A 288358-nucleotide genomic window follows, 5' to 3' on the forward strand; every position below is an offset into this window, starting at 1 on the left:
TCTCCCTGCACCAACGGCAGACTGCTGGAATGTTTACGTCCTGGATGTGTTCCAAATGTGTGTGGGGTTGTGTGTTAGCTTGAAGTCATAGGTAGTGTGTAAAGATGACAAGAAGCAAATATGATCTTTCAAAAGTTTCCAAACATCACTTTTTATTGTTCTATACTGTATTTTCCGCACTATAAGGCGCACCGGATTATAAGGCGCACCTTCAATGAATGGCCCATTTTGATACTTTGTTCATAAATAAGGCGCACCGGATTTTAAGGCGCATAAAATAAATAACTCAACGTTGCTCGAACATTAATGCAATCACAATATAGTAACACTCAAAATTCAATAACAATATGTCAATAACTCAACGTTGCTCAAATGTTAATATCACACAACACACAGAATAAACACGTAAAGCTTACTTTAATAAATTAGTCCTCATCCACGAATCCATATTGGTCCATATATAAGGCGCACCGGATTATAAGGCGCACAGTTGGCTTTTGAGAAAATTGGAGGATTTTAGGTGCGCCTTATAGTGCGGAAAATACGGTAGGCTATAGGTGCACTTTTTAAGATAATTTCATTCACTTTGTTTTGTAGACTATAGTCATGCCCGGTGCGGAGTGTTGTCTAACGCCGCAGTTAGATGGAGTACGTGCTGAGTGAATCTAATCCAAATAGTCGATGCAGTTCCCGTGGTCAGGTGCAGTTGTGCACCAGGCGGTACGTTTTAAATGATTGAAAGAAATATTTTGCCTCTTTGTCTATTTCGCCAATAGCCAATCATCACGTCACACGCCTACGTGGAACAAGCAGACAAATGTGTGTTATCACTTGTGATGTGGTGTGCATTCCACAAAATGTCTTATATGCACTTTTATTTAATACGTACACAACCTCCATCTCCACCTTAGATAAGTAATATTTGAAAAGAGTAGGTACACTAAATGATTAATTATGCTTTTGACTGCTTAATTTGGGCCTTGTGTTTTACCAAGTGAACAACATCAGTCTGTCATGTTAATTATCTGAAAATGTGATTTTTTATTGGCGCTAATCTCTTCGGAACGTCTTTAAATGCCTTTAGGTTTGGAGTGTTTTGTGTCAGTATTTTTTTTTTTTTTATCAGAACCATCTGCTTCAGTTTTCCTCAACTCCCCCCATTCTCTCTCTTCTGTCATCACTTTGCCAGTCTTTCCACTGGGAAAAGATAGCCAACATTGTGTTAGGACGCATTAGTGGCCATTTGTAGTCAGGCAGGCTGCGCTCCCAAGATCCAGATGGAAGGTTATTTGAATAAAAATGAATACTACTAAAATAAGATGACAATAGGATATATTTTCTAGTCTCTGTCAGTCTCTTGTTTTTTTTAAACCACATTACATGTCTAAATTGTAGCTATTTATTTTCTTTACCCTGGAGGACCTATGAGTTAATCCCTTTCTGCGGTGAGATTGTTGATTGCATAGCAAAACAACAGCACAAATTAAATCTTGTAATCACTTTACATGTGTTTGTCAAGTAATGCCATAATGGTATATACTCCAGATGATGCATTCAAAATGACCCTGTTTCAAAACAGTCTAGGGAGTTTTTGAAGTACCCTATAGCCTGGCAGCTTTTACAAACAAAAGGTCTAAACATTCCTTGATGAATTTCTCAATAAACTCCTACGAGTATGAACACAATCTCTTTTTTTTTTGGACGTGTCATCTCGTCTGCGCATATGACATGACATTTGGGTATTTGTATTGGCCGTGGCGTTATGACGTGTCATTTGATAAATTGCTGTTGCTTGAGCCTGTATCTCACAGAGCAGCAAGTTTAGTGCCTTGAATGTTGAAGTGTCTTTTTTCTGTGTTATAACTTTCCGTGTTAAAGTTTAGTAACAGCACTTTGTGAAATGACACGTCATGACGGCACGTTCAACATTCAATAGACATCATGTCATGTCGCATGCATAGTCAACATAGGCAGTATGTACAACAACATACTTTTGGTATAAATCGAACTCCATACGCACATTCGCCCCCAAAATCAGTTCTAGGTCAACTGATAAAAATATAATGCCCATAGGGGTAACTGTGCATGTCCATTGCTGTTTTTTTTTTTTTTTTTTAATATGCTCTGCGATTGGCTGGTGATTAGAATAAGCTGGGATAGACTCCAGCTCACCCATGGCATAGAAAATGGATGGATATTAACGATCTTGATGATATCAAATCAATCAATTCTGCAGTTTGAAAGGTTTTTGATGAGTTTTTTTTCATAGTTCTGTGACTCATTTTCACTTTGACAAACTTGCCAAAGTGTGTTATCAATACACTTCAAACTAAATCTAAGAACTAGAGAAAAAGATGAAAGCAGGCATGAGCAGGAGCTCCAGGAATAAGTGCCTTCAATCCAAATAATAAGACTAGTGATGACGACATTTATCCGACACAAGCGAACAAAAAATATCGAACTGAAAACAAGCAAACTTACAAGACCATGAGGAACATCTGGACAAGAAACAAGTAGCTGGAGGAAGGTGATTAGTTTGATATAGGGTCTGAAGGAAATGAGTGGGAATGACAACCTAAAGAGTTCCCAAGACTAGCATGGAATAAAACTAAATCCAATCCAAAATTGATATAAAATGATCAACAATAAATGCCAATAATGGCAGATATTGAACAAGATGCTGGGTTCTTTTTGTCCTCAGGTCATGGGATGAGTTTCATGCCTGCGCCAACTTGGCAATGGCCGGCTGTCCGGAGGAAGCAGCGACAGTCTGGGAGTCCCTGCGCCAAGAATCCAAGAAGATGCAGTTTTCAGGAAACCTCTACGACATGTGCTCGGACCGCGACAGTCACACATTAACAACAGCGTCCCCGCGTGGCTCCCGCATCCAAGGAGAGCTCAACCAAGATGCTCTAAGAGCACGAGTCAGTCGTTTGGCTGACTCCAACTACCTTGTCATACTTCTGTCTTCTCTGCTGTTGCTGTTTTGAACAGAATCGTCTCAACACAATGGGACTCATGTAAATACAGTATGAACTTTGTACAATTTCGCCTCCAACTTTTCTCACCGCCCGCCTTTTCCAAAACACCAAAAGAGAGGAATGCATGCTTTCTTGCTGAATTTCATTGATCCTATTTTTTACACATTCAACTGTGAGCTTCAATTGTGGAGTTGAAAAAAAAAAAAAAGCAGCCACTACAACAGTCTTTAAACTCAAAATCATTTGTCTCATAAGGTTTGTCAAAAGGACAGAGCAATTACCTGTATCCAATGCCCTATTCAAGTAAATCAAAAACAGTGGCTTTTGCTTTTATATTGCAGGCTTTTACATGAACATTTTTCAAGACTAACTGCAAGCATTTTCACTGCGTGTAGAGTGTACATCTTATCTTGACTTCAAGGTGCATGTTTCAGTATTAAGTACAAAAAGCATGATATACCTTCATTACACTGCAAGGTTTTTTCCTTCATACACAGCCCTTATCATATACAGACGAGGTGGAGATGAGTGTTCCTCTACAGCCACAAATTGTCACTGTTCTCCAGAGGCTCCATGCTTGATAAGTCAGACCCATTTATGAGCCATCGCATGAAAGTACTGGATTGATCGCATCAGATCCCCCTGGAATTTAAAGCGGTCACACACATTTGATCTCACTCCAAAATACATGCAGTCAACTGGTGTTATGATGCTCTATCAACTTGTTGTGACTAAAAGTGTTGATTTGAAGCTAGAGCTAATTTGCTCTCTATGTACTATGTTGCTTACTCTCTTCTGTAAATACAAATTCTCTTTAAAAATGATTTTAAAAGTCTTTATGAGGTTTATAGATGGTGTACTGGTACATTTGTCTGACTCCGTTGAAGGCAGGGTAGGTTCAGTTCTCACTGAGTGAATGTGGGTGCAAAAGGTTGTTTATATGTGGCTTGTGACTAACTAGCAGCATCCCAGTTGTGTTGAGAAATGCGCTACACTATGGACTGCACACTTGTCAATCATAGGGCACAAATATTTGGGTGATTTAAATGGATTGATCCTAAAAGGTAATGTGGGAGAAAGTCAGACTACCTCGAGAAAATCCAAACAAGTGCGAAGAGAACATATCAACTCAACACAGCAAGGCCAGAGTTGAGATTTGACCCCTGAACCTTAGAATTACTAGGCAGCATTGCTAATCACTATTTCACTGTACCACCCACACAGTGTGAGCATATTTAATGACTAAGAAAGTGAACACAACATTTAGTTAAATGCAATGCTGGAGTGAATCATTTCCTTTTCTTGGACTAATTTGCAAAGAACATTTACGCATACCTCGTTTAAACAAGGAGATTTAGGTGAACAACTATTGATTATTTGCTTGGATGACACAACAGTTTCCTATAAAAGAGTTACAACATACTACAACTTTTAGAGCTCAAGTTACTGTGAAGTGAGAGTGTGCTTGAGCTGTTTTTATTTAATTGGTTCTTACCCAGGTCTGGGGTACTCCAGGGATCCTCTTTGGCATCCTGCACAGAAGCCTTACATTATGGGACCAATATGTGCTTCTGACAGCACTGCAGCCGATCATAAGCCAAGTGTATTTCATGCTCCAGGAAGTGTAGTTTGAGCCTGCAGGCCTGCTGAAATGTTTGTTATTCTAAATGGCTGCCGGGAACGGTTGCTCCTGTCTGGCTGAGAATCAGAAATATTGTCACATTATAGTCAGATTGGGTGGCAGGGAAGGGGCGGGGGGGTCCTCATGGAAAACAAACACTTTTGTTCTCAGTTCAGATGCACTACACAGAATTTTCTAGCATTACATGTTTAACAAACCTGGGGTTTTTTGTTTTTACCTAAAATAAGTCAAAGCTTTCCCACTTCAAAGTAATCTAATCACAGAGTGAACCCTGTAAGGTAAGAATATAAGCGCTTCACAAGAAAGTGAACAGTTAATAAATTGCATTGACAAAGAAGATCTAAAAAAGAGATTTGGACTTCATCATGTCATGTATTGGACTTGCTGATCTATCTTGCCATAGGCAAGATTATAAAATGTACCTCAGGACAAGAAGATCAAAAGAGGCACTTTTCAAATGGTATGCCATGCCATCATAGTACGTATTTTTGTGAAATAATTTGGAATATTAATGTCAAAAAGACTTGAATTTTAAAGTTCACGATATTCCTGTTCTACTCATGCCTCGTAAACTCTGGATTTGCATCATTAGAACTGTTAGACTGTTAGACCACATACAGTAGCACCAAAATTTATGGACGGTCCCTAACACATACGATGAGAGAACTGTAGTCCGCTGTTATTGCATACATTTGTTGCGACAAGTCCGTCTTGATCATGGTAGTTAGGATCACAGACATTTTTTGTACCTAAATCAAACTATTGTCCATCCGTCCATCAATCCAACCATCCATCAATCTTGGCAAAAATTTGGCTGCTATAAGGTTAAATGTTCTCCGACTGCTTGCGTGGGTTTCCTTTGGGTGTACCATTTTCCTCCCACATTCCAAAAACATGCATGGTAGGCCAAGTGAGTACTCCAAATAGCCCGTAGGTATGGGTGCGAGTGTGAATGGTTGTTTATTTCTGTGTGCTCAGTGATTGGCTGGCAACCAGTACAGGGTGTCCCCTACCTGCTGCCGGAAGTCACCTGTGATAGGCTCCAGCATGCCCGTGACCCTTTTAAGGATAAGCCGTTCTGAAAATGTATTGATGGATAGATAAATAAATAGCCAAAGAATTTGAAATATTAATAGTTTGTTTCTTCCCTGGCTGAGACAGAAAACAGTTTTTTAAGCGTTAACCTTTTGACGTGGGGTAATTTTTTTTCAGTGTTCAAAGATAATATTATTTTCACAGTAATCAAATCTTTTTTTTAATATATATTTTAGACATTTACCAAAATTTGATAGCAAGAAGAGTGTAATCTGTCTGGTGAAATTTTGATTCAGAAAATATTACATGATCAGTGGGGTTTAAAAAGATTCCTTTCGCACATAATATTTTTTTGCATGTTGTCTCCTTTGTTACTATGGCAAAGTTTTTATTAAAATATGTTCTATATATCAATTATTTCTTCATCATGAGTATCATTCCCTCATGACACTATTAGCAGACACCACTTTAAACCAGCATTAAATAAACCCCAAACAGACCCGACAGAAAATCAATGTGCATACACATATGTGTGAAATGTTATACACAAATTTAGATTTGGACTTTCGTTGTGCATTTAAACTACTGTGAATTGAAATGTAAACAATATGTGTGATTGTAAAGAAAACAAATCTGTTTGTGCTTTCATGTCTGCTAGTGCCTGTCTTTGTGCCATCTTCTCTTCTGTAACGTACTTCAAATATCCTCCATACACACAACTATGTTTTGCTAACTTTATAGAAAAATCATTAAACAGGTTCTGACAAAATGTTTGAATGTCATCCCACGTGTGCATTTTAAAGTTTCAAAGTCCAATGTTTCACAAGAGCATTTCTATTATTAACATGGCTCCATTCTTTAAACCTGTGCCATATGATTGGCTGGTGACCAGCCCAGGGTGTTCCCCATCTTTTGTCCCAAACCATCTGTGACTCAAATGAGGACAAATGGTATAAAAAATGAAGAAGTAGCTGGAGAATGAAGACATTTTGCACTCACAACCAGTATTGTTGTGCAATAGACAAACAAAACAGAGCAGGACGGCAAACATGACAAACACGAGTCTGAAATGTTATGTCCTGCAAAGGAGGTGTGCAAAAACGGTTCGTCAGCATGACCAAACCAAAACAACGAATATGTATGTAATATGCATGTATGTGTGTGTTTGTGTTTTATAAATGCGTTGAGTTAGCTGAGGTGAAAGCCATGTATGACGACTTACTGGGAGTTATTTGGATGGTTTGGCAAATGAATATTTCATCAGAGCCGGATGCCTCAGTAAACAGAACAGCAGCAACAGTTGATGATGTGAAGAAGAATTCCCAGAACTCCTTGAGCTTACACAGTAAGTGCGTAAGCATATCTAATGACACATTTGAATGGTGTAGGCGAATAGCGTGGAGATTGAGATAGCTGAAGGCAGACATTTCAACACTGAAATCATGATGTATGACGACTACTCATTTATATTTGGCTTATTTTGTATTATATTTTAGTTAGTCCAGGGCAGAGGGTGGCCCAGACAGATGGATGCACGTATAAACACAGCAAGTATGTGTTTTCCGGAAAATAAATAACATTTTCCCTACACTTGCATAAGACTTATATTGCAAGTACACCATACATTTACCCCAAAATGTTTTAAAAAGTCCGGTATTCAATTATTTGAAAACTGTTTTGTTTTAAGTGTGGAATTGTTTTTAGTGGTTCCAAATGGCTTACCTTAAGTAGAATCTCACATTGCATTGCCACGGGAGAATCTGGGTCAGTTATTGCATGTGTTGATCTTGCAAAATAGTGATAAATAGTCTTTAATAATGATTCTGTAGAATTTCGTCATGGTTTTGGGTCTGTCCGTGCGTTTAACAAATGCAACTTCTTTCTTTTGTTTTACAGTCACAAATATGATAAATCAGGTCATTCATTGTCTATAAAGTACTAATAAAATGTGAGTTGTGGAGTTCTGGGTGCATAAAGATCAGTTAGTGCCAGTTATTGTGGTGAACATTAATTCACCCTCTAAATTTATGTATAAACCTGAAAAAAAATAAATTGTGCTACAAATCAGCTCGTATCTTATCTAAATTAAAGCCTGCAATGAATATTGAATTGTCGGGTCATCTCAACATCAAAAATGAAACACACCTTTTTCAGGAACGATTGTGTTATTGCCGTTTGTTAATTGGTACAAGCCAAACAATAAACAGCTCTTTACATTTTACATGTGTGGTAATATTTTAATTCAGTATCTTATATTGTTTTAAATGAATTATGAGTGACTTGATTTGGGTTGCATGGTGGACGAGCGGTTAGCAGGTTATCTGCCTCACAGTTCGATGGGAGTAGCCAACTTTACATCATTTGCAAGTGGAGATATGAACATATTCCAATTTTGTATAGTGCACAAGTCAGAACACATGTCGCACTGTCCTAGTCATAATTGCAGTAATGGTACAAAAAACATTTTGGGGTTATTAATCTAAAATGAAAAGCAGGAACAACTAAAGAACTGCACCTATTCCCAGCCACTGCTCTACCCAAACCAGGAAGAAAAGGGATGAGTTGGACAGGAAACCAGTGTAAAAAGAAATCCACAAAACCCCTCAGTTCAGCCCTCTGAGTGGATGGAATGAAGCTGGACAAAATAGCAGGCTTACCCAGGAGCTTCAAGATCAGCTGTCCACTCGGGACCACTTGACCTACCTACTCCTTCTTTTGTTGAGTGTGGCTGTCTAAAAGTGGGGGAACGTTAGTAATAAGTAGTACTATTACTATAATTAATTAATAATTTTTTAGATATTCAAAGACACAGTTAAATTGACTATTAAAATCATGAGAGAATATCTCCGAGGAAGAGTTATTAAAATTAATTTGTGAACTTATGTTAATGATTTAAGTTTAATCGGTGAACATATATCACATTAATGACCCTCAAATAGAGTCAGCTAAATACGGATTGCTTTTGGTTTGGTTCTGGATGCGGAGATGGAAATCAGCTGCTGCTCAGTGGAGATGCAGACCTATTCTCGGAATGCAGAACCGCGGCAATCCTCAAAGCTTAAAAGAAATCCTTTTACACTTTTTAACATCAAGCCATGACACAGCACTTTGTAAAACAGCAACATTATGTAAACAATGTGTAATTGCTTGCTTGGTTGACTGTTTTTTGGCTTGTTTAATGACTTAAAATAAGTAAAAAAAAATCAAGCTGCCGCTTGCGTCCTTGTATTTTTCTTTTTATGCACGAGGTAAAATTTGGACACCTCTGTTTTAATTTGTAGGAAACCTGCATATCTTTTGCATAGAGTAATTGTAATCTATGTGTGTAAAAATTGTTAGCTCAATTTGTCAACATAAACGGCTGCACATGTGCGCATGAACAAGATTTGTATACTGCATACCTCATTGTGCCTATTATTTATTGAATACCATACACAGCAATAGTTGAATATTTTTATGGTTTTGCTTCAATACATCACTACAATAGATTTAAAAACGATCCACATGAGATTGAAATGTTGACTCAGCAATTTAAGAGGTTTATGGGTTTAATATGACATTTACCAAGAAGGAGCTACAGACATTTTTGTGCAGAATGTGATATAAAAGTATGAGATAAAATATCTTGTTGCTCATGAGCATCGAAGACTGTGCAGGCACTTTCTACTCTATGTATTTCACATAACAGTTGTATCCCCCCTATCAAACCTGTAGGGTATACACATCGCAAATCCTGCAAGCACAGCAGATATATGCCTTGGCGAGGAAAAATGTTTACAGATATGAGACGATCGTCCCTCGTTGAAGTCATTGCTCAGAGACTGACAGTAAAGATGTGACGTCATTGACTCGTGGATATATATATACACATTCTGATTAACATTGGCAAAGTTCAGAAAACAATATATATATATTTATTTTTAAGGTACACATTATTTCCAGTGTTTCAGTTCCTTCGTTTTCAGGGCTTGGTTTCAGCCAAGAATTTTCATTTTCATAAATCCTGAGATAAAACTACAAGCTTCCATTTTGAATGTTAACATGAAAGTAGGGTATGAAATCTCACCATTTGTCTCTTAAAACATTTCTTCTTTCCAAAGTAAATGCAGCAAGAGAAAATGGATGGATGGAGATTATGCGGCAGGAGAGGGGACAATAAAAGAGTGCAGAAAAAAATCTGAAGGGAAATGAAAACTTGAAGGACAGATTATGAAGATACAATATGCAAAGGAGGAATGAACATGGGGGAAGGAAAAGAACAAAGAATGAAGGTTAAACTAATGAGTACAGTGTGGATAGAGGAAAGAAAAGAGGATAAAATGTGTGTATGCGTGTGATGTGTGTGTGTTTGAGGGTTTGAGACCTTGAGCATGTAGTCCTCATGCCTTTGTACTGTGCCGCAGTCACATACTTTGAGCAAAGACGATCCAAGAGCTGATCTTAACTGTACTAAATTGTCTACTAGACTCATTTGTGGAGTTGCTCAGAGCACCAATCAGTTGTTTGCATTTAACACTGCTTTTTGTGACCTTTTAAAGTGCATTTGATTTAATTGTGCTCACATCTGTGTACATGTTTTTGCGAACATATTGGATATGTGTAGCTTGTTTATAGTCCAGAAAGGAGGGGCAGTGACATCCAATGAGCATCCCAGCTTCTCTTTGATTCACTCAGGGAACCACTCAATTGCTGTTCGATACTCCTCCTGTCTCCACACACACTCAAACACATACGCACACACACATACACACCATACAAATAGTGGGCCCATTAGTAGTATCCTGTTGCATTGTGAAACCATCCCACTCTCTTCATTATTCATTCCTGTTTGATTCTGAGGCATTCAGAACAATTCAAAACAAAGTGAAATTCATGATATGGTCACTACATTTAGTATCAGTTGCGTACTTTTATAAAACAATAAAAAGTGCGTGTAACAAATTATAGAGGTTGAGGGGGTAGTACTCTATGTGCGCGTCTGTGCTTTTATGGGTTGGAATAAGGTGACTGTGATTAATTTCCCTCTGTAGCCCTGGCTCTAATTCCCGGTTGGATGGGAATGGTCCCTGAAAGAGTCCCTGTGGAAATCACAGTCGGCAGGAAGGCAGCAGCTATGAGAAACACTGATGAATTATCTATAGCTGGAGATCGAGAGGGGGGGAGGGTGTGAGGAGATAGTGAAGCACAGAGAGACAAGAGGTTGTAAAAAGTGGAGTTGATCGAAAAGGAGGAATACAGTGCTCCCTCGCTATATCGTAGTTCACCTTTCGTGGCCTCAGATATTTGTGGGGGCATCAGCATATCATTTATTTATTTATTTATTTATTTATTTATTTATTTATTTATTTATTTATTTATTTATTTATTCATTCATTCATTCATTCATGCATTCATTCATGGAAATGGCAAACAGCTTTTATCGACACCATTTTCCTATTCACACAGCCATTCTGTCCTGGATCATGTGTTCTGATGCAATTTGTCTGTGTATGGAGCACCTACAACATGCACCAGCGCTCTGTTTTTGGTGCATTCTGAATAGCCAAACATCTATTTTGAACCACGTTCTGTTGGGAAAGTCATAACATTATTCAAATGTGCTGTTAAGTCAGTCTGTGTAGCCGTAATAAGCCAGATAATAAGGGGGAGATAACGCTTAGTCACCCACTGCGGTACAAGGACGATGAAACATCAGCAAATGACTTCAAGGTTTTAATAAAATTTGTCTATAAACAGCTTACGTTACATTAATCTCCTGAAAGTTTCCAATTAATTGGACACTACTACTACTAAGATCTCGTGCACAATTTTTTTGTGCTGGACCAAGTCTGGTTAACCGTGTTTGGAAATTTGACAGACTACTCAGTACCATGCTGGGCATTCCGGTGGACCGAGGGGATTTTCTTCACGCCAGGCGCGCCTGACAATTTAGTAAGTGTAAGTAGACTTGACTTTAGACCAACTTAGAGCTGGTCTAAATTGTGGTACAAGTGGTGCAATGTGGTTTTGGTGGCTTTGATAGAGATGCGTGGAAGACAGCACTTTTAAGCAACCCTATTTTCACAACTGAAAAACAATTACATATGACTACAATATTGATTAATATTCAAATATGGCTCAAGGTGATTTGTATAAATATTCATATGCCAAACATATACACCACCTATTCCTTATGATGGTGGTGTTCTGTAGAATGTGTATTATGTATTATGTCTATTGTATATGTATGAAGTAGAGAGTACTTCAATTGAGTGTACAGCATGTTTGTTTGGTGGGTGTGATATAAGAATCATTTGTGTAATGATGTCATTTAACAGTCATTAAGATTGCTCAAACAAATGGGGTAAAACACATCACTGGCTTTCAGTGTCTCATTACTGCAGTTGTGTAGTTACTGTATGCTCTTACTGGTCTCTGGGTACTTGTGTATGACCTTAACACCTTGAGGATTTTACTGACTGTCATTTGTGATTAATGTCATTGTCATCATTTGTTTACACATTATAGCTTTTGCTGTCATTACTCACACTTCGACAGTGTGTTCTTCAATCACCAGAGGACTTAGACATTAGGAAAAATGCTAAGATGATTGGAATATCTTGATATCATTATGTGTAATGAACACAACTTTGATTTAAAAGAAAATGGGTAAAGGCTTCTTGAAATATATAGAACTAAGATATGCAAGTTTCCTGTTCACTTTTTTGCTTAATAAAAAAAGTACGCTGAAAGTCTGGGAGATATAGGTATGTCCATTTTTTCATTTCTGTCTTTCTTCTGCGCAAGACTACACCCCTGATACCTACTTAATTTGGACAGTATCCGTTTCAGAGGATGCCTTGGCTGTCATACTTGACCACAAATCCTACACTCCCTTGGTAATGTCAATGGGAATATATTCCTAAAGCAACATCATCCAAATTAGATTCATCTTGGTTTTCTACCCTTCTTTTCATCCTCAGATGCTCGCGTGCAGGGCATAAGCATTCATGCCTCACGTCTCCCCTCTCAATGAGCCATACCATGCAAACATTTTGAGAATTACACATGGAATCGCATTCAAATTCTGAATTATATAGTTATTTTCAGATATCCATGTTGTTCAAATTTCATTCTACTGAGATAAAACGTGGATCGATTTCATTTAATGGGAACTATGTAACAAGGTGGATGCTACTGTGAAGTTATTATTTTTGTTGTTGAAAATATTGGCTACGTTTGCTTGAAGGCTTTTTTTTTGTTGGGCTCACACGTATCAATTTTCCACTAACGTCACTCAAATTAACACTCCATCCATTCATTTTCTATTATGGCATGATCTAAAAATCTATCAGGATAAGTTGAATATTCGAAAAAATATTTGGTAACTTGCGCATGTTTCGAGGTAAACCAATAATATAAGGCACGCCAGCTTATGTAAAACATGTATCTGAATACTCTTATTACCTCCATGCAAGTATGAGCGGTATTGTTTTTAAGATTTCCTTTTTGCCTTAAGGAAGATTAGTATTATGCAAAAAAAAGTCATTAGCTGACATCAAAACCCTTTGCCTGACCCGCCTACCCAATAAAACTGATTGCGCCTACGGAACTGAAGCGGAGCAATATTTTCTGGCACATCAATATTTACAGTATTTACTGTATACTTTTTCATTATACAGATGTAACAGACACTGAATAACTTTATTCTAGTAATAAATATACGTAAATAATCTTGTCTGGTTTATCATCATGCCTAAAAAAAAATACTTCTCATTCATACTGGTAATACTAACATGGTCAGCAGAGAGTTGGTAGTAAGTACCAATTTTGTAGCTGACAAGCTAATGCAGCAGTAATCTTGACTACACTTGTCCAAAACCCCAAAAAGTGACAGCAGGAATCGTTTCAAAAAATAAAAAAAAAGGATGAATCTCAAGAATCTTCCTTGGTCACTTAATATTGAAACACAACTGTTAGTTTCAAGTTGCAATGCTGTATATATTAGTCAACCCACAAGCACCAAGGCAGTTTTATTTCCAGAGATTCAAGATACTACATATAATACTGTACAATGTTGTGCTGCTGAAGTTTCTATTATGCATACACACCTCCACACAGTACACTGCTATCACTCACACTATGCAATTTTTTTTTCCCACTGTGTTCTCACAATACATACTACCTCATTGGAATTTCTGTAGTTTTTGCTATTTTTAAAGAATTCATAGCTCTGCTACACAGATGAGGCCTTTGTCTACTCCTGCCATATTTAATTATATATACCAGACATCTGATTGTCACTTGATATATAATATCTTGAAATGTTGGTCACCTAATTGAGCTACTTCTGATAATTGCATTCCCTGCCTACATAACCCTTATCCTGTAGATGCGACAAAACCAAAGTTGAATTCTCCAACACGATCTTTAAACTTGCCGATATTTTGGATTGTAATTCTGTCTTGTCTTTTAGATTTGTTTTAATCTCATTTATCTGCTTTTGTGTTTGCTTGCAAAGCACTTTGCCTTCTTCTCCAACCTGTCTAAGGCTCACTATTCTGTATTAGATTTCACTTTGTTCCTTAATCCTTTTCCTGCTCTTAGATTTGTTTTAATCACGCTTGTTTATCCGTCTGTGTAGCACTCTGCATGTTTAAAAAGTGCTTTACAAATGAAGGTTTTGTGCTTACTTGCTGATACCAGATAAGTAGCATTATTAGACCACAGTGATGGGTCTGGAAACAGAAATATTAAAGGCTCTGCTGATGCCACATTGTGCTCTAATGACAGAAGTTCGAGACAGGACAAAAAAAAAACATTTTGAAGTCTGTCCAGCAGTGCAAATTTTACGCCACCATTAGAGTTGTTGTACGGGAAAGTCCATTTATTTTTCTTGAATGGCGATTAAAACAGGTAATGGTAGTTTTGGCTTTGTGGGCAGGTGCCAAATCAAGCTGGAAATCAAAATCATTGTCTCCAAAAAGCTTGCCGGCTGTTAAAATGTCCCAGTTGTGGACTTAACATAAGACGTGGAATATAATACTTTTTCTCCTTAGCCCAGCACAGGTGCTTCTGGTGTCGGGAGTGTCTTAAGTCATGGAATTTTACACCTGTAGCCCATTTCATGCAGATTCTGTACGTTGTGGCCTCACAATAAAATCGTGTTGCACCGTAAACGAATCCAACTGAGCAGTGTAGGTGCTCGTATGGTGGGATTGTGGCATTTTTATCAAACCTTGAAACAGTCCCAAGTTCATGCAGTTCGTCCGGTCAAGCATGGTTGCAAGTCGGTGGTGCAGATCAAGCGTTTGAAGCAAAAGTGTTGTTCCTATTCCCATTTCACAAAAATGAAGTGCGCTTTCGGCGGTGGTACATTGTCAGCATCCAATCGGTGTCGAGAATGTAATTATTACTTCAGAAGCAGATGAACATGCACAGCCCTACAGTCAAAGTTAGAAAAAAAAAACCAGTATTCTTTGTCAAAGTGGTCATTAAAATGAATTAATGCAAACGTTTTTCCAAACAAGTGTCGGCCTTTTTTTTTCTTCACAGCACTGTAATAAGGTATCATTTTACCCTTATAAGATGGAATGTGAGACATTGCTGCGCTGGGGTCGATTGAAAGTCAGACAGCAAGCGAGAGTCCCAGACCAATTTTAATATAGACTATATAGGATAGGGAGATACTGCACCTGCTGACATAAATAGAAAAAACTCTCTAATGAGTATAATACTCCCATGTATAATATATAAATAGCTGGCCCGAGCTTGTCTATTGTTACCATCAGCATACTGTATTTTATGACATTTTTATCTCCTGCGTTGTCTGAGTAGTGGTCACACAATATTCCCTTAAGGAAAGATGCGCCTGTAAGTAACCAATGGAGTGTTTTATGTTTCGTGAAGTTGTGGAGTAGTCTTTGAGTTACTTTGTGATGGTCTTTCAAGATGACTTTATCGCATTTTATTTTGCATTTCTTCAGCGAGTGTGTGTGTGGGTGACAGAGAAAGAGTGAGAGACAGAGAGAGCAAAAAAGAGGAGTTGTGTGAGAAGACTTTGAAATACTAAAGTGTCCATGGGGATTTCAATTTTATAACAAGATGTAACAAGATTAGAATCTAAAAGGTTGTGATAAAAGAATATGTTTTCCCAGCTTGCCTCTGCCCCCCTGCTTTTCTTACTATATCACTGTCTGATGCTCACCATCTGTCATCATCACCTCCATCTCATCCCCACCCTACATTTTCACTGCCTCAATCCAATTCAACGAGGTTTATTGGCATTAAAATGTGATTTTACCCTCTCGCTAGCTCTCCTTCTGGTAAAATGTTCCTGTTAATAATTCTCTGCCATCAGTGCTTCACCATGGAAGTCTGCAGTGTCCTACTGTATGTAGGGAGCTTCACAAGCCACGGTCAGCCTTAAGTGAGGCCAGTGCACTCTCTGACATAAATATTCAGTTCATGGCCATGTATTCTTTATTACGTTGTCCATGTTCATTAATAAGCAGGGTAAGCTGGACGGTAAGTGTTAGTAGGTTGTTACAATCATAGTGCAATGCCAATGACTAGTCCCATTAAAAAAAAAAAAAAAAAAAAAAAAGTACTGCGGAAGGTTGAGGCAGCCTTTTAACTGTACAGTGACACCACGTGGAGAAAGACTGTAACTGATTCGTGCCTAATACAACTAGAATTAACGGGGGCATTTTTTACACTCCGTTCGACTGTTTTTCATACTTTTTTATTTGCGTCATGTTAATTAATGCATCACGATGTATTCAGGTTCTGACATCGTGTCATAGAATAAAACAGAATAGAATAGAATAGAATAGAATAGAATAGAATAGAATAGAATAGAATAGAATAGAATAGAATAGAATAGAATAGAATAGAATAGAATAGAATAGAAAATATAGTTTATGTCTTTGTCTGTGGAACCAACGGAAAATCTTTCTCACCTTTGTTATTCTTTTAATCATTTCAGTGGCTTTTAATTAAAAGATCAAATCCCCTCCAAAATTACTGGAACAGTTTGGCCAATTCCTTTATTTAGCTGGAAACCTTACATCCTTAAATTCTCAACCCAAACTGGGTTGTTTTTAATACAGCATTTTTAAGATCAGTGTTTGCGAGCAAAAGATTCATATGTATTTACAAATACATCTGAACGTTTTTTTCAACTGTTTTATCAGAAACTGCTGCTGTTTTTTCTCATTTGATCTGTTGTGTTTTTGTTGTTTGAGCAATGGTTCTCATTGATTTTTCACTTTCTTTCAGCCTCACAATTGTTTTTCATTAATAGACAGCTCTTTGGTTTTCATGTTTGTTACACCGCCAACCAAATTACATTTATTTTGTCATGTACCAAAACTTTAGCTCCAATGGAAGAATTATGTATTGTGTATTACAGTGAATGCACATTTAAGCACTTTGGAATAAGTGTATCCCTTGTCTCATATTCATCTACAACAGAAATAAAATATTTGGCCCACTCTTTCACAATTTTTGGAGAGGAGTATAATGTAAATACATAAGGATGAAGGTACACCAATACACTGCCAAGTGCTCACAGCGTTTCTCTTTTTCCACGTTGTTACAGTCCCATCCCAAAATGGAATAAATTAGTTTTGTCACCATAAAATTCTACACACAACACCCTATATGAGAACAAAGATGTGGACAATTGCAGATACTTTACACTTAATTTGAGCACTATTCATTTTGTGACAGGGTTTTTGCTCAGATTTGGAAAGTGACTACTGAGAAAAAGTGATACTTCCTTACGTATGCAATGAATAAAAGTACTTTATTGAGCCCAAAAAAGTCCATATGGACCACCAGGGGGTGACACGATGGAGGCCTATTGGGACCACAACCACATAAGGGAATAATAAAAATACTTTTCTTATTAGTTCCATATAGTTTAGATTTGACTCAGATGCTTGCTGCGCGGCTCTGGAGCAGAAGTGCAACCGCACCAATTCATCCTGTCAAGCGGTGTTAATTGAGGCTGGATCTTATCGAGCAGGAGTCACATGAAACCTGCATCAACCTGATCTTTGACTTGCGAGGATGACTTGCCTCTCGCTCAGATTTCTAGTACTTTTCCAAGACAGAAGTCAGCACTTTTGGTAGAGACTTTTCCCTGTATCCAGGAAGTGACGGAGATGACTTAGCGGGGTCGAGACAACCCGAGGGAGGTCGTCTCGTCACGTCTCTACAAAAGTTGGGACCGGAGGAAGAGGCGCCTCCGTAAAGCTAGCTATTGGCAAATAAACTCAGCACGGAAATCGAGTGACTCCTCTTCAAAATAAAATTAATGAATGATGAATGAATGAATGAATCTTTATTTCGAACATGATTTAAAGAATAAAAACAACAAATAATATATATCACTGTTCAACATGGGTAGTTTAGACATAATGTAAGCAGGAAGTCAGTGTCACCAGGTTGTGATATTAAAAGGGTTCATGAATATAAAATCAACAAATTGAAGGAGACCTGTCTTGTATAGGTTTGAATCTTGTCTTGATCTATACTACACCCAGTGGATCACCAGCTGATCTCATATGCGCCTGTTCTGAACATATACATGTAGTCATGGGCTAAGGATTTGGGTCCTGTGATAAAAATTTCACACTGGGCCCTTCCACTTCAAGCTTGTAGTCATTATGATGAGCTGGAGCTTGGAATAGTTGTTAGCCAAACTACTGTAACGTGGATTATCAATTTCCAACACTCCCACCAGCAATGTTGGTGTTTCATTATTAATTTACGTTTGACTATTTAATCACTTTAACTCTCTTTTCTGTCCACATTTTATATTTGAAGATAGAAGATGGATAAAGTAGAAGTGGCACATCCAAGGACAAATGAGACATCACTATTGGACTTGTTATACACGAAGGATTTATAGATTTACAGCAAGATGGAGTCAGGAAGAGGTGATGGTCGGCTCGACAGGCTGAAGTATACAAGTGAGATTTACAACTGGATGAGAGGGCTGGAAAAAAAACAGAGTGTCATAAAAATTGTAATGCGAATGGGATTGTGTGCGTTTATTGATTCTAAACGTGCAGTACAAATACAGTGGCTACTAGTGTAGTTAAATCGGGTTCCGGTAATCTGTATTTGAGTATTTTATTGGAATGACGTCTCATTTGAAAACAGAAATCTCTTACAGGGTTGTATTTTATTATTATTATTATTATTATTATTATTATTATTATTATTATTATTATTATTATTATTATTATTATTATTATTATTATTATTATTATTATTATTATTATTAAACCGAGCAGATGACACAGTATAAAAAAAGACCAACAGCATCTGTCTGCAGAAAGTCAGTAAGTGGTAGTTGGGATTTTGAGATTCAGATTGATGGATTAGTTTTTTATTTTGTGATTTTTTTTTTACCATATACGTTTGTGTGTAACTGTGTAAGTATTCTATAGTTTTTTGTTTTATTCAACAATAACAAGTGGATCCGAGTCCTTATTCACAGTGAGTTCCTCGTAAATGGCCACATCTGCCTTACCAACATCAACACCCTCCAAAGTGCTTTATTTTGAAAATATAGAGCGGAAAATTGAGTGCGTTTATGTGTATCCTCGCCAAGAGGAGGTGGTCCTGCTCGACAAACACCGACCAGAAAAACATCCGACGAGGAAAGTTCGTGAGGTCTAATGATAAACTTAAAACTTGACAACGTTCGCGAAGGACACTACCAAACGCCAATTTTAGCCGAACCTCTGTTCTCACAGGGTTGAGGAGTTTTGAAGCTTTTACATTGAAGATATTTTTTTAGGGGAAAAAAAAGTTTGCGAGTTGAAAATGGAGAGGCCAGCTGAGTGATAGTGGGGTGAGGAGGCTGGATTTGGCAAATTTGGGAGTCCTGCCCTTTTGCTAGCATGCTAGTTAGCATGCTCAGCTTCGCTATCCCTATTCAGCACGAATAAGGTGAGAAATCAACTTTCATTTTTTCATGTGGCGTCAACCTTCTGTACAGATTCATGAACGGAAAACGTTAAACTGACCAATTCTATCAAAAATACAGAATCGGGGTTTTTGCTTGCGGTAAATTGAGCATCAGAAGGGCCCGCCCAACACAAACTTTTGGACGTACTTCTCAACAAAGTACACAAGACAACGATTGCAGATAATGTGGCCTCCACCTGTGGAATTAAATTCACACCAAACTATTTTACGTACAGCACTTGCATGTTGCTCTTTGAGAGGGGTGACATACATTTTAAAAAAAATCAACTAATTTTTTTAGTATGAAAGTGGTTTCTTTACATTACAAGCAATCTGAACTTTAGTACATCATATACCGTTTGTTGCTAAATATCACAGAACTGATGTTAACAGTATTATGTTCTACTTTACAGAGTTCCCATCTTCACTCTGACAGCTTTTGCCTTGGAAGATAATGATACATTGCTACCTTAACCAATGGAGTAAATTATTGCATACTTTCAGTGGAGACGCTTAGCAAAGTATCTACTTGTCCTAAAGGCAAATCAGCTCGAGTTTGATGTTTGATGTCCCAGGGCTTTCCACCCTTCTATTGTCAGTGGATTTTGTGCCCCAAGTAACCCATGCAATTTGATCTGAAGTTTTCAAATTATTAGCTTGTCTGACATGAAGGTCAGGTCTAATCTTCAGTCACAATGGCTGATTTAAATTGTGACATGGAGTAATAACATCTGCTGGAGGGAGGAGACAGCCAACATGTTTGTGTTACTGCAGTAATGACATTTTGCATTAGTGGATGGATCGGATGCATACAAGATCAGTGACTGCTGATGCCAGCTGATCGGGACTCCAGCTCGATTCATGAACCCTCCATCTGAGTCGAGGCACAGCTTGGGCGACTTTGAGTCGGCTGATGCTGTAATGAAGCAGGGCTCCTGGTGGCCTGCGTGGCTGGCTGGGCTGAGTCCCCGAGTTATGTGATGGGGTGCAGGAATACTAAGGTCCTCCCTGAGCCTCCAGGGGATGTTCAGTTGGACCTGGTCAAAAAGGTCAGTAAAATGCATTGTTTAAACTGCACCCACTAGACAATTGGTTAGGTACAGATGCACAACTAACAATAAACGGGTCCAACCTTTTGTTAATACTGTCAGAGAATGAGTTGTTAGTTTTATTCTGAGCTGGACAAAGTGACTAGGGAAAGGAAGTCTGGGCTTCTCTGCTTAAGAGGCAGCCTCCACAACCAGATAGAGAGTGGATGGATTTTATTCTACCCTACTGTATTTCACTGAACTGAGAAGTTGCCCCAATCAATCTAAGATACAATTAAAATTACAGTTATCAGTATTTAATGCCACAAAATGGGCTACGAAATAGCTTAGTTAGATTAACTTTTTTATCCATAATTATGATTGTTTCAAGAATACAATGTTATTTGATTTAATTACATGGTGCCCTTCTATTAGTGTTAATTTGTAATTGTAACCATATTTATATCAATGTTACCATCAACAGCAACAATAGTGCTATGAAAATGAAATTCATTATCACCATTGTCAACCTCGCTGCAATTCATTTGTGAGCAACAAGGACAGATGAATAAATCATTGTTATGGACTCCCATTTTAATTGTCAGAGCCCGAAGTGGCTGTGACACTGTAATGATATTCAAACTGACATAAATGTCACCATTCAGGCTTTGACGATGAATTAATAAATGGTTGTCCATTATAGCTTCCAGCTAACACAGTTTCATAAAACAAACAAAAGAAGTGCAACAGTGGCAACATGTAAATATAATTTACTTATAGGGGTCCTTACCTAAGTAATTCATGACTGAGATTTTTGGACGTTTGTTTAGCTCATATGTTTAACATGGGACTGACTCTGTATTTTCATCCCAGGTGGATCCACCCCGTCAAACAGACATCTACAAGCACTTCATTCGAGGAGATGGTACGGCTAGCAAGGTTGATGAGGCTGGTGGTGGGGGAGGTGACAAGACAGGTTCCATCTCCCCACCGCTTCCTCAGGGACAAGCTTCCACTCCTGTTGCCTCCGCCCAAATCCCTAAAAACCCATCTGAGGTGTCAGACCCTCAGCGAAAAAAGGTGGCCAAATACCGAGCCAAGTTTGACCCACGAGTCACAGCCAAGTACGACATCAAAGCTTTGATAGGTCGAGGGAGTTTTAGCCGGGTTGTACGTGTGGAGCACAAGAGCACTCGGCAGCCGTACGCCATAAAGATGATTGAGACCCGGTACAGGGAGGGAAGGGAAGTTTGCGAGTCCGAGCTGTGCGTTCTTCGAAGGGTTCGCCACACCAATATAATCCAGCTAATGGAGGTCTTTGAGACGGCCGAGCGAGTTTACATGGTGATGGAGCTGGCCACCGGAGGGGAGCTGTTTGACCGCATCATTGCTCGCGGCTCTTTTACGGAGCGAGATGCCACCCGGGTGCTGCAGATGGTGCTGGACGGCGTCAAGTATCTCCACACTTTGGGGATCACGCACCGAGACCTGAAGCCCGAAAATCTGCTGTACTACCACCCTGGCGCCGACTCCAAAATCATCATCACTGACTTTGGTTTGGCCAACAGCAGGAAGAAGGGCGACGAGTGTCTGATGAAGACCACTTGCGGCACACCTGAGTACATTGCCCCCGAGATCCTGGTGAGGAAACCCTACACAAATGCCGTCGACATGTGGGCATTGGGGGTGATCTCATACATCCTGCTGAGCGGAACCATGCCCTTTGAAGATGACAACCGTATGAGGCTATATCGGCAGATCCTCAAGGGGAAGTACAGCTTTTCTGGAGAGGTGAGGAGTCGCCAAAAAACACATTTACACAATTTTCAGTGTTGTTTCACTGTGCTGTATGTTTGCCAGGAAGCTTTGTTTTACGGGTCAAAATAGGCACAAGTTGATACGTATTGTCACTTTTCAGTGAAAAGCTTTTTTGTTTTTAACTAAAAGAAAAAAATTAAGAGACAAGCTTTTCACTGGACAGTAAAGGTTTTGGCAAAGCAACACTTCAATTAACCATAGAAACATGTTTTTGGAATTCGGGAGTAAACCGGGCCAAATGAACAATATCCATGCAAGCACAGGAAGGTTCGAGCCTGGAATTGAACCTCCCAACCTGAGAACTCTGGGCGGATCTGCTCAGCTTCTGTGGCTCCACTTTTGTTTAATGCCACAAACACGACATGTCTTCAGAGCATATTTGTTAAGATTAGTTGCGTTTTACTTGGGATTCATTTAAGTTAATAGCGCGTTTCTTCTTTCCACAGCCATGGCCCAGTGTGTCCAACCTTGCCAAAGACTTTGTGGAGCGGATTCTAACCGTGGATCCTAGCGCGCGGCTAAATGCTGGCCAGGCTCTCAAGCACCCTTGGATCGTCAGCATGGCTGCTGCCTCTTCCATGAAGAACCTACAACGCTGTATATCTCAGAACCTGCTGAAGCGGGCGTCATCTCGCTGCCACAGCACTAAATCGGCCCAGTCCACACGCTCCAGTCGCTCAACCAAATCCAACAAAGCTCGTCGCGTTCGGGAAAAAGAGCTGCGTGAGTTGAACAGACGCTATCAGCAGCAGTACAATGGCTGACACCTAACTTATTGGGGCGGCTGTTAAAAAGACATACTGAAGGTATTCCTGCCCCCTGAAAGAAACTCAGAAAATGGGTCAAAAGCCTTTGAGAAAGTACCTGCTGCCAGCATGACTGTATCAATATTATAATCCCTGAATTTGGAAGGACAAACATTGCGTAGCATTTTTTTTTTCACGATGTTTTACCAAATCATTGTCATCTCTCAGTCCATCTGTTCATACTTAAGCCCCTATCCTACTTAACAGGATGGAGCACTCCTTTCCTTTTGTTCTGTCATTTCGTGTGTCTTGACATGTATTTATTTATTACTGTGGACAGTCTCCATTCAGTTGGTCACTGGAACAAATGACCTTCCATGAGGATCTGTTGAACAGAGATCTAGGTAATGAAGTTACTTAAGAGGAGGGTAAACATTCCCTCACACCCTCTGATGACAATTGCTGTGAATTTATGTAGTATCCGTCTTGGAGAGTGGCCACTGGAGACTTGCAGAAACATCAATGCAACATCAAAAGGCCAACATATTTTGTCTTTAAGATTGTCTCATCTTGCCATATTTGCTCAGTTTAGCACTAATATTTTTTGACTCTCCAAAAGATTGTGAATCTGTGATTTCACCTCCTCCCCACAGTCCTGTTTCAAGTGCCTTATTTGTAATTGTGCTCCTTCCTGCTGCAGTAACTTTGAATTCTCAAGGTTATGAGGCCATTAACTTGTGTTTTGTCCCTTTATTAGTCACAGACAGTATGGATGAGACAAACCATGCAAGTTGCATCTGCCAGTTATACATTTAGACCACTTTGTTGCAAAAACAAGAAACAAAAGAAATGAAAGCAAAGACAAAGACTGCATGGGGTTGGACTGAAGCTTATATTAAAAACTAAAAATACAGGGGGTCCTCAGTTTACGACGCTGAGCCGTTCCTACGCAGCGATGTAAACTGAATTTTGGTGTAAGTCAGAACAGTAATAAAATGAAACAGTACAGTAATTAAAAAAGAGAAAACAATTCCTTACCTTCATTCCTGTGGTTGATATCACACACGCTTAGGTCGAAAAAAGGCTTCAAATATATGAGACGTGTGTCGTAAACACGAAACAACGTAACTTGAGACCGTCGTAAACCGAGGACCCCTGTTTAGGTTTTCTAATTGTAAAACTGTAATAATTGGATTTATTGCCAATTCACGAGTGAAGGCATTCCATTGTTTTTTTTTTGTTTTGTCTTTGATGCCTCTATGGCCTTCCTATTCTTAAATCTGGACATCTGTTGTGACATCTGCCCCTAAATTATGTCAAGTGTTAAAAGGTTTACCTAATCTACTGCCTAGTGCACAATAATATGCTCTACTGGTAGCTAGTGCAAGTCATTACAGAAGTGCAGTGAGGTCTATACGCCACCGAAAATGAACATTGCCCGAGTGCATCTTTATATAATTCAAATCCAATCCAATATTTGTAGGTAGTGAAAACTCAAGTAAAACCAAATAATAAAGAGCCATTATTCATTGAAGAAAAAAAATCCAAAACTATTTTTATGCATCTGTAACACCTCCAAGGGCGCCGGGATACAACAATACTCCAACTCCTCTTTCTTTAAAAAGAAATTATTATTACATGTGATTTTATGCTGAATAGAAAACAAATGAAAAGTAATATTCTGTAATTCATCTGTTTACTATATGTTTAAGTTTAATTGAATGTCTGTAAATTTAATATTAAACCTAGAAAGCTGTTACATTTGACAGAAATTATTTGAACACATTTTTTACTGTTAAACTTTAATATGATTTAATGTGTATTCTGACATGTTTCCCAAATGAGAAATGTCATGCTGTTATTTTGTTTATTTTCGCAAAGCACTTCGTGGAGAAAGTTAACTGATTTTTGTACAAGCAGTTTCATTCCTTGATGTCTATCCGTTTTTTTTTTTTTTTAATGATTTGCTACAATTTCATTAATGAAAATGTTGCTGTGATCTACAAAGAATTAGAAAGGCTGTTGTGAATTTTTTTTAACATACTGGAACTTAGCTGAGCCATTTTAGCTGACCTCAGTATTTCTGTAAATCTTTGGTTCCTTGCGTTTCCAAGCATTCTCATTCTATTGCTGTTATTTGCATTTTTTCCTATACACACCAAGTTGTGCTATCCTGTGAAATCTGTTCTGAATCTTTTTGCCTTCTTGTCTCTATAATACAGTAATTGAGGCTATCATAGGTACTGATATCAATACACTCGATCGACATAGAGGCAGCTTGTTGATGCCTCATTTTGCAGGTACTGCACCTCATGATAGAAGAACTTCACAAAACATATCCATCAGGTCTTCCAAGATTGATTTCTCACAGAATATAACAATTCACAACTAGAAATCATCTGAAGTGCTTGAGTTGGTTATCTACATTGAATACATGAGAACATGTATGCTGTTTGAATAAATAAATTTGTTAGTCTTGCAAAAATGTCAACACAACAGTACTTTTTTCGATGTTGTCATTCTGAGGTGGTGTAAATGGCAATGCCCTAAATGAAGTAGACAGGACTTACCGAAAAGCATTCATTTTTTATATGATGTATAAATAAGCGATAAAGTGTTGATTCTTCTACCATTGTGTTTTCATTGTCTTCCAGTGGTGTTTTAATTAAAAAACAACTTGACGTGAGTTGTTGCTTTATTCTTAAAAAAATATAAAGAAACTATTGTTATTCCTAGGTTCACCTTTATTTTGATTGCAATAAAATCACGCGTTAACGGGATATTAATTGCTTGTGTTTCCAAATACTAAACGTGTCTTTAAATTAACACGAACTTTTATACTGTGAAACAGCGCCCACTAACGATCAACATGCCGAAATGACCGTCATTGGAGATGCTTGGGTTGCCAGATCCGTTGCATAACAGGATATAGTGACGGTCCCACTGTACCAATCGACACACGAATGACGCTTAAAATAAGAGAATTATTCTTTTATATTATGTTAATAAGAAGACAATCTAGTGTATTATTATATCCCGTCTTTACCAAAACATTGGAATACGGGGAAACGAATCAAATTTAAGCGTTAAAATCTCCCACGATCTGGCAGCCAATCCTGACGAGACGTCAGTCGTCTGTGGCTGAAGACAACAACTGCTGTTAGCTTTTGTCCAAGGAAAGCCAAACACGGAACCGAGACGGTAACTGTGCGTCTCGAAAGGGAAGGTAAATAATACAACCCCAAATGGGACAAATGGGAGCTCCGATAGTTATCTCGGTGAGTAAGATTGTCATCGCTTCATGAAGTGTTTTCAGAAAAAGACTACTACGCTAGCTAGCATATGGTATACATGTGATAGTCTGCTGGGTCAAAATTCTCTGCACACTTTTGTTTTCATTTAACAATGTTGATAATCTCTTGACATATTTTACAGTGCACGTGGTATTTTTAAACATTTGCTTCATTTGGAAAGTGTTGCAATGTTTTTACAGATGATGCAGGTATTATAATTGATGTTTGTTTTGATTTCTTGTTTTCCCGAGCATACCGATATTTTCTTTTTCAACCATACTAGAAACGATTTAACAGTTCTTACACAGTAATGTTCATTAAATACAACACCTGCATTGTCCAAAGCGTGTGCGTGTATTTGGATTGCTTCGAAGTAAACAAACTTAAGTTAGTATAACTAAATCGTTGGAAGTCATGCACTTAGGTCCACTTGGAACTATTTGTATCCCTTTTTGTTTTTGTACTGTAGCAATAAATGTCATCATAATTCTGTTGATCATCTATATCTTATAATTATGCTATTAAATCGTAGTTGGCTTGACTTTGATGCCATCTTTTTAAATTTGTTGTTAAGACAAGTGATTCCCAGCCCCTGGCGTTGTCATTCATCTCTGAAACCGCTGGCCTATTTTTACAACCCTGCAGTATTGTTATCTAGTCATAGATCCTACCCTGAGCAGGAACCAGTGAAAGCGCTATCCACTTATTAAAAAACCCAACATTCCCGTTTCCCCGATGCAGATGTTGAGCTGCAAGTTTTCATTCCTGCATAACCAAGACTGTTGGGGAAGTAATGTAAAGAAAAAACTGATAAAAACCCCACAAACACATTCCTGTTTGTTACCACGGTGGAATAAAACAACAAGTACAAATACTATACTCAAGGCCTGATCTGTCACCATCATAAAACTCACTACATAAATGAATACCTATTTCCTACGGTCAGATCCTCTTTGTGAAAAGTGATCAAATTGTTACCCAGGTCAATGGCTACGATTTAGTGTGAGATCACGCTTTCCTCTCAAGTTTAATTGTGTTCGAACAAACTCTGACAAGGCGTTGTAGCCTGTTCAACATGAGCTGCTCTAATTTGTAAGATACACCCATTTCAATTAAAAGCCATTCATACAAGCATTACTAGACAAACAAAAACAAAATAATAGTATGAAGTCTACACACGCAACAGGGTGTGTTCTCAGTAGCGATAGTAGGGTATATACCATTAGCTCATAAATAAAAAAAAAAAAAAAAACAACAATTTTTTTAAGGCATGCGTTTTTGTTTGGACCAATGCTTGCGGTCTACAGAACCGACTTGATACACTCCAAGCCCAATTGCATGGTATAGACAATATATTGAATTTTAGTTATGCATTTGCCCGAAAGTAGAGATTTGGACCCTACCATTCAATCTAAGTAATGCATGTTGATTCCATCATGGTATTGCCTTCCATGCGCACTACTCAGCGTGACAAAAATGCCCAAATTGTACGCCCGCATCACCTTGCTGTTTTCCCACTGTTCCGATTGGGGAATGCTTGTTACACACTATTTTGCAAAACTTCTGCTACGCACTTTATGCGTGTGGATAGCTAATGCATCCAATGTCACTAATAATGGCCTTAACAGCAGTGAAAAATCGACACTTTTTTAAGTAGAATGATCAGACGGGAATTAAACACAGTTGCAAAACACAGAAATAAGTGCTTGTGTGATCGAGTGCACTTGTCACACAGGTCTGGCTGGAACCACGTTACAGCAGAGAGCAACTCATAGCTGAAAGGAGTAGGCTGCTTAAAAGAATAGTGCCGTAATATAATGAATATTTTAAATATAACATTTATTATCACCAGGTTGGATGAATTTGCATTGTTTTAGCAGCAAAAGTAGATATGGGAAATTGAAAAATTGCATGCCAAAGAAGACATTTTTACAAGCGGTACATTGCACAAATTAAAAACATAAAATATTGTCTTTGCATCAACTGTCCAATCAAATTTCTCAGCAACGTTATATATTTGATTGTTAACTTGGACGCTTGAGAGCTGATTAATATTGAATAGATTGCTTTCTTTACTACACTTGAATTGGTAAAGGCGAACAAACCTATGGGCACAGACTTTTGAATTACTAAAAGCCAGTTGTACTGTTTTCTAAATATCAGCAGTATTATTTTTTGTTTGTTCTAGGGAGGGCTTTATATATATATATATATATACACACTAATTTATATATACACACACGTCTTGACTCTTAATACACTGTTTTACATGCTTATAATATGCTTCTAGTCAGGCAACTAAAAATGAGTATTTGCTGCATTACTCTGGATCATATTCCCAATCAGACACCTAATCAAGCTAAAAAGCACATTTTTATAGCAATACGAGACGAGAAACTGCAAAGAATGTTGGCCTTCATGACTGTGGGCCTGACTTGCAGTTAGTGTAGCTCTTGGCGGCCAGTGTGGAAGCATGTATGGGTGCTTTGTGTCTAGGTGGGTGTGTCTAAATGTGCAACATTGTCTTCTTTGGCGTGTTCTTGTGAACTAACAGGACTGTCGCTGGTCCTGTTCAGAGGGGAATACAGCTAAAGATTTTTTTTTTTTTTTAACGCGGACTTTGGGGTTCAGAATTTGGGAATTGCGTTAACTAACTACATTACCTTTTTCAACTCAATAACTAGTATATAGTGTTTGACCTTATCGACAAACGGGTGATCCAAAAAGTCAGTGCCTCCAATACTGAGGTTGAGAACATCAACCTTTTTCAGGATGGCAAGTCACTTTGATGTGAATTGGATGGAAGAGAGAATAAAGCAGTCACCGTTATGTGAGGAGCAAAATTTAGACCCAGAAGCAGACATGACATGGAACTAGAAAAGTTAGCAGTTTTTATGTACAAAAATGCAAAGTAGCATCAGAGAGCAGGGCTGGATGCAGAAGACATGCAAGAAAACTAGACCGACTTAAAAGAAAACTCGACGCACTGACAACTTGCATTTATTCGGAATAAAAATCTGACTGTAATAAAAATGCTTAATGTACACATTGAGAATATTCCAATTAGATCAAGACCATTCTGATCCAAATTTTATTTTGAATGAGAGGGTTGGTTAATGTTGATAATCCATTCAGCATGCATTAAAACACTTATTAAGCACACATTTCGGAACAAACTGCCTTTACCTTGCATGTCTGTGACGTCAGTATACGGGTTTGTTATTACCGGAAGTCCTCTCGGTTCATCATAGCATGCCGAAGAGCATACAGCTGGCTCCGTGTCTTAAAGATAAACACCAGCAAATACAAAAATGGAGAAGCTCATCCAGCTGACTTTGTGTCTTAAAGATGAACACCAGCAAATACAAAGGTGGCGGATAAATTGCAGCTTCATGAGCTCCCTTTGTTGTATGTTTAAATTATCCAGATATAATCATCAATATTTATTTGATGAATATATTAACATACACTGAAATAATCATTCATAAGTAATAATAATATGTTAAAAGCATTTTCTATTTTCCAATGCATTGGATTTTGGCCGTACTTCACTGTAGCTTAACTTTTGCTTTCTCATTTTTCTCCAGGTTTAAATAAAGGACAGCGTTGATAAATGTCAACTCTATCTTCATCGCTTCTCCCGCCATCTTCCTATTCTTCCAGCTTTTTGAACACATCCCCTCCTTTCTCAGCATGGCAGCTGTGTTCCCACTCTGGCGGTGTCACTGAACTCCACCTTAGCCCAGCACCATGGAGAGAAAACGCAGAAAGAAATTATTTTAGCTGCTCAGAACGCTTTCATTATGGACTCACTTTTGGAGCTGTGGACCAGATATGCAGTTTCATTCCCCTGACCTTGAAACAGGTTTTAACTGCTCAAAACTAAAAACCGCAACAGAGTTTCATAGGGATAACACATAATCTGTGCAGATTCACCACGCAAAATGCTCCTACTGCCAGTGTGGATTACCATGCTTGCAGGCTTCCTGCCTGTAGTGGGGATGGAGCCAATGACAGAGGGAAAATCTGACCCTGGTCAAAGCCCTTACTTGGAGTCTCTCAACTCTAACTGCTCGCATCTCACTCTCAAACTAGAATTCTCTTCCAAGGTGGTGGAGCATGGTAAGAAACGATTGTTCTTCTCAAACATTCTGAGGCATTGCTGCATTGCGAAGGAGATGATGTGCTTAATATTCTTCCTTGAAATGTGAATTTAAGACCACCACATATGTTTCCTAAAACAACCTTTCCACACTTTGCTTCCAGAGTACATTGTGGCATTCACGGGGTATTTCTCGGCCAAAGCACGCAGCCTGTACATAAGCAGTGCCCTACGGAACGCAAGGGATGGAGCATTGGAGTGGCACATTGTCCCCAGGGAAAACCCAGCTTCTGACTTCCCCAGTGACTTTGATCTGGTCCACATCCGACAAGCTTCACCCAGCAGTCTGCTGACCTTAGAAGACCACCCCTACATCAAGAGAGTCACTCCACAACGCAAAGTCTTCCGTTCGCTTAAATACATTCCTTGTAAGTATGACTATACTGTGCAAATGGTTGAAAAATATTCATTTAAAATGATTGGATAAATGGAGCATGCATAGTGCATTTCTGAAAACATGCAAGATGTTGACCCTGTTTATTCAAGGAAAGAATGCAATTTCCCAAAAGTGTTAAAATAGGACCAAACACACGTCAAGTCTGAGTGTGTTGATTTTGGATAGTGAATGTGTGTCTTAATATGTTTGTGTTTGGGGGTGGCAGAGAATGTCTGTGTTTGCTCACTCACAGAGGCAGAAAGTGAGTTAGTGTGGTGAGACTTGCCTGAACAGTGGGGTATCCCTTGTGCCTGATGTTGGAGAAAATACAGCAGTGTGGGCTGCAATATATTCAATATTTTTATTTTTCATGATTTATTATTCGTAAACTGTAGCTAAGTATTTTGACATCTGCAACTAAAAGTACAGAATTCAATTGGATAATACTCAGAAAAAAGAATCAACTAATTGACAATTAGACTGTGACTGTGTGGAATTTATTTGTCGTTTAATGTAAAAAAACAAATACTACTAAGACCATACTAGTTGGAAAAATTGAATCAATATGCTTCTTTGCCTGTTTTTGCTTATTCTCATAAATTGAGACGAGATTACTTCCAAAGACACAAAGATACTGTACGAGTGGTTAAGACAAATTATTAAAGAAACCCCCACAGGCATCGGTCATCGCAGTTGAGTTGTGCTGTTGTTTGCTAAATGACTTTGGTATGATATGTTTTAGTAATGGAATTATTAACTTAAATATTGCTGGTGCGTTCCGCCATGCTACTGTGAGATAGAGGAAACGAGATGACTTGCTCAAATGCTCATCTGGAATGAGAAATCTGAACATGTAAAAACAGAATTAAAACAATTGTAATGATTCACAAATATATGAGGACTGAATTATTGCACAATTTTTTTTCATTTTGTTTCACCAGCACCAGAAACGGCTGCATCTTGTAACACCACTGACAAAATGCAAAAATGGCAGTCATGGCAATCATCCCGGCCTTTTCGAAGGAGCAGTCTGTCACTGGCCTCGGGTTTTTGGCATTCAACTGGGCGCCACTCCAGTCGGCGCCTTCTGCGAGCCATCCCCCGCCATGTAGCCCAGATCCTGCAGGCAGATGTACTCTGGCAGATGGGACACACTGGTAAGACTGAACAGTTTGGAATTAGGAGAAAAGTGCCTGACACGTGGAGCATCCAAATTGAACGTGTTGATATTGTCATTGTCTGTGTGTGGCCCTGCAGGTTCTGGTGTGAAGGTGGCGGTGTTTGATACTGGTCTAAGTGAAAAACACCCACATTTTAAGAATGTGAAGGAAAGGACCAACTGGACCAATGAGAAGACGCTGGATGATGGTGAACATTGAAAACATCCTAATGTGTTTTAACGACTTGGAAGAAAAATGGTTAAATCAGGCCTTTTTTTTTTCTTTCCCCATTTTCTCCAGGATTGGGTCATGGCACTTTTGTAGCTGGGGTGATAGCAAGTATGAGAGAGTGCCAGGGCTTTGCTCCTGACTCAGAGCTGCACATCTTCAGAGTGTTCACAAACAACCAGGTAAAAACCTTAAATTATTGTATTATACCGCGGCCAAATGGCAGAGAAAGAATGGATGGTTGGTCAATCTCTACTATTGTGCTTAAGGAATGTTAAATTTAAATGCTTCAAATTATTCTATACAGTGATCCCTTGTTTTTCACGGGAGATGCGTTCCAAAACCACCCAGGAAAAAACGAAAATCCGCGAAGTAGAAATGATGTATGCATTATTTAAACATAATTGTATTGAAATTCCCAAAACGTGGTGTTTCTTATTGGCCGCTAGAGGGCGTGGATGTATCGCAAGTCAATTAGAAGAGTGCAATGCAGTTACCTTCAGAATTACCACACTGTACTAACCCGGCGGACATCATGCATGGCGAAACCAAAATTAAATGGGTTAAATGTACATGGTTAAAAGGTAAAATGTCAACAGACTTCGATGTGTGTGGAGCAAACAGACCCCTTTGGCTGCCGAACAACATGCCTGACCTGAATTAACGTAACAAAGAACTTGTTCGCGCCTAAAAACATGCCTTTCAAAAAAAAAAAAAAACAAGACTTTCTATACAACGCGCATTCGGGTTAACGCAATTCCCAAATTCTGAACTCCAGTCCTTGGAAAATCGAGATTTAAGTGTACTTATTTATTCCACCTTGTATCTTTTTACCATGCAGGTGTCATACACATCATGGTTTCTGGATGCCTTCAACTATGCCATCCTGAAAAAGATTGATGTTCTCAACCTCAGTATTGGAGGCCCTGACTTCATGGATCACCCATTTGTTGATAAGGTCAGACACGATATAGTAGAAAACAGGTCATCTATCGTAATATTCAAGTTGGAAGACACCCACCTCTGAGGATGCCTTTATTCCTCGATGACAGAAGATTAACATGTTTCAGAATCATTTCAACAAATTTATTGATAGGAACAAATTATGGTTATGCAATTACAATATAGTAGGCAAATAGAACCCTGTCTTGTCTGTGTGGATTCTCACTCTAGAGTGAATAAAATAAAACTATTCTGATCACCCCCCAGGAGACACAGCCTCTATGGTGGCACACCACAGAGTTGACCCAAGAAACTATTCCTTTGTCTTTAAAACGTCACTAATTCAGATGACATTTCCACCTTGAAAAGCAAAAGTCCTTTTGTATCCACTTTTGTACATCAAATAGTTTAGTCAAAGTAAGCATCATTCCTGTTCACCTATTTTTCTTCTTCTTTTCTTTGTTCATTTTCAAATTGATTTTTCATTAATATTTTTTCATTTTGATTTTTTTCCCAGCACATTTTTTCTTCACTTTTATTTAGTGTTTGATTTGACGCGCAAATAATTTTGGGAGCAAACACTTCTTGAGAGTGATTTACCCGCTTAAATATACTAGCTGAGCTTTAACAACATTTTGGATTAAATGAGAGCTCTGTAGAATAGAAAAATAAAATAAATTGTTTAAAAAAAAAAAAAAAAAAGGGCTCGTGCCTAATAATTGTTTGCGGTGTATTTACAAAGGAGGTGATGGAAACAAGAATTTTTGCGACTGCACAGGAGAAAACTGCCGTAAGATTTTCATGACTCGGTCACAGAGTTTTGGGCTGAATGCTGCAATTACTGTATTATGATGTGTCTGTAATTTTCATTTTTCTTCTCCATTTGTTTTACAGGTGTGGGAGCTCACTGCCAATAGAGTGATTATGGTCTCTGCAATTGGCAATGACGGACCTCTGTATGGGTATGCTAGTCCCTATATTGAAGAAATCATGCTTTATACATGCATAAATGCATACAAACATACAAACATACGTACATACAAACATAGGACATGACTCCCAATACTTAAACTAGATAGGGGTACTAATTAAAAATGCTTGCTGGTCATTCCTGCCACATGACATGAAAATAACATGGACATCTTTTGTTAGAACTCTCAACAACCCAGCAGACCAGATGGATGTAATTGGAGTAGGGGGCATAGACTTTGAAGACAACATTGCAAGGTTTTCATCCAGAGGCATGACTACCTGGGTGAGTGTCTGCAGGAGCACTGGTATTTCCACTTACTATATATTATAAGTCATATTTATAGTCTATCTATTTTAAGTCATATGTCGGTAATTTAAGTGTCATGCAATAAGGTTAGGTAGTTAAAATTTTCACTTCAGCAGTTCACTTGATCAGGAGTTTAGCCTTTTTTTTTTTTTTAATCAAATTGAGAAAGTCACTCTCTAAATAGACTGCATCAGCAATAATTTGGACGAAGATGCTTTTAGTTGTCCTTCCATTTTCTTATCTGTCTTGGTCTTTTTATTATTTAATATCTATCCACTGTGTTGCATAAACAGAAAATATATTGATTCTGTAATTTACAATACTTTGGAGGAGCGGCATGTGTAACAAGAGGAGCAAGTCTCGCAACCTTGTATGTTATATCTTCCTCACGCTCACTCTGTGCAGGAGCTGCCAGGGGGCTACGGCAGGGTGAAGCCCGATATTGTCACCTACGGTTCTGGTGTTCGGGGGTCGGGGATGAAGGAAGGATGCCGATCACTGTCTGGCACCAGTGTCGCCTCTCCTGTGGTGGCTGGAGCTGTTACACTTCTGGCGAGGTGAATATCAAAAACTACGTTTCATTTTAAGTTTTTCCTTTTGTGCCCATTTAGTTTATGATGTGCATTATCATTGATGTAGCTCATAGAATTCTTACTTTATTATATTTGTAGCCCATCTTTTACAGGTTCAGTTAAAATTTAAAAAAGCTTTTTCATGCTAGTTTTTTTTTTTACCACTGTTTTGAAATACCTAGAATCTGACACCAATGTAGTCATACAATATGTACCTGTCCTCTGTTCTTCAGCACTGTGCTGAATCGAGAGTTGGTTAACCCAGCCTCTATGAAACAAGCTCTGATCGCCTCAGCCCGCAGGCTGCCGGGAGTCAACATGTTCGAGCAGGGTCATGGGAAACTGGACCTGATCAGAGCTTACCAGATCCTCAACAGCTACCAACCTCAGGCCAGGTAACACCCGTCGCATTAAGTGACCAACAGACAAGGCCTGAATTGAGTTTCTGAATGAAAAGTGTTGTGGTGTTTACTGTTTTACTAAAATCTAATGTATAGTAGAATGCATCAGAAGATTGTTTTCCCACTCACGCTTGTGAGGAGTCAGAATCATACTAGTCATCCTTTTAAATGACTTGTATCATGCAAAATAATTGTTTAAGCTTGTTAAATGCATTATTCCTCACCAAAAACACCCTACAAAGTGGTGGTTTCATCCATTCACCACTCTTGGAACATTCCTGCTCGTTCATCCTCTCGAAGCGTCCCACCTGATCCTCAAAACGACAAGAGTTTTAACTTTGTGACATTACAAAGTGAAGAGCCACCCCCTGCATACGAAACATATGCCCAGTTTCCCAGAGCAGCTGTCTCTAAAACTTGAGTTGACATTAGGCTGTTCTGATTTTGCTGCATCAATAAATTATAAAATGTTTCCATATATAGCCCGCAATGTACTCAAGTACTAGTCTTGGCTGTTTACTAACTTTTGTGTTTTTTTTTTTCAATATTAGAAAAATACATTCAAAATCAGTCCATCAAAAATAATGCGTCTTTTCTGCTCTCAGTCTTTCTCCCAGCTACATTGACCTAACTGAGTGTCCATACATGTGGCCTTACTGCTCTCAGCCCATCTACTATGGAGGAATGCCCACCATTGTTAATGTCACTATTCTTAATGGAATGGGTGTCACAGGCAGAATTCTGGACAAGGTGAACGCAAATCTCTAATTAAATATTTCATATAAACTGTTTCTTTAATCTTGATGCTGAAAAATTACGCAAAGAATGTACTGCACCTGACCTGATTTTTCTTCATGATGTCTCTCATTCAGCCTATTTGGCAGCCTTACCTTCCTCAGAATGGGGATTATATTGATGTGGCCGTCTCATACTCATCTGTGTTGTGGCCGTGGGCTGGCTACCTGGCTGTCTCCATATCTGTTGCCAAGAAAGCTGCATCCTGGGAAGGGATTGCCCAAGGCCATATTATGGTGACGGTGGCATCCCCTGCAGAGAATGACGTGAGTCTGTGAACCCACACTTGTTTTTGTCATTGCCTTGACACCCCTTGTCATTTGTACGAATGTGCATGCATTGTGAAGTTGTACTAATATCTATCCATCACTTGTCAGTCGGAGGTGGAAGGGGAACTGACCTCCACAGTGAAACTGCCCATTAAGGTGAAGATTGTCCAGACTCCACCACGTAGTAAAAGAGTGTTGTGGGACCAGTATCACAACCTGCGTTACCCACCTGGCTACTTTCCACGTGATAACCTCCGAATGAAAAATGACCCACTTGACTGGTATGTGCATGTTAACTATCGAAATGTCCTCTACCTTTCACACCAGCAACTCTGATTTGAGTTGATATTAATTCTGAGACAACTCAATACCGTGCTTTGTTTGGAATCATTTATTTTCCTAGGAATGGTGACCACATTCACACAAATTTTCGTGACATGTACCAGCACCTGAGAAGCATGGGGTACTTTGTTGAAGTGTTGGGCGCTCCTATCACTTGCTTTGATGCCAGCCAATATGGTAAGGATACAGCTTAACATCACACTTATAATGATTGTAAAATGTACACGCACCCCTCTATAAACACCAGGTTTTTGTGATTTTAAAAAACAAAAATAAGACAAAGATCTCAATACTTTTTCCATCTTTGTTAACTATGACCCGACAACTTATTTGAAAAAAAAAAAAAAAAAAAAAAAAAAAAACACCACGAATTTTCCAAGAAGAAGCATTTGAAAATGTACAAAAACCCTGGTTGCATAAATATGCACACCCATAGACTCTACTATAGCAACTTTGGCTTTTATTAGAGCAACCAGTCTTTTGGGGCAAGTTTCCCATAAATCTTGTGTTTGTGGTGTGGATGAATGAATTGATGGACAGATGGAGGGGAAAAAAAAACTGTCTGAAAACTTGTTTGGTAGCAGGAGAAAAAAAAAAAAATTCCAGGGGTAGAGAACTAAATTTGTTCTGAATAATGTCAGTTATTTGCTTGCAAGTAGACAAATATATAAAACTGAAGGGGGAAATGTTGATTTAGAAAGTAAAAGGGTATATTTTATTTATATTTTCTTTTCTTTAGTTTAGCAACGAAGTGATGATATTCATGTCACTTTCTAATCGGTTCCACTACATAATCACAATCATGGAGTCTGTTGATCCTCAGACTTTGGTGTTGACCACACTTGAAAGAATTTGCGATTAGTAGATATTTTGAAAATATTTTGACACCAAGTATGTTGCCGAAAACATTTGCTACAGCTTTAGAGAATTATGAGAGACAAACATGTGGGCCAATTGTCTCTTTTTGACTAGGCACATTGCTGATGGTGGACAGCGAGGAGGAATATTTCCCTGAAGAGATCACCAAACTGAGGAGGGACATTGACAATGGGCTTTCACTCATTGTTTTCAGCGACTGGTACAACACGTCTGTCATGAGGAAGGTCAAATTCTATGACGAAAACACCAGGTAATCTCTACTTACTTTAACTGCTGCCCACAACCTGGTTGATATTGGAGTAAATCTATAGAAATTGGATTGTGACATTTTACTGACCTAGACAGTATTAATCTTGCACGATTAGCTGCGTTTCATAATCGATACAAAATAGTTATCACATTGTTAGATTCAAAGACTTAGGTCTCCTTGTTGCACCATTCCACCAAAGCTTTTCTGGCATTGAAGGGATTACATACAGTTACAAATAGACTTTACAGCTTTGAAAGGATGTGCTGGCAAAGCTAGTTTAACACTCAATGAGCCGTTTTCAAATTTTGTCCCCCCCCAAAAAAATACACAGCAGTACAGGGGTCACCAAAAGTTTTGAAACTGAGAGATATTTTTTGGGTACTGATTAATGTAAAGGATTACCATTTTGATTCACACTCGGAAGTAACACATACTCAAATTACAGTTAATTATGTCATTGGGCAACAATGTTTTAAAATTTTTCAAATCAGATGGCAGTAAGCTTTTCTAGATGTTTTTTTTTTTTATGGAACCGATTTTGAATCTCTTTTTTTTTTCCGTAGCACTGGTCCCCAGGTCACTAAATATCAGGCTGCATTGTGAAAGCGCTATACAAGTGAAGATATATTATTGTATTGTATGGTATATCAAGTTCTTCTCGCTTTTTTTAAATTTATTTTTTGTCCTGACTTGCAGACAATGGTGGATGCCAGACACAGGTGGTGCGAATGTGCCGGCACTGAATGATCTGATTTCAGTGTGGGGGATGGCTTTCAGTGATGGGCTGTACGAGGGCGACTTCACTCTGGCAGATCATGACAGTAATAAATATACACACATCTTTGTCTAGCTCTACCCAGCTCTACATCTATACTGTTTTTTCATTAATAAAACCAAATGAATCTTATTGTCTCTTTCCCGGCAGTGTATTATGCCTCAGGCTGCAGCATAGCTCGTTTCCCTGAAGATGGAATAGTAATTGCCAAGAACCTAAAAGACCAAGGTATGTTGTTGTGCAGCTGTCATGTTTTAACTAGGCTGCCTATCAGTGAAAATCCAATGTGTATGTTTTTTGTTTCCAAAGGTTTAGAGGTGTTAAAGCAGGAGACTACAGTGGTAGAAAATGTTCCCATCCTTGGGCTGTACCAAACCCCATCTGATGGGGGAGGACGTATTGCTCTGTACGGTGACTCAAACTGTTTAGATGACAGCCACAGACAAAAAGGTAACTTTTATCGGTTTTGTATTGTACCTTTTATTTCCATGTTCTGTATTTAACAAGCTTTTCCGGCCCATATTCAACTATTTTGTATGTTGTTCTCTCAGAGTGTTTCTGGCTATTAGACGCTTTACTTCAGTACACATCCTACAGTATGACACCTCCCAGCCTCAGTCACTCCCACAGTAGGATGCAACCACCCACAGGGACTGAGCACCCAATGCCACAGAGATTAGAGGGTAAGTAGTGGAAATACATCGATTTTATCAATTTAATTTGGTTTTGTCTTTTTATAGACAAAAGACAAATAATTTTGAAAAGATGAGGAAAAATCCGACTGATCATCAACGTGTTTTCTTTCACTTTTTGACAGGTAATCATCTTTATCGCTATTCAAAAGTTCTGGAGGCTCATCTTGGAAACCCAAAGCCCCGCCCCCTACCAGCCTGTCCACATCTCTCTTGGGCTAAACCGCAGCCACTCAATGAGACGGCGCCAAGGTGGGATTGATTAGATTCCAGTGACGTTCTTCGACACAGTAAAGTTGATTTAGTGCTCCGCAAGTTCTTTTGTTAGGGATGGCACAGCGGGAACATACGTATGTAATGGTCTTTGTGCCGTTAGATGCATGCCACCTTTTAATTAGGAAAATGTCAAGAATCCATTGATGGACTGTCTCCATTCTGTACACTGCTAACTTTTAAGTATAGAGGTGGTTAGAGCTCAGAATGTGATGTTTTATTCTGTGTGTATTCTTCTCTTTGCTTCTAGTAACCTATGGAAGCACCAGAAGCTTCTTTCTGTGGATCTGGACAAGGTGGCATTGCCAAATGTGAGGCCTTACCGTCCCCAGGTCCGACCTCTATCCCCTGGGGAGAGTGGGGCCTGGGACATCCCTGGCGGTGAGTAATGTTTCTTTTTTTTTTTTTTACTTTTCAGGACGAAGTGTTTCCTAAATACAAATTGTTACAAATCCTTCTTAGAAACCCTTTAATTGTAGTTTAAAAAGTAACGTGATCTCATCACCAACTGGAACAAGGCTCATCACCCCAGTAAACTTCTGAGATGGTACTGCGGTTAAACTTGTATCATGATCACATTTGAAATTCAACACATTCACATCCGAAATCATCTTTCCCAATTGAAATGCCATTAATCCACTTCCAGCCTTTATTCTTGTTGTAGCCACATTGGCCACTGGTGGGTAGTATGATACAGTCAAACATATAGATAAAAAACTGTAGCTAAGGAGTCTCTCAACTGAGCCAGTTAGCTACAGTAATAGTCATTTAACTCAAAACATAAAGCATACATGCCTGTAAGGATTGTCTGTCTAAATGTGTTGTTGCCCCCTTTGTGTTCTGCTACATATTGCTTTAAGTTTTATAACACCGCCACATAGATACCATTTGTTTCTTTTTTCATTTTTTCCCCTTTTTTTGTGGGACCCAATTTATTTATAGCATAAGACTAATGTGCACCTTCCAGGATTAAAAAAATAATAATAAAATAGGATGTTACTCTAATCTAAAAATGCATCCTGTGACATTTGACCGCTGATGTACACAGGAATAATGCCTGGTCGTTACAACCAAGAAGTCGGCCAGACCATCCCAGTGTTTGCCTTCTTGGGAGCAATGGTTGTCCTGTCCTTTTTTGTGGTCCAGCTCACAAAGGCCAGGAGCAAACCCAAGCGCAGGAAACCCCGCATCAAACGGCCCACATACTTACAGCAGACAACAAGTGGTAAAACTCCCACAGTTTGACCAATTTGGACATGTGGTTGAGCAACGGGGTGTGCCTCCATATTGTGTACATTGCTTAAGGAACAATAACCTTGAACGTGTGGAGTTCAACCAAACTTCAATGGTGTCTTGAGGAAGATGTGTTCAACAATTGGAGTCTCTACTATAATTTGTGTGTAACAAATGTCTTGAATGTGACAAAGTTTTTTGTGCCGAATTTCCTTTCAAGCTGTGTGTGTTGTGGTGTCATGAACTGTCTTGCAACGCACAGCTGAGTTCTGTTCTGGAAAGCCGTTTTAACCTTTTCAGCTCTACTCAATATTATTTGACCAAAGTGTAATGTCCTTCTTTTTATATTTATTAAATTTGTTTAAATCGTCACGTACGTAGTCATACCAGCAGACACAAACTGTTCCCAAAATAAGCATACACAAAAGAAGCACCTCATGCATAGCCTACATTAAAATGTTTCTGTACCTGTTTTTTTTTTTGTTTTGTTTATTACTTTCTTTTCCTATTATTGAACTTGGGAAAATATTCTGTTTACATGTTCTGTTGATCTCAGCAGTGAGAGATGTTAAAATACTTCAAGTGAAAATAAAAAAGCATAATGAAACATACTCTATATTTTACGCCGAAGCAAGCACCGATTAATTGTGGTAGTGTTTGCTGTTGTCTATTAGGACAATGAAACTCAACCTCCATGTCATATTATATGCATGCAACCTTTGTTTTCTTTGTGGGTACCTCATGCATACGTTTGTATTTGTATGAACAACTTGCTATTTAGCGTGAGAAATATCCCTCACTTTCTGACATTCTTTTCATGTTTAATTTGGTGTGGCCACATTCTCCATTGGGTGAGAAAACTGGAGCATGCACAAACTTCAATCACCCTACAATCCCCCAGCAGCACTTTGTGTACAAGTAAAATGAGCTGTTCCACTTTCTCTTTCTTTGGCCATTATCTGTCTGAAGTTTGCAGGGGCAGCAATTATTGCAAATGGAGTATTTTTTTTTTTAATCTCCCCCTTAGACTTTCCATGCAATCTTCACACTAAAATAGCTCTCAGATGACTTAAAAAGATCTCCGCCATTATTCCATTAAAACACCCAAAATGTAAAACAAATACAATTCTCATAGTTTTTATATAATAAATGCTGAGTAACCGTTTTGTTACCAGCAGGACTGAGGCTGCAATAAAACAAGGGCCTTCTTGATATTCAATTTTGTGATTTTTTTTTCCACAAAATATTGTGAAATAAATCCCTCTGCTGATTTATTTAATTTTTTGTTTAACCAACAAATCCAGTAACTTTTTGTGCTGTGATTGGCAAAAGTCCTTTGAAATGAGATGTTCACTGTGCATCCAGACTGCAAACGAATGGTGCTTGCGCAGTCACCTCTGGTTAACTTATGAACTCAATTGACCAAAGTTGTGATACCACTGTCCAGCAAAACTTCAACACAACTGCTTGCTCACCATTCCCTCTATTGTTTGCTACCGGTTTAACCCCAAGCTCCAGTAAATATTGAATGAGTTGCAATGGCTTCCTGTATGATCACAGAGAATGTGAGTTGCTTTTTTTTTTTTTTTTAGCATAATATAAATAAGCAAGCATTTAGCATACAACTCATTAAAATCTAAGAGAAGGGAAGGATTGTCACATGAAATAATATCACTAAGGTTACCCAAATAATTGTTAGCATGATGTGTAATTTAGAAGAATTTTTATCTGTTTCTTGCAGCTGGCTGATAAGAGATTGATTGTCATTTGTCACACAGGGGTTTAGTATTGGTTATCAGCTCAAATCAGTGATGCAGGTTGACTTCATCAGAGGTGATGTGCATCTGTGTGCAACAGGTCTGAGCCCTGACAGACTGCTTTTGCAAGCCTAATAGGCCAGGTCAGCTTGCGAATTTGTCACCCGTCCGTGGCGGAGAACTAATCTCCCCAGGAACCTTGGGAAAGTGGGAATTGACTCTGAGGCCAGCTCGCTGTTCTAACAAGATTTGGGAAAGCTGGTGGTGAGTGGAGGTCACATGCCCTCTTCGCTCCAAGGTTCCCAGGTGCCAGAATGTTCCTGTCTGGCCAATCAGGTCAACTGCTCACATACTGAACAGGCAGTTGAAAGAGACACCGTGGCGGCATGTTGAACCTTTCTCCCCACCAGCCTCTCCAGTTCAGCTCCTGCAGCCTTTACGACCACACTAAACACAAGAGGGCTGACCAAACCCCAGAAAGATTATAAGATGCGTCATGTGATCCAGAAAAGATATTTAAATTGTGACCTTACTTAGATCTCGACTTTAATACCTGCGACCCGTGACCACTTAAGCCATTCAGAGACATCCTGTCCAAACCTTAAGATTACAATTGCAGCATCTTGAGCCATTTTCCCTGACCCGTTTACACAATCTGGAATCGAGCAGCGAGTGTTGCTGTCTGACTCTGATTGTACAGTGCCGTGAAAAAGTTTGTGAACCCTTAGGATTTTACAATATATTTGCACTTTTTTTAAAGAAATGACGGTGACAAGTTTACAAAAGTGTTACAGGATATTGACACAAGGCTAGTTAGCATTGACACAAATCTGCAAAACCCTGTTTTAACAGGAAGCATAAGAAAATAGCAAAAAAATCAAAACACAGGTGTGAATAAGTTTGTGAACCTTTCCACCTATAGAAGTTAAAACTGACTGTGTGACATGTCTTTCAATACTAGATGACTTCGGGTAATTTCATGTGACTTGACAGACCTTAAAGCCACACTTGTTGTATACGCACCTGAATGTACTTGTCATTTAGTAGAGCTATACCTGCGTGGACACAAACATTACAAATCTAGCAATGGGAAGATCTAAAGAGCTGTCTCCAGACCACAGAGGAGCAATAATTGCAGCTCACAAATCTGGAAAAGGTTACAAAACCATAGCCAAAGATCTGCAGCTACATGTTTCAACTGTAAGACAAGTGATTTACAAGTACCAAGAACATGGAGTAACTACTTCACTTCGAAGATCTGGTCGTCCAAGGAAGATAACAGGCAGAGCAGAAAGAGAGATGGTGAGAGAAGTCACTGATAACCCCAGACTTACCTCTAGAGACCTTCAGAAATCTCTCTCAAGCAAAGGAATTGAAGTTCATGACAGCACCATCAGAAAAAGACTGGCTCAGAATAACCTTCATGGAAGGGTAGCAAGGAAGAAGCCATTACTATCAAAAAAGAATATTGCAGCTCGGTTAAAATTTGCTCAAGAGCACATAGGAAAGCCTCAAGAATTTTGGAACAACATTTTATGGACTGATGAATCTAAAATAGAACTTTTTGGCCAAAATCAAAACAGATTTGTTTGGAGACGACCAAACACAGCTTATCAACAAAAGCACCTCATCCCTACTGTAAAACATGGAGGAGGACGAGTACTCGTATGGGGCTGCTTTGCAGCAGCAGGACCAGGGCAACTTACCATCATAGAAGGAATCATGAATTCCGAGGTTTACCAAAATATTCTGGAAGAAAACGTTAAACCGTCTGTAAAGAAGCTCAAGTTAGGAAGAAACTGGATGCTGCAACAGGACAATGATCCAAAGCATGCAAGTAAATCAACATCGGAATGGCTCAAAAAGAAAAAATTCAATGTTCTGGAGTGGCCCAGTCAAAGTCCAGACTTAAATCCGATAGAAATGTTGTGGTCGGACCTGAAAAAAGCAGTGCACCAAAGAAAACCATCAAACCTTGGACAACTGAAGCAGTTCTGCAGGGAGGAGTGGCCCAAAATCTCCCCAGCTCGATGTGAGAGACTCGTCAGTACTTACAAGAAAAGATTGCAAGAAGTCATTGCTGCTAAAGGAGGTGCAACAAGCTATTAACTCTGACTGTTGGCAAGGGTTCACAAACTTATTCACAACTGCGTTTTCATTATTTTGTTATTCTTGTGTGTTTATAGTTAAAATATAGTCCTATTAATTTGTATTCAGCCATAATGGCAATGTGTCACCATTCTGTAACACTATTGTGAACTTGTCTCCGTTATTTCTTTAAAAAAATGCAAATATATTGTAAAATCCTAAGGGTTCACAAACTTTTTCACGGCACTGTAATAGAACAGATTATAAAAAGTAAACCATGGTCATCATCAGTAGCTCTGGCCTGCTCTTGTTGGTTTATTTTTATATCAAGTTGTATGATGCATTGAATTCCTTTGGGAGTTGCTAGATCAAATGTTTCTCAAGAAAGTCTAAATTTATGAGTTATTCCTCCACCATTCTATTTATAGTACTGTTTAGCCATAAATAGTTGGGTCATAATCAAAGTTCTCTTGTCAGCCACTATCGAGCTCTCTAGAGCAGCTTGACATCCGCCCTGTGGGCATTTATACATTTATTAACATCAGGATGAATAAACATTGACCTAACTGATTGTATTTGGCCGTTATAATCCGATTTCTTTCTAATAGAAATGACTGAATTTGTCGCTAATGATGTGATTAACAATTCTTATTCCTGCTGTGAAGCCTATTGTCAAATAAGTTTTTCTATTCAACCAAATTGTATGGTGGTCAAGCAGTGAGCACATCGAGCTCACAGTACTCCGGTAAAGGGTTCAGATGAGCTCCGGTATTCCTTTGTGGAGTTTGCAGATTGCTTAATGTCTAACTGTGAGGGTAATCCAGCTTCTTCCTATGATTTAGTAATTAGAAGACTAATTTACCTTCACACCGTATATCACTGAGCCGTGTGTGTTTGTGCGTGTGTGTGCGTGTATGTGTGTGCGAGCATGTATGTGTGTGTGTGTGTTCCAGACCACCCTAACAGTAAGTGAAATCCACAATACAGAAACATTCTCAGTACACCAATCCCTCCGTTTACAGTATACAAATCCCATTTTTCCCATCTAGCAAGCTTAATCTATCATCTCACATTATGTATATTTAAACGATCATCCCCAAAGATAGAAATGATAAAACAAACTTTTAGCCATCGCTTTCTGTAAGTGTCAAAAGCAGGATTGGAGAGTATTTGATGGTCAATAAATTTCATCAAAAACTAGGCTGAACTAAAATACTGAATTGTTTTGAATTCTTTCTAATTTACATTGTCAAACACAAGCACATGAGTCCTTCTATCGGTGACAGTGTAATTACACGTAAAACAAACGGGAGGACAAAATACTACAAATTGCATCAAGTCATGATACAATCAGTAAGTCAGATGATCAGCCAAATGATCAGGACAAAACACTACAAATTGCATCAAGTCATGATGCAATCAGTAAGTCAGATGATGCAATCAGTAAATTAGATGATCAGCCCAAATACTCATACTACTACCAATACTACTACTAATAGTAGTAAGGGTGAGGGTTTCAATTTGGGCTTCAGTTCTGGGTGTATCCAGACTCTTGCTCAAAGCCAGCTGGGGTACTTCCAGCTCTTGTGAAGGATAAGCTGTACAACAACAGATGGCTAATCATGATCATCACTACCATCATAAGATGTAGTGGTTGTAATTCAGAGCACAGAGTAGCACCTGAAGGCATCATCAGTTTTCCAATTAGGGTCCACCCCTCCCGCCTTCCATCCTTTCACTTGAGCTCTTCACACACTCTCCTCAGCTTCAGTGCTCACGCGCTCCTCTCGATGATAAGGGCCGTACCCTGGCCGCAAGTTCATGTGGCTTGAATGCATGTAGCCTTTGTCCGTCCCACTGAGCTTCCCGGTGGATGAATTATGGAGGAGTTAGCCAGAGAGAGCATCAGCCTGTTGGCTTCAGCATCAGCCAAACCCCGGGTGGATCTGGCCGGGTCCCGGCTTGGCTCTCTGGGGGCCATCTTCATCATGCTCAAGTCTGCCCTGGGCGCTGGGCTACTAAATTTCCCATGGGCTTTTGAGAGAGCCGGGGGGATCCACAACGCAATCACAGTGGAGCTGGTGGGTATTGTTCACATTTATCTATGTTTAATTAGAACACAGACAATAGCTGTCGACTATTTATATTGTCATGTTGTTTTTGGCATTGTTGGTGTCTAACTGCATTTTAACTCATACAGGACTAAGATTGTTTTTTTTTTATTATGATTATGTCGCTGTATATATTTATTTCAAATGGTGGTATAAAAGTCCTTGCATAAAGGTTCAGCACCCAGCTGCATACTTCCCATCCACCATGTAACCAGGAAAAAACATATCCGCACTTTCAGCGTTTCTCTGAACTGGACATAATACTTTTCACATGCAAAATTAAAGCGGATCTGATGAAGCTGTTGCCAGGAATTCAAATTATTTTATGGTTACTCTCTCGGTGAGTGTACTTGTAAATGACACTATCAAACACCGATGTTATTTTTTTTCCAAAATTTCATTATGACATTATGAACTTAGAGGTATCAGTGCAATCTTTTTTTTTTTTTATTATTATTCATTTTTAATTTTTTTATAATTTTTTCCACTCAGGGCTCTGTGGTGTTCCTGGTCAGTGGTTTGATCATCCTGGGCTACTCATCGTCCATCAGTGGCCAATGCACCTACCAGGCAGTGGTAAAGGAGGTGTGTGGCCCAGCCATCGGTCAGCTGTGTGAAATCTGCTTCGTTTTCAATCTTTTTATGATCTCCGTGGCCTTCCTTGTTATTGTGGATGATCAGCTGGAAAAATGTGAGTAGGATGTTGACTCTATATTTAAATTTTCAATCAGCAGCATCTATTTATGAACATGATAAGTTTTGTTCCAGTATTTGTCCAATGTGTTTTATTTTCTATTTATGCACTATCTAGCAATTTTGGGAAAATAACAAGGCTCCCCGTTTTCAGTGGCTCAAATGTTAAAAAAAAAAAAAAAAAAAGCCACCGCTTGCATGCAATTTTGCTTCCGTCACAGTTGCCTTAAATTCAGTGAATGAAAACCTTAAATTTGGGTCAAGATCAGGTGACTGACTGGCCATTGAATAACTAATGTTGAATAATCAATTTAGATCCGTTTACATAGTATTTGGCTGGATTAGTAAAAGTTAAGTAAAGTCATTAAGTAAAAGAGTGTTGAGAATAAAAGTGGCGCTAAAAAAGAGACTAAAAAAAATATGGTTACATGGCTAACAAGGTACCAGTAAATCCAAAAAGAGCAAACATTCATGATATGCACACTGAGGCTGTGAAATTGGGTCATTTGAAGGAAAAAAGTATAAAAGGGGGTGTTCACAATAATGGTAGTGCAGCATTCAGTCAGTGACTTTGTCAATTTTGTGGAAAAAGCAGGTGTGAATATGTTGTCCCCTATTTAAAGATAAAGCCAGCACGCTTTTCTCTTTGAAAGCTTGAGGAAAATGGGACGTTCAAGACATTGTTCAGAAAGATCGCATAGTTTCATTAAAAAGTTGATTGGAGAGGGGAAAACTTATACACGTGCAAAAAATTATAGGCTGTTCATCTACAATGATTTCCAATGCTTTAAAATGAACAAAATGAAATGCAGAGACACCTGGAAGAAAATGGAAAACAACCGTCAAGATAGATAGAAGAATTACCAGCTCAGTGGCCTTGTGTTAGAGTGTCCGCCCTGAGAGTGGGAGGTGGTGGGTTCAAACCCCCTGCCGGGTCATACCAGTGACCATTATAACAATGGTACCCATTTCTTCCCTGCTTGGCACTCAGTGTAAGGGGTTGAATGGGGCCCCCCCTGCTGCTCACGATCATTTGGACTTTAATTGTGTGTCTGACTTCATAAAGTGTGTCTGACTTCATAAGACCAAGTCGGGCTGTTGTGATGCGTCTAGTGTGTTGGTGGAGTGCCCAGTGCATGTCACTTCTCACTGTCAACCCTCACCCAGCCCCCAACGATGGGTTAAATAGTACCACTGCCCAGTGGGTTCCTCGGGAGAGGAATGGGCTAAGGGAGTCAACCCCTACAGAAAATCAATTTCCCTTTGGGTTGGTGTCAGGAAGGGCATCCGGCTGTAAAATGTTTAGCTCCAAAAATCTCTCTCAGTATAGGACTCTCAACCACTAGACCGTCCCCGGTGGAAGAAAGGCATATTGAGAATCCAGTCCAACCCAGCGGCAGCCTGGAAAGCGGACTTTAAATCGATGATGATGATGATGAATAACCAGAAAAGCAAAGGCTTGCCAATTGATTAGCTCCAGGATGATCAAAGACAGTCTGAGAGTCAAATTGTTCTTTTTGGGTCTTTTGGGTCCAAAGTTTGTGAGACAACCCCCAAAACCCCTTGTGGATTGCAAATGAGACTGACTCACACATTAAACAAGTCTATTGGGGTTGTTCTCTGCGACCAAATTGGATGCAAGGTTAAGAGAAACTAACAAAGAAACTCAAAGTAAAATTAACAAACGTTGTTTTTCACAAAACCTACTAAAAGCAAAAATACTTTTAAGAAAACAAAAGCAAGACCAAGATCTTGTTTTGATAAAACTAACTGTAGTTAAAGACAAAATATCCTTTTGAATTCTGAATTTGAATCCCTTCTTGCCATTTGTTTGTGATTTGGTATTACAATGCTTTTTCTCTTAAATGAAATCTGAGTCTCATTCTGACTTGTCTGATTTTCTTCACGTTTGTTGCACTTGGTCTGATTTGGTGGTGAAATGTCCTTGTTTTTGATTTATGTCTTTTAGTGTGCGGCTCTTTGTATGAACTAGTAACTGGTTTGCCTTACTCAGCGATGCCCTATCACTTCTACACGGACCAACGATTTGCCCTGGTGCTTCTGTGTGCCTTCCTCATTCTACCTATTTCCACCCCCAAAGAGATCAGCATTCAAAAATATATCAGGTCTGGATTCCAATTCTGTTCTCTATACAACACACACGCATGCGCATAGGCATGCACACGCGTATGATTTTATTTCATCGTATTTATATATTTATTATAAGTGTATTATTTATTTATATAAATGCATTATTTATTCATATAAAGGCCAGTCCGCAAAAATATTTCTGACACGGAACCGGTCCGTGGTGCAAAAAAGGTTGGGGACCACTGATCCATTCGCTCGTGTGCTACCCCATATAACCATTATAACTATTTGCTTGTGAGCTGCTCCATAAAACCATATATATACTAAGTAACATGACCGAGGGTTTCGTAGTGTAGTGGTTAGTCCTCTGAACCCTCACCCCAGTGACCCTGGTTCAAATCCCAATGAGACCTAAATTATTTTATCATAGAAAAATTTGCAACACAGTCGCTCGTGTGCTACCCCATATAACCATAACTATTTGCCTGTGAGCTGCTGAATAAAACCATATATATTCCATGTAACACAACCGAGGGTTCCATAGTGTAGTGGTTAGTGCTCTGGACTCTCACCCCAGTGACCCAGGTTCAAATCCCATTGAGACCTAAAACATTTTATCATAGAAATATTTGCAACACAGTCGCTCTTGTGCGGCCCCATATAACCATAACTATGTGCTTGTGAGCTGCTCCATAAAACCATATATATTCCCTGCAATGTGAGCTAGTCCTCCGTAGTGTAGTGGTTAGTGCTCTGGACTCCCACCCCAGGGACCTGAGTTCGAATTCCATTCGGACCTAAAAATTTTTATCATGGAAAACTTGCAACACAGTTGCTCCTGTGCTGCCCAATATAACCATACACCTCCCTTAGGTTTAGGGTTTAGGGTTAGAACTGGTTAGAGGTAGGGTTGGAGCTAGGGTTAGGGATAGAACTGGTTAGGGGTAGGGCTAGGGTTAAGGTTAGGGTTAGGGTTTGAGCTAGGGCTAGAGTTAGGGTTAGAGGTTAGGGTTAATGTTAGGGTTAGAGCTAGGGTTAGGGTTAGGGCTAGGGTGAGTTTGGTGCTCAGGTTAGGGCTAGGGTTAGGGTTAGGGTTGGAGCTAGGGTTAGGGTTAGAGCTCGGGTCAGGGTTAATGTTACGGTTAGAGCTAGAGTTAGGGTTAGAGGTAGGGTTTGGGTTTGAGCTAGGGTTAGGGCTAGGGTTAGGGTTAGGGTTGGAGCTAGGGTTAGGGTTAGAGCTCGGGTTAGAGCTAAGGTTAGAGCTAGGGTTAGGGTTAGGGTTAGGGTTGGAGCTAGGGTTAGGGTTAGAGCCAAGGTTAGGGTTAGAGCTAGGGTTAGGGTTAGAACTAGGGTTAGGGTTAGAGCTCGGGTTAGGGTTAGAGCTAGGGTTAGAGTTAGGGCTAGGGTTAGGGTTTGAGCTAGGGTTAGGGCTAGGGTTATGGTTAGGGTTGGAGCTAGGGTTAGAGCTAGGGTTAGAGCTAGGGTTAAAGTTAGAGCTACGGTTTGGGTTTGAGCTAGTGTTAGGGTTAGGGCTAGGGTTAGAGCTAGGGTTAGGGTTGGAGCTACGGTTAGGGTTGGAGCTAGGGTTAGGGTTAGGGCTAGGGTTAGGGTTAGAACTAGGGTTAGAGCTAGGGTTAGAGCTAAGGTTAGAGCTAGGGTTAGGGTTAGGGTTGGAGCTAGGGTTAGGGTTAGAGCCAAGGTTAGGGTTAGAGCTAGGGTTAGGGTTAGAACTAGGGTTAGGGTTAGAGCTCGGGTTAGAGCTAGGGTTAGAGTTAGTGCTAGGGTTAGGGTTTGAGCTAGGGTTAGGGTTGGAGCTAGGGTTAGGGTTAGAGCTCGGGTCAGGGTTAATGTTAGGGTTAGGGTTAGAGCTCGGGTTAGAGCTAAGGTTAGAGCTAAGGTTAGGGTAAGGGTTAGGGTTGGAGCTAGGGTTAGGGTTAGAGCCAAGGTTAGGGTTAGAGCTAGGGTTAGGGTTAGGGTTAGAGCTAGGGTTAGCGTTAGAGCTAGGGTTAGAGTTAGGGCTAGGGTTAGGGTTTGAGCTAGGGTTAGGGCTAGGGTTATGGTTAGGGTTGGAGCTAGGGTTAGAGCTAGGGTTAGAGCTAGGGTTAAAGTTAGAGCTACGGTTTGGGTTTGAGCTAGTGTTAGGGTTAGGGCTAGGGTTAGAGCTAGGGTTAGGGTTGGAGCTACGGTTAGGGTTGGAGCTAGGGTTAGGGCTAGGGTTAGGGTTAGAACTAGGGTTAGAGCTAGGGTTAGAGCTAAGGTTAGAGCTAGGGTTAGGGTTAGGGTTGGAGCTAGGGTTAGGGTTAGAGCCAAGGTTAGGGTTAGAGCTAGGGTTAGGGTTAGAACTAGGGTTAGGGTTAGAGCTCGGGTTAGAGCTAGGGTTAGAGTTAGCGCTAGGGTTAGGGTTTGAGCTAGGGTTAGGGTTGGAGCTAGGGTTAGGGTTAGAGCTCGGGTCAGGGTTAATGTTAGGGTTAGAGCTAGAGTTAGGGTTAGAGGTAGGTTTAGAGTTAGAGCTACGGTTTGGGTTTGAGCTAGGGTTAGGGCTAGGGTTAGGGTTGGAGCTAAGGTTAGGGTTAGAGCTAGGGTTAGGGTTAGAGCTCGGGTTAGAGCTAAGGTTAGAGCTAGGGTTAGGGTTAGGGTTGGCGCTAAGGTTAGGGTTAGAGCCAAGGATAGGGTTAGACCTCGGTTTAGGTTTAGAACTAGGGTTAGGGTTAGAGCTCGGGTTAGGGTTAGGGTTTGAGCTAGGGTTAGGGTTAGGGTTATGGTTAGGGTTGGAGCTAGGGTTAGAGCCAGGGTTAGAGCTAGGGTTAAAGTTAGAGCTACAGTTTGGGTTTGAGCTAGTGTTAGGGTTGGAGCTAGGGTTAGGGTTGGAGCTAGGGTTAGGGTTAGGGTTAGAACTAGGGTTAGAGCTCGGGTTAGGGTTAGGGTTTGAGCTAGGGTTAGGGCTAGGGTTATGGTTAGGGTTGGAGCTAGGGTTAGAGCTAGGGTTAGAGCTAGGGTTAAAGTTAGAGCTACGGTTTGGGTTTGAGGTAGTGTTAGGGTTAGGGCTAGGGTTAGAGCTAGGGTTAGGGTTCGGGTTGGAGCTAGGGTTAGGGTTAGAGCTAGGGTTAGGGTTAGAGCTAGGGTTAGAGCTCGGGTTAGAACTAGGGTTAGGGCTCGGGTTAGGGTTAGAGCTCGGGTTAGAGTTAGTGCTAGGGTTAGGGTTTGAGCTAGGGTTAGGGCTAGGGTTACGGTTAGGGTTGGAGCTATGGTTAGAGCTAGGGTTAGAGCTAGGGTTAGAGCTAGGATTAGGGTTAGGGCTAGGGTTAGCGCTAGGGTTAGGGCTAGGGTTAGAACTAGGGTTAGGGTTAGGGTTAGAGCTAGGGTTAGGGTTAGAGCTAGGGTTAGAGCTAGGGTTAGAGCTAGGGTTGGAGCTAGGGTTAGGGTTAGGGTTGGAGCTAGGGTTAGGGTTAGCGCTAGGGTTAGAGCTAGGGTTAGAGCTAGGGTTAGGGTTAGAACTAGGATTAGGGTTAGAGCTCGGGTTAGGGTTAGAGCTAGGTTTAGAGTTAGTGCTAGGGTTAGAGTTTGAGCTAGGGTTAGGGTTACGGTTAGGGTTGGAGCTAGGGATAGAGCTAGGGTTAGAGCTAGGATTAGGGTTAGAGCTAGAGTTAGAGCTAGGGTTAGGGCTAGGGTTAGGGTTCTTAATGAGTGGTGTTGGTGATTCCCTCGTTAAGTGCACCTGCGTGAAAAGTTTTAGCTCCTGCAGAATGTGAAAATGACCAAAAACTTTTCACGCAGGTGGACTTAACGAGGGAATCTTGGAAAACATGTTGGAATGCGCCCCGAGGACTAGACCTTGACACCTGTTACCTTTGACCATAATTTTTCCCTAATAAAGTGGCCTGTTATTAGGTACACTTGAAAATAGCAGTGTACCTAATGGAGTGTCCGTGTGATTCGCTCGTTAAGTGCACCTGCGTGAAAAGTTTTAGCTCTTGTAGAACGTAAAAATGACCAAAAACTTTTCACGCAGGTGCACTTAACGAGGGACTCTTGGAAAACATGTTGGAATGCAGCCCCGAGGACTAAAGCTTGACACCTGTGACCTTTGACCATGATATTTCCCTAATAAAGTGGCCTGTTATTAGGTACACTTGAAAATGGCGGTGTATCTAATGGAGTGTCTGTGTGATTCCCTCGTTAAGTGCACCTGCGTGAAAAGTTTTAGCTCCTGCAGAACGTGAAAGGAGCTAAAACTTTTCACGCAGGTGTGCTTAACGAGGGTCATTTGGAACACATGTTGGAACGCGGCCCCAAGGACTAGAGCTTGACACCTGTGAACTTTGACCATGATATTTCCCTAATAAAGTGGCCTGTTATCAGCTACACTTGAAAATAGCAATGTGTACCTAATGGAGTGTCCAAGTGACATCACAGATCAAACAGCCAATCAGGAGGTGGGGGTGAGGGCGGGTGTTGCACTTTTCACTTTCACTTAGGCTTTTTCCCTATTGAAGTTGCCTGTTATTAGGTACACCTCATGGACACTACAATAGGTACACTACACGTGGCCAAAAAAAGAAAAAAGAATAAATAAACAAGAAAGTGTAGTGAACGATTCGGTGAACGATTCTTTTGAACAAATATTTTGAGCGAACTGATTCTAGAGTTCACTTAACTAGAATGCACATCACTAGTACAAGACAGTACAGACCATTGGCTTCCAGGTTGAAATAGCCGACTGGATAATGACATGGGCTCTTGCCTGGGAAGAACTTGGTTCGATCCCAGGTGTGAGAATGTGCATAAATGTATTTTTATTGTGCAACAATCATTGGGACTTTAACTTGACTTTAACCCTTTATTTATTTATTCTTTTTTTTTACCTCGTGTAGTGTACCTATTGAAGTGGCCATGAGGTGTACCTACACATAGTCATATAAAGCAGTTAACCAAATGTCTGATTTTTATGTTTTAATTGGCGAATATAAAATATATATAAAAACAAGGAATAAAACACCAGACAAGTTTTAACACAAATGTTTGCTAAAAATAATAATATTAAATGTACATTTCAAACCAGCAATCTAATGTGAAATTGCAGTAGATATATTGGATAACAATATTTAGGCGTACATATGCATACACGTTATTTAAAAACTACTATAAATGTTATAAAATCAAGATTACCCAAAGAGAAGCATAATCTCCCCGTTGTTGCATAACAGTGCATCCTTACATGCAATAAAGTTAGCCGTTAGCTTGGCGAAAACGCGCATAAAAGAAGTTGTGTTTCAGTGAGTGCTTCGTTCTTTCCTTGGCAAATCGTAAATCTACATTCTGGCTTACATAGTTCACGCCAAGAGACGCAACACATTCACTGACTGATCCGTTGATGCACGGGAAGGCAGTTCACCCATTAACCCGTTCGCGAACGTGAAAGTCAGGATTCGTTCCCTCACTGATCCGTTCTCTCGATGAACTGGAAATGCGAATCACTCACTCACTGATTCGTTCACTCAGATTCATTTGTTGGTGAACGGGAAATGCAATTCACGACTCGTTCGTAAACAGGAAAATACGTCATTTTCTTCTTCGTTTTTTACGGCGAGGTGGCACCAGCTTCAATGGGCATTCCTGACACCTACTGGTTGAAGTCATATGAACTGAAAAAAGAAAGAATCACTTTAGGAAGTATATTGTATTGATGTGTATGGGTTGTTTCCACGGGATGTTGTAAAAAAAAAAAAAACACTGGGAAACACTGCCTTAATGGACTGGTTTCTGCCCACGGGCCCATATTGTTAACGCCCCTAATCTACAGTAGAAGTACCTGATCGACATGTATCACTACAAACCATTAAGATAAGAGTAGGACTTTTATAAAAGATTATAAATGATGACCAGTAAAATCAAAATTAACCATGATGGTAGAGAAAAATAACATTTATTCCAATAAAACTCCTCCAGTTACACCATCAATGGCATTTGATAAATTCCCTCGTGAACAGTAAAAGGGGTAAAGAAAGACATTCTGATTCAGAACAAACGATTCCTTAATTTATGTATGATTTGTAACTGTAAGTCTCTGCAGTTTCGTCGATTTGACTGAGGGGTGTAATGTAAATATATTCCACCAGGGTTCACTGTTGTACTTTCTCTTACAGTGTCCCCAGAACACATGAACATTTTCTGTAGCACTTTGGGATTTTTTTAAAATGTAAAGTGCATTATAAATATAATTTATTATTAATTATTATTATTATTATTTTTATTATTATTATTATCTTAGACCTGCTCTTTTTGCACTGATACAACTTCTGTTGTGATTTAGCATTTTGTAAATAAACTTGAATTGAATACAAAACTACCTCACATTTTTTTTGCTATGACTGTTGGAATTTTTTTTCTCATTTAGCCTGCATGTTCTGGTTGACTCACGCAGTGAGAGCGTTGGCACAATTTTGCATCATTATAAACAAGCAATTAAACGGAATAGTTGAACTCGACACAAAAACGAGGCGTGTTCTATTTTGCATGGTTAAGAAAGGTTTGAAATTATAGTATGTTCAGGTATCTGATTTACATTGACATGACCCTTTTAAATGCAGTTAGCCTTGTTCTCACGCGCCAATAATCCACATTTCTCTTACTCACTTTTTTGAATGATATCTGAACTTTGTGTCCCACCTCTTTCTACTCACAGTGTGCTTGGCACTCTAGCTGCAACCTACTTGACGATAGCCATCATCATCAAGTACCATCTGATGCATTCTGTTCAGGTTCACATAAGTCCACTCTACAGCAGTGGGTATGTACAGTATGTCTAACAACTGTAAGTCTGGCTATCATGAATTGCTATGTGTGTGTGTCAGTGCAGAGATTTTTCCACATTTCCTAAATTTTGTATGATATTATGGAGCGTAGATGATAAAATGCCTAAATTCATTTCAATTGTTCAATGGGAAACGTTAAACAAAGTGGTCAACTTCACCCCATCCTCATGTCCCAAGTTCAATGGAATTGGAGTTTGTACAAACCACAGTGATTGTGGTAGCATTTGCTTATTTCCTTGAATAACACAGGTTGTGCTGAAATTTTCATACATTTATATCAATTTACAAAACAACCCTTTTGGTATTTTGACAGGTTTCAACAGATTTGTTTTCTCGCAGTGGCCTTTAATCATATTCCTCATTATTCATACTGTTGCCCCAATACTTACAAATAAATCAGTACGCAGTACTTTGAATTCATTATTTTCAAATTCAATGTTAAGCAATAGTCTGTGTTTTCCGTGTTCTCCACCGTTTGTTGTAATTGTTTTCATTTTATTTGTTAGTTTTTCATGTACCACCATCTCCTCTAGAAGCAAATTTTGGTCTTTTGGAATATCCGGGCCGTAAGTTGACTTAATGGGAATTTGATGTTTCCAGGAAATATGACTGCCGTGAGTTGTATCCACAAAACCTGCTTTCAATTGAGACCACTCGGATGGACATAATACATCACCATTCCGCTTTCCTCATAGAACCATTTTCACCGTTAAGACTATTTTCACTGAGCTGCACTTGAAAGATGCACTCAATGGTGTCTATTGATGGCAAAGCATTTTAAATGGTGTCTAATTTATCTTCTTCTATGTAGAATCAGCTCCTGGGCATCCACATTCAGAGTCATCCCAACCATTTGTTTTGGTTTCCAAGTAAGTCGAACCATGAAAATGTATTTGGTATCGGTAATATGTTTGCACCATATAATGTCGTGACCAGAAAGTCACATAGTGTTAACTTGGGTTGATTGTGGCTTCCAATATAAACAGGAAAATGTGCTCACTTATGTCCGGAAAATCTCCTGCTACCTTATGTTTTTATTGTAAACTAAAGCAGGAAATCAAGGTGACACAAATGAAACAGAATTCTTGTTTAATTTCATGTAATTATAGACATGTTAGCAGAACAATAACTTGTTGATATTCGTTTTTGTAAATAGTATGACTTAGACGTGACCCTAAGAACACCTCAAAATCTTCTTGTAGTCTTGTTTTCTCACCTCAGTCCGCTTAATGTCGCACTTTTCTCAGCTAACCTCTTTCTTTTGAACGCTGGGCACACCACAAAGTCTCCTTCTCTCTTTTACTACTAGAAGACATTACCGTAGTCTCTTTTCAGTTTCTCGCATCCCCTTGGCTGTTGCGATCCAGACTTCTTGAAGCTCCTTCTGCCCATCAAGAGCCTTTCATCTTCTCTTCAAGAGCCGCATGACAATGTTCCTCTCTTAACTTCCACTTCCCCCAACTCGGGCTGGGTATCTTTCTCAAGCTGGCGATGCAATATGTACGTCGATACTCAGGTCACAATATGATTTGTACCTCAATATGATTCAGGACAATTTTACTCAATACGATACGGTGTGATAATATACAGTTTTGCTTTACTGTTCCTTAGTTTATTTCGAATACTATTATATACTCAACAAAGTAGAAATGTGTATATAGCATCAATTTATTTTAAAAAAACCCAAATCATTAACTCTCCTCATTCATGTGGTTCTTTCTCATGTGAGTCTCTGGCAATGCTGCACCCCCTAGCGTTATTCAGTTCAGTGAATAGTTTGATCTGGGCAAAAGTAAGTAGTTAAAAAATAATTTTTCAAAATTCTAGGATATCCGCCTTTCCGTGTGCTTATGAATGCGTTAAATGTGTAAAAGATGGTGACAGCCAGTAACCTTTAGCGCATCCTAGCTGCTTTGCGCTGATTGAATTCAGAGTTCTGGAAAAACAAACATATCGGCACTTATTGAAAAAGGTCAATTGCAAAATAGTGAAATAATTCAATTTATATGTTGGTGAGAGGGTAAGTGGTAAGAAATTGATAAAAGGAATGGCAGGTCTGCAGACTCAAACCCTCAACTTTCTCATATGTGAAGTTTAGGATGTAAAGGGCACCACACTGGCTTCCAAATTTAATTGGCAGGTCAAATTGCAGAAAAAGATCATGAAAGCAGTGCAGACTTGAATGTAACTTCCCAAGTTGCCATGGTAACCCGTGACACATAAAGGCAGGATCTAGGAAGGAGGCGTGCAAAAGGATTAGTGCATGTCCTCATACAAACACACCCAGCGACTCACTCAACCAGTCTGAGGTTGAGTGATTGCTGTGCAAAGGTCTGAATGGAGACCTGATGAGATCCTGGCAAATGGTGCGGGCTGCTGCAGGAAAAGGGAATGAGATTTACACCAGGTAGATGACACCTGGGATCAAGTGGGGAAAAGAGTCTGTATCTTGGCCAATGTGATGGTTTAACACGTTCTCTGGTTGGTGCCCAAATCCTTCATTTAATATCCTATCAAACTGCATCTTGACACAGTGGCAGGGAGATAAAATCGAATAAGACCAAGACTTCGCTCTGAGATCACCTGAGAGAAGAGAAAAGTCATTTTGGACCAGGACCTACAGGACCTCTCTATATCTCTTCATGGATCTGAGCTGGGTGATAGCAAAATGTGACTTTGTTGTCCCAAGATAAAAAAGGGAATTAAGTACACATCAGAAGAATAATGTTTTTTTTTTTTTTTTTTTTAATAGAAATGCCCCACAAGCAACTGTTAGTATTGATTAGAGTTTTTATTGGTCATTTTAACTCCATTGTGTGTCAAATTGAGTGTCAAATTGATGATCAAGTCATTATTGATAGTGTTAATTTCACATAGGACAAAAAAACAAAGAATCAACAAACAGATGTCAATTTTCAGTTTATATGCAATACTAACATTACACAGGAGACTAATGACATCGCATCAACTAGTTAGTACTAAGTAAACTGCAAACAGGCAGACTACTTGGATGATATTCAAATTAGCTTCAGTGTGGAAAACCCTTTCTTGTATTATTTATTCGTTCACTTACTGCAAGAGCTGAACCATTTAGTTAGTTTACATTGTAGACTACATAAGAAGGTCAACAGCCACTTCCCCTCCGCCTTGTAAGTAGAAACGGTAGAGTCAGCATTTACTGCCTGAGCCTTTCAGACAACTTGCCCAAGAAGGACACTCCTTGCTCACCCAGCTGTTGCACCTTTGTGCATCCAGATATTGTGTGGCAGCATCTGACCATGCAAATCGTAAGATTTTTTTTCTTTGTTACAGTGTCACGAGGCATCCATTGCCATTTACAGCAGCATGGAGAACCAACGTCTCTCTCACTGGGCTTTCATCTCTGTGATTACCATGATTATCTGCTTCGTCATTTACTCTCTCACAGGTCGAGTAAGCCTATGAATGGTTGTTAGATTTACATTGTGCCGGTGAATGCTTCAAAATGTTTGTCATAATGCAATGACTGAATGACTCACAAAGAGTTGTTCAGGTGAAGCGACTGAAGAGTGACTACAGATAGAAAAACTTTGAGAAAAATCGACTATTTTTCCACAGTCCTCAATCATGATAAAGACAATGCTCCAAAAAATAAATATAGAGGATATTAATGATGGGAAAATATAAAAAAAAAAAATCACAGGATATGGTTATGAGTAGGGTTTATCTGAAATCTAAATGTTGTCATTAAACCATGTAGCTCTATTACACAAGTGTCAAACTCAAGGCCCGGGGGCCAGATACGGCCCGTCAGATCATTTTATGTGGCCCGCGAAGACAAATTGTACATCAAATTCGTGTGTCATTACTAGAATTGCAAATTGTCTTCACTTTTAATAATATATATTTTTTAAATATTTGACCAGTTTTTACTCGTCTGATTTGAAAACGAATTATTTGTCAGTTTGTGTTGTAGCTTTTACTGTATATAATATGAGGTGCTCATACATTTATTTGGGTTGACAGTCATAATGGTCCTCCGAAAGAAGCTATGACTACAATGCCTGTGAAAAATATGAGTTTGACACCGCTGCTCTATTACATGACATCACCTCCAGTGCTTCCTGGAACATCATGCTTTATTGAAAATGACTAAAAACTAGCACCTATTATTGGAAGGTTACATAAAGAAAATGGTATATTGCCAAAGTATAACAACACATTTCTCATTGAGCTACATCATGGAACATGTTTTGGAGATGACAAGTTCAATTACCCAAAATACAGCGCATTTTCATTACCTTCTCAGCACAATATTTGATCCACTGATCACGTCATTTCTGACTGGAGCAGCTTCCAGTCTCACTGTGGTAAATAGTCTGCAAAAGAGATAATGGTTCCTAAATATAGCCAGTCCATTCTGACAAAGAACTAGAAACCAGAGTGCTCGTTCATATTCAGTTACAGTATGTGGCTTCAGATGCATTGTGTTTATTAGCAAGGGGATAGAAATGCTGTCTTTTTCTGTTGCAGGGGTTTATGGGTACCTGACATTTGGGAAGGATGTGAAGGCCGACATTTTGATGTCATACATGGGCAATGACATTCTGATGCTCATTGCCAGGCTCCTCTTTGGAGTCTCTATTATCACCATCTACCCAATCATCCTGCTGTTGGGCAGGTTGGGAGCATTTCTCATTAATGTGATCTTTATTTTGTTCATTAGTGTTTTCTATTTATTTCAATTCAAAAAATCTGAAAAAGCAATGTTTTATATATCAACAAGTTTGATTTTCATTCTTCAAAATCCTTGTTTCTGTTGTAATTTTTTACATACTGTAAGATCAGTGATCCAGGACCCTTTGCTGAGTTGGTGGCGGAGGCGTGGCCGCACAGTCACGGTCAAGTTTGAAAGTCGCAGTCGATACACGCTGACGTTCCTGTGGATAACTGCAACAATTCTCATCGCTGTGTTGGTACCAGACATCAGTAAAGTCATCAGTGTCATTGGTGGGATCAGTGCATTTTTCATCTTTATATTCCCAGGTAATGCCTTGTTTGGTGTCCACATTTATACTATTATATCATTATAGCATTAAACTAAACCCAACTAAATCCTCTGTGTGTTTGATTAGGACTTTGTCTGATTTTTGCCATGCAGTCTGAGCCGGTGTCTTGTAAAACCAGGTGAGCAAATCATTTGTTCAAGTTTGGGTGGTTGTGTATTACGTCACGTCTGCTGGAATTATGTCACATGTCTGCTGGAACTAATCATTAGGGCAACATTTTTGTGATGGCGTGAATTATGTTATATTATTATTACCATATTTTCCGCACTATAAGGCGCACCGGATTATAAGGCGCACCTTCAATGAATGGCCCATTTTAAAACTTTGTCCATATATAAGGCGCACCAGATTATAAAGCGCATAGAATAAATAACTCAACGTTGCTCAAACGTTAATGCAATCACAAAATAGTAACACTCGAAATAGTGAAAACAATAACAATATATCAATAACTCAACGTTGCTCAAACGTTAATATCACACAACACACAAAATAAACGCGTAAAGCTTACTTTAATGAGTTAGCCCTCATCCACGAATCCATATTGGTCCATATATAAGGCGCACCGGATTATAAGGCGCACAGTCGGCTTTTGAGAAAATTGGAGGTTTTTAGGTGCGCCTTATAGCGCGGAAACTACGGTATAATGTTTTTATATATATATATATATATATATATATTTTTTTAATCTTATTTAATTACGCTGCAGAGGGGTAGGTTAGACCCCATGTTGGTCATTTTGCTAGTTTGAGGTCTACTATTCACATACTTATGATCGCAAAATGCCTCTTTGGACCATCTGTCTTTCCTGTGCCAGCACAAAGATGTGGTCTGAGTGGTTCAGACTGAGTTTCTGCCAGCAAATTGTCACTCGGCCAGGTGCACTCCTTTTGGGGCCAACCTGGCCATCTTGGCAGAGACTGGGCTGCTAGATTAGCAAACATTTGCAGCAAGCCTTGCGCTGATTTGAAAATCAGAACCCGCCGGCTTTTACGCCACTGTGCAGATGTGTGCATGAAAATAGAGCCCTATATCTCCAATAGACATAAGCTTCCATTTGTATGTGTATCGGAGTCAGACCTTCCAAATCACGTGAATTTGGTATCAAACTCAAAAAAGTCTCCGAATAAAGAGTTTGTTTTGTGTGTGCCTTTCATAAATGAATGGAGTTTAAATTGTGATTACTTACTAAGCAAACAAGCATAACATTTTTACATCCATTTCTATATTTTGTGTACCTTCCTCATTTTCAGAATTGTTCTCACACTTTGGGGAATGGTCACACTGCTATGTGGTGCCTTCATCTTTGGCCAGAGTACCACCATTGCTGTCATGCAGCTTCTTGGGAAGATATGACACTTCGATTTTGCCTTGACGTCCCACAACACTCAAGTTCTTCCCTCGACAGGACTTAAGAGTGTCCTTGAAAGACAGTTGCTAATCAGTCTTGATGACAACAAATTGACTCTGTAAAGTTCTGAAACCTCTCTTGGTCTTCTCCATTGTTATATTTGACTTGGGTTATGGTAATTTCTGCACTATAAGACGATTTGGGTTGAAAGGCTCACATGTGGGGCCTATTTTTGTACTTAACATTACATATAAGTCGAATGCATGCTGTAACATATGGTATACAAAAAAGGTAATGGGACCAACCATGTACTGCACTATACTCACATTATTGTTAATCGATATTGATACACAAATCCATCAAAGTCCTCATCTTCTGTATCACAAATAAAACAGTTGGGCAAGTTTGTCATTAAGGATGCCAAGTTTTCTCTCATCATTGTTGGAGTCAGACTCGTCACGTTGCTCTTCGCCAATGATCTCGGCTTTCCAGAAAGCTCGAACAACAGTTATAGCTGATACCTTTCTACCTTAAATATGTTTGTGTGTAAATGCTGTCATACTACTGACATAACATACTGAGGTTACGTTAAAAAAAAAGCATTGAAAGTGGTGAATAAATAATGTACTATTTTACATCATTGTGTGGATTTGGTTAAATAAGTAGAAAAATAAGCACATGGATTTTGTGACTTCATGAGTCACGTCTCTTAACAACAGATGTATTAAAACCATCAAAATAACCCAAGGTTATGTCCACAACAGTGCTGAATATGTAAATACAAATCCTATTAGTTAAGTTACTGGCAATGATCCTCCAAAACAGCTAACTGACATTCAATATATTCTTAAGTTGGATAGATATGTCGAAATGGTCAAACAACAACAAAAACAATATTAACCCAATTGAGATGAGTAAATTACAATCTCCTTAATGCAGAGAGATGAATCTGATGAGTGACTAGAATGCTTGTTAATACATTACATGAGCAACGTAAAATTCTGATGCTTGTTTCTCAGCATGCGATATTATATATATTTTTGTTTAGCCTCTGAAAGTCACAATTATAAAACCGTTTTGATTTTTTTTCACGTGTGTAAGCCTCGATAACTATATACTTTCTTTTTCTATTGGCATCTAAAAAAAAAGCAAGCATTTCATATCGGTGTTTTCAATTTTATACCTTTATTGAATTTGCATCACTCTACATTTTCTAGAATTTTGACAAATATAATACTTGCATCCCTTCATTGTCTACTAGATCTGTTTTACATAAACATACATGAAGAATTAATAGTTAAACAGTCGCATAAAATTGAATATTCATCCTTGTATGCCACTTTTTAAAGTCATAGCTAGGTATATATCTTTGTCTCCGTCTCCTTCCTACTTAAAGACGACTCGAAAAAAGAGGAAAAGAACATAAGAAATGCACCAAACCTATAGGAGTAGCATGGCCTAATACTACGGCAAAGAAGTTACTAGACATTCATTTGACATGCACTCAATTGAAGATTAGAAAAGAACACCATCACAGAAGTAAATAAATGTAGCCTTGATAATGGGAAATTTGGCAAATTCCTGACTTGGAACCTGGAATTGTCTATTAAGACTCGTTGAGGTAAAACCAGTGACATCTGCAGCTCTATGTCTGGATGTCAAGGTCAGTCCTTCAAGTCAGGAACCATTCACTCAAGGCCTGTTTCACAATATTTCAAAGGCATAATCATTTTGTTTCCTGGCAAAGCACAAGTCATACTCAGGGTATACAAAGTACAGAAACAAAACAGGTTGCACAGTGAACACTATTCCGGAATGTATCAATGGGGAACAGTATTGGCATTCTGACAGTTCATTTAGCATCAACCTAATTGGAGCGGGCACATTGTACAGGAACATTGTTGGGCTGAATGCTCCTAAACATTTCTGCATTGTCAAACAGCACATCGTCTTTAATGATGTGTAAACATTGATCCGTTCAACATTCCTCTCCTCCGCTTGGTCCACGTGGATTTGATACGGATTGTATTGGCACAGAAGCGTCAATATTATTGTTAAACGAATCCATCTCTGACAGTGGAAATGATTCTACTTTGAATAACATTTTCAAAGTGGTCAAAATTCTAAAATATACCAATAAAACAGTGGGTTTCTTGATGATGTCATCCTCATTAAATTGTTGCAAAATAAATAAATAAAAAAAAACTTGTGTCTCTTTTAACAAACAAGTTAGCACACTTGCTATCGTTCACACAGTTTATTCAACAGTCAACTGGTTGGCAAGGTTGTAGTTTGGGAAGAAAAGATTTGCAACACATGATAAATCAACAGCCATCAAATAGCAACTATTTTAAATTGTGCTTTTTGAGACATTTTAAATTTAGATTTTTGCATTGTGGCCATTGTCTATTGATGTGACGACGGGGTCACACAAATTCTTAAAATATCATTTTGAATATGTCTGACCTTAACCCAGAACAAACCCAAGATTATTAGAGAGCCAACCTCTGGAATGTTTTCAATTGTTTTATTTCAACTCAATCTGTAACATACCATCTTTGATCAAATAGTGACTAGTATTTACGCAACTAAGTACCAGGAACTCATTTCTTTACTTTCTGTCAAAATGGGAATGAAATGTCTAACTGAAGTTTGTGTCCGCATGTCCTTTTGTTGTAGTTCTTTTATATAATGCTGTGGTGGCGGTGGAAGTAACTATGATAAAATATTGGTCAGCTTTAGCACGTTCTGTAGTAAGCACCGCACAAAGCGAGATCGTTTTACAAGACCTGACTGAGATGTGAAGTGTACTAGTATTACACTATTCAAGTTTGCGCTTGCTGCACTCTCAAGGTTATTTCCTTTGTCGTATTCAACTATTTTCAACCCAGTTTTCACATCTTAGCTTGTCTAAAGAAAAGAGTCATTTCTTAATAGCTAAAATCTGTAATTTAGAGCACTGAATGATTTTTATGTTGACTGTAATGTCAGGTAAAATTTGTGAAATCATGACCTGCCTGCCAAGTTAATGCAATTTGGAAAATATTACACAGTGGGTGTTTGAAATTTATCTGGCATGAATGAAACATTTCCTTGCTTATTATGAAAAATACCTAAGCTTTCCTCATGTAGTGATTATTAAGGCTTTTATAGTCAATATCAGTAGTTTCTGATGGTGCGAAACAAGTGCGTGAGAAGCCACTGCCAGTTTCACTGAGAAGATTTGAGCACTAAAATATTGACATAATACAAATATATTTATAATAGAATAACAATATTCATATATACAAGCTCTATCAAACTTACACAGCTAATATGAGCTACTGATCATCATTGTAGACAAGTATGGCACAAACAATGCAAAAAACAACTAGTTTTTATAAACTACCTCTCAATTCCTGTTTAGGTAGCGTCAAAATCCTAATCGAACAGCAACTACACAGCTCACTTTTTTTTTTTTTACCCTGATGTGAAAGCTAGCCGATTTAACTGTTTATCCTAAACCGCTCCTAAAAAAGGGTGAACTAAAAAATGAAGCTTCACAAAAAACTTGAAAAGATCACGTGACAATATTGACCATCCGCTGTTTGTAGTGAATGCCACAGCTGCAATTTAAATGATTATATATGTCTATATCTTTAGTGTTCATCAAACTGGTACTGTCCTGTCTAAATAAAAAAAAAAAAACATTTATTTTGTAATTAACTTAATAAACAGCTGTTACCGTTACCAACCGCGTAATTTACCTGAAAACAACCATATAATGGGAGTACTGGCACTTTTTTTTTCCACTTAAAAGCACTCTGTAATGGATACAGAACTTAAAACAGAAAACAAGGACAATCCAGTTGAGCTGAACTCTACCAACATTGAACTCCTGTGTCCTGCAGGTGGAGATCATGTCTGCATGTCCATGCCATACGCCTTTCAAAGATTTGGTGAAAATGAGTTGAATACGCTATTTAAAAAAAAAAAAACATCAATAGGAAATAAAATGAATTTTACATGACTGCCTCAGGAAATAAAATGCATCAAGCAAATGTTTTGATCAGTCATGTCAGCATTCAACTGCGTTAAGTTTTTGGTGGATAAGGTCAGCATTGTTGGGTTAGCTTTTGAACATAGGACATGTGGTAAACGTGCGGACTGAAATTTCAGATCAATTTCTACACTTTATTTTTACAAAAAAAACAAGAAACGAAGAAACATTTAAAACTGAAGCCATTTTCATGGCTAACAATCAGTAAATTTGAATCTTTCATTGTAATTAAAAACTAATCCAGAAATATGCTCAGTTAGAGGATTTTTGTACCATTTTTGTATGATGTATTTGGTCTGTGCAAGATGATGTGAAGATTTTGGTAAAATTTGTGGTCAGCTACAAATAATACTGATAGAAGCACTTCCATAATTTTGTGAATGTTCCTGTCTACTACTTGACCAAAAGTGAAATGAATACAATGATCCCTCGCCACTTCGCGCTTCACCTTTCGTGAATGCGCTACTTCGCGGGTTTATAAGTGACAGGAGAACGGCGTTTAAATACACGCTAATCGCATGAGCCTGCCTCTGAGCAATGTGCGTCACTGCGAATGTGACTGGGTTCAAGTGCGGGAGTCGGCAGCCAGCTGCGTGCGAGGGAAGAAGCACCAACCGGTGCAGAAGGAGTCGGGACACGTGACAATATCACGTGTTTGTTCTTTTATTTACTGTAAAGGTACAATACATGCACAGAACAGTGTGGGAATGGTTATTAAAGGAATGGGAAAGGTTTCTGTCGAATAAAAGTATTGGGGAGGGTTTAAAAAACTTTAATATTGTGTATTGGACCACAATGCAACAGGAGATTCATGCGCAACCATGACTCACTTTGGTTTTATTATGCATGATGTCCCCTGGCTAAGTGGAGTGTGGGAATTATAAAAATGGAAAATTTGTATTGTTTAGCAAGGTCTACCATACTTCTAATTAACAATAAACCCATGCTCTCTAGCGGACAACAAGAAACACTGTGTTGGAAATTACAACACAGTGGTGTTTAAATTTCCAAATGATGTAGTATATACCATTTGTACTTTGTGGATTTTTGTTTTTCACGGGTGGTCCTGGAACGCATGTCCTGTGAAAAATGAGGGATCACTGTACTTTAGATGGATTTACAGCTACCAGGATAAACTTCCTGTAATAAATTTAGAGCATGTTCAAAAATGTCTCCCTTGGCAAAAGGGCTTTCCAGAGTCATTCGAGTTCCTGCTACATGAAAAGTTTAACCAAAAACTTCATGCTACATGACAAATTCCATCCAGCTAGAACATAAATAATGAACTGACCATATAATAAATACTACGAAGTAAACCACAATGTTTGGATGCAAATGTACTTTTGGAAAATGCACTTTGTTCAATAGTCACAGCAGTTGACGCCATTCATTTGCACTGTGTAAACATGTTTTTCAAGACGTTTGGAGGGACGTGAGGAATGTGACAAGGGGAAAAATGCAAGGAAACGGTCGAGAAGTTGTTGTCCAAGAGTCTTGAAGTATAGTTGAATACGTTCATGCTTAGGCCTTGTTCACACTGCACCAGGCGGCTGGGGAGAAACGGGATGAAGAGGTTGGACGTACAGAAAGCAAAAAGAACCTCATAGTGCAGGAAACGGTGATGGATTGAAAAAACAAGTGCTTCAAACATTGCCACACAACGGCAATCAATCCATTTCAACAATCTGGCTTCCGTGTACAGATGCATCTGAGAAAGTGAAAATCTCAGCTCTTCACTCAACACACATATGCAAATACGCAAACAAATTGTAGTTATAACATGATAAGAACTTTAGCATTAAATATGTTTTTATTTTGGCATTTTTTATAATATTAATAATAATAATAATAACGATGATAATAATAATACTCAAACAATGATGAATCAAGGTATCAGTTCTCCATTGATGATGGCACTTTGACCTGGCTGTGCAAGTGCTTAACTCAAGGTTAAATTCAAATCATCTGTTCTGAAACCGGATAGTTAGAGTTTCCCATCTCAGAGTAAGTCAATCCCGAGTTCTCGATTAGACCCAGAGTTTGCTCAATCATCTGCTTGGAATACCCCCTGCTCTGCTGATCTGTTACGAGCTTCCCAGCCACAGTGGAAACATGTCAGGATTTATGTTTTTGTTGAATTGGGCTTTGATTGTTTTGGAGTTTGTTTTACTGTTTTATTTTTTTCATATCTGTCTTGTTAAGGTTTCATTTTCATCAGTTTTTGTCAGCAACCCCTTGTGTCTTCCAATCAGCTCCCTAAACCACTTGTGTCTTGTCCAGCCATTCCTTGATATTTCATTAGTTTGCCTGTGTTAATGTGCTGTTCGATTTTTCAGTGTGTCAAAAAACGCAGTGCTAGTGCATGCTCTGGGTGCTCCAACTAGAGACACTATGCAGGCAGAACAGATGGAAACAGTTCAAGCATGAGCTGCTGATTGGTTTAGAACACAGGTTGGGTTTGGTAATTAATTGGAGGGGAGTCTGCTCTGCCTCTCAGAAAACAGACACTCTCAGGGCCCATTTATATGAGGATGCTTGTTGGCAAAACCCTGAAAATATTTTCTCTGAAGTGCCTATGGTTTCGACAGTGATGGCATTTTGGGGGCTTGAACACACAAACATTTGAAACCACCCTCCAGAGTGGAAATGCTGATCAACTATATCCATCTGTTAGTCCTTCAAGCTGCTCTAGCAGCTTTAATAACCCACCAGGACTCCTTCCAACAATTTTGCAGAAAAAGCTATGTTTGCTCGTAGGCTTTATTTTAGTTATAGTGATGCAGATCATTGCCGTACAATGCAGATCAAAGAGGAATGGAGATTTTACGCATGCGCAGGGACATGGTGGAATTCAATCACAGCACCACCTTGCTGAGGCGTACAGCAAACTTCCACTGGTTGCCAGGGCACACAGAGACCAACAACCATCCGCACTCGCACTCACACCTAGGGACAATTTGGAGTGCTCAATCGGGCTACCAAGCATGTTTTTGGGATGTTGGAGGACACCGGAGTCCTCGGAGAAAACCCACGCGGGCACGGGGAGAACATGCAAACTCCACACAGAGAGGGCCGGAAGTGGAATCGAACCCGTACCCTCCTAATTGTGAGGCGGACTTGCTAATACATACATAAATGCAAACTAAAAAGTTGGTACAGGACACGACTTTTGCATCTTCTGTAACTCATCATATAAACAGCTTCAGAGTAGTACATGGATGCCGGAGTGAATTTCCGAATACACCTCTAGTTTTCTTTTTTCTTATAATTTTTGTCAGATCATTGCTTCTGACACTGTTGGTTTAAATGAAGAAATCAATTAATCAATCAGTGTGCTTTCAGTCCGATGTTGAGTGCCATCTAGAGTTGCAGTTCATGAAGCAAATTTGAAGCTACTTTTTCCCATCACTAGTGGAAAGTAAATCCTCTCATCCTGTCTGAATTTTTTTTTTTTAATCTTTGGAAGTTTAAATTTTTTTAATCATTTAAGAGCCATTCACATGATGACTGTGAAAAACTTTGATGTTGATAAGGTTTTGTTTAATCCTAGGTAAATTTTAATTTAGAAATCTTCACGACCTAATTTCAGTCTTCTTTTGTCATTTTCAAGCACTAACCTGGCACGGCGACAGAGGAAATAGCCTCTGGCTGGCACAGCGTGTCCACTTTCACATGCTGAAAGGCTTTGTTGGGGCTTGACTGAAGGTGCCTGGAAACACAGTGGCGAGCACATGTGCTTGAGTTTGCACATACAACACATCCAGACACTCACACACTACCAGACCTTCAAATATGTCCCGTAGCAATCCCTGTAGGAGTTCAAATATTAATGGCATTGAGTATCTGGTGCTGTATGTGACCAACAAAGCAGAAACGTAAAGCCGCAGGAAGCTTCAACCACAGCTGCTTTGATGCATCTCAAGTGCTGCAGCCATTCATTACAAAGCAGGATCGCTAATTTATTATGAATGATTTTTCATAATGAAAACTACATGGCAAGCAATTATGTAAAAAAGGAGCAACAATAAAGTTCAAGCTGATTGAAATGTCTAATATACAAAATGTAAAAAATCGGGATGCTATTTCAATTTGGCTCAGTATTATTTTCAGTGCAGTCTAACGAAGGCATGTAAAAGCTATTTAAAATGTTTTATTTTAACGTTAGCGAAAATCACCAAATTTCTCTCACTACTATTGTACCTTTTCCATTCGTCCTCGCCGTCCCAGAACTCATAAATGACAAAGGATAAACCATCTGGCAGACGCACTGCAGTGACACTGGAAAAGAGACAGACATGAGAAGGACAGTCAAGTTCTTCTATTAGGGAAAAGGCAAATTAGCTCTTTGTTATAAATTTTGTCTTGTATTATTTCCATATTACTCTTGTAAAAAAAAATTATTCTCACTTCTAAAAGTAGTGCTTTGATTGTCTGTATATCGGTACTACAGTACACAGAGCTTGTAAAATTACATTGTATCTGTATAAAAAATGTTTTTGTACACAGAAAATAGAAGAACATTCAGGCTTTTATTTTATGTTTAAAGAGCTGGGACCGAAAGAGACTGTGACATTTCATGTTTAAGAGACCCATAATAAAAAAGTGCCCTTTCAAACATTCACGAAGTACTTTGGTGGCATAAAGCAATGAGTCATGACTTGCGCTTTAAGTGGAAAAATAAAAAAGCTTCTGTACTTCCTTATTTGACTGTTGCCAGATAAATTAGGCAGTGGGTAACAGCAAATCATTAAGTTCATAAATAAAGAAGTAATAGATGATAAATCAATATAACCATCAATGTCAAATGTGTCCATTTAGATTTTACGAAGACAATTCTAAGTGCAATACAAGGTAGGATGTCTGATTTTATAGATGGACCATCCTATGTAATGAAGGCTCAAAGTGCAATTCAAGGCACATCTTTCTTTAAATAAGGAGAGTGAATGACAAAAAAAATTAGCCTGCCTGCATCATCAGAAAAGAAGAAAGAAAGTATTCAAAGCAATGTCAAAGAGACTTACTGAAAGCAGTCTCTCTGAGTGGAGACATTCTTCAGGTATTGCTTCAGAGCCTCACAATAGTCACCAAGTTTCTTTTGGGAAACCACCATCTCCTGACGAATCAGCAATAGTGACTGCAATGAGAAAATCATTATTAGAAATCACTGAATGGATTTGTTGAATGATTTTTATTTTTTTTTGGATCTCAGCATTTCTATTTCTCAGAAACTGGCAATAGCGGTATTTGGCATGTACAAGGTGTATGACTGCACAAAGCTGCATTGCTGGGGTGAGGTCAGCAAAATAAAGCAATCTGTTACAAACATTTGTTAGTACTCACACACACGGACACACTTCACTCTATTCACAGACAAAAATAATACAACTATCTAAGACTTCATTCACAAACGTACGTACAATTGCCTATATCTGTTGGTTGATATACAAATTGTAAACATCTGTCCTTACATCATACAGAAACAAGCAATGTATAACAAATCTGAATTGTTTTTGAATGTATATTCTATTCCGTACATCTGTTGAAACATGACAAACCTCCATACACACTATTCTATTCCTCGGAAGAAATGTCAAGTAAAATTACTCACGTCGACTTATGTGGCTGAATTAATGATACTGTTAGCAAAAGTAAGACCGTGCCAGAATACTGCTGAGTAACTGTTAATTTTCCCTGTGGGAGTTTTTAAGAGTAAGATCGGAACCTGTAATGATATCCCATTATAACCTTTCAGTCCATTCATTTGTTCCTGGGGAGAGCCCGCATAGATGGAACATTAAAACTCCACAAAGAAAGCCACACACTTGGATTCAAATGGGAATCAAATGGGAATCTTCTTGCTGTGAGGTAAAAGGCATATTGTGTAGCCTTCCAGTATGTATATAACATATTCACCATGATGGGTTGTATGACACTGGCTTTTTGCAAATATAGTATGAATAATATAGAATACTATGTATACACAATCAAATTATGGGGAGTTTATTCCAGAGGGTACTACCAACAACAGAAAAGGCTCGATCCGCATTTATTAGTGCGCATCTTAAACATATCCGCCCATACTGAACACAGTGCTAAAATAAATAACATCATTGCACATTAATGCTGGCACGTTTCAGTTTAGAGTTCAGTATGGAAATGGCCTTGGAATTGAAGCTGTTTATAAAAGCGGCGGGACCTCAAGTGTTTTTCGGAGCGCAACCTTTGAAAATTAGTCTTTTGCAGGCAGATGTAGATGTTTTCCAAGGCAAGTCGCCGCTGATTGACATTATGCGGTCTTAATAATTCTTTGCAGGAACTTTTTGACAGCTTTACTTTCCTGAGTGTTCTAAGAAAGTACAGCTATTTTAGTTTTTTTCTAGCGGCGTGTTGTTTGTATTAGCTTACTATCTGCACCACTCTGTCCACCTTTGTTTGTCCTTGCTATGGGCCTAAAGTAAACATCCCCACAACACTCATGATCTATGTTGTTGGTATAAGATGGAGCAAAGCCATGAGTGCAGAGGGAGAAGAGGAAATGGCTTAGCATGCAACCTTGTGGGAAGTTTAAAATAGTTTCAGTACCTAAAGCTATCACACAAACGCTGGATGGCCTTCTGTTCTTTGCTATTGGCAGTTAGGCTGCTGTGGTGTTGGCAACTGTGAACTATTGTGACGAATAGAAGTGGCAAAATCTCACTGAAAAATGCTCCCACTCTGAGGAGCAGCCATAAGTATTAATTATCATCTCGTTTGTGCGCCAGTTGGAGTTCGCACAAATACAAAGCCCCTGTTCTTACCTACTGTCGTCCTGGCTTGGTGTGCTGAGCGGCCGAATAGTTCAATACTTTCTATAGATTGACTGAGCAGTAACATTACTTTGCATTAACACTTTGTACTCTCATGATCCCTGCTGCAATTGCAAATTTTATGTGGGCTTTACTTTATATTGTTTAGTTTGTACATTCAGCATCCCTGATTTTTCTTCAACTGTACATTTAAAACATTTACTTGATACCATACTGTACCTTTTGTATGGTATAATTTAGTATTGTTTCATGACTTTTATTTTTCTATTGCACTTTTAATTGTTTATTCTTAAAACACAAGCCTTGCATTTCCACCCCCGTTTTGTATCTTATTTATGTCAAGAAAGGTGCTGTATTCTATTCTATTCTATTCTATTCTATTCTATTCTATTCTATTCTATTCTATTCTATTCTATTCTATTCTATTCTATTCTATTCTATTCTATTCTATTCTATTCTTGGCATGCAATTGTACTAAGCTTAATTTTCTGTTGTTCTAATAATCAAAATTACATGGTAAAGACCAAAAAGTGAGCAGTCTACAGAGGCTCTCACGCAGTATTCAGTGTATATGTGTAAACGTACAATATCAGTTGCTGTACAGAATAAAGGTAGAAGAATGCTATTACATGGGGACGTGTAGTCAGAAGGGGTAAGTCTATGGTTACCATGGTAACTGAGGCATACTCACACAGAGGTCTTTATCTCACATTTCATTTTGCTTTCGACCCATCCCACATGCTCCCCATTTTGGTCTTGTCCTCAAGCCTTTCCACATTTGATTTTGTTGGCCCACTTTTCAACACCCTGTTCTCCTTCCCATAAAGAGCTATTCCTTTCCTTTCCTTTCCTTTCCTTTCCTTTCCTTTCCTTTCCTTTCCTTTCCTTTCCTTTCCTTTCCTTTCCTTTCCTTTCCTTTCCTTTCCTTTCCTTTCCTTTCCTTTCCTTTCCTTTCCACTCAACCCTAAGCTTCGCTTACGCATTTTTCATTAACTCATCGTTTTCATTTCTTTATGCTGAGCGTCAACTCCGACCTCTGCCTCTCCAGTTCTCGTTTCTTGCTTTGAGTTTAAGCAATCCCTCACTTATTCCAATGAAAGGCCAGAAGCTCTTTATCAGCTCAGAAACATTTTGCATATTGTTCTTTGGACTCCAGTATTATATGGAAGGCTGGAATATGGTTGATGGTATTTAACAATCAGTCGAATAGAGGAAATGATGCCCAGGTTGAGGCAGCAATACAAAGGTTCAATCCAACCACACATTGTAATTACAAAGAAAAGATTTAAATTGTTGTTGATGAGGCATTGTTTTTTTTTCAACTCAAAGAGTCCATATCAAATTTAAGATTTTTTAAAATGTTAATCACTATCCAAGAAAAGAACTTTGCCATGTCACAAAGTGGGGACTGAGAGGACTCGAGTGGATCATCGCCTTTCTCGGTCTTCTCCTGGTTATATAATCTAGGAATATAATGTTAGTGTGAATGGACTATTCCTAGTAAAACACATTATAGAAAAAGTGGAATGAGTTCTATACTACTTTGGGGGTGTGGTATAAACAGAAAAAGGACAAAAGATATAGTTATTCTTTTCTCATCTCAATGCTTTCAGACGCACACTTCTTCCATACTGAGATCTTTGTCCAGGCTTCATGACCAGGAAGTATTGTAAAGGTTACATTTCTATAGAATACTACTTGCAATGTTCTTCGTTTTTTCCTATGAACCACCAGAGAGTGTTGTCGTGACTTTCAGTTGCTCATTGATTGACTATAAATCGCGACTTGTGACTTGCCTAATCCAAATTCTCTCTCTCTCTCTTTTTGTCTGTGGTGGCTTAGTAATATTGACTCTCTTGATTCATATTCATTGAACAAATGTTGTAGTAAAATAATGCATGCTGACTCAGAGAGTCAAACAGAAAAGTTGTGTACGTGTGTGTGTGTGTTAATTTTCTTCTCAGGAAATGGATCGTCCTGTTTGCATTTGTTACCCATGACTGTACATCCTAAGAATTGCTTACAGGGTTATGTTGCCTTTGCAAATGGAATCTTAATGCCAAATACAGACACACAATTCAGACATACAATTCATGTTGCTTGGACGTAATGTCACTTCCGCTTTGTAAGTTTACATTTGATTGCACAACACGCTTCTCAGTTGCTCTTGGCACACTCTTGCTTCGTCACTGGGTGTTATAACAATCCCAATAGGTAAAAAGATTGATATTTTCTCCGGAAACCGAAGATAATTATGACTAGGACCCGGAGACAGAAAAAATGTCAGAAACACGGCAGGCGTACCATCTACCGTGGTGACATCTATGGTCAAGTCATAGTTTGAGCAATAAGTTTAAATACCTTTGAAAGCGTAGTGATCTAAGAGATTATTTATACAGACTGCAATAATAATAATAATAATAATAATAATAATAATAATAATAATAATAAATAAATACAGCGTATTAAAGAAAGGTAACTACATTTAGTGTCAGTTATTTTTTCCTGGAAAAAAAGACATCTATTTGATGGGAGGTGGTTATTTATTGAAGACGACAAAGTACCCAGCTATTAATTGAGACATGGTTCCAACATTTGGGAAAATAGGCTAGTTCTATTTGCATTGTTTTTGACCCAGAAGGCCTCAATGCCAGAAAGGAAATGGATGTATGCCACTGCATTAATTTTTTTATTGGAAGATTAAAGAAAAAAAGGAGCAATTAAAGTCTGCACTTCTGCAAGATGGGAAATTAGTGTTGGGGAGGTGGGTGTTCTGTGCAGAGAAGTCTAGAGTGCAGTTAATTATGTGTTTCATTGTGACAAATACATGGTTGCAAAAAGCTTTGTGGAAAAAACAGATGGAATAAGGTCAAGTGTATGATGAAAACACCCAAAAGACTGGGAAAAATAATTCATTTTTAAGAAAGAGAAACCAGTTCCGTCCTTGTGACCTCATCACTTTCTCATTTCTTCTTTTCTATTACCTCCTTCTTATTACACCATAATCTCTTCGCTGCCCGCCTTAGCCAAGTTGCATTAGCCGTTTACAATATTCTACCGGCTTATCTTGCTTCTTCTCTTCACTTTGAGGCGCTTCTCGAGGATAAAAAGACTGAGTCGATACGGCAAATGGGTTTGGCCGACCACACTTCAACTGACACACATAATTAATACTCTCGTGTTCGGTGCTCTCGATTGCCCACGACAAGCAAAATGCATCTCTAATAATCTATTTTACTGGTTTCAAAGTGTATCACACACGTTTCAGTATTATCCTCTCCTGCATGGTGGCATTGCCGCCTCATCAACTTCAACCCAGAAATCACAGAGCTGCTTAGACGTGTGGAGCCTTGTGGCTGCTTCTTCATGCACAATCTCTGAAGTTAATGGGATTTCTTTTCCATCTTTCAGTACTTTCTAAGAAGCTGAATTTGTGAAAGCCACAGCTGAACATCAAAATCAATTCTCTTGGAGCATTTCTTCTCTAACCTTGTATATATGTTTTGTTCCTAAAATAATACAAACAACAACAAAACATAACCAACGTTTTGGAAAAAGTACAATTGAAGTATTTGTAAATGAATTCATAAGAAATATAGACATCGACACATGTATTCACAACCTTTGCTCAATACTTGGTTGATGCACCTTTGGTAGCAGTTAGAACTGCACGACCTTTTGATTATGATGCGACAAGCTTGGCACACTGATCTTTGGGCAGTTTCACAAATCCTACTTAAGCACAAGCAATTGCGGCTCAGTGACTCTCTTGCCCAGTATGGGGAGTCAACAAAATTTTCCCCTCATTCTTGACTAGACTGCCACTTGCTGCCCCCCCCACAAAACAACCACGCTTACACACTTACACATCACAAAAATGCGGCCAACATAAAAATTCAAACCTTAGTTACGCTCACTCATTTTAAGACTCGTCCAACACGGATAAGTTTGAAGAAGAGCAAGATGGATTTTTGAGATGGTGATGTGTACTTCTAAGTGCATTCCTGAGTACCTTCTTTGTTTAAAGAGAATATTTTTCAGTGTTGATTTGGGATGCATTTTGAAGAGTAATTAGAGTAGGATTAATTGAAACGTCTCCCACTCTGAGAAACCTAAGTGTTCTTTTTTGAATAACGGCAACATGTCTCTGTCCATAATAACTGGCCAATTTATTCAGAGTGCTTACTGTTTGCAGCAGCTTATGGAGTGGCGTGACTTCAGGCGTGAGTGCTACAGGTGACTGACAGTGTCTTCAGAAGACAGTCAAACTTTCGAAGAGAAAAACAATACATGGCCTTTTCCAATCCAATAGAAGCTAGTGCCTGTGTGGAGTTTGCATGTTCTCCCTGTGCCCACGTAGGTTTTTTCCACCACTCCGGTTTCCTCCCACATCCCAAAAACATGCATGGTAGGCTGATTGAGCACTCCAAATTGCCCCTAGGTGTGAGTGCGGATGGTTGTTCGTTTCTGTGTGCCCTGCGATTGGCTGGCAATCGGTTCAGGGTGTCCCCCGCCTATTGCCCGATGACTGCTGGGATAGGCTCCAGTACGCCCGTGTCCCTCGATATGAGTTTATGTGTACGGTAACATGAAGGCAACTACTAATAGTACCTTTCGACAATAGTAGGAAACTCAAATCTCATAAGCACACGTGCATGTGACTTCTTACCTTTTTTTTCTTGTAGCAGTTAACTCAATATGATAAAAGATTTTAGCTGGCGTGAATGTGCTGGTGTGAAGAGGAATGAAAGTAGAGCCCAATCGGTGGCAATTTCAATGTGCTCAAACCTTCCTATTCATGATTACATCTTAAAAAAACAACAACAACAACAACAGGTTCACACACTGCCCATGGCTTTTCACACGAATACTGTAAATATATCTGTTATTTCCTTAGTGGGTGTTCGATATTAAAAGATGTGCGCGACTTGATTCATTCTTCTCCAAAATACCCAAAAATGATTCAACTGCAGACAACAGCAAGAAAGAGAAGAGAAGACCTTTATCCCTGGAAATCATTCGAAAGCTTACTTAGTTCCTACTTTATTGAAAAGGTACCATGCAGGCTATATAACAGCGCTGCCACCTCTTCACTAATTACATTGCCGAGTCAAGATCACTGCTAATTCTGCGGTACTAAAGAGGACATTGCCTCCATAAGGTACTACTAACTGATGCTACACCTGAGGCTGTGCATTAAGTTTCGTTCTTTTATTGGTTTTGTCTCAACTTACTGCACTGCTGGTGCCGTCTGTGTCTGTTAGCCTCTGGTGCAGATCAAACCAGACTGTCTGTAAGGGGAAACAAAACAACACCATGTCAGTCAACTAAGAAAGCGCTTGCAACATACAAGGCCACTTATGAGAAGAAACCACAGAACAGAGAGGGAGGCGGGATGTGTTTGTTTTTTATATTAAATTTGTGCATCAGGATATCAATGGAATCCACAAGGATATGTACGGTGTAGGCAAATGAGAAGCACAATATGAATGAGAAGCTTTGAAGATGGGCTCGTAAACAGCAAGTTGCTGTCTCTCAATGTTATGAAGGGAAAAACCTCTCAGTATGATGCAGTGTAGTGGGAACGACAATTACAATAATAAACATACTGTAAAATTAGGAGGTCTCTGCCAGTGTCAAACTGTACTATTATGATACAACTCATACATGTGTGCAAGGCTACCTAAGGAAGTGTCCAGTGGCTTTACATTGGTGTGCATGGCTCTGAGTATTATGATTATCCTCCACTCTGACAACTTGGGATTCATTTAAACTTAGTATTGTCAGTCACAAGAAGCAATGAAGGCCGCTTGCAATTAAGTGACTGGTAAGCGCAATTTCTCTGGTGAATAAAATATGGCTGCACTGCACACTTAAATGATAACAGCAAGGTTTGCTCCTGAGGTTTGGATAAGTGGGTAGGCGTCTGTCTCCCCCAACACACCAAAGATAAGAAGCTGATATCACACTCAAATCAGAGTTGGACTCAAATTTAGCACACTTTTGTATAGACACGGTTTACATTTGAGTCATCTAATAATTATAAACATGATATCAATTCCATGTTTCCTGATGAAGCTGAAGCAGAGGTGAGGTAAGAACATATTTTTTTTATACATGCAGAATGTTCATCCCATCTATTGTAATTATCCACTGTGTGTCTGTTTGCAACAAAGGGACTCACGAGGCCTAATTACCTGTAAATTTGCTGTATGTGCCTGAGGACAAGATATTCAAATAAGATGTACAGCATGTAAGGGGCACGATGAACATTTGTTAAATTAACCGAGCAAGAACATTTTTGTAGTAACACAGTGGAATGGCTACATTTACTGCCATTGGATATCAATGGATATCAACATCATTAAAATTCAGATTACATTAGTTATTCAGTTGGAGTTACAAACACACAGTACATATCTTGTACACTTGCCTCAGGAAAGCTACATTTTTCAGACATCGTCAGGTCTTTATAAACGGTAATCCAACACAAAATCTCAATTTAATTTCTTCTAGAGTACACACACATTCAATGAAGCATTACACCTCCCCCTTTTTCCCCATCATCTTTCGAATGACCAATTTAGAAGCACTTACAATTCTGTTTGAGATGCTACAAAGACAATCCATCAACCTTGCAAAACCGCTAAAGTGAAAAAACTATCACTGCACAAAGGTCAATATGAAGGAAAGCATTTTTTTTTTCCAGATTAAAACATGATTTGTAAATGGACCGTTGCGGTTTGTCCTGCAATATAATTATCTATCCATCCATTTTCTACACTGGACTACTGATATATTTTGCAAGTACAGTGGCAAAGTCTGAGACAAGTCCAAGTGAAATGCCAAGGACTCCCAGTCAAGGCCAAGTCAACAAAAAAACATGTTCATGTCCTCAGTCCTAACACCAACACTCAATCACAAAATTTCATCTTAGTCAGAGCTGTGTGCACTGCTTGTACAAATGTTTTTGCACGCTAAAACGACAAGACTGTCAGATATTATTAGAACATGTCTCATTAGTGTTTTGCATAGGCTTGGCTTAAGCTTCGATTTTCTGCAGCTCTAAATCAGTGTAGTGGGACATTAAATATTCAACAGAGATTCACCACCATGCATAATCTAACCTATTTAACACTAATATGTCAAATAAAGGTTAAAGGCTCTTCTGTGGTGACTGTCTCAACACATGGCAGAAAAAAAGATATGAGCCATCACGTCACATCACCTCATGTCACATATCGTAGTGTATCTTTACCCAAACCAGCAAATGCATGATTAAATTATCGACTGTTTAATCAAGACTTTTGTGTGTGTTGGAGCGTGCCTTACTGCATAGCTTTGGTTGACTTCCTCAGACACGTTTCAATAGAACTAAGTTTGGACTCAGAATATAGTGCTTTCATTTGTGCTCATATGACTACAAAATGAGAAGGCAAGGATCTTTTGGTGAGGCATTGTTGCCAGAGCTGCACATACATCAGCAAATGTTAGATAATGCATTCTAAACACGATATTTTCAAGGATAAAGTAAAATTCTTTGAATAATAATGATGCACTGGATTTATACTGTACTTCTACATAGTACACTCAAAGCACGCACAGTCGATGTATTATTTATATGCACATTTACACTCTAGAAGTGATAAACTACATAAATCGCCACAGCTGTCCTGGAGCAGGCTGCCAGTGAGCGCCTATGGCACTTCCGACCACCACTAAACATTCTCACCAAGTCATACGCCACGCATTGGAGGCAAGGTGGGTAAAGTGTCCTGCCCAAGGACACAACCAGCGGCTATTACTGGACGACAATAGCTTCCGCCTGCGTTCGCCAGTGCCTGGGCCAGAGCCTCCTCAGAGTGGTCGCCGCCTACTCCTACAATGCCGATCGTCGGCACATTCCTGGCCCACAGGATGATTGACGGGGGTCCTGTCTACACAGGCCGTCACCGACTCTGGTCCCGCCGGCGGGGCAGGGGCCGCCAGTACTTTGTGGACTGGGAGGGATATGACGAATCGGCGCATAAATAATAAGTTATTATTATAAGTTGCGTCTTATACTATGGTACAACGTGAGTTGACCCAATTTTTTTTGGGCGGATTTGAAATGATATGTCTTAATTACCCTAATAATATACTAAGAGCATAATAATAATAATAATAATAATAATAATAATGATATCAAAATGTGTCAATTAATTTTTGTGGAAAAATATACAGAATTACTTGCACTTAATGATGGTTTGCGGTTTTGTGCTATCGTTGAATCTTACTTTTTGGTGCAAGATAGCCTGATGCAGTGGAAAAAAATTGGGTCATTTTGTTTGCTTCAAATCATATGGCGTTGGGTTGGGATAGTAGATCTTTTTATACAAGAAATAAATTATGATTATTATAGATGAGAAATAAATGATTAAAAAACTGAAATATAGTAAAAGCACACGTGTGCACATTTGCACATATTTGTCCATATCTAATATGGCATTTTTGTCATACATGTACTCCTTTTGCCTCCTTTGTCTGTCTCAAGAACTGGACATTGCGTTTAGTTATTCATAGCTGATTCTGCTGTTGTGGTTCACTCGTTCAGAAACAGCTGAGTCTGCTGGATATCCATTAGGCTTAACATGTTCTCTACTGGACCAAACAGCCCTCTCCTCCCCCTCCTCCTTTAGCAAGCAAACCTGTTTCCATGCTCCTCAATTATGGATATGTTTTAGTCTTCTTGCAACTACAGCTTCAACGAGTGGCAGCAATATAAAAAAGAATGGCTAAAAATAGATAACATCAGACTTCATGTAACTGGAAGGGCACATCAGTCTGTAGCCACTAATAGTGAGTGAATAACAGAAGGAGGGCAGACTAATAGATGAGCAGTTTGTGCATGTTTGGGTGGGTTCTTACTTTATTCTCCAGTCGTCCGATGAGTTCAGACAGGCGATTGATTTGAGCCTCGAGACCCTCTTTCCTTACCTCCACGGCACCTGCAGAACATATACATGCATATACACACACATACATAGATAAAAAAATATATTGTTTAAAGATGATGCTGACAGCTTTGGAGACAAACTGCAGTCTTGCATTTCATTGCCCTCTCAGTTTATTGAAGAATAAACAAGTCATTTATGAAATGCTGCAAATCCATTTGTGAGAAGTTCATTGCAACCACTGCAGTCCATCTGATGTTTCATTTGCATCTGCATTACTTATACAATCTTAGCAGCTAGTTGCTGCGGGGAAAAAAACAGACTTTGTTTATGTTTGATGGAGGTACAGTTAAACAAAACATCGCAATACAGACAATAATGAGAATGTCCCTGTTCTATCACCAGTCATATGTATATAATAGTATATAATACAATGTAGTTTTAAATCACTATAAAACAAAAACAATCACATGCATGTTGTAAGAGTAACATATTCACATTTGATCAGATAATGAATTTTGAGTCATAGGATCAGATGGAAAATGGCTGTATCGTACACAGAAAACACTTTAGAACACAACCATGGTAACAAACTCTTTTTTCCATCAGTCAGATTTCTGATCTTACATGTTCAGGGAGCTGTAACCTCGAATAATTCAAAAGCATTTTGTGTCTTTCTATCATAGTCATTTCTAGTTGGGCAGTGAGCTGAGTGCAAGCCTGGAAATAATCACAGTTGCCCTGAAAATATCATTTCAAGCCCATTCTCAGGGAATACATAATAAACCATAGATGCTGCATAGTTATCATACTGTATAGTCATTATATTACATCACTCATAGCTGTCATACTATATCGCTCATGATCATAGTCATAGCATGTTAGTAACTTGTACATATCAGCAGAAATACACACCCTTGTTGACATAAAAAATGAGACCAAGATAAATTATTTAAATATGTTTCACACCAATAATGTGGGCAGGGAAGTATAAACCAAACTGAGACAATGCACAAGTGTGCATATCATCTTCAAGTTAGGCTAACCTCCCAACAAATGTGGGGAACTGGTTCTGGCCCCACACAAGGAAAGTTGAACTTTTGTGTCATAATTCAGAAATATATTTTTGTCAGAAACATAGTATTTACCATTACCAACAGAGTGGCATGGTGACCTCCAGGCCTCTGCTGGGAAGTTAAAAATAATATTTGGGAAAGCCTTTTAAGAAGAACTGAGCTTCAGTAGGGTTATTTAGAGGCACTTTAGATGGTGAAAGGTTTTTAATCATTAGTTTCAATGTGATTGGTTAATTCTGAACACAACCACACCCACAGTTAGAAGAGCGTGCGAACACTTGTGCAATCCTAAAATGTTATCTAAATGGTTACTCTTTACCGGTACTTCACCCTCTCATAAATATTTCTCTCTTTTTGCAATTAAGTTGTAAAGTTTATAGGGCGCCGTTATGGTGGAAAAAAAAAACAATTTATCTTGGTCTAATTTATTTTTAGCACAAAAAGCTGGCATTTGTGGGTGTGTAGACGTCTTATTAAATCAACTGTATATATCATCTCATGCTTGACACACACGTCACATTACTGCTCATACACGCCTAGTTAAAGGCCATGTGTATTCCATTACTTTGTACTTGTGACAATCGTAATGACATCAAAGTTGAATCTAACCTAATGCAATTGTCAGTTTTTCATGAATGGCAGGAACCCAAATAAATTGAGAAAAGATCATTAATCATTGCACCTCTTTGGAGTAGCTTCCCCCATTCCTGAGTGCAGTGTGCTTGTGTTTCTTTGCACTCATCACCCGTTCCAACCCCCACCTCATGCTCTCTCGTGATCACCCTTCCACTTTCTTTCCCCTGATGTCTCCCTGCAGCTAATCAGAGAGCTGACTGCCCACTATTCATTAAAAGCTTTAACAGCCAGTCAATTAGCAGCTACCTTCCTCCACACCAACACACACAGAAACTCATCAAATAATCCAGAGCATGTAGCCATGGAGGCTCTTGTACCTTAAAGCCCAGTGGTCATTGATGAAAATGAGTGCCCTGGTCAATTATAAAAGTGAATCAGGAATTACAGCTTTCAAAATGAGCAGATGGTTGAGAGGAGCAGGCCACCTATTGACTTTCTACTCGATTAAAATACACTTTCAGTAATTTCATATTCACCCCATTTAAGATTTTTATGGTGTGCCAACCCAGCAGCCTAATGTTTATGTCATTTATGTGCAGTCATACTCAAATTAGCCAAAGTGGAACTGTGCACCTTCTATTTTATCTACTGTATTAGGCAGGTCTAGGAATTAGTTTACAAACGCAGCCATATGGTAAAACTGGTTGAATTTGTGTTAGAATAGATGACGTGTCGGGCAACTTTAGGTACATTGTAGGCATAAGAAGGCTCATCTCACAATTCTCACAGTCTGGTGGGTGGATATGTCATGTTAGATTTCAGTATTCTCTAACTTTTTTTATAGTGTATCTAGTCTTTCTAGTTCCTAATTATCACTCAACTCACAATTATAGTGTATTTTGCTATGCAAGCTTAGGCACGGAATTAAAATATGAAACGATGATTCAAAGTCTGCTGCTTCTTAGTTTCCATAGCAACCACTTTATAAAACTGAAAGGGCAACTCATTTATGGAATGTTGTATTTCAGTTATGAGTGCATATGAAGAGTCAAGGCGTTGTCGTATAGCTTGACGACCAAAATCGAACCAAGCATGGTAGAAAATAATATTTGCATTTCAGCCGACTGTCACCAAGACAAGCACACAAAACAAACAACTACTTTAGCACACCAATAATTTAATTCCTTGTTGTAACTACTGGGTTTTTAGTGCAAGAGTTCTGAGATTACTTTTTTTCATTTTAAGAATGATTTCAGACTACCACACAACAAATAGCACAAATGCACAGCAGTCGACATTTTGGGGAGTACAAGTGGTACCAAACCTGTACTGTGAATATCCCTGGAAGGCTGAGGGTTACCCATTGACCTACATTCAAGCAAGCAATGTGCCCAAACAGGATTTTTGTAAACCCCAAACAATTAAATGCAACAGATTTAAAAAAATACAAAAGACATGCACTATGCCATTGCACAGAAATACAATACAGCAAAGTGGATGCTCAACCTGGAGTTAGCTGTGGATATTTTTAGCTCTTCAATTCTCTTTCCCCCACTTTTGCTCTCAGCTTTGATCTTTAGCCAATCCATCCCCTCTCCCCTGCAATTCCACTGCCTTGCATATTTATCTTGCTCCTGATCAAGTTACACACTTTGCACTGTACAGTGGCTACACTATATCACTAGCTCAAAAGGATGGGTGTCTGTGCTTCCTATGTGAGCAATAACAAGACTAGTTGAGAACATGAATACAGTGAGGAAATATATATTCGAATCCATAAAGAAGGTTTAGCTTCTACTCAGCAAAATAGGAATGAGATAAAATAGGACTTTGGAATAATTGATCAATCAAAGAATGCCATCTTCCTGACTCAGTATTGTCTCTACCATCTGTGTCCCTTTTGACGTATTCAGTGTCAATGGTCTGGCTCATCTCTCGCTCATACTGCAGCTACGTCTCATCCTTGCAGTTATCAATAACTTCAGATACTGTCATGCTTGAGAGGTTAGCGTAATAATCAAAAAACTTTTCCCATGTTAAAAATAAAATACTGTCACTGACATTGTGTTAGCTAATGTTGAATACGAGACACCTAAATGCAAGACTCTGAAATATAGTACCCCTTGCTATTTATTGTGGCGGTCAAGTACAGAGTAGACAACAGCATAAATTGACTAAAAAGAATTTCCACAGGCTTTATAGTACAGCATCAATCAATCATACATTTATACTGTGCCCAACACAAAAACTCCGAGTGAGGTCAAGCATCAAATTACTGTTTTAAGTTCTCTACTATTACAATTTCACACAAATCTTTAAGCGCTCAGTGATTGGTGTTTCCCTAAAGGAAATTGGGGTCGGAGTTAACATCAGTATATTTTAGCAGCTAGAGGATGCAATTTTCTTCACTGCTAATTAATATTTCTTTGTTTGCTCTCTCTCTCTCTCTCTCTCTCTCTCTCTCTCTCTCTCTCTCTCTCTCTCTCTCTCCTTGGTAAATTTTGCTAAATCAGTACAACAATGACAAAATTATTTGAAGATTTTTTGGTTCAAATGTATTTAAAAACACTGAATTTTTTTTACGGCCAACCTGTTTCTTCTGCTTTTCCTTGAGATATTTCTACATCTTAATTCGGTTAACCTTTGGTAAATTCAATTGACTGGACATACTTTTGAAAGACACAGACCTGTCTATATGCAGTAAGGTCCCACAGTTGCCAGTGAATATCAGAGCCCTTACCAAGTATGAAGTCAAAGCAATTGACTACACACCCCAGGGACAGAATTGTCTGAAGCCATAGATCTGAGGAAGGTCAGTGAAAAAAAAAAAAAATCCACTGCTTCGAAGGTACCGGTGAGCACAGTGGCTTTGATAAGCCAAAACAAGTCAACCAATCAAGCATGTATTGTAGAGTGGCCACATGCCAGTCAGTTTTATAGAAAAATGTACAAGGCAGCTGAAGGACTGAAATTATTGAGAGCTAAAATTGGCTTATCTGATGAGACAAATACTGATCTCTTGGCGTTGAATGCCCGATATCATGATTGGAGGAAACCAGACACTGCTTATCACCTTGGCAACGGTCTCCCTTCAGTGAGTCATGTTGATGGCAGTATCAAGTTTGGATATTTTTTAAGCGGCAAAAACTGTAAAACTATAGTGTTTTTCCTTCAAGGAAATTATGTAGAATGTTTTATTATCTTTGTTTCTGTCTGTTCATAATATATGCAAAGTATTTTGTATAGAATGTACAATAAAATACAGTATGTGGTTTTAAAACCAAGGAATACAATGGAGTGCAAATCATTTAATTGAATATAACAGTGCTTCAAGTAACCTTTAAGAGTACCCACTATTTAGCCGGTGTTTTGCCAACACAAATTTATCATCTTGTTAACAACATATATACTCAACACGCAGACTATGGTACCACAATTATGATAATCTTTTGATGACTTCGGTGCGATTGAGACAACTGGCAACCTTTTGAAATTGTGCATATTGAGAAAAACTGGCAACTTTTTGAAATTGTGCGTATGATGGATAATTTTTCCCTTTTAAAGAAATATCTTTATTACATCTAACTACAGAATTTGGTACAACCACAAATAATGATGTGTCCATGCTCTCTAATATTGTATGCTTAAAGTTAAAAAGTAACTTTCTTACCAGGGTGGCAGCAGTCTATATTTGAAAAACAACTTCTACACTATTCGACTATACCTGTTCAGGTTTGGTGTGAATAGTCATGGAAATTTCTAGATACCTGCTCACATCCTTATTATTATTCACCTTATAAACAGATTCAATGATTTGAGTCAACCAACTGGATTTGTCCAATTGATTGGCTCTACCACAATAAATCATATTCAGTCAAGCAGACATGCAGGCTATGTGGGTTGGCTATGGCCACTGTGAGGGCCACCGGGCTCACCCTGGCCAGATGGCTCCGTGCGTCAGAGACTTTCTTAAAAGGGAACAAATCAGGAGGTAGATGTTTGTCTTATTTGCTCTATTTAGAGGATATTATGAGTTATCGCAGAGTAAAAATTCACTGACATTAAGCTTATGCAATATTGTCATACACTGTATATATTGATATAACAAAATGTTGGTATTGAGGTCATTATTATCTTGATGATGATAATGTAATGTTATCTGGGCATCTGAGTTAAGTGAATGCTAAACTGTTGAGTGTCAGTCGAGCATCTTTCGCCTAATGATCGTGGGCGTAAAGGTGATCATACAAGCACATGATGGATGGGTCCAGCCATAAAATATAAGGAGGCATTGCAATCTGATTGTGTGTCTGCGCGTGTATGTGTGTGTGTGTTTGTTCACCTGAGGCAGTGTTGATGGTCCTGACAGCCTCCTTTGCACTGATTCTGTTATTAGGGGGATAATCAGGAACAACGCTGTCATGACGCCTCTCTGACATTCGGGGGCTCGTCTTGGCTGAAATGTGGCTGAAATGGAATGGAATAAATTACTGAAATGTATTCATCTTGGCCAAATCAGAAAGCCAATTTTTCAGTGCCCTGAAACCCCTTTCACATAGACGAAAGCCAGAACCCCATAGGACATGTTTGTTTTTCAAATTTGAGTACATATGAAAAAGAAGATTATTTTGATTCACTTTCTACCGCTCATCCCATGCAGGGTTGAGAGTGTGCTCAAGCCTATTTCAGCTCACTTTGGGTAAGAGGATAAAGTGTACCCTTGACTGCTTGCCTGTTAATCACAAAGCACATACAACGTACAGTTACATTTGCATCTATGAGCAAGCGTCAATGATTAACATGTTTTTGGAATGCTCAAGGAAGCCAAAGAAAAACAACCACACAAGGGAAGAGCATATGAACTCGTATAAAAATGCTCGAGTTGAGACTTTCAATCATGAGGCAGGCACAATAACCAAATGCTCAACTGTTCAGCCAGAAAGACGATATGCAGCACAGACTGAAAATAGTTTTCAGTGTGTTTGCGTGAATAAGTAGTGAAGAAAACATGCTGTTTATGAGGTGTGGTAGGAAAGTTTCAGGACTGGTGTAAACAAACACATTTCAAAGATTTTCTCTTTGACGTTCATAATTCATATCCTTCTCATCCTCGAGGGATTGTTCCAGAAACTTCTACAGCTTTGTCGTCATGGCCATACGGATGTCGTAGGATCTCTTTGTCGACGTGTTGGTTGATCGTATGGACCACAATAAAAAATACCGTAGGTTGGATTTGGAATACAACTTTTGATATCTGTCCAGGGATTTTTCTGACACGCCTCATATAAAATGCAAGCCATAATTATTGGTTAAAATCTAACTTTTGAGCAACATAGCCTGCTGTACATATTCTTGACAATACATTACACTACAGACTCACCCTGACTGGCTGTGTTGCTCATCAATGGCATCCACAGCACTTTCCACAGAATTCAAGAGAGACTGGATCTGATTGGCTGACTCCTTCAGGAGAAAACGGGTCACAAACTGCTCCATGTTTGTTCCTCTCTCATAAACCTGTTGAAAGAATGGTACGGTTATGTAAGATTTAGTCTTTCATTTGGTTGGAAGTTAGGTTTTTTAGAATCCCATTTATTTTCTATCATTACTCTCTTTCAACTCTCCTTTTGAGAAGATATTGAAGCGCACATCTTTTTGAATTTTTCCCATCTGTCCATCCACTTCACAGTTGAATGTCATTTCATAGTCAACAGAATGCAACTCTCCAGAGCCTTTCTACCGTACGGACCAAACTCCTTGTGGACTCTCCTCATGTCAGATTCATTGCTTCAATTTTGGCCACAGAGAGTGCGACAATTAGAAAAAAAATCATAAACTTTATACCATAGTCAGAATCTTAGCATTTGGCCTAGGGGCACATGAAATGGCGTAGTTTGTTTCAGATTATATTAAAAAATATATATATACTAAGATACAATAGTTGTAACAGCTTCCCATTCATCTTTAGGGTTCACAGATTTGTAATAAAGAGAATTCAGTGTCGAACAAGGCAATGGCGTTCTTCCCAGATCACTTTAGTGGTCTATCGAGGTTGTCTTGCGTTGTCTTAGCCAGGGGCAGAGCTACGTGGTGGCCAACGCTGGCCATAGTGTGCCACCCCCGTGTCGGGGGAACATTTTGATGGAAGTGATTCTGTGGTGCAAATAATTAGTTCCGCCTTACTGCCATTTCCCCATGGTCACATGACAATGAGGTTCTGAGAAGCTCTGTCACCATATCTTTAGCTTGGCAATCTACCTCAATACTGTACTATGAAGTTGCACGCAGAATATAAAAGAAAAGATACATATACATCCAAGTATTAGGATGTGGAATTTAACAAACATACTTTTTTTTAACTGAATTGTATTATAGTTGTATTTGATCTGATTTAGTTTTACAGTTCAAAACATCTCCGAGGACAACTCTGACATGGCATGGGATGAAAATGGGTTATTTAATTATACTTGGAAGTGAAGGGACTAAATAAACAGGATTAAAAAAAAAAAGAAAAAAAAAATCACACTCGTGTTAAGAAGCCTGTTGGAACCACTCATGTAAACGTCATAACTGACTTCATTTGCACTCCAGAGAGCAAAGTCAACCAGTCATGTCAGCTTAACTGTCAAAAGTCACAGCGCAGTGATTCAGGGAGACAATTAAGTTCCAGTGTAGTCAGCCGTTCTCTGCTGCTCTCTAATCAAAAGACAAACACTCCCAGGAGACGCACATTCACACAGGCCACTCTGACGTCTATTATCAGAGTAGATGGCTTTCATAAAAAAGTACACACAAAGGTCCGCCCATCATTAAACATGCACTCAAACAAAGAAACCCACAAACATAGAATTACGCCCTGTAACTTTGTTCTCGAGAGCTGATTCCCAACCGTAGCCATCCATCCACCCCTTTGTCATGTCTGTGCTTTTTTTCCCCCGCCTCAGTCAACAGAGTGACTGTTGGTGGGTGGATCCTCTTGCGACACACCTCTAGCCGATTGTAATCGGCTGCCTTCTTAAGGCCACTGGAGCTGCTCACCTGTGTTGCCTGACAGTTTTCCCTGCTGAATGTAGATATTGCTCCTTGTTTTTTTTTGTTTTTTCCTTTGCTCAGTTTCGGTTCTTTGCCGTTTAGTTACCTGTAAATATTTTTGCCTTGTGTTTGTTGCAAGTGCTTTTTGTCATCCTTGCCTTTTTTGGAAGCCTTTTTTTGTTCATTCCCATTTTTGTGTTGTTTTTGTCAATGTATTTAATTACTAACCCATTCCTTATCAGTTTCGTGAGACTTCATTCTCCCCGGCAAATTTGTCCAGTTCTTTCCAAGGTGTCGATAGGCCAACTGAAATCTCCAGTGTGTCCTAGGGCATCCCGAAAACATGGGATGTGCACGGAACACCTCACCAGGGTCCAGGAGGCCCACCTCATCTGGTCTTTTGTGGAGAGAGGAGAACCTTCCAGAAGAAATCTCCACCAATCAGACCTTTATGGCAGAGTGACCAGACAGAGGCCAATCCCTCAGTCAAAGGCACATGGCAGCCTGCCTGGAGCTTGCCAAAAAGAACCCAAAGGACTCTCAAACTGTGAGAAAATGGATGTAAATTTAATCAAATACTCTTCTTAAGTAAGGCTTTCTTAATATTTTGAGTTGACAATATGTGTATGTACATCCAATGCATGAACGGGATTGCAACTATTTTTGAATGTTTTGCAACTTTGGCAGTTTTTATGTTCTTTTCTAATATTAGGGGTTGCTGCTCTAAGGGGCAGCCGGGATCTTGTGCTGCTTACTTTTAATATGAATCTAGCTAGATAGAACAAAAAAAAAAAAACTTTTCAACAAAACAATAGTTTTTATGAGATCAGATAGACTCTCTGCAACATTAACTTTTGTATTGATTGTCTTGGCCAAGAAAGAACACATCAATATGGCGCATTTAAAAAAAATCAACAGCTTCAGAATCCTTTGGAGAGAACACCTCAGCAGTTTGAGATGTGGTGTTGCATTGCCTGAAGCTATTTGAAAAGCACAATAAAGAAAGTGCATTAACAGCAATATGCGAGTGTGCTACAGGATGGCGGAGAATGGCAGAGCGTACCCTAAACCACAGCTTTCCTCTGGAGAATTTAAATTCACTTATCTCTCAGCATCCTCTCTAGTATCATGTCCTTCAACGGAGTATGTACTGTATGGGAGAAGCAAAGTACATACTTTCCTTTTGGACTTAATGTATGTATTTTAGAGAATGGCAAATTTAGGTTACATAAAGCACATTTCTTTTTCATCATTATGCAGTTGCAAAGCGACTACCACTGGTAACCACATGCATATGTGAAGATTTATAAAAATGTAGAATGAATACAAAATACAAAGGTAGGACTCGTGTGGTGCTGAAGTTTTAAATACTACTTCATCGCTACACTGGATTACTACTTTGCTTTGTGGTACAATAAAAGTGGTACAAAGCATGACAATCATTATTATGTTATTATTGGAGTGTTATTATATTTCTATTTTAACTTCTCTGTCTAAAGAATATCTACCTTTAAAAGCTTGTTATCGATTCCATAAACTATCAGAGTGTGACTATGCTTATGCTCAGCGTGGGGTGTCCTTGTACGCCATTCAGTAATGTGTAGGTCAATGATAGTAAGGGAAGCAATATGTGCATGCACGCACACACACACACGTACACACAAAACTGTGATCCTGCAGGCTCAGTCAATTCTCTGACCAGATTAAATTCACCCGATCTCATTATGTTACGTTCATTTTGTAATAAGCAATACCAAAGGTTGTGTTAGTGAAGGCCATATTGAGGCTGGATGTGGGAGAATTGAAGTGAATATTTTCAAAGAAGCTAGCCTCTTAGATGTGATGAGATGCGCAGAGGTCCTTCACCGATCACAACACATAACTGCTGTAGACTGACATTCAGACTTTCTTCCTTTGAACTCCATACAAAAATGTGTGCAGGAAAACACACAAACACACACACGCAAATGCTAATAAAATTGTGAAGAGGAGCTAATTGCCGGGCTAAGTTAAAGGGCCAAGTGTACATTCTCTTGGGTCAGTGATCTGTGTGAATTATAGATCACAGTGCTTCTATCTCAGGTTCTGTAGCTGGGCCCATGGGACCCACTTGGCCGAGGGGAAAAGTATGATAGGCGTGTGCAGAATTGCAATATGGGAAGAAGCAGTATGAGGGTGTAGCAAAAGAGCAATTACAGTATAGCAAAGCTTATTTAGAGTGTACACTGAAAACGCCTTTTTTTTTTTTTTTTTTTAATCTGACAAATAGGAGTTTAGTGCTCTATTTTTGTAGGAAATGCATGTGCCCCTGGCACAATTGCCGATTGATCTTGAAATTCATATCAGCTCAAGACTATTTGTCAGATGAGTTTCAGCCAAGTTGGGTGGGCTGGCGCAGCAGAAGTGTGACGAGTGACAATTTGACAGCAGAATGATGTATTGCATTCTTATCTGTCAACAGCGGGCATCAAACCCTCGCCTTTGAATTATTATATTTAATATATATTTATTATATTTTTAAAATCAACATACTGGGCAGAATAGCTAATTGGATAGTCACACTACTATTTGTGGGAGGGAGGGCATTGTCCTACCTCCTCCCAGAGTTGCACTACACACTGTGCTGGATTTACAACGATCACAAAAATAAGAGTCCAGAGTCAGCAGCTTGTAGCTTTACATCTGACTCACTTTCTCTTTTACAAACTTCAATTACAATGAAGTCGGGAACATGTCAATTAAAAACAAATTGCAACAAGTTCCATTCCAACCTATATTAAATTGAATACGCTACAAGGACAAACTGAAGAAATTGTTTTTGGAAGTATTCACCTATTTTGAGTAAAATGCCCACAAAACATTCCAAAAATCTGAGGAAGGGGCATGTTTACTACTGTGTTGCACATTTCCTCTTAACAACACCCCATAAATAACTGGACACTAAATATTGAAGCTTTGCTTTCCCATTCTTGCTTGATGTACAACTTCAGTTGCTCAACAGTTCAGGATCTATATCATCATATTTTGCGCTTAATAATGTACCACATATGTTCAGTGGAAAATATGGTACCTTTCAGTGTTAATGGTGCTTTCACAGATGTGCAAGTTATCAACACCATGGCTACAACCCTCCCCTCACCTCGGACACATGCACACATGTACCCCTCACCCTGATAATTTCATGAATTAATAAAAAAAACAATCTCAATACGAGTGTCTAAATAAGGAACCAAAAATTAATCGCCTGCTGGGCAGTGCGCCCTCTCAGGAGATTATATCTTCATCAATTAATTTGTGCTAATTTGGATTAGTCCATCTAAAGCCACAATTTAGGAATATGACCTACAACAGATGACTTCGAAGAGATTTATACAGAACACTGTTTTGTGTCTTTCATTGCCATTGCAACCTTTTGCTTAGGTTTTATTACACTACCATAATATGAATGAACCAGGCATCTTTTATGTTATGAGAGTATCGCATGTTACGCTTCAAGGCCACAGGTGTGTCTGAAATGTTCCAGGACAACTAGTCATGCTCACAATCACACCTCTGGACAATTTGGAGTGGTTAATCATGCTACCATGCATGTCCTTTAGAATGTGGGCGAAAACTCGAGTACCTGGAGAAAATCCTTGCAGGCATGGGGAGAACATGCAAAGATCAAACCTTGCACCGCTGAACTGTGAGGCGGACATGTATATATGTATAATGTATGTGCATGTGACTTTATGTAAGGAAGGATAGTGGAAAGTTATTTCTGTTTTTTTGGTCAGTTATATGTTTATATCTAGATTAAAGCCAATATGAGTGCATTAGTTGATAAAAACCACAAGGAGAGCAGTTTGTATATTTCATCTTTCGTGTTACCTGCAGTGTGACGCGTGAAGCTCTTTTGCCATTTTTAGTATGTTTACTATAGAACATGACTTGCATGAATTTGTGGATGCGAGTAAAAAAATATTTTTGAAAGACTACATTGCATTGTAACCCAGCAAATGTCTGAAATAGACAGCATGGCTATGACATATGGTTAACAGAGAATGATGAACTTTGTAACAAGCACTCCTACACAGCTATGCAAAAACAAATCAGCAAGTGGCTAAAAGAGTGTGAAAGTTGTTAAATAGCTACCAGCGGGTCAGAAATTCCCAGTCAGATGACAAGCCCACAAAACTGACAACCTGACAGTATCTGTACAGTGGCAGCCTTATGGGCTTTCGGGAAGACATGAGGACATGATGGAAGTGTCAGCATGGTGGAAAAAGACTGAAGATGCTCAAAGAAAATAATGGGAGGACAGAAAAGGAAAAGCGGGGAAAAGAGAGTAAGGATAAAGAGAAGTGCCATTGCATTAAATCTTTAAGTGTCGAAACCTCCATCTGTTCTCTTTTCACCCAATTACCGAGCTCCATCTCTCTCTTCTTCACCCCAAAGTATGCTGCATTATTCATGCTTGGGTGTAACCTCATCAGTCAACTCATCCAGCTGACAACAACTCTGCCAGCGTTCTCCCTTGACACACTAAGCTAAAGAATTTGTCATTCACATTCGCAACGACAGTATGTGCTGGCTTTCTCGCTCAAGTCGGATTTGTTTAGAATAGTCTTTTAGACGATTAAACAAGCAGTAGGCATGCATCTTTCGAAAGCTAGTGGTGCAGCTCTGGCTGCTCCTTTGCTGCTCCAACTCAGAGAGCACCTTAGTGGTGGCAATGTGGAAATGATTTGGTTCCTCCTTTCATACATTTCTTGGAACACTACACTGGTTAGAGTCAAGGGAAGCTGAGGTCTATAACGTCTGGCTTACGGTGAAAGGTGGTTACATCCTGGATATTAACCAATCAATCACATGCAACTATTCCCATGTACACACATGGTTTAGAGAGGTGAATCCCAACCAAGGCGCTAGACCAGGGGTGTCAAACTCATTTTTTTCGCGGGCCGCATTGTAGTCATAGCTTCTTTCGGAGGGCCATTATAACTGTCAACCCAAATAAATGTATGAGCACCTCATATTATATACAGTAAAAGCTACAAAACAAACTGACACATAACTCGTTTTCAAATCAGACGAGTAAAAACTGGTCAAATATTTAAAACAAAAGAAGATATTATTAAAAGTGAAGACAATTTGCAATTCTAGTAATGACACACGAATTTGATGCACAATTTGTCTTCCCGGGCCGCATAAAATGATGTGGCGGGCCGTATCTGGTCCCCGGGCCTTGAGTTTGACACCTGTGCACTAGACGGCTTCAAACCATTTTAAATCACAGCTTCCTGTGAGCATTTCAGTTTTGTGGCTGTTAAACAGGCCCAGATATCACACAAACTGAGTAAATAAAGACAAGATCATTATCAGTATCCGGAATTTTTGTTTGGTGGTGTGTCCTGAGATTTGCCTAAGTGTATAACTTGACTCGGTAAAGTATGAGAAACACCGTTCTGAGCGAATCTCTGTTTTTGGATTGTGGGAGGAACACACACAAGCATAGCGCCAGGTCGATTTGACACAGCAGGGCTAATCATTGCACCAATGTGCTGCAGACAAAGTCAAATCAATGTCATTATACAGTGCAGTTGATATAAACTACAAAGTACAATTGCACCAATTTCCCATACTATGATTTTTTCTTTATCACTATTATTTAATTCATTATGTTCAATAATGTAACAGCAAATATGTTCCCTTTGGAATAACTAAAGTTTCACTCGACATATGCTGCTTCCAAACACTAGCAAAGGCGCTGCATCCCAACACTAGCAAAACGTCTAAGAATGCTGAATGCTTGATAAAATGTTATGTTTTGCCTCATGCTTGATATGATGTCATATGTTGCCTAATGCTAGACGGATTGGATTATTGGAGAATGTTCTGGACAGAGGGATATGTTTTGCGTAACAATGAAAAGATGTGATTGGAAGCATGGTTAACTGAGAATGTGAAAAGAATAAGTGCATGGTATGTGGGGAGTAAAAGCTTTGCATGGAAAATAGATAAAACATAACCAGGAAACATTAATGGATTGAGTATTAATGAAATTGCTAAATGCAGCATGATCATAAGATCATGTCCAGGATAGCAGTTTATGTCACAGTCAAAAGTTCACGTAACTCCGTACAAAATGACAAATTGGCAGGATGATGAATGGATGATGTGCGCCAGAGGGTGGAGTGGATGTATGCAGAAGGTCGGTAGGGCAAGAATAGGGGAAAACGTTTACAGGAAGTAGACTGGGAGATAAAACCAGCAGAGGTGCCAGGGGGAGAATAACAGCCAAGAACCCGGCAAGAATCGCCCCTCACCGCATCAACCACCCGTGGAATCAGCTCTCACTGGCATGTGCAACTTGATCTAAGCTGACTAAGGAAATTTGTCGTTGCTTTTCTGAAAGGGGATTTTCTGCTCTTGAGCATTGTTGGATGAAAAGCTCAGTGCCGTGTTGTACTTTTTTGTGCTTTCTTAACAGGAATTGTAATTGAACTCAACCAACCTGTGTAAGTTTGTTTCGGTGTCTTAATCTTTGATAAAAGAAAGAAAACGAGCACGCAGTGTGATTGGCTATTGGTTCTTGTAGTCAAGCTCACTTCTCAAATTGTGGACCAATTCCAACAAACCACATATCATCTTTGTATTGGGTGAGATGCTTAACACATGATCCGACTGAATCCACTGTGTTACTCTGTTCTCCTTCCCATCTTTACTTCTTTACCACAACTAAAGCCCTCTTCACCTTTCTTATTCTTCTATTGATTGACCTTTGCTCTTCTTGCTCCCGTTATTGTATACTGAAATCCTCCTTCATCATGATCTATTTCACCGTAATGCTCGGGATGAAAGGCGAGGGTGACGTGCATGAGGTCGAGGCTCTGGCAGGCAATGGAGTCGAGATGAAGGATGAGAAAATGATAAGGAGGAAGTGAGGAGTCCAAAAATGTGAAGGAGGATGCTTTACAATTTCCCGAACAGATTTAGAAAAAAAAAGGTAAATAAGATGATAGGATAACAGGTGGAACAGATTTAGAACAGATTTAGAAAAAAATGATTAATAAGATGATAGGATAACGTGTGTGCGTACATGTTGAAGTGCAGAAGAAAAAGAATATACAGCTCATTAAAGGAAGCATTTATACAAGACAGGAGATTTAATGAATTCTTGCACACACACACACGCACACACACACACACATGCACACACATTGAGGGACTTTTACTTAAATCTTCCTTCTACACAGCCAATTAAAATTGTTTTCCAGCACAACCTCTGACATAAATAGTATCATAAAAGGAAGAGATAAGTGGCTGAAAGAGCTTGATGCATCTTTGGAGACAATTTATGAGTTTGATGTCTTTGAAAGGTGAAAAAAGTCTTGTCATTAAGTGTTTTCAAAATGTTTCGCTAACATATTCCCTGTCTACTATTGTCTTCAATCTTAATCATGTATCATGTTGTTATTTTGGGAATGTGCACTCAGTGATTCGTGTAATGTGCATTAACATGACAATATGTTTCATATGGTAAGTGGCATTCCGTCCGTCACTCTTTAGAAGGAATGTCTTAAACCTGACATCTAACTGAAAGTAATGTCTCAGGTTTCAGCTATCACAGCACAGTAGATTATGAAATAACGGAACAATTATGTCCTCCTTGTAAAAGCAATTTGTCACATATATTTTACAAAAACAAAAACATAATCGTTACCACCTTCTTTTGCTTCTTAGGTGTGGGACTACCACTATTGGTTCTTCACTACTTTTGTTTTATAGGAAAATAAAAATCATTGGCGGGGTTACACAAGATAACCCACGTTACTGAGGTTATAGGTTTATTTTTATAGGTTTCTGTAAGAATGATATGTTTCCATTTATCCATTTTCTGTACCACTTGACCTGTTCTACGCCTAGTTTAAACAGCATAACCAATGCTCGAATTCTAAGGAGCAATTTTTCAAAGCAGTGATTTTATTTGAGGAGTATCTTATTCATGTTGAGGACCTATTTTTGGCAGGTTAATCCCAAAATGTTTTTTTAATATAGTAATAGAACTATATAATGGGGACTAATGGCAGCTCATGACAGTTTTACATAGGGGTTGGGGGGGTGCGAAGGGGTGGCAGGAGGTTCAGTTGGGATATCAGGCTTGCTTAAAAACCTAATAAAGTTTTATTACTCAGAATTTTTTTTTTTTTACTTTGAAATTTACTGTGCACATACACCACCATTCACAGATTTTATTCAGTGTTTCATGGATTCTGTCACAATAATGAGACAGTACGGAGTTGAAACCTTTGTCGCTTATGTTCATAGTTGTGGATTTGATCACAATTGACAAGATTCCTATATTTAAGAGATGATTCCCACGAGAATAACATTTAGGCCATTGTCAGACTCACAACAATCTTAAAGGATGCAGATTAAGACAAATGTTGTTCCCTCTAAACTTTAGTCATAGTTCTGTGTGGACCATTGGGCTTTTCAAATACAGCGGACCAGACCATTTTTATAATTCACTAATTTGTATGATTAAAAAAATTATACTGACTAATAGCAACCCTGACTCTGAGCTCAAAGTAGCTACTGATAAACTACAATATCATATTTGATAATTTCATGATAAGCACAAACAACCACTCTCATAAGTCATAAATTCATCACAATTGACTGAGAAAACTGAGCAATAGTATGGCAATTGACCTGATTGGTGAAGCAGTGCTGGAAGACAACCAAAGAATGAAACAAATATTTTCAAATTTCACTTTGCAAATCTAATACTGTCTGCCATATTTGTAGGTATGTGTGTGTGTGCTGCTTGATGCTGTGTGTGTTTGGATGCATGCTGTGCTGTAGGCTCAAGTTAAAAGATCAAGACAGAGCTGGTGGATAGAGATATAGGGACATACAGAGCAGATCCAAGACAATGGACTGAATTCTCTCTCTCACACACACACCAAAGGACAAGAACATCAACTGGATATGGGAGGTTGCTGTGGCCCAGCTGCTATTTATAGCTTGAGGGAAAAACTAGGATAACTGATTTCCATGCACGTAGACACACAACACAATGCACAGACATGAATGCATAAACACTCGAGAGACAAAATGGACATCTTGATATTTTCCAGTAGCCCACAATGTGAATGCATGTCATTAGTCCTGACTCCCTGTGCAGAGCGAGACGAGTGTGGTAAATACAGTTTGGGTTATGAAAAGGGATTTTGCATTTTTGCATCCTGCTGTGGCAGAAAGAAGAGTGACGACACTTTCCCCAAGCGATGCACTCTGTTTGTGTCTTGCCATTAGAGGTGAGAACCACAAGTTCTCTGAGGATGAGCAGGGCATACTGTTGCGTCAAGGGAGTCCGATAAAGGCAGGTTTAGAGTGGTCTGTGATTCCTTGCTGTATTAGAAGACTTGAACAGTTTGTAAGGCGGACAGTTTTTTTCCTTTGTGCACTTTTAGCACTTATCTGAACTCTGGTGGTCATGAGCATTCATTATAAGGTAGACTGGTAGAATTTAACTTCAACTCAGCTATTTTTATTTGCACTGTTATGCATGTGCATTACCTTTTTAGTGAAGTCCATGGCTTTGAGGATGGAAAGGTTGAGTGTCTCCAGTGAGGCCAGAACTCCTTCATAGTCTCCCATGTGCTTCGCGAAGTAGTCTGAGAACAAAAATATATGTGGACAAAATTATTATTAGCCTTTTAATAAAGCATTAACTCATATGCAATACTAGTACTATGATTAATACTATGAATAAATTTGACAACAAAAGATCATTTGTTTTTCACTAAAATGACGTTTTTTATGAGTGCCCTGATGAACAACAGTGCAAAATCGATATAGTTTGCTCCGCCTCTAAATTCAGAGGTGCAAGGTTCGATTCCAGCTCTGGCCTTCCTGTGTGGAGTGTGAATGTTCTCCCCCTGCCTGTGTGGATTTCCTCCGGGTGCTCCCACATTTCAAAAACATGCATGAAAGGTCAATTGAGCACTCCAAATTGTCCGTAGGTGTGATTGTGACTATAATTTTTTTTTTTTTTTTTTTTATCTCTGTGTGCCCTGCGTTTGGCTGGCCACCAGTTTGTCTACTGCCCGAAGTCAGTTGGGATAGTCTCCGTTTCAGAAAATAGATGGATGAATGAATTTCCTATAACAATATAGAATTGCCTGGCTTACCTTTACTGTCATTGATGAATTACTTTTAGTGTGTCAAATGTGACAAAGTGGCCGCCAAAGGTTTGTTTGAGCAATTGAAGGAAGCATTATTGTGAGTGTGTATTTGCGCGCTTGTATTATACTTACCACAGAGTTCTTTTGTGTCAACATTACTATCGCAGCACAGGACATCGCAGGAGCGACAAGGTAAAAGGTGAGAAGGAAAGTGGAAACGGAGAAGAGTAGGGTTAGAATAGGGCCGGCTTTTGCATGCAAATACAAACACACACACAAACATACACACAAACACACACACGCACACACACTTGGAAATAGTCAGGTCTGGTTCATTGTGTGTCTGCTGGAGCAGGAAACGTGATTAACAGGGATGAGGCATAGACGGATGGATTGAAAAAAAGAGAATTAAGACATAGCCAGACTGAGAAATTTGTAACCGATGATGGAGTAGAGGAGGAGATGGAAAGAAGGACACCATCTGCTCAGTGCTTGAATGATTGTTCAGTAAATAATACAAATGCCATGAGACGCTCCAAAAATAAAATTACTTTTTCATTGCTATTTCACAGGGGATGGAGCCACTTAGAGAAGCAAATATTGTAATTATCTGCCCCACCAAATTTGATCCAGGTCTTTCCATGAAAATGTACATATAGAGTGGAAGAGAAAGAACATTTGAGATATTTACACAGGACATCTGGATGCAAAGTGAAAATAGATGATTGCTTATTACTCTTTTTCCATTTGAGTCAAACATTAGAATACAAATGGGAAAATTTGGTCAATCAATTTCGAGAGACTTTTGTCATTCTTAATGAGCAATAGTGCATTAATAAACAAAAATATGTTTCATGATAATTTTGCCAGTTGAGCGATAAAACAATTTGCTCACCACAGCACAAAGATGGCACAGTGCTGTTGTTTTATGTTTTGTCATTATGTCATTATTCTCAATGACCATAAGAAATCATCGAATGAATTTGTTACGTTATCCCTCAATTAAAATTGGTAAAAAGAAGAAACAATGACAGATGGATGAAGGCTGTTTGATATGCTCATCCCTCTTCATTAAACCATTTATCAACTTCCTGCTCTCTCAAGAAATGCTTACACTATCGTTTTAGGTTTTACTTGAGCGAATCAATTCCTTTCTAGCTTTTATATGGTAATGGCGAGTCCTAATGTGTGAGTGTCACGCACACGTCAATAAAATGAATAGAATCTTTCTCGTCTGCATCCACCGCAAAGGAGTAGATTAATAATACACCTGCTTCAAACAGCCAGATACGTTAATAGAAACATCATCAGTCTGCTTCGGCATTTATCACACTGACATTAAAACGTGCCGTGCAGTAGTGATTGCTAATGTTGCACGCTATATCAAATTCTAAACTTAAACGACAACATTCTGGTCTGCCTGGCATTCTTTATAAATGTAGATTTTCAAGATAGCGCTGTTGTGTAAATGCTCAAGGCCAATGCTGATCAGTCACTCATAATCACTTCTACTGATTACAGAATAGAGGTGCTTGATTAGCTCAACATATTTTGTCTATACATTGATTTAATGAGAGCCAATCAAGGAGGTCTACAAGGAGCAACTGCAACCGGCTCACACAAACACGCATGCAGTATTTATGCTTACCTGGTATTATCAGAGTCAATGGTATGAAACAACTTCTCCAGCTCTTCCTCGTTCAGCGTACCATCAGAGAAGAAAGCCTGGAACTCATCCAGAGAGAGTTTACCATCATCTAAAGGAGACACACACACATAATGATGTGAGGAGGGCAAATGATCACTGACAGTTTCTTTTGCAAGCAACACTATTTAGGGCTCCAAATAACTTTTTATTGAGGAGCAGTTCTTTGTTGTTTCATCACATAGACATAAATCAAAGGTTTTATTCAACAATAAATGAATGAAAATATAACAGTTGAATGGAGGGCTTTAAATAGCTAACTGAAACTTCTACTGAATAATTGTGTGTTCCTGAGAATGGTATTTTGACTGAATACATATGATTTTCTAATGAACAACCAATTGGTTTCCATTTTGAACCAATCAACAGATGATTGTTTTTTAATTCACACTGTGCAAAGCAGCAAACTTGTATTTTATTGTGTCGAACCATTTTCAGTGGGGGAATTTCAAACAAATATACTTTAAACTTAAGATTTCTTCTATCAAGTATTAAATACAAAAAGGTTTTGACAGCTTTTTGTTCAACTTCACTTGAGCAGCTAGCATTTCAGCAAGTAGGTTCATGGCCGTGCATTTATGAGCTTACACCAGCTAACAAGGAATAAAGACAAATATTCTGCAGTACAAGTCTTGGTAGAGTCAAAGGCCTTAAAATGAAAACCCCTTGAGAGGAAACAGTCGAAAAAGTAAACTATATTAAATTTGATTCATGATCTCATCAATTTCAGTTTAAGTGATTCACTTGATATAATCATACATAACCTCTAGAAGGAGTTTAATGACTTTCTTTAGCTGAGGATTTTTTTTTTTTGGGAATAGTTCTCAAATTCACACTTTGTGGTTGGTGATAAACATTAATATAAAAAAAATCCCAACACAGCATCGTACACACAAAAAGCAAATTCAGAAGTATCTGACCTAAGATTACGTTTTGGCAGAGCTTTCATCAGATCGTTCTTTCTTACCCAAACAACGGCATGAAGTGAATCAGCCCAGGTAGCTCTGATAACCTCCAAATGGACCATCTGGAGGCCGCAGCTAGTGAACTATGCAAATGGTATACAGTAGCCTAATTGTAGACACTGACTGATATATAGTCCAATGAACACAAGTTAAAGGAAGTATTTCAAATTCCAAATTTAGTCCATGAGTTCAAGTCTTCTTTTGCATCTTTTCTATTTGTTTGTTTTTGTTTTTACAATTTGGAGAAAACTGAGAATTGTGACTGACTTCCAGCAGACAATCACAGAACTGTTCTTCTCAGGGATGTGGACAGAGCCTAAAGGAATTTCCTTTTAAATACATAAACATCCCTCGAAGCAGGAAGCATTCTCGTGATGGGTACATCAAATATTTAACTACTACTTGGCATCCAGCTCACTCGAGCATTTCTGAAGTTTGTATGTTCTCTATGTGCTTCTGTGGGATCTCATCACCTATTCTTCCCATAGGACATAGACAATAGGTCAAAACTTCCTGGATTCCTCACTAGTGAAAAAAAATAATTAAAATAAATATTTCAGGATTGCTGGTTAGCAAATCTACCTTGCAGTTCTGAGGTACAGTTGTCTTCAATTTTTTCTGCCCGTATACATAACTGCGATTGTGCTAATGATCAGTACAAGTGCAGCGGCTTGATTCTAGTAGGATGCAGTGCCACTTGACCACACCAAAGTTCTACAAAAAAAACTTCTGTGAATATAATGTCGCGTAAATAAATATAAATATTTCTAAAAACAGAAGCACTGTGAGACATCGGTAACTATGTCCGCCTCACAGTTCAAAGGTGCAGGGTTCGATTCTGGCTTTGGACAATTACTACCTTCCTGTGATACTACTAATACTTTTCTCTGAGGTACAGAGCTGAATTTTGACCTTTCGACTTAGCTCATCAGCGTTGATGCACCTGCTCAATAGTTGCTTGGTTTTCCTCAATACACATACAACAAATTGCTTTTCTGGTAGTTGAAAATCGGTCTGTGTTTCTCAGACAGCCCTGATACATACGGAATTACAGTATTGTTGGTCTGTCGCTCTTTTCTTCCTCATCCAGTGCACCCTTTCCACACCAACTCTCGTGATGTGGTAACTAGTAATGTAACATGAACTGATCAAGAGGCGAAACATCACCCAAAACAGTCCAGTTGCAATCGATTGCATCCTACCTACTATTACTTATTGGATAGTCATACAAATACACAGTATGGCTCCAGTTGTCAATTCCTTTTCAAGCTGCTGTAAAATCAATCCAGCGTGGCTTTCAGTCAAGGATAAACTAGCCAAACTCCTGCTGCCTGTCTGAGTGAGTACAATGTCGATTATGTTTCAAAAGCTCAAGGCTGTTTGGAAGGCACTTGAAAAGGTCACAAAACAGTATTGGATTGGTGCTCGTTTTATGAAACCCAATGTTATTGAAATTCAGGGTTGTTTTTTTTTGCATGTGCTGCTGTGTGGTTTGGATAATATTTACGGGCTTTTATAATCTTGCTAAAGCTTTGATTCACTGTAGCAAACGTTAATGGTTTAGTGAGACATACCAATATAATTACTTTGCCTAACAATGTGTAACATGATAAAATGATTGCTGGTGTGCAAAACAGAAAAGTATAAACTGGAGTAATGTCTAATGGAGTATGACGGTCTTTGCAAAATAATTTTCTGAGATGTGAAAATATTTGCCTATAGTAAGCCTGCTAAAATCAATTTATATGTAGTCCAGAACCGAATAAGTAAAGAAGTAAATGTATTTATTCATTGAGTTCTTATTTACGTATTTATTTATTTGTTCATATGGTTGACTCAATAAATAAATTATGATCATTTCAATTAATATTCCTTAGGGTAACTAAACAAATAAATAAATAATTAAATACATATACAAACAGCTATATGTTTTTGTTTTGTTCTATTGATTTTCTGTAGATAGTCTCGCAATTTGACTTTGATACCTGCAACACATTCCAAAAGAGCTGGTAGGGGGAACAAAAATTTAGAATTGCTAAAAAAAAAGTTGTGAACATGTGGAAATTTTAAGAGTTTGAATAATACGTATCCTGACTTTGCAGTGTATTTAATTGAATATAGGTTGAAAACATATTGCAAATCATCAAATGCTGTTTTTATTTTGGATTTACACCACGTCACAGCTTCATATTAATTGCAATTTGTATAGTCCCATATGAAAGTCCTGACTGCTGAATTTTGCGGTGATGTCTCAAGTGTCTAAGGCACCTCGTTGCTCAATGCTTAGTCAGCAAAGGGCTCCCCCCACCTCACTATATTATCAAGGATCTCAACTGTCATAAATGTGCAAACAGAGGAGCAAGGATCACGACTCAAACCCATAACAGCCATCCCTGATAAAGTAATATTGCTTTATTGATCAGAAAGCTGCTGTGGACACATTACAGCAGCTGTAATAACTCAGCAACAGAGACAATCCATCTGTGACACACGTCACATTTATTTGACATGTCAGGAAAGAACATATCATTCCATCAACCATTTCTGTCTTGATTGCCGCTCAGCTCTTGATAAAATCCATGGAAGGAGACGCTAAAAGTGTAAAGCGAGAACTGAGGGGCTTGCAAATGAAATGACACTTTCCCAATATCAGACTAAAAATAATTTTCCAGTGGTCATCTCTGCTCTACGTTTGCATCACATCTGATCAATGCTGTGTGCAAGAAGAGTGCAGTCTTTGATGGTAATTTTCTAACCTTAGTTGGAAAAAGGACAATACGCTAAACAGAAAATGTATATACCGTATTTTCCGCACTGTAAGGCGCACCTAAAAACCTCAAATTTTCTCAAAAGCCGACAGTGCGCCTTATAATCAGGTGCGCCTTATAGTGCGGAAAATATGGTACTGATACTCAGATTTTTGCCGATCTGTCCACGAGTGTGTATCCATGTGTGTGTGTGTGTGTGTGTGTGTGTGCGTGTGTGCATGCCTGCATGTTGGAGAGTCATTTATTTAACTATTGTTGAAATGCACATCTGCTTTTCCTTATTTCATCACCATCCATTAAGAGCCTTTCTATGCCTGATGGACTGCAGCAAGGGAGGGGATTTTCCTGGATTCACGGCTCATATGACTGATTGTCTCACCACATGATGCAGAGCTAGATATCAAATATTCATTTCCCGGCCCTGAAAGTGTGCTTGTCCTTGAGTGTGCTTGAATGGATGCAGCAGGTTGAGCTGTGGGGCTACTGCAGCACAGTAGAAAACCACAGGGAGTGCAGCTTCACAAAAGGTGGAACTTAAAGGTGCTGCGGGTAAAAATGGGCTTCCTTTCCCCCTTCTACAGTTTCCTGGGGGCACGATAAGTATTTTTAAACACCTCTAAAAAATAAAAGTAATTGTGTAATTTGGTATTTACAGTCCAGGGACTATTTCACCCATTTAAGATTTTCCTGCCAAGTAGTACATTGATTGATCGAGTAAATGTTTTTTGTTTTGTTTTAATAATAATATGGCATATGCCTGATGGTACCAGGCATTCTTTTTTCATCTTGTCTTTACCCGTTAACCAATCAGATCCACCATGCCACTTGCGTCTCCAGGAGTATCTTGTTTTCCTGTCAATTTGCATATATTTAATTCCTTGTTTTCTGTTAGTATGTGTCGGCTCATTGCCACATGTTATGTCACCCTAAATCATGTTGCAGTTGTTTTTGGGGTGAGTTCTGTTCACTTCCTCAGTTTGTTTGCTATTTTGAAACTTACGTTTTTGAAAGACTGTATTAGATAATTTTACATCCTTTCTTTGCCTTTTCTGTTTAGTTTTTGATCAAGTATTTTTGTAGATGACTCATGGTGCCCAGTCTCCTCCCTCCTTCCCTGCACCTGAGTCCACTTTTTGCCTATACAACGCAAACCGTGTCTCGTATTTTCATCCCGCCTTTCTGAAAATCGCAGCATTGTTCACAGAGCGAGTGAGTGCGCCTCGAGAGAGCAGGTTGTATTTTGGAAGAAGATGTTGATCAACATGGGATGAACTTTAATATCGCAGAGGTGAGGAATATACAGCTGAGGCAAATTAAATATTGATCTTACAGCATGTGCACAGGTGAACACTACCATCAGTCCCGTCTCATGTCAACAATGAAAGCATCCCGAGACCACCACCGCCAGCTAAGGGAGTGGGCTCATGCACTTAGAAAACAGCTATGAAGAAAGAATTGTACACAAACCATCTCACTCACGGCTGTGTGTCGGCAAGTGGGGTGATGAAAAAAGAATGATTAAAAAGCATTCAATGAATATGTTCCTGCCATAATTCAGAAGGTTGAGACATCCACACGTGTGTGATGCCCATAATTCAAATTCGACCAGCTGTGCCAGTATTTAAACTCCAGACAGACTTTCTGCCACCAAATTGTCATTCCCCGTGCAAGGACACACCCTAACTACGTCAGAACACCTCGCATGATGATATGCCAACATTTTCGCATCTTTAAGGTTCAAAGCTCAAATAAAATGCCACCGACGTAGTAGCTGTGGCGAACACTGGCTTTCAATTCCACCTCACACTTCCTTCTTCTCCTGATCCTTAGGAACTATATGGAGGCTGTCAAATTCAATTGGACGGTCTGCTAAAGTGCACAGAATGATCATTTACATGGCTTTCACACAAGGCAATATTTGGGTGAAGCATGGCATCAGCTCTCCTGAACAGAATGGATAGTTTTCCGTTCCGCCTGGGCTCAGCTATTTATCCAGACTTGATGGCCGTAACTATTTCCAACCTCGCAGCAGTGAAGCAGCACTGAGAACCAAGGCACTGGTGTTTAATTCAGCAGTGACCCAATTTACTGTGAGCAGCCAGCAAGCCCAGGAGAACCTACTTAAGAATTCACTAGTAAAACAGCGGAACCGGAGCAGCAGTAAAGGCAGACTACCCATTTGCTGTATTAGTACCGTACTCCCAAATTCCACAGGACAAACCGATCGACTGCATCTCAAATCCCTGCTCGTCTGGGTCACTCAATGAATCTGCTGTTCTTCAATCGATATTTCAGTTATGTAATGAGAAAGGTAATGAAAAGCTTGTGTATCACTGATGTGGTTGTTGCGCCGCATATCATTTAAAACCAAATTCATCTCCCACAGCTGGTAAAAAAAATATCAGCCAACTGATACAAAACTACAATTAAATAAAAGTCACATTGAGGGAAATGAAATGATGTTTTTGGTGGTTGGGAGTGTGATATGCTGTAAAATGGCATGTTCCCATGACAGTTTACTATCAATTTGAGTAGAATCAGACAGCTGCTGTGAAAGGGGGCCTTTTTTTTTTTAAATTGCCTGTCGGTGTATAGTTTAACTAAAGCAATTTTTTCACAAATGCTGCAAAATGTGTGGCAATTTATTGTCAGCCTATAGTGTGGGTTGGCTGTGAAACAAAGAGGAATCTTTGCGATTATGAATACAATCCATTCTGGGCGTCTGGTCTAGGAGTATTTCGAGCTGACCTTAGAAAACTTTACAATCAATCACAAAGCACAAAACCAAGCAACAGTTGCTGAAAGGGTATTTGTATATTGACTTACTAATATGTTGTATATTGCTAGGGCTGGGCGATAATTCAATATCAGTATGTATCTCAATAAAGACGTGGTCAATATCAGTATAAAATATGTTTGATGAAATATTCAATATAAAAAGGTAATCAGGAAAAAAAATCCCAACCATGTATACTCCTTGAAAATACGTTTTCCTACCAGATATTTTGAATGCTATTTTTTCCCCTGGTAGTGGTGTATTAGTTTTTTATTTTCAATCAATTTATGTTCCTTCCATAATACATGTATAATAAAATAAATAGATCGATTTGAGGGGTGAGGGTTCTAACTAGGGGTGCAGCGAATAAAAAATGGATCACAGATAGGATTGTTTCTTTTCTTACCAGCAAAAAAACATCAAATAAAATATAACATAACTTTTGCCCATCAAATAAAAAAAACAACAACAACTCAAAATGATGAAACAAAATGATGTCCAATATGGCCCTTTAGATGTTATGAACACAACTTTAAGGGCACTATAATGCAGAATACCTTCTTATTTTATTAATGGGCCATGAATGAAAAGGCCCTCAAAGTGCAATTGAAGGCACAGCCTCTTCCTTCAAATACGGAAAGTGAATTACAAACTACCTACATCACTGACAAAAAAAGCAAGCAAGCAAAGTAACGCAATAGCCTTCACACTTTGCTGTAATTAACTAGAGGTTTCTTTGCGTCTTTATTTAGCGAGCGTTATTTCGAAATGTCGATAAGACAAGTCAATCGCGACATCACGCTTAATGTATTATTTGGTAAGCTTTCACTTTGAAGTTAGCCTTCACTTTTGCTGCTTTTGGTGCTTCTTTTTGATGGAATATTTAATATATAGTTAATATAGTTAACATGCTGATTTGAGCTCTGAATGTTGCTACAAGAGCTGCGCGTCCAGATGGGAAATATTAATTCTCATCTGATAATTTTCACTAGGAGATGGACTAATCCGTGATCTGGAAGGAAGCCTGCATTTTAGTTCTTTGAGATGTATCGGGGCTTTTAAGTAATTCTTGATGAGCAAGGGAGGCCGTGTCTACTGGAGAGACAGGGCGGTGTGAAAGAGTTACGGGTGAACGGTCAAGAGTGAGAGGGCAAGAGTGAGAGACAGACAGACTGACAGAGAGAGAGAGACAGACAGACAGAAAGCGAGAGAGACATCAAGAAAGACAGCAAGAAAGACAGAGAGAGATGGCCTGTATGGTTTCTGGGGTAAGTCTTTTTTTTCCCTGTGGAAAAGGGAAGGAAAGCATAAGGAAGCACATATGTATCGTCCCTGCCGTCACATGTCATCTTCATCCTTCATCTTCTTCATTCTTATCATTTTCTTATTACAATTCTTGTCGCAGAGGGTTAAAACACCTTTTTTTTTTTTTTTAGTTTATTGTTGGGCTTGCACCCCCCCAAAAAACGTCTTCTCTTTCCCTCATGCTGTTTAAGCTTTAGATTTGGGGCTCTGCATGATGGGTTGTCATAGCAACAGGATGAATGGGGGAACTGACCCTGCTTTCAAAATGAGGACACCACCATATTTCTCCTGCTGTACTAGTAAAACACATGCATGTACGCGCACACACGCAGACACTAATTCATTTTCTTGTCTGTCTTCATTCCACCAAGTCCAAATCCAACTTAAACCTACCGTATCTCTGCCTCTGTGTGTTCGAATGATAAATGGTGACCAAAATTTAATGTCACTGATCTGTCAGTTTCTTTCTTTTCCTCCAATCAATCACCACATCCTGCCAGGAACACGCATGCCAAAAAATCATTTTTGCATCTCACTCAGCACCTGCTCAAGCATAATTTTCAATGAGCTTGTTTTGCTTCTCCATATTCATAGAGGCAGACTGCTGTTAGGTACCGAGACACCGAAACATGCTATAGGTTACAATCTTATTTGGGCTTCAAAGCTTCTACAAATTCATGATAATTGTACAACTGTTATAGTTGAATCACCATGGTTAAGCGCGAGGTTATGAAGTTGCACAATTTAGGATTGGACCAAATATTTGTGTGTGTAATTTAGTAATACCAGAAATTGAAAAGATGTGGAAGAAAATTGATGAGGCAAAAGAATGAAAGCGCTACATGCATTTATGGGAGGAGCGGGCTGTTTATTACATGTGAAAATAATCTCCCATCCGCCCTTCTGTCTTCATCATATTTCTGGGCTGTGGTGTATGTTGGTAAGATGAAAAAGCCTTATCTTTCAATATCTTCCAAACACATGTGGGAAAATGTTATGCTTCAAATATACCAGGGCAGTAGAAGTGCTGTCATAATAGTGACCAACTTAAATCTTGTTTGAAGTTATTTGTGTTCTCAGGCTGTAACAGAAATTTTGCAAAAAGTGGAGTGTGATGACTTACTTATGTACTGCACATGTATCCGTAATTGTAATAAACATGAATTGAAACATGCTTGAAGACTAAAAATAGACTCAACAAAAAGGAAGAACATCTGATTGAATTACAGCACACATTATATAGCGGGCTACATTTTTTAATTACTCTTGTAAGTATAATTTTCCAAACCGCATGATTTCCCTATTGTACCTCTGTAATTTTTAATCAAGTCGAGATTTTTAAATTTTAAAACTCTGTGAAAGCACAGTATCTTGATACAGTGCCCTAAATGTCATCTGTGATGTCTGCTTGTCTTGATTTCAACATTCACTGGATGAAGATTAAAACATTCATGTCAGAACATAGTCAGGGAAATGTCAAGCATGTCAACTCTTTGAATTGACATTTTAACCTCTGCACCTGTCCAGAAGCAAGACCGATGAGTCAGAAAGGTACAAGGAAGGAGTGTGCTCTATTTTAAATTTTCAGGATTTTGTGCATTTAGTATTTAACACAGAGCAGGGAATTACTTTTAATGTTAAAGCGAAACTGCAACTGTGAAGACGTTTTTGTCTGAAGGTCTGTGTCTTCTATAACTCTCTTGAAGGCCACAATGGTAGGGCTAATCGTTTTTGCCTAAAAATACCAACACGCTTGATTTCAACCATGATCAAATTAAAACCTAATAAATTAAAGTTGAACTGGAACCGGAATACAATTATTCTTTGTGATTATGTCTCATCAGCTCAGTGAAAGCCAATTTCCTGTGTGTAAACAACTTGCGTCGGTCTGTCTTTTGAAAAGAAGAGATGATCGAGAAGATCTATTTTGTTGCACAACGGAAAGTAGAATACCATGAGATGTGAACATCATCAATCCAGCTAAACATAATAATGTTATTAGAGGAGTGTGGCAGCAATGTTGAGCAGATTTATTGAGAGGAGATGGTGTGTCTTATTCTACAGGCTCATGAGGAACTTTGTGTATGTGTGTTTTGGGGGGGGGAGTGATGATTCTCTGATGGGAGATAATTGTGTTTTTTTTTTTTTTAGACTGGACTAAAAGCAGATATATTTCAACGCCTTCCTTCACTGCACATCCAACTATCTGAAACCCACTGGCAGCCTCTATTGCTCCCTTAAGGGGGGACTCATTTGCACAAATGGCTTTATGGTTCCTGTTAACAGCCAGATATACTACTTCACCCGCCAATAATTGACTGCCATTGCCCACAACGGTGCTTTTTAATGCAGCGTGTTGGTGTTTAATGGCAGATAATAGAATGTCTGTTTGTGAAACCAGGTCAGTTTAGCATGTCAGCTCCACCTTGTTGTTGTTAACATGGTGTCATGGGCGACACTGCAGCTTTATGAACTTGCAGTGGAGGATGTCCAATCTGTACAACTAGACAGGTTGATGTTATGTGACTACTTTTATGGACTCTGTTAGATGTTATATGGCTTGACATTTTTGTGCAATATGTGTCATATCTGAGTAGGTAAAAAAAAAAAAAAAGACAAATACAGCCTAGACCAGCATGGTTTTGTTGAGTTTTGGTGCCAAGAGCAAAACAGCAGCGGCAAAATAAAACTACCAAGACTCAAACAGCGGAACCCACGGGCACCTTGTAGGACCAGCATGTTGTCAGACTCTTATTTAATGGGTGTTATGTAGTTTATCCGATTGCTGCCGTAGCTTGACGAGATCAGCCAGCACAGCTAGCAAACGAACAATCAGTGATTCACAATTTGCATACTGCCATTGATGGCCCATTCATTTCAAATCATATCTGCAAAGCACAATGACCATTAACTCTTCACAATTCTATTGTAAATGTTGCTTTTTATTGCTTTTTGTTCCTGCTTGTATTTTGAAGGTGCATTTTATTTCATATAACCATGACACTGAATGCTCTGACCAACAATGACTTACTTCTCAGCCATCTTATAAGCCTTCTGTGGAGAGAAAATTGTGTTTCTTAAAAAAAGTGGTTTCAACTGATTATTAAACGGCGCTGCCTGACTTCTGTTGAAAAGAAATTCTGTTCACGGTGATTGAGTAGAACATACTTTGCTCATTGTAAATGGTTTAATTGGCATCTTTAGTTTTGTCTTATACTGTATTAATGTTACATGTTCGTAATGTGTTACGCCCACCGCTGGCCAGTTTAGCTGTCACAGCTTTGAGCGAGAGGTGGAGTAATTTGTCATTTGTCTCAAATATAGGAAACAGAAAACAACAACATAAATGCAAAAACATCTCAAAAGCAAAATGAAAAACAACAGACATAAGTTCTTTAATAGCTTAATGAAGAGGCGAGGTTTCCTATTCTCTGTGACTTATTTCTTCCTTTAATGTTAAGTGCAATCCACCTTGCCATATTAAAAGTTTCCCTTTATGAGTTTCCCTTTATGAGGTTCTTATAAACTATTTCCATGTGTCCTCTCATTAGGACTGGCTGTACTGTTCTTTTTTTTTTTCATAAAATAAGAAGCTCCTTAACTTTCATTACGTTGATCTCTAAGGAGCTCACATCAGTTTTGGAGGGAAGATACAGTAAGCACGCTCTATAAACTTCTCCCGCCGAGTCCCTCTTTTTTAATAAAGCAACCACGGCAATATCGTCTGCATACTTAAATGGACTAACATTTTCCTGGGTTAAGTGGAATTTATTAACGTATCAGTAAAAAGGTGATAAATTGAAATAAATAGATTAAATATTGTCCCTTGTGCAGCACCTGTGATAAGCACAGTGATAACGGAATGAGAGGAAACCAAACTACCAAGTGAAGACCAATTGTAAGCATGGATGATACATAAAAAAAAAAAACACACAGAAAGGTCAGAGCCAAGATTAGAATCCAGAACATTTGACAGGGAGCCACCAAGGTGGGAATAAGTCACATATGTGCAAGTCACACAAATGGTAAGGCTCAAGTGAAAACCATTATCAAAGAGCTCCAGGTACGTGTCACCTGTCGTTTGCGTGTTTGAGCAGAGATTTCAGATATCGCATGTGGGCGTTTAGGCTTGTGAGGATATTTGATGTTTGATTTTAACCGTCGTTTATAGCCAGACACACCAGCTCATTATTTTGTAGATGAGAGCACAGCGGAAGGTCTTTGAGATTGCGGTCTCATCCAATCGCATCCCTCCACTGTTGTTGTTTTTTTTTTTAACCAAGCTTTGGAGGCTTACCTCACTTTATTTCCCTTGATTGAAAATTACATTTAAAAGGCACCCATTGTGACATTTTGACTCTTTTTTTACTGATACTAGTAGTAGTTTACATTTGTTTTGATTTGCCCAAAAAAACAACAAAAAACAACAACAAAAAAACCAAGACTTTCCATACAACGTGTATTATAATAGGCTAAAAATGTACTCTATATCTTTTTCATAGGCATCATAAAGGCAACCATAATGTCTATTTTTCCTATTCTACCATTTTCCAGTTTTAAAAAAAAAATCTGTGTTTTGTTCATCCAAAACACAGTGACCTCGATTATATTTTTTAATACTCTCAGGTATTCTCTTGGCACACTTAATAATGTGATGTTAGCCTTCAGCGACAATCATGGGAATGAATGGGGCCATACCAAACCTTTGCCATCGGAAAAGTGGTAATAGTGATACTTGGCATGTTTATTTAACCTCCTATGGCAGCAATTGGTGAAAAAGTACTATTCTGACAAGTTGCTCACCAGCGCCTGTTAATCTTTGACGCTCAACACATTTAATGTTTTTCTGATAGTTTTAAGTTGACCAATTAACAGCAGGGCGTTGATTGTATGTGTGTGTTCAAACTAAATTGATGAGAGCAGCTAGTTATTAAGCGCCAATCAAAATTCTCAGTGTCACCCGAGTCATTTGTCATCTTGTCAGTGTGATCAGACTAGATGCATAAAACATTTTGTTCATGCGTTTTCTTTCTCAGGGTCATAAAGAACTTGGAGTAATTCTGGCATAATAAGATGGGTCATAGATAACACATTATAACCACAAACAGACGAGGAAGAGGGCAGAGTGAAGCCAACACAATTGCAAACCACTGCATGATTTGACAATTCAAAGCAACAATTGATTTTGAGCCTGCTGGAAATGCTACAACAAATTATGCTGTGCCTGTGACAGATGTTCAACTGTGTGCCAGCTGAGAGAATATGACAACAGCATCTGATTCTGGCAGAAATATGCCATCACCTGTGATCCTGGAATTGAGAAGTAGGTAGCTCCAGGAGGAAAATGCAACATGAATCGAGAATGAGGATAAGATGATTTACTAAAACAGACTCTGGTTGTTTAGTGACATTCACATGGGTTTCACGCACACACGCACACACACAGGCATGGCTAAAATACGCTCTGCAGACTCCAACAGAAGCATTACCTCCAACAAGGTTTCCATTTGATTGTTCATTTGCCCAATTTTACAAAAACAATAATTATACGTGGCACAGGCCAAAAATAACATTTAAATGACAATCATCCATCTATTTTCTCCATAGCAAGAAGCATATTTGATTTACTTTCTCTATGTACAATGCTTGATTTTAGTGTTTAGTCATATGCTAGAAACGGGAATTTGAAGTACAATTTAGTGCTAATACACAGAAAAAGTTTTTATTTAATTATAGTCTCGATGTACGTATCCCTCCACAGTACTAAGCTACAATTTCTGTTTGAAGTACTGCTGTCCTTTAAACTCATTGCACTATAGCTGGTCAAATTTCCAGTCATTAAACAAATTAAAAATTAATTGTTACAGCAGACCCCTGATTGGCTGTGATCTCACTCAGTCATCAACTTTTATTTAAGTTTAGAAACGATCAAGTGTAAATAATGTAGGGCAGAATGTCCTCACAAGAAATCCTGCCACCGTACTGGGACAAGATTAATATGTTAAATATGAATTCAGGAAATGATCCCCATTTATCATCAAACAATCCATCAACATTTTCGAAACGCAACCTAACTTTGTCTTCATTTTGTTTCACCACATTCAGCCGCGTTTTGACCTGATAAAACTGGGAGGCTCTGACCCAAAACTAATTACCTGGGTTAAGCAGGGGTTATTTTTGTTGCTATGGAAACAGTATGTCAGAATGACACTTGGGGCGGGGGGATGTTGTAACCAGGGGCAACAGAGTAGTGTCTAGTGTGGGTTATTTTACGCTCATCTGAATAGAAGTAAATGGTGTTACGCATGAAAAGCAAATCCGGGAGAACTCCTCTACTCCTAATTCTTCAAGTTTAACATCTAGTAAATGACACTTTGTGGAGTAGAAAATATATAAATAAAAGAAATGTCACTCTTGGGTGTGAGACAGCTAAATATTTATCACACACACAAATTCAGACACACCCAGCAAAGCTAATGATGGCATGTAAATGTCATGTGTAAAGTCCCCCCGGTGCTTTCATCTCATAACAGAAGATCCCCACGCTTCTAAAAATACACACTGCAGGTGTGCAGAGCTAACCAGAGTACACACATTCTCCAATGAGTGGAGGAACCCGACCGTTAACTCATTAGGAAAAAAGAGGTGCGGAATTGACAGCTGCAGCTAGATTCTGTTCTGAGACGGGGAACAAAAAGTGAGCTGCCTCTGATCATCAAGGACTGCCAATCAAGCAACGGCGCTTTGCTCACCATGGCAACTCTGCTGCTTGTGACACTGCCACGCCTCACTTTTCAAGCACTGACAAAGATACTTCCAGAGATACTTCATCTCCTTTAGTGAATGATTTTGGAAGAACATGGACACTTCTAGAGCTGCCCGCCTGGTTCAACTAAACGATCAAGGCAGGGAGAATAGGCTTAGTCAGGGACCAAGAATCCAATAGTCACTCTGAAATATCGAAAAACACCTCTGCAGCCATCCAGCAACCAGGCCTGTTCTGTACGGTGTCGGACAAAAGCGACTCCTGAGTGAAATGCATGTGATTGGAGTTTGCTTAGAGGCATCGGAAAAGCTTCCAGACCATAAGAGACAAAGATCTCTATTAAGATGAGACATAGATTGAACTCTTTGGTGACAACGCCAGGCACTGCTCATCATCTGGCCAATACTGTTGGCACTCTGAAGTCGCATATTGGGGATTTTTTTTTTTTTTCTTCAGTGGCAGGATTAACGAATCTCCCGCGATTGTCAGGTTTGAAGGATGGAAGAATGCAGCAATGTACATGCTGGATGAGAACCTGCTCCAGTGCTCTTGACACCAGACTGCAGTGAAAAAGGTCATTCAAATTTAATTAATTTGAACATCTACATTGGTTTCACACGAATAAAATGTGGTGTCATTTTTGTGAAGAAGGGATCGTTGAAATAAAGAACTACATTTTAATCATGTGCAACTGATGTATAAGTCCAAATGAAGTTAATTTTAAAGGATTGACAATAGTGCAATAGTGATTACATCACACTCGTCCACACAATTCATTGGACTACAGTTTTTTCCCCCAATGGCTTACAGTGTTTTTTATGAATGGTTTAACTCGAAGAGTGATTCTTGTGGCACAACTTCAAGAACTATCAATATCAATCGCAAAACCTAACTGTTTGGTTGTTACTGTCATTCGCGAGTGGATATGAATAGTTTTAGAAATGGTTTAGTTTAGAATTAATTTATCCATTCAGAAAAAAAACTATAATTAGGTACAACACTAATTGTGTTGCTCCCGCACCAGGAAACAGCTCCACTCTACTGTTTGCTGTCAGCTGCAAAGCTGTGTTTCTGTCCAGTCTTGACAGCAAAGATAAACAAGCCTCCCGAAAACCTGTCTGCTCACTGTCATTATGCCAAACATAATCATGATGATTAGCAGACGGTGGATGAATCACAGGACACAGAAGGGCAAAGAATTAAAAACCCATCCGCTGATTGAAAGTCTGAAAATAATCAACTTTATTGTAGACGACATCAAAATATATCAGAAGGTCAAGGTCTGCCAATCACATCCTACTCCATGCAACATACAGCTAGAAAACACTCTCCATTTTGTTTTGCATAAGTCCCATAAATACGTGGAATTTACAAAACATGGCATCAACATTGACTTTCATTGTAAAAGAAATTAGAATAGAAATTAAATACCGTATTTTCCGGACTATAAGGCGCACCTAAAAACCTACAATTTTCTCAAAAGCCGACAGTGCACCTTATAGTCCGGTGCGCGTTATATATGGACCAAATTCCTAAATTTAAACTGGCCCGAAGCATTGTGTCATAAAATCAATCATAATAGCGGCCCTGAAGACTATGAATCATAAATCAAAAAGACTATGGATCATTATTTTGTGCTTATAAAGTAATTTGTTGCGTCTGAAGTGGAAATAAAAAAGATAAAATGGAGAATGATTTGATTTGGATTAAAAATCTGACGTGATGCATTAATGGTGCGCCTTATAGTCCGGTGCGCCTTATATAAGGACAAAGTTTCAAAATGGGCCATTCATTGAAGGTGCGGCTTATGGTCTGGTGCGCCTTAAGTCCGGAAAATACGGTAATAGAATGAATTCATCCTGTATACATGCAACCTATTTTGTACGGTGTGGTAAGGAGCTAATTACTAAACTAGAAAAATGGACAGATGCTTTGTGATTACTCTCAGTCAGCAGCCGTAGAAAACAGTGACATGTTCAAGTATTTTATTAACCAATCAAACCCCTTTAATACACCCAAGTGCACCTGCTCAATGCATGGAAGTACTGCAAGAAGAAACACTAAGATGGTGCTGCCAATTGAATATTTCATCGCTCAGTACTACCGCAACCCCGCACTTGTGGCTGGCACAACAATGCCTTTAAAGTCGGATTAGTACACACACATACACTGGATGTGTTAAGCTTCTCTTACAGACTAGCACAAATAAAAATGCCTACTGAAGCATGGCAGGTGCATTTACTGAAGACATGGTAGCACACTATAGAAAACACACAGTTGCGTGCACCTTTACACATCTGAACTGGAGTACGATTAGCCCATGGTTCTCTGACTGTGACTGTAAAGTCAATCCGTCCAATAAAATTATCATCGTTCCCTTGATTGCCTTGCTCTTCTCATTTTCTTTTGCTGCTGCTGTTGTTGTCAAACCCATGCTTCCACACACATTCCTTTGTGATGGCCCCTACAAACACATGCACTTTTCTCTCTTTCCATGTCCCGCTCATTAAAACAGTTCCCCGGTCTTCTCCCAGGAGAGGTAGGATAAAATTAGCTCCTCTTCAACTTGCACTTGCTGCTTCCTTCCCATTCCTTTCCAGTCTGCTTTCCATACATCAAAGTTTCCTTATAATAACCATCTTCCTTCACAGTACCAACCAAACCCCGAATCTTTTGACACTGTTTTTCTGCACCAGTAGCAGAATGACTTAAGATGTTCTAGTAAGGACCAATCAAACCACAGCACTCTTGTAAGGGTGCTCCATCTGTAGAACAGATGCTCCAGAGAAGACAAAAGCAGTGGCAAATCCAAGTACCAACTGTGCTATTTTCTTTCTTTCCTTCCAATATGCATTTATTATTTATTGCAATTTGTCTATATGTACTTCGTGATTGACAGGCAACCTATTCAGCGTCTACTATGTGTCGTCCCCGAGATCAGCTGGGATGGGCTCCATAAGCAGGATAGAAAATAGATTGATGGGTTTGGATTTCCTGAGTGAGAATCTGTCTGACTTCCTGGTCCTGCTGGCTCTCTCTCCAGGGCCCCGGGTTTGTCATTCAATTGCTCGGCCATGACTGTCATACAGCATAGCAGTCTTCATCGGCCCATGAGGCAGTTAGGATTAAGACCTATGAACTTACAGGGTTGTGACCAGGAAAATGAATCATGGCATTTTTGTGATTCTGTATCCGAAAACTAAACTTACTGCTGTCAAGTTTTATAAGGAATCACCGTTTTTCTTCTCTTTAGAATTTACCATTGCCATTTGAAGAGATATTGAAATTGGAACGATAAAACCTTATAAGGTCATTGAGTTTCAGTGTCATCGATAATGGTGTGGTTCACTTGCCTAACTTCTGAAGAGGCAGTGGGGGTGTTCACTCCCTACTATTTAGAATATGTGAGTGTTGTGGGACCTGTGATTAACCGTCAGCTTAGATAGCTGTCATCCTTCCACGAGCCTCAACAGGATAAGTGTTGTAAATAATCAATGGATATCCTTCATGAGTGCATTTTATATTTATATGAGCACAACTAGATACGAGTCAAGTGCAAAATGTGAGTCAGTTTGATCAGGCATAGTGTGGGTATAGTTAAGTGTTTTAAGTGTTCATTATTTTAAATCTACTTTCTGTTGTACAAATATGTATATATGTGTATATATATATATATAATATATATAATATATTGTTATATAAATCGTCTAACTATATATATATATATATATATATATATATATATATATATATACATATATATATAGTTAGACAATTTAGTGATTTCCATGAAAACTAACATAATTGCTCAAAGGTTTCAAGGGTATTATAATCATCAATTAGCCATCCAACACAATTAGCAAACACAATGGGCCATTAGAACACTAGATGGATGGTTTCTGGAAATGGGCCTTTACACACCTATGTAGGTGTTGCATTAAACACCAGACAGCGAGAATAATCATTTACCACATTAACAATGTATAGAGAGTATCACAAGACGTTTGCAGCAAGAATAGTCATTTACCACATTAACAATGTATAGAGTGTATTCCTGATTAGTTTAATGTTATTGTCTTTGGAAAATAGCAAATTTGTTTTAAAAATAAGGATTTCTAAGTGTCGATATATCTATGAGAGAGAGAGAGACAGAGACAGAGACAGAGACAGAGGCAGAGAGAGGCAGAGAGAGAGAAAGCACATAAAATTGTATAGAGATGAAGATTAGAAATCAAAAATCACATCTCCCTATTTACACACACTGTCACCTGGTGCAGGAATTACTATAACATCAATATATTACTGCACGTATATGTGCAATAATCCCCAACCTCCTTCAACCATCCATTTTAATTGCCACCCCAAAAGATATTGATAGTTAGTATAAATGGTTAGTATAGTCATGTATAACTTGGTTTTGTTGTTTCCTGTGACACAGTTTTCATCCACATGCTTCATTTGTATGTAACTTTACTCTGCTAAAACGACAGAGATGGACAATAAAAAGTGTGTAGTGAATTCAACATCTACTCACCATCTTTATCAGCTCTTCTGAAGATCTGCGGACACAAAATGAATGTGAGTCAGTATCAGTGAACTCTGTTGTCACTAATTATAATAAATAAAATCTCACTAATTAAGCCAAACTAAACTAATTTTTTGTTGTTGTTTCTGTGGCGGGCGGCATGGTGGGGCACTGCTTAGTTCAGAGGTGCAAGGTTCGATATCAGCTCCAGCCTTCCTCTGTGAAGTTTGCAAGTTCTCCCAGTGCCCACCTATTGCCCAGGGACCGCTGGAATAGGCTCCAGTTCGCCCGCAACCCTTATGAGGATAAAGCTCGGGTGTTACCCTGCTTCTTGCCTAAAATCAGTTGGGATAGCTTCCAACACACCCACAACCCTAATGAGAATATCCTGCAGATAATGGATGTATGGATGTTCCCATGCTTATGACATTTTCTTTAGAACCAAGAATACTACAAAGGATCACTTGTTTGATTACTTCTGTATATTGCTGTGTTGGTTTTACAGCATTTCTATTAAGACAGGGGTGTCAAACTCATTTTTTTCGCGGGCCGCATTGTAGTCATAGCTTCTTTCGGAGGGCCATTATGACTGTCAACCCAAATAAATGTATGAGCACCTCATATAATATACAGTAAAAGCTACAAAACAAACTGACAAATAATTCATATTCAAATCAGAAGTGTAAAAACTGGTCAAATGTTAAAAAAAAGATATTAAAAGTGAAGATAATTTAGAATTCTAGTAATGACACACGAATTTGATGCACAATTTGTCTTCGCGGGCCACATATAATGATGTGGTGGGCTGTATCTGGCCCCCAGGCCTGGAGTTTGACACCTATGTATTAGAACATCTCACAGTAACACAGTGGCTGGTTTAATCGCAAGCAAAATTCCTACGCTGACTTTAAAGTATAATTCCATGCAAGTCTCAAAAACAAAATGGACTTTCTTGTAAGTATTCAAATTCCATCAAATAGACGGTGAATTTGTCATTCGTTTGAAGCTACAAGACTGGTGTCTGCTGGTGTGTCTGTGATTAGAGCGGTGCAAGCCAAACAGACTGACAATTACACCCACAAAAGATAAGCTTCAGTAGTTATTCACTAATATTCATACTGTATCCATTTGAATAATTGAAATATATGGTACACATGTTGTATCCATGTGAATAATTGAGATATATGGTACACAGGCTAAATAATGTATTTTTATAAGTTGGTATGGGGGACTCAAAATCATCTGCTGTACCTTTTACTGGGCTGCTTTTCACATACAAAACCCCTCAGTCATATTCAAATATGTAATCACATGAAAGAATATTCCCAAAAAGTGTAAGTTCATGTGTCTCAGTGTTCTTCATACAGCACTTAGAAAATGTTACTTTACTACAATATTTGTGTTTAATATAAAAAAACATAATTCTATATCATACATAGAGTAGATTTAAAATAAAAATAATCCATGTGTATTTTTCTAAAGTAAAACATGGATTGTCACAGGCTTGTATACAGTGTAAACAATGATGCTATATTCAGAGGTGCCTTCATCATTGACATTCAAGAAAGCCTCAGAGCTTTCCCAGGGCATGGACATGGCCACTAACAATGCTCAAGAAATTAGAAGAGGAAATGGAGGATCGCATGCCGTGGCTGCACACCATGTCAGAAGAGAGAGAGACTGGAAAAGACTCCAGTTGGTGGTGAGAGGCACACTATGCAAATGACTATAAATGTATGCTGCAGTATATAGTAAAAAGGACACTTTGCGGCAAAGTGCAGGTGTTTGAAAAGTAAAGCTAAACCTTGGCAAGAAAAAGCAAACTAGCTAAAGGTAAGCACACATCACTTAATTGGGGGGGTTAAACTCAGAATATATACAGAGCCGTCCATACTACATTGCTAAATTACATACAGAATTTTACATTACATAAACATGCCTTTGTTATATTTCGGCTGGATTACTATAATCCACTTTATTTTGGAGTCAGCCAGTCCTCCTGCAAGTATCTCCAGTTGGGCCAAATTTTGCTGCTCACTTCCTACCTGCAGTAAGGAGCACATAACTCCAATTCCGGCCTGCAATCAGTGGTTTCTGTACAATTTGTTTTAAGATGATTTGCTTGTCTTTAAATCTTAAAATGCTCTTGCCCTTAGATGGAAAAGGATGACACCCAGTGGCAACCACCAACAGGACAAGTTAAAAGGAAAATAATCAAAACAGATTTCTAATGTACTTTTGAAGCCTTTCACTGATATCCAGCTTGAGGTCCGTGTACTAGTAGGCTAACTCAGTCCACTAGTAGAGTGGCTAGAGCAGAAATTGGGGGGGGGGACATTCCTATGACTGTGCTTAATTTGAATACTAGTGAGGAGAAAGAGCACACTTGTACATGAACCTTTAAAGCTGCATTTAAAAAAATATTAAATAAATGTATGATAGCTTTCCATCCCTTCCATCACTTAATTTTTGCACATTTCCATGGCAATTTTATACAACTAGTGCAATTTTTTCATATTATAGTTTTACGAGTATGCAGAAAACTGCACACTAGCAGAATGAATGTATGATATCTAAATGTCAGAGTAGTGGAAGACAGTACTTGGAGTTGGGGAGAGAGAGAGAGAGAGAGAGAGAGAGAGAGAGAGAGAGAGAGAGAGAGAGAGAGAGAGAGAGAGAGAGAGAGAGAGAGAGAGAGAGAGAGAGAGAGAGAGAGAGGCGTCACTAGTAAAACGCGTTCGCCGTGCAACCACGCCGTTCTATTAAGGTGCTGAATTGGAAATTAATTGCATAGTATGGACCTGCAATTGCATAAACGGAATAAATGCTCAAACGGGGTTCTTTAGTCTACCGTTTGCTTCTGGAGATCAGTGAAACGATATTTTAAAATCCATTCCTATTTTTGCGCCAGTTAAGCGCGCGTAAGTGCGCACAACACACTGGATGTCTTGATCCAGCCGTGCGCAATGGCTTGGTACTATGTAGCGTACTCACATCCAGAATGACGGAGATGCCTCTCCGCGGTTCCGGGGCGAAGAACTGCTCTTGAGCCACTGCCACCTCCTCCTTGCTGGAGGCGTACTCCCGGCTGGAGATGTTCTTGTTGTCGCTCATTTTGGTGACGATCCAGCGGACGAGCCCGTCAATTCCACCGGGCTGGGCGCCGCTGTTTCCGGACTGAGCTGCCGTTTCGGACTCGCTGTCCTGACCGGCTACGGGTTTGGTCTGCTCGCGGCTTTCTTGGGCTCGAAGTTTAGCTTGTTCTTTGTTCAGCAGTTTGTGGACTCCGTCCCTACAGTAGCGCGCTGCCTGCTCACACATCCTTTTTGCTCGGGAGCGTGCATGCTGCGCTCTATGGGGGAGAAAAGCCCCCCCTCCCTGCCTCCTTTCTTGGTTACATCACAACCCCACCCTAAAACACACCCACGCTATACGGTATTCACTTTTACGCGTCGGCTGACTGCAATTACCAGCTGGGCGCATGCGTTGAAGTTTAGGATGAGCACTTTACACATTTAGTCAGCCCTTGACCCATGATGCGTTTATGCGCCTCTTCTTGTAACTTTTAGAGATATATATGCACTTAACCACATACTGAACACATTAAAATTACTGTAAAGGATATATTTATGTTCTAAAAATTTAATCGATGCTTATTTTTAATGCTATTAGATTGCAGCACTTTAATCCGATAAATGAAACGATAAATATGATCATTTGTGTTTATAAGGTGCCAGTGGTAAATGATTAGGGATAGCAAGTTATTATCTGCCTAAACACTATCAAAAGGACTTTATTCAAAAACTAAATTGTAAATTTGGTTTCATGAAATTGCATGGATTTCATCACTTCTTAATTGGTGACGTTTGTTATTTGGCTCCATGGCTTCCAGTATGTGAATGTTAGATTGTATTGTCCAATCTGATTTCTGCATTTTTCTGTTGTCATGAAAACTAGTCTGCCCGGGGCATTGAAAATTAATACTGCTGGCCTATATAACTTCAACTATATTCACGATGAGACAGTTCCTTTAACCAACCATTTGGTGATACAATGATGACGTCAAGTGTAAAGTGGCAATGCTGACCTGTTTTTGTGAATTTCCAACCAATGGTACTGTGAGGAACTATAAATGTACTTACATGTTATTCAAAGCGAGTTTAAAGATTTAAAAGGCAAAATTACAACACAACTTTAAATGCCATAATAACTTTCTTTATATTATAAAGTAATGGGACTGTGGTCACAGACTGGAGTCATTACACATGAAACCAGTGCCCCCGTGTGGTAATTAGTCATAACAGCGAGCTCTCTATTTCAAAAATAGAAAATAAAAAATACATGTAATTTACATTGGAGGTTGAATCATTAAATTTATTTGCCTGGTCTCAGACCGTTCTTATACTGTACAGTATGGTTGGAGTTATTTTTGGAGTTCCTGATTACGATTTATTTACTGTTTGACAGTAATACACAAAATTGAAGCAATATTATCATTTGTTTTGCTGACTCGATCAAGGTTGTGACTAGGATGGTTCCAGGAGGTTGCCTCTCAAGTAATAAATCCATGAGCAGGCACTTTGTGCCTCTGTGCATTGGTTGGAGATCGTCAATTTGCCAATACATGGCCCTGGCGAGCCTCCTTCAGGGGCAATAAAGTGCACTTGGATGGGCTGTGTTTTTTTAGAAAGGAGGGAGTCTGGTGCTTTGACAGTAAAACTGGGGTTGTCCACCTGGAAGATAGACCGCTGTTTAGTTGCATACATTTCACAAAAATGGGCATACTTTGTAGAGGCTAGAGTTAAGTGATAGTGAAGTCAATATACACTACCTGAAAAGAAAAGACTGTGGTCTGCAGGAACACATTCTTGAAGGGGATAGTGATGCTACGGCCATTCCTAATGTTGAACGGGCCTTGTGTTTTGGAAGGGAGGGCAACCCCATGTAACAGAAAGACATATTCGCCCCCAATTCCAGAAGACAGGTGAAGCCGTCCTTTCACCTCTCCAAGCTGATAAGGCTCAAAACAAACTTCCACACTTACTGGAGACCCTGTCTGGTTACCTGGCAATGCAGCCACAGACTTGTTCACAAGGAAGGCTGGACAGTCAGTCTGCAGTTGGGTAAGAGCAAAACAGACAGAGACAGAAAGCATGCTGTAGATAACTTTTCTTAAAGGAAACATGTTATGTATTTTTATAATTGAAGCTCTTGAATACGTTAGTGAGATTCACTTTTCCACTATTGCACTGTCCATTTCTCAGGTTTCATGAAAAAAAAAAAATCCCCAAGATAAACGACTATACTCTAAATAATCACCTGAGGCAAAGCTGGGGAGCTGAATGCGAGGCATTGTAAAGCACTTTGGGCACCATGTGGTGGAGATAAAATCGCTATATAAGTGCAGTCCGTTTACCATTTACAAACAAACTGTCCCCCTTATATAATGCGCAGTCTTACCCAATAAATGTCAACACCAAACTATCCTTCCTACCTTGCAGGTGTATTCTGTTTTGAAGTGGGAGAAGTTAAGGAACTTAACAGCCACACTGTGGCTGGTCCCCAGAGAAGCCGTGAATCGAATAGTCTTCTCTGGTGGTTGAGGCAGAGCTCGAAGAAGAAGACCATAGTGGAAGTAACCAAGATCAATACAAAACAGAGAGAGCCGAGAAGTCGTCACGCCAGCACGGAGGGGCTGGTAGTAGAAGGTCAGAGCGCCCTGATGAGAAAGAACATTAAAAAGTGTTGGTGGGGTAAAACCAAAGCATGTAGGTATGTCCTGTGTAATAGTTTACCTTTGACATTCCTGGCACAGTGTGCAGACTTGGAGCATTGATGTCAGGGCATTTACAGTCAACTGTGAGGCAGATTGGCGTGTTCAGGGGGTTCTCCACATCTATGGTGGCTGAAGTCTTTTCACGGACGTTTGACACCAGTTCGATTGTAGTCAAGTCTACCGGACTGGTAACCTTGAAGTTAATAATGAAGAACAAGTACTCCCCTGATGCCTCATTCAGAAATGTCACCTAAGAAGACAGGATAGTGTGACTCAGAAAAATGTTTAAATCAGAACTCAAAGTGCGTGTTCGAACCTTTGCATTGTACTGTCCCTCTCTGAACGTGTAAAAATGAATCTTGTAGTCCTTCTTAGACAGAGCCGGGACATCAATGTACTCACGACCTTTCAGAGATACCGTAGTGTCCGGATTTTCCGGACTCAGAAAGTCTATCATGACATGGAACCTGGCCACAAATAAACAGGTGTGAATAGACTGTGCACCAACACAAGCTTGATTCTAAACCAAATGGTCAGTGTATTATTATCAGATCATGTCTTACCGTTTTTGCTTTGAGAGCCAGTTGGTCACAGGAAGTATCTGTGTGTGATGGGTCTTGGCAGGCAGTTCACGCACGATTGTACTCTCTGCCTTCGGAGGCTCAGCAGTCCCTTGTAGGGAGTACAGCATGCCAGCCCCATTAGGAAATGAGAAAAACACTGAGCCCTGAAGACAAATCAGAAATAGCTCATATTAGAGATGGCCGGCAACATAAATTATATCGATTAGTCTGAGAACATTTATTGCTAGGTTTCAAAAGTCAAAATGAAAACTCAGGACAAACAAATTAGATAGACATTTGTCATACAAAATCTATTTTACCGTGTGTTTCTTTCCATCAACAGTCATGGTAAGCGGTCTGTAGGTGACCACATATGCGTTGCTTTGAAGAGGCTCAAGAACCACAGTCGGTGCAGCTCTCCAGTGCTTGCCATTGATGACAGGTCGTATACTGCAACGGTGGTTTGTAGGGTTGACCACAGACAGTGTCTGGGTGTGTGAGCCACGCACTGGGCAAGAAAAATTGATCACCTGGAAGTAGTATATAAAAGCAGAACAACTAAGAAGGCAACAAGAAAAAGATAATACCGTACTTTCCGGACTATAAGGCGCACCGGACTATAAGACGCACCACTAATGCATCATGTCAGATTTTTAATCCAAATCAAATCATTCTCTATTTTATCTTTTTTATTTCAACTTCAAACGCAACAAATTACTCTATAATCACAAAATAATGATCCATAGTCTTTTTGATTCATGATTCATAGTCTTCAGCGGGCCACTTATGATTGATTTCATGAAACAATGCTTCGGGCCAGTTTAAATTTAGGAATTTGGTCCATATATAAGGCGCACCGGACTATAAGGCGCACTGTCGGCTTTTGAGAAAATTCTAGTCCTTATAATCCGGAAAATACGGTACTCTTAATGACAGCAGTAAATAAAAGTGCACCCCCTTTACTTAACTTGAAAACAACAACTATATAGTATTACATAGAAATACATAAATCCACAAATGTCTTACTGAAAATTATATGACGCAAGCAATAATAATTGTGCACATAAGCAAACCTCTTTGTTGGAGGCAGCCGCAATACAGGAGCCCGTCACGGTGAGAGTGATGAGTGAAGAGGAGCCTTCAATGCCGCAAGTTAGGTTTTCGTATCTTGAGTCAATATTCAAGCGAACGGGAGCAAAGGTAAATTCTAAAGGAACCTCCTTTCCGGGCTGGATAGAGCCTTTAGCTGGATGGACGGATAACTCTGGAGGGAAGGCTTCAGTTTTCCAATGAAACCTGTTTGTTTGGGAAGCAGACGGGTGGGGTTAAAATCAGAGTGCTCGAACAAAAGAATGGAAATTTGTCCTGCTTACCGGGCACAAAGTTCTCCTGTGTTTATCATGACAACTTTCTTCTTGCCCTGGCAATGCTGGACAACTGATCCAAATGCCAGGTGGTCCTGTTCTAGACGCACGTCTACACCCTGAAATTATGAATCGGAACTGCATTATCCCACCTAACAATAGGCAACAAACCATAACATGATTGTCTCTTGAATTTGTATATTTACTCTTTTTTTTTTAATGTATCAATTTAAAATATTACTGTAATCTGTAATAATCCCAAATTGGAAAGACAAAGAGAAAACCTTGAATTGTTTTTTCTTGCGCACATTCTATCTGCTTCAATTTGCAAGAGTGAGTGTCTGAGTTTTTGGGGGAATGCCGCCATCTGCTCACAAGAAAATAACAAGCACATTTCAGAATTACGAAAGTCATTTGAACTGTACCTGGCAGCAACCCTGAATGGTCAGCAGGGGATGTAAATAGCTGTCAATTGCAGCCTTCAGTTCAACAGTAAAGGGAGAAATACGCTGCTGTGGCGTAAACAGGATCTCCACATTACATGAGCCCTGAAGAGATTTGAGGTACAGCTCAGATTCTGGACTGAATGACAAATCCTGGAGATGAAACAGAGAAACGGTAACTATTTGCTAAGCACTTCAAATGATTTAATTCATGCTTCCTCACCGTGATATCGAGGTGTGGTTTTTTTGTGTCAAGATACAAGGAGAAGGAAACGTCCAAAATACTTCGGTTGACTAGCTGTACCCGTTTTATAATTTTCTGACCCGGTGTCAGATTTCCAAGTTTCAGATTCTGGTGCTTGGGAGCCAATACTCCCAACTAGGACAAAAAAAAAAAAAAAAAAAAGTGCAATAAGTGAATGTCCAATTTTAGTAAAACATGACATTGTATTGGGAAAATGGAGCAGAGATTGATTCTGAGTGTGGTATATAAGATTTTCACCTTCATTTCAATTCCTTGTCCCCAAATGTCCACCTGTTCTTTGATGCAGCTGTTTATTAAGAAGATGATCTTTTCACGGTAACGTCGCGGTTCACGAGGATAAAAGGTGATAGGAACCTCCACTATTGAACCAGGGGACAAAACATCTGGTTTGAATCCAATTTCCAGAAATGTGAACTTCCTCGATTGACACTTGATGCTGAGGAACAGAATGACACATATTAATGATTATATTCCTTTATACATATAGTTCCAAACCTTAATTCAAATGCTGGAACGACTAACCTGATGTCCCTGTTGCCTTTATTTTTCAACACAAGAATTTGGCATGCTGGCACCATGCCGGTACAATACACAAAGTTTTTGCCAAAGTTGTACTTTTTGAACGAGAATTCAAGATCGGGTGACACACCACTGCCTCGTATAGTGATGGTAAACAATGGGCCTTTATTGACCTGAAGAAACAGAAGCAGTGAGCGGGAGGGAGGACTTCACGTAACAGTCAGATGGATCTGGTTGGTGTCGAAAAGGAAGGTTCATCAATCAACATTTGCACCAGTCACAATCTTAACCTTGTGAAAAAAGTACATTGAATTTGCAAGTACGTCCTGCTAAAAAAAAAAAAACTCCCAACTGCCCACTAACAATTGGAATCAACACATTGTATTGGCAGTCTCTCAGTAAATTTCTCAGTTGTTAGGTTACTTAAAAAACATAAGGTGTAAAAATGCTTTGAATGTTGAATCAATGTAAAGCATAATGACTTACTGTAATACATTATTGGACTGATGTAGATATGTTACTAATTAATTGCTACAAGTAATCAAGGACTCTGCCATATTTTTGTTGAATTGGGGATGGCAGTATGTATATTAGCATGTCTTCTTCCTTTGGAGGTGAAATGCTATTTTATTTATATTCATATTTATTTTTCTTCTTTTTCTTCTTACTTTTGCACCAGAAATAAATATTCAAGTAATATACAGATAATATATATGTATATTTATTCATTGTATGTGCCTTCTTATTTTTACTTTTTGTATTGTTTACTTGAATGTTTTGTTTGTCTGTGGACCAGGTGGGTGTAATATGTCTTGTCACCGTGGGATAGTAGGATACGCAATTTCGATGTCTTTGTATGTCTTGACATGTGAAGAAATTGACAATAAAGCAGACTTTGACATATCTTAAAGTAAGATGAGCTAAGAAAAAGAAAAAAAAAATCCTTTATTTGTCCTAGCTATTTTTGACTCTTCTTTGCTTCCAACCTTATTTATCAGTCCCCCAGAATGCATGAACCCTACTGCTCCGTAATATCTTTTTTATATCGGATATTTTTCTTTGGGTAATTGAATCAATCTTACCTTTATAAGAAGTCTGGTATCTGTGAGGGTGCAATTGCTCTGAGGAAAAAAGAAGATTGCTGCCTGCAGCTTCTCCCCAACAACGATTGTGGCATTTTTTGGTTTTGTTACTAAGTTTGGCAGCAGCTCACACGGCCCTTCCACTTCAAAGTTCACATCCATGTTGTGTCTCCCTGTATTGGTCACCAGGATATTAAAGGTAGCTTGCTCCGAAATGCCCACCTATAGTAAATGCATGTAGACAGATCTTGTTCATCCATCTCACTATAGTGCTTTTCAATGTGGCGGTTCCAACATCACCTGAGATGGAATACTTACCTTTCCAAAGTCTAAAGTATCTAAAACGTCAGGACTCAGCTCTCTGAGACCTCCATCTGGATTCTCCACTTGAACAGAAGCCATAATTGTAAAACAATGTGCCTTACAAGTGAGGATGACTGGCTTTGACTTTCTCTTCACCCTCAAGGTTATTTTGAAGCTCACAAAGCCCTGCCGGCAAGGACTGAAGGAAACTGTCAAGGGGAACCTACATCATATGTCTCAGGTTAAACATCAAGGTATTTTCCTTGAATCCACTGCATTCTTTTATATTAACCGGATGACGAAAAGTCTTTCACCTGTCTTTGGCTGGCACTGTGCCAGACATTGGCTGCAAATTGAGGCTGGACTCTTGGTCATCACAGAGTAATGATGGCTGCAAAACAGTGAAGTGAAAGGCCTCCTTCTCTCTATTCACTAGATTCACTGTTTGTGATGCTTTGCTACCTAAAGAAAACAGCAAAAATAAAATGACGTTCATTTTTACATAATAATTGTTGAATAAGAAATATACTGAATACAAATAAATAACATTAAACAGCAGATCTACAAACTGAGTAGACCCAGGATTCTGTGTCTGGGCAAAATTCACACAGTTCATTTTTTACATTCTGGGAGGATTAGAAGAGAACACTGTGCACTTTAGCATGCACAGTGTGATTGCAGTGGCTGATTTTAACAATGTGTCTAAAATATAGGTGTAAACCAGCACTGCTGTGCTTAGCGATTACTGCAAGGAGTCACATGCACAACGAGAGGTGATAGGGAGAATCAATCTTTTACACTCACACAAGTTTTTTTTTTTTTTTTTAAAGTCATCATTTTTTTTTTTGAAATATCAGAACAAAAAATTATGCAACAATGCATATTTGGAGCTTATTTGGAGCCCGTCACAAGCTTCTCCCAAGGCAGTTTTTCAGTTCTGAAACTTAAATGAGATTTTATGAAGGACAGACAGCTCCATCTGTTATGACACACTCGGAGTTAAATAAAACAAAACATGTCTTTCATGTAGTTGTTGGTTTTCCCGAAATGAGGAAAGAAATCGAAATACTTTCCAGGCACATACTGTGTGTGCGTGTGTGTGTGTGTGTGTGTGTGTGTGTGTGTGTGTGCATTTATTTAAAAAGATCTGGTTCCTGGTAAAGTGGACATAAAACAGCTTGAAGGTTCTTGTCTGAGGATTAGTTCATTATTCCAAACTGCTGCTTGTTGTGAATTGAGTTTAGTTCACTGCCATCATACAACACTCCAATCTCAAAATTGTGTGGGCAAATGAAAGAAAAACAAGTAATAATTAGGCCGAACACCCACTCATAAAGAAACAGTAAATGAAATGCAAATGCCTGACATCAACATGTGATCTCATTGGGTAACTAGGAATGCAACATACCAATTAGTTGTTCTCCAAAGTTGATGTGAGGTATTTCAAAGTAGATAAGGGGTTCTTTCATGGAGCCCACACAAAGGAAGGGAATAGACAGAGACAGCGTCTCAATCACAAAGCTCCAGAATGACTCCACATCATTCACCTGATCAGCCACATATTTAAAGCACATCTATTTGAAATCAAAAAGAGATTACGTATAAGGTTAGGTACATCTTGATTTTTCAAGACAAACGGAGACATGGGCTAATTTCGGGAGGGAGACATTATGGATTATTAATTTGGATTATCAACATTGGAAGCACAGAATGTCCCTGGAGTGAATGAGATTGTCTTACTTTGCACATCCCATCAGTGACATCTAAAGAATCTAAATATTTCATAAGTGTGAATGTGAGTGTATATAGTTGCATGCCTATTTGTTCAGTGACCAACTGGCAACCAGGAAAAATTTCTATAGGCCATAGGGAAAGCGGTATGGAAAATGAATGAAGCTGCAATGATACAACACACTGCATCAAGAGATTAAACGTGTATGACTGTCACTTTTCAGTTTTATGGTCGTCTCCTTACCTCTGACTTCTCTCCAGGCAGAATAGTGCCACATGGGGTAAGGCATGTAAATGGACTGTTATCAGCATCTTCACACCTCCATTGGAATGAGTATGGTTCAGTGGTTGGGTTCAACACGGTAAAAGATCTGCACAAAGATCAGCCAACACACTAATGAGCCCAATCCATGTTCACGTTTTTTGAGTCGTAGCCACAAACTTCTAATTTTATAAATATAGGGTATTTCCTTCACCTTTTTGCTGGGGTATAGAGGCCAAGAGTTTTACACTCCATCACTCTGATGTTAGGTTCCAAATAAGTCCTGAATCGAGGATTGCGTCGGCTCCCGCTGATGTAGTCAGAGTCTTCTAAGTCAAAGTGGCAATGGGGTAATATGCTGCGCCCACAAAATGAGATTGAGGGCCCCTGAGTCCCAGCACGTAAATTGGAAATACTGGAAAAGACATGCGCATAAACAGGGGAAACCATCAGGCAATCGTGATGATATACTATTACACCGTTCAAGACACTCATTCAGTTTCATTCCAGGGTCTAACCACAACACACAACACAAAATATACTATTTTGTGCCCAATTTTTAATTACCAAAGGAAAAATAACAAAAGCCTGGTAACATTTGCAAAAACTATATATCACTCTTTTTTTTCATAATTTGGCTCATCTTGCGTACGACTAAATTTTCATTTAAATTTTCCCTCATTGTGTTGACTTTTGTTTGACGATTGGTCAATACTTCCATTTGGGTTAAAATGGGGCTGACCCAAGACATTGAGTCAATTTGCCCAATCTTTATGTACAAAACAACCCCAGCAAATATTTTGTTTTTTTTATTTTACAAAATAACCCAAAGTTGGGTCAAATGGACAAGTTTTACCTGATTGTCAGATTTAAACTACCTGCAATGCAATCTCCCTTGGAACTGGCCTGCCTCCAAAGGTGAAAAGCAAACAGAGAAACTTTGTGAAGCACCAGGCAAAATGGACCCAATACTTGGCTCCACGGTGAAACAATTCTTATTGGGGCTTCCCATCAGAAAAGACATTTCACTGGTCGTACTGCTTGCAGGCTGATCTTCAGTCAAGGCCCTTGATGACGTGCTACCTGAATAGATATGAGGAGACCATGTTAGCAGCATTGAGATGTACGCCGACCAATCGCAACATTGAGAAGTAAAATGGCATTTGACAAAAAAAAAAGAAGAATGACCAAATGCAAGGTAATAATGAAAAAAAAAAAAGGTAATAATGCCCAGTTCCATTTGACACTGTCTTAAGGCCTTTTTGCACTGCAATTGCAAGGCAGCATGCAAGGCCAATAACTCCTGAAAGCTTGCCCGCACTTTTCATTTGTTTTCATTTGTGGACTGGTCAGTGTAGTTGTATAAGCTGCAGGTATTCTTCATCGACATTATGTTGTTTACCTTCTTGGTTTTGGCTGACTGGAGGACAGGTGCTTGAATCTATCAAGACTTGCCAGGAAAATTCAAGCCTCACAGCACCCTCATTAACTATCTGCACTCTGCACATAAAACAAAGGTATTCTGTAAGTAATTAAAAAACAGTAGCAATTTAACAAGATGGAGAGGCTGAGCTATTCGGACGTAGAATCAATTCAGGGGTGTTTTGTCACTGCCAAGAAGCATTTATCTGTAGCCCATTCCTTAATTCTAAAATAGCTCGGGGGTAGCAGCGCAACTTACTGGTGAGTGCTGCTTTGGTAAGCCAACGTGTCTTTGAATCGGATATTTACAGTGTCGCAGCTGCACTTTGCAAAGTCACAAACTGCACTGATGCGTAAATGCAAATCCCAGTCGGAGCCTTTGACCACAGAGCAGGCTGGCTCAGAATATTGTTTCTGTGCAGAAGCAAACATAAGCACTTTTGTATATCGATGCATACATTCCGTTGTCAACGAGATGAATAGAATGATGCATGTCAACACGTACCTTGTTCTTCCCTGTTTGCTGTGGCTGTGTCGATGATGACTGCAATGTCTTCTTTTGGTCATCCCAGTCAGGAACCTGATCCAATGGCTGCTGGAAGGTCACTTGACAAATCTTGCATGAAATTTGCTGTCTTGTTAGGATCACTCGAGCTTTGGCGCAGAAGATGACTGTCACTTCCTTAGAACAGCCTGCATGCAGGTGTCCTACCTTCAGGCGTGAAATACAATAAAAACACGGTGTGGGAGCTATAGCAGTACATATAGACTAAAAAAATAAAAGACATCAATTAAGGGGTCCAATAATTATGCTCCTGAAAATCACAGTGCAGTCATTGTGCAATTTGTAAGTAATTTTATGATTTAAATTTCTCATACAAAGCACTGTATATAATAATCTAACTCCAGGTTAATCACTTGCCCAAAGTCAGGTAAGCGGCATAGCACATCCAAAATAAAAGGTAATGCTATTTCTAGAGCAGTTTCAATTCTCAGTGTACAAAATGAGCATAAAAGTAACATCAGCAATAAGAAATAATAAACAAATATTAAAATAAATAATACATTTAAACTTTGAGAGGACACTTCTCCCCAGTGCTTACCTGCGGTGAAAAACTGAGATTGGAGTCATCAGCGGGCCACTCAAACCTCACCACTTCGTTACTGCTGCTATTGTTTGTCAAAGTGAAACTCTCTTTGACAGGACAGGCTACTGAGCAGTAACCAAAACTGAGCAAGTCGGAATAATCTGTGGAGATGCAAAGCATTGTGTTAACATGGCAATAATCTAATCATGCACCGTAACATCAGTTACATCACCGTAACAGTTTGTCTAGCCACCATACTACATTGTCTAAAACAGCTGATTAGTGTTAGCTAACAGCATTAGACTGGGAAGGTACTGGATTCTTCGGTGAAGTTATTTAAAAGTAATACAAACTACTCAATACCATTAAGACCTATGGGAATCACATGGAAAACCAAAATACCTCAACTTAAAAACAAAATTGTAATAATGTTATGTATGCATTATGTATGGTACACGCTACTAATACCCTCTACTAACACGGGCCCATCTTCTAATATTTGTAATATTTGTTTCAATAAATATGTTTAACTCTTACCTTCCTGGTCGTAGTTGGGATGCAATTCCCGTGGTGGTTTTCTGATGTTTTCAAGACTAACCAGTTGCTGGTAAGCCTCACCAGTTACTTGTATTGTAGTATTGCTGTAAAGGCTGTCCTTGACTTGCACGAAAATTTTGTCGTCCACTTTCAGAGGTTGGTTTGAGGAGAAAGTGACCTTGAATTCAGCCCTTTCGTTGACATCAAGTTTCAGGCATGCTCTGTGGACTAACTGAGGTGCTGTTGGGGAGAAGGGCTGATTGAAGATCGTTGCAAGCTTTGCAAATATGTATTTGGTTGGTAAATAAACAAGAAGTGAAGGTCAACCAATTTGATGCAAACTGCGACACGTTACATTGATTGACGGAATACGGTGCACAGAAATAATTACAACTGGAATAGCTTTGACATTCAGAGGCAAATAATCATTGACAGGAGATGTTTTTTTTACCAGTGTCAAGGGTGTCCTCAAATTGAGAGAAATCGATAGTGCTACATTTGTTTTCAGGAGCAGCTCTGAGTGTTAACACTCCGTGTTTATCCGTCATGTCAACTTGGGCCTTTAGAACACAAAAATGAGGATTGTACAGGAAGCAAAGATTCATTTGTCTCGAAAATAATAAAAACAACCAACTGTTTGAATACAGAAAATGAACATATATATTGTATTGACAATCAAATAAATATTCCCTCACCTGAGCTGGCACACTGCCATCATTTAATAGCACCAAAGGTAGGGTATTAGTACGTCCTACTAAGATCCGTCTGAACAGCAAGGCTGGATTTGTTTTGCTGGCCGGACGTATCACAGACACAACTGGTAGACAGCCTTCAGCAGTTATATCAAACTCCAAAACCTTGTTCTTTAGGTTTGTTGTTATTCTTCAATAAAGAGAAAAAAAAAGAAACCGTATGAATGTGCCTCTTTGAAAGGATTCAGAGGGTTTAAAAAAAAACAACAACTTCATACCATCTTGAAGCAAAGTATCGTATTTTCCGCACTATAAGGCGCACCTAAAAACCTCCAATTTTCTCAAAAGCCGACAGTGCGCCTTATAATCAGGTGCGCCTTATATATGGACCAATATTGAGCCACTACAGTGGGCCAAAATGTATAGATCTTACATATGGACAAAGTTTTAAAATGGGCCATTCATTGAAGGTGCGCCTTATAATCCAGTGTGACTTATATATGGACAAAGTTTTAAAATGGGCCATTCATTGAAGGTGCGCCTTATAGTACGGAAAATACGGTACCTGCTGCTTTTGTCAAACGTGGCCTCAAACACAGCATTGTAGAGTTGCATTGTATGCGGTGTGAAGCTCAATGAAGTGAATGCGTGGGATTGTCCGGGAACGAACAATGTTGGCGACGGCAATTCAAAAACGTCCACATTGCCGGACATCTGTAAAGAAATAATGGTCATTTGATACATTCTTCAGGATATAATATTTCATGCAGTCGACAGAGATTTTACCTTAATGCCAACATATCTGATGCCCAAGTTGAGCATGTAAGGCACCTTGCTGTTGTTAGTAAGTTTTAAGCGAACCTGAGAGGTTCGCCCCACAAGAATCTTATTGAAAATAAGCTTGTTCTCTTCCAGTACAAAAACCTGTTCTGCACTGAAAAATGGTTCAGATGTTAGCTGACTCATGCTTTGACACAAATGGTGCTCTTCAAAGATAGAGGCCATTTCCAAAACGATGCCTGTATGGCAAAAAGAAAAGGTGTCAATTAATGAAGAGGAAATCAAAAGCGGGGATAGAAAAGTCATGAAAATGGGAGCTAAAACAAGTGTTCAGCTTTAGAGAGGTCATTGCAGGCATAGAAATTAAGAATATTTTTGATCATTCAACTAGGCTCTAAGGCACCAGAGTCTATGATTTAAAAAAGGTAAGAATGACAGTTCCCACCTGGCCTACAAATTTCAGCTATCAGTTTATATGGTATGCCTTCAGGATGATCCGAGGGGTCACGGCCACTGATGTCGATAAGCAAATTCTGGCTCCAGCTGCCGAGCTGTTCAGCTATGCAGTCAACCGTCACTGGCTGCCGGGTCCTAGGCTGCAAAATTCCCGTGCAAGGGAACACCGCAAACACGCCTGTGCTGAGTCGATTCTAGATTACAGAAAAAGGAAAGGTTAATGTCTAAAATGTGTGATAAACCTACTTATTAATATCTTGTATTAGACATGCACGTAAACACACTTTGCACACTTGGACTCATCATTTTCTCCTGACATGTCAAAGACCGTGCTCCTCTCACGCTCCGATTTTAAAAGTGAATGAAAGGAGCTGCTTCTATTATTGGTAAATAGTCAGCTATGTTCACACCCAAAACGGCACAAAACACTGATTTTAAACAAAGCCAAGCTGTACACGTCTTAAAAAAAAAGACAAGTCTAGCCCTCACATGCACAGGTTTATCGATTAGCGTCAGCTAACACATTGGCTTCTGCAAGTTATTGAACTGGGGTGGGGCGTATTTGCGCCTCGTGACCGTTTCACTAATTGACAAGTGTAATCAGTTTAAGTGCCGCATGAGCGAAAGTACAAATCTCTACTGTCAAGTTCATGTTTTCTGGCTGCCCCTATTTGCTGATTTCTGTCTGTGTCCACTACCCTTGGGGAACTGGTGGGCAGTCTCAACAGCAGTTGATAACATTTTGAGAGCTGTAATACATATTATATGTATTTCCTTGCATTCATCATTTGGCCCAATGAAAGTGTTAGTGAAATTAACGACAGCTTTCAGAAATTGTCTATACTAAATATCTTTTTATGTCAATCCCAGGGGCTTACAGTCTCCCTTAAAAATAAAGTGGCCCAAGTGTTACACATAATTTCTGCAGGGAGATGCATTTGATGGATGACACTAATGATACTCAGGCATAAAAAAAAGATGAGTAGGTAATCAGAGAGGAAGTTAGGATTTAAGAGATTTTAACTTATGATTAATGGGGTAGGATGTAATTTTTCAAATCAAAGGTGTAACGCAGCTATGCAACAACACCTTCAATTTCATTTTGGAATCATCTTCAATGCCACATTATAATACACTCTTAAAACTGCTGGATAAAAAAACAAAAACAATTTGGGTAAAAATTGGACCGCAATTAACACATACCAGTTAAAGTCTACCAAAGGTCAATTTTAGATTAAAGTCGGGTGAGTCGGGTAAATTTAATTTTTAAAAGAAAAATTCAGTACTCGCTGAGAAATTGATATAAGCTTGCTTTTCAAAGAAAATGGAAATCAAATGGATAGAATAATTGGAAGTATAGATAAAAATTTGCCTCTTCACTTATTTCCACGAGTAGTGTCTCACCTGTGAGACGTTTGAATCTTTCTGGAAGGACTCACTCCTCATTTTAGTACCGGATGTATGAGACTTCTCTGAAGTGCTGTCTCGTGTGGTTTTCTTACCACTGTGGCCAGCAAGAGTACAAAGTACAAGACAAAAGTACAATTTATTCTCATATAGTATCTCCTCTGAAAAGTTATATTAGCGGTGGATCAAAGACAAACTGGAGGACATTTTTATGCACATTACACACAAAGTTAACTGCTGTCCTGCTGTGGTAATTCCATGGTGCTTCCATACCTCTGCTTTGTTCGTGGGCAAATGCCGATGCCCACACAGGAGATGGTATAAAAGGTCTCAAATATTCCACTGTTCTCAATAACAAAGTTCTGGCTTTTCTTGGAGCCATAAACGAGAGGACCAAAATTGATGTCACACGGCGGTGAGATTGTGTACCTACACAAGATAAAAATTAAATAAATAATTGAATTAAAACATTCTAATCATTGCATTACCAAAAATAAGTATACTAACACATTTAAGAATTATTTTATTCATGTTAGTATTCATCACAACAAAGCCGATCACAGAAATGTTTGAAAAATGTGTATCATTACAAAACTATATTTTTTCTTCTTCAAAAAAAAACCCAAACGTATGATATTGACATCAAACCTGGAAAAGACAGACTGGACTGTAACATTGATGGGTAAAATGGCTACAATATGTCCTCCATCTCCAATGCTGGGTTCAATCACCTGCAGTAGACAAGCACAATTACTTATAACACTACTTCACATTGTTCCTGGTTTTTTTTTTTTTTTAAATAAATTAATACAATTGAACAACATGCAGAAGTTACATTGTGTCATTATGACTTTTTGCCTGGTTTCTGCAGACTGGACTCAATTCTGCAGCCTCACTGTTTTGTATGTACATACATACGTACCTACGTACATTCATACATACATACATACATACATACATACATACATACATACATACATACAACATACATGCATACATGCACGTATATATAAAATCTGAAATTGTTTACAGTGTATGCCCAAAGCCATACCTACCTGACAGGAGAGGACAGGTTTGTCTGTGACTGAGACTTCCTTCTTGGGCTTGCAGACAATCTGAATCGATGTGTACTTTTTGCGAGGAATTAAGGTACCAGTTGCAGGAGTCATCGTGAAGGCCGATATTAGGTTGGGGTTTTTGTCTCCAACTAAAATCCTGGTGTAAATAAAGTCCGCATTATTATACTTCTTCTGTCCATGTGTGTGGAGTCCAAATGGCATTATAAGGGTGCAATGGAAATACATAAGTCATCTAAACTCACTTGTAGACAAATTCATATTTTCCTTGGTTTTTCAGTTTGATGGTACGTTCTATTTCTTCAAAGACTTTTATTGTTCCAAAGTCCAGACAGCCATCTGCCACAGAATGGGTAACAAACGTATTAATAAAACACTATACTGTATCTACAATATATAGCTCCCATATTGAATATCTTGATTATATTATTCCGTCCATATGTATATTGCTTGTCTCCACGGGGGTTGCAGGCATGCTGGAGCCTATCCCAGCAGTCATTGGGCAGTAGGCGGGGGACACCCTGAACCAGTTGCCAGCCAATCGCAGGGCACACAGAGACGAACAACCATTCGCACTCACACCTAGGGACAATTTGGAGTGCTCAATCGGCCTACCAAGCATGTTTTTGGGGATGTGGGAGGAAACCGGAGTGCCCGGAGAAAACCCACACAGGCACGGGGAGAACATGCATGCTCCACACAGGGAGGGCTGGAGGTGGAATCAAACCCGCACCCTCCTAACTGTGAGGCGGACGTGCTAACCAGTGCGACACTGAGCCGCCCATATTATTAATATTATTATTATTATTGTGTACCTGGCGTGATGTCCATCGCAATATCAAAGGCTTCTGCAGAGACCTGTATTTTGTCCGTGTATAAGACACCCAGAATATTTTCTGCATCTGAAACCTGGAAGAAAAAAAAAAATACAGCACATACAGAACAAGAGTGAACGTGCACTCATAAATGGTACTCAGTACCCACAATGCAATTGTAACTTACCTCAAGACGTAATTGCTTTTTAATATTCAATGGCTTTTTGGCTAAAAAGTGCATGGTCAAGAGGAGGGAGGAGTTGGGTAGAATGACACTGTGGTCCTGAGATAAACTAAACTCATCACCAAGTTCCTCTAAACCATGAAGTCTCCACGATATTGGCAGAGGAGTCCTGTTGTGGAGCTTCACACTTCGACTCTCCTGTCTTTAGATGCAGAAGACATATAGTAGTATCATGTCAATATTATATAATAGAAAAACCCTCTGACACTTGGGAAACAGGGCTGACTACTGATTGTTGGCAAAATAACTACCTGTGAAGTAAAACCCTGTTGAAATACATTCGTTTGCTTTCTAGCTCCAGCTCTGGTCTCACTCCCAGACAGGAGAGTGCAATGGTGAAAACCTCTGGATTGTCCTTGATACAGCACACAATATTGTCTTGGATCTGTCCTGGAGTTGTTGGGTAAGCCCAGACAGTCAACTCCTGAGTAAGGGGAATAAGAATCCAGTATAGTATGAAAACATTCTTCCCTACGAGTTACAGTACAAATTACTTTGATGTATTCATTTATTTCAACAATAAATACACCCAGGTTCACATTCACACAGAAAATCACATTATCTGATTTTTAAAGAATTTATTTGCAAATAATGGGGTAAAATAAGTATTTGGTCAATAATGGCCTTGATCTGGGGCTTCACACAAGATCTCACCCCGTGGGGTCAAAATGACTACCACTGTACCACTGATACACTTAACTAGACATGTCCAATGGCTAGCCCAAATAAAAAGGAAAAGCGATGACAAAACATTCTTCTGTAGGTTTTGGTATAGATTGGATAGTCTGACTTGGTGGAATAATACCACAGAGTGATGTTAAAATCTCCATGAGGCAATTTGAATTGACAGTTAACATGGTACCTGCTCCTGGTCAGTTTGTAGAGTCATGTTGGGAGGATCTAGCAGATATGTGATGCCCTGCGTGTCAGTTTGGAAATGGAACTGAATCTCAGCCTCAAGTCCGGAATTGTTTCTGATCACCAGTCTCTCTGTGTTGTCTGGATATCGATTATCCTTGTACCTGTGCGGACAGTTAACCCACGTAACGTGCATCAGAAAGAAAAAAAAAAAACAGTACCGGCCAATGAAGTGAGATTGGGGTCAAAGGTTTGGTACTTAAAATTGAAAATAAACGCTTGAATATTAAAAAAAAAACAATGTATTCTAAGTAATTATAATTGTATGAAACGGTTTTTTGAGTTGCAAATAATTTTGCTTCCCTTTGGTAATTATTATAAATAAATTATTTTCACTTTTCACTTCCATTTATAAATAGAGATTTGTGGTCTTATTTTTTTCAGTTGCATGTTTTATTTTTTTCCAAGTACAAAACGTTTGACCCCAATCTAAGTCCATACATCGCCTCATTGCTCTACTCACTTGTCTCTAGTCTTGCTACAGAGTAATGGTCCAAACTCATAGTACCCAGGATTAACAACATATGTCCTCTTTAGCCCTTGGATGAATTTTGGCACCTCTCGGCAATAGGGAAAAAGAACCCTGAGGAAAAATACAAAGATTGATTGTGAAACATGTCCCCATGAACACAGAGGCTCAGTCTTTTCAATTCCCACAAGGATTTCAAAAAACACATTACAACTGACTTGTAGTCGTTGCAGAAGGAGGGATATGTGCAAATCCCTTTGCAAGGGAGGTGGTAGACTTTGTGAGTCCCAAGGAGCTCAAAGTTGAAGGTTTGTTCATATATCCCAGGAGTGCTGGAGTAAAACCATATCTTCAACACCACTTGTCCATTTGCTGGCACAACCCAGCGAAATGTTGTGAGGCTGTACACAAAGACACAAATACATTAGGCCTGATTTATTAAGATTCCAAATATTTAGCGCTATGCTGTTTGTTTGCTGCAGCTGATTGGATGCGCTACAACACAATACGATTGTGTGCAAAACGAGCATTTTGTTCATTTTGTTTGTTTACCTCTGGTTGCGTTTCTGCTCTACACTTGCATTGTGAGGATCTTGGTCGGAAATATCAGTTGTGGAAGACACAAGTCCAGAGGTTATATTTTGTTCCGTGGCTTTAACTTTTGGAAGGGCTGTAGGCCTTTTAACACTTTTCTGACTCTCTCTGCCCTTCTTATCTTTCATCAGCTTTGCACTTGCTTTGCGACCTTTAGGTGTCTATAGGACACAAAAAACATTCAACACAACATAAATGTGATTTTTTTTCAACATATATGTAATTTCATTTTTTTTTTTTTTTTATTGTAAATCGTCATGTGCTATTTTGCTACCATTCATATTATCTGTCTCTTCAATTTGTGATTAGTTTCCTTGTGGAAGTTAGACCTTGAGCACCCAAATAATATGTGCATCTATTGTCACAAAACATCAAGCCGCATGGAAACGGTTTCATAGCAATTATTTTTAACATGCTTGTCTATAATTTTCTTTCAAAGCTGCCTAAACAACTCTCAAATTTGCCAGCTGTTATTTTAAGAATGCATAACTAACTAACTAACTAACTAACTAACTAACTAACTAACTAACTAACTAACTAACTAACTAACTAATTAACTAACTAACTAACTAACTAACTAACTAACTAACTAACTAACAAATAAATAAATGAATGCATATTCAAGCCCCCAAAACGCTGTTTCCATTTCTACAAAAGGAACTTTAGATATTTGGCCTTTTCACCAACAACCTGACTCGAATAAATGGGCCCCGAGAAACACTATAGACACCCAGGAAAAATGCCTGATCTAAATACTTTATAATTTCTCTGTAATAGAAGTGTAATTGAGATTTTATTAAAACCCTGATTTTGCATTTGGAGAGTTTACCTTTATTGATTGTACATCTTCATCATCTTCCTCTTTTCTCTCATCTCGTTCATCTCCTGAAGAACGACTCAGAAATATGAAACAATTACAGTTCACTTGTCTCTTTACTCGCTCCCTAGTTTTGGGTAGATGAATCACCGAGAATGTAATCGGTGGAGGGATAGAAAGTTCACCTGAAACCAAACCCAGTTCATCGAGTACCTATGGAATTTAAAGTGGCAAACCCAAAGGTAAGAACAGGAATTATATGGCATAATGAATGATAAATACAGAAAAAAAAAAGCCATTTTCTGGCCCTACCTCATGTAGTGGAGGAAGGTCCTGGTTTTTGAGCAATTCATACATATCTGGATAGTCTTTGCCAGTGAGTTTAAGAACAATGTGAGGGATGATGATTGCTGCCTTTTCGTTTTTGGCTGGCTCTGTCTGATTGTTTGGAGATGGGATTTTGCTAGTGGATTTTTTGTGCTTCTTTGGTGCGGGAGCCTGTAAAATGAACCGTTGAATTATGAAAATACATATTGTAGGGACACTGAAAGTTTCAGACCATGGAATTTGTCAAATACAAGCACAAATTTATCTGTGTATAAATGTGTACCGTATATACAGCAACAAAACTATACTGTATGTACAACAGAAGATGGAAAGACAAAAACCTGTTTCTCAGCCGGGGCATCATCTGGAGATGTATCCTGACCTGGTAGCGGGACCCGCAGCAAGCCGTTCTCACGGTCCCAATGTTGGAGAATGTGTTCCACCTGGATTTGGCACTTTTCATACGCACTGAACATATTGTGCAGCTTATCCATCACGGGCTAGGAACGAAGGTGACATTTGACATTCTTGAAAGTGACACTCCATACACCAAGTATTCTCACTTGGGTCATGAGTATGCTTCACAGTAAACCTACGTTTTCCGCTGCTGTATCAGACTGCATTGTGTCATCTCCTTCTTTGCCTTGCTTTCCTGCCATCAATAGAGAGGGGTGACAATACAATACAATGAATACAGTCATTTTCAAACTTTGCTAAGAAAAATCATTTAGATAATTTGTGCAGGGATTGTGTAATGTATGGTGTCTTGTTACCGTCATTTGTAGATTGATCTTTCTTGTCCGCTTGTGATTCTTTTGAGGATGGGATTCGAGGACCAGCCATTGCACTAGATGGCTAAAGGGACAAAATCATTTGAAATGTTATTATTGGCATTTGTAGTTGGCATACACAGTGTAGCGCCGCGATCCTACAAATTGCATGACATGAGCGGATGGATTTGAAATTGGTCCAAAAAATTAACCAGTTCATAAAATGGACCCATGATTCAAAGTCCACCGTGAGTTTCTGTTGACCAGAGCATGGCAAGGGATGGTGGAGAGTAAAGTAAATTATTTGACCCAAAATAAGGTGTTGGTAAAGCGCCATATATACTGAAAGTGCACTCTACTTTCAAATAAAATGTTCTTTTTTTTTTTTTCACATCAAAAGTAACATTAGATCATCATTCAAATTCATCAGGGATTCAGTGATTAAAATCACAAATTTGGGTTAAAACTCCAGGCAATAATTATATTGAAAAAGTGCAATATTGTTTTAAAGTATACACAGAAAAAAATAAACTACATGCACGGTCGTTGTTACTTTGCAGATTTTCCTCCATCTGAACATCCGTAACAAAAGTGAAACCACTATACTTGATTTTTGCATCGTCCCATTGGTGGGCTACCAATTGACCAGTGCATTCAACTACAACCACTAATATTCTGTGCCTGAAAGAAACACTGTATATTTTGCAAAATAAATTAGCACAACACACACGTTAAATTATTGGTATGAAAAAGTACCATTTTAAAGTAGCTGTTGTAACAAGATGCTGTCTGACAGGTGCTTCTTTTCTTTTTCATTTTACAAGCATGGACATGGAATTATTACAAAATGAAGAAGTTGCTGCTTCATCAAATCAACTTATTGAAAACAAGCGTACTGATTGGAATACTTTGAAATTACACCCCACTTGGGAGTTTGTACATTTGTGTGTTTGAAATTAACTGAATAATAAATATACAGACCTGCTTACTGTCCACGGAAGCCTTCTTCCTTGACACTTGTTTGCTTTCCTTAGCTCCCCCCTTTTTAGTTTTCTTTTTTAACTCATCGAGTTTGATTTTCTTCATTTCATCCTGTAGCTTTTTTTCCTGCTCCATTTTCCTGATTCGCTCAAGAACTCTGGCGGACACAGATGCATTGTGTTTAATGTTAGTGATATAAAATGAAGATACAATATAACGAGATTTTGGAGGGAAGGGTGTCACTCCATCATTACTTGAGTTTCTTTTGTTTCTGTCGTTCAATAATTTCCTCTTTCTTTTCCTCTGGTAGAGTTTCATATTCCTCCTCATCCATATTCTGCAGCCACTCCTCCTCCAACTGTGCCTTTTCCATCTGCAAGGCCTCTGCCCAATGTCCGTTGCACATATGTTTAGTCATACAATAATCACGATTGATAAGTAATAATTAAATGAGTATGAATTCTCATCAGAGGTCACTGTATCATATCACATTGAAAATCCTTCATTAATTTATTATGAAAAGTATTATATATTTTCCTTAGCGAATTAGTAGTCGTGTATGCAAATTTACCTTCAGCTTTTCTTTCTGCCATCTTCCGATCTTTTAAGTCACTGTATGTGTCATGTATGTTGATCACATATATGTGTTTACGGTTATTAAGCGCCTTGAGAATAATTTGAAGAGAGTGTGCCACAGACTTGGTGTAGACTGAATCAAGACTGTAAATTATGATTCCACAATAGCAGTCATCGAACTGGTTGACATGAGTAGACAAAAAAAAAGAGAAAATATAATATGTCAGAATAACAGGACAGAAAGCTGTCTAATCGTCAGTGTCTTACTACCTGAAATCTCTCCTTTAGGATTTCGACCAGGAGCTTTTCAGGCAAGAGATTACACAATGTGGTTTTAATTAATCCCTGAAAGAGAAAACAGTGATGCTGTCAGAACATTTTGTTTTGACACTGAAACTTCGTGTTGGTTTTGTGAGAAAATATGTATTAACGTTGAAACAAGTATTGACATTGAAAAAGAGTCAATTGAAAAATAAAAGACATTTTTCGATTGAATTTTTTTCAATGTCAATAGAAAAAGATTCAACTGAAAAATTGATGCTACACATCAGACCTTGCACGTTATCAAATTGTCTGTAATGTGACAACATTCCTCCTTTCCCACGTTAACAACTGCAAGAACAGAAAAGCTTCTCCGAGGACATAATCGCTGAAGTCATGAAGAGATGCATGGGGGGCTGTTAATAAGATTAAAGGCAGAAAATCCCAATAAACTGGTAAAGTGTAAAGTGGAGGGGCCAATCCACGGCACACCTCCCCCTGTACACACACGCAGTAGTCACAAAAGGGAAATGTGAAGACTGACACATGAAAACATTCAAATCACATTATAGTATTGTTCTAATTACGTCTGAGAAAAAAATGGTTTCCATGCTGATACTTGATTTGACACGTTTTCTAAAATGGTAAAAAGATTTTCAATGCCAGTTTAGAGATGAATACCCAGTACATGTTAGACATTTTAGAAGAAAGAAAGATCCATTTCTGGACCAAGAAATTACATACATATACATACATACTGAAATACACTTGTTTAAGACGAGAACATTTACCTGGCTGCCTGTGCCTCCAGATTCTTTTTGCGATTTTAAGTCACTGCTGATGCTTTCAGAGGGTTTTGAATGAGTTTCTGAGGCAACTGAGCTTGCCAATGTATCTGTTACTTCAGTGGGGGACTCTGATCTTGAGCCGATGTTTGCAGATAAAAGAGCTGGAAGAAAAAAGACAGGTTGGCACAAATAACCAATTATGAGAGAAACCTATACCTCTTATAAATAATTCATAAAAGCTAATACACATTTTATGATATAGTTTCCTAAAATAAATTTTCAAAGAGACATTTTGTCCAGTTATAAATATTGTAGTTTTCATCACACATACCTAAAATTCCTTTGTCAAATTAATCCAAGAATTTTGCACTTGACCCATTTCTTGTCCTAATATCTAATGCGTGATTTAGTAGCCAAATGGTATTTCGATTATTGTATATTAACTTATGGATTATAAATTGTTTTGTAGTAAATATTATTTTCCTAACACGCTGTAATGATGTGCATGTTTTTTATACTGTTTATATTTTGCTAGTGAATTGCTCTGCTATGCCCTTTTCATAGGAGTGGATGGAAAAGACAAAAAGGAGGGAGCGTGAGGGTCCGTGTTGACTGTTGAGAAAAAAAGAATAAAGGCGCAGCTAAATTCAGTCCTGCCGTGTCAGTATTTATTTAGCAAGGAAGACACCAGAAAGGTACAGCACTGGATCCTCATTGCAAAGAGTATTGTGCATACCAGCCTCTTCCAACCTCTGAGCATATTCAGCAGCAGCACGGCTAAACAACTGTCTTCCAGCCAGGCTAACGAGGGAAGTCCCGTGCAAAAGTGAATCGGCAAGCACAGCATCCATACTTAGACAAGCCCCTCCATAGTGATTTGCCAGGAAAGCTGCTTTGTTGCTTTGAACTGAAAGAATGGATGAACAGAAAAACGAAAGTTTTTAATCTTAATTCTCCCCCAATGATGTGCATGTACAATGAAGTAACATAACACAAAATAAAAAAAGGGCCTTAAAAATTGCTTAAGACCGTAGTGGTCGAACCGTCATCATATTATGATGTCAGTCAAAAAATTACTATACTAGTTTATAGGCTGATTTATAGCTGACCGGCTGGATGCTGCACATCGTGTCACTTACGGAATTAGCAATAGTATTTTGATTTACTAGACATCAGTGGCTAACGTCTTCTTCTACATGTGTGACAATTATTGTTATGAAATATGTGAGGTACACCGACACTGCGATTATGCCCTCCATGGATTTGTTTGAACAGTGTATAAATAGTATTTAAACAAACTGTTTCTATTGAGCCTATCTCAGTTGACATTGTGCGTGTGTGCGTGTGTGTATATGACAACATTAAAATAGACTGAGCAACTGAAATTGTACATAAAACAAAATTGGGAAAGAATTTCACTCCACTCCAATTTCCAACAATTACTATCCTCAGTTCCCAAATGATTCATCAGGGTTATTAAAAAGGAAACAGGTACAGCGATAAACATATTCCATTGAAGCCATCAAATTAAATTCAAAATGATTATTGAAAAAAAATATTAGTTATTAAATCTCTTACCTCAAAGTGTATTCAATTCAATATTGGTTGAAATGATTGTATTCTGTTTTTATTTGTTTTTGTGCCTCCAGCAATTTTTGCTTCCATTTGTTGCAGAAAGGCTTATGTAATCATTAAAAAATTCTTTACTTGGTTACCTGTCAGTGGGGCTCCGTATATAATAATAGCAATGCCTCTGCAGTTCAGAGCAGCTAGACCTTTGGGTGATAGGTCAACACCCATATAGCGGGCAATTGCATTAGACAGAGGGTTTATCTCTAGTGTTCCCAGACTCCCAGTAGCTTCTGCTTTCATGATATCTGAAATGACTGAAGTACACATATGAGTGTTAAAATAACAGAATAAAAAATTTTGACATATACCAAAGTTACTTTAATGCATTTGCAACGATTAATCAGTCACACCCACTCAGTTCAGTTCTTCGTCTTTCACCCCTTTTGCCGCCTCTTCGTTTTGGCAGACTTGTTCCAGTTACGTGTTTATCTGGAGTAAAAAAGATATATTATAGGTCATTGAATTTCTACGTTAGCACCTCTGAATTTCATCATTTCTGACAGATGCACATTGATGATAATGCTTCACACAATCATAACCTTTGAGCCGAAAGCAGTGATCTTTGTAGAAGTCCATAAGTTCTACAGGAAGACTCTCTCCGGCATTTCTTGGAGGCAGCAGCAGCACATCGTTTGCATCATATCCATCCAGTAAACTGAGGACCTTTATAGAGTAATGTAATGGGGTACAGGAATTAAAAATACAATGATAACAATAATTACATATGGGATTGTATGATTAGAAATAGATTTAAAAATTGTTTGCAAAAAAGCTCTACCTTTTCTTCCTTCAGGTACTGTGTGTCAAACTCGAGGGAGTAGAACTCAATGGGGTAAGAGCAAGGGTTTTTAACAATGACTTCTGCTTCAATCTCCATATTAAATGGCAGACTAGGGCCCATGGTTAATTCTGGAGGACAAAACACCAGTTGTGGGTCATCGCCCTGCCCCAGGGCTGTAACGACCACCGGCTGAGTTCCCTCCGTTACAGTTATTATTAAATGCCTCTTGTAAAGACACTGTGAAGAAATCAGTTCATTGTAAGTCAATGTGCTTGTCATCACTTCACAAACATTGCTGTATTATATTTGTATTATTTCTACAAGGTGAATATGTTTACCCCTTCGGTAGGACTGAATTTGACCTGCACGTTGACATGCTCGCCAGGGGTGAGCATGCCTGAGGAAGGAGTCATCTCGAACATCACAGGTGGTGGCCGGTGCTGCTGCAGGTATTTACTGCGCTGATGGAGGGGCAGGAATTTATCGACCTGGAAGAAAAGTAGAACAGGGGTAGGTTTCACCCTAATGTGACATGTTATTAACGTGTAATTGAAACTGACAATAGCTTGTATTGTTGAGTACCTTTACAGGCTTCACATCTTCCACGATGCTCCATTGGCAGGGCACAGATTCATAATTAAATATCTGCATTGTCTGAATCTAATGGAACATAAGACCGTTTTAGGGAATGACTCGACTTGTTTGTGCACTCAATGTTTGCTACATGCTATTCTTATGTCACGTTGTACAAATAATGACATGCAATAATAAATATGAGTATACATGTTATTTAGAAACATGTTGCCTTATAACTTGTTCTTTTATGACACTATATTACCTGACATAATCCACACCGCACAACGTCAAACTGCAGTGTTTCTGAGGAAACAGAGATTGATGGCACAGTCACCACCGCACAAAGATGCACTTGCACTGATGGACCACCTATGACCTGTAATCCAAAATAAAATACCCTGTAAATCTAAACATTCAATTCATACTTGGCACTGAGAAAGATGTTATCCTGCAATTTTCTTTTACAAAAATTAAATGAAAGTCTTATATGTGGAAGCAAGCAATCAAATAATTAAATTGCCATAAGATGCACCCTCTAAATGAAAATCATGGGAACAGATGACTCCGCTCAAGTGACGAGTACCTGAATTGGAATGATAGCACTTCTGATCCCCAATGATAGGTTGCCTTTTTGGGGATCAAATTCAACGTTGAAAGTTTCTTTCTCACCACAGGAAAGGTTCCTTATGCTACCAAATTCTACCTTGAAACCTTGAAGGACCAAACACATAATCACAACATTGTAATAGCATATAGCCCTAATAGGGAAAGGCAGGACAGCACCTTTTAACTATTTTAGAACATTGTTAAAAAGCAGGATGCAGCTAATATAGTTCCCATGATACGTTTCTTTATGATAACTTACAAATATCAAATATTATCTCAAAGTATTAAAAATAACATTAAACATCTGCAAATGGATTACCTGCAATGACTTTGGAGTTTGCATGGAAGGAGACTGGTAGCGGTCCATTATTGGTGATCTTAACAGTTTGTTTTAGTACTTGGCTCGGAACAACATAACCAAAATCCAGAACATACTCTGGGAGGAGGAACCTGGCGGAATGGGAAGGAGATGGCATTGATGCACATGTACATTTATAAATTAGCCACTCTGTTGCATTACAAGACAACAAAGTTCACAATATCTTGCTTAGAAATACATTTGCTGAGATAGACCGATGGGAAAAGATTTACTTGATTGCCCAGTTTAATACTTGAGCCTGAACTTCTGGTATTTGTCCATTCAGTGAGCCAATTGCAAGGCATATACCGTTAAAGAAAAAAAAAAGTTCATCATCACATTCGCACCTAAGGACAAATTTTGTTTTCTGTAAAGCTAAATTTATTTCTTTGGATTATGGGAGGAAGCTGGAGAACATGGAGAAAAGCCAGGCAGGCACAGGGAGAACATAACAGGGAGAACAAACTCCACACAGGATGCTCCGGAGGCTGGATTGGAACCTCAGAACTGTGAGACAGATGTTTTAAACACTCAGACTGTATTGGCATTAACTGACAACTGTGCCACACCAAACGATTTGAAGACCAGTAATCAAAATATAATCGCTTACAAATAATTAAAATATGCAATTTGCATATGTAACATCCATAATGTCTTTTAAGAAGAAAACACTTTCTATATCTTTGAGGGGAGGCTCACTATGGATTGGTTCACACTGCAGGTCTCAATGCTTAATCTGGATTTTGGGATGAAATCTGACTCTTTTTTTAATAATACATACTTGCTGAGTTTACTCCATTTTTTGGTAGAACCTTGTGAGTTCCGCTGCTCCATAAGGCTCTTGCTCACCGCCAAAGCATTTTCTGTGACCAGCATTTTCTCAATCTCCAAAAGAAGCACCTCTTCATACTAAAAGACAAATGGTTTCAAAGTCAGTTATTACAATATACAGTAATATACTATATTATATAATCTATAATATAGATTGAATATGTGCGTGTTAGTTTTTTTTTACTTTATTGGGCTATGTCCGGGTGTTCCTGCAAATGCATGTGACGTACTAAGTAGGTTCTTGATTAGCTGTCAATGACGCAATGTGGTCAAACGTTCACGGGCAGAATTGGCGAAGCAGGAACTTCAAATGCTTCAAACGCTCCGGTCATGCAACCGGGCCTGCCCACGCGAACTGGACTAACAAGATATAGAGATGCACTGCTGGGAATGCTGAGCACGCTTTCGGTTTGCACGTAGCATTTTCTCTGATGCTTGTGTCCTGCTCCTTTGTCTTAAAATGAGCAAAGTCAGGGATTTTTTGCAACAGTACATCTTGTCTTACCAGTTGCAAGATCTTTGTCTTTACTTTCTGCTATGTCAGCAATTCAAATATGGGCATGCTGGTAATTTCGCTTTACCACGTGACTTCTTTAACACTAAGCAAGTGCAGTGTGAAAAGGGCTTCAAAGTATACATAATATTCATACAGCATATACAATAAAGCTATTCAATTCATTTGCTCCACTCCCTTTAATATAACTAAATTGAAATAATTGAACTTCATGACCTCTTACAATAATAAAAGTTTTGAAAGCTTAATATCAGTAAAAATTATTTTGTGGACTAACAGGAAGTGAACAGGTATCCTCCATTTTGACTACTTTTGTGGCGTGGTCAAGCAGATCACTGTAGCCCTCCTTCGCTGTAAAGAAATAACAGGATGAGAAAAAATGTCTTCAGAGTTCCATTTAGAATTGTCAATCATTGATCTCACTGTACAATAATACGTTCACGTGAGAGTTTTGCCTTTCATTTACCCAGGCTTCGAGGTAAATTCAGGGAGATCTTTGGGAACACTCCCTCGCCAGTGATTGAGATGACCTGTGGTGGCAAGTGAGCCACAACCACCTGAAACTGCCTTTCAAAGACTTCAGGAATGCCAGGGAGGTAGAGCACGCGTAAATGATATTTTGAGCCAGCCTCAATGTAACCCTGCCACACAAAAGATTAAGTTGAAAAAAGAACTACCCTGTACATTAAATGACTGATGTTCATGGTCTCAACTTCAGCTCACTGTAGGTGGGATGATCAGTGGTTGACCAGGTCGGATCTCCTCGTTCTGATCATCCTCAGTTTCCAGCATTGCATCTGGCTCCTTCTGTTCCACTGTGGTCTTCTCCCTTTGAACTTTTTCAATACTGAATTTAAAGCCCACCTTTCCGGTATTCCTCAGAATCACGGTTGACTCCCCAATTTGATCAAAACGCTGGAATACAAACCAAAAGTGTGCTTCTTAAATTACAACTTTTTTTTAAATTTACAAGGATCACAAAATACATTTACAAAACAAAATGACTATATTTCTTTGTTGCTAATGGCACGAATGTCAGCTGAATGCACACGTTTATGCATTGAATCACAGGAATAACAGCTAGCGGTTGTGGGCCTGAACAACACACCGTTTATGATATGGGCTGTATAGTGAAGACAGTCATACCTGCAGACCAAAGTCAACAGTAGTCGAGTCCAGACTGAAGCTGATCTCCGATGCTTCCCCTCTGAGTCTAATGTCATATATTGGTCCATGCTCTACTTGGCACTGTGCGATCACCTCTCGGCTAACGAAGTCCTGGCCGTGAAAGATGAACGTGACCAACTGCTGCTCGCCAGGTTTCAGATGTCCATGCATTGGCAAGACATCAAAAATCTACAGAAAGAGTATCAACATCAGTTCGGTGCAACGGATCCAGTCAGCTGAAACAGACTCAAGTTTACCACTGTAACATGAATATGGATGGATGGAGAAAACTCTATAACAATCTATCATGCACTGCACAAAGAGGTTTTCATAACTCTTGTTAGGTTGCATGATGAAGCGTACCTCTTGCACACACACAGAGCATTGCGGGATGTCCTGGTCTGGTATAATACCTTCGTCAGTGAGAGCAGCTCTAGAGGTTTCAGAAGACCTTTTGAGGGAGAAGTATCATAATGTAATATTAATAAGCAAGGTCAATTTAATGGTTTTCTAGACTCTAGACAAAAATAATAGAAATACATGAATATACCCAAAAAAATCCATAAGGAAGCAAATGAAAAAAAATGCACGTGGAGATTGGGACAGAGTAGTTACTTTCCCTTTATATGAAAATGAAAAGACCTGCAGCTTTAGTTTAAGGGGATTCACAATAATATAAATAATTAATTACAGTTAAAACTTAGACTAGCGCTTACTCAATGGCTCAAACGCATTTGGTGAAAGTGACTTAATTGTAAACATAAATACAGTTTTATTACTTGAACCACAACCAATTGCGGCAACTACTCGCTGACATAAGTCTAGAGCCCATGGACGTTGCTGAATATTGACTTTCCTCTCTGGAGATGCTTTGTCTTCAGCCAGTGACAAGGGAAAGAAATTGAATATTCTTTCATGGCCACTTACCAAAGACAAAAAGCTCCAGCCTTATGTTTTGTCAGTAACATATTTGTTTACGTACGATAGTATATTGTTGATATGTATTATTCTTGGCTGTATACCAAGAACAAGCATGACATAGACTCCCTGATTCATCCCACGAAGATTTACAGCAATGACATGGGAAAGCCAATTGCACTATGATAAGTGTGGGCGAAAGATATCTAGGCAAGGTCAGATAATCACAAGCAAAGGGATCAAACTACCCGAAGGCACCATAACAGATATGCTCAGAGCTTCCGACCTAATTAAATTCACTAGCAGAAGTAAAGTACATAATGGCAAGCAAGTGCAAAACACAGGCATAATAAAGTTTTTTTTGCTAATGATATACCTGAAGGCACACTGTGAATGATCCACCAAACAGGCCCAGCGGTAAAATACCGGCAATGGGGAACAGTTTGTCATTGTGACTTCCTGGTGATTTTCTGTAGAGTTGAGAACACTTCCAAAATCCACTGTGGTGGAGGAAAAATGGAGGTTGGGATAATGAAGTTCAGCATGCATTTCCACCTTGTCTTCTTGTGGGTGTCCTATGTAGATTATGTTGAGGGTCTGGAAAAATGGACAAGAAAGAACATCTAATTATTCACACGTATATATATGGTAATCCCTCGCCACTTTGCGCTTCACCTATTGCAGCCTCGGTGCATTACGACTTTATAAGTGATGAGAGAACAGTGTTTAAATACATGCTGTATATGAATATAGGAGATTCATGCGCAACCATGACTCACTTTGGTTTCACTATGCATGGTTAGTGTAGTGTGGTAATTCAAAAGGTGTGGTTATTCTGTAGGTAGACACTTTGCAAGGTAAACCATAGTTCTAATTAACTTACTTACAATAAACCCGTCATATAACAGCTAACAAGAAACACTAGTTGGAAATTTCAACACAGTGGCGTTTAAATTTCTAAATAATGCATATACTATTTCTACTTCGAGGAGCTTCGTTTTTCGCGGGTGTTTCTGGAACGCATCTCCCGTGAATAACGATGGATCACTATATAAGCAGTCATCATTACACAAAAGAGATGTCAATAATTTGAGATTACAAAACAAGTTGTTTTAGTTTAGTGCACTTTGTAAGTTTGGGACAGATTTCAGTGGCTTAATTTTAACTATAGAATAGTATAGCGAAAGAACATTTTGCCGACAAAAAGAAATATAAAAAACACCTTGATGTTACCTGATCCACCACTTGTGACAACTGACCATGGAAGCAAGTTGGATCAAAACATATCCACAACTGAGTTTCTTCCCCTTGAGCTAGTGTCATGCTCTGAAAAAAAAAAGTATTATATCGTTAGAGAAATCTCATGATGTAATGTCGATGTAATGAAAAGATCATCGTCAATCATCTTTTTTTTTTTTTACAATACTCTTGTACTGCACATTTCTGCACTTGCAAATGACTCCTGTAGGCTTGAATCATATTCACAGCCCTTTCAACAAAATCCAAATATTTTTGAACTGCTTTATTGGGGGAGAGTGAAATAAAAAGGTGATGACATACTTTTGTGTTAGCAGTACTAAAGACTCCTCGAGCCTCGCACAGGGAGAAAGGAGAAGCAAGAGAGAGCTCCATGGATAGAGAGAGAGATGACACATTCTTTAAAACCAGCTCCTCATAAAGTTGGGTAAGGTCTTCGCCTGGGAGCTGATGGAAATATATATGCAATTGGATATAAAGATTAGGAAATGGTGACAGAAAGTTCAAAAGAAATTATGATCACAATTCTTTCATGAACCTTCTCTATGTAGAAATTCAGCTTCTTGGGGGACATGCTGAGCATAGGGGTCACAAAATGGCATGTCACCTCCACAGTAAACATATGCTCCTTGATCCCCTGAAGACCCACAATGCCGCAGCAGACGAGATATTCTCTCACAACCTAAGGAGGCAGGCAAGGGTCACTTGTATCAAGACAATCAAATCGGCTATGAACTTGTATCTCGTATCTTGTTTAATATGACATTGTTTGACCTGTGTGGTAGTGATTGTGTAAGTTTTTATGAAGAAAATTATACCTAATAGTGATCATGCAAAAAAAAAAAATCAGTTCTTTACAATAGTTGTTCTGCTGTTCTGCTATGTCACCTTGGGGAAGTTTGAAGATCCTTCCAGCACCATGTCAACCGAGTCACCGGGAAAAAGTTCCATACGTGTTGGGCTGATGCTGAAGACGGGTTTGTCTTCAATTTGTGATCCCCATGATTTTCCAGCTGAGATGGACGGCAGAAAAGTGCGTCCAGATGAGCACTCTGTCTTCCAATAAAGTCGATGTACTCGTTGGCCATAGTTGGTCACCTTGAAATGGAAGTCGCACGATCCATGGCTTAGGACACACATAAATTAAAAAAAAAAAAAAAACGTATGACAATATGCAATATGCTTTTAAGTGATATTTTTTTGGGGTGAGGTTAATGAATGAATACTACCTGAAGTGTATACCAAGGTCCAGATTTGGATATAAGGGTTTGTCACTGACAATTGTGGTGCCCGTGCCCGTTGCAGACAGGGCAACAATGATATTTTGACTACCTTGGATGGAAATCTCTAGCGTGTCTTGAAAAAAGAGTGTATCTTTGAGATTAGCCACAACCTTAAGATCCAGTTGGCCTTGTGGTGGCAATTCCCCTTCACTGGGTTCAACACGCCAAGGGGACTTTACTTGGCTCTATGGAAATAGAGACAATCAATCAAGATTTTTTTTTTCCTCCATGATGTTGACAGGGTGACAACTGAAATAGGATGTAGGCTTATTAATTTCCTTTTGCTTTGCATTTCCATTGGTCGACACATGAACAGTACTTTTCATGCAGTTAATCGCGTCATCATGGTACATGGTGGGCACCGCTACAGGTGAAATCTGAACAGTTACCTAGTAATCGAATTCCTCCATGTTCTTGTCAAAGAGTTTTTAATTTGAGCAATATAGATCTGAAATGCCAGGTGGATTTGCACATGTATATAAAAGAACCTCAGAAATATTTTTGTAAAATCTCAGAAAAATGAATGTCAGACAATGCATTCAAGATGATTGAAATTAGTCCTCAAGATATGTCATTTCCATTTGCTTGTATCTTTTAAAAAAATAAATCTCACAACCAAACACAATGTTTTTTTTTAGTTTGGGAGCTAGTAAAGTTATGTAGAAAATGTGCATCTAAGCAAAACCTCAGCTCACGTATTTCAATTGCCTTCCTTTTTCCAAACTACAGCACTTATCGAGAAGATAATCTGAGTTGTTTGTACCATGTGTGCCGTGAAGTATGCTGGAATAGGTGAGTGGTTGGAGAGGGGAAGGGATTTAGCAACATCTGTCAGAACAGGTATTTTGCCAAATTCCAGTTGTTGACCTGGACAGTGAAGGTAAACTATGGGACCTCGCCCAGTGCATGACAAGACAACCTCCTGAAAGGGAACAGGAGGCAGGGGGATGAGTAGAAAAGCACTATATCAATACAAGGACGTGACGGCAACTAAAAGGAAACAATATAATAACGGAAATTTACCAGTGGTGAGTGAATGCTGCCAAACAGAGCAATGTAAAGCGTGTGATGGTGCTTTCCAGCATCCTTCACCAATAGGAAAACAGGAAGGTCTGCTGAGCTGTGAGGAGGGATCACTCCCCTGGATAAAGAACTTCCAAATATCACTGAAGGGTTCTCCTCATATTCCTAAACATAGGGGAATAATAATAATAATAATAATAATAATAATAATAATAATAATAATAATAACTAAATTGTGTACATGTAGTTTCTTTACTGTATATGGGTGTAAGCCATCACACTGATATGAAATAGTGGAAATTAATGATTATAGATGAGCACAATGAATCCCATCAAACATCAATTTATCATTAAATTCCACGATGAAATGGGTATATAGAGAAGCTTTGAAAACAATTAAGAAAGTCCAGTATAAAAACTAAACTAAAAAAACTAAAACACTGTCAACTAAAAACTATAAAAACTAGTTATTCAGTATTTCATAACGTCCACTCATCCTATTACTTTTTTTTTGTTTTTTTTTTTAAAGCTACAGTGAACTGCTTTACCTGTTCCAGCATCCCATAGCAGACAGGAAGAGAACTTTGGTTCGTTAAGTGTACTTTCTTTTCATACGGGTGATTGAGGAAGCACTTCTGAAAATCCACCACTGGAGACTCTATCATGATATGTGGAATAATACACCTGTACGCAGAGGAGAGGGAAAATGAAGAAAATGTTTTTAGAGCCTCATTTCCCAATTGCAACATTATGAGAGCACATGCAGTGCCATCAGCCCTTGTCACCACCACGAAGGGCTTATTGTCATTTTCTTGTATAGAGGTTTGTTGAGATACGAGGGCCTTAAAATCTTTTGAGATACTGGCCTTTACTAGTCAAATGTATTGTTATGAGATATGCCAATGGATGCCATGTGGGCAGTATTAATCAATCACATGATCAATTAATGAATAAGTATTGGGTTGGTTAGCGTCTGATAATTGTGAGCCATTTGTCTGCTGCATGCATCATATACACAAACAGAACTGAATAAAGTGCACAACTGAAAATCTTTTGTTGTATGGGGACTCTTTGCCATCATGGTAATGAGAGTCATACTTTGCATTGGTTCTGCATCAGCTCGGATGGAATGACCAATCATTTTCATGAGATGGGACATTTCTCTCAAGACAGGCAAAGTAATCGAGAAATATTTTATCAACTGTAAACCAGATGCTTTTGCCACATGTTATCAGATGCCACCCACTACTACTTGTACTGTATTTTGTGTAAAATTATTTATTAATTACATTTGGTTTGTTTTTGCACACATATGTCTTACCTTGCAATAATGGGCAGAGCCATGATCTCTTTTCCAACACCCTCAACATCTACTACCAGAGCCAACCTGTAATGTTTGACTGTGTTGGAGCACAGTGACACCTGTTGAGAAAATGCAAAAACATAGTATAAGAAATTGTGATGGATGGATGGATGGATGGATGGATGGATGGATGGATGGATGGATGGATGGATGGATGGATGGATGGATGGATGGATGGATGGATGGATGGATGGATGGATGGATGGATGGATGGATGGATGGATGGATGGATGGATGGATGGATGGATGGATGGATTTGATTTAAAATTAGGATATCAGAATGACTGGCACATAAACTGCAAAATCTCCCCATATGGATGATAGTAGTATACATGATTAAAGACTATAATGCTGTTCTGGTATGGCAAAAGGTTGCATGTTGGGGAAACATATGCAGTTTTTGAGAGCAGCACCAAAGAGAACAAAATACAATATGTTGTGGTTGATAGATTATTTTGATCGTATGATTATGTTGGAATGTAGACTATAATAATTAACCAAACTTCTCCTGCTCTCATAACGCAGTCAAATAAAGTGGTTGCATCCTCTGCACTGGTTGACCAGCTGCAGAGGAAGCAATCAAAGTTGTTCTGTTTCCCCCAATGTCGTAAAATACCCCCTGCTCTGATTTGACCAGAGGCCAGGGATTCACCAAACCTGTCCAATCTCACCCCCCACCCTGTTTTCTCTCAATAAATACTCTCTTGCAAGAATCCAAAGTCAGACTTTGTTCGAACATCGCTGTATGCACAGTGACGAACAATTTCTCCACTTGCAAGTGCTCAAAGGGCATACTGTCTCTCGTGTGGTTCTTGCAAATAAGTTAGAGTGAGCACCACTCTAACACAAAACATACATTTTTCAAAATAACAAAATAAAACTAGTGACACTAGAACAAATGAGACACAGGTAGAAGACACATGAGAGTAGTGCATTATCTGAAAACTGAAAAAACGGGTAGTACAAAAACTGAATATAACTTTTACTAATCCACTGTACCTTGATGCTAACGTCTGCCATGGCCCGCAAAGTACCCGCAGCAGGACTGACGGTAAACTCAACGGGCATAGCATTGATGTCATGAGAAATACTTCCTTGCCAGTTGTTCCTACACAGCTCACACACTTGCTGGTCACTTGTCACACTGGGAGAGCCCATTCCGTCTCCCAGAACACGCAGGGTAAAGTTCATTGGAACAAAGGATGTGTTAAAGAGGGAACACATTTCTGTTTGTGGGAAACCTGCAAAATAACATAAACTAACATCAATATGAAAAGGAACATATCAAATTTGCAAAATAAAGCATGACTTGATGTTATATGACTGAAAATTGTTAGTACTCTAATTGTGGGAGAAAATGCCCAATATGTTTCAACATAAAGATTTACGAACCGTAGGCAACATCTCCAAAATTGAGTTCTGAAACACTGAAGTGAAAAGTTGGCCCAATAACACAGCCCCTGAAACAGAAATACCAAATACAGAAAATGAAAAAAAAAGGAACCATACGATAGTAAAAAAAAAACCTTTGATAATCTGAGTTAATGTACTTCATACAAGGTACTTTTATTCCAATACTGAACCCATTTTCATTATTCAAGCTAAGTAAGAGAGCATTCCAAATTCACCTGAATGTAAGAATAAGTGGTAGAGGTTGGCCTTTGACCGATAGCAATAAGCCTTCAGAGAAAGTTCCCAAAATGTCACTTTGGAAGGTGACTTTCACCATCAGGCAAGCCCCAGAGCAAACAACACCTTTCTTGGGAGTGAAGGAGAAGAATTTCCCAAAAGGAGTGCAAGGGCTTGAGAACTCAAAAGGGGCATCAATCAGCCCGTGGTTGGACAGCTGCACCTATAGGAATCCAAACGCATTATGATATTTAGTGGCAATATTAGCATGCACTGACTATTTTTCTTGGCAAGCCTTACCTCGTAAGAGACTGTGTGACTTATAAATATGTTTTTCATATCCATTAGCTTACAGCTGATCTGCATTGCAGGTCCCAAACCCTCACCCTTGACTGTCAGAGGGATGCGAGATTTTTTGCCTAAAAGTACAGCGTAACAAAGGAAAGGGTCAAAGGAAAATAAATAATACATAATAATTAAATAAGACATGATGCTCTGTTTACGACACAGGCTAGCCACAAATGCTAGCAGATTTTTGCAGATTTTCGTATCTGCTTAAGTATGCGTTTGCATCTAAATAAATATTTTAAAAAATCATCCCTCTGGGCGCCATAGCTATGTGGGTCTAAATGTGTGTGTTGCACTAATGCAGGGGTGTCAAACTCATTTTTTTTGCAGGCCGCATTGTAGTTATAGCTTCTTTCGGAGGGCCATTATGACTGCCAACCCAAATAAATGTATGAGCACCTCATATTATACACAGTAAAAGCCACAAAACAAAGTGACAAATAACTCGTTTTCAAATCAGACGAGTAAAGACTGGTCAAATATTTAAAAAAAAAAAGATTAAAAGTGAAAACAATTTGCAATTCTAGTAATGACACACGAACTTTATGCACAATTTGTCTTCGCAGGCCACATAAAATGATGTGCCGGGCCGTATCTGCCCCCCGGGCCTTGAGTTTGACACCTGTGACGAGCCTGCCGCATTCAAAGGGAATGAAAATAGACATTTTCATTGGCCACAACTGAAGTCGGGTGTGACCACGCCCACAATGGCGCAGTCCTCTTTCTGCGCTCACCTGCAAAATTACCATCACTGTGTCGAACACATCTTCACGCCGAACTATGCTAAGCCCTGTTCAGGATCTTTACATCCATCACAAAAATAGGAGCAGATTTAAAAATCACCATGAGGTCAAATTCGAAGTGACTGACGACTTTGCAGTACAAATAACGTCCAGTAAAATAGCTATGCAAAACAGAAATGTATTCCAAGCTCCATTGTTTATTGTAAACCAATAACAATGAGCTGTTGTTTCATTGTTGATGCTTGTTTCAACACTACACGTGTGTTCTAGCCACTTACCTGTGACGTCACAATATATGGTTTCTCGGTATAATCTGGCTTCATCGGGCTTGAAGACAACAGTGAAACGTGCTGTGGTATTTGGCCATATTTCTCCCGCCTGTGGCATGTTAACAAAAGGGGGAAAAGGGCATTTTAGAGTTTATGAGTGCAACTGAGTGAATAAGTCAAGCTACATGAGGTTCGTTTGGAATATAAAATAATATCTAAATACAGGCGCATTGGCAAGAGTGATTTCCAAACATCTACATCTTTTTGGATGCGAAAGCAAATGCTTTTACAGTTTTCCCATTATTTGAAAACCACACCAAAATATATTGTCTTGGCAACTCCTATCTTTATCGCATTTTTAAATTGTCCAAAACAATGGAAGAACAATTAATTAGTGGGACTGGAAGTCGCAAACACACACCGCTGGTTCTAATGTTATACATCCTTGTGAGAGAGCAAGGAGGCCGGTTCGATGATTGGCTGTGGGGTCAGACTGGCAGGGAACAAGCAAAGGTGAATCTGCACGATGCTGGTGCTCGAGCATTGAGGAATCCCTAGACCGTCGAGAGAGAAAGGAAAGGCAACACAAAGAGTAACAACAGGCACAGAGAGAGTAACAAGTAGACTTACTGTAGCTTATATTTAGCAATGCTGTGAAGACATGCTTCCTGGATTGAAAGACTTTTTTTTTTTTTTTAGTGTGTGCTTTGTCTTAATTAAACAATTTTATAGAACTGCAGGAAAGTCAGAAGTACAATGGAATTAATTTCATTCTAAAGTATTTGACAATATACTCACTGGCTTTCTTCGAGATGGATCGGGCATGTTGTCCAGCAGTACTCAAGAGTGGTATCACTACTATTGGTGAGTGACACCGTATGCATGTTAGACAAGGAGATGTAAGTCTTTTCCAAATGAAGGTATTCAGGGATAAGCTTGAGCTTCAACTCCTTACAGGAACCATGGAGGCTGATGTGCACATCTTCACCTGAGCAGAGGAAGAGGAGTGAAATCACAAATCAAACCGGTCCAAGACTACATAAATATTAGTTATTATTCTTATTATATTATTCTTCAAAAAGAGTAAAGGAACGCTAGAATGTCCCGTATCTTGAAACAAGCACCAAAAACAGAGGTAAACAGCAGCGACACAGAAGTAAACAAATATGCAGAACCTCACCTTTACTCTGCTGGGTTTTGATCATATTTTTAAGACATGTTAAAGTTTTAAATAGTGTATGTATGATTTAAAGGGAAAGTCAACCCCAAATTTTCCTAGTAATAATATATTCTGTGCAACTGGTTTTGATTACTGTTTTGTTTGTGGAATATGAATTAAACAGACAAAATCCACCTGCTGTTTATCCATCTTCTAAACTTATATTTATCAGTATGCTGTGTTTGAACAAGAACATCCAAAATATTATTGTAAAAAAAAAAAAAATTGGGAGTTGTCTTCCCCTTTAAGTCGCACAAGCAAATGTAGAGTACAATATAGGATGATTTGAATACGCAACAACATAAAAATATTGCATATACAATATTTTTAAATATTATTTCCATATATTGTACCAATATCGTAGTGTAGCAACAGATCCTGTTGGTGGTCTCCGGCAGTCATTGGATTGAAAGCCACGGTTATTTGCATGCTCTCGCCAATATCCAGAGTTCCAGAGGAGGGTGTTACTGAAAAAGGACTGAAATAGAAATACCACAAGGTCACAGAGAGTTTTACTACATCACATTATGCGCAATTCCCAGGTGTCTTAAGAACATGTCTGTGATTTACAATTTTCAAGGTCTGTTTCAGCCTTGCTGAAATCAGCATTGCAGTCTCACACAACTGAGCCACTGCCTCTCTTCTGTTGGATGGGCAATACAAGTACAGCTTTGTGTTATCAAACCAGGGGAAGATAGCACTTGCAAGGAGGCCAGCGGCTACGCACTTGCCCGAACGGGAAAGTGACAGCCAGAAGAAAAATGTGAGCACTCATAAAGGCAGTAAAGCGTTTTCTAAATTGGAGAGGCGGCACTTCATTACCAAGCCGCTGAATTACACTTGTGAATTAGGGTTCTGATTCACATTTCCAACCACCACTAACATATTTACTTTGGCTGTGTAATTGGATGCATAGACCCTCTGCAGACACAACAATTTCTATAAAAACAATTAAAAGTCCATTTTCTATAATATGCCACCGTTAAGGGATTGAAGCATTGTAATATGAATCAGGGGAAATTAATCATCCCTTAAAATGTATAACAAAGTACTGCAAAACATATTGCCTCATGTCTCATATAATTTTTGGGATTTCTTCACCAGCAGATTTGATCCACATCAATACAGCTTTACACTTTACGTGATTACAATTCAGCTCTAGGATGAGAAACAGAGTTTATAGGTATGAATGCAAATACAGAAACTCATAGTTGCCGTTAATCCACAACTAGATTTTATTAATGCAACTATAAAATCTCATAGTTGCCATTAATTCACAACTTGATTTTAATAGTAGTCGTCACCTTTGTGTTTGTAATTTGAAGATGGCAATGCGGTCTCCTAGGTTGCGTACAAGCTGAGTTCTCTGTGTGGAGGCTTTCACGAGGCAGTCAGGTAAATGCAACTCATCACGGAAGTTCAAACTGGCTCTCGGGCCAATGGCACGGATTGGCACCTCAAACTGCTCCCGCTCTGTCACAAAAACCAGAGTGTGGTGGTAGTCCTAGAAACAAAAGTGAAGAAACAGCATTAGGGTTAGATCTTATAATTATGTATTAGATGAGGTTCTCAGAAACACTTTTTTATGAAACACATTTTTCTTTCTCATGACTTATTCTGAAACAGTGTACTTTACTTCCCAAGTTTGTACTGGCTGATTTCTGGTCTAGTACCAGTGCCTATTAATATTTGCAACGATGCAAGAGTCTGCTCAGGTCGGCTAATATTTGTTTGGGGTTATGAAGAGTAAAAATTCTAAATAAAGGATAAACAGATAATAAATAAATAAATAAATAAATAAATAAATAAATAAATAAATAAATAAATAAATAAATAAATAACTGAATAAATAAAGTATCGTAACCGTACAGCAGGTGTGATTAAAATTGCTGATTTATTTAAAAACAAATCCTTGCAAATGTATGAAAGCCCCACTTTTCAGTTTTCGTTGATGTTGGCGGTGCCATATGGACAAAAGCAGTACTGTTTTGACTGACAATGTTTTCCATTGGCACTAAAGCGCACAACGTTGCGAAATCCTGAGCTTTCGCACGCCTGCAGTTGATCTGAGTTACATGTTTTTGTTTCCTGTGGCTATGCGAATGATGAATAGCGATGAGGTGATGAATCTAACTGTGTCTGAACAATATGTTGAGAATAAACATTGAAAATGAATGTGTAACTGATTCCTGGTAACTTTTGGTGTAACGTTGGTTCTGCTTTCATGTATGAGACAAATCCAACAACCGGTCGACGTGAAACAAAATATCGTATACTATAAACAATCTGAAAGTATCTAAATGAAGGTGAAAGTACCTTATTCTCCTGTGGAGTGAAGCAGACTGTGAAGCCCACTGACAATCCTGCTGCTACTTTAGTCTTAGCCTCCTTTGGGCCTTCAACTTGGAAATAAGCGGACTCCTGATGCTCCAGCTTGACATGCCGTGATATCTTGACAACAAACAAACACAAATTGTCAAAAGCACCATAACAACCCTAAAATCAACAGAGCATCAAACACACAGTTGGAAACATTCAAGTATGTTTTATACCTTTTTTTTCATCCTATGTTTTACAGATAGAACCATTATATCTCTGAGCATTTTGCACACTAAAATATACCGAGAAACACACTGGCATTAAGAAAATAATAATAATTCATTCATTTATTCATTCATTCATTCATTTATGCATTTAGGGGTTGTGACGCTTTGGTCCAGTTAAAGGTTAGAATATTGTATTAGTTCAATTATTTTGTTAAGTCCGCACCTTGTCATTGTTGAACAGTTGTAGAGGTAACTTGTAAGATTGTGCAGGAGTGAAGTTCTGGAAAATTAACTCAGGTGGGTGGGGCTGGAAAAATGACTGACTGACTTCCACCGAGGGCATCTGCAAACACACAATTGTAGAAATAAAATTGCACTGTGCTTTAATCTTTCTAAACTCATTACGCAAGACACTGGACAATACAAATAACAGACCCAATGTTGACAAGAGAGTCCCGTCAAGAAGAGTGGAAAAAATAAAACTGGTTCATGAAGCAAATTTGATGCTTTGTTTTCCAATCCAAAGTTCAAGGGTCTACACATTCTGGACACAATTATTTTTGAGTGCATACGGTATAGTTTTCACACCCTTCCCAAAATTGGATTACAAACCCTATAATGCTTAGATTCCTGAATTCAAAGAACTGACATTGGTGGCAGCGGCACGGTGGGGCACTGGTGACTACGTCCGTCTCACAGTTCAGAGGGTGTAGGTTCGATTCCACCACAGCCCCACCCTGTGTAGCATTTGCATGTTCTTCCCGTGCCTGCGAGGGTTTTCTCTGGGCACTCCGGTTTCCTCCCACATCCACAAAAGAAAAATTGCATGGTAGGCAGATTGAGCACTCCAAATTACCCGTAGGTGTGAGTGCAACTAACTGGCAACCGGTTCAGGGTGTCCCCCGCCTCCTGCCCAATGATTGCTGGGATAGGCTCCAGCACGCTTCAACCCCCGTGGGGACATTGGTGGCTCAAAATGCAAGTGATGTGTGTTCAAGATATCAATTGATCGGGTTAGTCGGGTTAGTAGCACTGCATTAAGTACATTTCTGTTGTCTTCTTCCTACTTGTATACTATAATGACACTATTGATTTGTATAACTTCAGACAGTGCCTACAAGGAAGACAAATTGTACATTGCTTTTCATCACGTTTGTTCACCAACAAGCCATAAAGGTCGGAATAGTTAATTATTACTTTTTGATGAGTTGTGCTCGGTTCAAGTAGTTGGAGGAATCGAGGAGGATGCATTTCATTGCCCTCTGTCAGGCGTGGTTTTCTTGACTGCAACATTAGTGTGCGTCCATAAGATGTCACCTGCAATGGAAGCAAATCGAGTAATAAGATAATAACAGTAATACCGTGATTTTATTCTTTATTAAAACCCTTTAAATTTCTCCGTTAAAAAATGGACCGATACATCTTGGTCGATTTCTGAAAACATTGGATTATTTTGTAAAAAAAATAAAATAAAGCTGTTTTGTACAAAAATGGGTGCAGTGAAAAAAACAATAATTTTAAAGTATAAATATCTGTCGAACTGCTTTACTAAAGGGAACACAAAATGTTGACGGACGTTTACGTACTAATTGTGTCCAGCTTCAACATGAGTAACTCTGCATCGATTCATGTTCAATATAATGCAATATAATATTCGCGTTCTTTGGACTAAGACCATGACTAATGAGTCGTTTGACATAGTTAAACTGTGTTTAATAAGAAAATAAAATAATTTAAGTCTCACCCGTCTCTAAAATCCAAACGTCGGGATCAACGTTCCTCGTTGTGTTTTGTTACCATGGCGACGGACTCGCGTTACCTTTCAGTAACATCCGCTCCAATTGGCCAGCATTTGCTCAGGCGCCCCAGTGCATGTTCGGCGAGCGTTGACATGACATACAAGCAAAACATAACTCAATAAGTTGTGAATTCTAGAAAAACCTAGATAAATCTGCCATTTTGAAGACGCCGTGCAAAAAAGGTACGAACAAAAGAACCGTGATCGGTGTTAACGTTACTGTAATCTATAAAGAGGCAAACAAATGATGACATGTCGCTCTCCCGACGATAAGAAAAGAAAAGAGAAAAAATGCAAAACAAAACAAAACAAAAGAACCACTCGTTCATTGCCTCGCCAAGGATTCATAACAAAAGTACACACTGGTAGGTTCAAAACTGTAACGTACCTTAACATTTGATGGCCAGGTGACGTCTCCACATCTGCTGTTAGAAATTAATCCTGTTTTGTTAGACGTATACTTTAATAATAATCAAAACGTTTAATATCCAAAAACATTTGAAGCAACAAATAATTGTGTATCTATTGTGAAAAACGGATGCGGATCAGGCTCCCTTACTTGCTTTGAGTCTTTGCAGGGGGGGACAAATCACATTTCCAGACTGTCAAGTGTGTCAACGGTGCTGGCCACCATCGGAAAGGTTGCATGGTTCCTCCAACAGGACAAAGTGGCCTAAATATACGGCTAAAAACACCCCCAGAATTGCTAAGGACAAAAGTCTTAAAATCAATAAAGTACTTCGATCACAATAAAAAGTCGAGTTGTTATTTCTGATTTTTTCATTTTTTAAAACTGTTTTGGGAAAAGTTCAGAAAACAAACCAGGCTCGCTTATAGGGAATTTCTGGCAACACATGCGGAATGTGATTGTACAAAGCGTCCACTAGAGGGCAATAATGCACCGTGAAAATATAAGCACTAGAAACAAATCCAACATCCGTGATCCAGGCTTATACTGTACAGTCAAATACTTTCAAACTCTTGAACATACGTACATTTCCAGGAAAAGAAGAGTTTCTAAAGAAAATATTATGTTTAACGCTATGCCCAACATGAATTATATTAAAAACAAAGTCGTGCATCACAGTGTGGGAAGATGAGGGTGATGTGCCCACGCTGCAAAGTGAGGTTCTGAAGTAAAAGTCACATTATATTCTAAACTGCTGCAAGTATTGTTCTTTATGGCCTAATATATGGGTAGAACGGATGCTGCTTCAATAACATCAGTCATCAATTGAAAAAAAAAAGGTGTTTTTCTCAGCTTTTTAGTTGAAGAATGTTTCTGGAGAAACCACCCTATGTTCTCCTGCCAATTACTCAATAATGGAAAAAGACAACGTTTTTTTGTTGTTCAAAGATAAGGCTCTAATCTTTCTAATGGGTGTTGTGTTTTTTTCATGGTCATCATCATCATCATTATTATCGGTTTAAAGTCCACTTTCCAGACTGCCGCTGGGTTGGACTGGATTCTCAATATGGCTTTCTTCCACCGGGGGCGGTCCATGGCCATCTCGTGGTTGAGAGTCCTATATTGAGAAAATTTTTGGAGCAAAACTTTTTACAGCCGGATGCCCTTCCTGACACCAACCCAAAGGGAAGTATCATAGTAGTAGGTCATAGTAGACGATTTTCTGTGGGTCTTGAAACATATGTCAAAAATCCCTCAAACGGTTGGCAGCGGTTGGCCGCTCAGAAAATTGCTGTTTTCTTTTGTTTTTATTTCTTTCTTTGTTTGGCTCATATATTTTGTAAATTTGACTAATAATTATGCCTCACCCGCCATGAACATCATCGTACATCTCTTGCCAAAGACAGAGCTCCGTCTCGCTCACAGCCAGCCAAATCAAGAGCAAGTCATTCAGCAACTCAAATCGTCTCATGGTACATGGAAGATGGTAGAAACTGAAAAAAAAGGTGTTATTATCATGCAAGAAGAGAGAATAAATGCCTCAAACTAAATTGTGGAGGGTAATTTCTGTTTGTCTGTCTATAAGAGAGATAACAGGTGATTTTTAGGATTATCAAGAATAACAAAAGGCACAAGGATTTAGCTATCACTGTCATTCTGGCTGGGTAGAATAGTTCTATTAAATAGAAAGTCATTCTTTTCAGTGTTCTACATATCAGCATCTGTACTGACGCTTCACTGGACCATAAACCTCGAAGTTTAGCGAACTCTTCAATATCTGGTATTGTATTAGTGGTGGTCTTCATTACAGTTCTTGACATTGTTTAGTTACTTTATTGAGCATAATAAGAAACATTAAAATGTAGAAGTTGATGAAAGGGCATTGTGTTACAATTTTGCATAAGATTTCCAAGGTATAGAGCCCAAGAGGAAAGAGTAGAGGCACAAGAAGACTGGAATTTCAATAATCCCATCACACTTGGTCAGTTCCAACAGCATGATTACCATTGATTGCCTTTAAATGTTCCACAAGTCAAGAGGGCTTTGAATCAAAACGTGGATTTGTGCCATGAAGCCACAGTTTATCAAACTCCATCAATCCTCTACAGGTGCAGGAATAGCCACTGCAGTCAGCTCTTCTGTTTTTTTATTATGCCATGAATCTTTTTGTGGATGAAGTTTTTAGTGACCAGCCAAAAGAATAACAGAATTAAATCCACCGACTATTAAACACAATTTGGTGCACAAGGACTTTGTTACTGCAAGAAAACATTTCAATTTCATCATAATATCTAACTTTGTACAGTATACGTAGTATATAACAATGTATATGCAAACCCCAATTCCAATGAAGTTGGAATGTTGTGTAAATATTCAATAGAAAACAGAATACAATGATTTGAAACACTACAAAGACCAAATATTTCATGTTCATTTTGTCATTGTACAGCGGGTATACAACAAAACTGAGCTTCAAGCTTGCCTTAAAACAAATCAAATGAATTAAATTCCAATTTTTCTAAAAAGATTGGCAGGCAGGAATCTGATACTATTACATCATGGTGAGAATTGTGATGGGGAATAAGCGGAATAAGGAGAGTGCTAGAGTTATGCACCCTTTTGCGTCTGTGCAGTGTGAATGTGTAATGGATACTAACTTTGCTGTGCAAATGTGCAAAGATTAACCACATTCCTTAAGAGCCTTAAGAGTAGCGCTAGCTAATAAGTTAGCAGCCTGGTTGCTTAATCCGCCACCCACCCGGCTTGAAACAATGAAGGTTAACGTACTGTAACTGCAGCAATATTGTCTGGGGCCTGGCTTCATACCGGGACGATTGTTAGGCAAGAAGCTGTCATTGGAGTGGTGATATGCTTAACCAGAAAAAAACAAAACAATTACACAAGAACAAAATGAGTCTGCTGCACTGGTTTGACAACTATATTGCAATGAGTGGTGTAAGTGCTGTCTTTTACCGAGAAGTGCAGCAAGGAAGCAGGAGAGACGAGCAGATCTGGTAACCGGATTTGTTGGAGACCACTTGCAGGGCATTCTTAAACGGCACAATGACAGACAAGGGGAGACAAACATGCTGAAGCACAATATGGTGTTCAGCTATACTTTTTCCAACTAAGCCTTTAATACCCACTAATACCAGAAGTGTATATATTCTTTGACTACTAAGCAAGTCACTGAAATGTCCTTGAAAGTTCTTGACTGACACACACAGTTATAGCTGTCTGCTCCCACGCGTCTCCTCTCTTGCCCGTTTAGTGTTCTTTGTCAGACCCCTGTGCCCCTCAGGACCAGGACCCATCAGAAAATGTACTTGGTGGCAACAGGGAATTGAGTTTTCAGCCCAGGTCAAACTACCAGAAGTCCTTGAGAAAAGAAATGTCCCTATAGGGCAGGGGTAGAGCGCGCTGGTCCAACGAGATAAAAATCCCACTTGTTTTCCATGTCTCCCTGCTGCAACATACCTGATTCAAATAATCAGATCATCAGCAACAATCAAATACAACACCCTGGATTGCTCCCTTTTGTGTTGTTTGAAGATTTATGATTCACTATAACACCGCTTATTTTGATATTAGAATGCCTGCATTTAACCTTCCTGTGTTTGCGTGGGTTTACTTTGGGTACACCGATTTCCTCCCACATTCCAAAGACATGCATGATAGGCCGATTGAGCAACCAGTTCAGGGTCTGTTGACTGCTGGGATTGGATGCGACATGCCCGCAACCCTCATGAGGAAGAAGCTGTCCTGAAAATAGATGGCTGGATCATGTCATAAACTGTAGATAGCAATTATCTAAAATACTTTAACAATATTCAGAGATAACCTGAAAACGATAAGTGAAATAGATTGGACACATAAGATTCTATGCATGACCTTGAAGGAAGGCACTTCCAAATTAGGCCAATTATCACCGACACTGGCACAGTTCCAATGAGAGGGCAAAGTTATTTGCTTTTTCTTTTGGTTGAGAAACAGAGGCTACAATTCCCTGAAATATCTCCTCATTCAAAAGATGAGACAAAGGAGGACATAGCAGATGGAGAAGGGCTGATGGAAGGAAATGAGGGAGAAAGAGATTAAAAACGCCAGCGAGAAAAGCAATTATCTCTCGGAATTCAGATGCTATGACAGTAGTTGACAGGCAGGGAGAGCTGCATCTTATTGCTATGCTTTCATCATTGCTGCCCACCATCCCACCACCACAACACACAGTCCACCACATCTCCTACGATGTGCTTTCTCTTCCCATCATTTCTCAACTCCTCTAAGCCCTCAGCTACCTTTGATTACAACTCATACAGAAAAGCTGCAACATGAATGTGTGTCTCCTTAAGTGCAAGCACACAAACTGGACTTTGAGTGGTAATGTTTGTTCATGGGCAACTACTTTCATTTTGTATTTTTGTTCCCTCTGCTGTCATAAAGTCCTCACAGTGCTGTAACTCTGCCACCGCAAATCTCTTGGCACTCCCTAAAAGCTTCCCTGCCAGTGCATTAACGACGACGTGCAAAATGGAGGGATGCTGGATCTGTACTTTTTGGGCAGACAGAAGACGGACGGATCAAGGCCATACTATAGTTCTGAAAATGGCAATGGATGTACACTGAGGAGTCTGGTCTTTATCGGGCATACTGAGTTGAAACATACATGAGACTGGTGGAGGCTGGGAAAGGTGTTAAATTAAAAATGATAGTGTCTTGATGGGCTGTAAGTGATGTTGTGGACCAGATCTGGCCACCTCTTTATAAAAGCTTAATGATGCTGAATTCTGAAAATGTCACTTCTACTTCAGATAGCTACATGGCGCAACTGCACCTCTAAATCGGGGGAAATACTAACACAGTACACAAAAGCACTATTCAGTGGCACATTTGGATAAAGGCCTGCATTTGAAAATACCCAAATGTTACTCATTTGTTAAATTTGCAACAACGATTAAATCTATCTGCTACTTTCTGTTAGGAGATTTATAGAATAAGGATTGCCACGTCAGCATGTTGGTGTACTCTCTCCCATTCTCTCCCATTCTCTCTCTCTCTCTCTCTCCCTCCCTCTTTCTCTCTTACTCTGTCTCTCTCTCTTTCTGTCTCTCTTTCTGTCTGTCTGTCTGTCTCTCTCTCTCTCTCTCTCTCTCTCTCTCCTCTCTCTTCCTCCACCTTTCTCATTCTTACACACAAGTACACTCACATATGATGAGGGGAGGGATTAGATTTTTTTTTCTTGCATGGCGTGCTAGCTATTTGCTAAACACCGTGGGATGTTTGAACTCATTTGACTTTTCCGAGGTTGCTGAAACTGCTGAATTAGCTTATGAGAAGACTTTGATGTGGCGAGCTCGGATAAGATTAAGGCTGATTTAATACTGATTGAACCCTTCCATTGATTTACTACCAGCTCATCAAGTTTGCTTCAGATAAAACTTTAAATCACCTCACACTTCAAGAACATTCTTACCTAGACTGTACAACAGCTTCCACCCAAGTTAAATCACAAAAATCAATCATTTATTCAGGATAGCAGTGATGTGCTTATTATCGGATGAAGTGGAAATGCATTTGTGAAAGTATTTTGCATGTGATAACTTTTTTCTGGAAATGCTTACACTGACCGAAATGTCCATTCCTTCATCTTGAAACTAAGAGTGACCATCAGACTGGCACACACTCTTAAATGTTTCACACACACCCAATTTTGTTGTATCTCACCATACAATGACAATAAATACTTCTTATCTTCTTATCTACTTTGCCTTCAGTGCCACTCCTACTGGTGTATGCCTGGCTGCAAATGTTTGGTGGTAGTCATAAGGGCTGGAGGCACGCACATTGGTAGCCACGCCTCTGACAGCTCGCCCCAGGGTAGCTGTGGCTACTCACGTTAGCACATCCGCCTTACAGTTCAGAGGGTGCAGGTTCGATTCCACCTTCCGCCCTCCCTGTGTGAAGTTTGCATGTTCTCCTGGTGCCTGCGTGGGTTTTTTCCGGGCACTCCGGTGTGTGTATGTGTGTGTGTGTGTGTGTGTGTGTGCGTTGAAGCAGGGTCACTTGTAGGTTAGTGGAACTACACAGGAGATTGAAGTGATTGCTCAGTGATGGCAATCCTGAAATTTTTAGATTAATCCTCAGCTTTTCAAATCCACTTCAAGCATTTTGAAGTGCAAATGGTCACTTCTGAATTCTAGAATTTCATTGTGTTCCACCAAGAGGCCCTGGAACAAATCAAATCCTGGCAACAAGAGTAATAAAAAATGGAATGTGCTGAGTTATTCAGATTATGGTTTAATTTCCTGTTGTCCTGGTGAGCTTACTTTCTCTCAGTTGACTTCATGGAAAAGGCGAAACACACCCTGGACTCCTGCTGAGAGACAACATTCATACTCAGATTCCACACCATTGCCGACGCCTGTGGCAGACAAGTAAACACACAAAATAACACTATCAATGACATCAGTAAAAACAAAAAATAGTTTGGCCAGATCATCTTATCTTGTGGAAAACTGCAAGCACAAACAAGCCTCTGAATTTAATTTGAATTACAGGCAACCTAAGACTAAACACAGCACTACAATAGACAGTTCCTTGATGATATGTATGTGCAAAATAAGAAATAATACGTTTATAGTATCCAAAACATTCATTTCCGTGCATATTTCAAATCATCTATCCATTCATTTGTGATGGTGGACTTTCTGAAATGATTGAGCAAGAGGTATGATACACAAATGACTGTAGGGGACATATAGTATCTACAAGTCACCCTAAGTACAATTCTGATGCCTATTTAATTGCAACCCACCTTCATTTGAAGAATGTAAGTTTGGACCTTCACAAGATTTTCTTCGGAAGAAACACTGATTAGGCTAAACTTTAACCCAACTGTTGTTCCACCCTCACCAAGAGCCAGAAAGCCCTTTTAACACAAAGGGGAAAAATAACTCTTACAGACATATTGGTCAAGCTTGCACTGGAATTAAAGCAACAGATGAGGTCAGAGAAGGTAAACCATAAAATAAGCTTGCTGCAAAGAAGTTTAATTGCTGTGGCTAGTGGACATTGGATATTGTACCTATGTGGGCTGAGCGTTTTTAATTGTTGTGCACGACACGAAAGGAACCATTGCCATTTTGCCAATATGTTTTGAACTAAAAGCATTAAATATTTTCAGTCATTATCCATTTATCATGAACTTTATTTGACATCAGACCATGGGGTCAATTGCAAGATTTTGCTCTTTGTGTTTGAGAAATGCATCAGTCAAAAGAGCTCAAAGTTAGAACAAAAAATGTGAATTATTATACAATTACCTACTTCTCCCGACTGATAACTTTTTTTTTAAAATAAATAACTAAAGCCGAACTCTACTTGTATCATATTCGATGTACTACACGATATAAACTTCAGTTCCTCCCTAGTGTGATTGGCTCCGCCTCTTTCGCAGGCGTCATCGCGTCCAGCGTCCTCCACTGATTTACTCCGCTTAAAGACTGGAAACGAAAGTCGGCGCGACTGTTTAACTAAACTTAACAACCCAAACAAACAAAAGACAGAAAAAAAAAAACTAATTGCCTCCAGACGATCGACTGGTCCAGCTCATCCAGAGGACATGGAAGTGCCGTTGTGCAGGTAGGAACCGTGAGCCGCTTAAATGTAAGACCGGTGAAGCTTAAGGAATAAATCAGTCAATACACAATTGATCAGCTCACCTAAAAATAACAGATTTGACATATGACGTAAATTTTAATCCTATTTACGTTCACGTTTTACGCACCGTCGTGATGCCGCCAAGGCAACAATTTCGGATCAGCCTGGAAGATCGATCTCTGCCAACAGGCAGCACAATTAATTAGAATGGCTCGCAAAAATATGTACCCGGTATTTTTATCGTTGTCATACAGGTTCGTTTTAACGTTCTGGTCCACTGATAGTATCATATCTTGACAAACGCCCAAGCAGTGACTCGCCGAGCTGAGCCGAGCGCTGAAAGCGGGGATCACTGACAGCACCACGGAGAGCTCCAGGCCCGCTCCCCAGCTCTGACGTCAAAATACCCTTTAGTTTTTATAAACTGTAAATCACCTTGCGCAGTGTTTTCCAACTTTTACTGGACCATTGCTAATATTTCTAATCACAAAAAAAGTTATGGGACAGCCCCCCCAAGGACAATTTAGCCAGCAACATTTTGGGGAAAACAAAACAAAACAAAACAAAACAAAACAAAACAAAACAAAACAAAACAAAACAAAACAAAACAAAACAAAACAAAACAAAACAAAACAAAACAAAACAAGAAAAGTTAATTTGTTTCATTTGTTTAAAAATAACTTTTTTTTTTTTACTTTTTAAGAAAACCAGAAAATAGTTGTACTAAGTTCATTTTGTTTTTACTTGTTAATCACTTCACTGGTTCTTTTATCTCAAACAAAATATTTTAGGTTGCATTACCTGACATGTTCCGGCTTGTACTTTCGCCTTCATCTGATGACATGTCAGATAATGCATCCTAAAATATTTTGTTTGAGATAAAAGAACCAGTTAAGTGAAAACCAGAAAACTTATTGCCTAATAAATCATTTACATGGGGTCGTACGGTGCTAAATATTTCATTTATTAATTAAATATGGAGTGTATGAATTGTTTTAGCTGTGTTTTGATGTGATGCCAATTAAAATATTTTTTCAGTCAAAAAGTTAGGAAAACCCTGTCTTACAATCTATTTTTTGTTCTCAAGAAAATGAAGTCTCTTCTTTTTTAAGTGTTTGTCACTACTAGTTTTGATTACTCATGTTGGCTAATCTTTAATTTGACTGTATTACTGCCGTTAGATAATTTATAGAGCAAACTATCAAACTATCTTATCACTACAGTTTCACTTTTGTGTTGCCTCAAGGTCAATCATCTGTGTGGTGCCTAGCTGGCCGGCCATTAAATAAAGCACAATGAGACAAATGACACACCTCCAAGCAGACTGAGACTGCAGTTTTGGACTTCTAACAGAACGATGAGCATAGCTGCTTAGATCAATTCTGAGTATAGGAATCACGGATGAAAGAGAATGTTGGCATCTAAAATGAAGTCAGTTCAGTTATCCATTACAACAGTCTGATGATTCAGCGTAGTGTGTACAATGCTGCCATTAACACTTGGGATAAACGTGAAGGGCAACCTCTGCAAATGATAATCGATTTAATCACTTTCTTGTATGTGTTGTAATAGCTTGTCATCCTAAACAAAATGCCTTTAAACAATCAGACTCTCTTCCAAGAATACATTCAAATAACAGACTTAGAGAATACTTTGTAGCATGAAATGAACATTATGAACGAGTCATCATACAAGTCTTGATTGTATTACTAATGCCCTCAGTCAAATATTCAGGGCCAAAGAACCGGGCAAGTCCAAAGGCGCTCTTGGAAACACTGTCTTTTTCATTATTCTTCCATTCGTTGCCATTTTGGAGGGCCTAGGCATGCCCCAAAACATCCCGGTGGTTGTAAATCCACATCTTCTAATGTATGCAAAGTACGAAGTCATTCACATACAGCCAGGCAGCAGTTTCATTGATGGACATGAAATTCAGTGGACAAGTCTATGATGAGAGGATGCACAAAAAAGTCTTAATTGGATCCATCCCAAGAATTGAACAGGAAGTTGACCATTGTGAATTCCATGGCTTGCACTTACCTAAGAGAATTTGTCCTAATTAAAGTAGTTATCCTAAATCCATAGGCCGATCTAAAATACAAAATATTTCAACCTGTACCATATCATATGAGTGGGGCTTAACACGTGTTTACTGATCATGACAAGGATTCGCCATGAAAAATCGAGGGCAAGGGTTTGGTCACTGCATTATCGTTTTTACCTCTTTATTTTGTTTATTTTTGTATGGATGTGTTTTTCCCCTTTTTCCCCTTACATCTTATATTGAAAATGTGTCCTTTGGCATTAATCATTATAATTCATTTGACTTTAAGATCCAGTTATGATGACTGCAAAGGGACTGCCGACTGGCTGCAGACCCGCATCAAGCACAGGCCCCGAGTTGCCATCATTTGTGGGTCAGGCCTGGGCGATTTGGCTGACTTAATAGAGGATAAAATAGTTTTCCCATATAAAGACGTCCCGGGTTTCCCAACTAGCACTGGTACCTTTTGATTTGTTTTGTTTTCATTTGACATTTTAGCAGAAATGTGTCAGAGGAAAACTCAGTTGGTGTTTATACTTTTTATGCTCTGTTCAGTGCCAGGTCATGCTGGACAACTGGTTTTCGGGAAGCTCCAGGGCCGGGAGTGTGTCTGCATGCAGGGTCGATTCCACTTCTACGAAGGCTACAGCCTAAACACTGTAAGAACTGTAATAAGTTTCATGGAAATTCGTAGATTTTACAAACTGCTGCATTTGGTTGGTGTTCCACCGAGACAGAATTGTAAAATTATGCTGAAAGATCAGCTGGAGATGAGAAGATGCTTTACATTTGTGTCAGCATTGGTCAATCGGTTGCCAAGGTCAATCGACCTTTGTAACATTGAGATTGTATTTTGGTTTCAGTTTATCACCAGTTGTGATGAGCCTCTTCACATAAAGACAATCATAAAACCCAGTTTTATATTTATAATAAACAGAAGTTATACAGCATATGAAAGTTTTGGTATCATCCAGTTAGGACCTTAGACAGATTTTGCTCTTTGTCCCATTATGACACGGGTAATCCAAGATAACCAACTAAGCAAACATTACGAAGAATAGATGACAGATGTTCAACATAGATTTCATATACGTGAAGCAGTCAAAGGGTTTTCAGCCACAATGAAGGATGAGAACAGTCTTGAAGTTCTGGCTTAACATTGACACAAACAAAATTGCTGATAGACGTCAACTTCATCCTCATTTGAAGCAAAATGTTAAATGTTTTTGCTGGCCCTGCAACATCCCCTGCACATGTGTGTTTATTTATTATTTTTTTTAAATTTATTGTTTGTTTGTTTGTTTTCTTTTTTATATGTTTGTTTGCTTATTTGTTTGTTTGTTTATTTGTTTGTTGGTTGACTGATTTCTCCCCTTTCATTCAAGTGAGGAAATAAACGATGATGACAAAACATCAGGACTCATTAAGGGTTGCTCATCGTCTTCTAAAGTATTGTTAAAAAGAAATATCCACTTCGTAGATATCAATGCAACCCTCAGTGATGCCACGCATATATTTGTATCTATATTTGTCAGACGTTGATCAAGTAATAATGGAACATTCTGAACATATTGAAAACAAGACATTAATTATAATGCACAATATTTGTGACTGTAGGTGACGTTCCCTGTGCGAGTCTTCTTCCTGCTGGGTGTGGAAACTCTGATTGTGACAAATGCAGCAGGTGGACTCAATGGCAGCTACAATGTGGGGGATATTATGGTCATTAAAGATCATATCAACCTGCCCGGTTTTGCTGGCCAGAGCCCATTGGTTGGGCACAATGAAGACAGGTAACACTCAACATCCAATATAATCTCCAGTTTGTAATATTTTTAAGGCCCACCCAAAAGAGAGTAAGTAATGCTGCTCAACTGTCCTTTCTTCGTGTTATTAAAATATATAAAGGAAACATGCTGCTTTCTTGAAAAATACGCCATTATGTTTGTGGTACAAGGCGGCACAGTGTTGCACTGGTTAGCATGTCCTCCTCACAGTTCAGAGGGTGCAGGTTCGATTCCACTGCCGGCCCTCCGTGTGTGGAGTTTGCATGATCTCCCCGTGCCTGCCCACCAACATCCCAAAAAACATGCATGGTAGGCTAATTGAGCACTCCAAATTGCCCGTAGGTGTGAGTGCGTATGGTGGTTTGTCTCTGTGTGCCCTGTGATTGGTTGGCAACCGATTCATGGTGTCCCCCGCCTACTGCCCAATGACAGTTGAGATAGGCTGTGACCCCCGTGGGGACAAGTGGTGCAGATGATGGATAGATGGATGAAACCGGGAGTAGCGGATTTTCTATCGCATGGCAGGAGGCATGTGTTCTAGTGTCAAATGCCAGGTGTGAGTTCAGTTAAGTTGCATTGATCGGTGTGCAACGAGTTTAATAAAAGTACGCAATGTCTTCTTTTTTTCTCAGAATGAGTTCTTATCTCATGTGATCTCATCTTATCGTACCTGTACAGCCTCTCGTTTTCTCTATCTTATCTATATGCCTCGTCCTCAGGTTTGGAGTGCGTTTCCCTTGCATGTCAGATGCCTATGACCAGAACCTGAGGGCTTTGGCCATTCAGACAGCAAAAGAACAGAAATGTGGCAGTTTCATGCAGGAAGGCGTTTACTGTATGGTGGTTGGACCAACGTTTGAGACCATCGCGGAGTGCAAGGTCCTGCAGAAATTTGGGGCAGATGCTGTTGGTAAGTAGAGATATTTAGAAAGGCACTCTCCTCAAAAGAGAAACGATAAAAAGTGAAAAACAAATTACACTCACAATGCAGTATGGTTTCTTGCATTTTAAATTAAGTGGGATTATTGTTCTTTTTGGAATCAGAAAGTTTTGATTCGGCTGCCTTGTGATGTTCCTTAAAACATTGAGCACATCATGCACATGTACAGTATGATGTACATCCCGATTCTGTATAACAGGGATAACATAAATAGAAGGTTAAATCACATGTAGTAAATGCGGTATTTTGTTGTACATCTTACTTCTTTTTACTTCTATCTTTTAGGTATGAGCACAGTCCCAGAGGTAGTGGTGGCTCGTCATTGTGGCTTGCGTGTCTTGGGTCTTTCACTGATCACCAACAAAGTGGTGACAGATTATGACAGTCATGAGAAAGCAAACCATGAGGAGGTGCTAGCGACCACCCGCCTTCGTGCAAAAGATCTCCAAAGGCTTGTCAGACATCTTGTCACCAAGATCTAGCACCTTCAGTCCAAATCTGCTGGAAACCTAAGGGTACTTACTCATAGTCACCCCAGTTGTTCAGTTAGAGGGGACTCAAGTAGGTGGTGATAAACAGAAACATGAAATAAGGAGCACATACCCCTGGGTGTCAAACTCTGGGCCTCGGGCCAAATCTGGCCCGCAGTGTAATTATATTTGGAAGATACATGATGAGACACAAAAAATGACAATACCAGATATTTATCTAATTTTACGATATTACTCCCTTTATCCGTCAAGACTGCAATGTGGGTGCGCTGGAGGTACACTAATTTTAAGCCTGTTGATTTCTCACTCTCTTAGTTATATAACTTTTGGTGCTCCTTTTGGATTCTCATTAAGTCACAATGAAAATCAGCCTTTTGGTTTTGTTTTGCTTTTAATTCACACCATGCAATTATTTTTGATAAGAAAAATCTGCATATAAGAGTGAATGCTGAATAAATTCATAACTAAGAACACAAATTCATGCATCTTTGTTGGAGTGGTTTCTGATCATCGCTGTTGATTTTCAATATTGTCAATGCCATTGTCAACATTTTTAGTGTATTTTATTTACAATGATTTTGGATTATGATATCTTTGTGTGTCTTTGGCATGTGGAGAAATTGACAATAAAGCTGATTTGACTTTGACTTTGATTACCCTGGATGTTTTTATGCCACAAAGATACAAAACAATACTCTATTTGGTGTTTTTAGGCTACAGACAAATCTTGGTTAGTCGGTTAAATTGAGGTTTTACTGTATATTGTATATTTGAAGAGCTGAAGTCAAAACTCTCAATCAGCAGTGATGTACATGGCTATTTCTCCCATACATACAATTTAGAAATAATTTTCGACCAAGAGACCACAGCAGTGAAATATCAGGATGAGGTGTAACAATCTTGCAGTTTTCAATCACATCTGATTTGGTACCTCCTGTCAGGTTCCTTTGACCGTTCTAATCATTAGAGCGAGAAAAGCCTTTATCAGCAGTCCACTGTTTGGACCATTTGTATTGCATTATGCTAATGGAAGTCTTTAAGGGGAACGTCACAAAGAAAAACATTTCACACCCCATGTATCATCTTTTCATATGAAATGCTGCATTTATTATATATGCACGTTTGGATGCTGGTCCATTGCTCTGTCATCGTTTTTGTCAGTGTTTTTTTGGCCCACATGCAGAACACACTCAGGAGACCGAGGAGCTCTTTAAATGTTTATTGGGGTGGGGAGGAAATAGCTGAGCTGAGGGTCCGGGACAGGAGCAACAGAGCTGGTCGTCCGAAGGTGGAGTGAGTGCTGCCAGGGAGGAGTGGAATCTGTCAGGAAGTCAGCGAGGGATCCAGGAGCAGCAATAGATCTTGTTAGATGGCTTGATAAGAATGCGGCGGAGGGCGAACGGGCAGACCGGAGTGCCAGGTGATGCAGCGAAAGCGAGCAGGGTAGATCAAGCGTGAATACGAGGGCATGGAGGTAACTAACAGTGGCAAACACTCAGGCGAGGATCTGCTGGCTGCAAGCTCCTTAAGAGCCTCCCTCCCCTTAACGGATTCAGATCAGATCACATATGGATCCTCAGCCACCCTGCTCATTGACGCCACCTGTGAACAACAATGAAAACTCCCAGACCCTGACATGCTCAAACTGAGACAAATTATATCATAATCCAAAATACTGATGTGACATGATTCAGTGAACACTACAATTAAAAATACTTGTTAAATATTGTTTGCATTTGTAAAGATATCAACAAAGTCATCCCCACCACAGCGACCACTTCACCCAGCACTCAATCAAGTATGTGTCTACTGATCTGAAATTTTCGTGTTAGCTAACGGTAATCAGTGAAGCCAACCAAATTTACCACATCTCTGCTTACTTTTTGGCATTGGAATGGTGCTCGAGACAGTAGTTCCGCGGCCACACACCTAAATACGTCGAAAGTCAAACCTTATGTAAACACACCTTCTACAAAAAGACAGCGGGAGATTTAGAGGAAGGGAAATGACTATTTTCTGTTACATTATTCATTTACATACAGCCTGCAGAGTTGTGTCCCACTGCGGAGCTGAAATATTCATATAAATAAGCCAAGGCATCACATATAACACTTGTATATGACTGGATGGTTTCCTCACACAGACCTTGCAGCCTTCATTCTAAAAATATCGACTTGGAAGCAAAGAAGTAGAAATTGGAAGATAAGAAGCAGAAATGCAGATAGTAAGTTGAGCAAAGAGATGAAAATTTGTTATCCTTGCAAATCTGCATAACTGGTCATTAGCCAAGAGTGTGCAATGCCCTTGTATTGATTATTGGGGACTGATGGTATGAGCAAATAGAGGGGGACACCTTTGCTGACTCCACATCACCGCACACGCACATGTGCCTGAGGGCATTCTGACCTAGCGTTCCCCCAATTTTGTGAAAGTAACTTTTCCAAGCTTAACTGAAAGTGACTCCCCACCAGAGGGTGCATCTAAGCACTGTTTGCAGTTTGAAGCTGAAAAATTACTGCTATGCCTTTGTGCAAGATCACGTTCAGCAAAGAATCTTTTATGAACATGATGGTACACTTTTTTTCTCTCTTTAATTGATTTATGTTGACTGGCCTGTTTCCATTTGGTGACATCAGCATTCGTTCAATACTGTTTACCTCTGACAAAGTGCATGAAACGATGTGGTGACAAAACATGCCACGTTCTGTTGGGAAGCTCACTTGCACAAGAAAAAAAAAACTCGGCTTTAGCTTTAAAAAAAAAAAAAAAAACTTCAGCATTTCTAAAAATGTGCTTCTCCCATATCTTCTCAAGAAGACAAACAAAATAAAGTAAGCAGAGCTTTGACTTATTATAGCCAAGCAGAAAATGAAAGCGCAAGGATATATAGTCAAAGTACATTGACTAATTCCTTTACATGCCAGACTGGTAAAATCAAGCTTGTTTCATAAGAAATATTAAATACAGTATTTTAAAAACAAATACACAATACATCTAGTTAGGAAATGCAATTAAAATTATAAACTTTGAGTGTGAAAAAAAAAATAAATAAATAAAACCCAGTGCCAATTCCTGACATGTGTGATGACCCCCCAAAAAAACGATTTGCTTCTTGAAATGTTTTTCTAGGATGACCTAATAACCATTGACCTTTATGTGCGGAATTTGTACCCACTTGTGAAAGCGTGATCTTCATGAAAGGATGCACAGAGGTTGCAATGCTTTGTATTGGCAATATGGGTTGTTTTCGTAGGAAGAAGTTCACAATTAATGTCCATGAAATTCAAAATATTGGGTTAATTAATTTTATATTTTCACAGGTTAAAGGGGACGCATATGATTGGACGCACTTTTCAGACACTGTGGGTGATGTGAAGCGTTTTTACACCTGTAGTCAGTGGTAACAATAGGAGTCTCATTGGGTGCAGCAAGACGGGGAAAGCCCGCAGCCCTCGTATTGACACAGTGATGTCTGCTGAAGAGGCCTTCTACAGGATCTACCCAATTCAAAAAATGCTTCTCAGAACGGATGTTATGTAGTTTGTCCAAGCGTCCAGCCATTTTGAACTCGGCTTGTCCTATTCAGGGTCACGGGGGTGCAGGAGCTTATCCCACCTGACAACGGGCAAAAGGCAGACTACGCCCTGAACTGGTCGCCAGCTTGTCGTAGAGCACATATGGAGACAAACAACAAGCCACACCCAGACTGCTACTGAGAGAATCTATCCCACGCTGCCTGCACACAAGTTAGGCGTGTGTACCCCAACAACTTGCCTTTGTTACATTAATGCCTTTGTTTGTATCATGGGTCCTAAGCAGTCATTTTATTTCAGCAAATAGTGGATGCTAAATTAACCCCCCCCCTTTCTCTCTCTCTCTCTCTCTCTCTCTCTCTCTCTCTCTCCACAATTTATATTTCTTATGTGGGCTAATCACTGCTTGCTGGAGGCAATGTGGTGAATGTGATTAGTGTGTGAGTTTTAATTAATTCCTGTGAAGCTTCACACACATTGGCAAAGACACACGCGTAAATACGCACGCGAGCACACACAGATGCACAGCAGCAGGAAAACACGCTGCAAGACATACATTGAGCGCACGCTCAGAGAATGGATGCGATTAGATATTGTAGGTGCGAAATGCTCCCCTAGCGGTCAGAACGGAGTTAAAAAGCAGCGCGTGAGCGGCGGCACGCCACTGTGCGTCCGAAGCTTGAGTTTGACAAGAGCCACAGAAAAGTTAACAGCGGACTTGAGACGTGTGGCATCCGCAGAGCATCATGGCCAACAAAGCGCAGCCTCCTCACCTGCACCTGGCCGAAGTCACCGCGTCCCAGTTCCTCGACATCTGGAAACATTTTGATGCCGACGGTGAGGCTGTTTTATTCCAAGTTACATTACTTTTTATTTGGCTTCAACTGCGGACTTTTGAAGGACTGTTAGGAGGGGGATGAAATAAAAAACGTGAAGAATCTAAATACATCATGCAAGCCGTTATGAAGTGAAAGAAGGGAAAGTCAAAGTGTTCATTGCATTAATTTGTTTATATTATTTCCAACAGATAGATTCAGAATCAATACTTAGTAAGAATGACGAATGAGAAGGGGAGACTACCGCACATGCTCAACAATAAACGCGCAATTACTGAGTAAAATCTCAAATAAAGCAGGACGCTTTTCAACAATCATATAAATAGGCATTATTGTAAATAATCGTTTAGAACTAAAGTGAATACTTTTGAGTGACATTAATTAATTTGCAGTTTCCGTTTCCATTAATAAGCATGATTGTCGACGTTTTGTCAATAAGTGCAGTGTCAGGTGACAGCTTTATTCAGTAAAAAAAAAAACAGCTCCCTACTATAGGTTTTATTGATCAGTTTCTGTCAGCATGGAATTATCACTGTCGTACTTCATCCTCTCCTCCCCCACCCACTTCTTCCGCGCGTGTGTGCGTGATCAATTGGACACGGGACAGATCTCTCTCTCTCTCTCTCTCTCTCTCTCTCTCTCTCTCTCTCTCTCTCTCTCTCTCTCTCTCTCTCTACATATTTAATATTGATGATCAAAATTATTGTTATTTTACTGTAGTTATTTGTAAGAAAGCGTTTAATTCTCTTTGTTAAAAAAATGCTTGGGCCTGAAAACAAGTTTTGTTCTTTTGTTTCAATGTTACACATGTATCCATCAATTTTCTGTACCCTTCGTCCCCATGGGGGCCGTAATAACGGTAAAAATATAAAGGTTTCATGGGTTCTTTTTGGAACGCAACCCCAGCGAAAAATGAGAGATTACTAGAACACTCAACATTTCTGCAACTCACACCACACAGACAATTTTTTTATTCAGTTATTAGCTATTAATTACTGTAAATTTAACGTCATGCTCATTTCTGAATCAGTCAACATCCTCACACACCACTGAAAATGATGTAAGCCATTTCAAGCTGCTTTATATCTGCCCTGCCCTGATGCAGTCTTTTTTTGACGATGCCTGCTCATTTGCTTTAAGTTATTCCACAGAGAAATGAAGGTGGAATGAGGAGCTGTATAGCCTACTCTGCGATCACCACTGCTTTGGTTTTGGAGTCCTTTTTTTACATATTGTCCTTTGCAGCTACTTTGCTAATCAAATGTGGCCATTGCATCAACACACTTGGATGCAGTATGTGAGTTCTTCCCTCATTACTGGGAGTGTCTTCTTGGTCAGCAGAAAGAATGGAGAGCTAATTTGTTTGATCAGATTGTGCAAACATCACTGAGTTTGAAGTTTAAAATACACGGGAGGTGATGCTTCCAGAGATGACAGAATCACTTATATTACCCTGCCGGTGCAGGATCAAATCTCTTCTGAATTGCGCCTGTGTCTTGCAGCTCCTCTGTGCTGTGTCCTTCTCATCTTTCTCTGCTGTATCTGACAGTTTTTTATTTATTTATGTATTCTGTTCAAAGCATTTTTGGAAAATATCACCTGCACTCCCTCCTCCTAATTATAGAACATTTGCTGGCAACACTTCTTGTTAAGCTGCCTATATAATATTGAATATTAATCAAAATCACCCACACCAAACATTTGAAATGGCTAGATTGCAAATTCCTTTGAATGTTCTTGACATACCCTTGAAAATGCATTTAATACTGCTTACCGTTCGAAACGTTTTAGAATAAGAAACTCAAGCAAGAGTAAGGCGACTTAACAAGCATCTCTTGGGATGTGTGATGCAATACTCTACTGTGTACACTAGTGTAGGGATAAAGTGGCTTTGCAAACCTTTTAACTTACAGGCTGGTGCAGACTTGAAAGTTTTGAGTTTTACTGAGCAGAGTGCAAGCGCCAAGGTTTACAGTTCCTATAATTTACATGTATGTAATAAAATAATTGTCATACAAAGTATGCGGTCCATGTAGACTCTACATTTGTACAAATAGGCACAGGAAGTATTTGTGGTTGTGACTTTGCCTGTCGGCATCACGGTGGGTAGCACACTGGTCCACCAGAGGTGCGGGGGTGGAGTCCAGCTCCGTGTTATTTATATGTTATCCCCATGCCTTTGTAAATTTTCTTCTGGGTGCTTCAGTTTCCTCCCACATTTCAAAGACATGCATGGTAGGACGATTAAACACTCCAAATTGTCATTGGTGTGATTGTGAGTGGGAATAATTGTTTGTCTGTTTGTTCCCTGGCGACTGGTTCAGGGTGCCTACCGCCCAAAAGACAGCTGGGATCGGCCCGAGCATGTCCGCGAGCCTCGTGAGGATAAGCAGTTCGGAAAATAGATGGACGGCTGGAAATGTATTCTTCAAAATGGATTTGAAGTGAAAAGATCTGATAGATTGTAGAACATGAGTTTAAATTTCACCTGCCTCCAAAATATATAAAAAAAGAAGCTGCTCTTCACTTACTGATGACAAAAGTTAATGCAGCAACTTGTAAAGAAGCCTTAATCGAAAGATCGTTAATTTTCCAAGAAGGAAACTATAGATTCAAAAATTTTAGACACTTCAGACACTCATTGTACGATTGCCCAGTACCGTAAAAAAGTTTTTATTTAACATTTAATTAAATGATCTGAAATATAATTGAAGTCAAGCATTAATGCCAGCCCATTTTCATTTTCACACCCTGTATAACATCTTCAGATCAATATAAAAGCGTATGTACTGAAAATCACTGCAAAGAGTTCATAGTCTACTTTGCACCAGTAATCAGCATGCAACGTATCGTACACTGCAGCTTTGAGATAAACCAGAAACTATTTATAGTAAATCTTGGGAATTAACATTTCCACATGCAAACTTAAACAAAAAAACCACACACATTTAGTGATAAATCAGTCTATTGTTGTTGATTTTCTTTTTCAATTGCATATGTGATGACTCCCTGGAGAAATGCATTCATTAAATCCTTCCTATTGACATTTTACGCCACTTCCCTTGTATTTACTCACCATGTACTTGCACTAATTGTTTCAGAGGTCATTTCTCCCTAGAGAGCTAAATGTCAGTGAGACCTACAGGAGAGAAGCTTCATAGCGGGATGGCTGTCCTACTTATGGAAGCAGCAGGAGCAAGCATTTATGAGTTGTGATAACATCACTAAGACACACATACATGTCCCTACAGACGAACACACAAACGCATGCACACACACGCACGCACACTCACACACGCGCAAACAAAATGTCTCTGTATAGAACAAAGCTGCTAAATGTCAATAGAATGGAGGCGGAGAAGATGAGAGAGCGAGTTGATGAGTTTGAGGAAGAGGAGCGGAAGTAGATGGCATGATAATCATTGTTAATGTTAAATGAGGCAGTGCTGCCTTCCAGGGCTTTACAGAAGTAGCTAGTCAAGTCGTTTGGAGCCATCTGTCCAGTCATTTGATGGGCTTGGTAAAAAATGTTTGCACACATCACGTATACAGTACTACCTTGGTGAAAGGAGCGCCAATATTTGCTTTCTGAATAACTGCGTTTCTGTCCACTCATTGATTTCCCCGGTACCACTCTTATAAGAGAAGCCACCTCTGAATCATCGTGTTCAAAATCCTAGAAGCTGTTTTTCCATAATTAGCTTCTCGGTATTGGCATTACGTTATTTAAAAGGTTAAGAAGGGAAGGAAGCGTGTGACAGCTGAAAGGCTCGTGTTTAAATCAGTACCAGCATGCACACGAGAGGGGGCAGCTGCATGAATAAAAAGCTTTTGTCAGAATAAGCATACAGTTCGTTCCAAAGTATTTGGACAATATTAGTATTTAGCATTTTTCCTTTATAAGGGACTGGAATGTGTTTGAAATTCAATAAAAGTCAGGATGTGATTGAAGTGCAGATTTTAAATATGACATTTACATTTCTAAGTTTATAATACCAGAATAAACATAATTATATTATATAATTGTCTCACAAGAAAAAATGGTCCTTCCCGATTGAAGCCCACAATCTGCGAGTTATCTACAATATGGAGCTGACCTTTGATCCTCCAGTCAGCAAAATGATGCAGTCATGCTTTTCACATTTCAGATTATCAAACAAAAATAAGATTCAAAATTTCCTACGTCCCGGAAGAAAAAAAAGAGACCCATGCTCTACATATTACTTCCAGAATGCACTAATGCAATACAATTCAGGTATAAGAGGATAAAAAAAGATAATACTACTACGAATAAAATTAATAATAGAAAAAATGCTAAACAATATTAATAATTATATTTTATTGGTTAATTATTAATAGCATTAATAGCAATAAGAATATTAATAATAACAATAATAATAATAATAATAACAGCCAGGTATGGGAGAGTTTCTGGACTTCTCCAGTGCCTTCAACCCACCCCAAGCACACACACAGGCACGGGGAGAACATGCATACTCCACACAGGGTGGGCTGGAGGTGGAACTCGCAGCCTCTGAACTGTGAGACGGGCATGCTAACCAGTGTGCCACCGTGCTGTCCTATTATCATTATATTTACAAGTATCACACTTGTCAAGTCCATTTTGGGCGCCTGATTACTGAAGTTCTCTGTTTGGTGTGACTGCTCGATTTGGGTGGAAGCTCTTAAATTAAAGTTGAAAGTCTCCAAATGTGTGTGTTTGTGTCCCATTTCTCTAAAAGGCAATGGTTATATCGAAGGAAAGGAGTTGGAAAACTTCTTTCGGGAACTGGAATCAGCCCGGAGGGGAGCTGGCGTGGTAAGTCACGTAGGCAGTCATTCAAAATATTCTGTGCATTTTTACTCACATTTTATGTTTACTTAATTATGTATGTTGGATATTTGTAGGACCCTTCAAAACCAACATTCAGAGAAAAGATGAAGGACTTCATGCAGAAGTTCGACAAGAACAAAGATGGAAGAATTGAGATGTCAGAGGTAAGATAGTGGGTGTATGCTTGTTATTCTACCTAGAACTTTGCACTGAAAATGAAAATGGCATGTTAGACATGCAAAGCGACTTAGAACTTTGTCATCCATCGCCTTTTGTCCGCACAATGGGCATCCGTCTGTTCCGTCCCATCTCTGGTGATCGCCCTGGCCAACTTTACATCATCCGCGAGTATAAATGTCCTTGTAGTGTCTTATAAATGTCCTTATTGCGTATTGATCTTCTAAGTGAACCCCGTCCTGTGCTGAATTCAAAGAAATTGAGATGAGACACCTCCATTGGCAGGGAAGTAAGTGGGCTGTGTTAACGCACACAACGGCAAAAACATATGTTTCATCCTGCATGCATTTACAAAATACCAAAAGAAAGAATACTCCAGACCATTAGATGTGCGCTGGGCATGAAAATGGGACCCTCAGTTGCTCAAAGAATTGCTTTTGGTCTAGATTAGAACACTGTCAGAGTCCTGGACTGTCTCACACTGCTGGAAGGCTGTTCCAGATTTTACTGTTAGCAGGCTGTTACAGTAGTCTAACCTGCTGGAGACAAATGCAATGAATTTGCCTCTCTAAGTCATCTTTAGACATGACTTCTTTGATTTTGGAGATAATGAGGTTAGTGATTCAATATGTGGTAAAATTCAGGTCTAAGGTTCGAACTCAATAGTTGTGTACTCGCCGACCTAAAGATTGAAGAATAGGGAAATCGGGATTGAGACTCCAATTTCAACAAATTAACCTCCTGTCCTTGAGATAATCATTGAACCAGTTTAGACCAGAACCAGACTCTCCCACCCAGTGATCTAACATCTGTTGTAAGATCACATGGTTGAATGTGTCAAAGGCAGTGCACAGGTCCAGCAGAACCAAGACTGAGACATTGCCTACATCTGCGTCCAGACAAATGTCAACTCATCACTTGACAAACAACTCAGTTCTGGAAAGATATTGACAAAATATTGAACAACAATGTGGTTCAAGGATATACATTTCTTTTGATAATCCTAGGTTGCTGAGTTTATTGAGCACTCTTGTGGAGACCCCAGAGCATGCAAAATCATGAGTAAAAAAAGATCTACCTTGGGCATCGACAAGTTATAATTTTCATGCAGGTGTTATCCATCTGCAACGTTGCCGTCAAAATGTTTCACAGCTGCGATTGCATAGGAGGTTTGACTCCTCTATCTTTTGTTCTTATCTCATCTGTTTGTGTGTCATTCTATCTTTGTAGCTGGCCCAGATTCTTCCCACTGAAGAGAACTTTTTGCTATGCTTCAGACAATTTGTGAGTTCCAGTGCTGAGTTCATGGCGGTAAGCATTTTTTATTTATCCATCCATCCATCTATTATTTGTACCGCTTGTCCCCATGGGGTCGCCGGCGTGCTGGAGCCTATCCCAGCAGTCATCGGGGCAGTAGGCGGGGGACACCCTGAACTAGTTGCCAGCCAATCGCCGGGCACATGGAGTTAGACAATCATCCATGGAGTGCTCAATCGGCCTACCATGCATGTTTTTGGGATGCGGGAGGAACCCGGAGTTCCCGGGGGAAACCCACGCAGGCTCAGGGAGAACATGCAAACTCCACATAGGGAGGGCTGGAGATGGAATCGAACCCATAACCTCTGAACTGTGAGGCGGACGTGCAAAGTAGTATCCCACTGTGACGCCCTATTTAATTGACATTATTTATTTTATTTATCATATTTCATTAACATTCTTATCTTATGCTGCTTTGTCTCCACAAGATTTAGCTTGAAGCCTCCTTTGCCACGAAAGCCCGATGTAAGAGTGTGTATGTTCCTGGCTTTCCAATGTACTGCTGGTTAACTGTGTCAACGAGCCACTTGCTGCGTGCACTGAAACATGACGTATAATTAATTATGAAACACTTTCATAGCTTCAAGTAAAACAAAACACAGAAATTGAGAAAAATATAAATCAAGTAAAACTGTATTTCTCAATGGGAGTTGCTATTTGAGAGTACTCTCACCCAGAGAACGAGAGACTTTCAGTCAATCATAACTTTAAATTTTTAAAAATCGTTCATGTTCAGTGATGACTACATGGAGCCCCTAAAATGTAAAGGCAACATAACATTTTCTTCATGGTGGAGAACTCACAGTCTTTTGCCTCACAATCATCAGATTCTGTTCTGACCTGGCTGGAACACAAGATGAAGCTAATCAGCTTTTGGCATTTGTGTAAACAGAAAGAAAGGGTGGTATGTTGATGTATTCTTTATTAAAGAGGCCTGAGGCAAGGTTATCAAACACAGCAAACAAATCCCAATTTTTTATGCACAGTGAAGTCAGTTCCTGTCAGGTTTTGAGTTCAAACATGTAAAGAAGGCGATGCAAATATTGGTGTGACTGCCAAATCTCCACCAGATGCTCCATGCAAAACATGTGAGCCCTGAAACATTATTAGCACAAAAATGAAAAAAAAAAAAATCTTTCTCCGGTGAAGCGACAGCGTATTTACTGGGCATAGGCTACAGTAGTTTCAGTAAACATTTATTTACAGAAAACATATTTTTAAAAAATCGATTTAACAGTTTTAAGTTTGCATAAAAGACCTTCGGTACTATTTGGAGTATAAATTATGAATGATGGTAGAAGTAACACAAAACTGTCCTCAGAGTGTTGAAAGCTTCATGGAATATAAAACAATTTAATCTACCAAATCCCTGCTGAAGATAACACTAGGGTAGATTTTACATTTTGCAGCAATAAAAGAATGTAGCTAATTATGAACCAATTGCATGCATGGGGGGGAATATGTCCTTTTCCCCGATGTCATTCACAGGAAATAATGAAATGAGAGAAGGTCAAAGGAGAATGCCTGAAGGATACAATCAATGGATGACTGCAAACAGTCACAGAGGAAACTTAATGAAATGTCGATGGGAAGCCGAGAGACAGAGTTTGAGAACATAAAACGGGAATGTCGGATTCATTGGTCTTTGTTGAAGGGTGTGTCGAGAAGGAAGTGAGCAAAGAGATTTTAAAGGGTTAGCATGAGAAAGCAGGACCTTCTATTTTCAGGGTCATGTATAATATATAACACCACTGCTAACTGTTCTCTGCAGAGCCAAGCAAACGAGAAAGAGAGTGACGGGGAGGAGGGGCGAGGAGAAAGCGGGGAGGGGGCCATCCGTCTTTGACAAGGAGTCCTTTGGACGTGGACAGCTACTGGATTCAAACATTCATTAAAATGAATGTCTTTGCCTTGCCTTGTATCTTTCTGTCCCTTTTTTCCTTTAGCTATGGTTGAAGATAGAGTTTTTCTTTTTCCGGTTGGAGCGATGTTTCTTCGCAGTTTCTTTAACGTACTCTGCTGGAAGTAAAAAAGTGATTTGTTCTTTTTCCCATTTTTTCAGGCATGGCGACGATACGATACAGATCGCAGTGGCTACATCGAAGCCAACGAATTGAAGGTTTGAATGAGATTTTAATAAAATTACCCAACAACGGCACCTTTAGTGGTGGAAAAGGCATTAAACACAGTTTGCAACCATAACCAAAACACAAATGATCATTTTTTATTTGGTTTTGTCCCTATTTTTATTTTTATTCTTCGTGACAGGGGTTCGCTTTGGCCTGGGGAGTTAAGTTCAGCATTCGCTTTGATGATATTTGGCGCTATCTAGCATTGTGAATGGGTACAATGTCTAGACCCCAAATGTAAGACGACCCCCGCTTTTTCAGTCTTATTTCAATGCAAAAAACACCGTCTTATATTCGGACCAATACGGTATCTCTTGTTTGGCTCATGCTGGACTGTTGTCAGGCCATGTTGTGATTTATGTTTTGTTTTCAGGTGAGTCAAAATTCGGTACTTTCTACCATCCACCTTGTGGAAAACATTTTCTTAAATTTTGTTATGCAAAGTGCCAAACTGGGAGAAACAGGGTTACCACTTGGTTACATAAGCTGTTTGTTGTTATGGGATCACATTTCCAAGTGCAAATTAGGTGTAGGTCCACCAATGCTTTTTTAAAAATGTAAGCTTGTAGGCATGAGATGTGAAAATGTGACTCGGGTTGGGAGGGTAAATAATTATTAATTAATTAACCTAATTATGTTACAGTCCGTTTTAGTTTTATAGGGGGGATTTTCGATTGAATACCTTTGCACTTTTATCTTTTTTGTACATTATTCTTTTCTAATAATAGTATCATTAAATCAAAGTATTTCATGTCTGTTTTCCCTAAAATGAAAAAATACAAAGACTCAACGCTGAAAATGCATATTCCAGTTTGTATAGCACCTGTTGCGGTGTTTTGTTTTTTTTCTTTTTACTTTTCTGTAGCGATTAAAGATTTAAGTGGTTCACTCAAATATAATTTGAATGTGACAATAAAGAAGTAAGCCCTACAGTATATTACCGGACATTATGTTTTTGTGTGTGTGCTCAGGGCTTTCTGTCGGACCTCTTGAAGAAGGCAAACAGGCACTATGACGAGCAGAAGCTTAACGAGTACACACATACCATAGTAAGTCGCTTTCCCATGTGCAAAAGCTCTCACAAATAAACACATATTTATATTTATTTTACGTAGATTGTATGTTTGCCTATTAATCTTGTAGTTAATATCATTTGGAGAAGAGGAGGTATAAAAAATAATTGGGTTAGTGATTTAGAGTGTCATTTATTTTTATTTAAATTAAAGCCCGTAGTTAACACAGACTTGCAAAGTCTTGACCGATGAAAGGTGATGTTTTGTGTAATTTTACTCCGGGAACCCCCATTTTGCTCCTGAGTGGTCTGGGCAGCTCGTGTCCTGCAGCTTGAATGTTTTCAAGCCAGATGTGCTAACATCTGCTAGTTCTTGGAAGCCCCAAAGGTGACCTGACCTGATTTGGTGAAGCAGGTTGCTTATACATGGCTTCACTCTTTAAGGTTCAGCTTGAGAACAACTACCAACTTTGGCGATGAGTGTGGCATTTGAAAAGTAATTAAAGAGAGAACGATTGACTATTAAAGATGTTCTTCAGCTTGATTTGCTTCCAATAAAATGACTGCAGAAATTAAAAGCATTAAAGACGATCTTTTCAATATTTCCGTCAGTGTTATGTGGGCAGAAATTTGAGAAACATTGCAAAATCAATTCCAAGTAATATCCTCTCTAATACATTTAATTTCGCCACTCACCATGGAGAAACTATAAGGCTGTCCCCTCATTGCCCCATGCAAAGTTGTAGCTGCAATTTGAAAAGTTCGACTTACTGTAACTGCAATCCATTTTTCTATTGCTCACTGTAATATTATGCAAATGGCATTAGCCTATGAATAATCTGCCTTTCTCATTCGCCTCTGCCTCTTCCCATTACTGCTTTGCTTTGCTTTTGTAGCTCAGGATGTTTGATCTGAATGGAGATGGAAAACTGGGCCTTTCAGAGATGGCAAGGTAATGTGCAATTTCACTTCCCTCGGGTAATGTTTAGGTTGAAACCCATTGTCTGCATCATTGATGAATTTGACCTTTCTCTCAGACTTCTACCTGTTCAGGAGAATTTCTTGCTCAAATTCCAGGTAGGGTACAGCACATAAATAGAAACAGGCCTCTATGATGTATCTTATTAGATCATTAATTCTGACCTTTAAGTGAGAGAATCTTTTTTATTTTTAAAGGGTGTGAAGCTGACCAGTGAGCAGTTCAATGCAATCTTCACATACTACGACAAGGTATATTATGGATCAAAATTGTAATGTATTTCTGGAGCAGGCCATTAAAACTATCATAGAGCAAACGCAGACTCAAGGTGGAGTGTGAATCGATGAGTGTGCGTGCGTAGGGCCAAATGCTGAGTAATTAATGTCATCATTCTGATGTAAGTGCTGCTTCAGGAGCACAGACCGCTGCTGCCAGTGTTTCCATGGTGTGTCGAGTCAGTTCAGCCTTAACAAGGCTCACAGCAAGAGCTCCAAATTAAGTCTCAAGTGCCTAACAGCACACGATGAAGTTGAGCGCTTCACACATTGCTTCGATTTGTCACGGTTCTCCGCTTGACCAAATGTCCCCTCAAACTACCTTATTTTCCGGACTATAAGGCGCACCTAAAAACCTAAAATGTTCTCAAAACCTGACAGTGCACCTTATAGTCCGATGCGCCTTATATATGGACCAAATTCCTAAATTTAAACTAGCCCGAAGCATTGTGTCATGAAATCAATCATAAGTGGCCCGCTGAAGACTATGAATCATGAATCAAAAAGACTATGGATCATTATTTTGTGATTATAAAGTAATTTGTTGTGTCTGAAGTTGAAATAAAAAAAGATAAAATGGAGAATGATTTGATTTGGATTAAAAATCTGACATGATGAATTAATGGTGCACCTTATAGTCCAGTGCGCCTTATATAAGGACAAAGTTTTAAAATGGGCCATTCATTGAAGGTGCGCCTTATAGTCTGGTGCGCCTTATAGTCCGGAAAATACAGTAGAAAGGTTTCGTTTTTCTAAGATCTAGGACAGTTCAGTCAAGAATTGACAAAGATCTTTGCAAAACAAAAGAAATGCATGCAGATTCTTTCAATTCTTCAAACAAAATAAACTGAAAATAGAGGCCACAGTCAATCTTTTAGGTGCAGAAACCATTTATAACTTACCTTATGTTTGTAAGATATACATCTTAATATACTAATGACAATATCTTGAATATACTATGTCCATTGAGTGTCGAAAGAAATAACTGCTGAAGTTGCAGTTCTTAAATAGACATGTTATGTATTTCAAAATGCTATGAAGGCAACTAATCAAGCATCACATGCGTTTCTGCTGCCTTTTTTTCAGGATGGGAATGGCTACATTGATGAACTGGAGTTGGACGCCCTGCTACGAGACCTTTGCCTGACAAACAAGACGGTAAGACAAGAGTCCAGCAGAAACTGGCAAATATAATATACAATATCCTCAGAACCTTAAAATGAACTATTCATCCTGGGAACACATTGAAACAATCATCTTTTGTTGGTGACAGGAGTCGCACCTTAACCATTGCTGACTCAATTATATGTAACTTTTTATTTATTGTCCTCCAGGAGGCAGACTTGAAGAACCTGAAAGACTACAAGCAGAGCATCATGAGCTTGTCTGATGGCGGGAAGCTCTACCGCGGAGAGCTTGAAATCGTCCTCTGCAGGGAGCCAATTCAATGATTCCTGATCCTTTCTTGTGTATGATTATGTCTGCCACCTCCCCTGCTCCCCCAGTAGAACATTCCCTTCCTGCTGCCTGGCATCTAAACACCAGGTGCATGCGCCGGACCTCCCATCTTCTCCCAAAGCTAATTCCAAATGAAATGAACCATTGGCACGATTTAGAATTTCTCCATGAACCCTTCTGCAACCTGACCTCTCACCCCTAAGGTGATATTTTCTTAATCCTCTAGCAAGTCTGACTATTCAATTTGAAGTCTTAACTTAACTTAATGCCATGATATGTTTGGAATTGCAATGTTGTTTTTTGGCCGATAGTGTTAATTGGAGATCTCAATAAAATGCCTCAACATGACTTCATTTTTAATTACTATGTTTGTCTTTACATATCCTTTCCTATTTTACTGTGAGTGCTTGTCTAGACCGTCTTTACTTTGTCCCATTTATCATTTCAACAGTGTCAGAGATTTGATCTTCTTTGTTTAAATTTGTATTACACAAAAATATAGGTACCAAAAAAAAAAAAAAGTGACACAAAGGAGAGTAGCCAACTTTCCCGAGAGCCTTTGGACAATTTAGGTGCCTTGCTCAAACATATCTGGATAATGGACAAAACAGCACATTTTTATAAATCGATTTCTAATAGTTAATTAGTATGGAAATAAATTGATACAACGAAATGCAGACAGGTGTTATTATGAACAAGTACTAAATGAAGCAAGATATATTTTTTTGCTCTGAAGCTTTCATAAAACAGCACACAAAAAAGATCATCTTTAGATGATATTGCTGTATCAAATTTCTAGTAAATTCCATGTAATTGATTTGACAATACTTTTAAAGTCTAAATTATACAGCAGGAAAACGACCTTCCATCTTGAGTGGTGCAGAGGAAAACCCACATTAATTAGTTAGAAACATTAAAGTTTTAATGTGACACAGAAATGAAATAAAATGTCCATCACTAGGAAGAATTCAGCAGTCGGTTTGAATTATGTAATTTGTAAAAGAAAAAAAGCCAGCAGGCCTTGTTTTGAAGAGACATTTCACATGTGAAGCAAATGTGATGACTACTATGCAATGAAAACTGCAGCGACCATTTTACATCAGGGAGCTAAAATTTGCACAAAAGCTTTTTTGATTTTACCCAGTCTCAAATCAGGTGCCCTCTTGGGTGAAGGAACCTTGATAGCCACCACACAGTTGCACCACTCCATCCTTTTAACAAGCCTACAACAAATTTCACCCGATCTCAAATTAGGTATCATTTTGCGTGTGGCTGAAACTTGATAGCCACTAGAGTCTGAACTACGGCAGCACTTGTAACTGTCAATCCTGCAAACCTTGCATGATAGCCCATAATTACATCCAAGAGAAGAACGGTTTGTTGGAGGGAGGCTAGAATGTTGGCACCACAGCCACAGCTGCTCTTTCTGACGGTCGAGTCACATTTTTCCAGTGTTTCCCCTCCATTCGTAACTCTCAGGATTATCAATATTTTCTGTTTACGATTTTGTTCAAGCTCATCTGTTGGTTGTGTCACATGACCAACCACAAAGATAATATCAAGCATGTTTAATATTGTCTTAAGGCCAAGACGAGGACAAAACTGGCCTAACACATCGGAGGTTACCACCTCACAGTAAAAGATCACGCTCACTGGAGCATACAGAGATTCTAAAAAAAAAAACTTTCTTAAGACTTAGTTTTAAATCTGTGAATTTAAATCAGATTCCGCCTCATATCCAAATTTTAGGGCTGGCTGTCTCTACGGGTAAGTGAACAAATTAGATTTGACTCTGTCCAAACATTACTGACCCATCTAACAGGTTGTAGCAATGACGTTGGAACGTCGTCCAGCATGCAAAGAGTTCAACGTCATACTTGCGACAGCGGCCACACATACTTTCATAAAAGAACTTGTTTGGAATGTACCCTCGAGCTTCATTTGTATGCCGCCAGCAATGCGTTTCCTCCTCTTTCCAGGGACTGCTGTTTCATTTTCTTCAGTGTTCTCCATTCTTTACCATTCCGCACTTCAATTCTTGCACTGCGTAGAGTGACAAAACAGACAGTCAAAACAAATTCGTGTGTTTGAAGCAGTTCGGACTGAGATGCATCAATCTTGATGCACTAAAAATCGTCTCTTCGCTGGCTGTCTGACTTCAGTCAAAGTTTCCTGTTTTCCTTTTTTTTCCCCATTCCTTACAAAACATTTTGTTTTTATTTGTGTTGTGTTTGATTACTCAAATTTCTTTGATGATTGAAAAATGAGACAAAAATGCAAACAAATAAAAAATCAAGAAGAGTTCAAACACTTTTTCACAGCACTGTATTTACACTAGTGTCTTTTTGGTTCATTGCTAAACCAAATTAAAGGAGTTAAGAAATAGCTTTCAAGTCCTAAACAAAGGTGAGATGGTAAAGTAACCTTTCAGAGAAAGAAAAGTTTGGCAATCAGGCTATGTTTAGCTTCTTAAATTATCAACAGGATCTCAACTAACTAGTTTGCCCAGAAATGTGTATGAGAACTCGTTCTGTCATTTGTTTGTGTGAGTATGCATTTGAAGAGCTCGGAGCGAGGGAGTGTGCCTTCTCAAAGAACGAGGAAGGAGTGTCAATCAGTAAACTGCCTTTTTTTTTAAGTTTTTAAAAAAAAAAAGCCTAAACCGTTCAAAAACAATTACTGTATATCGACAGCCAAAAGGGGTGAAGGAGCTATGTCCCGAAAACCCTTTTGATATCCAGTGACAAAAGTAAGTGTTTATGTTTTTTGTATGGTTGTTTTTTCATTTATTAAATTATGTTTCCATGCACTTGACTCCATACAGCATAAGACTGTACATTAACAATACAGAGATTAATATTTTCTCTTGACTAGGGGCAAAAAATATATAAGGTTTAACAAATGTGTGGGTCATTAAAGGAGTAACACATTTTGCTTGTTTGTTTTCTACCTTTTATGTTTTAATTCTTTCATTTGCTTCTTATTGAACGTAATCAAATGTCAGCCTCATTTGGGAAAGGAATAATGCAGTATTTACTTCAACTCATCAAAAAGAATGCAAAATTCCTAAGGCAGAATATCAACAAAAAATAGGGAATAATAAGGAAAGGTTCTTGTATACCACCGAACAGTACGCTAGATTTCAAGTAGTTTGGTGACTACCATATATAAATAAGCAATTAAAAACAGGATTATATGTGCACTGTATACTTGTAGAGCAGCACAGTAAAATTCGTGATTAGTATGGTTAAGTGATCAAATCTCAGATCAGGTTGTCCTATGTGAAGTTTGCATGTACTCTGTGTGATTATGTGAGTTTTCTGTAGAGCCTCGCACATTCCAAGAACATGCTCATTGAAAACTATTATGCCCTATCGGCGTGAATGTGCTTGGTGTTCAGTCAAGGGAGGAAGATTGGGAATTCTTGCAAATCTATTAAAAACAGCAGGTTTTTCTAAGAATAGCTCATACTATATAATAACACAATGGCATAAATAACAGTAGCTCATAAACATAAATGAAACTGACTACCTTCAAATGCGTCATGATTGAAGTTTAATTAAACATTAAAATTACCCCAATAGGGTAAATCACAGTTTGTTTACAAATGTTGAGATATCAAATTACCGTCATTCCTAAACTATAAATGGCTACTTTTTGCACTAGTTTTGATCATGCGTCTTAGTCTAGTGCGGTTTATCTATGGATTTTTCATTTTTTATATGGTATTGTAAGAGGATTTGTTTTGGTAATACGAGTAATCGAAATATTAAGGACATTTCATTTAAAACACCTGCAGTTTATAGTCCAGAGCGAATTATATATAAACGAAATGGGATTTTCTTCAAATTTTTGCTGATGTGACTCATAGTCCAAAAATTACAGTAACTAACCCTACTAACTGTTTCAGTTATTTCAGGATAAACTATTATGGAGGACCAAAAATGCCCAAATAAAAAATAAATAAAAGTGAAAATAAAAACCAATGTATAAAATACAATTTAAAAAAGAATTTTTTTCCAGATCAAAGAATATTCCATATCTGTCAATTTGATCATTTGCATTTCTAGTAACACATGTAGTATACTGTTGACATTTTAAAAAGTTAGTTCTCAAAAATGCTTAATTGTTCCAAAAGATTTGCGCTAATAAATCCTTGTCAAATAATCTTTTGTTTTACTGGTCCTTAGCTCACATGGAGGGAGAAAATGGCGGTCCTTCCATCAGGCTATTTTTCCTCGGAGAGGGTTCTGCCGTCTGCTGCAGCGTTGAGGTTTCCCTTCTCTGATGCAGTTAAATACAGCGTCCTGGGCTTGTCGGTTGCTCTTCTTCTGGTGGCACTTGGTATCTTGGCATGGCAGGCCTTTAAATGTTTCAAACGTCCATCTGTCACACCTCAAACAGGTGAGCAAGGATTAAATCAAAAATGAACATTTCATGATTTTTATTTTCAAACCCTTTTAAGCCAGTTTTCTATCTGATCTACATTCTAGTGAATGGTGATTTGCTGTACACAGATGACGTATCTAAAATAACAGGACACTACAGAGGAATTCCAACTATCAAGGTGAGCATTCGTGACAAAAAAAACTAATTTTCATTTGAGGTGATGTGGATTTGTCCAAATGACTGTTGGAACATGACAAAAATAGAATTTGAATGTGTGTGAAAACTTTGCAGGTCGAGGATGCTGACATGGACATGTTGGATTCCACACAGGAAGCAGGAGAGGATAAAGTCTGTATCACTCTTTTTGTACATCTTGGTATCTCATCTCACATCTCGCTTTAGACTTGATAGGTTTATGCAAGTACATCCTTTGTATGGAAAAGCTGTTATGGTTATTATACCCTAGAGTGCACACATTTAAAAAATGTCCAAAGTACCACTATTTAACGGCCCATATTACAGTGTTTGATGTTTTGAATATGAATTTTAGAATCTTTTTTACACATTTAACAGGATATTCATTTTCAGTCACTTGGTTGACCACTGCATTCATTTAAAATTAGCATTGAATTTCTTTGTCTCACTATCTACCGCCTACAGAAGATTCAAGGATGGCTCCACTATTCTGTGTATTATGACGCACAGCAGAACCAGCTTGTAGTTACTATCTTGGAGGTGGAGGGGCTTCAGCAGGAAAGACAAACCAGCAGCCTCCAGCTGTTTGTCCAACTAAAGCTTTTATGGACCGGAACCAAGACGAAGGGGCCATACATTGATGAAGTGGTACATATACTATATTTATTTCACTTTCAATTGTATAGTTTCACCAAATCTATTTCCTAAAGTAAGCACACGATATACACTGATGACATTTGAATTGCCTTCATTCTTTGTGAATCTGATTTCTGGATTATTAGTACATAGTTATCTATGTTCACATTTTGTGTAAACAATCATCTAGCTGGCAAAGGCCAGTGAGTTATAACTGATAATATTGTGAAACCTTTATGCAATTTTCATTAGTTTATTTTTACATTTTGAAAATTATTTTTTTTTCACTGATCAGAGACAAATTTGAGGAAGTAATATTCTCATTTGGGCAGCACAGTGATGTACTAGTTAGCACATCCGCCTCACAAGGCAGAGGTTGCTTGCATGTTTGATACCCGCTCCAGCCTTCCTGTGTGGGGTTTGCATGTTCTCCCCGTGCCTGCATGGGTTTCCCCTGGAAAATCTGGTTTCCTCACACATCCCAAAAACATGCACAGAAGGGCAAATTCTCTGTAGGTGTGAGTGTGAATGATTATCATTGTGTGCCAAGCGATTGGCTGACAACCAGTTCAGGGTGTTCCCCCACCTACTGCCCAAAGTCAGCTGGGACACCTGTGAAGAAAAGCGGTACAAAAGATGAATGAATAAATGAATATTTTGAATTACTATCAGAGATCCTGCCAACATTTACAATACACTAGAGTTGATTTAATGAACATTTTATGGTCTGGGTACAAACAATTTTGGTTATGGTTTTTTTTTTACTTCTTAATTCAATCACTGACAATTGTGTGCCATTTTCTTGTGTCACTTCTTTTTATAGCTAAAAAGATACCCACGCACTGATGCATCCCTGTGTGTGAGATGCATTTTTGAGTAACCTCCTATTGCTTTGCTTAGGATGAAGGGACACCACTTGCCCTGCGCACAGTGCTGCAGGACTGGCAGACTCGCATTGTCAAAGGCACCTGTAACCCATTGTTTGGAGACCAGTTCACCTGTATTCTACATGATGAAAAAGATCTTGAGCACATGGACCTTCGACTGGAGGTTCTGTAACGTACAAACACATTTCACATTATCAGTGTGTTAAAACGATATGTATAGAGTATAGAAAATGTTCTAAAAGTCTTAACTTTGACTATGCTTATTCAGGTCAATATTATAAGAAGTCTGACAAACAGTCAATATGACCCTCGTTTGTGTTTGTCAGGTGAGAGACTTTGATAAATTCTCCAGACACACAGCATTAGGAGAGGTGAGGACCCCTCTGAAACAACTCAATATCTCCTACCCTCTGGAGCTAAAAGGAAAGCTCAAGACTCTGCAGAAGGTAAAAGCCCCACTTGAACAGATACAGGTCAAACGGTCATACTTGTATAGACTATAAATAAAAACTGCACAGTGAAGAAATTAAGTGCATTGAACAAATCCCCTTAAAACACATGTCAAACTCAAGGCCGGGGGCCAGATGCAGCCCACCACATCATTGTATGTGGCCCGCGAAGACAAATTGTGCATCAAATTCATGTCATTACTAGAATTGCAAATTGTCTTCACTTTTAATTTCTTTTTTAAAAATATTTTACCAGTTTTTACTCATCTGATTTGAAAACAAGTTATTTGTCAGTTTGTTTTGTAGCTTTTACTGTATATAATATGAGGTGCTCATACATTTATTTGGGTTGACAGTTATAATGGCCCTCTGAAAGAAGCTATGACTACAATGCGGCCCGCGAAAAAAATGAGTTTGACACCCCTGCATTAAAAGATACCATGGATAAATAACTTACCAGGGATGAGAGGAAAAATAGAGAGTCTAAAACATGTTAAAACATCTTTTAGAGTGTATTTGGGAGATTTTATTGTTCCACGGTGGAACATGTTGGTCACAATCTCAAAATGTACTGCTGGCACAAACACAACACTGCTCAGAACTACAAACACCATATTTATAAAGAAGTTTCACGGTTTTCTTCAGGTTTAACTGAAGGCTTTGACAATGTACAGGAATAATGAACAGTTTGATAAAGAGTTCAGGGTCAAAGATAGATCAATACCTTTAAGGCACGTGTCATGGAACGGATTGGAGCAGGGTGACCAAATGCAGCTTGGACCAGGGTCTATAGAGCAAACTCAAAATGCAAACTGACACAACTTAACAAAACAATAACTGGACTGACTGACCGGGACGTGAGACAAGAAGACTACAGACGTGCCGACATCAAGACATGACGACGGGGAGTGAGGGGCAGACAGGACTTAAATACAAAATAGGTAACAAGAGGCAGGTGACTCTGGTTACATTGAATGAGGTGACACAGGAGGGGAGGGGCGACGCAAACAGAAACCATGGCAACCTAGACACAGCAAAACTGGGGACGAGACGTGACAGCATGTAAACTTTAGCTGTCATTATTTAGAGTGATTCTAAATTGTGGCATATGTGTGATGATGTTTATTAAACACAATTTATTCTGACCACATATATTGGCAGGATCTTGTAGGGGAAGTTCTTTTGTCACTGAGGTTCCTCCCAACTTCTCAAAGGATTGAGGTTGGAGTGCTAAAAGTTCGAACAGTCCATAAGGAACAACACATGGATGCAGGTAACAAACAAATAAGTAAACAAATGAAATAAACAGCATAGTATAAAACAAAATGAATAGTTTCTCATGTAAATTGTTTGTGTTGCAAAGACCTCTATGCCAGGGTCAGCGTGCAGTGCAACCAGTGCAAGTTGAAGTACCAGAAAACCTCAGCAGTGACCCGTGACACAATGACTGTCTTCAATGAAGTTCTTGTTTTCTCCTTGCCGGAACTTCCCGAGCAACAGGTTAAAATTTTCGTCTCTGTTTTTGAGACTCAGTCAAGTCGGAAATCATCCAAGCACCTCATAGGACAGTTAATTGTGAAGAAGGACAATCATTCCGAAAATGAACACTTGGGTCTTATGCTCCGCTCCATCCGTCAGCCCATAGCCAAGTGGCATTCCCTATTCATCTAAGTTTTGTCTCAAGAACTTTATCTACACCTCCAGGATGCCTGATTTCTTATTAAATGAAGTGGGTAGTGCTTTTCAAAAATGTAATTTACACCAAACTACTTTTAACACATTCTCTTTTTCCTGACATCCAGGAAAATCTGACACTGACAACTCATTAATATTTTAGGGGTATTACTTTATTGTTGAAGGACTGCATGACAGGCCCTGTATTGTTTTGGAACAAGCCTTTGTCAACCTCTAGTGGTTCGATGTTTTTTTGCTACTGCCTTAAATCAATATATCATTGTTGAAATTGTTAATATTCTTACAAAAACATTTGAGTAAAACACCTTGCTGACAGTTTTTGGAAAACTTGGACAACTGGATGCTTGTAATCTGATGCACAGATTGTGTCATACTGTTCAGTAGGCTTCTTTTGAATAAAATGATTTGTTTGTGAATTATATTTTTGGTAGACTACATTGCGGTGCATTGCTTTTTACTTACACGTTTACTACTTTGTTTTGGGAGGCTACCATCACCAAAGCTTGTCAATGATATGATGCCTTCCTGTCCGGCTTTGAAAGGAAAAAGAATTGGATTAACGATTAACGATAACCCCCACTCCCCTGGTGTAGCGCCATCCCTGATTGTCAGACAACAACAAAATGACCTTAAATATATTCATTATTTCAAAATAGTTTTATTGTGGTATATTTCACATCATATTATATGAGTTGAAACAGCCCACTGAAGAATCAACTTTATTCAGCTGCATCTTTCCCCTATAAGAAAATAAAATTTTTAATGTTAAAAATGAATTTTGTGTGGCATAAGACACAATGCAGAACCTTGTTTAGTCAAGTGAATTGTCCGTACGTACCTTGCCAGAGTCACGGCTTTTGGCTCTTAATTTGTTGACCTGAGACTCTGCAATGTCCGCACGCTCCTCAGCCTCCTCCAGCTCATGCTGGACCTTCCTGCACTTGGACAGGTGAACATTGGCCTGCTCCTCCTGGAAAGTCAGACAGAAAAAATAAGTTGGAAATGAAATGAAATGAAAGCTTTCAGCTCAAATGAATTACCATGATAGACATTGCCCATAGTCATTTTCTCATTCATACTTACCGCTTCCTCGGCCTGCCTCTTGTAGGCCTTCACCTTGAGCTGTAACTTATCAACCAGATCCTGGAGTCTTGCAACATTTTTCTTGTCCTCCTCAGTCTGTAAAAGAAAAATCACATCTGCCAGTTTGTTGCATGTTTGGTTATTTTTAGTGACATCCAGTTTACAGTTTATTCACCTGGTAAGTGAGCTCCTTCACCCTCCTCTCATATTTGCGGACACCTTTAACAGCATCGGCTCCACGTCTCTGTTCTGTCTCAATCTCTGACTCTAGCTCACGGACCTGGGGATTGTTTTGTTTTTTTCAAATGTACATTTTACTTGCTTTGAATCTGCTGACTTCGCTGTCTTACCCTCGACTCAAGTTTCTGAAGCTGCTTCTTGCCACCTTTCATGGCCAAGTTCTCAGCCTCATCCAGGCGGTGCTGCAAATCCTTGACAGCAACCTCCAGGTTCTTCTTCATCCTCTCCAGATGCGCGCTGGTGTCCTGTTCCTTCTTCAGTTCCTCAGCCATCATTGCAGCCTAGGATGAATTTAATTAGAAAATGATTTCTAATCCATTACTTATGACACAAAAAGGGGCAAACATACATCAGTAATGGCCTTTTTGGCTTTGTCCTCTGCATTTCTGGCTTCCTGAACCGTGTCATCTACTTCACTCTGGATTGTGACAAGGTCAGACTCAAGCTTCTTCTTCGTGTTGAGAAGGCTCGTGTTCTGGAATATGAAGATAATTGTTACTCCATTGGTCTACAATAGTGTTAAATCATTTGGCAGACATTTTGAAAGGTCGCATTATTTACCTGAGAGTGCAGGAGTCCGACACGTTCACTGGCATCCACCAGTTCCTGCTCAGCAACCTTACGGCCTCTCTCGGTTTGTTCCAGAGCAGCCCGAAGTTCCTCGATTTCAGACACCATGAGGCCGTTCCTGCGGTCCACCATTGCAGCTTGTTCCTTGAGGTCATCCTGTGCTCTGACAGCATCATCCAGGTGCAGTTGTGCATCCTGGTGAGAATCGACGTATTTAGGTGGCTAAATAGCAACAGGAAGGAAGGGCGGCGGTGGTAGCTCATCGCATTGAAATACCTTCAACTGTGTCTGCACAATTCTCAGCTGCTTCTGAGACTCAGAAGCCTGGCGATTTGCGTGGCTCAGCTGAATCTCCATCTCATTCAAGTCACCCTCCATCTTCTTTTTGATTCTCAGGGCATCATTTCTGCTCCTGACCTCCGAATCCAAAGTGCTCTGCATGGAGTCAATCACCCTCTGGCTATTCCTCTTGAGCTGCTCCATCTCCTCATCTTTCTCTGCCAGCTTCCTGTCCACTTCTCCTTTGATCTGGTTGAGCTCCAACTGGACACGCAGGATCTTTGACTCCTCGTGTTCCAGAGTTCCCTGTGTCATGGAGAGTAACGTTTGAATATTTGAACTCAGATATCGTCCCAATGCATTCATTTAAATCACCTCAGCCTCTTCGAGCGCTGTCTGGATTTCAGACTTCTCTGTCTCCACTTGTTTCTTGGCCTTCTCAAGCTCATGGATACTCTTTCCAGTCTCTCCAATCTGTTCAGTCAGATCGGAGATCTCCTCTACAAAGCGATGAAGAGGTTTTCAAATCAAGAAAAGGGATTTCCGCCTCATGTTTGCATGTAGAATGTAAATGATGAGTTTCCGATTTCTGTGGAAAACTCACGCTGAAGATTCTTGTTTTCACGCTTCATGGTCTCCAGCTGATCCAGACATTCCTCATAAGAGTTCTTCATCTTGAACAGCTCAGTGCCAAGAGAGCGAGCCTCCTTCTGAGCTCCCTCCAGTTCTGCCTGACCCTCCTCAAACTTTTGCTTCCACTCTGCCAACACCTAGATGAACAATTTATACAGTACGCAATGGTCAATGCATGTTTGTGTTTTGGGAGCACTTTGGGACTATGGATTGCACCTTGTCAAAGTTCCTCTGCTTTTTGTCAAGATTGGCAGCAAGCCCGTTGGCTCGCTCCACATCAATCATGAGGTCTTCCACTTCACTCTGGAGTCTCTGTTTGGTCTTCTCCAGAGAAGCACACTTGGAATTTACAGCCTCAATCTGTTCCTCAGCCTCCTGGAGGCGCTGTGCCAATTTTTTCCTGTTTTAAAATGTTTCTCAGTGAGTCCATCCATGCATGTCAAATGAAATGGAAACTAGCCAGGTAAGAAAAACCTGCTGTCAATAGCATGAGCATTGTTTTCATTTGAAATCACACTCACTTGGCTTCCTCAAGCTCCTCAGTGCGCTGGATGGCATCAGTTTCATACTTAGTTCTCCACTGAGCCACCTCGGAGTTGGCCTTGGACATTCCACGCTGCAGCTCAGCCTTGGCCTCCTGCTCTTCCTCAAACTGTTCCCTCAGGAGATCACAATCATGGCGGGCTGATTGCAGTCCATGGGCAAGAGCGTTCTTGGCCTGGTTATGCAAATATATTCAATGAGGACATTCCTATCTTCCAACAAAACTTGTTGTTGAAGGTTCCTATATTCCTCACCTTGACCTCCTCTTCAATCTGTCTCTTCAATTCCTCAATCTGCTGTGTATAGGCTTGTTTACCTCTGGTCAGCTGTGAGACAAGAGCTTCCTTTTCCTCAATTTGACGGCCAAATTCACCTTGTTTGAACATCATCATGTAATGTTAGTGTGAGGTTGGTCACTCGGTTTAGTTTGATTGTTGCATGCGTACCATTTTCTGTTAGAAGACGGGCTTTCTGTGCACCCAGGTCATTGAGCTGACGGAGATTCTCATCGTTCTTGGTCTTCAGTTCACTAAGTTGGTCCTCAAGAGTGCGACACATCTTTTCAAGATTTCCCTAGGAGTTTGAAAATATTGTTAAAGTATTAGTTTTTCTAATCATACTCATTTATATATTGACATATGTATATTGCTCATCAGCTAAAGCATACTGTCAAACTTAAGGCCCTGGGGCCAGATACGGCCCGCCACATTATTCTGTGAGGCCCAAGAAGACAAATTGGGATTGAATTCATGTGTCAATACTAAAATTTTAAATTGTCTTCACTTTGCTAGATAGATATAAAGATATCTAAAGTGTCAACATTTCTTCACCTTTGCTTTAGCAACAGCTTCCATGTTGCTGGAGAGATCATCAATCTCCATCTTGAATTCGCTCTTTTCCTTCTCAAGTTTCTGCTTGACCCGTTGGAGGTTGTCGATCTGCTCACCCAACTCAGCAACACTGTCTGCTTGCTTCTTGCGCAGAGCAGCAGCAGTGGCCTCATGCTGCAAGGTGGACTCCTCAAGATCACGGCGCAGCTTCTGGAACTCAGCCTCACGCTTTTTGTTCATCTCGATTTGAGCAGCAGTGGCACCTCCAGCCTCCTCAAGCCTCTCACTGATTTCCTCAAGTTCCCTTGAGAGATCAGCTCTCTGTTTCTCAACTTTGGCACGAGCAGCACGTTCAGCTTCAATTTCCTCCTCCAGTTCCTCAATACGAGCCTATAATGAGGTGTTGTTGTTACTTTTAAACCCATTCTTCTTTGTGACATTGACATTTTGTTCATTTCGGATATTTTACCTGAAGTTCCTTGATCTTCTTCTGGAGCTGGGCACCCATTGACTGCTCATCCTCAATCTTGCTTAGAAGCTGACTAATTTCAAAGTCCTTCCTGTGAAGATTATCCAGATTTAGTGATGTCTTGATTTGAAAGCATTTGTTAATGTTATAAAATGAGATTGAGAACAAGGATTTTACTTTTTAAGTTTCTCATCAGACTGCTGTTTGTCATTCTCAAGGTCCATTATGGATTCCTGAGCCAGTTTCAGGTCACCTTCAAGCTTCCTCTTGGCCCTCTCCAGGTCCATACGCAGCTTCTTCTCTTGTTCCAGAGAACCCTCAAGCTGCGGAGTCATGTGATTTCATCATTATGGCACCTTTTTCTTGTCTTAATTTTTTTAATAGTACAAATTCTGTATCAGAACTTACGTCATCCACTTGTTGCTCAAGCTTGGTCTTGGCCTTGGTCAGAGTGTTGACCTTATCTTCCTCAGCCTGCAGGTCATCAAGTGTCTGCTGATGAGCCTCCTGAAGGGCTTTCTTCTCCTTGGTCAACTTGGCAATGGTCTCATCCTGAGATGCCATCTCCTCAGTCAGGTTCTTCACCTAAAATGGAAACAAAGATTACTATTATTATTATTATTATTATTATTATTATTATTATGGGCCTGACTAATTGCACACCTTGTTTTCAGTGGCATGTTTCTCCTTCTCTACTTTAGCCAAGGTAAGCTCCAGGTCATCAATATCCTTCTTGAGCTCAGAGCATTCATCTTCTAGTTTTCTCTTCTTTCCGGTAAGCTCAGCATTGATTTCCTCTTCATCCTCCAACCTCTCAGTTGTCTCCTTGAGTTTGGCTTCTAGTTGGATCTTACTCTTGATGAGACCCTCACATCTCTCCTCAGCATCAGACAGATTTTCTGATTCCTGTTTAACATTGCACAAACACGTGATTACACAAAACATTGGCCCCAAACAAAATCTGTCAGTGGCTTGATACTCACAGATGCAACTTGCAGTTGTAGATCATTTTTCTCCTGAAGAAGAGACACCATCTTCTCCTCAAGTTCCTTCTTCTTGGCAAGAGCAGCAGCCAAATCAGTGGTCATCTTTTCATAGTTTTCCTTCATCTGGGCCAGCTCTTTCTCTGTTTCTGCACTCTTGAGCAGAGGTTTGATCTTGTAGTACACTTTCATCCATGGCCAATGCTTGACATTCATGAATGACCGCACATTATACTGAATGGTAAAGATGGCTTCCCTGTGGATGGACATTTTCAGTTAGACGCAGTGCCTCTTTATTTTTGAGTGTGTTTTTACAATTCATAACATGCCTCCTCTCCATCATCTTCACAAACTCCTTCCTCATGAGGTAACCACGGCAGAGGGCTTGAGTCATGGTGACAAGAGCTGCTAGCTTCTCATCTCTCATTTCCTCAAGAGTACCCAGAAGACCTGCTTTGAAGAACACCTAGCCACATTGAACAAGAAAAAAAAGGCACAAATTTGATATCCCCGCCTAAAAACAAACACAGAAATGGGTGGCTATAAATAACAATTAATTAATAATCTTTACCTTGGTGTGACCAAATCTGTATTGGTCGTGGTCAATATCAATTGACCCAAGCAACTTTTCAGCAGCCTTCTTGTTGTCAATGAACTGGCCCTCTGGGATGACGCTGGCATTCAGCACCTTGTACCTCTGCTTGAAGTCACCATAGAGGATTCTGCTGGGGAAACCTTTCCTGCAGATTCTGATGCCCTCAAGTACGCCGTTGCACCTAAGCTGGTGGATGACAAGGAAGTTCTCCATCAGACCTATGGAAAGAGAGAACATTGCATCGTGGTTATTTTATTACAAGCATATGAAATCAGATGAAGGTATCATGCCCGTAAGACATGAGAACTTTGACACTCTAAGATGTTTGCAGAATGCTTCACCTGGAGTCTTGGACTCATTAGGAATCAGGCAACGCACAAAGTGAGGATGGGTGCTCCTCAAATTGGTCATCAGTTTGCCCAAGTTCTCCTGAAAGTACAAAACAGTGTTCATGTTAATTCAATGTAACATGTAAAAAAAACACATTTGCTTTTACAAACTAGACCTTACCCTAAACTGTGAAGATACAGTCTGCATAGAGCCACCCTTCTTCTTGCCTCCCTTTTTGCCGCTAGTTTCTACTCACCATTTTGGGGGTAATAATTTGAAGCATTAGAGCACAAATTAATATACATGTCATTTTAATATTTTAACACTGTTTCATCAACGTACCCTCAGCAGTAGCAGGTGGATAGAGGAAAGCCAGGAGTTTAACTGAAGACTTCTGGTAGAGCTGCACAACAGACTCATTCAGTGGGTCCTTGTTCTTGTCCAGCCAGCCGGTGATGTTGTAATCCACAGTACCAGCATAATGCAACAAGGAGAAGTGGGCCTCAGCCTTGCCCTTTGCCGGCTTTGGCTTCTCAAATGCTTTGCATTTGCCAAGATGTTGATCATACAACTTGTTCTTGAATGATACGTCTGTGGCCTTAGGGAACATGCACTCCTCTTCAAGAATGGAGAAGATACCCATGGGCTTCAGGGAATACAAAGAATAGGTCATTGGGTTTGGGTCACGTTAATAACCAGATCTGCCTCTGAATCAAACGCTTACCTTTTCAATCAGCTCAATGCAGGCGGCCAGATCCATACCAAAGTCAATGAACTCCCAAATAATACCCTCCTTCTTGTACTCTTCTTGTTCCAGCACAAACATGTGGTGGTTGAAGAACTGCTGTAACTTCTCATTAGTGAAGTTGATGCACAGTTGCTCCATGCTGTTGTACTGCGTGAGGACAAATCATTACTCTAAGTACCGTTGTCCTAAAACTATATTTGGCTTTTTGCATGAATAAAGCTTACGTCAAAGATTTCAAAGCCAGCAATATCCAGGACACCAATGAAGAACTGCCTAGACTGTTTGGTATCCAACATCTGGTTGATACGGATGACCATCCACAAGAACATCCTCTCATAGATGGACTTGGCAAGGGCTGTCACTGAGTTTAGTACCTAAAAATAAATTGAGTCAGAATTTTAATCAGAGCTGTGTAACAAGATGTCCAGTCTTGAAAAAAATAAATGATCATGGATATGATGTGTATGTTAATGTTACCTGGGGTACAGTTTGTCCCTTGGTGACAAACTCATTTCCGACTTTCACTCTTGGATAGCAGAGAGCTTTCAGCATGTCAGCGGAGTTCAGACCCAACAAGTAGGCAACCTTGTCAGCATCTAAAGTGTTTTGTACAATACAGTTAATATGTACTTTGTTCAGTGAAATAAATCTGATCGAATAAATCGTATAAAACACTTTGAGTGTTACCACCTACCCTCGTTGCCGTCGGGCTCTGCCTGCTCCTCACGCTGCTTCTGCTTGAACTTCATGTTACCATGGTGAAGGACAGCACCTGTCATTTTGTAGATGCTCATCTTCTCCTCGCCAGTGAAGCCCAGAATATCAATGGCGTTCTGTGTGGAAAAATGGTATTCATGCAAAGGTTATGATTCCAAAGTACGAAATTCTGTAGGTTTACATTATTTGAAAAATAATCACTCACATCAGTGGCCTCCAGCTCAACTTTGTCATCAATGCTGGCCACAGTGATCTGTCCCTGACTGCACATAGGGAAGTCGTAAGGGTTGGTTGTGATGAGTGACATTTCTGTTGGGAAAAAAAAAAATCCAACGGTTAGCAAATGGTTCCAATGGGCATTCAAGTATGTGTTTTCTGAAATGACAAATCCATACCAATCAGCTCTGGTTTGTGGTTAGTCATCATCTGGTAGAAGATGTGGTAGCCTCTCTCATCAGGGAGTTGGAATGTCACTCTGGACTTCTCCAGCAGATCTGCAATTATTTGAAGGAATCAGTCTCTCACAATTCTATCCAAGCATTTGCACACTTGTGCACTTACATGTTTCAATATCAGCACTAGCCAGTTTGCCAGTTGTGCCAAAATGAATTCGGATGAATTTACCCTGTTTTGAAGAAACCAATATTTATTAGATTCCTTCATTGTTGACATGTAAAAATAATTATTCTGTAGCAATTACACCAAACTTACAAAGCGAGAGGAGTTGTCATTCCTCACAGTTTTGGCATTACCGTAGGCTTCCAAAAGTGGATTGGCGGCAATGATCTGATCCTCAAGTGACCCCTGTCATCAAATTCAGAATTAAAGTCGGCAAATCAATTCAAGAAATAAACGCTCTTCTTTTCTGAACAAACATACCTGATACTTTCCCTGCTCTTTTTTCTTCTCACCACCAACTGAGATTGTGGCAAAGTACTGAATGACACGCTTGGTGTTCACAGTCTTTCCAGCACCGGATTCTCCACTGGGGAATAGAGACAAACCTCTGAGCATTTGTTTCCTAGAGTGTCTTAGTTTTCAAATGAAAATATAACTCACGTGATCAGGACAGACTGGTTCTCCCTGTCTGCTCAAACAGAAGGATAAAATCAATGTCTACATCAGAGCTCAGTCATTCAGAACTTGTTCATCTTATTACATACCAGTGAGCATGAATTGATATGCATTGTCAGAGACGGAGAAGATGTGAGGTGGAGCCTCCATACGCTTCTTGCCTCTATACGCAGACACAACTTCAGAATCGTACACTGGGAGCCACTTGTAGGGGTTCACAGTGGCGCAGAACAACCCAGAGTAAGTCTGAAAGAGATAAAACCGTGTCTTCGAGGTATACTGCCAAGACAGTTATGCTACTCATTGAGAAGATTGTCTCACGTAGATCATCCATGCTGCATAACGCTCTTTGAGGTTATACAGGACAGAGGCTTCATTGAGATGCGTCATCATGGCCATGTCTTCAATTTTGTCAAACTTGGGAGGGTTCATTGGGGTGACATCATCTTCTTTAACTGTTTTCTCCTTCAAGAAGACGTAAGACACCGTGAGAACTGATCACATGCTTGTAGCACACGGATTGAAAAAATTCCAACCTCTTGGGTGTCCAAAACTTTGACGGTGACTTTGCCACCCTCTTTCTTGATGATTGTTGCCTTCAAGTACAGCTCTTTACTATCAGTCACATAGCAGGCTGACTTGGCATCGAATGGTTTGCTCTGAGCCTCAATTCTCTCCTTCTCTGGTTTACGGAGGTAGATGGCAGCTTTGCCATACATGGCCATTTCCGCGTCGGTACTCATGGTGGTGGTTTATGTCTGTGTGATAATTAGAAAGAAAATCGGATTCATTTGTATCAAATCCATATATACAGACTAGAGTTATCCTTTTGGCTACATAATGTTAAAAACAATTCGTTCTGTTGGGTTTTGTAGTTTCTAACTGCATGGAGTCGCATTCACAAAAATGTTGATGTTAGGTCCTATCCAAGTTGACTTCAGGTGAGAAGAGCAGTAAACCCTGGACTGGTCAGCCGATTGAAGGACACATTAGGAGAACCGTGGACTAACAGTCACTCACAACTTTGGACAATTTAGAGCAGGGGTGTCAAACTCATTTTTTTCACGGGCCACATTGTAGTCATAGCTTCTTTTGAAGGGACATTCTGACTGTCAACCCAAATAAATGTATGAGCACCTCATATTATATACAGTAAAAGCTACAAAACAAACTGACAAATGACTCGTTTTCAAATCAGATGAGTAAAAACTGGTCAAATATTAAAAAAAAAAAGATATTAAAAGTGAAGACAATTTGCAATTCTAGTAATGACACACAAATTTGATGCGCAATTTGTCTTCGTGGGCCACATAAAATGATGTGGCGGGCCGTATCTGGCCCCGAGCCTTGAGTTTGACACCTGTGATTTAGTCTTCAATTAACCCACTATACATGTTTTTGAATGTATGAAACAGGAGTACTTGATGAAAACCTACCCAAGCAGGGAATGCTCATGCAAACACCACTCAAGATACTCAAAGTAAGTACGTAACTTCAAATAATATTTTTAAGATTATCCATGCAAAGTCATTGAACTGTTCATACCTGTATGCTTTAAAGAGTTGAATGTCACAATCCTGTTGAAATTAGATTTTTGTTGATGAGTTTGTGCAGATGCTATGCAAAACTAGTTGCCTTAAAATAGTATTATGTATGTTATAAAATTGATTGTGCCCTAGCAAAGAGGGGTTTTACTTACCACACGCTGCTGGGTTGTTCAGGATCCTCCACCACACACTGCCGCAGCCCCCACGGTCTCCTTTTATACAAAGTGTTGTTTGCTTATATGGCAAGAGTTAAATGGGGACCACAAACCAAATGTGGTGTGGTGATCTTTGAAAGCCACCATCCCTGGAAACATGTCACACTTTTTTTCTTTTGTGATAAGCCACCATCCCTGGAGACATGCCGTTTCTCTTTTTATGTGTGTGAGTCTTTACACAGAGGAATTATATGCTGTTTGGCAGTCAATATTTTCATTTTTTTGTCATGAATGCTCAATCTTTTACTTTCATCAAGACTGCTGATGCAGCTTGTGGCTTTCGACTGTTGTATGATTCCAGCTGTTCCATTTCCAAGTGTATTTTTAATGCAACTTTTCATTGTTAATAGATTTTTTTTTATTTGTTTGAGCAGTGTTTTCTAATTATATTCATCTTTTCATTTCACTCTGTTCACTAACATTTTGCATGAGCTAAAACTGCTGAACTTTCCAATTTTCATAATCACCTGCAGGAAAAGTGGCTATATGGATGACGTGGCTATAAAGAGCCACAATAGTCAATTTCCACAATTACCTCACTATGACTTTTGTATATTCTATGATTGATATGTTAACCAATTAATATTATATTAATATTTTTATAAAATTCTGATATTTGTGCTTTTTTCAGAACTTGTAAAAATAAATTTCAATATTTGGCTTTTTATGGGTAAAATATGGCCAGAACTTGAAAACATCTCTAGAACAAAACAATTTTTATTGTAAATACTGTCCATAAATGTGTCTTATTTTTCATTCCAATGGTGTTGAAATGCATTAACAGGTCAACTGATCATGAAGGGTAACATTTGTCGTCCTTTGTGTGAACATGCTTTGCTTGCAAAGCAGTAGTTAAATTTGGGACATCTGCCACATATGGCATGGAGCACAGCTGATGCTTACATGACTTGAAACATTTGTCATACCATCATACTTCTTATGTATCACATTTCCATCAACGAAAACATATTGTGGATTGCTAATATTTACAATGTCATTTAATACGTCATTTCAGGTGGTCTAGCACTGTTGATTCTTTCATTTGATAGTAGATTAATCAATTTAATCTTGTAATTAAGTCTCTGTCTAACTCTTGTCCAAGAAATTATTATTATTTGTTTAGGAATGAAAAGAAGCGTGAAAAGTTGTCTTTTCTTATATAATTCATCTTTTGATTATTATGTTTTAAATCATGTTAATTTTATTATGAAACAAATAGGATTACTGTTATTTGTAACTATGTGTAACGGATATGTCTCTGGTATTCACACATATCATGCTATTAACACGTAAATGTGCAGACATAGCTGCATGTCCATTTTTGGCTTCAGATACATTGCTTGACACAGTTGGTGAGCAATTTAAATGTCACACACAACGGAGATGATTTTGTACTGTTTAAAACACAGAATGTTTTAACATTACATTATGACTCATTAAGTCACTTTTTTTATGTGTTTGTTTATACTCTTCTTACAGAAATGAGAAATTGATCCATTCGGTTAAGAACAAACCATTCACGTTGTCTGAATAGATTAGAATGATAGGATGAAGTAGTAGCTCTCGTCTCCTGTTCAGTTCTGACGTGAGGGACAAAAAAAAAAAAAAATACTGGACTTCACATTTTAGTTCTAGAAAAGTTCTAAAATGAGACTAAAAGACAAGAAGAGAGTTACAAATCAAGGTCAGTCAGTGTGTTTACCGAAATGCACTTAATGAAGGCAAACCGGTTTTAATATACAAATCATAATCCTACAATTACAAATGTTTTTGAAGGCAGCGGATATGACTGTCACGTCAGAGTTTGTCAGAATTTTCAAATATTTGGAAGGTACAGGAAGCACAGGTAGGCGCGCCTGAATCAAACCCACAAACTAATCAGTCGACCACCGTGCAACTATAATTTGAATATTCACGTTAGCAGCAGCAGCAGCATAATTTGCTGATAACGGTTTGTTTTGGGTAATTCTGCCTTTTCTAGACTGAACATAACTATTGGAACAACGCTTTGATAGGTGATGGATGTAGTACTGTAGTTTATTTGTACACTTATGATGATTTTACTGTGCTCCAGGTCAAACGATTCTCTCTAGCAAGACCCAAGTAATCACTGTAGCTCTGTTTCTAAAATGATCATCCTTACCTAGAATACTTCAACATTTGTTTTAAATGGACTGTAGATATTTTACGCATGCCAATCATTATAAATCATTTACAAATTGTTCCATCTACTAAATCATACGGTAGCCGACATGCTTAAATGTTTTATCAGGTATTCCACTCATTGCATTGACAGGATGGTTGCAAAGCTGTCCTCATAAGAACTCTGTCTCTAAGAAACATAATCCTCTGTCTCTTTTTTGCAAACAAATTTGAGCCTATTTAAACCTAATGATGCAATCATATTTGATTAGAGAATACACTTTAATGCTTTTATGCTAAAATGAGTAGCATGTTGTCAACATTATCAATGTCACCATCAAAGCAAGTGGGGTCTCCTGAAGCTGTCACAAGCAATGACAGGTATTCATTCCACAGTTTAGTGTTTACTGCTGGTGTTAAATCAGGAATTTGAAAGCTCTATGTTTTGAGTTTTGCATGCACTTGAGTGCAATCATTATTTCCCCCAAATCAAAACACGACATTTTCATATTCTAATCACAATCCTAATCCGGGGTTGACACTAAAAGTAATAACGGTAATCTAGAAAACGGACTATGTATTCAGATCCAATTACCTTAATGCAACGTGTCATTTAAATGCTCAGTCGTTTAAAATATAGTGAAAGTAAAAGTTATTTTTTCCCCCCATGTAAGGCTTGTTTAATGACGTGAATTTAAATTTGCAAGAGTAATGATTAGATCAGTGTTTTCCAATCTGTGCAGCCCAGGCACCTATTTTATTTTTAGAAAAGCCACATGGTAATTGAAATAATGATCTTGTCTCATTTTAGTCATCAATGTATTTATCTGGAGTGTTGCTTGTATGGTTGAACACAAAATTAATGTACAGTATTTGCAGGGAATGGCAACAGTTGCATAAATACAGGCTGAGCGTAACTTATACGCACGCAAACATCAATTTGCAAATGGGGACTAAAAGTATTTTATAAATACGTTCAAATATACTGGCAAATCTTTTTGAATGTACTTGTAGGCTAAATGTTACTTTTTTTTCCCCCCATAATGCCACGGGCCATTGACTTACTTATGCGTGTGTAAAATGAGCTTTTTTGTTTTGAGAAATTGGAAAATTAAGCAAGTCAACATTGTTGACTATTTTGTATTTGTTGGTTTTATTATGTCTGAAGTGCATGATTTGCATAAAGCATTTTTGAAATATACAAAAATGAAATCATCTACTCTACATTAATCAAACAAGAATCTGTTTTTTTTTTTTTCTCAACAGCAACAAAAAAGTGTTTTAAGAGCTGTTGAAGACTTTTACCATGTCAAGTCATGTTCCTCCAGGAATAACCTTGCAACATTAGGAGGGTGACCTGTGTCGAGTAAGTTGAGCACACTGAGACTGTTTGACCGCACTCCCTAAAAGGGAGCCAGGAATGCTCTGATGTTGGTACAAAGTAGTGTTCCACTAGGAGAACAAGAAAGGTCAGAGCAGAGAAATAGAATCATGTTTCGCAAAAGCTTCTAAATCCAAATAACTTTTCACTAATCTTCAGATGTTGAGGTACCACAGGTTACAGGTTTGATTGCTTCTCACCTAAAGTGATGACATACTGTAAAAGCTAAGTCAACCAATATTTAATTCTGCTTTGCATGGTGAGGAACCATTTTAATTTGCCTTCCAGCTTCAGTTCACCACAAGATATACACATTATATCATAAACCATGGTATTCGCAACATATTGCGAAACGTAGTGTTATAAGGGTAATTGTGGATATACTACTATTTTTATATACTACTAAAATGTGATGACGCTCAATGCGCTTTTAACGTCACTGAAGTTGATGGTGTCGAGCTGTTATCATAGTCGAAGAATTTAACACGTCCGCATTGGAAGTTCTGTTTCCATCTGTCTCATATGACCATTTTCTGTTTGATATTATTTTCCTTTTTTGAATAAACACAAATCAAAACCCTTTCTATTCTAATTTTTTTGTATCAGCTACTTACATATTTTTTTTCAGTTCCTTGCCCAAAACAAATGTTCCGAATAATAATATGAATGACTCGAAAGTTCTGACTGAAAATATTGGAATAAACAGGTCTTCAGTGATTTTTAATAGAACACAAGGACATCAAGGAATCAAATGATACGATATATGATATGATAAGGTGACATTTTCGGTGAGTTGTCGTGTTAATTATGGCTTAAAATAGTGTTGGACAGCTGTTCAATTTGACAACTCTATTCTGTACTTGCTAAGATTGCTCATTACTTGAGGAATTCACTTCCCTACACATGGTGCATAACTACTACTACCCAGTAAAGGATACGATGTATGCCGAGATGTATGGGCTTTAATTAACATACTTTAATGCTGAGGGCCACAACTGTTTCTGCGAGAGGCAGGAGTGGACTAGAGTGAAATGCTGAGATTCGCACTTTCAAGGTACAAACATTGTACTCTATTTATAGATAAGCTGGTTAAGTGGAACGTCACATGACTAAAGCTGGAAAACGAAGAAGCACATTTCCTATAGTCACATTTTGAACTACAAACTTTAGTTCTGATGAAGGTCTTAAGCTTGTTTTCCGCTGGTGTCCTCGTACTAAAGAATATGATTCGGGAAAGGCCACAGAAAATGCTATGTCGACGGGAAACTAAACTGAACCCACACCCCTACACTAGAAGCAAGTATTTTGCCAGACAGTCACCTTGGGGGTCAGACCTGCAAATAAAAATGAAATAAAAATCGAATTTTAGCATAACATTATTATTTGATGTTTATTGTTCATATTTTATTTCTATTTTAGCGCAAAACTGATTTTAACTCATTTATTCCACATGTACTTCACTCTGGTGCATAAAGAAGGTGTGAGTTGCCCATTTAATATCACATACAGTGTTGTTATTATACTGGTTATTTTGAGGAAAGCATTTTTTTATTCTGTGTCGTGGACAAGAATCTTGGAACAAGCCATTGAACTGAGGTGTTGAGATCATTCAATTGGTAGTAGCAGCAAATGTTCCATGTGATGTACGGTACAGTATTTGCAGTGTTTATCATAATGCAATATTATCTCTTTTTCTCATTTTAGAATAAAAGAAATCTGCCCTGATTTGTAATTAACAACGACTGTGAAATTTTTGCATTACCCGATTAATTCGCTGCGAACATTTGAAATGTGCCACGTGAATAAACCTGAATTGCTTTTTTTGACAGAGGCCGTGCAATGCCATTTTAGGCCGATGTTACTGCGACAGTGCCATTGGTATGATGAGGCCAAGAGTTTGTTCACACAGATCCGCTGTTTGCCATACCAACATGTCACCAGCACTGCGGATGAGTAGGAACTGATCCAAGATACCCCCCACCCCTGTTTGTGGATATGTATCATCCTCACAACCTTGCATAGTGCTATGGTGTGAAGTATCTTTGGTAATGAAATGCTGAGGTCAGAACAGAGTTATTGAATATCAAATTAGCTTTTTTCCTCAAGACACCCAAGACATCCTGTTGACAAGTGAAGTCAAGTTTCTATTTGGTACTTTTCCAGTGTCATTCATCTCTCTCATCCAGTCATCTGCTAAGACTCCGGAAATGCATTTTGACAAACTTAATTAGAGAATCTTTCTGCATAGTGTATTTGTTGTTTACATTGTAAAGTCGTTCTAGCTTAACAAGCGTTGATATGATGCAGAAGAAAGCTGATAGAATAGTTTTGAAGACATGAAATAGAGGAGAGGGTATAAGGGATTTAAAAGATTAGTCATTTAAACGTCATTCATTAATTTGGTTTGGACTTTTCCCCCACCTGCCGCTGCATTTTAAGACACAGGATTCTTGATTGACCACTAGATAGTGCTATTGCAATACTGTATTCCCTGCCTGTGTATATATATATATATATATATATATGAATAGTTTACAGCCATGATTTTGTTGCCTCATAAAAAGCCTAAACCTATTTGCTTTGGATCACCCGTCAATACAACAATAAGTATGTTGCCCTGCCTGGTATTGAACGAAATATTAACTCAGCAGAGAGGATTTATATCACTGTGGCGTTAGGCAGAATAAGATTTTGCTGAAATAATAACAATAATAAATGTTCCTGGAAAAGATGTTGCTTGGATAGCAGAATCTGTTTCCCTAAAAGCTATGCATACCTTTTCAGTGTTGGGGGGTTTACAAACGTGCATGTTATCCATGCCATGGGCATTAACACAACTCTATAATAATAATAATAATAATAAAAAAAATAATCAAAAAATAAAAAAAATAAAAAAGCGGTCCCCAACCATTGGGCTGCGGACTGGCACCGGTCCGTGGGTCACTTGGTACCGGGCCGCCAAGCCGCACAGGAAGAAAAACATTTCAATCAATTAATTCAGGTCAAGACGCTAGTCCGGGTCAGGTGACAAGTTTCCCCAGTTGAGCCCGCAAAGCTCGCAAAACATGAGCAAGAATTTATTTTGAAAAATATAAATAAATACATTGTCTATACTGCTTCTCCCCATGGGGGTCGAGGGCGTGCTGGATCCTTTCACAGCAGTCATCGGGCAGTAGGTGGGGGACACCTTGAACCCTTTGCCAGCCAATCGCAGGGCACACTGAGACAACCATGCATGTTTTTGGGATGTGGGAAGAAACCGGAGTTCTCTAAGAAAACTTACGCAGGCACAGAGAGAACCTGCAAACTCCACACAGGGAGGGCCGGAGTTGGAATCGAATCGGCACCCTCTGAACTGTGAGGCGGACGTGCTGACCAGTGCGCCACCATATTATTATTATTATTATTATTATTATTATTATTATTATTATTATTATTATTGTTATTGTTGTTATTGTTGTTATTGTTGTTGTTGTTATTGTTGTTATTATTTTCTTGTGCTTCTGTGCATGTGTATGCGCGCATGTGCTTTAGTATTTTATATGTTGCTTCCATTCAGGTTGTCATTTTTCTTCTTTTGGGGTTACCATTAAGGATCTGTCCATATCTTGGGCTTTGTTCCCTAGATTGCATTTCAGTCTTGTAGATAGATAAATAGATAGATACTATATTGAGGTAGTCTTATTATTTACTCGATTTTTTTGTCTGGTTTGATATTATTTTGGTCTTGTAATGGTTGATATTTTCACAGAAAATACTAACCATTACAAACTGAGGGGAAATAATGCCCTTTTGCGAATAAGGCGTTAAAGGCCAATATTGAAACAAAACAGGTTTACTTTTATTTTGACGGGTTTATTTGATTAACTTCCTGTGACACGCTATATAATTTCTCTTAACTTGGCGGAGCCGCGGCGGTAAGGAGCGTGCCTTTCCTCCAAGGATAAATTAACGTTTAAATGCGCCTCCCAGGGTCCCGAGGATAAACATGCCGTTGGGGCTTCTGTTTCAAAAATAGCTTAATGAAACTTAAAAAAAAACACTCGTTCAGCGTGCGGCAGCAAAACATTGTCACCCAAAAAGCGCGGAGAAGTTGGATGGCTTTCCTCTTTTTTTCTTTTCTTTTCTTTTTTTAATCACGGTAAGATTTGTCGCGAAGCGTGTGCTGGATAACGGAATCTATAAAGATGTTGGATGAGAGAAAACGACAATTTTGCAGAATTAAATATAAGAAAGCATGTTTTATCAAGTGCGTGTACGCACGTGGGTCTACTCTGAAATTCCATATTTAAGTTTAAGTAAGGCTTTCTTGACGCCCCATCAGAGAGGGCATGGTATGAATTTGAGTTCGGAGAGCAATATTTATGTTGAATTCCTGCCAGCCATTCCCAAGCCGTCCTTTTTGACAGGTTGTCACTCACTGCTCTTGCTCTGTCAATGAGGGCAAGTGATTTAGGTGTGAAAATGTGTAATTCCGTGTGTATTGTAGGACCAGGGAGAGTATGCAGATTTGAGTTTTTGCATCGAAGTTAATAATATGATGTATGGCATATGATATATAAATTAGAAAAGGTAAATATTATAGATATATTTTTTTAGCCTGATGTTCATTGGGTCTAGTTTCAAGCATTTCATTTGGCCAGTAAAATCCTAGGATGACCAGTGTATCAAATGTGTCCCTTTAAATGTCTGTCAATGTTTAATATTCCCTATCATGAATTGTTTTGCAGTTAAAACCCCTTACTCTCATTAAATGCAAGAGATTTCTGAAATTTCTCTATGTGCCTGCTCAGTACATCACCACGACCAGTGTGACATCACATGAGTGGAATCATGTTGGTTATTACACATTGTGTATCTTAGCAACAAACAGCATCCTTTTTTTGCATGCTGTTCTGTGAACAAATCCACCCTAATGGACATGAGGTGTTAGGTTGTCTAAAAGCTGCATCAAATATCAGTGGGGGGAAAAAAGAGTTTTAAATAAAGCGACGTTTTCTCATTGTATTCGAAACTCGATTCGATTCGACAGATCTTGGCTTTTTGTTTGGGAGGCTTTGGCTTGGTCAAGATTTGTTGCACGTTGCTTCATTATATTGTAAACAATATTGCTTTAGCTTCTAGAACGCAACAGTGATCTCCATCAGGGTCATTCTGCATGGCCACACCTGTTTTGTGGCTTTTCTCAGAAGGCATTTTTACATAAACAATTTTATGTGGGTGGACAGATGACATCGTCATGTATTTGTGTTTTTATCATTCGGTGTTTCATTGTGAGGTTCAATTACCTTTTTAAATCTTACTGATAACCCATCCTGTGGCATTTTTATATGTCTTATATTTTTGGAATATATCACACACATTGCTCATATATAAGGTTAGTCACGATTCAAACTAGGGCCACATGAGTGTTATTCCTGCATCCAAATGGTCGGCTGGTACTGTAACGACCTCACCAATGAAAACTTTATTGTATTATACATTTTGGGGCAGGACCATTGCTTCATGTGTTAAAGTAAATTTTAATGTTTTGATATTGCGTGTCAGACTTACAACTTCCTCTTGGCTTTTTATGACAAACCACCGTAATGTATGAGTTGTATGTGCCTTTCAGCATGCAACATTGTATAACAAAGTAAAGCAACAAGCTTCCACCAAAGCAATGCATTAATAATTTTCATTGAAATAAATGTAAGTCATTGTGAAATGATTAACGGTGGGTAAGTGGGAGCCAGTCATAAATGTTGCCGAAGCACCGTTGTATTTAATTTAATTATTTGCACTTCCTTGTATTCCTTGAAAAGTTGTACATATATTCACAGTCACTTATTTTGATTAGTAGTTTTTCTGTTCACTAGACATTCATTTATTCGTTTATTTATCTATTTATTTATTTATTTACTTACATTTTATTGTGAACAAATGAAAAAAAGATTATTGAAAATCGGCATTAAATTCATACAAGTATAAGGAAAAAGATATATTGGGATATACAGGTGTTTAATATGTCTGTTTTTTTTGTCAAATCTTGTGCAATAAAAGTACTAGTAGTATTGGTACCAGTGACTACTCAAGAATTGAGGATGCGTACTGGTATAGGTCTGAAAGAAAACATGGAATTGAACATACCAAATATGCAATATTAGGAGCAATCAAACCTGATGATTAATTTTAAAGGGAAACAAATATTAACTCTCAAACTGGGTCACCAGCCGTATCCAGGGACATACCACCTTTACTAAGAACAACCCAGAACTTGATGGGTGATGGGTCAACCATCCCACACCAATGTCCAAACTAAATGACCCGACCTTGATTTTACTGTTATCAATGCTGGTTTAGCTGGTTTACTTTAAATCGATAAATGTATTACTAAAATGCTACATTTTTCTTCTTTTAATCTTCAGGGTGACTATTTGTAACGTCAGACGATGGCTTACACTTTGGGCTCAGACATTCAGGGCCAGGCACGTGGAGTAGGACCTCAACACTGTGTCACACGGGTGGAGCTTTCTGTTACTGCTGCCAATCTTCTGGACCGTGATGTAGCCTCCAAGTCAGACCCGTTTTGTGTTCTGTTCCATGAAGTGGATGGCAACTGGGTGGAGGTAAGATGGTGCTGACAGAAAGGAGGGACAATAGTTTGGTGTGGCCCAACATTTTCTGAACTAATCTCACGGCACTCCAAATAAAAATACTGAAATAATTAAGATGTCATCTTAATATACTCACAATTGTACTTAGTGTGGAATGAGAGCTTGTTGAATTGTGGAAAAGCTGATAAAGTCGCATTATTTGAATAGCGACAGGTTTATTGTACCTTCTGCCAGCTAATGGAAGAGCATTTAGGAATTGTACTACCTTGCACGATACATCAGAGGACTTCATGGATTATCAAATATATTTTTGTAATAATAAATAGTGATTTCATTAATTTGAAAAATGGAGTGAAATTGGTTAATTTCCAGGCACAACCTTGATATCTCACAACACTGTGGTATGCAAATCAATATTGAGAAACGTATTGCATTTTTGACAGTACAATGAAAACATACTGTATCGTATATCACAAAAGTGAGTACATTGCTCATATTTTTGTAAACACTTCCGTATCTCTTTTCATGAGACAACAATGAATGAAGAAATGACACTTTGCTACAATATAGAGGATTCAGTGTATAGCTTGCATTACTGTCCCCTCAAAAAAAAAAAAAGAAAAAAAAACACACAGCCATTAATGTCTAAACCAGGGGTAGGCAACTCCAGTCCCTCAAAGCCACTGTGTACATTTTAGAAGTTTCCGTACTTCAACATACATGATTCAAATGATCAGGATCATTATCAGGGTCCTACAGAGCATGCTGATTATCTGATTACAACATAAGACAAAGATAATGACATTAAAAAAACACTCCCAATTTGAAAAATCTGACATCTACTGAATTCTTTCTCTGTTGTAATGTAAAGTTAAAACCTAGTCATGTTTTAATGTCAAATAAAGTTATTATCAGGACATGTAAACGGCAACGAGGAAAGATGGAGTAGAACAGCTAATGTCTATTCCTCCATTTTCTGTATTCTATTCTTACAAGGATCATTAGTTTGGCGAAGCTTGGCCTAGCTGACTTAAGAAAGTGGTACCACTTGGGCTGCTTGCCTTCAATTGCATGGCCATATACAGTACACATAATTTCAGTCGCATACAAAGAAAGGCTTGAAACCAAATTTCATCATCTTCATTATATGTTTTTCATATATTTATGGAGAAAAGAAGAGAACTTCAATTGTGTTTTGTTTTTTCCCCCTGCAAAAATAATTTTCAGGCATCATTTTTGCTTTAAGACGTCTGTTGCTTCAAGGTTTATTTTTTTGCTTTAAACAACTGACCAACAAGATGCACTTGGTTTTGTGTTTGTTTCTGTGTGTGCCTGCTTGTGTGTAGGCGAGACCTTAGTAGTAGCTAGCTTACGGTCACCGGGGCATGTTGCTCTGATGTGAGATTTCCATTGGTTGCTATGGGAACACATCGAGAAACTAAATAAGCTTAGTGTCCCTGAATCGTAGTCCAAACCTTCTCTCGGGTGTTATCCACAGTGCTCACAGTTTAGCATATGCAGCATTACACATGGTCTAATCCTCCAGTTAGCTTTTGTTGTCGACAATTTCTTTCTCCAATTGTTTTTTCCTCATTTGCCTCCCTATTTATGGATTCATGTATCTTTGTTTGGCGAGATGGAGGAGTGAGACTCATTTGTGTCCAATGGGGAAAGACAGAGGGCAGGAAAAGCTAAAAGTGTGAATGCAAGCCAGAAAACCCCAAAAAAAATATGAGGAGGTGACTCTGAGGTTAAGCAGAATATAAAGATAGAGTGCAGTGATAAAAGACAGGAGGAAAACACCAGGGGCAGCCAGAGACCTTTAGATGTGCAGGTGCTCAAAGTGGAAAGGAGGCACATGGAGCAAGAAACTGAAACAAGAGGAAAGAAAAAAGTTAACTCATTGTATTTTGATCTTTGTATTCGGGCTGAAAGATTTGGGGAGCGTGACCTCAGACAATATGTGATCCTCAAAGCTGCGGGGGTTTTTTTTGTTTTGTTTTTTAGGCACTATTATCTCCAAGATCCTCAATCAGAAGTGGCTATGCTATTTGTGGACATGTGTCACAAACCAATTCGCTTCAAGCTGCTTTAACAAGTGTCGAAACCATGTCATGCTGTCACATCGTCCTTTCTGCTCTCGAACACTAACACGAACTTGCTCAACACAATGTTTCTGGGCAGCATCTATGAGCTGCGTGGTACAGATTCTCTCTAAGTAACTCTAGTAAAACACAAGAAGATGGAGAACTTAATTCTAATTGTAGTCGAGAAACACCAAAATAAGTGCTTAGGTGTACAGTACACTTTTCACGGAAGTCTGGCCAAAGCCTCCCTAGGGAGGAGAGCAACCAGCTATGACCAGACATTTTGAAGTACAAAACAAATATGCTCATAAAACAGAAATGAAATGAATAAAATTACTGATGCCACCATGATGAGGAGCTTATAAGGTATTAAAACGGCAAGTTTAATTCCTTTTTTTTTTGTTGTATACTAAAGACATTTGGGTTTCAGATCAAAAGGTGAATATGAGACAAAATTTAGAAGTTCAGCTTTTATTTTATGGTATGCAATGTGTTAAAACTCAGGAAAGAACAGCCTTTGTTTGAAGTCACCCACTTTTCAAGTGAGCATTGGAACAGATTATTAAATTAGCTTTAAATGAATAACATTCTGTATTAACTTTTGCATAAGCCTTATTTGCAATAAGTGCATCAAGTCTACGACCCATTGACTTCACCAGACTGTTTGCTTTCTTCACAAATGATTGTTTTGTGTGAATGTTATATCTCTTGTATATCAAGGGCACAATTTAAAAACATTTCAATGATAGATATTGGCGGATTGCTGGAGCGTTCTCTCTTGTTTTTTCAAAGAAACACTGATTCACTGAATTTAATCTACTTCATCCCTTTGAGCGGCATTGGGCGTCCACTCCACCGGACAGGAAATCTTGATGTTGGTGGTCCACCTCATTTTCTCCACCCACCGTATAATTGCTCCCCTACCCTCAATGAATTGATATTCATATACAAGAAATGAGTTTTTTACAGTATTAAGGGATACACTTAACAATTAAACACATTCAGTTGGATAGGGGGATAGGGATATTTATCTTTCCACCCAAAAAACTAAATATCATTAATGACAAAAAAAAGAAAACAAGACCTAGTCTGATGATGGAGAAAGACACAATGAATCAGTTAATACAGAGGGTTAATCGTATAACCACAAGGGAAAATAACATGACACTTGAAAGCACCCACACACTTCTGTCTGTTTGATGTCTGGACTATATTTTGAGGCCTGTTACTCACGATCGCTGTGCAATACCTGAGATTTTGGTATTGATCGGCGTCAATTAAATACTGGCCCAGTACCGTTTAAACGGATACCAAGTACTTTTAGGTTAAAAATATAGTTTTTAAGTTATGTCAATGTATCACCCAGTTCTTGCTTCAACTTGAAAAAAGCCTGGTCTGAAGAATCCAAAGGGACAAGTCCAATCTTCATTTAATTTTCCTTTCAGTTCCATTTAGGTCCCAATTAAGGTTGTAATGTAGATTGTACTTCTGGTTGATAACCTTTAAACAAGTAAAGAAAAGAAAGAAAGTAAAAATAAACATTTGTCTCATTGTAATTCAAACATTTGTCTATTAGTGTAATTCAAAATAAACATTTGTCTGTTCTTGTAATTCAAAATAAACACTTGTCTATTCTTATGAGTCACAATAAACATTTGCCTAAATTGACATACTTAAACTTTGACACAGATAATCAAACTTCACATTTCAACTTCATTTGACCATTCAAATCGATAAAGTTACTCAACAATCAGTACAAATGTCCCTTTTCATACCAGTTAGGTCTTGACCGTGAGCTGAGTGATGTTTAGTTTTTTTGTTCCAGTGCTACCAAACATTTCTCCTTTGTTCATTGCTCTCCATGCCATGCAGGCTACAGGAAGTATATAGGTAATTCCAGGGCTCAAGGGTTGGACTGATTTTGTCTGATGGTTTAATCTTTCTCTGCCCCCTGCAGGTTGGGAGATTTGGAGATGATTCCAAGTTGCTTGTTTCAGAGAGCCTGTTTGAGTGAATGTACCTTTCACCTCTGAGTTGACTTGAAAATATTTAAAATTGCTTGTCCTATTACTACGTAAAAAAAATTGATTTATAGTCCGGAAAATACGGTAGTAGTAATCTGCCTCAGACTGTTCTCCTAGCTTGTTTTGATCCAAGTTGTTAAATAAGATAATTAGTGCAATCTCATTTTCAACTGTTTTGGTTTCTTTTCCGATGGCTTTGTACTGTTACTCAGCGAGAACACAAAAGCAATTTTTGCTCTGCTTGCAGGTAGTTTACTTGCTTTTAACTTCCCGTGATTTTCACTCATTTTATGTTGTGCCACAATAATCAACATCAGTCATAAAACATTCTATTATAAAACCGCATCACTATACAATAGAAGCAAACAAAATAAACAATTGTTTCAAGAATATACACACATGTTCTTTTTTATATGTTTAATTAAAGTGTTAGGAATCAACAGTTCAGTTCCTCTAAATGGTATTATTACAAGTGCAAAGAGCTTTGTTGCATTTGGAAATGGATGGATTAATTTTTCTAGATGATTTCCTTGTTATTACTGCATACTGTTTTGATCAGGTTAGGGTTGGATGCGACACACTTTTAAATCCAGAGTTCCCACTAAAAAGCATTCTCACTTCTCCATGTGTTTCAGCTTGGCCGGACTGAAACAGCTGTTAATAACTTGAACCCAGTTTTTGGAGTGAAGTTCCAGGTGGACTACCACTTTGAAGAGATTCAGAAGCTTCGCTTTGCCATGTTTGATGAAGACAAGTGTGCCACACAGCTCTATGAGCATGATTTCTTGGGAGAATACGTTTGCACACTTGGAGTTGTATGGATTTTACTTTTTTAGCCATAACTTAATTTTGGACACCACTATTTCCCTTTTTAATTCATACCATATGTGTCTCTTATACTCTTAACTAGATTGTGTCCAATAAGAAACTTCACCGCCCATTGATTTTGGCCAACGGGAAGCCTGCCGGTAAAGGATCCATTACTGTAAGAACGTGTACTTTGTTTTCAATGTTGTTATGACTTTCCTTTTGAGACGACCATTTTGTTGATCTACAACTGGCTAGCGATCGGTTCAGAGTGTACCCCGCCTAACGCCCAAAGACTGTTGGGATAGGCTCCTCGTGAGGATAAGCGGTTTGGAAAATAAATGAAGTTTGTTGATGTGATGTTATTATTTGAAAAGTCCCTTCATCTTCTGTTATGCTTTAATAGATTACTGCCCAGGAGCTGTCTGACAACAGAATCATCACATTGACACTGAGTGGACGTAAACTGGACAAGAAGGTAGATGGTTCTCCCCACCACACAAATGCTAACATGCACATATTCAAAGCGTGAGGAGAAGCGGTTCAGAAAATGGATGCAGGGATGGAATAGGATGCACGTTTCAGAATTTATAAATGGTGATGCCAAATGATTATAGTTTTGCATCCAAGTTAAAGTTGAAGATTTAAATCCCCCAATCGGACCAAATGTTAGATGTTCTGACTGGTTGCTGTAGAAATGCAAGATAAGCTCTTGAGCCCTATTTTGCTTTTCCAGAGTAGGAAACCACAGACTGGGTTTCTTTATGTACATACCCAAATAGGATGTTCAACATAATCATACCATCCATTTCCTTCCGGGTCGGGTCGCAGAGGCAGCAGCTTGAGAAGGGAAGCCCAGACTTACTTGTCTCCAGCCACTTCGACGAGCTGTTTCGGACAGATCCCAAGATGTAGTCTCTCTCGCACATCCTTGGTCGTCCCCATAGCCTCCTCAAACTTGGGCGTGCACCTTATCTGGGAGCCATTGAGGTGGCATCCTAGCTGGATGTTCAAATTACCTTGACTAGCTCAACACGTAACTCTGCATGGAGGCGAATTAGAAAGTCTGCTAATTTCACAGACAAGCACGGGCCAGCGGACCTGATAGAGAGAAACCTGTGAGGCTGTGAGGCACATCTCCAACGGCATTCCCTATGCTGTGCTGCCATGATCAATTTGGCGGATCCACTGATATTTGTGCCCGTACACAAATCTACTGTCCATGAAAAAAAGAGCTAATTAACCATATAAGAAAACACCAACATAATGTGTCCCTGTTCTTTGCAGGATTTTTTTGGGAAGTCTGACCCATATCTGGAATTTCACAAGCAAGGAGAAGATGACAAATGGATGCTGGTGCACAGGACAGAGGTGAGTTCAACTTTGTTCAAAAGTTTGTATGTATCAATTCACATTTGCAAAAGTGACTGAATGTTTCTGATGTGGGTGCTACTAGGTATGTCTGCTACTGAATTATTTGCCACTTGTTTGTTTTTTTATCACCAAAGGTCATAAAGAACACTTTAGACCCCTCATGGAAACAATTTACTGTGCCTCTTGTTTCTCTCTGTAATGGAGATGTGGACAGAAACATCAAGGTCAGTTTCTTGTGGTATGAAGATGAAGCCACATGGCTTTTTCTCTTGAACTTTCACAACACTCCAGTAGCACGCTCTGTGATTACCTGGACTTTCCATAATGCACATTTAAATGCAAAAAAACAAACCCTTAGAAGAAATGCATAATTATGTGCAATATATTTTTGGCCTTTGGCATGCATCGTTTTTTTGAATTTACATAATGCATGAGGCTTTACTTTGAAATAAGCTGAATTTCTCAACTGCAAGATACTCACCTATGCATGGATTGGAATCACTGATTTATTATTTGTCCTACTCAATAACAGGTTTTGTGTTTTGACTATGATAATGATGGCGGCCATGATTTTATTGGAGAATTCCAAACAACAGTAGCCAAGATGAGTGAGGCTCAGAATTCCGTGGAGGTAATACTTTTTTTTAATGATACAAACTGCAATATACAATATTATCTCATGTCATCTATTCTTTATTGGGATCCTCATTAGCGTCCACAGATGTCACTAGTCTTCCTGGAGTCCTAAAATTAATACAACAAAAGTGGAATTCCTCGATAATAAAATATAAAAACAAACAACAAAATAACCAACAAGTACTAAAAACAAAGCAGTCAACATTTAGGGAGGAAATCATAAAAGGATGAAATTACAGGTGCGTACATTATAATAAATACAATGGTATTACATCCGGCCAAAATGTAAGGAATTGATTAATGTGTGTTTTAATAACTTCGAATAAGTTAGTTATAAGTTAATTCATGATGGCAAAAGAGATGTGGTTAGTTCAGATGAAAATTTAACATTTTAATTTAAACATTGGAAATAAAGTTATCTTAGATTATGGCACTGTTGTTGTTTTTTTAAGTAAGCAAATCAAAGTCTGTAACCTACAAATCCCTCAACGATGTTGTTGATTGTAAGTTTATTTATTCGTTCAAAACTCCTACATCAAGAAATATTTTTGGGAGTTTATTTTTGAACAGAACCTGCAGTGGATTTCCTGCAATATTAAGAACTTGCTGAGTTCATCAAACCAGGTGATCATAATGGCTATTAGTTCAAGTCATATCATTTATATATTGCAACAGACATTTAGACGCATATTATTTTCCCATCCTCTTCTATTGAATGTGTCATACTGATCAATGAAATAGATTCAAATCTTGTATGAGTGCTTAGAATTCTACATGGTTACCAATACCATGATGATAACAAATTGTCAGGGCCACAGAAACATACTCTATAGCGTGACCATCTACAGTTTCAAAATAAAACCAGCCCACCGTTTATTATTATTTTTTCCCTTTCTCTTATTAAAGCAGTCGATGGTAGCCAGTAGGTCTCGAGGTTCTTCCGCTCCTCAGTGAAATACACAAGACTACACTCATTAAAGTCACTCCAGTTTCACACTAGCTCAAATGTTCAGCCAGCTATCTCACACCGCACATCATCACAGAAGCATCTCCACCATCTGTCTCAATAACTGTTTACGTGCCCAGCTTTTGTTCTTCATCACTTTTTTCTCTCCGTTCCATCCACCATGTGCCCACTTAAAGTCTCTGAGGTTGTGTCATGTTTAACTTGCCATGATTGATTGCTTTTTAGCTTGTGGGACATCGTGTATTTGGGCCCATGTTGAAGCCTTCAATGACTATGCGATATATCTGCAACATGTTAATAGAAGGTATTCAAAGATTGTATGATCACCAGTAAATTGTGGAGGTATTTTGTTGATCGAATCTTGCATAGCAGTTCCAGAAGTGGCTGCGAGCAAAAACGCATGCCTATCCAAGTGCCTTTATTCAACCCTCAATAATATTCTAAGATTTGAATTACAATTATACGTTGAGCAACGACATAAATACGACCACTTCAAATTCCACCAAAATGATAATACTGTTTTGATTGGAACAGTTGGAGAGGTACTATGTTTTTAACATCATCCAACCATCCAGTTTCAATTTTGCTTACCTTGTTCAAGTTTGCAGAGTACTTAAACCTATTCTAGCTGACTTTGGGCAAACGCAGACTAGTCAAATCAGATTTATTTATATAGCCCTTAATCCAGACCACTTCCTTAACTGATCTCCAGTCAGTCAAAGGACCAGTCGCATTCACAATGATTGAGCCCAAGACTGAACCCAAGACTGCTGCACCATAGTCAGGCGAATGTACCACCATCAGTGACTCCATTTGATAATACTATATTGTGGTCGTAAAACGGTACTACGTATATTAATGTTTAGTAGTGTCTTTTTTTTCTCTCTCAAGTACCACCTAAATTAACCAAAATTAGTCTTGCCCAAGTAACTCAAATTCATACACTGGATGTTTCCTTAATTATGTAAAGAATATGCTGCATGCTTTAATTAAAAGTTTAATTTGGAATTAATGTAAAAATCATGCCCATGTTGTTTGGTTACTTGTTTACTAATAGACCCTGCAGTAATTTGTCCTTGCTCTGTGGTGTGTGCCATGCTTTATAGTGTAATCATGGATTTATATACAGTATGACTGGACTAAGGATTGATAGTTTGTGGCTGGCCAGAGGGCAGTCATCATACGTTGCTACTATTGCTGACCAATTCCATTTGTTTTTCTTTTCTCCCACTGAAAAGACTGTTTGTCGATGCATGTTTTACACCAGGGTCCCTATCTGGAGTAAGAGAATCTCTCAGAACAAACTGTTTGTATTGACCAGTGGTCTTCAATCCTGATCCTCGGGGGCGGGCTGGGCTGCCTGGTGGTTTTCAATGTCTCCCTGTTTGTTATGTCTCCCTGCTGCATCACACGACCATTATCCAACTTTTGCAGACCATACTGATTATATGTTCACTTGAATCAGGTGAGTTGCAGCAGGGAGACATTTAAAAGCGACACTTTTTTTTTTCAACTGCTAATGATGAAGTCGCCATCCGCTGTGTGTATGTGTGTTTATGTCTGTGTGTGTGTGTGCAACAAAGCAGCCATATGACTTGTTCTCCCACTGAGCCTGTTCACATGTGCCAATGGTGTGTGTCTAAAAAGAGCTCACGAGAAAAGACCGGCTAGATGGGGGATGGAGAAGAATAAGAGGAGCTTTAAGATGCAAAGTCTTTTGATGAAACTTCCAGTCACATTACAGGGCATTGACTACGGACTCAATGATTTCCTCCAAGCATTTGGTGTTTGATGCTTTAAAAAAACGTCAACAACTGCTTTATCAGCTACAGTTAAATCTGCATTAATTTGTACTCCTACCTTCATATTGATATTTTCCAAATTCATTTTGTCTCTAAATCTTTGCCAGGTGGAATTCGAATGCATCAACCCAAAGAAACAAAAGAAGAAAAAGAATTATAAAAATTCTGGAGTTATTATCCTCAAATCATGTAAGGTAAGAATGAATGCCGAGCTATAGTTTGTTCTTGTGCGTAAACAGCAAGAAAGAAGTGCAGCATATGCATAAAACAAAAATGTTATCTCTTACATGATGTCTTGTGTTGGAAAAATGTGGGTTGTATTGTCATTTTACAACACAATGTAGGGGTTGAAAAGAAGAAAATAAATGTGGACTATGCTGTATTTTATGTACTGTATAATTTATTTTAGTCTTTGACTCTTGTGTCTTCAGATTACAAGGGACTACACTTTCCTGGATTACATACTTGGAGGATGCCAACTCATGTTTACTGTGAGTTTGACAGCAATACATTTCGTAATTCAGAGCAGTTGTCACTGGCCATACCGTATGAAACAACGTCGCAGAACAGCCGACAGTACAACTGAATTATTACTCTGGTCACCTGCACATTTAAATCAGACATGGTATTTCTGACACTGATTTTTTTAAAAAAACTCCTCTTTATTTAGAGCACATCAAGTTTTTGAGATATCTTTTCAGCACCTGCTAGCCCAATATAAATATTGTATTAATTATTGTAATATATAGCTATGACCTTTCAGAAAATAATCCACCTGTTGCTTAACCTAACCCTTATATAGATAGATCGATAGATAGATAGATAGATAGATAGATAGATAGATAGATAGATAGATAGATAGATAGATAGATAGATAGATAGATAGATAGATAGATAGATAGATAGATAGATAGATAGATAGATAGATAGATAGATAGATAGATAGATAGATAGATAGATAGATAGATAGATAGATAGATAGATGTGCTCGAGGAAAAAATAAGGGCAGATTGGAAATAGTAGCATAAAGCCTCTAGTAAAGTAGCAAACTGATCTAAATGCCATTTTAGTGAACACAAAATACAGTATGGAAAGAGTTGCCAACGCTGTGTTGGTGTTTGGCTGAAACCATAAGCAGAGCAGGGGGTTTTAAATGTTGTCCACCCTTCTCATGTCGCAAATACGCATAATGTATTTTACTCTCAGTGATGTACACATCCTCCCTCCTGGCACACTGTAAGCAATTCACAAACTTCAAATAGTCTCCTTCTCATACTGGCCTTCAATCACACATATTTCTGAACTGTATTAAGCACAAGTATTAGATGCAATTCCCCACACCTTCAATCTCATCACACCTTTCCTGCCAAATCACACTGCTATAGACACGCGAAGACTCATACTGAATTTCATTATCATATCATCATATAGTACACGGCCCATGTATTTGCATAGATGTCGTGCACATGTAGACACTCAAATGCAGATTGAGCTCTTCTGCAGTGTTCAATCAGACTTAGAATGACTCTAATCCTAATCTCTAGGAAGAAAACGCTCCTTTTCTCAGGGCTGTGGGGCTTTAGGGAACAGCAACGTTTCTCGGGAACACTCCCAACACAAAGAGGTTTGCTACTGCGGCTGGTCTGCTTGGTTACTGAGAATTTGCATTCGTTTATATTGAATGATATACAATGACCTGGTCAAATATGTAGAATGCATTGGGCAACACAAAAATAAGATGAATTTCAAAATCGTGTTAAGAAAAGGCTGAAATGGTTTGAAAAATGTGGGAATAAGAGGACAATGATAATAAAATGGGGGGAGCATTTATTTTGAAGAAATTGAAAATAAAATGCAAACAATCTACCAAGCGACGACACACAAAAAGCAAGGAAATAAAGAAGGAAGGAAGAAATGAAACAAGAAAGCCAGAAAGCAAGTGAACAAGGAAATGAGAAGCAAGGAAACAAGGAAGAATGGAAGAATCAAGGGAACAAGCAAACTAGGAAGCAAGAAAATGAGGAAGGTTGGAAACAAGTACAATTTAAAGAAGCGAGGACACTAGGATGGAAGGAAGCAAGGCAACAAGAAATAAGGAAATGAGGAAGGATTGAAGAAGCAAGGAGACTCCAAGTATGCAAGGAAGGAAGGGAGCCAGGAAACTTGCAAGCAAGGAAGAAAGGAAATAAAGAAAGGTTGATAGAAGCCAAGAAACTAAGAAGAAATGAAGCAAGGAATATAGGAAGTAAAGAAACAAAGAATGATGGGAGAAGCAGGGAAAATATTATGCACGGAATGAAGGAATCCAAGAAATAAGAAAACTAGGAAGCAGGGAATGAATCAAACAAGGAAGGTTAGAAGAAGCAAGGAAACTAGGAAAGAAGGAAGCAAAGAAAGATGAACAAAACTAAAAAACTAAGCACAGTGTTTGGAATGCTATACTCCATAATTGGAATACGTACTGCGCTACATTTTTCTAGCAATTGTTTGTAGAATGGAAATGTTATGTTTAGTGTATTGTGTATTAACTATTACAAATAGCTTAGGGCTAGAAATCGTTTGGAAACAGAATGTTGTCATCTCCCACCGACACTGAATTCACAGTTATCAAAGTAATAATGTCTAGCACCAGAGGTCACTGAAGGAAAATGCCATAATAACTTGTGAAATTTCATATTTTAGCATCATCAAAATAATTCCCCAGATGGCACTGATACGTATGTGTAATGGAAATATCAAAATACACTTTTGTATGCCAGTAAGCATTCAGGTGATGGGAAATGGTTGTTTATTTAGGCAAATACTTTTTTGACCGGCATTACATACCAAAATAATCCCTTTATTAGGATTTGTGATTTAAGATCCATTCTTAAATGGCTTTTTTTGTTTTTAACAATAAATAGAAATTTGTGCACACTTATGTACATAATTTTTAATTCAGAGCTGGTTGAGTGTACTCATCAGCACACAAACTGTTAATGATTGCCTGTGGAAAAACTTGTCACTGTGCATTTACGTCTAGGCACATTTGTTGAGTGCATGTGTTTGGGGGGAGTTCCTTGAATTCACATGTGATATATGTTATCACATTGTCACTCTGTTATCGTCAGTGTCAAGAACGCCCTTGTGCTGTCATTGCCATTCTTACAAATGCCAGGCTTTATCTTATTTTTTGCCCGTTGTTAAAGTGTACGAAACTGGAGAGCAGAATTGATTTTTAAGCCTGGATTCACACTTGTGGTTCAAGTAACACAATTCAAATGTTGTTGCTTTCTAGCGACAATTCAGATGTGTCATAGCAGCGTAAATGGAATTGACCTTGTACAAATGTGAATGCAGTGATAGTCAAAAATCATACGTCAGTGCCATATTGGATGTTTCTATTTGGAGCAATCGTTGAAGATGCCTTTATTCATTTGCTGCTTTGAAAATGTATCAAGCGATTTCCACTCAAAACCAGATCTCGTAACATTAAGACAGAACAACGACTTTTGATTGTATTGGTCATTCTAATGTCCTTTTGCAAATGGAATCTACTTTAAATTGACTAGTGTTTAAAAAAAATCTTTGTCATACCCTTACTGAGTTTTTGTATTGTCCCAAAATATGCATATTATTATTTATTTATTTATTAGCAATATTCGTTATTAAACAAATCACATTATTTCTGTGGTTGACTTTGTACTAGGCATCAAAGTGTGACCTTTCAGGTTTATTGCTGGGTCAAATGATGAACTTTCTGCACCAACGTCAAGGATGCTGTAGAGTAAAAATACGTCCCATCGGTTCCCTCTAAAGCTCAACCCATTTACTAGTGGAATATAAGTAAGGGGTGCGAATGGGATTGAGCCGTTGTACTCTATGACCTTCCTGGGCCACCACGTCACTCTTCAAGGGACTGGAACGCTCTCATTCAAGGTGGAGACTGACACCAGAATCACACACCAATCGCAGCAGGGCTCCAGCAGGGTTTCTTAGCTGTCATGGTGGATGAAAACATACTTTGACAACTTCAGATCTTGGGGGGAATGTCGAACTGGGGAAGGCAGTGTTGTCATGTCTGAATGAGAAGAAAATGTCCGGAAAGTTGATTGAGAGGCTGCTGATGGGGGAGTTGCAACGGTTGGATGAAACTCCCCCGGGACACGTAGGGACTCACTGTCCACAAGCTCAGCGGACAAGGCCAGGAGATTCTCCTCGGGGATAAAGCCAGGGCCTAGCATAATCCAGAAGCCCAGTCGCTGCCTGTGAAACCAGCCTTTATGTCCCAATGAAACCACTCATAAAGTCCATGGCTCTTTTGGTTGTGCACCATAGCATGTTTTTTGGATTAGGTTCCACACCTGCTTCAAATTCGCTTCTGTTTTTCTACACGCTGACGCTGACCTTTTGAAAATCTGTCTCAGAGAATGAATTATTTGACTTGTTTTTTGTTTTTCAATAGGTTGGTATCGACTTCACAGCATCCAACGGGAATCCCCGAGAGCCTTCTTCCCTCCATTACATTAACCCGCTGGGAAGCAATGAGTATCTTGCTGCTATTTTAGCTGTTGGACAAATCATACAGGACTATGACACGTGAGTATCTCATGAGGACAGGTCCAAAATTGATTGAGATTTCTGACAGAATGTGGATCATGTTTTTAACATGGCAAGGATCAACTATGGTACTAAACACACTTCTTAAATGACAACAATCTCTTGGTATCTACCATACTGTCATGATAAACACCCAGGTGACACCTCAATGTATTTATTCATTTTTTAACCATTTATGATTTACTGCTTGAGGGATCAATTGGATAACAAATGGACAAGTTGTCAAGAAAATATAGGATGCTTGAAAAAAAAAAGCGAAATCTACTTTCGTGGCTATTTTACAAAATGACACTTTTCTGGCAACTTGGACTTCCTTCATTTTTAACCCATCGTAGTGTTTCTTTGTAAAGCAGGTAACAAGATATCCGTAGTTGTGTAAATACCAGATGTTGAATTTTTATTTGGGGGGAAAAGGCTTAACTCATCTTTTAATCTGTTGTCATGGTTTATTCCTCAGTGACAAAATGTTTCCTGCTTTGGGATTTGGAGCCCAACTCCCACCTGACTGGAAGGTAAACGTTTTTGATGGCATGGTTGTACATACTTTGTGTGTGTGCTCTATAGATACGTTTGTTTTATCATTATCATCATCTCCTATAACAGCAGTGTCATGTGCAAACACAAAACCAAAACTGTAAGCCATATACTTGCATATTCAAATTGTGCAATTGTCAACCCATCTGTGTTGCCATGGCGCTGTGCTGATGAAAAGGACAAAGGAGAGAAGAGCTCTCACACACGCACACACACACACACACGCACGCGCGATGAGAGTGATACTATGCGGGAAATGGAGCGGGTTTAGGAAAAAAAAAATGCAGAATATTTATTGTGAATTGAGTTTGTCTTGTGTTTTTAGGTGTCACATGAATTTGCAATCAACTTTAACCCCACAAATCCATTCTGCTCAGGTATGTAATGATGCTGTTGGTTGGTTGATGATTTTTTAATGTTGTTCTCGTTGAGTTAAGCGATAAGTGCACCATCCAATCAAAGCATGAAGGCCACTCAGACACACAATGGTAATTCAAGCCAATTCAAGTAAAGAAAATGTGCTTTTGCAAGAAAATAAATGTCCTGTATTTTATTGACATTGTCAGCCATTCATGCCTATGTCATTTGAAGTCCATCGGAAAGGGACCTTTTATCTTGGTTCCGTCACAAAGCTACATCATGAGTATGATATATGTTGCCATTGTGAGTCACATATTGTTCACGTAACGTTTTGTTGTGGCCAGGTGTCGTCAAATAACTGTAAAAATTGTATTAAGAAATTCATTAATATGTTTTGTATTCCCGATTAGGTGTGGAAGGTATTGCACAGGCTTACTCAGCCTGTCTCCCCCACATCCGTTTTTATGGGCCAACAAACTTTGCTCCTATTATAAACCACGTAGCCCGTTTTGCAGCCCAAGCCCTGCAACAAGAAAAAGCGGCGGTAAGTGAGAATGCAAACATTTCAATTCCATAAAAGATTCAAAAACATGTAAACAAATAAATAAATAGATAGACAGAAGAGAAGAGAACAAGGAGGGAACAAATACTTGATTTAAGAAAGCCAAAACATATTGTGTGCCTTATATTGTGTTTTTGTCATAACTGCTGGCTTGATTTATACCAGATTTTTTTGAGAATTGGACGTAACATAAAATGTAAATCCTATTTGTGTGTGTTGTTATAGCTGGGTCAAAGGCTGTCAGTTGTACACCAAGCGACACGTCCGAAACACAAACAAATTGCAATTGGCGACTGACCAACACAAACTTAATGACCATCCTGTATTTTTTGCAAAAAAATATATTTTTCATACTCTCTTGGAGTACACCTTGATATTATTATACACAAAAACATAACCGTGCATGTGTCACGTCTCGTCCCCAGCAGTTCCACTATGTGTTTGTTGTCATGGTTTCTGTCTGCGTGCTCGCCCCTCCCCTCCATGATTAAGCGTGAATATTCTCACCTGCCTCTTGTTACCTGTCGTGTATATAAGTCCTGTCTGCCCCTCACGCCCCTTCGGATCTGTGTGTGTGTGTGTGTCTTGTTGTTGTCTTGATGTCTTCACGTCCTTTGTTTCGCGTCCCTATCGGTTAGTCCTTTTGTTATTTCGTTAAGTCATGTCAGTTTGCTGAGTCTATTTGTTTGTTTTGCTGACTAAACCCTGGTCCAAGCTGATTTTGGTCACCCTGCTCCATCCGATCCGTGACAGCATGTTGTATATGATCATTTATCAGGCGTTTCGATTCGCTGTAAAGCTCTTACAGCTTGTTTGTTTGTTTGTTTGTTTTATTTCAGTGTTTGCCTCTTGTTACCTGTCGTGTATATAAGTCCTGTCTGCCCCTCACGACCCTTCGGGTCATTGTGTGTGTGTTGTTGTCGTCTTGATGTGTTTTTGGGTCCTGTTGTCTTTTTGATTCACGTCTTTTGTTTCGCGTCCCTATCGGTTAGTCCTTTTGTTATTTCGTTAAGTCATGTCAGTTTGCTGAGTCTATTAGTTTGTTTTGCTGACTAAACCCTGGTCCAAGTTGAATTTGGTCGCCCTGCTCCATCCGATCCGTGACAACATGTTATATATGATCATTTATCAGGCATTTTGATTCGCTGTAAAGCTCTTACAACTTGTTTGTTTTATTTCAGTGTTTAGGTATTTGTTTTGTTTTAGTAGTAGTAGGCACGGAATAAAATACTCTGGATCCAGACAGTTTTTATGTAGACTTCCTTAAAAATTTGATCTAGCGGATTGTTATTGTTAATGCAACTGCTTGACTAAACAAAATTTAGTACATTCAACACACCATTTTCTTCAGCGTTTGGTATTGACATGCCTGGATCTGACTTAAATGTTTTTTGTGATTGTTGTGAATCATCCTGTGATACACTATGGTAATTTGATTGGCCATTACATTTGTAATTTTGTGAGGCCATTCACCTGTGATTCAGATTTGGAATCACACCCAAACTGGTTGCAGACTGTCGGCAACTCGCGGAACAAGTTGCAGAACCACCCACACTGCGACTCAAGTGTTAAGTAGCATTCGGCCACGTAGCTCAATAAGGGGCTGGTTCAAGTCAATGTATCAATATTCCAATCCTTCAGTTCTAAAGAGCCAACCTGTCACTTTGTGCAAATACTCGTCATACTACCACAGACACACACCCTCAAGCTGGCGTTCCAGGCAGTTTGCATGGCACAGTGTGTTAGCGACTCTGGCATTCTGCGTGATAACGATTCTCTCATAAAAAGCTGTCTGCTGTCTGTCGATTGAAAAGACAAGTTTCAGAATGCCCTGGATGTGTGTTTGTCTGTGATATCAAGTCTATCATTGAATTCAATCAGCATCTGTTTTCAAAACCTCTACTCATTTCATAAAACAGTCTTGTGTTACTAATGGTGATATCCTATAAATATAAATTGCGGACCCCGAGCGTGAGTAATGTGTTGAAGTATAGTTTGCCAGGGGAGCACATTTAGGTTAGTTTTTTTAATCATGGGAGTTGGAGTGCACAGAAGGCTTGCAGTAATGTGAGTGCCAAAAACACATTCACTCTTACGCTGTTTTGAACACACGCGCACACACACAAACAAACAAACACATGCGGAAACAAAGGCAATATGTACTTTATCTGCACAGTCTATTTGACTGAAATGAGTTCTTCAATGTTGATATTTTAGTTTTATACTGAAGCTGAATTCCCCTTTTTTAGGATTTCTCCTGGGTTTGTTTTCTCTCTCATTTAATGCCACCATCATTTCTTTGCAGGAACAGATGGTGTGGTCTGAGAAGCTCAACTTGCTGTAGTGCTTTTATTTAAATTTTTCCTCGTTACTGAATTGTTGTGTGACTTTCTCATCCTAATTGTATGTATTCTGTTCCCCATAGTCACGCCTAACAATTTTGGGTAGGGTACGTCCTGCAGGATATACAGTTGCAGCTACAGATTTGTTTTTGATAAACGTTTCCACAACGAAAGCGTGATGCTCACTGGTCCAATTCATGTTAGCAACTGAAAGGAAACAAAATAACATTATTGGAAAACGAAACGAAAATGAAATTAAACAAAACAAAACAAAAAAATATGTACTTTTCGGGAAAAAAAACTTTTTTGTTTCTTTAATTTATTTGCATTTTATTAAACCTACAAATGTGCCAGATCATTTTGCCGGACTCTGTACAATAACTTAGTCATCAGAAATAATCAGAAATGTAATCGACCATTTTAGTGCACAACATGCATCAATGTTTCTCTTTCTTTCCCAATTTTTCCCTCTACTGCCTTTCTCTCTGTGCAGCAGTACTTCACGCTCCTCATTATAACAGACGGCGTTATCAGCGACATGGATGAGACACGTCATTCAATTGTTCAGGCGTCCAAGCTGCCCATGTCCATCATCATTATCGGTGTGGGAAATGCGGACTTTGCCGCCATGGAGTTTTTAGATGGAGATGCCAGTGTGTTGAGGTCCAACACAGGCGAGGAGGCTGTTCGGGACATTGTCCAGTTTGTCCCCTTTAGAGATTTTCGTAATGTGAGTATTCACTTCAGTCTGAGGACTAAAACAGCTGCATGGTCTACATAACTAGTTCCTGGTAGAGGTTCTGTATCATAGGATTGTGCCCAATGCAACACATGCTGATGAAACAGAGGAGCATCAAAACTCCGCTCCAATCAGTTTGGATTTCTGATTAATATCCCAAGTGAGAACCATCATCTGTTTCAGGGACTTGCATAATATTTTTAAATACTACAGATAACATGATTAATTTTTATGTTAAAGAAAGTACTGTGGAGACTTGCCATACAAGTTTAATCCCGCATTCACTCGTACTCAACACATGTAAATCTCAAATCATCATTCCCCAATGAAATGAATGAAAATGTCATTAATCTGTTCCAGCCCCCCCAAAAATAAGGCAAATAGTCTTCAAAATTCGATTTTACAAAAACTATTACTATAACTATTATAGACATACTTTTTGAAGGACCAACTTGTATTCCAACAAGTGATATAAAACTGATGTTAGTACAACATAGTTCAGTGCGATGGTGTTTGTTGTTCAATAGGTGGGTAAAGTTGTCAGCACAAAGTTTTCAGCGCATCACTGAACAATTTGCCAATGAAGCTCATGAGGCTACGGTTGGCTCGTGACTCCATCTTCCAAGTTCAACGGGCGATACGATGAGATGTAGGCATAATTTAGAGGTTAGATCAAGTGAGATACAAACATATGCTTGTGAACAGGCAACACTTCAAGGCTGCAGTGAATGTTGCCGTAGCAACAACGTCAATGAAACCAGGCATTATTTAAAGATGCTCAAAGAAAAGCACGGAAAACTTTGTGAAGGACTTTGGATTTGACCCATAGAATCTTCATCCTACCACCTTTTAAGTTTTTATTTGAAAGTGCCTACCCCTTTTCCCAACAGTTTGCAGTGATGTGTATCTGTTCTACTGTATCATACACTGAGAACTGTTTCCTTGACGGGGGCCAAAATATTACAAAGTGCTACACAGCTACCCATAAGGAGGACGGCTATAACTGTTCCTTGTAATTCTTTGATAAAACACAAATTACACTGTGCTGGTGAAAGTAAGCGAGAGTAACAGTGCCCTTTATTCAGTGCATTCACAACTCTCGACATTAGAGTCGTTAAACTGACAGCATGAACAAAAAAGTCATGAAACAATGACAACCAAGTTTGAGTTCTTCAATCGAATCGTACCCCATTCATCAAATTGCCTTGTATTACGATATGCATGAGTTAGTTTCTCCCTACATCCCCAAAATATGCATGTAGTACTCATAAATACAAATTGTCGCACTCCCTTGTCACTGAGTCAGAATTTAATAGAATAGAATGCCCTTTATTGTCATTTTACAATGCAATTGTACAACGAAATTGGAGAGCTTCTCCCTTTCCAGTGCAGTGAGAATGTAGAAAAAAGAAATCCCAAAAAAATAAACATTACAAAATTAACCCACCATAGCTACAGGGTAGTAAATCAATCTACCATCAGCTACATGCAAGAGTAATTTGGAATATCAATAGAATAGTCTGGGTGTGTTATTCTCTCGTTTGTGTCATTCTTTGGTGCATTCAAACACATGTACTCATGTTTAAGAGAAAATTGATAGTACAATTCTGTAACCAAAAAAACACAAATAATGTGAATCCTTTGTCTGTCACCCCCAAACTTTACATCCCATGTAAGGTGAAGCCATGCAACTGTTGAATCCAATTAAAACTCACTAGTGCTGTTATTAAAAAGTCGAGAAATATAATTTCCACTATAGTAACATTACTATCATTTGTATCGTAATTCTCATGTATTTCAACTTGTTGTTTAGAAGTTGACTGGAACGTGTAAGTGTCATTTGTCTCCTTCACTCAGGCGCCAAAGGAGACCCTCGCCAAGTCTGTCCTGGCAGAGCTGCCTCAACAGGTCACTCAGTACTTTAAACAGCGGAATCTTCCACCCATCAACCCTGCGCCAGAGTGAGACAACAGCTCACACTGTAAAATAGCTTTTCTGTTCACAACAGGCAGTGCAAATTGAAAGTACGTGACCGCCGTGGACGAATACCTCATACGTGGAAGACATCCTTGTCATCATTTTAGTATTTTTTTTTCCTGCTTTAAAAGACAGCTCAGTAGATAATTCAGGATGAATCAATCAGTTTTTCAAGAACTGTGATACAAAGCCACATATTTAACAACATATTCAAGAGAAGCAAATTTTTATTGTTGAGGATGTCTGGTTCGCTTTTTGCACGTGTCTTGTGATATCGTGTGATTCTTACAACGTTGTGGTGTTCAGTCTGCTTGGCTGAAATCAGTATCAGTGGTTGTACGGCTTGTTTTCAGGTAGCAGTCAGATTGAAGAAGGCTGATTTATGGTGGACCCAACCCAGTCATTCCCCAATTTGCAGGTAGAGAAAGCATTCAATACGAATGGAAGGAGGCAAAAAACACACGGCAACTGTGTGATGCTGCTCTTCAATATGGGACCATTTTCCCAGATCTGTGTTACAGCTTTGGCTCATCCAGCATGTTGCCAGTCACTGTTTACAAATGAACAAAGACGATCAAATGCATGTTTTTTTTTTCATTGTGCTACAGATTTTGTAAATACTGTAATGAAAGGAGAATTTTGTCATACCTTGAAAGTGTCATTATGTGCACGAGCTGTTTGTGATATGCATACAGTATTAGATTGTATATGATGTAATAGGTATTGATAAGCTACAGTAAATATTTTTATTGTATTATGCAGTGCAGACTTGTGTAGTTATACAATCATGAAATGCATATTGCAGTGTCTCTGTACTAAATGTGGTGCTCTTCATTTTGTAAAGTTGTGCCTGTCAGCACTCAGGTTAATAAACATAACTGTTCTCGATATCAGTTCTCGATAAAATCTCTTAACAATATTCACAAAATGACAACACATTTGGCAGGGACATCAAAAAGATTAAACCAGTAAATGCTTGTTTAAAAATTGCAATTTCTGGGCAATGTCATCATAGCCTGAAACGTTTTGGTGATTCTTAAGTGAAGGTGGGGGACACCAAAAAAATTACAATGTACCCCATCGGTAGGATACATTAAAATAAACACACAGAAAGCGATTAAAACAGGAAGCTTTTTATTTCTCTTTGGAGTCAGGGCACATGACACATGAGCATCTCTCCTAAATTATGTGACACACACATTCATTCCATTATTTTCCAGCATAATTCCGACTGCATGGGGCCCAGAGAGGAGCGTCTCCTTCCGAATCTCACCAGTCTGTTGCTGGTTGCTACAAAGGTACGTGTTATGTGATATGCGAATCAATCGACGCAAGTCTTTTCCTTCCTCCACAGCTGTCAATCACTTTTCCCACAGCCAAAAGCACAGCTTGTCATCACTGTGGCTTGGGTTGGGTTGGGTTGGGAGAGGTATGTGGGAGAGGGGATCGGGACGTCGTCGGAGTAGGCGGTACGGGATTGCTTGCTTGCTTGGCTAAACTGTATGAAACGTGATTGAGGGAGAAGCATCACGTTTGAGTGCAACAATAGCAAAAATAGAAGCAGCTACACAAATTGAGTCAAATCAAAATGGTTAGTTTTCAATGTTAGGCCTTATTAGGATTATTTTGCAGTTTTTTTTTTTATCCCTTTAGAAGAAACACTGAAAGGGGTTGTTGCAGACAGTTCTCACGAGAATTTAGTGGGAATTGATGACGTAAAGGAGCAAAATGCGTAGGAAACCATCCTTTTTAAATTATCTTGAGAGGAAAATCCACACCAGGGTTATTTTTAATAGGTGTATGTCTTTCTAAATGTCTGTTTGCACAGCATAGGAGAGCTCCATGGAGGAGTTGTGCCATAGCAGAAGTATACATGCCTTGGGTCACCATATCTAATGTCATGTTTTACTTCTTCAGACAGCAAAAGAGTTGAGAGTAGGACATTTTCCAGACTACGTCGCTCTGGAGTATAAGTCACCCTGGCATACAAGTTGCAACAGAAGATGAATCACTAAGAAGGAAAAACACAAGTCGCACTACACTGCAAGTCTCCTTTTGGGTGGGAAATAATCTGGCAAAAACCGAGACTAAGAAAAGTAGAGCTCTCCGACTGTTGAATTACTCCACAAGTTGGAAGTACTGCAAATGAGTAGACGTGCTTTAACAAAATTAAAGTGAGTAATTTAGAAGAACTCGAAGGGTTCATTCTGTATAGTTAGAAGACAGAAGAGAATGAATCAGTTGGTCACTTTAAAGTGGTCCACTTCATTTTGCCTCAATTGCTAAAGATACAATTAATTAATACTTCCACATAATCAACAATATTCATGACGATTTAATTGATCACTTATTATCAAGCCTGATCTTTACAACAACGTTACTGTTAGTTATTAGCAAAGGATTCATTGCGATTCACTACTAACTTCTTGTGAGAACATTAAATTACTAGAACACGTCAAAGACAGGTGTTTGGTTTAAATAGGTGCATGTTTACGTAAGATTATCCCACAAGTTAGAGTATGTGTGTGTGTGAGACAGACTTATCTATTGGCTCTGCTGTGCCTCGGGTACGGCAACATGATTGCATCTACGCTACCTTCGCTGTCCGAGCTGCTGTCAGAGTCGCTGCTGCCGGAATAATCGCAGAGGCCCGGAAGGACGCCGATGCAGACCGCTGCCGAGGGCAGGTGAAGCAGAGCTGGACTGGAATTAAGGGGGCTTGAAGGGTTTTTGGGCGTAAGGCCCGTGACAGTTTGTTGATTTTCAGCACCCCCTGATCTTCGTCCGCCTCCTCCCTCCTGTTCTAAACACAACAAGTTACTGTCAAGACTGAGAGAACTCAACGAGGAACTCGGACACCAAGTAGGAGGTTGAAGTTTCTAGCACAAAGTGGTTGTGAACAGTTCTAGGCCTCATGCTTGATGCCCACCTGTGTGTCTGTCTCCATTTCCCGTTGCTGCACTTTCCACCCTCTGTTTCTTACTGCTGTCTGATGACTGGGACGAACTGGTTGAGGGAAGACAAAAGAGAGGCAAAAGAGAGAAAAGCAGCTGTGTTCCATGTTCAATGATCGGTTTGTCCTCTGCCCCCCATAAAAATTTGCTACCAAGCTCATGTACTAATACTCTGATTTATTTTGTTATGAATATCGTTGGAGGACTAGTTAGCTCACAGTTCAGAGGCGCACGGTTCAATTCCGGCCTGCATGGGTTTTCTACCGCATTCCAAAATCATGCATAGTAGGCTGGTTGACCGCTTCAAGTTGTCCATAAGTGTGATTGTGAATGTAAAGGCTTGTCTATATGTGTGCCCTGCGATTGGCTGACGACCTGTTCAAGATGTCCCTCGCCTACAAGGTGCTTTCAAGTCAAAGTTTTGTCTTGTATTGTGCTGCACCCAGATGACAGATACCAAAAGTGGTAGGAAGCATTTGTGTCTGTCCATACTTGCGTCTCTTGACAGCACCAGCCAGTAAATGGGCCTGAGACAAATGGCTGGTCCTTTGCTCCACCACTGTTTGTTTAGAAGTTGCTTTCTTCTCAGGCTCTGGGCGGCTGTCAGTGGAGACTTGCTTTGCTACAGCACTGTGGACGACGGTATCGAGTTAAGGTCAATGAACCTTTGTCACACCTCTAGTAAGATTCCACTTTCTGATATTGCACCATGTGGCAGCTATCAGAGCCTTTCAGTGTTACGCTCCCAAAAAAATGGCACAGTTCTGAGCGGCTAAGAACAGTACTGGGAGGTGACACAGATTAGATGGCTAAAACAGGAAAAGGTGGGAATAGCTCAAGGGATTCACACTTGGGTCTATAACATGAATTCATTCAGTCATACACAATTGGGTCAATGAGGTTTGTACGAATCCTTGTGAGCTCCTCAAAGCAACAGGACAGATTGAAAATGCAACCGTAGTTACCACATGACGATGCAGTTTCCAGGACAACCTACTTTGTTGCCAATTACAGACAAACCTCTCTGTCGCACTGGTTTTCTGCTAAGAACAGGGAAGAAAATATAAAGCGCTCAGAGGGAAACTTGTAAGCCACGGGAAATGGTGAACATGCAGGATGGTCATACAGCTGCAGGACACTATTTGATGGAAGAAAGTCATTATGGGTGTTAACATTTCTGTTCTGTTGCCATGATCTCATATTTAACGGCATACTTCTTTCATTAAATTACAAGAAATGGCAATTATTTTGTTTGACTTGCAGCATTGCAAATGAACAAGAGGAGATCTCTTTATGCTCCAATGGAGGAAATAAACAAAAGTGTGGGTCAAGATGACCTAGCTGAAAAAAATGCTCACACTCAAGTCTCAGCTTAGCCTTGTATTACTCTTTTGCAACAAATTTAAGGTAAAGTTTCTACAATGGTTTAGTAAGTTAAGGTTTAACAACATTTTTGCGTTAAGTATTAGAGATGGGCAAGTATGAAAACAAAGTATCGGTCGGGATCTGTGCCAATATCAGCCTTGCTTCAGAGTCGCGACGATACCAGAATTGGCCGACTTCTACACAGAAGAGCAGATAAATTTGAGAAAAAGCCATCTGAGTTGGACAGTGGGTAAAGGGGCTAAAATAAGACTACTGAGTTAGCCATAGTGATTAACTAAAAGGTTGACATGATCAAAAGGATATTCTGTATTCCAACAGTTCCTGTTTCTCTTCATCCCTGCGTTGCTTCTCCACTAGGCTCTGTTGCCGGGAAACCTCGTCCAGGAAGCTGGTCTCATCATCGTCCAATCCCCTCACCATGTTCTCTGTCACCATGGAAACAAAGCTGCTCTTAGCACATTGCAGCACAATCATGGCATTTTGTAGAGGGGAGAAAAAAAAAGCAGTATTACAGTCCGTTCAGAAATACTCTTTGGTGACCTTCATGAAGGAAAAACCAGAAAAAGAGGACATAAGCTCGACAACTACAATTCAACACATTCACAATATTGAGCCATGTTTGCTGTAGGGAAACAGGGAACAATATTTAAAGTGCTACGATAAGAACAAACTAAAGTTTTTGAGACGAATGGTTGACTGTTAGTGCTTTTTACTGTTTGCTGTTATGAGGGTAGCATATAATGAAATTTGTTGATAAGATCAATGGACTTATTGATAACCAAACTAATCTTTATTATTATTATTATTCATCCCCCCCTCCCTCCATCCATTTTCAGCAGTCATTGGGCAGTAGGTTGAACTGGTTGCCAGCCAATCGCAGGGCACACAGAGACGAACAACCACCCGCACCCGCACTTATGGGCAATTTGGAGTGCCCAATCAGTATACCATGCGTGATTTTAAAATGTGGGAGGAAACGGAGCATTATTATTATTTTCTCTGCAAAATCTGCATCGACTCCAAAAACAATATCCCCTAGTAGGTATTCCGTGAACCCCAAAATCTAGTATGAAGGGAAGCACATGCACATCTGCTGATGTGCAATGCTAACATAGCTACAATAAAGAGATAACAAATACAAAAATGAAGAACAGTCTGCAAATTGAAAGGCTGTTAGCAATGACTCATTGACCATTCATTGTCTGCACAAAGACACATTTGGGCGACAAACTGTCCAATCTTCTTTATTTAGCCACAGTACCATATTTTTGGGAAAAAAATGTACATGGCATTTTAGTTTTAGTTTAGTATGACAGTTGTGACATCATATCCCAGTTCATCTGTGATTCAAATTATAAATGGCAGCAAAATTAGCTGCTGACACGAAGCCAAACTAAGGTGTTCAGTCGCGTTCAGCTAAGCACCATATGTGCAGTAGGTCTGAGTTGAGTTGAAAGCAATTGTTAACATTGTTACTGATACAGTCAAACAAAAAATCTCCTTTAAAAGCTAAAAAGGAATTTCACATTGACAACCATCCCAAGCATGTTCAAATCAACTAAAAAGCCTCACTGGGAACAAAAATCATAATTCAATAATAGATTCATTCTACATAATAAAACTTTATAGGCTTATTACAGTGGAACAGTCACAGAGCAAATCCAAACGTACAAAAACCATAGACCATTTAAAAACAACATGCCAATACCCACTGAATTTGAATTGCTCCTCAAATTCCTCTTGCTTTTTGTCTCTCTGGTCCCGCAGACGCTCAAAGAGAGAACGCCCGTCATACTCTACCTCGGGGGCCTCTGCAGAAGAAGAAAGAAAAGTATATCTGCAGATGTATTTCGAATTGGTACATGGGAGTTTGTTGAGGATTCTTGTGGGTGATCTTACTCTCAGGGTCATCAGGCTTCCTAACTTTCTCCCACTCCTCCTGTCTTTTTTTCCTCCTCTCGTCAAGCTCTGCTTCCGAAACAAACTTCCTGGTGAGATCAACACCTGTCCCTCCTCCTTCCATTGCAGCTCACCTACAGAGGAAGATCACACACATACAACACTGAGCTTCTGCTGTGGCCTTGGACACATGCAACGTGGGATACAACATGGCAGATAAGTGCATCAATGACAGTTGCTCACATAGAAAGAAAGAAACCATTTGTAAGCTTTCTTGTTGGACACCTTCAAATGACGCTTCTTTCTGACAAGACAGTCACCCAGATCGACATGTGCAATGCACATGGTCTGAGCACAGATAGCCTTAGGTCAACTTCTTCAACCTGGGCAGCAATGCTCGCAGTTCATACGCATGCGTCTGTTATTTAAAGCCAAGTTCTGGATACGGCACCGGTGAAGGATATCAAATATTGTAAATGGTTGAAAAAAAAATAGAATAAATGTGCACGTCTTCTACAATCAAATACAAAAGTAAACTCGGGTCACTTTTGTTCCAATTGTGGTAACTAAGCGTGCATTTTTGTGATGTGTGATAATGTACTTTTTTTAGCCGCTGCGTCAAAAGTTCATGACCTCGAAACCCCGTATGAGCCTCCACTCCCATCGGGTTAAACTGTGCAATTCACAGCTTTGGCTCCCCCCAGTGGACATCAATTGGGAGTACACGTTACACATTAAACCAAATGGATGAGTTAATTTGCAAAAACGAGTAAAGAAAAACATTCAGAAACAATACCCGAAATTTAAATTTGGCAAGCGGGATTTTTACTGACATATTTGATTTTGTTTTGATGACTTTTGATGCCTTAGTGCTGAAAAAACAGCTTAGCTGATATAAAACATTATTAGTTTTTCACAAAAGCAAAGGTAAAGATTGCCGTCTGAGACCACATCCAAGCAATCTAAAACAAATCAGGCACATGCATGCAAGTCAACTTAAAGTCTTTGATTACAAGCTGAAAACGTGCAGCAAAATAGCTTGTTAGCTTCTTTAGCATTCAGCCAAGGTGTCGTAGCTATATGCCGAAATTCAAGCGTGTCATGCAACCCTTGTATGTGCAACGTAAACCGAACATTTATTTTATACCTGTCATTGAGTAGATCAAATTATTAGATTATTTCCGAGCCACTAAACTTACCAAACAAAGCTATCGATGATGGTAGATGACGTTGGTGTGTTACTGTAAAATTCGCTCGTTGCAAACTTCAACGTCTGACTTTAGTTCCTCAGTTATTGTCGTGAATGAAAATTATCGCTGGAATTAAACTAAAAGAAAACAAAAATTGAAATGTCGAAATTAAAGTAGAAATTATAAATGTTTTAACACCCATTGTTGCATTTTGAGTTACTTTGCAGTAACAATACTTTTACTTTGCTACTTTGCTATTTTTTTCCTTTGTCTTGTTGCTTTGCTTTGATGGCTTATAACTTTTGCACTTACTGGCTTTCTTTGTCACGTCGTTGTGTGGCAGCCTTATAAGAGCCTATTGAGTTGCGCTCATGCCATCTGTGTGTCTTTTATATACCCGCTCTGTGGTATGAATACTGCTGGGCCTGAATTTCCTCACCCCCGGATCTATAAATGTTCAATCAATCAATCAATCAATCAATCAATCAATCAATCAAGCAAGCAAGCTCTACAGTGACTACTTAACATTGTCTCAAAGTATCATTTCTTCATTATTGTCCCATGACAAGATATAATTAAAACATTGCAGAAATGAGAGGGGTGTACTCACTTTTGTGAGATACTGTATTTGCACTATAGTTCACTTTACTGAGCTCTTCTATTTGATTGTATTTCTGATCAATGATTTATGATCAAGTATTCAATTTTGAATTCAAGCGTTTTTAAAACATGAATGTTGTTTGACAATGTCGGTTACAGAGGTATTGAAGAATTTTAAGTTGATCTCTTATCTTAAAGGTATGACATGTCACACAACAGCTCTGCTGTTTCCATCTGATTGCATAAAAAAAACACTATGTCTATTTTCTCATTAGGTGAATTACATGTCACACAACAGCTCTGCTGTTTCTACCTGATTGCATAAAAAAATACTAACTATGTCTATGTTCTCATATGGTCAATATATATTTTATACTGGTCAAGGCAGATATGTGACGGCAAAATTGATGCATTTACATTTAGGATGATTTAATTAACATTGACTATACTCAAAGTCCCTTTAAAAGATTGAGAGAGGGAGGGAATAAATCAGTTGGTAATCTTCCATGGGAAGTTATGGGTATTGATGGAATGGGGTCGAAATACAAAAAGTCCTTCCTAGCTAAAAAAACAGATCCGCTAAAACCTCATTGAATAAAGTACATGAGCAGACAAATATATTCACATCAAGCATTAATCAAAACATAAGATATAATCAAGTACAGAACATTCTTAGACACCTTGAGCAGTGTCCATGATTTAGAATAACATCAAGTATGCATTAAATAGTTCCTTAAGGGTCGTTATGCTATTCAGGCAATATATCATCAAACATTTATTTCAAAGTGCACAGAAATACATATCAGATCATGAAGTTATAAAAACCGATGTCATTACCATATATAAAAATGTCTAGTTATGTCTTCTTTATTGATTTGGTGTGCAGGTATAATTATATGCTTAAAATGTTTCTTTTATTGATTTAATGTGTGAATATATTTGTCTGCTTATGTACTTTATTCAATGAGGTTTGAGCATATCTGTTTTTGTAGCTAGGCAAGACTTTTTGTATTTCGACCCCATTCCTTCAGTATTAACGAGCATACAGTAGATGCAAATCTGCAGAAATAGATGTAAATAATATATACAGTTGGGCTGTAAAGGATCTTAAAGGTTAACGGTATTTGCTCAGCACTTAGTGATTCTTGGTCCAAAATATTCAATTAGAATTATAGATTAAATAACCATATGGAGACATTCTTGATCTTGTTTTCTTAACATCACAAAAACCTGTTATTTGAATAGGAGTGTATAGACTTCATTTCCGCTGTGCTCCGCCCTTCCCCCTCTCATATTCAGGAAAGCAAAGTACACAAAGACAGAGGTAGGATAGTTGCCCAACCTCACAAGCAGTGGTGTTGTTTTGGTCAGTCCACTCTTCCAACATGCTCGCTACAATCCTCCTTCCACTTTGTGTTTTCTTTATACTTTTTAATTTCATGTGCCGAAGGCCGAAAAATTTTCCACCAGGGCCCACGATCTTGCCAATCCTGGGAAATATATTGAGCCTGAGCTTGGAAAACCCCCTGCAAGACTTTGAGCGGGTATGAAACACAGATACATTTTAAATTGCTATTTGTGCAATACATTTTATTACATTTTAAAACCTAATTCTTAAGTCCACAAGAATGCATTTCTTTATAAAATCATCATATTGAGTTTGTTTGATTTTTCTGTGTCATTCTCACCACTACATAATGCACAGGTGTCAAACGCAAGGCCCGGGGGCCAGATACAGCCCGCCGCATCATTTTATGTGGCCCGCGAAGACAAATTGTACATCAAATTCGTGTGTCATTACTAGAATTGCAAATTGTCTTCACTTTTAATAATATCTTTGATTTTAAATATTTGACCAGTTTTTACTCATCTGATTTGAAAACGAGTTATTTGTCAGTTTGTAGCTATTACTGTGTATAATATGTGGTGCTCATACATTTTTTTGGGTTGACAGTCATAATGGCCCTCCGAAAGAAGCTATGACTACAATGCGGCCCGCGAAAAAAATGAGTTTGACACCCACATTATGTCATGAAGTATTGAATTAAAAAAAAAAAAAAATCAAGTATCGGGTGGATTTCACTCACTACTATTTCAATATGATTGCATAACAATAGTCTGTGCACAGTTGAAAGCTGTACCCTTTTGCCACACTAACAAAATCCAAGGCTACTCTTTGGCCTTGACCTTAAGAGTTCACACACTAATCATGACTCTGTTATATTTTCCCAGTTCTTTAACAGTAATGCTCGCTGGGCTAATAGTATTAACCTGGAGGCTGAATTCTCAGTTTAACTATTTACTGTATGCCAGAAAGATTGAGACATGGCCGTGTTACCTTTTCTGTGAAATTTCAAAAGAAGGACTAATCACTGCTGACAAGGGTGTGACTCTGCCTCGCCTGTGTGACGTTGCAGTCTTAACTGAAGTTAACTAATACATATGTGCAAAGACTGTCATAGAGAAGAGAAGGCCAGTGAAAGCAAGAGTCACACACAAGATAACGGCATAGTTCAAGCTACCTATCTAATCACATATGCCAAAGAGTCCTATTCTAACAACTCGAGAAGAAAATAAGAGGTCATAATGCAATCATACAAAATGTAGAAAGTCAACCAAAAAACATAATGATCATAATCCATTCAACAAAGAAAACCTCAGTGGCTTATGTATTTATTTATTTATTTATTGATTTGATTTGCCAATAATGTTATGATGTTTATTTAGCCAATTGCTGCAATATTTACTGAATATTATGTATTACGTGACTTGAGTAATGTGAAATCCTACCAAATTTTGAGACAGATTTGTATAAAAGTAGCTACATGATGAAAATAAGCCCAAGTAATTGCACTGTCACCAAAGTGCAAGAGAAAAACATACTTTAACAAAGGTTGCCACCTTTGTTAATGTATGTTTTTCTCCAGCATCATGCTTCAGCTTGAACTTGGTGCATAGGCGAGCTGGAGCGTGTATGTTTGAATAGTAGTCAGTTAACAAAAAAAACTTCAGTCTTCTGCTTGATATCAATTTAAAAAAAAAAAGTCATGAAAAGCCTACTGGAAAATCTACATTCGGGGTTTGTCAAAGCAAGTGTGTGTGTGTTGACACTCATTTAACAAGTTTGAACTTGATTGGTTATTTCAGAACATATATGTTACCCAATGTCTTGAACTTTACCAACTTCTTAGTCTATGCTCTTGTGGCTTTAGGTCTTTTCAATTCTTCATTTTACTTAAAGACCCCAAAAAAGAAGGTAAGAGTTGTGTATCCTCTTCAAAGCCACTGAGTTCTTTAGGTCTGTCCACTCTTATACAACATGTAAATGTTAGTTAATATACTGAATTTCTGTATTGTGCTAACATTCTATCTTGTTTTTATGTTTTCTAAGCTAAGGAAGGCATACGGAAATGTCTACAGTGTGTACCTTGGCCCTCGTCCTGCTATTATTATCAATGGGTTACAAGCCATGAAGGAGGCTTTAGTCTCCAAAGCGATTGACTTTGCTGGACGACCCCAAGACCTTTATGTCAATGACACAACAAACAGAAAAGGTAAATTGATGCCAAGATCACGAGGACCACGGGTGTGCTGGATTCTATCCCAGCTGATTGAAAGAGCCCAATAATTGGGTTTCATATTGACCCAACTTCCGGGTTGGTTAAATTTTTAATCGAGCACTTTTGAGGGTGTAGCTGTCAGTGAAATAAAATCGAATCGAAAGATCATTTGAAGTGGCTTCAGTCTGTACCACACTCCTCCACTTTCTGCAACGAGGAAGTATGAGTGATCCAATCTTCAATTTAAATTTTTACTTGTTTCGAAATAAAAAAAAAAACTGTCATATCGCTTGACAATTTACACTGTATATTGTTTTTCATATTCTCTCCATTAACCACCTTTACATCTGTTGCAGGAGTCATTCTGGCTGACTATGGTTCTAGTTGGAAGGACCATCGGCGATTTGCTCTGATGACTTTGAGAAACTTTGGTCTTGGGAAGAATTCAATGGAGGAGAGGATTTTGGGAGAAACAGAATTCATCATGAATACACTGGAAAAGTGTGCTGGTATGTGGATCATCTATTTGTAATTTTTCTTTTGCTCAGTCTGTGTTGCAATGCTGGATTTTCTGTTAAATATTTAATGTCTTTGTACCATGAGTTTGCACTCATAATCTTTTATTGAAACCTTTCCTACAGGTAGTACCCTGAGTCCACAACTTATGTTCCATAATGCATCCTCTAACATCATCTGCCAGGTTCTGTTTGGTAAACGCTATGATTATGATGATGAGTTCATCAAGGTCATTGTTCGTTGTTTCACTGAGAATGCTAAGTTGGCCAATGGACCCTGGGCTATGGTGAGTCAAGAAAAATGTAAACACCCCCTTATGCCTAATTGTACTTGTTCAAAATCTAGCAAATACCAGAAGGAAATTCTTCCCATCTGCAGTGTTAGACTGCACTTTGCGCTCAACATAAAAATAGGGCTTCCAGTGTAACTAAAACATGTCTGCCATCTACTGGTGAATGATGAAATTACAACTTAAAATTACAGTCAACTCCTGTATATTTGCAGTTCAGCACTCGTGGATTTGCATGATCGCTGATTTGTTTTTCTGTTTCTTTTCTCAAATTGTTTTCCATGGACAATTTATGTATTCAATGCTTATCAGCATTTTTCTTTTTTTAAATTATTTTGGGTTTGTAAAAAATATGAATAATGCAAAAGATTTTTTTTTCTTGTGTTAATCATGTGGCCATTCAGAGTGCATGCCAGTCGCCCATTCCTGAAAAATGCTATTAATGGGTGATCCGCTGATACCCGAGCTCTCCAAATTCACTAGGCAAAAATAAACCCTTCACTTTGCACACACTATGAAGGACGCATTTTAATCAGTATGATTATGCACTTACACCAGTTGGTATAATTGGAGATTACCCATGATTATTTTCTCATTTATCCTTGCAGCTGTATGACTCCTTGCCGATGATTCGTAGTCTTCCATTGCCCTTCATGAAGGCTTTTGAAAATGTCAAGGTATGTTATATGGCTTTGTATTTAATTTTACAGATAAGGTTACACGATTCAGATTAAAGACAGACTTTAGAATTTCAACAGATCTCAACGTTATGCTGACAAATTCTGTAATGTCCTCGTTTTAGTAAAAATAAAATGATTGAGCGTTCTCCTCTTGTTCTTTAGAAATGTCAAAATCTTGCAAAGGAGTTGTTGGCTGAGCACAAGAGAACCAGAATCCCCAATGAACCACGCGACTTTATTGACTGCTATCTAGATGAAATGTTTAAGGTGGTCACAAATATTAACTGTAGTCGTTTTTAAATCCAGTATGTTTTTTTTTTTTAGATATATACTAAAACAATCATTTCTTTTTTTTTTTTCAGAGAAGTGGTGATGATGATTCCTCATTTTCAGAGGACCAGCTGTCAATGTACGCTCTAGATCTTCACTTTGCTGGGACAGACACCACTTCCAATACCCTGCTGACAGCTTTCCTTTATCTTATGACTCATCCAGACGTACAAGGTATGTTTGCTCCTAGTAATTGTTTTCTCCCTAGGTGATTTGTCTCCTGCTCTAGAAATTACAAGCAGTTGTTGCTGAGCTGAAAATGTACATTTATAGTTTATCTACAGAAGAAGCCCATAATGGAAAACTTTCCAATCCTCTAACTAAATACAGTCTGACTAACATATTCATCACCATCATCATTTTCTTCTACAAATACAATCAGATCGTATCGGTCAATCACAAATAACCCGAAACCCTTACTGTGTTACAATAAATAACATTTAACTTGTTTTATTTTTTTTATCCTTGAAAGACAGCAGGGCAAGATGGGTGCTTATCGTGTAGTAAAGTCTTGTTCGTGTGAATGATTGCGTGTCAATGATTGGCAGGTGATCAGCCACCTCTCACTCAGAAAAGATAAAAATCGCTATGTTTAAACGAGGCATCATTAGTTTATCTACAAAGACTTAGGCTTTGGAACCAGAGAGTCAATTCCCCCCCCCCCAAAAAAAAAGAAATTGCAGCTTTGCTGGAGAAATGCGGATGTCAAGGGGGACTTGAGCAAGGTCTCAGCTCAGTGGTGCATGCAGTATCTCATTGAATGTGTCTGTGTGATCTGCTTCCCAGTGTAGCGAATATGGGGTAATTAACAATCAAATTAATTAAATAAGTAACTAATTATTTATTAGTTAGTTAAATAATCAATTACTTGTTAGTGGTGGCGGAAAGCTATTGCCAGCAGTATAATTAACCGCTACTAGCAACATCATGTTGTTTGTATTCTTTATAGTTTAAGCCTTAAACTTTAAGGTTTATATCTACGGAAACCTGAAATCAGTTCTTATGTCCGAAGGCGGCCACAGTTAATAAAATGAAAATAAATTTAAAAAAACATAAATCAAACTTAGAGGTCCCTAACTTTAATTTAGACACACACACACACCACAATAATAATCAATGCCATTTAATAATGTGGACATTTATTGTTAAAATGTACATGGAAATCATACTAAGTACATTAAGAAAGAAAAGTATGGTAAAAAAATAAGAATATCATTGGATAGACAAGATTAACGATAAGAGCAGTTCAAAATCAGCCATCTGGTATGAACTGGTATTAATGTGCAAAAGGGTGAGAAAGTTGAAATCATTTTCCACAAATCTATGCACCAATATTTGTACACGGGTAGATTGCACTCACTGACTGTATTCTTGTCTGAAGCCGGAGGTAGTTTTGAAGTGTCTTTGCAGTAAGCCAGGCTACGTAGGAAGAAAAAGGTAAAAATAAAAATGGAAAATGAAAAGATTGTGAAACACTGACTTCGCACAGCATATGGTCATGGGGAGCTCTTGAGCAGTGTGATGGACAACTGGCTTTTGCAGTGTTTTTTCTTGGCTTGGTTTTAGGCCTGAAAAAGATTCTGGCACGCTGAGTCCACCATGGTGGAGTCGGCAGGAACCGACGTGAGCTCATGCTCACTGCCTTGGAAAGCAATGGGATGCATTGACCAGTGCTGGCACCTAGCCAAACAAAGAAACGAGGTTACCCAACCAAAGTGAGGTCACTTGGTACCTGAGTCTCATGCCAAGTTCAGCCGCGTCCATGTGCAGAACACCCGAGCCCCCATCCCAAAACGGGCCTGGGGAAGTGCAGAGCAGAAGAGAACTTCTAGGAGGGAGGTTGGGAACCCAGGAAGACAAGAGAGCGTGAGGAGGGAATGTTGGCTTATAAATACAGGGAACTTGGCTTGCCTCCCACTCAGGGATAGGTTGAAGGCCTATTATCCAATCCAGCCATTTGAACAGGAAAAGTTAAGTTTACCCAGTCACAAAGTTGAAATTTGCAATTATACTTTGTGTATAAACTAGCTTTGAAATCTAATCAAGCAATCCACCATGAGTACAACTGAAAAACATTACACATTCCTAAAATATACCTCATATTCCAATAATTCATTAATTAATAGATCACTGTGCAGAACATAATCAGATATGAATACAAAAAAATTAAACACGGAAATGCACTCTCTCTAGGTTCTCAAAATTGCATACACATGCGGTTTCTCAGTTTGTCTTTACTAGGTGATCAATGAATTCAGTATCTTGCATGATCCATGAGTGAGGTTTGAATGTGAAGGCGATTGTTGCTACACTAGTGTGGTGTGTAACTCCTTGATGTATTAAAATGATAAAATGATGTATTATTTGATAAAATAAGGGACTAAAACATTAATTGATGGATAAACCTTGTTTACACATAAACATAAATCTCCACATACACACATACCAAAAAAAATCAGATATTGTATTTCACACATTCATGTTATTTCATATGGAATTAAAGTTAGATTTCCTCTCACACTCTTTTTTTCTCCTGTATTTGTTAGAGCGTTGCCAACAGGAGATTGATGAAGTGTTGAACGGAGAGGATAAAGTGTGTTTTGATGACCGAAACAAAATGCCATACGTGCAGGTACATCAGTATTTTATACTGTATGATGTAAATGATTTGAAATTAAATGTATTCCATGTTAAATTATGATAATAGCATGTTGGCTTTTACAAGACACCTAAAGCAAGATATTATTGATAATTTCAAAATTAAAAAAAATACTTCTTCATCTATTCATTTATTTATTTTTGTATTTATTTATTCATTCATTCATTTATTTGTTTATTACAGGCTGTAATCCATGAAATTCAGAGAATTGCAAACACTGTGCCACTGAGTGTGTTTCACTGTACAACAAAAAACACAGAGTTGATGGGATATTCAATTCCTAAGGTAAGAGACAGGACAACACAAATGTTTGCTGGGCTTCATTGATGTAGACCTAAACTTTGGGTGAATTGTTGACAAATAGGGGAAATAGAGTATCTTGACGCACCATGTTTCTTTTCACGTGTTTGGTCATAAGATGGTCAATCGAATGTACAACAAAATGACAGTGATATTGAGCATAGTGGCAGCCTGGAAGGGAAAAAAGAACAGCCTGTGGCAAGTACATCAGTTAAAGAAATAGATATTGTAGAAGTGCAGCAATTAATCGATAACCAAGCCATGATGTGTAATAATTTTCATAATCGATTAATTATTTACAGACCTTGTTTTTCAGTTCAAAATTGTCCATATTCTTGGAATTTCAGTCTATCAAAAGCAAATATTCTAAAATCATTAATAATTATTGGTTAAATAGTCCTCCATGAAAGTAGACATTGTGCATGAGTGCGTGTGTGCATGTGTGACTTCTTCTGTCAACAATTTGACCAATTTTTGACATGTAATGAACCAAACAAGTAATAAGTATTTTATGTTTGTGTATTTTAAATAACTTGTTATTTTTTAATGAAACAGTATATTATCTTTGCTCAAAAGCTGTTGTTTTGTGTAACTCAATCGATGAACAGAAAACAATATCAAAACAATATCTATTACTTTCATGGCTTGGCTTGGCAAAAATAAAAAAACAAAAAGCTGTTATTTACTCTTACTATGCAATAATTCTTAAATTATTTTGATGTAACTTTGACTCGTGGTAAATCTTATTGTATCTATCTTGCAATTTTCTATACTAAATTGTCTTCACATCATTTGGTTTCTTTGGCTCTCCAGGGTACAATGATCATCCCAAATTTGACCTCGGTGCTGCATGAGGAAGGCCAGTGGAAATCCCCTCATAAATTCAACCCAGAAAACTTCCTCAATGACCAGGGCGAGTTTGTCAAGCCAGAGGCTTTTATGCCTTTTTCTGCAGGTTTGTATAGGAACATATTTTACAAGTTGAAACCGCAGCGAATGATTTCTCCAACATTTCTTATACAGGTCCTCGCATGTGTCTCGGTGAAGGTTTGGCCCGTATGGAACTCTTCCTCATCACGGTGACTATGCTGAAAAAATTCAAGTTCATCTGGCCTGAAGATGCAGGAGAGCCAGACTTCACCCCGGTCTATGGGGTCACTCTCACTCCCAAACCTTATCGTATGAAGATACAACTCAGAACAATGCATGAAAGCTGAGTGAAAATTAAATGAGACTAACTATTATACCATTATTTACTCATGAGGTATAGGTAGCTGGTATAACCTGGCACGATGCATATCTAAAATTTGTTTCTTCTTTTTCTTTTCTTTTTTTCCTTTTTACAAACACCATTAAGTGAAAGACTGAGCCTGTTTTAAATGTGGCACTAATAGGCCATTTGAAGCAGTTTGTGATAATGTCACCTAAATGTACCAAAACGCACACACACACGCACACACACACTCTTTTGTCACTTGACCGGCAGGCATCTGATGGAACTGTTGGTCAAATTTGCTCTTATACGTACATTTCTGTGTTATCGCAACTCTTTAAAAGTTGATTTGATAATAGTTATAAAAAAATATTATTCTCTTCAAACCTAAAAAGACAACTTTTGTAGTAAACCAAATCCCAAAAGGGTTTATGTTGAGTATAACCAAAGCAGATCACTCAATCCTTGAATTCCCCTCTTGGACAGTTCCATAATAAAGAGAAAATCCTTAACACCTTAAAAGGAAGCTCTGTTATTTTTTTATTATTTTAAAAATAACCTGCGTGCGTCATTTTTTTTTGTGTAGAATGATAGTGCAGTCTTTGTAAGGTATTGTTGTACGTGTGTGTGTGCACCCGCACGTGTGTGTGTGCATGGCTGCGTGCACGTGCGCATGTGTGTGTTAGGGGATGGGTTTGAATGGTGCTGACAAAGACCTTCTGTGATGACATTCAGTTGAATGATGGTGGGGCAGAGAGAGCAGAGAGAGGGCAGAAAAAATTGGCCAACACTCTTACTGAGAGATTAATACAGATATTTCTAAGATATTTCCCAAACTAGTCAAGGACCGTAAAGGTAAATACAAACCTGGACATGACGTAAACAAGCTCAGCATGGAATCAAACCGACTGCGGCAAACTTGAGAATATCAGTAACGGATTTCCACAAGTGGATTTCTCCAAAATGAAATAGTGTCAGAGGGAACTGGCACACATACACTCGTATACAGGCCTTCCTCACTCTTACACACATCTGATTTCCTCAAGTCAGCATGCAGGAGTCTCCAGGTGCCTTGGGTGTAGATGGCAACTACACCAGCAATGTTCCAGCTTTTCTCACCAAACTGTGGACTCTAGTGGAGGATCCCGATACCAACCACCTAATCTGCTGGAGTGCTGTGAGTAACCTCAAATCATCCACTGGACACTTGTAAACAAGGGACCAGTGTGCTGCTGTGTTCATCTAAAGTACAGTAATGGTTTTTGACACACAAGTTACCCATGAAACAACAAAATACTTAAGCTGTAATGTGGATGTGTGGACCATCCTAATTAATAGCAAAATCGAAAATGTACACGTTAGCTATATGTCAGTGTGTTCATTAATTAAGAAATAAAAGAATTATAATAAAAAAAAGATTATTCCGTATTCTGAGGATTTCCACAATGTTAGCCTAAAATATAAAGTCAGAAATTTAAAACCATAATGATAATGCTATGTTGTAGTAGTTATCGGGTAGGCTACCTTGATTACTCTTGATCTTTCTGGCTAATTTTCAGGATGGAAAATTAAGTCAGTAGTCCTAACTATATTTTTCTCCGTTTGCTCACTCTGGACACTGCATACAGTACCACTACTAAGTCAAAACTATATTCACTGGTGTCAGGACAAATGCTCATACCTCCAAAATAATCTTTTTTTCTGGACAAAAATGACGTTTGTTCAACCATTAACATCACGTCGTCAAATAGAATAATCCATTTCCAAGTGAGTAATTTGCAAAAATAACACACACGTGGACTGACTTGACAAACGCTATATATTTGTGGGAAATATAACGCCAGCAAATATGAGAAAGTGAAAACCAAGGTTTAGTTAAGACAGTACCACACACAAAAACAAATAAACAAAAAATAAACGTGGACAACAACTGGTCATGTATGCTGTCTGTCATCATTGCCATTGTAGCTGCATATTCATGAGCAAACCATTTTTGCTTGACTCACAAACACTACACTGTACAAAATACTATACAATATGCTACTTGCAGTGTTTGTCTGCTCCGTGTCTTGAGGACAAGCAATTTTGTCTTTTTGATGAGCGAAATGTCTCTGTGGTCAAGAGAGCTGCCTCACATTCATGCGATCCAGTTTCCTCTGGCATCCCAACAACGTTATGTTGACTTAAGACTTTAATCGCCTATCGATGTGAATGTATGGCTACTCTGTGAGCAACTGATGGCCAGACTCTCACAATATTTGGTAGATCATCTGACTACATTGGACGTATGACTCATGGCAAATGATTTGATTGAGTGATTTATAATTAGAGCAAGATTTCTTAAAACAGCCAGGATTAATGACTGTATTTGTCTGTTTTAGACTGGGACCAGTTTCCATGTGTTTGACCAGGGTCGCTTTGCCAAAGAAGTTCTACCAAAGTACTTTAAACACAATAACATGGCAAGCTTTGTCCGACAGCTCAATATGTGTGAGTCTTTTTTTTTATTATCATTTCATCTTTTTCCCCTGTTTTCCTTCTAATGCATTTCTATTTTGCATGATCTAGACGGCTTCCGAAAAGTTGTAAATATTGAGCAAAGTGGTCTGGTTAAACCTGAGCGAGATGATACAGAGTTCCAACATTTGTACTTCCTCCAGGGACATGAACATATGCTGGAGCACATCAAGAGGAAGGTATTGTATGGACACAGAATAAAGAATACTGCGCCAAAACAAACATCATGTCACAAAATAACCATGCGTGCAGGTATCAATAGTGAAGAGCGAAGAAACCAAAGTTCGTCAAGAGGACCTCAGTAAACTGCTTTATGAAGTTCAGCTATTAAGAACACAGCAGGACAACATGGAGTGTCAGATGCAGGACATGAAGCAGTGAGTAGGGTCCAAAAAATCCATATACTGTCCATCCAGCTGTTGAAAATATACATGCTTGGAAAAACCATGTTAGCCATGTTGCGTGGTTGCAACATGTACATGAACAGAGCCCACTATTGTTGTTCAATTGCTGCTGTGTGTTCTTTGTGTGCTGCTGTTTCTTTGTACTCAGCATTGTTTGTTAATGAGAGCAGAGAATGTTCACCTGCTCACCTGACTGGCGCATGCACACACACACAAGCACACACACGCACACACAGTGACCACATTGATAAAGACACATGTATGTGACAATGGTCTAAATTATCTTACTTTTCATGAATCATAATTCTGAGCGATTGACAGTAACGTTAAGCAGAATGAAATAATTTGCCCATTGCATAACAAAGTGATTATTTCATAGTGCTCTATTTGGATGGTGTTAAAACAATCTGATCACTGGAGACATGCCCATGCCACAAAAGTGTTAATAATTTGCAGGGTACAAATAATTATTTCTTAAACAAATAGTAATGATACTCCAGCTTTGTCTCTCTCTGTATCAAATCATCATTTGTTTTTCTTGTACTAACTGAAACAAATACTAAATATGTCCCCTTCAGCTTGTAATCATATCTTTTTCCTGTCCTATTTTCAGGCAGAATGAAGTTCTGTGGAGAGAGGTGGTCTCACTGAGACAGAACCACACACAGCAACAAAAGGTCATGAACAAGGTCAGTCCATATGATCTAAAGAATGGGACTGTTGATGATGTCAGTGTGATGACTAAATATGCTTGACTGACTATTGTACCAATATTGTTTAGCCACATAGCAGATGTGTGTAAATAGCTCAATTCACTTCATGCTGTTTTTAAAAATTGCTTCCAGATGCCTTCATCAACAACAAATTGCACACATTATATCCATCAGAAAATTTTACATTTTTGTCTTCACCATTCAGATGGTCTTTCATTAAACATGATCGGAAATATATATTGAAATAAAGGCCACATACTTTTTCCTCAATATCAATAGCTGTTATTGATGAACTTTTAGTGAAATATCACTAAGACGTACTGCAATTATTTGTCGTTCATTTTAGTCAATGTAGATATGCAAACGTATGCATTAATTGTAACTTTTCCACAAATCCTTTGCTTATATAAATGATGTATTGTATTGTATTGTATTGTATTGTATTGTATTGTAATGTATTGTGTTGTGTTGTGTTGTGTTGTATTGTATTGTATTGTATTGTATTGTATTGTATTGTATTGTATTGTATTGTATTGTATTGTATTGTATTGTATTGTATTGTATTGTATTGTATTGTATTGTATTGTATTGTATTGTATTAGCCAACTCAACTACATCCACTATGTTAACTAAATATGTACGTATAGGCGAACAGACCTTCTTAAGTAAAGATATCGAAATGTAATATTCTTTGTCCGTGTGCGTGCGTGCGTGCGTGCGTGTACGTGTGCACTTATGTTTGAGAGAGAAAGGTGAGAGGGAGTTGCTGATTCATGCTGTGCCTTTTCTCTCTTTGCCAGCTAATTCAGTTTCTGTTCAGCCAGATGCAGTCCAACACACCCGGCACTGTTAGCTTGAAGAGAAAGCTGTGAGTATGAACACACACAAAACACACACACGGAGTTCCTATCAACAAAATTTAGACAAACGGGGCCACAGTGGGGCAGTGGGAAGGGCTGGCTCAGCTGACAAACTGAACCATCAAGCTGTGTGAATGGCGACAAGTGCTGAATCAGTTACACGCACACACACACACATGCACACACACACGTGCACACAGATGGAAGGCAGACCTGAGTGCATGACCCTGCTAGAGCCAATGTAAAATGCTGGTTCAGCCTTGCGGTGGGAAAGGCACGTTCTCACACAAAGGTGGCAAGAGAACAGACATTTCAGGGTCAGCATGCTGCCTGGCAAAGCTGCAGTGATGGCTCATGCTTTACCATGAGTTGACATAATCAGTTGAGTGATCATGCTTGAATCCGATGACTAAATATGTTTTACAAGGTAAAACTATATATAGCACATAATTTTTTATTTCCCCAATATATTCTCTAACGCTCTGACCGTATTGAAAACATACCAATCGTCAAGCCTTTCATTGTTCACTCAATAGGTATTGACAGCATAGTGAAACTGCTCGGACACAAACATTTAACATTAAAACCTCATTATCTGCTCAGGCCATTGATGTTGGATGATGGCTCTCTTAGCCCACCTGCGTCCAAGTTCAGCCATATTAACCCAATGGAGCCAGTGCATGAGCCCTTCTACATCCAGTCGGTGAGAGAATGTTCACAGCTTCAATTTTATGCAGCTGCCTTATACTCATTCACTGAGGTCTTACAGTCATGCATAGAATCAATGCGCTGGGATAAATAGCAACTTCTATAGCAAGATAGATAGATAGATAGATAGATAGATAGATAGATAGATAGATAGATAGATAGATAGATAGATAGATAGATAGATAGATAGATAGATAGATAGATAGATAGATAGATAGATAGATAGATAGATAGATAGATAGATAGATAGATAGATAGATAGATAGATAGATAGATAGATAGATAGATAGATAGATAGATAGATAGATAGATAGATAGATAGATAGATAGATAGATAGATAGATAGATAGATAGATAGATAGATAGATAGATAGATAGATAGATAGATAGATAGAAAATTGCTTGTCCCACCTCCTCTGTATTCTGTTATGTAATCCATATCAACACTAGATGGAAGCAGTGCTTAGTTAGAGATGCAAATACCATCACCATCCTCTCATCTGTGATTTCTACTCAAAGTTTCTTACATTTGCCCTGAGTTTTTAGGGATGGGTGGTTTGGACCAGGGGATGTCATTGATCTCTGTGAACCGTGGCCTTAGACACACTTCGAGGCCCCTTTTGATTAAGGATACTATACTTTGAATAAACTTGACTTGACCGCTCTTCTTTCACAGCCATCCAGTGATACTGCTTCATGTTCCACCACTGGGCTAGCAGGTGGACCGATCATATCGGATGTAACAGATATATCTCAAGCAAGCATGCCTCTACAGATGCAGTCTGATGAGACCAGGTAGGTAAAGTCGGTAGAAAAAGCAGTACATTTTTCAACGCCTGTCATCGTACTCACATGGCTGACACAATTCCCACAAATCTAGACAAGAGCTGTTTGAATCTGCTTTAAAGAAGTGACAGATGTGATTTAAGACAAAACTTGAAGGATGATTGTAGGACTAGTCTGAAGCATTCAATGTGAGCTTTATTTTATCCCCAAAAGCAGATATGTTTAATATATGATATGTACAATATATATATTTGTGCCCACAAGCGTTGTTTAAGGGGAAGTCAACCCCTAAATATTCTTATATGTTGTATGTGCCCCCACTAGTCTGAACACAGCATTTTGATTAATATTGCATTTGTGGAATATGAGTTAACCAGCAAAATTCACCCATTTTTATCTCTTATGGGGTGGCCGTTTTTCCACTTGCGTGAACTAAAAATGGCATCACATTTGCCAGGTCTCAGGTCACCAGATTTCTGAAACTGAGCAAAATGTCCTCCCCCTGCGATTGATAAAAATATGTGGATTTTGCCTGTTTAATTCATATTCCACAAATGAAACATTAGTCAGAACACTGTGTTTTGACTAGTTGGGCTGCACACATGATATTATTTAAAAAAAGACAATTTTGGAATGGATTTCCCCTTTAACAAGCTCAATGAGTGATCAAAGTTTGCTTTGAGACAGTCAATAGAATAGGATAGAATAGATCTTTATTGTCATTTTCACATGTACAACGAAATTAAAAGTGCCAGCCGATCAGTGCATCTGCTAAAATTAAAAAAAAATTAAAAATACAAGCTAAAAGTCTATACAAACTAAAAACCACACAAAAGAACATACACAAACAAGTGACATGTAATTGCACACCCCCATATTTTTGTCAATAAAAAAAAAAAAACATATTGCACAGTTAAACTGTAGACATGTAAATATAAACATGTAGATTACGGCTGTTTTTCTGCTCCTTAAAGCAGATCTTTTTTTTTTTAGCGGCATTTAGTGTGACTACCGCTGTAGGGTAAAAACATATGGAGTCATATGAGAACATCAGCAGAAGCTATGGAGAATGTTCTGCTTGATATTAGCATCCTCCGGAATAACAGGTTTTGCAGTGGTTTCGTTTATGATTGATTAAAATGCTCTCATGAGGTTTTATTTCCAAGACTTTAAGGATCTGTTGTGATACTTGTGCGTTACGCACATTCTCATGGACGTAGCAACTAATTTATGGGTAATTGTCCCATTTAATTAAGTCATAGGGAAAAGTGCCTGATGCTGATCAAAGAAGAGCCTGTGAGTCCAGGAGTGAGAGCAGGAGTGAAAGGTGGCGGTGTTGCTGGAGGAGACACCCTGGCGTTGAACTCCGCTTGTGAAGTGTGCACCTCAGAACCTCCCGTCCTTCCTGTTGCAATGGTGCAGTCTGTCTTAGAGGGGAGAGGATCATCTGCCTCAGTGACAGAAAGGAGGAATAAGAGAGCTGCTATTGAAAGGTAAGCACTCACGTTATGTTTAAGCGGTGACAACTTGTCACTGAGTCTATTTGTGTCTGCAGAGTGGAGTGTGGTTCTGATGCAGTGGAAAATATGGAGATGAGCCTGGAGGAGTTGCAGCAGCTGATACTCAGGAGCCATCAACAGAGTAACATGGATGTAAGCATTCACACGCATGCACGCAAACCACATGCGTGCATAAGTGGATAAAAAGACTACACAACCCTGTTCAAAGACCAGTTTTTGTGATAATATGAAATGAGACTATGATAAATTATTTCAGAATGTTTTCCATCTTTAATGTGACCTATAACTTGTGCAACTCATTTTTTGTAATCTTTTACAGAGGGGAGTTAGAAATAAACAACTGACATAAGTCCGCACACCCTTATACAACTAGGATATGATTGTGTTCTGCAATTCCAATAAACGTGATTCGGATTTTAATGATTACGATTTGCGGCGAAAAGCACAAATTGGCATTTGCCAAAATCCCAAATGCGGTAACCTAGACAAAAATACAGCTCTTTGTGGCTCTTTTCAGGTTTGTTGTTATTTTCCCAGGTATCTTATGCCCGCATTCCTTTGCTTCAACTAAAATCAAACTTGTATTTTTATTTTTTTTCTCCACTTTAACGTAGCAAATTTGTCCATACATCTCATCTTTCTTTCCTGCACAAAGCATAGCCATTAATGGTTTACTTTTATGCAGTGGTGATTTTTCCATGACTGGCATCTCGCCACCAAGAGTTACCACCTAGCATTATCGGTCCTGTCACTATTCCCTGCACTACGAGCCCAACATGTTGCCCCTGCTTTTGTCTCTTTTGCAGCCTTTCAGTGTAAACCTCCCTCTGACTGAATGGAGCTTTAATGAGATGGAGTCCAATCTCAAATCAGTAAGTTACTCAATGTAAATTTTGTGAGTCTTTAGACCTCTAGAATATTTTTCTGTTCTCTCTTTTTACTATTCCATGGACTTACCAAATTCTGCTTTTCCTGTCTGATTGAGCATTCAAATTGCTCACATTGAGGTGCATATGTCTTATACTTGACAGTATGTGTTCCAAAATCAAGAACCTGACGCTTTTCCAGCATCCACTTGTGAGAAACAGTGATTAGTTTGTGCAGTGAGTGGCCCTTTTTGAAATAGAAGGTAATAAAGTTGACAAACTAATCATTGAGATGTGCTTGTGTGTGTGTTTATGGACTACATATTGGAAAACAGCTAACAAACCAGAAATGGACTATCTCGGTTCAATCAACAGCAACAAAACACGACAAAATCGTTTTAATTTTAACAACTGAAGTGACAAGTATTTTCAGTCAAATCTATTGCCTTTCTTTGTCTGGTCCTAATAATTATACTTTTCTCTACAGGCCACAGACACATCTTACCGTGCATGAATTTGATCCTAGAAGCTGGCCAGGTTATTTATTTTATTTGCCTTTTTTGTATGCATAAGTATTCTTATGAAATGCAGAAATGATCATATTTGTACAAATAATGTCTTTTTTCTTTAATGGATTGCTCCAAGAATATCAAGACCCTATTACCAGCAAGATGCACACAGTGCATGCTTGGCTTGAGCACTTTAGTCTTTCTGTGAGAGAGGATTCCTACATATGGGTACAGAAGTAACTTATTATTTTCGAATCATATTATTGCAAATGCACACAAGTGAAACAAAATATTGTGATTACCTGAATGTGTGCAAAACATGGATTGAGACCGTCATTATATATTTTGTTCTGTCTGATTTTTGGGGGTTCTGGAAAAAAAGTGTAGACACAATCAGAAGCATTTTTGTGTGTTAATCTTAAGGCAAGTTGTCCTTCATGAAATAGAAGATTCATCAGTCAACATATGGAATCAAGCCACTCTAAACTTCATTCAGAAACCATTTTAAGTATCAGTTGGACATATTGCAAGAGGTTTAATATCTAACCTATGTACTTTAGGTCAGACACGTAACTAGGGTTATTTCGTCTAACTAAATGTATGGTTTCAAGGACAACAAATGATAGACTTTTCAACTTGACTGAACCAACCACACCACTGCATTTTTGCACAAACTCCATACTACAGTTATGGTTAAATAGTTTGTTCTTTGTTAATTGATGGCATTCTAAACATGCTGGTTTAAAGTAGACATGGATCATCTTAAGAACCAACCAGCCAACCAACCAACCAACCAACCAACCAACCAACCAACCAACCAACCAACCAACCAACCAACCAACCAACCAACAAAAAAACAAACAAACAAACAAATAAGCTACTAACTGACTGACTGACTGACTGACTGACTGACTGACTGACTGACTGACTGACTGACTGACTGACTGACTGACTGACTGACTGACTGACTGACTGACTGACTGACTGACTGACTGACTAACTGGCTAACTAAGACACTGCCTTTCCTCGCTTCCAAATTTCCTCTTGTGTTGACTGACTAAGACACTGCCTTTCCTCGTTTCCAAATTTCCTCTTGTGTTTTAATGTGGGTTCAGTGAGGTGGTTTCTTGAGCATTTCATTTCATCATTTATGCATCTATAAATTGAAGAAGTGTAGAATTATTCTTTGGAAAAAAATATCCCAATGAACTCATACTGTATGTTATGTCATTCTTTTTAAAACACTGACACTGCATATTTTCTAGCTTTACTTTTAGTGCTAGTATACTTGGGGAGACTTTCTTTAAAAAATATGATTTGTGCAATACTGTACAGAATACAATATGTGGATGACCATAGGAATGTCGTAAAGAGCAACTGTGAGTGGTGAGGTGGAAGACACCAAAGTAAAATGCACAGCAGAAGGAGAATGCTTGTCCAAAAACTTTCAAGGCAGGCGTAACATGACTGAGAGAAGGATTTCATTCGGCTTACTGTTGGGAATGAGAATCAGGGCATTAATTGACTTGGAAATTTAGCTGATCGAACTTTTACTCTGTTGCATTCTATTATTATAACCCTTATAATTGAACGTGGTTCGTTTGCTTCCATTTGAACTTGATGCGAGTCAAATGGAAACACGCGGAAGATGCCGAATTAGCCCAAACAAGCAAGAACAAAAAAATAATAATATGCCTTCTGATGTTTTAGCATGTTAACTTTGGTGTATAACATGAGGAATTGCACTAAAAATACAGTTGTATATTTGAAAGTGTACAGGCACAGCACATTTAAGACATGCATTTATTTTCCTGTTCCTCACAACAATTCGATTGTTTTTCAGGAGTGACTACACACATTCAGCTGCTGTTGTGTTCTTTATTTATCCTATTTTAATTTTTAATCATTTGCACTGGACATGAATGGATGTGTGTTAAGGCATGCTACTAAGTATTAGTCGCAAACAAGTGAAAATATGACTGCTGTAAAAGAAAGAGCCCGATATACCCAAAAAGCATTCTTACACTATGGACAGAAAATAGAATTGAATGTGTCATCTCTTGCTATCAATGGCCTTGGAACATTTTAAAATAAACTTTTCACCAAAATATTTTGACTACCATGAAACAGATATGAGGTGTTTCAATGCTTTTAAAGTGGGCCATCATCATCTGCAAATGTTAATGTGTTAAATGGCTTTCATAAAAAGACTAAAGTGCAATATTACACAGGGTCAATTGAACTGGATATGTATTTCACATGTGAACAAAATATTAATAAATAAAAGAAAAGGAATATTGAAATGAGAAATTTTCATGGCATTGGTGTTTTTTTATTATTTTTTTAATTATTTTTATCCATCCAGCCATCTATCCATCCATCCAAACCAGCCATCCAAAACTTCTCTCTCCCCTGCCACTTCGTGCAGCACATCCCAAGGGATCCCAAGGCCTTTCCAGGCCACCTGAGAGACATGGTCTCTCGAGCGTGTCCTGGGTCATCCTGTTGGTAGGACATACCCGGAACCCCTCCGCGGGGAGGCGTCTAGGAGGCATCCTAAAGAGATGCCCGAGCCACCTCATCTGGCTCCTCTCAATGTAGAGGACCAGCAGTTTGACTCCGTGTCCCCTCGAGGATGCCTGATCTTCTCACCCCATATCTAATGGGCTGGAGGTATGAGTTGGAGCTCTTTCTGACAGGGGATTCTGCCAGAAAACCTTCACAACACGTTTGTGTCTGCCAGGTCGGACAGGCATCTTACCCCAGCTTCGGAGCCAACAACTCCGCCCCTCTCTTCACCCGAGTGTCCCAAACATGCAGCCGCAACTCCGATGATCCCTTATGCTTGAACATGGTGTTCATTATGGACGATCCATATCGAGCACAGATATCCAATAGTGTTAGCACCACTCAGGTTCTGATCAGGGGGGTAGTTTACCTCCCAAACCACCAGAGGGACTCTTATGCCTATGGCACAGGGAAGCTATAAAACACGCTGTGAATTTGAACACCAGCGGGATTGACAGGAAGTAAGCAGTTTTCCACTGTGTCAATGCCTTGGAGCTATTTGTGTTACAGTGAGAGCCATACGTGGTTGTTTTGGTTACTTTTATGCTGTTATTTGCCGTGTTTCATTTGGAAAATAAACCTGCACGTCTTTTTTCTTGACCTACACCAACCGAACTCTACGTCTGCTTACGCTGTCAAGTGCAAAGGCACAAGTCCTAACTCCGTTCATTAGCCCCGAGAAGCGACTATATAGGGTACAATTACTTCAGGATCTACAAGCCATGCTTTGTTTGACCCCTCACCAAGGACCCTTTTGCCATCGGTGATCCTGCCAGCGGCATAAAGCCCAAGGCAACTTGGCTCCTAGGATCATTAGGGCACACAAACCCCTCCACAACGATAAGTTGACGGATCATAGAGGGGATATATTTTTAGCGTCTTCATTTCATGCATAATGTTTGTATATGACCTTTAGAAAAATCCCGTGTGGGTTTTGCATGTTTTTTTCCTTGTTCAGTGTATGGGTTTTCTGCAAGTACTCCAGTTTGTTGCCAAATTTCATAAACTTGCCAGGTAACTAAAGATCAAAATTCTAAATTGCCCCCGGGGTTTGTATTTATCGATTTATATTTATTTCCAGCCACACAAGCGAGTCATCTGCCAATCATCATATTTCTCCAACATAAAAAAATAAGAGGAGGCAAAAGAAACGTGTGTTCATATTTTATTGCCCAGATATTTTAAAGTTCAAAAGAGGGTACACCAGTACACTCATTGACAGTCTTCAGCAGAAACCGCTGTGCCTGAAACATTTTGTTTGAAATGTGGGTTGGCTTATTCTCACAAAGCAATACAAAAAAAACCCGATCATTTTACATAGGCAGATTTTTTTACTATTTTGTCTGTCATGACAATGACAACTTTGAACAAATTTCAAAGATATCCATCCTTTTCCTCTTATGTTTGTAGAAAAAAATATGTGTTGGATCTGGTAGTGGCCATTATGATGTGACTGTTGCAGCAAACCTCTGCAATTTTTATGGAAAATAAAAAAACTTTTTATAGACCTCCAAGGGATGTGAAGATGCAAACCAGCCGGCTGTGAAATCAGTTATTGACGTCAAACTACTGTGAGGCTTTGAAACAGTGACATTTTTAGTCTCCTAAAATGGGCATGCAATAAATGCCATTCTTTGTTTTGGGACATCTCACATTGCTAAACCTTTAATCCATGTGTTCTTTGATGGCTTCAATAGTTAGTTAAATGTTGTTTATTCAGTTTGTTTGTATGTTTTTAAGTATCCACTCATTCCCCTCTATTTTCCAGCATTCCTAGTTGCATGGGTATAAAACCTCATGTGATCTACAGTAGGGGGCGATAATTTGAGCATAGAGTCAAGTTGAACCACGCCTTGTTTGTATGAAACCACCAAAAATTTAGTACGTGACTGAATGCTTAGGGCAGTGGTGTCAAACTCATTTTTTTTGCGGGCCGCATTGTAGTCATAGCTTCTTTCGGAGGGCCATTATGACTGTCAACCCAAATAAATGTATGAGCACCTCATATTATAAACAGTAAAAGCTACAAAGCAAACTGACAAATAACTCGTTTTCAAATCAGATGAGTAAAAACTGGTCAAATATTAAAAAAAAAAACATATAGTTAAAAATGAAGACAATTTGCAATTCTAGTCAAGGCACACGAATTTGATGCACAATTTGTCTTCGCGGGCCACATAAAATGATGTGGCGGGCCGTATCTGGCCCCCGGGCCTTGAGTTTGACACCTGTGATTTAGGGGAAAGACTATATTGTATGAACTGTGAATGTAAGATCCACATGGCAAAAGGCATCAGACTAAAAAACTCATTCATTAAAGTAAATTCACTGTACAGTGTCAAAATGTTCACGATGAAATCACGATGTGCAAACACCAAAGTAGTTTGAAAATTGTTTTATACACAAGTCAGTATAGTTAAGAGCATAATTGTGCGCATAAGTGTGTGGATGATGGATCTAGGAATAAACTTTTCAAAAGCTATTTACATTTAACATTATCATTATTATAATTATCCATCCATCCATTATCTGTACCGCTTGTCCCCACGGGGGTCACGGGCGTGCTGGAGCCTATCCCAGCTGTCATCAGGCAGTGGGCGGGGGACACCCTGAACTGGTTGCCAGCCAACCGCAGGGCACGCAGAGACGAAAAATAATACGCACTCGCACCTATGGGTAATTTGGAGTGCTCAATCGACCTACCAAGCATGGTTTTGGGAGGAAATCGGAGGACACCCACGTAGGTACAAGAACATGCAAACTCCACACAGGGAGGACAGGAGGTGGTATTGAACCCACACTCTCCGAACTGCGAGGCGGACGTGCAAACCAGTGCGACACCGAGCCGCACTCCATCCTATTCATATCTTGAAAAATTGTTTTTCAACATTGAGCCATTTTTTCACGGAAAAAAAAAAAACTCAAGGCACACCACTTATTGATTCCCCAAAAGTGGATATAGAGATTACTTGTGTACCTTCTCTCATCAAGTGGAAGACCATTTGATGGTTTTGCCTGTTACTGAAATTTATTTTATACAGTCTATATTTTGGGTAAAATATAAAATGTCCCTCTGCGCTTCCGGTGTTTTCTCAAGGCAAACTGGTTGTGTATGATTTGCCTATATGTGTTTTGGATGGCAACGCTGTTTAAACTACATAAATGCGCCACTAAGCCGCGCCAACGAGAACCTCTGCTGCCCCTTCCTTCCATGCTTCCAATTCCGCCCCCCTTATGACGTTTGCAACCTGCAAGTCAACGAATGAAGTAATGAAGCATTGACAGAGCCCCTACGGGAGATACCGGGAGGCTGTCGCTTTGCACACAGTCAGAGTCCCTGTCACCAGAGGACCGGAACGGAGGAAGGTCGACGCGAACAATGCGAGCTACCCAGTAACGGAGTGGAGACGAACAGAACCAGACGTGTTCTAAAAGTGAGAAAACACCCCCCCTCCTCAAAAAAAAAAAAAGACAGACGGACGGACAAGCGGATCCATTGCAGCCCACGTTTGGAAGCCTAATAGGTGCGGAGGCTGCGTACTGTTGTTCCGTGGAGCAAAACGAGTGGAGCCGAGTTTAAATGTTCTAACGGTCCCACCGCCGCTTTGAGAGCACTTGAGAGAGGAAGTGAGAGAACGACAGCGGGATCGCAAAACCGGGAATTGCAACCAGTTTGAAGCCTTTTTTGAAGTGCATTTGTTTCCGTGGGTGCAGTTACTGGTAACGCTATCAAGCTGTGTTCTTTAGCCATGGGATGTACTTTGAGCGCAGAGGAGAGGGCTGCTCTAGACCGGAGCAAAGCCATCGAGAAGAACCTCAAGGAAGACGGGCTCACCGCGGCCAAAGATGTCAAGCTGTTGCTGCTCGGTAAGAGAACCACTGCGCCGGGGGCTTCTGCAGAACTACGACGCGCGGGTGGGCGTCATTAAAGATTCAGAAGCGATAGAGTATTCAAATCCAAATCCATTTTAATATAGTCCAACTAAAAGGGAAATGAAGAACTGCATCGAGTTGATCGTGAGTGCATCTGAACACACCCTAATTTGATATCACATCACACATCCATGCAGATATAGGTATGTGAGGATGGGGGTCCCACAGCGTCTCTTTAGATTGTAGATTGAATCATTGATTAGTGTCTTAATTATTCATGGCGGCCAGGTTCATGGGGATGAAAAGGATGTTTGGGAGGAATGGGTGCGTCCTCCTTCTGCCATCTCCACCCAGCTTTTTCAGTGAAGAGGATCATTCTCTTCCTCTCTCACTGGCTCTCTCCACCCACGCCCTCCCCCTTTTCACTCTCTCCATCTTGCGCTCTCACACATGCATGCATGCACAAAGGTGCTCAAATCTACCCAGTTGATATTGTCTTTTCTCTCATCCTTGCAGGGGCTGGAGAGTCAGGGAAAAGCACCATCGTAAAACAGATGAAGTAAGTCTCAATTGGTCTCATGGTCTAATAAATCTACAGTGTATGAATAAGATTGCAGTACCTCTCTCTTTCAGGAACATATCACAGAGACCAACATGTACTGCAGGCATTGAGCTGTGATTGTAAAGATAGACAAGAGGGGAAAAATTGGTCAACACAAAAAATTCTGTCCCAAAACTATAATTAGTTATTCAAAAACCATATTTGCGTCACATGCAACCAATGTTTTGCCACTTCCATGGAGCAATACTTCAAATTTAAAAAGACGCTCAAGTTTCAGGGTCACTTTAAATTAATAAAAGGTGCAGAAATACACATATTGTTTGTATTCCTATAATTTGGGGGGAATTGTTTTAAAATCAAAACAAATCATTCATCTACAGAGTCTGAGAATAGATTGTATTTGACCACTTAAGTTATGCTCGGCTGCTCCCCCCCCCGCCCCTACCCCCAAAGTATTCAAGTAATATTTTTTTTCCGATTCTAATAGTCACACAAAACTCCACAGGTAATTGTCTTTACTCTTGGTGTTTTTTCCCCGAACATTATTTTAATAATAGTATTGTGATATTTACAATATCATTGCACTCATCGTCCAATATATTGTGCCCTCAGGATTTACCTGTTTTTTCTTTTTTTTTCCCCACGTGCAGCTGCCTATCTTGATTTATTAGCAATTTACACAGAAATCCAGTAATCCTGTCGTGATGTCCCCCCCCCCCAATCTCTAGCATTGCATCACTTTACAGATGGTTCAGTGCACTTCAGCCGATAATAGGCTTCGGCCATAGTGACATGAATACGTATCACATGAATATATGATTCAGTGAATCCAGATGAGTCTGTTTCTCAGCTGTTAATGGTTGTTCTCGCAGTGCAGCACATTGTGCACACTGACTCAAACTCCCAGTGGGTTCATTGAAGATGCACTTTGCCTATAATAAATCACTGGAACCACAATGAATGGTCATCTCAATAGATAGATTACCTTCACTGTGTCATATTGTCAATTTGCATTCATGCACGCATGTTGGACGAGGGTTTTAAAAGTATTCTCTCCAATGACGGAGTCAGTTTTCTGGGCTTGATGGGCTTTAGTCATAAAGGAGAGAAAGGTGGGCTACACTCTGATGTGTTATACCCTCCTTACATTTTCTCAGTCTCAGTGATTTCCTCAGTATTGCATTTGGTTCGACTATCTCGACTGCATTTTCTGTTGCTGGGATTTGAACAGCTGCCGTGCACTTGAGTAGCCCATAATGGGCATGTCTTCATGTGGGAGTGTGTGGATGTGTTACATTCAGCGAGCATTACGGTGAGATGATTTGGTTAGATTTGGGTTGAGATTTGATCGTGTCTCTCTCTGTATTGAGCGGCACTGTGCGTTGCAGTCTGTTTGAGTGCAAATCGACCAGAATACCTTCACCGATAGTTTAGAGGTTTTTATTATAACTGCAGAAAATGTCCATTTTTCAAGTTTAATGCTTTTCTGTTACTGCATATGATGTCGCTTTGGAAAGGTATCGACTCCTGGGTTAATGCAATCACTGGGTTAGTGATAAATGACGAGAGCATTGTGACAAAGCAGTGATAATATCTCTGCCGAGGAGCACAGATGAAATATGATTCTCAATACTGCTCATCAGGTGATACAGTTTAAAGAGGGAAACTTGTTATGGTAATGAAGTGAAGCTATTACATCGCCTGTGGAAACATGTCGGTGGACGCACGAGTTTCCAGTGTATGATTTCTAATACCGTATTTTCCAGACTATAATGCGCACCTAAAAACCTAAAATTTTCTCAAAAGCCGACAGTGCGCCTTATAGCCCGGTGTGCCTTATATGTGGACCAAATTCCTAAATTTAAACTGGCCCAAAGCATTGTGTCATGAAATCAATCATAAGTGGCCCGCTGAGGACTATGATTCATGAAACAAAAAGATTTTAGATCATTATTTTGTGATTATAAAGTAATTTGTTGCATCTGAAGTTGAAATAAAAAAAGATAAAATAGAGAGTGATTTGATTTGGATTAAAAATCTGACATGATGCATTAATGGTGCGCCTTATAGTCTGGTGCGCCTTATATAAGGACAAAGTTTTAAAATGGGCCATTCATTGAAGGTGCGCCTTATGGTCCAGTGCACCTTATAGTCCACCCAGCTGATGTGAATTTTTTTTTTTTTTTTTACTTGACTTGATTTTTAAGTTTTTCTTTCCAATCTAAATGTGTATTTGTGCCCTAGAACATAAATTGGTCCTTTACGGCTACAATGCTTCCTACAGTCTTCCCCCCCTGTGAAGTTGTGTGTGTGGTTTCTCTAGACCAGGCGATAATTAGGTCTGATCCTCAGAAAAGGAGAGGTGGGGGGGTTTGGAGGAAAAAAATGGGACTGTGTTTTGTGCTGAAAGGATGGGGGGTTAGAGACAAGAGGCAAAGAGGGGATAGATTAGGGAGTCTGGGAAAGAGTTTTAATGCCAACTGTCCAGAACGAGTGAGAAGAGCAAGTTTGCACAGAAATGGTCCAGGTTCCAGGGACAAGCAAGCAGTTTGTTGTTTGAGAGCTGACGTTGCAAGAGGGCTTGAGAGAGATCACTTGGGTCTGAAAAACAATGGAGTGGGTTGTTAAAGCACCAAACTAAAGCAACTTGATGTGGAGATTTAGTCTTTCAAAGAAAAAAAGATGTGCAGTATAAAACAAACAAGAAAAAAATATTATGAATGAATTACGGCTGTGCAGTACTGGGGGGGGGGCAAGAGGAATAAAGTTTGGCAAGTACAATAACAAGTCTTTGTTCATTAGGTAAGCAGGGAGAAATGACACACATAAACAAGAACAGAGTTGTCAGCCAAGCTTGCAAGGCCACGCCTTCGGTGGACTCTGCTCTCTTCTGATAATTATTAGCCGCCTGACCTGTGGAAAAGCTCAACCCAAAGAAGTCATGGTCGGAAATGGAAAAGAGGGATCGAGGGGGTTGTGTCGGTACCAACTGTTAATCTAGCTAACTGGTCATCTGAAGAAGTCTGTCAGCCAGATAGTCATCCTTCATTGGTTAAATATAGCCGCGGGCGTGCTCATCTCCGGAATGATTTGATTGGCTGCCTGAGTGAGCTGTGAAATAACAACTTGTTTTCAATGTTTGTACGTGTGCGTGCGTGTGCGTGTCTTAAAATTCAATTGCTTTTATGTGCTTGCATCTTTCAAATTTATTTAAAATGTAGTTCTATTTTATAAAAAAAAAAAAAATAGTGTGATTATTACAAAATGATTTGGATTTTAGGCCAGGTTCACATTGCAGGAAAATGCGACCCAGATTTAGATTGATTTTCAAAAATGTGACCTGTGATTTTTTTTTTATTTGTCATCCTCGAGACACACACACACACATACAGGCACGCACACGCACACACACACACACACACACACAGATTTCACTCAAAAATCCTAATTGAGCATTAAGACCTGCAGTCTGCTTGCAGCCTGATTTTATGGATCTGCGGCTGCGTACTTACTGACAAGTGCTGTCTAGTGGCTTGATGATGAAACGCTGACTCCACAAGTGAAAACACCATTTTTGGTTAATCCTTGCTGTTCTCATTATCTTTTTTACAACCTGAATTACCCTGGCCACACCCCAAGTTTCCATGGTAATGAAAGCCGCACACCGACATTGGTCAATGGGATTGACTATTAGCGGGCTGAGCAGTGGCTCATTTATACATGAGACAAAAGAAAAAAAAAATCTTTTTGAAACTTTGCCCCTGGGCCTTTTTTATATGTTTCTGCTTGGCAGGGTTGGGTTTATGATTAAATGTTCATAATGGAGGCGGGTGTGGTGGGGTTTTAACATTTTTAACTATCAATCCAAATTGGCTTTGTAGCTGGATGTTTACCTGGACTGTAGTTTATTTTTCTCTCTACACACACTATAGTTTGAGTCCTCAATATTTATTAATCTGATGAAACATACTATGGTTATTCCCTTGCTGTCAATTTTATTGTACATCGTTGTCTCCTGTTGTTTTTTGATGTGTGCAAAGCTTTTTTGAAAGTTGTGATAGTCTTTCAGCAGTTCTTTTTTCCCGATTTTGTAGCTCAATGACACACGTTTGGTATTATTTTGTTGGTTTATTTTTGGGTTATGCACCAGAATTACACAAAAATAAGATTATATGTGTTCCTTTCTGCCCATGTTTTTATTTTTGTGCAACTGTTGGTGTAACCATGTGATTGTGGTCTTTTGGACCTACTGCCTTGGA

At 39.0% G+C, this 288358-nt stretch overlaps 15 protein-coding genes and 2 long non-coding RNA genes across 26 annotated transcripts in view; 11 read left to right on the top strand and 6 right to left on the bottom strand.

The window, feature by feature from the left end:
• The window catches only part of nrn1la (neuritin 1-like a), a 44724-nt gene extending 36908 nt beyond the window's left edge, over positions 1 to 7816 (top strand). The window contains exons 3-4 of one of the 2 annotated variants that reach the window (XR_015859059.1): positions 2702 to 7003; positions 7155 to 7816. Coding sequence is in view for 1 of the 2 variants with exons in the window: in XM_088378783.1 (XP_088234909.1) it covers positions 2702 to 2990 (289 nt within the window). In the remaining variant the exon portion in view is untranslated. Of the gene's footprint in view, positions 1 to 2701 lie in introns of both variants that reach the window. The other variant, XM_088378783.1, reaches the window with a different exon arrangement.
• Positions 7817 to 19235: 11419 nt separating this feature from the next.
• Positions 19236 to 25901, top strand: pskh1 (protein serine kinase H1). Of its 2 annotated transcripts, none has more exons than XM_088379462.1 (4): positions 19236 to 19605; positions 20037 to 20672; positions 21525 to 22442; positions 22916 to 25901. In XM_088379462.1, the coding sequence occupies exons 2-4, from the start codon at positions 20604 to 20606 to the stop codon at positions 23231 to 23233; spliced, it is 1305 nt and encodes a 434-aa protein (XP_088235588.1). In that variant the 5' UTR covers positions 19236 to 19605; positions 20037 to 20603; the 3' UTR covers positions 23234 to 25901. The 2 variants fall into 2 exon arrangements, with proteins under 2 accessions (XP_088235588.1, XP_088235589.1); XM_088379463.1 differs by having other exon boundaries at positions 20417 to 20672.
• Positions 25902 to 26320: 419 nt separating this feature from the next.
• On the top strand, positions 26321 to 41743 carry mbtps1 (membrane-bound transcription factor peptidase, site 1). Its single transcript, XM_088378912.1, has 23 exons — positions 26321 to 26493; positions 30096 to 30630; positions 30775 to 31038; positions 31988 to 32203; positions 32304 to 32414; positions 32507 to 32616; positions 33276 to 33392; positions 34271 to 34338; positions 34529 to 34631; positions 35061 to 35212; positions 35461 to 35622; positions 36234 to 36378; positions 36501 to 36689; positions 36801 to 36973; positions 37096 to 37211; positions 38007 to 38163; positions 38860 to 38984; positions 39089 to 39166; positions 39248 to 39388; positions 39490 to 39621; positions 39756 to 39882; positions 40154 to 40284; positions 40952 to 41743. The coding sequence occupies exons 2-23, from the start codon at positions 30453 to 30455 to the stop codon at positions 41146 to 41148; spliced, it is 3192 nt and encodes a 1063-aa protein (XP_088235038.1). The 5' UTR covers positions 26321 to 26493; positions 30096 to 30452; the 3' UTR covers positions 41149 to 41743.
• Positions 41744 to 46775: 5032 nt separating this feature from the next.
• slc38a8a (solute carrier family 38 member 8a) lies at positions 46776 to 63691 on the top strand. Its single transcript, XM_088378913.1, has 10 exons — positions 46776 to 47062; positions 47585 to 47783; positions 49755 to 49911; positions 56559 to 56663; positions 57500 to 57557; positions 60001 to 60115; positions 61201 to 61348; positions 61511 to 61713; positions 61803 to 61854; positions 62990 to 63691. The coding sequence occupies exons 1-10, from the start codon at positions 46862 to 46864 to the stop codon at positions 63090 to 63092; spliced, it is 1341 nt and encodes a 446-aa protein (XP_088235039.1). The 5' UTR covers positions 46776 to 46861; the 3' UTR covers positions 63093 to 63691.
• A 558-nt stretch (positions 63692 to 64249) lies between these two features.
• On the bottom strand, positions 64250 to 125927 carry necab2 (N-terminal EF-hand calcium binding protein 2). The gene is made up of 13 exons (XM_088379512.1): positions 125529 to 125927; positions 122544 to 122568; positions 103373 to 103481; positions 101857 to 101882; positions 101117 to 101214; positions 89898 to 90034; positions 88860 to 88984; positions 82840 to 82919; positions 79167 to 79223; positions 72148 to 72260; positions 71327 to 71404; positions 70744 to 70835; positions 64250 to 68676 (listed from the first exon to the last, which is right to left on the bottom strand). Exons 1-13 carry the CDS (start codon positions 125853 to 125855, stop codon positions 68648 to 68650), a joined length of 1296 nt encoding a protein of 431 aa, XP_088235638.1. The 5' UTR covers positions 125856 to 125927; the 3' UTR covers positions 64250 to 68647.
• Positions 125928 to 126881: 954 nt separating this feature from the next.
• hydin (HYDIN axonemal central pair apparatus protein) lies at positions 126882 to 171187 on the bottom strand. Of its 2 annotated transcripts, none has more exons than XM_088379408.1 (91): positions 171110 to 171187; positions 170121 to 170240; positions 169147 to 169266; positions 168694 to 168828; positions 167682 to 167881; positions 166731 to 166855; positions 165957 to 166146; positions 165580 to 165712; positions 165168 to 165267; positions 164099 to 164217; positions 163798 to 164021; positions 163562 to 163629; positions 163169 to 163410; positions 162128 to 162228; positions 161355 to 161490; positions 160807 to 160971; positions 160547 to 160705; positions 159730 to 159968; positions 159389 to 159626; positions 159039 to 159182; positions 158804 to 158947; positions 158477 to 158569; positions 157620 to 157840; positions 156689 to 156776; positions 156305 to 156514; positions 155882 to 156073; positions 155625 to 155799; positions 155436 to 155509; positions 154595 to 154722; positions 153775 to 153905; positions 153433 to 153560; positions 153112 to 153225; positions 152856 to 152933; positions 152612 to 152761; positions 152271 to 152510; positions 152032 to 152155; positions 151847 to 151921; positions 151576 to 151746; positions 150597 to 150767; positions 149864 to 150021; positions 149082 to 149156; positions 148807 to 148990; positions 148490 to 148619; positions 148236 to 148392; positions 147258 to 147339; positions 147081 to 147136; positions 146826 to 146984; positions 146470 to 146655; positions 146170 to 146370; positions 145299 to 145501; positions 144965 to 145147; positions 144741 to 144860; positions 144222 to 144381; positions 143611 to 143783; positions 143303 to 143501; positions 143116 to 143209; positions 142546 to 142639; positions 142280 to 142439; positions 141873 to 141955; positions 141498 to 141653; positions 141222 to 141321; positions 139807 to 140011; positions 139368 to 139600; positions 139147 to 139295; positions 138585 to 138771; positions 138341 to 138449; positions 137890 to 138129; positions 137368 to 137513; positions 136770 to 136976; positions 136524 to 136678; positions 136245 to 136342; positions 135721 to 135925; positions 135057 to 135257; positions 134825 to 134951; positions 134258 to 134423; positions 133164 to 133311; positions 132865 to 133072; positions 132547 to 132768; positions 131468 to 131637; positions 131183 to 131381; positions 130904 to 131059; positions 130663 to 130833; positions 130247 to 130356; positions 129947 to 130169; positions 129194 to 129403; positions 128874 to 129037; positions 128627 to 128777; positions 128330 to 128560; positions 128029 to 128253; positions 127366 to 127647; positions 126882 to 127267 (listed from the first exon to the last, which is right to left on the bottom strand). In XM_088379408.1, exons 2-91 carry the CDS (start codon positions 170214 to 170216, stop codon positions 127061 to 127063), a joined length of 14259 nt encoding a protein of 4752 aa, XP_088235534.1. In that variant the 5' UTR covers positions 170217 to 170240; positions 171110 to 171187; the 3' UTR covers positions 126882 to 127060. The 2 variants fall into 2 exon arrangements, with proteins under 2 accessions (XP_088235534.1, XP_088235533.1); XM_088379407.1 differs by having other exon boundaries at positions 170668 to 171181.
• Positions 171188 to 178595: 7408 nt separating this feature from the next.
• Positions 178596 to 184698, top strand: pnp6 (purine nucleoside phosphorylase 6). Its single transcript, XM_088379139.1, has 6 exons — positions 178596 to 178771; positions 181123 to 181292; positions 181389 to 181492; positions 182451 to 182626; positions 183340 to 183530; positions 183846 to 184698. Exons 1-6 carry the CDS (start codon positions 178752 to 178754, stop codon positions 184040 to 184042), a joined length of 858 nt encoding a protein of 285 aa, XP_088235265.1. The 5' UTR covers positions 178596 to 178751; the 3' UTR covers positions 184043 to 184698.
• A 3436-nt stretch (positions 184699 to 188134) lies between these two features.
• calb2a (calbindin 2a) lies at positions 188135 to 200949 on the top strand. Its single transcript, XM_088379140.1, has 11 exons — positions 188135 to 188421; positions 193163 to 193239; positions 193329 to 193418; positions 194662 to 194742; positions 196811 to 196867; positions 197849 to 197926; positions 198786 to 198841; positions 198927 to 198966; positions 199066 to 199119; positions 200230 to 200301; positions 200478 to 200949. Exons 1-11 carry the CDS (start codon positions 188331 to 188333, stop codon positions 200592 to 200594), a joined length of 813 nt encoding a protein of 270 aa, XP_088235266.1. The 5' UTR covers positions 188135 to 188330; the 3' UTR covers positions 200595 to 200949.
• Positions 200950 to 203137: 2188 nt separating this feature from the next.
• syt19 (synaptotagmin XIX) lies at positions 203138 to 209273 on the top strand. The gene is made up of 9 exons (XM_088377977.1): positions 203138 to 203350; positions 204792 to 205005; positions 205095 to 205168; positions 205282 to 205338; positions 205651 to 205833; positions 206722 to 206871; positions 207035 to 207154; positions 208319 to 208430; positions 208521 to 209273. The coding sequence occupies exons 2-9, from the start codon at positions 204810 to 204812 to the stop codon at positions 208826 to 208828; spliced, it is 1200 nt and encodes a 399-aa protein (XP_088234103.1). The 5' UTR covers positions 203138 to 203350; positions 204792 to 204809; the 3' UTR covers positions 208829 to 209273.
• LOC148396598 (uncharacterized) lies at positions 205031 to 208077 on the bottom strand. Of its 2 annotated transcripts, none has more exons than XR_015858949.1 (3): positions 207882 to 208077; positions 206820 to 206874; positions 205031 to 206433 (listed from the first exon to the last, which is right to left on the bottom strand). It is a non-coding gene; the product is annotated as an uncharacterized LOC148396598 (long non-coding RNA). The 2 variants fall into 2 exon arrangements; XR_015858948.1 differs by having other exon boundaries at positions 206703 to 206874.
• Positions 209274 to 209490: 217 nt separating the features above from the next.
• LOC148396599 (myosin heavy chain, fast skeletal muscle-like) lies at positions 209491 to 219668 on the bottom strand. The gene is made up of 40 exons (XM_088377978.1): positions 219646 to 219668; positions 219492 to 219523; positions 218483 to 218704; positions 218268 to 218411; positions 218036 to 218192; positions 217932 to 217959; positions 217752 to 217857; positions 217584 to 217676; positions 217434 to 217497; positions 217268 to 217366; positions 217078 to 217181; positions 216850 to 216988; positions 216633 to 216751; positions 216380 to 216529; positions 216132 to 216302; positions 215750 to 216053; positions 215588 to 215655; positions 215419 to 215506; positions 215054 to 215295; positions 214812 to 214948; positions 214483 to 214738; positions 214163 to 214405; positions 213908 to 214084; positions 213677 to 213822; positions 213500 to 213590; positions 213031 to 213420; positions 212647 to 212773; positions 212455 to 212573; positions 212179 to 212375; positions 211874 to 212057; positions 211629 to 211794; positions 211400 to 211524; positions 211022 to 211330; positions 210737 to 210940; positions 210525 to 210650; positions 210286 to 210456; positions 210111 to 210215; positions 209936 to 210031; positions 209691 to 209822; positions 209491 to 209592 (listed from the first exon to the last, which is right to left on the bottom strand). The coding sequence occupies exons 3-40, from the start codon at positions 218687 to 218689 to the stop codon at positions 209572 to 209574; spliced, it is 5805 nt and encodes a 1934-aa protein (XP_088234104.1). The 5' UTR covers positions 218690 to 218704; positions 219492 to 219523; positions 219646 to 219668; the 3' UTR covers positions 209491 to 209571.
• A 6842-nt stretch (positions 219669 to 226510) lies between these two features.
• On the top strand, positions 226511 to 251525 carry cpne2 (copine II). 3 transcript variants are annotated; one of them, XM_088378634.1, is made up of 17 exons: positions 227115 to 227372; positions 229639 to 229839; positions 234574 to 234753; positions 234849 to 234923; positions 235152 to 235223; positions 236033 to 236116; positions 236254 to 236343; positions 236652 to 236750; positions 239632 to 239718; positions 239956 to 240015; positions 243969 to 244102; positions 244581 to 244635; positions 244983 to 245034; positions 245428 to 245561; positions 248415 to 248651; positions 250518 to 250568; positions 250651 to 251525. In XM_088378634.1, the coding sequence occupies exons 2-17, from the start codon at positions 229663 to 229665 to the stop codon at positions 250690 to 250692; spliced, it is 1629 nt and encodes a 542-aa protein (XP_088234760.1). In that variant the 5' UTR covers positions 227115 to 227372; positions 229639 to 229662; the 3' UTR covers positions 250693 to 251525. The 3 variants fall into 3 exon arrangements, with proteins under 3 accessions (XP_088234759.1, XP_088234760.1, XP_088234757.1); XM_088378633.1 differs by lacking the exon at positions 227115 to 227372 and adding an exon at positions 226511 to 226609 and having other exon boundaries at positions 250518 to 251525; XM_088378631.1 differs by having other exon boundaries at positions 227117 to 227372; positions 250518 to 251525.
• On the bottom strand, positions 232370 to 233819 carry LOC148396601 (uncharacterized). The gene is made up of 2 exons (XR_015859052.1): positions 233690 to 233819; positions 232370 to 233414 (listed from the first exon to the last, which is right to left on the bottom strand). It is a non-coding gene; the product is annotated as an uncharacterized LOC148396601 (long non-coding RNA).
• Positions 251526 to 251754: 229 nt separating the features above from the next.
• On the bottom strand, positions 251755 to 258304 carry psme3ip1 (proteasome activator subunit 3 interacting protein 1). 3 transcript variants are annotated; one of them, XM_088378637.1, is made up of 8 exons: positions 258076 to 258299; positions 256877 to 257010; positions 256690 to 256788; positions 255280 to 255402; positions 254084 to 254222; positions 253567 to 253643; positions 253234 to 253440; positions 251755 to 252135 (listed from the first exon to the last, which is right to left on the bottom strand). In XM_088378637.1, the coding sequence occupies exons 2-8, from the start codon at positions 256998 to 257000 to the stop codon at positions 252131 to 252133; spliced, it is 774 nt and encodes a 257-aa protein (XP_088234763.1). In that variant the 5' UTR covers positions 257001 to 257010; positions 258076 to 258299; the 3' UTR covers positions 251755 to 252130. The 3 variants fall into 3 exon arrangements, with proteins under 3 accessions (XP_088234763.1, XP_088234761.1, XP_088234762.1); XM_088378635.1 differs by lacking the exon at positions 251755 to 252135 and having other exon boundaries at positions 252955 to 253440; positions 258076 to 258304; XM_088378636.1 differs by lacking the exon at positions 251755 to 252135 and having other exon boundaries at positions 252955 to 253440; positions 258024 to 258085.
• A 1666-nt stretch (positions 258305 to 259970) lies between these two features.
• On the top strand, positions 259971 to 268735 carry LOC148396603 (cytochrome P450 2F2-like). Of its 2 annotated transcripts, XM_088379171.1 has the most exons (12): positions 260085 to 260210; positions 261879 to 261922; positions 262058 to 262220; positions 262583 to 262735; positions 262868 to 263028; positions 263640 to 263708; positions 263874 to 263978; positions 264074 to 264215; positions 266588 to 266673; positions 266884 to 266985; positions 267814 to 267955; positions 268024 to 268735. In XM_088379171.1, exons 3-12 carry the CDS (start codon positions 262136 to 262138, stop codon positions 268215 to 268217), a joined length of 1239 nt encoding a protein of 412 aa, XP_088235297.1. In that variant the 5' UTR covers positions 260085 to 260210; positions 261879 to 261922; positions 262058 to 262135; the 3' UTR covers positions 268218 to 268735. The 2 variants fall into 2 exon arrangements, with proteins under 2 accessions (XP_088235296.1, XP_088235297.1); XM_088379170.1 differs by lacking the exon at positions 261879 to 261922 and having other exon boundaries at positions 259971 to 260210.
• Positions 268736 to 268928: 193 nt separating this feature from the next.
• Positions 268929 to 279374, top strand: hsf4 (heat shock transcription factor 4). Its single transcript, XM_088378804.1, has 13 exons — positions 268929 to 269390; positions 270595 to 270703; positions 270782 to 270909; positions 270983 to 271107; positions 271748 to 271823; positions 272648 to 272715; positions 273311 to 273410; positions 274092 to 274210; positions 275458 to 275694; positions 275757 to 275853; positions 276528 to 276593; positions 276753 to 276850; positions 277075 to 279374. Exons 1-12 carry the CDS (start codon positions 269265 to 269267, stop codon positions 276810 to 276812), a joined length of 1311 nt encoding a protein of 436 aa, XP_088234930.1. The 5' UTR covers positions 268929 to 269264; the 3' UTR covers positions 276813 to 276850; positions 277075 to 279374.
• A 3525-nt stretch (positions 279375 to 282899) lies between these two features.
• Positions 282900 to 288358, top strand: part of LOC148396605 (guanine nucleotide-binding protein G(o) subunit alpha) — a 50152-nt gene continuing 44693 nt past the window's right edge. Inside the window, exons 1-2 of the mRNA XM_088378468.1 lie at positions 282900 to 283531; positions 284054 to 284096. Of these exons, the coding sequence (XP_088234594.1) occupies positions 283414 to 283531; positions 284054 to 284096 (161 nt within the window). The 5' untranslated portion in view covers positions 282900 to 283413. The remainder of the gene's footprint in view (positions 283532 to 284053; positions 284097 to 288358) is intronic.

This window comes from Syngnathus floridae, chromosome 6 (assembly GCF_059516105.1).
Source record: "Syngnathus floridae isolate MCC-2025c chromosome 6, RoL_Sflo_1.0, whole genome shotgun sequence".
Taxonomy (NCBI): Eukaryota; Metazoa; Chordata; class Actinopteri; order Syngnathiformes; family Syngnathidae; genus Syngnathus; species Syngnathus floridae.

What these genes read in the sequence shown, in the direction of transcription:
- slc38a8a (XM_088378913.1), top strand. Translation starts at nt 46,862, where the DNA reads ATGGAGGAGTTAGCCAGAGAGAGCATCAGCCTGTTGGCTTCAGCATCA. An exon ending in ACGCAATCACAGTGGAGCTG is followed by an intron (nt 47,063 to 47,584) that starts GTGGGTATTGTT and finishes TTTTCCACTCAG; the next exon opens with GGCTCTGTGGTGTTCCTGGT. An exon ending in ATCATCCTGCTGTTGGGCAG is followed by an intron (nt 61,349 to 61,510) that starts GTTGGGAGCATT and finishes ACATACTGTAAG; the next exon opens with ATCAGTGATCCAGGACCCTT.
- syt19 (XM_088377977.1), top strand. Translation starts at nt 204,810, where the DNA reads ATGGCGGTCCTTCCATCAGGCTATTTTTCCTCGGAGAGGGTTCTGCCG. An exon ending in ATCTGTCACACCTCAAACAG is followed by an intron (nt 205,006 to 205,094) that starts GTGAGCAAGGAT and finishes TCTACATTCTAG; the next exon opens with TGAATGGTGATTTGCTGTAC. An exon ending in AGGAAGCAGGAGAGGATAAA is followed by an intron (nt 205,339 to 205,650) that starts GTCTGTATCACT and finishes TACCGCCTACAG; the next exon opens with AAGATTCAAGGATGGCTCCA.
- pnp6 (XM_088379139.1), top strand. Translation starts at nt 178,752, where the DNA reads ATGGAAGTGCCGTTGTGCAG. An exon ending in ATGGAAGTGCCGTTGTGCAG is followed by an intron (nt 178,772 to 181,122) that starts GTAGGAACCGTG and finishes TTTGACTTTAAG; the next exon opens with ATCCAGTTATGATGACTGCA. An exon ending in ATTTGGGGCAGATGCTGTTG is followed by an intron (nt 183,531 to 183,845) that starts GTAAGTAGAGAT and finishes TCTATCTTTTAG; the next exon opens with GTATGAGCACAGTCCCAGAG.
- LOC148396603 (XM_088379170.1), top strand. Translation starts at nt 260,052, where the DNA reads ATGCTCGCTACAATCCTCCTTCCACTTTGTGTTTTCTTTATACTTTTT. An exon ending in TGACACAACAAACAGAAAAG is followed by an intron (nt 262,221 to 262,582) that starts GTAAATTGATGC and finishes CATCTGTTGCAG; the next exon opens with GAGTCATTCTGGCTGACTAT. An exon ending in AGGCTTTTGAAAATGTCAAG is followed by an intron (nt 263,709 to 263,873) that starts GTATGTTATATG and finishes CTTGTTCTTTAG; the next exon opens with AAATGTCAAAATCTTGCAAA.
- psme3ip1 (XM_088378635.1), bottom strand. Translation starts at nt 257,000, where the DNA reads ATGGAAGGAGGAGGGACAGGTGTTGATCTCACCAGGAAGTTTGTTTCG. An exon ending in GAAGCCTGATGACCCTGAGA is followed by an intron (nt 256,789 to 256,876) that starts GTAAGATCACCC and finishes CTTCTTCTGCAG; the next exon opens with AGGCCCCCGAGGTAGAGTAT. An exon ending in GGAACTGTTGGAATACAGAA is followed by an intron (nt 254,223 to 255,279) that starts TATCCTTTTGAT and finishes CCGTCGTCCACA; the next exon opens with GTGCTGTAGCAAAGCAAGTC.
- calb2a (XM_088379140.1), top strand. Translation starts at nt 188,331, where the DNA reads ATGGCCAACAAAGCGCAGCCTCCTCACCTGCACCTGGCCGAAGTCACC. An exon ending in CCAGTGCTGAGTTCATGGCG is followed by an intron (nt 194,743 to 196,810) that starts GTAAGCATTTTT and finishes CCATTTTTTCAG; the next exon opens with GCATGGCGACGATACGATAC. An exon ending in TCTTCACATACTACGACAAG is followed by an intron (nt 199,120 to 200,229) that starts GTATATTATGGA and finishes CCTTTTTTTCAG; the next exon opens with GATGGGAATGGCTACATTGA.
- hsf4 (XM_088378804.1), top strand. Translation starts at nt 269,265, where the DNA reads ATGCAGGAGTCTCCAGGTGCCTTGGGTGTAGATGGCAACTACACCAGC. An exon ending in ATGCAGTCTGATGAGACCAG is followed by an intron (nt 274,211 to 275,457) that starts GTAGGTAAAGTC and finishes CATTTAATTAAG; the next exon opens with TCATAGGGAAAAGTGCCTGA. An exon ending in TGGAGTCCAATCTCAAATCA is followed by an intron (nt 276,594 to 276,752) that starts GTAAGTTACTCA and finishes TATACTTGACAG; the next exon opens with TATGTGTTCCAAAATCAAGA.
- hydin (XM_088379408.1), bottom strand. Translation starts at nt 170,216, where the DNA reads ATGTTGCAGTCAAGAAAACCACGCCTGACAGAGGGCAATGAAATGCAT. An exon ending in CAGAAACAAAAGAAACTCAA is followed by an intron (nt 148,393 to 148,489) that starts GTAATGATGGAG and finishes TGTGTCCGCCAG; the next exon opens with AGTTCTTGAGCGAATCAGGA. An exon ending in ACAGTGCCAGCCAAAGACAG is followed by an intron (nt 133,073 to 133,163) that starts GTGAAAGACTTT and finishes CATATGATGTAG; the next exon opens with GTTCCCCTTGACAGTTTCCT.
- necab2 (XM_088379512.1), bottom strand. Translation starts at nt 125,855, where the DNA reads ATGTGTGAGCAGGCAGCGCGCTACTGTAGGGACGGAGTCCACAAACTG. An exon ending in TGACACAAAAGAACTCTGTG is followed by an intron (nt 101,215 to 101,856) that starts GTAAGTATAATA and finishes TTTTGTTCTCAG; the next exon opens with ACTACTTCGCGAAGCACATG. An exon ending in TCGGACGACTGGAGAATAAA is followed by an intron (nt 79,224 to 82,839) that starts GTAAGAACCCAC and finishes TTCCCCTTACAG; the next exon opens with ACAGTCTGGTTTGATCTGCA.
- cpne2 (XM_088378633.1), top strand. Translation starts at nt 229,663, where the DNA reads ATGGCTTACACTTTGGGCTCAGACATTCAGGGCCAGGCACGTGGAGTA. An exon ending in CCGGTAAAGGATCCATTACT is followed by an intron (nt 234,924 to 235,151) that starts GTAAGAACGTGT and finishes ATGCTTTAATAG; the next exon opens with ATTACTGCCCAGGAGCTGTC. An exon ending in ATGTGGACAGAAACATCAAG is followed by an intron (nt 236,344 to 236,651) that starts GTCAGTTTCTTG and finishes ACTCAATAACAG; the next exon opens with GTTTTGTGTTTTGACTATGA.
- LOC148396599 (XM_088377978.1), bottom strand. Translation starts at nt 218,689, where the DNA reads ATGAGTACCGACGCGGAAATGGCCATGTATGGCAAAGCTGCCATCTAC. An exon ending in AAGTTTTGGACACCCAAGAG is followed by an intron (nt 218,412 to 218,482) that starts GTTGGAATTTTT and finishes GTCTTCTTGAAG; the next exon opens with GAGAAAACAGTTAAAGAAGA. An exon ending in CCAAAAAGGCCATTACTGAT is followed by an intron (nt 210,457 to 210,524) that starts GTATGTTTGCCC and finishes AATTCATCCTAG; the next exon opens with GCTGCAATGATGGCTGAGGA.
- mbtps1 (XM_088378912.1), top strand. Translation starts at nt 30,453, where the DNA reads ATGCTCCTACTGCCAGTGTGGATTACCATGCTTGCAGGCTTCCTGCCT. An exon ending in TTCTATGACGAAAACACCAG is followed by an intron (nt 38,164 to 38,859) that starts GTAATCTCTACT and finishes CCTGACTTGCAG; the next exon opens with ACAATGGTGGATGCCAGACA. An exon ending in GGCCTGGGACATCCCTGGCG is followed by an intron (nt 40,285 to 40,951) that starts GTGAGTAATGTT and finishes TGATGTACACAG; the next exon opens with GAATAATGCCTGGTCGTTAC.
- pskh1 (XM_088379462.1), top strand. Translation starts at nt 20,604, where the DNA reads ATGGGGTGCAGGAATACTAAGGTCCTCCCTGAGCCTCCAGGGGATGTT. An exon ending in AGTTGGACCTGGTCAAAAAG is followed by an intron (nt 20,673 to 21,524) that starts GTCAGTAAAATG and finishes TTTTCATCCCAG; the next exon opens with GTGGATCCACCCCGTCAAAC. An exon ending in AGTACAGCTTTTCTGGAGAG is followed by an intron (nt 22,443 to 22,915) that starts GTGAGGAGTCGC and finishes TTCTTTCCACAG; the next exon opens with CCATGGCCCAGTGTGTCCAA.